This window comes from Schistocerca gregaria, chromosome 1, assembly GCF_023897955.1.
Source record: "Schistocerca gregaria isolate iqSchGreg1 chromosome 1, iqSchGreg1.2, whole genome shotgun sequence".
Taxonomy (NCBI): domain Eukaryota; kingdom Metazoa; phylum Arthropoda; class Insecta; order Orthoptera; family Acrididae; genus Schistocerca; species Schistocerca gregaria.
Window position 1 is genome coordinate 403,653,399 of NC_064920.1, and position 288,358 is coordinate 403,941,756.

At 42.2% G+C, this 288,358-nt stretch overlaps 1 protein-coding gene and 1 pseudogene across 1 annotated transcript; one reads left to right on the plus strand and one right to left on the minus strand.

The window, feature by feature from the left end:
• Positions 1 to 59,108: 59,108 nt before the first annotated feature.
• On the minus strand, positions 59,109 to 222,810 carry LOC126349353 (serine-rich adhesin for platelets). Its single transcript, XM_050002422.1, has 7 exons — positions 222,717 to 222,810; positions 124,888 to 124,974; positions 97,489 to 97,555; positions 87,200 to 87,271; positions 79,491 to 79,667; positions 67,254 to 67,445; positions 59,109 to 63,975 (listed from the first exon to the last, which is right to left on the minus strand). Exons 3-7 carry the CDS (start codon positions 97,544 to 97,546, stop codon positions 60,821 to 60,823), a joined length of 3,654 nt encoding a protein of 1,217 aa, XP_049858379.1. The 5' UTR covers positions 97,547 to 97,555; positions 124,888 to 124,974; positions 222,717 to 222,810; the 3' UTR covers positions 59,109 to 60,820.
• LOC126291258 (5S ribosomal RNA) lies at positions 68,804 to 68,921 on the plus strand (annotated as a pseudogene).
• Positions 222,811 to 288,358: the final 65,548 nt, after the last annotated feature.

The following is a 288,358-nucleotide window of genomic DNA, read 5'->3' on the forward strand; positions in this document are numbered from 1 at the left end:
AGACATCTTTCATTAACCTGACACGTTCCACATCATTACGAAGTGTCGTATTATGGTCCATGGAACAAGTATTAATCTAATCTAATCTAATCTAATCTCTAACTAATTTGAAACAATTAATAAAATAAAGTCACATGAATTCAAGCAAAATACTTCAACATAATTTAAACATGCAGAATATAAATATCTAAGTATGGAATAACTAATTTTTATGAATGTGTGTTCATCAAAAATATTCTTATCAAGCTGAAAACATTTATCATATAGTTGGCTTGATTGCATTACAGAATCAGTTTTATTAACAGAGTTAGTAAATTTCAATATGCATTAGTGGAATGTGCACTAGTTCTCGTATCACAGAGCTCTGATAGCCAATAATTCCATTTCAGCATTATCTTTAATTTGTTGTGTTTACCCTTTATGAAATATCATGATCAAAGTGGACAATATAAAATGTCACTGTGTCATTTCTTCAAGTTTTGACAGCTCACATGGCTCTCTGTGGTCAACATTTTCCCACCCTCTGCCAAGGACAGCCCATCTTCTGGTGTACTTTAAAGTACTCATCTCTAATAAGATTATACACTCCTGGAAATTGAAGTAAGAACACCGTGAATTCATTGTCCCAGGAAGAGGAAACTTTATTGACACATTCCTGGGGTCAGATACATCACATGACCACTTTGACAGAATCACAGGCACATAGACACAGGCAACAGAGCATGCACAATGTCGGCACTAGTACAGTGTATATCCACCTTTCGCAGCAATGCAGGCTGCTATTCTCCCATGGAGACGATCATAGAGATGCTGGATGTAATGCTGTGGAATGGCTTGCCATGCCATTTCCACCTGGCGCACCAGTTGGACCAGCGCTCATGCTGGACGTGCAGACCGCGTGAGACGACGCTTCATCCAGTCCAAAACATGCTCAATGGGGGACAGATCCGGAGATCTTGCTGGCCAGGGTAGTTGACTTACACCTTCTAGAGCACGTTGGGTGGCACGGAATACATGCGGACGTGCATTGTCCTGTTGGAACAGCAAGTTCCCTTGCCGGTCTAGGAATGGTAGAACGATGGGTTCGATGACGGCTTGGATGTACCGTGCACTGTTCAGTGTCCCCTCGACGATCACCAGAGGTGTACGGCCAGTGTAGGAGATCGCTCCCCACATCATGATGCCGGGTGTTGGCCCTGTGTGCCTCGGTCATATGCAGTCCTGATTGTGGCGCTCACCTACACGGCACCAAACACGCATACGACCATCATTGGCACCAAGGCATAAGCGACTCTCATCGCTGAAGACGACACGTCTCCATTCGTCCCTCCATTCACGCCTGTCGCGACACCACTGGAGGCGGGCTGCACGATGTTGGGGCGTGAGCGGAAGACAGCCTAATGTGGTGCGGGACCGTAGCCCAGCTTCATGGAGACGGTTGCGAATGGTCCTCACCGATACCCCAGGAGCAACAGTGTCCCTAATTTGCTGGGAAGTGGCGGTGCGGTCCCCTACGGCACTGCGTAGTATCCTACGGTCTTGGCGTGCATCCGTGCGTCGCTGCGGTCCGGTCCCAGGTCGACGGGCACCTGCACCTTCCGCCAACCACTGGCGACAACATCGATGTACTGTGGAGACCTCACGCCCCACATGTTGAGCAATTCGGCGGTAAGTCCACCCGGCCTCCCGCATGCCCACTATACGCCCTCGCTCAAATTCCGTCAACTGCACATACGGTTCACGTCCACGCTGTCGCGGCATGCTACCAGTGTTAAAGACTGCTATGGAGCTCCGTATGCCACGGCAAACTGGCTGACACTGTCGGCGGCAGTGCACAAATGCTGCGCAGCTAGCGCCATTCGACGGCCAACACCGCGGTTCCTGGTGTGTCCGCTGGGCCGTGCGTGTGATCATTGCTTGTGCAGCCCTCTCGCAACGTCCGGAGCAAGTATGGTGGGTCTGACACACCGGTGTCAATGTGTTCTTTTTTCCTTTTCCAGGAGAGTATATCTCTTGGCAAGTTGTTCACCATCTGATGTGCACTAAATCATTCCTCATAAATCAGCAAACCACCATGTGACCACTAGTTGTCATTCTTCTATCACACTACCCACCCACTTCCACACATTGTCTGAAAAGGATTTCATCTTGGTATGTTACAACATCACCTTAATCTTCTATCTTCCTACAATTTCTTCAACCTTAATTTGAAATTTCATAGCCAATAAATTATGGCCATGTCTACATCTAATCAACAATTTAATACCTGGTGTCTATATCACTTACCATTATATTATAGATCCAAAAACTTCAAGTCTCTCCAGGTCTTTCACTTATGCAGCCTTTTTTCAAGATTAAAAAACAAAGTGTAAGCGTTAAAATCCATCTGTGTGTAATTCTACCTGGTGGCTCCCCCTTTCATTCCTTGCCCCAGTCCATATCCCACTATTTTTCCTTCTCTTGCTTTTCATAATGTTGAATTCCAATGCCCAATCACAGTGAAACTTTCTTCACTCTTAATGTACTGAATAAGTTCTTTTATCTCGGCAGTGATAAGATGTACTTTACATTCTTTGTAATAGTTTAACTGCATTTGTGTTTTCTTGTTTAGTATTAGACATTTAATTCTTTATAGATAACATTTGACAAAAGTCTTGCACTTCATAACACCGCAAGGGATCAAGTGACGTTATATCTAACCTCAGCACACCCATTTCTCTTTTCAAGTTCTTTAACCTATATACTTCATTAAGGCATCTAAAATTACAAGCTCTGACTTATAGTATTCCATACTTTTTATTCTTTCTTTTTTTCTTCTTTTGATGACATGCTTTTAAGTATTCCCCACCTAGTGATCTGAATAGAAGACTATTTTACATTTGGAATATTTTTCCCAGGAGGATGCCATCAGTAGCAAAGCATGTCCTTAGGAAGCATAGGGGCTGTAGTTCCTTTCAATTTCAGTTACACCACAGTACCTACATGGCTTGTCCAGCTTGGCTAATGTTACAAGATCAGACCAGTCAGTCATACCATGCAGTTACTGAAATGGTTGCTGAAGTGTAATAATGCATCATTGCTTACCTAGTCATACGGCCTCAGATAATTTTGTCCATTTACTTTCAGTATATTATACTTGTTAACATTGAATGGGGGTCATAGGAGTAAGCTGTTGGTCTTTGCATGAAATAACCTTTTATGTGTCATCCCTGCATTTTGTAATTCTTTTCTAGCAAAGTGACCCCTTTGCATGCAATTGCATGGTATGCATTAGCCTCCAAGAACTACATACATTACCTTCCAAATAATTTATATATAAAACATGATCAACAAATATCCCATAGCATTTTCATGTTTCATGAGGTATCCAATCTGTCAGTGACCATACTTGCAACCAAAATGCAAGATAACAGAGAGAAGGCTGAAATACTGAATTCAGTCTTCTGAAATTGTTTCACAAAGATTGTAACATAGTCTCTTCTTTCAGCTATCATAAGAACATTAAAATGGCAGGTATTAAGATAGCCGGTCATGGAATAGAAAAGCAACTACAATTTTTTTGTAGTGGAAAGACTGGATGAGATACCTATAAGATTCTACAAAGATTATGTGAAAGAATGTGCTCTCCTTCCAGCAGTAGTTTATAGGAGATTGCTGGAGCAATGAAGATACCTAGTGACTGGAAAAAGTGCATGTCATTCCCATTTTCAAGAAAGGACATAGGATAGGTACACATAATTGTAGATCTGTATAGTTAAAGAGAGAATTCAGTTGTTGCAATAAAGGCGTCTTCAGACAATCCAGGAAAATTACAAAAGCAAGTACAAATATAATGGCCATATACAAAAATTCTGTTTTATACAATTGACCACTCATTTCATGAGATTATTATTTACCTATAGTTTGGTAAGTGTTAAATTTTATATTTCCTACTATCGGAGCTAGTATGCTCTTTAGTTACCATACCCCCCCCCCCCCCCCCCCCACCACCACCCCCCTCTGAAAAAAAACTACACACCTACATTTTACGACCTGTAACTTTTATGTTGTAGGGTTAAAGAATTTTTATGCAGTTTTGTTTTGTAAACATGACCAAATTCTCTCTGTAACATTACCCCAGTTGCTGTCTCAGTGTCATAGAATTTGGGAATGCAGTGGAATGACTTTTGCTGTATCATTAACGACAGTCTGTTGTAGAACTATGGCCTATGTTTTATGCTCAAGAATTATGACTTTTGGGAGAATGAAAATCTTCTCTATAAAAAATCAAAATGAATTCTGCAAACAGAGATCTTGCAAAACTCAGCTCATTCAGTTCCTCCATTAGATCCATAGTGCTGTAGACAATGGTGCTCAAGTTGCTTGGTTGGTTTGGGGAAGGAGACCAGACAGCGAGGTCATCAGTCTCATTGGATTAGGGAAGGATGGGGAAGGAAGTCGGCCGTGCCCTTTGAAAGGTACCATCCCGACAATTGCCTGGAGTGATTTAGGGAAATCACAGGAAACTTAAATCATGATGGCCGGACGCGGGACTGAACCGTCGTCCTCCTGAATGTGAGTCCAGTGTCTAACCACTGCGCCACCTTGCTTGGTGGTGCTCAAGTTGATGCCATATTCCCTGACTTCAGTAAAGTATTTGATACCGTCCTGTACTACCATTTAGTGAAAAAATATGAACTTACTGAGCATTGGATTGTATTCGTAACTGGATTCAAGACTTCCTTACAGACAGAATTCAACACATCACTGTCAACAGAACAAAATCAACAGTTGTAAAGATCACTTCTAGGTACCACCAAGGAAGTGGGATAGTATCATTACTGTTTGTGTAAAAATGTCCATTTGTCAGATGATGCAGTTGTCTGTGAAACAGTAGCAATACCAGAATGTAGCAACAATTTGCAGAAGGACCTTCAAAAGATTTACGAATGGTGCTGGGACTGGAAGGTGACTCTGAATGTAAGTAAATGTAATGTATTGCACATACATAGGAAAATAAATCCACTATTATACAGCTATACTGTTGATGACACGTTCCTACAGACAGTAACCACCATAAAGTATCTAAGAGTATCTACATGTGGTGATCTTAAATGGAATGACCACATAAAACAAATAATAAGAAAAGCAGATGCCAGATTAAGATTCATATGAAGATTGATGAGGAAATGTGATTCTCCTACTAATGGAGTGGCTTGCAAGACACTTGTTCTGCCAGATCTTGACTGTTGTTCATCAATCTGGGACCCATACCAGACAGAACTCATAGGGAGAAAGAGAGAAAGAGAGAGAAAAGGAGGGCAGACAGAGAGAGGGAAAATATGTGTGTCTGTTAACAGTGGCCTGCAAGTTTTGTGCAATGAAAACTTCTTTCTTAAGTATAAGTTGCCCAGAACATAATTCCTTAACACATCATTCAATGAAATTTAGTGAAGTATGTTAATTATTTTGGTTCCCTCAGAGAATTATAGTGACACAGAGTGCTGAAGTGGCTGAATTGAAATACTTAGCAAGTTTTGGAATGTTTTTTTCTCTATTAGATTTTCTTTAATGTTTGAAAACTATACTTACTATTTATTAATTTTTGTCAGTATCCTACCTTTATCATTGCTGTTCTACACTTTTATGTGAAGAAATGAATATGCTGATTTTTCTTTATCAAATGAGAAACTATCTGCCGAAAACCACACAATAAAGCTTTGTATTTATGTACATTTGTGTTCATCCACAGATCATAGTACAATGGTGTAGGATTTGTCATGAGATTACTATGAAAATAAATGGCTCAAAAAATATACACACACACACACACAGAATATGTAACGATGTTTTAAGAGAATAGGACAGGGGGGTTCACAGTGGCCTTGATGCAGGAATCATCCCAGAATTTGACTTAAATGAGTTAGGAAAACCACAGTATACCTAAATCAGGATGATGAAAGGAAGAATTCTGCTAACAACTGGTATAATTGTTGTTTATTAAAACACAGCTGGTTTTGTACCCTAAAGCTGCATCTTCAGGTGCAACAACATTAAAACATCATATACCCACACCCATCCCTCCTAGTTAAAATTTGCTGTTCAGTGAATATTGACAACGTTATGGCAAGAGAAAGGTAATGAAAATGTGTTCCATTCATTTAGGATAAAGTGCTGAGAGGTGAAATTTGTTTGCTGCAGAGCAGTGTTTTAAAATTTGCTTGCATTGGTGTGATGATAGACACCCAAAGTTGGCCAAAGTAAATGCAGGCCGCATTTACTTCGCCCAACACCGGGCTGCCCTTCCTTCACACTGATGCAGGCAAATTTTATAACATGGCTCTATAACAGCAAGTTTCACCTTTCAGCAATTCATCCTAAATGAATGGAGTAAGTCTTCATTACCTTCCACTCACCATAGCTTTGACAATATTCATTGTATACTAAATTTTGACTGGGACCGATCAATGTGCCTATGATCTCTAAATGTTGTTGCACCTGATGACCCAGCTTAAGGCTTGAAACTGGCTGTGTTTTAATAAACAGCAATTTTACCAGCTGTTAGTGGAATTCATCCTAACATCTTACCCTTCAACAACTGTGGATGCCCGGGATATTAAATAGTTTGTGAAGAATCAGGATGGCCAGACAGGGCAAGTTCCATCCTCCTCAACATGAGGACATTGTCTTAACAACTGCACTGCCTCATTTGGCTGGTTCCTATTCTACAATGTTCTTTAATATAAATATCACTACTCACATTAAGGAGCCCTGCTAATAACTAAGGAACCACTCTTTGTTCTAACTCCAGTTCAATCAGAAAGCTAACTTCATTTCTTTCAGAGGAGATATTCTTCATGCCATCCCTCAGTCCAACTGAAAAACTGAGCCAGCATCTGCCCATAATTAGTGAGATATTGAGCTCAGGTGTTGTTGTTGTTGTTGTGGTCTTCAGTCCTGAGACTGGTTTGATGCAGCTCTTCATGCTACTCTATCCTGTGCAAGCTTCTTCATCTCCCAGTACATACTGCAGCCTACATCCGTCTGAATCTACTTAGTGTGTTCATCCCTTGGTCTCCCTCTATGGTTTTTACCCTCCATGCTGCCCTCCAATACTAAATTGGTGATCCCTCGATGTCTCAGAACATGTCCTGTGAATGACAACTATTGTGCTCTATAAATCTTGGCACATGATTTTCTTGCAAAAGTATTGTGACTTGAGAGGATAATGTATTTATTGTCCTTCATAATTTCCCACTCCTGTGAATCCCCTTACTAATCTATGATTGTTTAGTAAATTTTACTTACAAATAACACTTTAGGTTCCTTTTTAAACAGATGTTTTTTTAAATCTCTTTCACATTTTGTGGCAGTTTATTATACAATTTTACACCCTGATAGGAAATACTGTTTTTAGTTTTTTTCTTTATTTTTCCTTGTAAATGAAAGTCCAACTGACTCTTCTTTTTGAATCATATATCTTACTATTAGTCAAATATATAGTAGTATTTCCTTGATTTGCACAACAAATTAATAGATTTGCTCTCTGGTGCAGTAAGGATACCCACTTTTTTTTAAATAGTTCATTACAGTCAGCTCAACTACTACTTGCAGTTATTACTCTTTCAGCCCTTTTCTGTGTTTTAAAAGTTATACACACATGTTGTGCCTTCAGTCTCCAGAAAAGTGTCCTCTAATTAAGAATATAACAACAAAACAATCAGTTATGACAAAATTATTTAATTGGGTAAATAAAAAATCTACACACCAAGCAGTGGCAGAACACACACATAAAAGATGGTTGTAATTGGCAAGCCAGTGGCTCCTTCTTCAGGCCAAAGGATTGAAGGAGAAGGAATAGGAATGAAGGAAAAGGACTGGAGAGGTCTAGCAAAAGGGGTAGGTTTTGGGAAAGTCACCCAGAAGCATGGGTCAGGGGAGACTTACCATACAGGATGATAAGGAAAGACTAATTGTTGGGGACTGCATTGGTTCAGGTTTGAAAACATGAGAGCTTAAAGGTGGAAGACAGGGTAATGGCTTTTCACTTTTATTAACTCATGCATGATGTTTAAGCAGTAATCTCTGTCTGGATATTACCTGTCTTCCAGCTTTAAGCTCTCAGGTTTTCAATTCAGATCCAATGCAGTCTCCCATAATCAATCTTTCCTTCACATTCTGTATGGTAAGTCTCTCCTGACTTGTGGTTCTGGATGACTTTTCCAAAACCTACCCCTTTTCCTAGACCTCTGCAGTCCACTTCCTTCTCTCTTCTTCCTTCCCCTTCAACCCTTCTACCTGAAGAAGAAACCACTGGCTCCATAAGCTTGCCAATTACAACCATCTTTTATGTGTGTGTTTCGTTGCCACTTGGTGTGTAATTAAGAACGGTATGTCACCACAAAATATTGACTGATAGAAACAGATTATAGACCCTAAGAGCAAAACATGCAGAAGCCATGCTTTTTGCCAGCATCTCTGTGTTATTCTATGTTAATTGACAATCAATATTCATCCCCAAATACTTTATGCTTGTCACACCATCAATAAATTTATTACCTTTGCTTAATGTCACAGAATTGTGATTCCTCTTTATGCTGAATTGCATACTATTTATTTTTTTATGTTTAATGTTAATTTATTATATACTGAACAATCATAAGCATCCATGAGAGTCTCTTTAGCTTTATGTAACAGAAATTCTGATGTTTTAATAGTGATTATGAAGAGAACTTTATCTGTCGTATACTACCTGGAAAGTATTTGATATATTTTATGAACAGAATTGGAATTGATACACTACCCTTAGGAACACCTATGTTTATATGTTAACTGACTGAAAATTATTCTACTAAAAATTTGCTTAGCAGCAGATGAATGTACACACTCTATCTTCTGCATCTATTCATTTGCTGTTCCTCTTAACAGCTAGTGCATCTAGCTTTCTTAGTAGAATTTTATGGTCAACAATGTCATTGTGCTTGCTATGTAAGTCATTGTCGGTGCTACATGTGTTTTAGGAAACTTTTGTTGCAAACTCTCTGCAATACCAGAGAAATAGTCATTTACATAATTTTCCATTTCTTGAGGATTTTCTGTTGTTCTACCCCTGCCTTTGATTTGTATGTTGTTATGATTTGTCTGCCTTTTCCCATTTCTCATTTTATGACACCCCACACTACTATGCTATTATTATTTGTATTATACACATTCTTTATATTATATACACTTTAGTGCAGAACGTAGGGGTGACAGTAACTTTCACATGAACTGCCACTGTCAAGGAACATAGCTAGATGAAACCTGGACCATACATAGAAAGAATTGCTGCAGTGTAGTACAGAAGGTATCTCAAAGAAATATTCAATGAGATTAACAGAAATGATCAGTGCATGCACTAAAACATGCTCTCACGCTGGCCACAAGATTAGTGAGGGGTTCTTGTGGCAGGATGTTCTGTTCCTCAACCAGCATGGTTGACAAATACTGGATGACACTCTACAACTCTTGATAACATCCCACATATGTTCAATGGGATTTAAGTCAGGGTAACAGTCAAGCTAATACATTTGCTGAGTATTCTCTCATTCCAAGAGTTGCTCCATCTTTGCTGTTCGACACAGTCGTGCATTGCCACCATAAAAAGTAAGTCAGAGCAGAAAGCATCCCTGAAAAGATGCTCATGGGAAATGAGTAGGCAATCACAATAACACTGAGTGGTGAGTGTATCATGTTCAAAGATTTGGGGACTAGTACACCCATGCAACATATGCCTTCCCATACCATAACACTTGGATGACCAAAACATTCATGATCAACAATGTTTCTGGGTGCCTTATATGTTCCCACTTCCATGTGAGAGTATGTCCAGAATCACTACTCGAACTGAATCTGCTCTCATCTGAGAAGAGCATGCAATTCCACTCCAGTCCCTATACTCTTGGCACCAATTCAAATGGTCCTGCCAATATGCAGTTGTCACAGAACATAATACACTGGTTATCAGGCAAATGCCTTGCATTCCTGTTGAATGCAGTTGCAGTTCCACAACTGTTTCATATGGGTTCCTTCCTGGCTGTTGCACAATGTAGTAATCATCTGCTGATGTAGTTGACTGTGGTTGTCAACCTTTAACAAGGCAAAATATACTTTGAAATTCTAATTGCAGATATTTATCTGATTTTCAGCGTGGTCCTCCAGAAAAATCAGGTGTCTTATTTGCTGTTTGCTGCCTGGAAAACTTCTGTGCATTACATTTGGTTCTCTAAATAATGCAGATGACACCAGGCTTGCAGTTAACTTTTTATGATGTTTGCTAGTTTTTACACAAAGCACACTACAGTTTCACATACAGGTAACTTTGAAGATAAATGATAAAATACCAGAGTTACACTATGTGATCAAAAGTATCTGGATGCCCCAAAAACATACGTTTTTCATATTAGGTGCATTTTGCTGCCACCTACTGCCAGGTACTCTATATCAGCGACCTCAGTAGTCATTAGACATCACGAGAGAGCAGAATTCGCACTCCACAGAACTCACGGACGTCGAATGTGGTCAGGTGATTGGGTGTCATATATATCATACATCTGTACACTAGATTTCCACACTCCTAAACATCCCTAGGTCCATTGTTTCCCATAAGATAGCAAAGTGGAAAGTTGAAGGGACACGTACAGCACAAAAGTGTACAGGCCAACCTCATGTGCTGACTGACAGAGACCGACGACAGTTGGAGAGGGTCATAGTGTGTAATAGGCAGACATCTCTACAGACTATCACACAGGAATTTCAAACTGCATCGGGATCCACTGCAACTACTATGACAGTTAGGCGGGAGGTGGGAAAACTTGGATTTCTTGGTGGAGTGGCTGCTCATAAGCCACACATCACACTGGTAAATGTCAAACAACACCTTGCTTGTTGTAAGGATCATAAACGTTGGACCATTGAACAGTGGAAAAACGTTGTGTGGAGTGACAAACCACGGAACACAATGTGGCAATTCAGTGGCAGGGTGTGGCTATGGCAGATGCCTGGTAAATGTCATCTGCCAGCATGTGTAGTACCAACAGTAAAATTTGGAGATGGTGGTGTTATGGTGTGATAGTGTTTTTCATAAAGGGGGCTTGCACCCCTTGTTGTATTGCATGGCACTATCTCAACACAGACCTAAATTGATGTTTTAAACACCTTCTTACTTCCCACTGTATAAGAGTGATTCGGGAATGGTGACTGCATCTTTCAACACAATCAAACACCTGTTCATAATGCAGGGTCTGTGGCAGAGTGGTTACATGACAATAACATCCCTAAAATGGACTGGCCTGCACAGAGTCCTGACTTGAATTCTATAGAACACCTTTGGGATGTTTTGGAATGCCAACTTTATACCCGGCTTCACTGGCCAACATCGATACCTATCGTCAGTGAGCACTCTGTGGACAATGGCTGCCATTCTCCAAGAAACCTTCCATCACCTGATTGAATGTATGCCTGCAAAAGTGAAAGCTGTCATCAAGGCTAAGGGTGGGCCAACACCATACTGAATTCCAGCATTACCGATGGAAGGCGCCACCAACTTGTACGTCATTTCCATTTAGGTGTCTGGATATTTTTGATCACATAGAGTACACTGACATGGAGCCTAACCAGATTGTGACATACCAACCAACTGATTAAATGACTGGTGGGTGCTGCCACTGTTGATGAGTACATGACAACAATAAATGTTTTTCATTACATGGTTGATTGTATGAATCAAATGAATTTACAATTACACATAGATGATTTACGCAATCTCATGTTCATTATCTTGTCATAAACGTATCTGCAATGTTATACACAAATTATGTTTTGTATTTAATAAAGCTTTTCATATGTAAAACTGGTTTTTGCTTCATGCTGAAAAATGTATTCTACAACGGTTTTATTAATTCCTGTCAATAACAAGTCTTCCTGTTATAAGGTATATCCAAAATATATAGCTGGTTTTTATCAATACAGTTCATGAACAATGAAAACACTGATGTTTCCACTTTGTTTGTAAGGTATCTTTTGAGCTCTTGCTTACAGATTGTACAATCAGCTGAAGTTTGTAGGTATTTTTAATATCATATTGGCTGATAAATTCTATGAAAGGTAATCATTTAAATGATGCTTCGAATCTGTACAAAATATGGTATCAATCTGGCTACTAAAGTAGTTTCACATGATTCATAATATCTAACCTGGTCTGCCATATTACACCATCTATCTTAGGAAGGTGTCAAGTGAAAACACATTGATGTTCTTAGATTTTTTTAGTGATCAGTGTTGTAACTTGGACACATAACACAACCAAGAATGTTAGTACAACTTTATTAGACTAGGGCACATATGTCAGTCACCATATCATGCACTGAACATAATAAGATAAGGCAAATGTATGCAAGCAATAGTAACTGAGTACAAGTATAGTGCTACAGGATTTAAATAGGCACTCGGTCAAGGTGGGCTCTATTGAAAGTTCACAGTAGTTTTTTTCACAGTACACTCTGACAGATGACAATGCACTGCTAATGTGCAGGGTTTTCAAGTGTGTGCACATTACTTCATTCCTTGTCCCTTTTGGAACAGCTTGGATTTTGCGAGATATCTATGGGGTCTCCCTCCATGAGACTGAGATGATGTGCTGATACTGGTGTATATGGTTGAAAGTACTTGGGCCCAGGCAGCATCACAGTCCTCCTCCTCCTCCTCCTCCTCCTGTCAACCCATACAGTAGGATGGGTGACATCGGCATGAGTTCCATGTCCACATCAGGTCCAGAGCTTGGTCATGGTGGCTAAGGTGGAGGAACATGGCTCCGGTGTTGACAGCAGCTGCGTCGGTGCTGGTAGCGGTATAGGGGAAGTTGTACCAGGTCATCCACCAGTCACTGGGGAGCCTGCATATGTTGTGGCAGAGTTGCAGCTGCATCAGGTAATGCCCAGACAGTCATCCTGGGGTGGGAATGTGACAATGGCTGCAGGGGTTGTTGCCCTGCCCAGGCTGCACGAAATGCAGAAGGATCCAGAGCTGACACCCATGGAGCAGTTTAGTGGGCTGTTATCACCGAATGGTGTGAATCAATAGGAAGACAGATACTGATCCAAGGCAAGGTCAGATGGGGACCAAGTAAAATACTTTTTCATTTGCATTTTGAATGTTCTAACCAACCTTTTGGCCTCACTGTTGGACTATGGGTGGAAGGGCATAGCAAAAATGTGGTGAATCCTGTAGGCATTGCAGAAGGAGGTAAACTCCTGTGACACACAATGAGGCTGTTATCAGAGACTAGTGTTGCCAAAAGTCCTTCAATGGAACTAATTGAACAGGGCTGACACAGTGGCAGAAACTGAAGTTGATGGGCAGAGGCCAGTATATGGGAATTGAGAGAATGTATCAATGACCATTATCGAACATGCATTAAGGTAAGGGCTGGCAAAATTGATGTGGATACGGTTCCAGGCCTGCAAAGGTTGTGGCCACAGAGAGAACATTGCCCACGGGGCAGCTTGCTGCAGTGTGCATTGAGAACATGCTGTAACCAAATGAGTGATGTTGCCATCCAAACAAGGCATAAAAACATGACAGTGGGCTAACACCTTGGTGTGTGACACCCCTCCAGTGATCAGTATGCAGCAGTGGTAACAGAGAGCTGAGGGAACCACTATGCAAGGAGCTGAGTAGTCCATATTTGGAAGTAGAACACCATCAACTACAGAGAAACAATGCCAAAACACATAGCAGTTATGGAGGGGTTTTGATGCCTGTGATGGAGGCACCTCAGGGCTGCTATGTTGTACACTAGGTACAACTTTCCATAAAATTGGATTGGTAGCACTAGCTACACTAGTGACTGGAAAACCATCGACAGTTTGTTGAGCGCATTCATTAATGTGGAAGCTGAGTAGCTCCTCCCAATCAAAAACTGGGTCTGGATTGGCCAGAAGATTGGAGATCACACCAGCATTTGTATGTTTAGCTGTGGGGCAGAAGTTGTACTGAGAGAAGAACAGCATCCAATGCTGAAGGTGATGCACTGCTTTGTTGGGCAACAACACTGAGTTGTTAAACAGTGAAACTAATGACCTGTGACCCTTGATGAGATGGAATTTTACATTATACAGGAAAACATGAAACTTCTTTAAGGCATAAACAATAGTGAGGGTTTCTTACTCTATTTGTGAATATCTAGTCTGAGCTGAATTAAGTGTCTTCAATGCTTTTGCAATAGGCCACATGGAACCATCAGAATATTTAAGAGCTAACACCACCCTCCAGCCCCTGCTGGGATAAATCTGTTCTAACATTAAATGTTAACCCAGTTGATAGGTTACGAGTCAGATTGTAACATAGACTTCAGTTTAGAAAATGTTGTTTCAAACACCTGTGCCCAGTGGAAAGATGTCCCCTCATGCAGCAAGGTATGTCATGGTTGTGCAATTGATGCCACCCCTGACAAAATAAGTAATCTTGCCTAAAAATGCTAGAGTTCTCTGATCAACATAGGACACACATGAGGCACAATGTCAGACACATTCTTATGAAAGGGTTTGATACGAGCACTAGAGACCTTGAACCCAAGATAAACAATAGAAGACCGAGAGAAGCAGCACTTTTCGAAATTGTGTTTTAACCCAGCGGCCTGTAACACCAAAAAGAGCATATGTAAGTTGTTGAAACGTTCAGCTGCAAAAGAGCCGGAGACCACAATTTCATCACAATAGCTGGCACAGCCAGTACAGACCCAGTGAGTTGTTTGAGAAACAGTTGAAATATCACTGGGGTGCTGAGCACATCAAATGGTAACCCCAAGTGTTGATACAAGTCAAAAGATGTCTTAACGACCAACAGCCATTGAGAGTCAGCATCAATGGGAATCTGTAAATATGCATGGGGGAGCTTGACCATGGAAAAATAGTGACCACCAGCAAGCTTAGCAAAAACTTAGTCAGGGCATGGCAAGGGGCATGTGTTAACAATAGACTGATTATTGACAGAAACTTTGAAATCACTGCATAACTGTAACTGTCCCAATGGCTTCTTGACAACGACTAAGGGGGTAACCATTCACTGGATGTGATCAGTTGGACAACCCTGGAGGCTGTGATGCAATTAAGCTCTGCCTTGGTTTCGTCATGGAGTGCCATCAGCACTGGGTGAGCCTGAAAGAAATGGGCTCTGGCTGAAGGTTTCATGGTGATTTTGACACAATCCAAACCCACAGAAAACAAGATGGAAAATTCAGAGCATAAAGAGTCGAGCTGTGTATAGCACACATGATATTTTATATACAGGGTGATTATATTTAAAGTTAAACTTCCAAATGAAATATTGACGGAGGAGGGGGAGAGCATATGGCAGAAGAAAAATAAATAGTAACAGAATGTAGTAATAGATGGTGCTGTAAGCATCATAATTTAATAGTATTCGACTACAAATAACAAATTAATCATACAACAATACCCAAGGTGTACATGTGACATTAGACAAACTGTACTACTCAGTGTGCATGGGTGTACAGGTGCGATACTGTTAGCTATGTAGGCCTATCAACCGGCAAGGTCGTAAAACATCAGATGGGAAAAATTGGTTTTTAATTGTACTGAGGCCAATAGCCGCATAAAGTGCATCACTCACATCAGTTTTTAATTATTCTGAGATATAAAACCTCATAAAAAGCAAAAGTCAAAATCAAATTGGATTATTAATATACATGTGGTTGGCACAAAACATGTTCAATATGCTGTCCACCATTCTCTGCAACAAGTTAAAATCGAGAAACAGTATGTTCCACAACAACTGATGGAAGTGTTTCTGTGGTCATGTGGTGCACAATGCATGCCTTCAATGCAGCTAAGTTTGCAATTGGGACACTGAACACAACATTTTTCAGATAGCTCCACAGCCAGAAGTCACACGGATTAAGATCAGGTGATTGCGATGCCCAGGCTATAGGGAAACGGTGGCTGATAATTCTAGCATTTCCTAAATGGCACTTCAGCAGCAGCTTAATTGGATTTGCAATATGCAGAGGTGGGCCATCTTGCATAAAAATGATCCCATCCACTCATCCACACTGTTGGAGAGCTGGAAAGACATGGTTGCACAAAAGACACTCATAATGCTTACCAGTGATGGCACAGGTAAGAGGAACAGAAGCACCTGTCTCTTCTAAGAAATATTGCCTCATGATAAACAATGCCATAAACCAGCAGCATACAGTGATCTTTTTAGGATAAAGTGGTACTGGTTGATTTATGTGTGAATTTTCCGTTGCCCATATTTGACAATTATGTGTATTGACATATCCTGTCAAATGGATGTGGCCTTCATCTGTTCACAAAATCTTCCATGGCCAATCATTCTTGTAATACAGCTTTACAAGCAGAGTGCAATCGTGCATTGAGACAGTCATGGTGAAAATCACAGACACAAAATGAGGAAAAGCTATGTACCCGGCATGTTTATACCAACTTCAATGGGTCGTACACATGACAGGTGTTTTCATATTCATATTCTGACACATACAGCACCATCTATTTATCAGTTTTCACACTATTTTTTTTCTTCTGCCACACGTTTTCCTCTTTCTCCAATAATATCTCATTGCAATGTGACATCATTCTGACCAGTGGTGTTATTTCTACAGCATTTTGAAAGTTTAACTTTAATTATAATTTAATTATACATCAGCAACTAAGTGACAATGATGGCTTAAGCCATGAAGCTCAGTTATCCAAGTCTTATAAGAACGTACCAGTTTCTTGTGACACCAATAGAACTCAACTCAGGCGGTATTGACATGCATCGGTTGCACATTTTATCAAAAGCGAGTGAAGACAAATTTGCAGTGGGCCCAGTTGGTAAAGGGGTTGATACAAGTGAGGTGACATCCAAGACAAAAAGAAAGCATGGCATAAGGTAACATCAGTTAATCCAAATGCATGAAAATGCTGCTGCAACTGTTTTTTGTAGGCTTCCCATTCTTCGACAAACTCATCATAAGCCAGAAACAGTGGGGGATAAATGACCAGGATAGCGATAGGCAAAACATGATGTGAAAGGGATGTTGTGGCAGGTGACATAGATTAAGATGGACCTGAACTGGCCAAAACAGAGGCAAGCATTTCCAATATCTGGGTTTGATTATGTTGCACAGTGCCAAATGGCTCCTGCTGCTGACTGAAATGCTGCAATGCAACAATAAGAACCCTTTGCCAATCAATCAGCCAGCATAAAAACTCATCTGTAGCATGCTCAGACATCAATGAAGGACCAACCAGAGACTGAAAACTGCATGGAGAATGATCCCACACTTATCGCCATTTGTGTTGTAACTTGGACACACAACGCAACCAAGAATGTTAGTAAAACTTTATTAGACTGTGGCATCTACACCAATCACCATAACATGCACTGGGCACAAAAAGATAAGCTAAATGTTTGCAAGCAGTAATAACATGATGACTGAGTGCAGGTATAGCATTGCAGGGTTTAAATAGGCATTCAGCTGTGATGTGCTCTATTGGAAGTTCACACTATTGCTCTTTTGTGGCACACTCTAACAGATGACAAAACATTGCAGATGAGTGCAGCTTTCAAGTGTGCATGCATTACTTCAATCAGGAATATTAAGTCTGTGTTGCACAAGTAGAAATTCATGTAAAGGTAGTAACAACTGTCATGATATGCAGGGCTCAGGAGCATACTTTTGAGAAATTCATGAAACAGCTTGGTGCTTTGTTAAGACTTTTAATTTCTTAGCAGAATGAATTCATACTAACTAGAGACTTCAAATAAATTTTCTAGATTGTAGATAATTTAGAAACATACTAGATTCCCTAGCCATCACATATATGCCATCACTCTTTGTACGGCCTGCAGAATTACAGGAAGCCATGCCAGTGCTGCTGATACCCTTTTTTGTGCCTACATCCTCAATGTAAAATAATAGATTAAGTCTTCTAGTTATGTCCAGTCTCTCTCAGATTATGATGCTCCACTACTGATTTTTATCATGAAATGAGACAAATGTAGTTCCAAAACAACTTGTATCACCACTTTGCATTCACCTAAATTCTTGGTTGCAAGTGACATCAGAAAATCACACAAAATAAAGAGACAAGTATACTTAATCTAAAATAATGCTGAAAATCACTGAGTTATATCAATAAGCTTTTTATGGGTGCAGTCATTTCTCACTTCTTTTCAATTCAATAATTTATTTTGCCATCTTCAGGCCCCATATGCTTTTTTCAAATCAATGAACTTATTGTATGGTGCCATAAAACTGGATGCCGTGTAACTGATTCATACAAAAGCGTTGGGATTCACAATATCTATTTTTATGGCACTATATGATAATTTCTTTGATTCAAAAAAAGTGTATAGGGACTGAATATGGCAAAATGAATTGCTGAAACTGGTTGCTTTCAAAATAAAATAAAATATCTTGAAGTGTACAGCTGTGTGTGAAGTTTATTGAATTGAAAAGTACATACCAGCCAATGCCCCCTGGCAATAATGGACCAACAGAGATTTTTCACTTCTTGATGTCCACTTTTCTCTTGCACCCAGTCACTTTCTTGAAGGTTTCTCACTTCAAAAAATCATACTTTGAACTTCTTGAAGGCCTTCCACATTATTTTTTTCATCAGGATCTCCTCCTTCTCCTCCACTGAGATGCCCATATCACAGTAGACATTTTGTTTCAGTTTTATTTTTTGTTTATTCTTTTTATTATTTTTTTTAGGCATAGTCTCTTCTATACCCATTATTTCTCTGATCTGAGATTTCAAGTTTTGGAGTAACTCTATTTTCTTCTACAGGAATCTGTTTCTAAAGGAAAGAGTTTCTATTTGGAAATGTTTTGTTCAGTTGTCAGACTTCTGTCATATGAATGGTAATACTTTCTACAGAAGAATGATGGGTACACAGTTTATTGTTATTTTTATTATTTTGTCACTCCACAATACTGAGTTTAATTGTCATATTGTTCCACCCTTTGCCAAGTTCTGTTGTTTGTGTCTTCTCTGTTTTTATCACTTTTTGTGAATATCACTCCATGTTCTTGAAAGCCTTACATGCTCTTATTTTCTCTGTCCCAGTCACTAGATCTTCAGTGTTGTCTTCACCAATCTGTAGCAATTCAGTTTTTGATTGATTGTTGGGGTCCATTTCTCATATTCTTCTCTTGAAGTTTCAGAATGTAAACTAATGTAACCTCATTTCAACTTGTACACTTATAAGCATGTCACATTGTGTTCACCTAAAGACAATAGTGTTGGCTTATTTTATATATTTTTTCTCCTAATTGTATTAAGGGGTTGTCCCATGGGGTAGTGCATACAAAGTAAAGAAGTAAGAATGTTGTATAAATCAGATAACTGCATATCTTGCACAGGCCTTTATAGGTATTCCTACACCTCTGTGATCTCTGGACTTCTTGTTTTGTGTTTATATGTGACGCAAATGTATGTATGTAATTACCTGAAGTGTTTTCACTGAAACATCTTTGATGAGGCATAAGGGAGCTAACTGGTTACATCCAGAAAGAGAAACACACATACAAACCCTGGAGCCACCTGAAGAAGAGGGCTTAAGCCCTCATAATGTGCTGTGGAAGAAAATAAAAGTGTCCAACACAGATATTTGTTTTAATTTGTCTTTATATCAGTTTCTTAATCATGGTCAAAAAAGAACATAATATGGTCATAATATGTTAAGGTTAGTTGGGGTATCTGGGCCATGATTTTACAATGTGAGCACGTAGTTCCTAATTTAGCACTAGCCTGAGAAGCACTAATATGTTAAATTAATATCTGGTTAAATTAAGGTTAGATTAGGCAGTCACAGTTAGAACTCAAGTAGTAGACATCAGGTAGAATTAATTTGACATAGTTCACAAGGAAATAAAAACTGACTTGAGTAATGAATTCAATAATAACAATAATGATAATTAATGTACTAGGGGTAAATGGATATAATTGGGATAAATGGGTCCTAGGTGGGCCCAGATACCCCAAGCACCTGGCCCAATTGCCCCATTTTTGACAAACTTTTGGGGTAACTGTGCCACCCTCTCAAACTTATAACCTAAAGGACCACACATTCTGCCAGTAACATTTCAAGAGTTTGTCTTGCCTCTACTTTATGATAAATTACTTGTAACATTGATAATACTTACAGTGAACCCATAGATATTCTGTCAAATTGTGATGACCCCACATTGCTATAAAAATCCAGCACTTCAAAATTGAAAACTTTCACACACAAACGCCAAAACACTTAGAATGTTGAGACTGCTTGCTCAAGGAAGACTCCATTGTCCTTCAGTGCTGCCCACCATTTGAAGTGAAATTCCTCTGACAACTGTTGTGGAAAAAACCCATGGCCCAGTTACCCTCTGGGCCCACATACTCCAACTGACCTTACTTATACAGTGAATGGCAATATGGAACTGCTTTGTCAGAGGGACATAAATTTGTTGTTGTCAAAACCATTCATTAATTCTCAAATCATGTTCTGTAAATCCCATCATAAAGAAGAGCCTTCAGGGATATGGAATGGGTCAGTACATTAATAGGCAGAAACGGCCACTTCACCCTATTTTTATAAAATATATAACTAACAAAATCCGACTGTTGTAATCTGTTAGTGCTGATAATTATGGGAATCACTTAATTTGTGTATATATTATGGGAGGGGAAAAAAGGATGGTGCTTCTCTCATTGCAGTAAGCTAGTGTTTTTATCTTATACTTCACATAGATAATGTTGTGTGGATGGCAAGCCAAAGATTATGTTTTATTGGCAGAACACTTTGAAGGTCTACTAAAGAGACTGACTACTCTTCACTTGTCTGTCCTCTTCTGAGTATTGCTGTGCAGTATGGGATCCACTTCGGATAGGATCAGCGGAGGATATTGGAAAAGTTCAGAGAATTGCAGCTCATTTTATAGTACTGAGAAACAGGGGAGAGAGTCCCATGGACATGGTAAGAGAATTGGGGTGACAATAATTAGAAGAAAGACATTTTTTTGTTTCAGCAGGATCTTCTTGTGAAATTTCAATCACCTACATTCTATGAATGCAAAAATATTTTGTTGGTGGCCATCTCCATAGGGAGAAATGACCATTGTAATAAAAATAAGAGAAATCAGAGCTTGCACAGAAACACTTAGGTGTTCCCTTTGCCCAAGTGCTGTTGAAGAGTGGACCAGTGGATAAATAGCAAGAAGGTGGTTTGTTGAACCCTCTGCAAGTCACTTAATTGTGAATTGTAGAGTAGTCATTTAGATGTAGTTGCAGTGTTACACCTTTTTCTAATATTTTGAAATTTTCAATTAATTTTTGATGTCTGTGAGTAGAATGTTAAGGAGTTTTGCACCAGAATATAATAAATTATTCTGAACCTTATACTGTGATGCAAAGTCTTGATGGAAATTACTTTTAGTTTTAGTACAATCGATGTCAATTGCACAGTTGATCCTAGTCACACTTTTGTTAATAATTACAAATTCCATTAGAGAACATCCATATACATATAAGAATTTTTAGGTCCCTGAAGAGGCCTGCGCAAGATATTTGTTACCTAGCTAGAGACATATTCTTAGTGCACTCTTCTGTGAGACAATTACTTTTCAGACCATTACTGTATTGCCACAGAAGACCTGGAATAGGATACTATTGAGTCAAAGTTTGTTAGCAATCCTGTCCTCTAGCCAACTCAGTGCTAAAGAGAGGGAGAGAGAAAGAGTTATGAGTGGAAAGCAGGCAGAACTGTGTCTTTGATTAACTTATCTGCATGCCAGAGCCACCTTAGTTCATTATTATTCATCAGGATGCTTAGGAACTTCACAAATGAAGCCTCATCTAATATGTCCCAACTGAGCATTTTGATTTTTTGGAATTGCATAATATGAAACTTTGTAACATTAAGAGATTTAAATGGTTTGCTTTGAACAAGTTGTAAGCCTGTCCAATGAGTATACGTGTGTCATCAGTCATCAGCAAACATCAGAGTTTATGAATAATGCTCTAATGATCTGATAAAAATCTTTTATGTAGGTCAAAACCAAGTCTTAATGGACAACTTATTTAATGTGTCTTATTCCTGTCATATCATTTGTTAGTGTAGCCCAATGTTCTCTGTTGTTGAGATAAGACTTCATCCACAGAAGAGGAATGTATTTCATACCAATCAATTTTAGTTTCCTTGAGAAAATCTAATACCTAACACAACTGAAGGACATGGAAAAATTTCAAACAGGCCAACATAATAACTTTTCTCAGTTAGTTAGTTACATGCTCTTCACATCATCTAAATGATACCTTTATCAAAAAGATGTGGAATGAGTCAGTTTACAGGGAGTATATGCATCATTAGTGTCAACATTAATGAACATATTACCTCAATAGGTTAACAGTTTTTTTATAGGCTACCAGCTTTATGATAAAAATTTGTCCATTAAAGAGAAAGAGTTGTCCAGTAGAAATGATTTTTAGATTAGATTCAAAACTTGTGACAGATTTCTTTAGTGAATATGTATATATATTGTGATGATTCAGTTAAAATACTTAAGTCCTTGAAGTGGTACCTACATAATGATCACATTTGGACATCACATATTTATTAGTTTCATTGCTCACTTTTGTGTAATTGATACTTTCCATCTAAGTGGGGAGTTGCCCCAGGAAGTTATTCCATAAGGCATTACTGAGTGAAAATGTAGTAACATGATTCACATTTTCTGTCGCAGTTCACATAGTGTATACTGGAAACTGTTTGCTAGGCATGCCCAGTGTGCACTGACCGGGCATGGCCCATGCTGCCTGAGTTGTTGTTGTTTCGCTGGCAGAGGGCGCGGCCGAATTCTCATGTGCCCTCTGGTGGACAGGACTTTACTTGCGGCAACTACTGTCCGTGATGCGCCGTGCCGATGTGCACCTCCCGCGATCTTTCTGGTGGCTACTGCACTCCTCCTTCGGGGGGTGAAGCCACTGTGAAGCACTGCATCGGAAGGTGGAGTGTCGTGCAGTAGCGATGACCTCCACGTCCATTGGAAGGCTGGAGTTGGGGGGGATATGCCAACCCTCGAGCCGGAACCTTCGAATACAGTTCGAAGTGACCCACACAAAAAGGCCCCCAGCGTCCCACCACTGGAGCCCAGGACAGAACAGGTGACAAGCCGTCGAACCCCAGATCCCGGTCCACCTCGGGAGGGGCAAGACCCAGTGGCGGGGACGATGGAGAAGGGATGACCACAGGTGAACAAGCTCCTGAGAAACCAGGCCTGCGAGGGGGGTCGGCTCTTGCTGGGCATCTCTAACAATGGTGATGCCAGTGCTGGAGCTACTGGAGGCCGCCCAGGCTGAGAACCACCACAGTGTGGCGGAGTCACAGGTGGGAGGGGTGGTAGTGTCCCCTGAGGAAACAACATGGGTGCCGGCAATGGGGAAGCCGGCGCCCGAGGGGTCGGAGGGTGGTTGCTCAAACATGGCCGTAGCTGATTTTGGTGACGACGTACCTCCCGGTTCCCTGCCTGCAAGATATATAGCCGGCAGCCATTGTGGCACAAGACCACCGCTGGTATCCAACGTGGATTGTGACCAAACCCAATGCCCAGACCCACATACCCGGTGGAAAGCCAGGTACCCCGTTTTGCAAAGACTCACAAGGACTAGGCTGGAGGAGGTGCAGTAGAGTCCTAGGTTGGTGCCCGTGGAGGAGCTCTGCAGGGTTGCATTCTCCCATCAGTATGGTCCAGTATTCTGTCAAGAAAAACGTCAATGCCACGTCCGCAGGAAATTCGTGCACATACTCTTTCATCTGCACCTTAAATGTGCACACCATGCACTCGGCTTCCCCATTCGATTGTGGATGAAAGGGGGAAGAGCAAACATGCCGAATACCAAAGTGCCTACAAAAATCCTGGAAGGTCTGCGAAATAAACTGAGGTCCATTGTCCGATACCAGGGGGACTGGCAGACCTACCACAGAAAAGATTTTTGCGAGTGCCTGGATTGCAATTTCTGAAGTGGTTGAGGAGCAGTGCACCACATATGGGAATCGGGAATAAGCATCAATGAAAATGAGCCAAAAGCCATTGAGAAACGGGCCCGCAAAATCTATGTGAACACGTTCCCATGCCTGGGTTGCAGGCGGCCATGAAGAGAATGCTGACCTGGGAGATGCCTGTTGCCTCGCACACTGGGAACAGGTGGCCATCAAGTGCACAATTTCTCTGTCAATACCGGGCCAGTACACATGTCTGCGAGCCAAGGTTTTAGTACAGTAAACACCCCAGTGCCCCTCATGTAATAACATGAGGACCTCTCTTTGCAAACTTGTGGAACAACCACGCAAGGAGCTGTATCATCGGTAGCCTGAAGGAGAACTCCCTCCAAGACAGAGGCAGTCTCGTAGAACAAAATAATTACGAAGAGGGTCCGAGGCCCGGCCTGGAGATAAGGACATCCACCCCTGCTGAACGAGACGAAATACTTGCCAGAGATCCAGGTGAGCTGCCGTTTCCTTGGTGAGTCTAGAACTAGTGATCGGGAAGCCATCAACCGCTTGGCGGGACGCCACATCCAAATGAAACCACATAATCTCCTCCTGGAAGACGGGAGAGAGCATTGGCGTTGGCATGCTGTCTGGTAGGGCAAAAATGGATGTCGTAATGGTACTTAGAGAGGAACAAGGACCAGCACTGCAGTCTGTGGGCCACCCTATCCAGAATCTGAGAGGCAGGGCCAAATAACGATATTAATGGCTTATGGTCAGTGATTAACTGAAATTTCGTGCCATACAAGAAAGGGTGAAACTTGGTAACAGCGTAGACAATGGCCTAAGCCTCTTTTTCCACCTGGGAGTAGTGGGCCTGCACGGGGCTAAGAGGTTTAGATGCAAACGCCAGTGGCTGCTCGGAGCCATCCACGTTGCGATGGGCCAAGACCACCCCCACCCCATACTGCGAAGCATCTGTAGCCAGGACCAACGGCTTATGGGGGTCAAAAGTAGCCAAACGAGGCGCTGATGTGAGGAGGCCCTTCTACGAGGTGAACGCTCGCTGGCATGCAGGCAACCAATCAAAAGGAACACCCTTGCACAGAAGGCAGTACAGGGGGTGGGCTATGTTGGAAGCCCTGGGAATGAACCAGTGGTAATAGGCAATCTTGCCTAAAAAAGCTTGTAATGCCTTCAACGAAGCAGGCCATGGAAGGTCAATGATACCTTGGACCAAACTTCCTAGCGAATGGATGCTGTGATGAGAGATGGTGTAGCCCACATACTCAATGGACGGTTGGAAGAAGTTCGACTTACGCAGGTTGCAATGCAGGCCCATGGACCTGAATTTGAGAAAGAGGGTTCAAAGGTTGTGTAAGTGTTCCTTCATGCTGCAGCCTGTGACTATTATGTTGTCCAGGTAATTACTACAATGAGGGATTGTCGATGTCACATGCTCAAGATAACGCTGAAATATAGCTGGGGCACTGGATATTCCGAAGGTCAACCACTGGTATTGGTAAAGGCCAAACGGGGTGTTGACGACCGCCAGACGTTTGGAGTCCTCATCAAGTAGTATCTGATGATAAGCCTCCGAAAGATTGATTTTCGAAAAATATTGGCCTCCCACTACATCGGAAAACAATTCATCAGAACTAGGCAAGGGATAGGTGTCCACCACGAATTGGGAATTAATGGTGGCCTTGAAATCGCCACAAAGATGTGATTTTCCCAAGGGTTTCCTGACAATAAAGAGGGGTGAGGCCCACTAACTAGAAGAAATGGGAAGAACGACCATGAGGGCTGTCAGCCAGTCTTGCTCTGCTTTTACCTGAGGGCAGAGAGCCAAGGGGATCTGCCTCACGTGTAGAAAACGCGGGCGAGCCGACGCCTTCAACGTTAAGTGAGCTTCAAAGTCTGAAACATGCCCCAGGCCCTCCTCAAAGATATCCTTAAAGTTAGAGGTCAAAGATTCCAATGATTGATAGGGAACGTCTTTGCAGACCAACTGTATGGTGTCTCTGATAGAAAAACTGAAAACTTGAAAGGCATCCAATCCAAAAAGGTTAGCGGAGCTTGCATCACTGACAACAATAAAAGTCAGAGGCTGAGTGACTGATTTGTAAGTAAAGTCGGTAGTGAATTGACCCAGAAGGGGAATGAACTGTTTACCACAACCACGGAGACGCCGGTAAACTGACTCAAATGGGGGTGACTCAAGGTCGGAGTAAGTTTGTGCATTGAACAAGGAAACTGCCGCGCCCATATCTACTTGCAGTTGTAATCACCACGACCAAACCGACACCTCAATAAAGTGCTTGTGTGCCGATGCGTTGGGAGCCTGGCCCGATGAAACTTCCTGAATGTCAATGTCCATGTCCTCTGTACTTGCTTCCTTCAATTCTTTTGAGGCTGAGCGGCAAAGTTTAGCAATGTGTCCCTTTTTATTACATTTGCAAGAAACGGCCCAACATTGGGGGCACTCTGACCGATCATGATGTATGTAGCATGAGCACAACACACCTCCGCACCGTCTAACGCCTTGAAATGCTGCTGAAGGCAATGTTCATATGTGTCCCAATCCCCCCCGTCTCGTCATATGGGGGAAAGGGAGGAGGGAACAGCACTGGAGCAGACTGCGTGGAGAGCAATGCTGGAAGCACTTGTTTCATGGTTGCCATGAGCTCCGTCTGCTGCTCAACTAAAACCCGCACTAAATCCTCCATGCCATGGATAAGCTGTGAAACCAGAACAATGACACAACATGTGAAAGAATGACCCTACTCATCGCCAATTGTGTGGTAACACGATTCATGTTTTCCATCGCAGCTCACATGTATACCAGGAACTGTTTGCTAGGCATGCCCGATGTGAGCTGACTGGGTCACAGCCCATGCTGCCTGAGTTGTTGTTGTTCCACCGGCAGAGGGCGCGGCCGAATTCTCGCGTGCCCTATGGTGGGCGGGACTTCACTTGCGCCAACTACTGTCTGTGACGAGCTATGCTGATGTGCACCTCCCACGATCTTTATGGTGGCTTCTCCAGAAAATATGCAAAGTATGTTATTATCTTGATTCGTTTGTTTCTGGGACTAGCAATTATATAAAGAGAGAAAGTAGTTGAGCTTAGTGATTTGAGTAGCTTGTAACATGCGTCTTCCAGATCACATTTACATCAATATATACACCCAAAAATTTGGGATATTGCACCTTGCCTACTGATTCTTGTCCATGTCCTATATAAATTGTTGGTATGACTACTTATTGTTCTGAACTGAATACTGTGTATTTTCTCAAAGTGTATGAAGAGTCCACCTTCAGAGAATCACTGAATAATTATTAATGATCTCTTCTATTTCTTTCTCTCTAATAGGACTGATTAGAACACTTGTATCAATTGCAAAACAGTACCTAATCTGCATGATGAACGTTAAAAGGAAGGTCATTCACATACCGTATATAGACAAAAGGTGTGGACCCAAAATTGAACCATATGGGACTTCTTTTGTGATATCTCACCAGTCACCAAAATTTTCTCTCCATTCAACATTGTTTGATTATTCAGCACCAATTTTTGCAGTCTGTTTGTCATATCTGATTCAAACCAGTCATGTATAAAGCTAACAATTCCATAACACTTAAGTATTTCTAGAAGAGTAACATAATCTATGCAATCAAACACCTTGGAAAGATCATAAAAGTGTTTAAGGCTTGTAGTATCTGGTGAGTGAATGTATCAACATCATTCTCAATTGAGTACCCCTTCTGGAATCCACATTACAGTGTGCTAAGTAAATCATTTCCACTTAAATGCAAGACTACTCTTGAGTACACTGCTTTTTCAGATGTTTAAATGGTAGTCCTGCCATTTGAATGTTCTGACATATTTATATCACATTATTGTCATGATTTTGGCCTTAATCCACTATCGAATACAACAATGTTGGGTACAAATAGACTTTGCTGAGTGAAGTCATGATCAAGATGTATTGAACTGGGTGTCACAGTGTGTAAGTAAGTACAAAATCACCAAAACATATGGAAGGCAGTTTAATACGATTTTAATATACCGACTGTGAGTATCAGTGATGATGCACTACCACAACTGAGCTGACAACGCTCTTTGCTGTGATGGCAATACTCTTTGCTGTGGAAAAAAAAGTAATCTAGTTTCTTTGCAATTGTTGGAGATAAGGAATGCTTATCAGACATTGTGTTTTCTCGAGATCAGATAAGTTTTGCATGTAGACATAATTTGAAGTCGAGGGGTCAACTTGTAATTGCAATTATCAAGAATAAAAAAATTTCTATTATGAAAAATAAGGTAAATATTGTCTACGATTTTTTATTCAATATTGGATCCCCGGACCTTCATAAAAGCTATTAATGTGATTAGTGATAAAGTACATAGTGATTTCTTCACAGTTTAACAATACTGGGTGAATCTGGTACTATTGGAATGATGTGCAATATTTTGCAATCAGCTTGTGTATTCAAAACCTTCCCTTAGTAGAAGATACCACACTGCCCCTGTTGTTCAGCCTTCTCATTCTGAAAGTGTTTTGAGAAAAATCTTGTGGCGACTGTGAGTATTTTAGCTGCCAAGAGAGATGGAGTCTTCATTGCGAGTTGTAGCAGTTTTCTGCAACTTTACCCTCTGAGAACCGGAGAAATGGAAACCTACAACTGCCAACTCATCCTGTACCTAACCTGTCTCTCCTTACAGCAGCCACGAAGAAAACATAATCATCTACAGTCAATTTTTTTTCTTTCACAGATTTTTATCTTACACAGGTAAAAAATTTTTAGAACAAATGCATCTATACAAAAAAATCAGAAGAGAGTTTAAATACAGTACATGTCTTATCTGTGTCAGAGTCAAAGATCAAGCAAGTTAATTATTTTTTTTTTCTTTATGATGTACCTGTTCATTAAAGAGTGGCGGACCACAGCAGCTAACAGAAACATTTCCCAGCCCTAAAACAATTGAGCCACAGAATGAACATCAATACAGTAGTTAGAGTTTGGTCCACTGCATATGTAACTACTGTATTGATGTTTATTTTGTGGCTGAATTTTTTTATGACTGGAAAACATGTTTGCTAGCTGTTTTCCATACATTTTGGTGATTTTGTACTTGTCTACATTCTGGGACACCCAGTTCAATACATGTTGCCAATTGACCTCTCTTAACAAAGTCTAATTATACCCAATATTGTTGTACTCGATAATGTGTTAAGGCTGAAATCATGATAGTAAAATGAAATAAAGAAATTTGTACATTCAAATTGCGGATATATCATTCAAACATTACTACATGACTGCAGCCCAAAACCATGAAACAATTAAAAACTGTTTCAAATATTTCAGGAAAAGATGTTACTAAGAAACTGAACCATCATTATTTAAACCTTCCTTGCCACCTTTCATATAAGAAGGTTTAACACTTATTTTGATCTGTCTGAAAAAAATTCTGTATGTCAGTGATGCATTACATATACATATCTCACTAAAGGCATTGCTTATTAAGTTAGAACAACTTTTCAACAGGTTGTTTGAAAGCCTATCAACTTTTTGTTTTTATAATTTTTATAACTCTAGTCAATTAAATCAGGTGATGCTAAGGGAATTAGATTAGGAAATGAGAAACTTAAAGAAGTAGATGAGTTTTGCTATTTCGGGAGCAAAATAACTGATTATGGTCAAAGTAGAGGGGATATAAAATGTAAACTGGCAATGGCAAGGAAAGCATTTCTGAAGAAGAGAAGTTTGTTAACATTGAGCACAGATTTAAGTGTCAGGAAGTCTTTCCTGAAAGTATTTGTATAGAATGTACCCACGTGTGAAAGTGAAATGTGGAAAATAAACAGTTTAGACAAGAAGAGAATAGCGGCTTTCAAAATGTGGTGCTACAGAAGAATGCTGAAGATTAGATGGGTACATCACATAACTAATGAGGAGGTACTGAACAAAACTGGGGTGAAGAGGAAATTGTAGCACAACTTGACTACAAGAAGTGATCGTTTGGTAGGACACATTCTGAGGCATCAGGGGATCATCAATTTAGTATTTGAGGGAATTGTGCAGGGTAAAAATTGTAGAGGGAGACCAATGCATGAATACACTAAACAGATTCAGAAGGATGTAGGCTGTAATAGTTACTTGGAGATGAAGAAGACTGCACAGGATAGAGTAGTGTGGAGAGCTGCATCAAACCAGTCTCTGGACTGAAGACCACAACAACAACAACAACATAACTTTATTAAATTCAATGAAGAATGTTGGTGATATTTCTATTGTTAAAGTTTTGTGGAAAGGCATTTTTAATTTATTCTTGTAATTTTTCAAATGAATCATTTAATCTTTTTTTCACTGCCGTGTTTACAAAGAGACTGTTAAAAGTGCTCACAACTTCTGTATTACCAGTTTGTAACATTGTCATTTAGTATAATTGTAACAGTACTTCGTACATTGACTATGTTATGGAAAGGGTAGACTGCTATTCACCATATAGCAGAGATCCTGAGTTGCAGATAGGCATAACAAAAAGACTGTCAAACAAGTAAGCTTTTGGCCAAAAAGGTCTTCTTTGCAATTAGACAACTTATTCACACATTCTCATGCAAACACTCCTCACAGATACATGACAGAAGGCTACTGTGGCCAGACTGAGACTGAGTCTTGCCTCAGCAGCCTGAGACTGTGGTCATCTGTGTGTGAGTTGTGTTCATGTCAGTATGTGTGTAGGTGTGAGTCCGTGGGTGTATGTTGTCTAGTTCTGATGGAGGACTTTTTGACTGAACGCTTATTTGTTTGACAGACTTTTTGTTGTGTCTATCTGGGAATCAGCATCTCTGCTATATGCTGAGTAGCAATCTAGCCTTTTCATAATATTGCCATTATTCCATCCTGGATTTTCCTTTCTACATTGGTGGTTGTCTTGTTTCCCATCTCACAATGTCCCATGTATTTTTAATTTTAATACCTGCATTATTTGTTCGTGTCAGGATGTGCACATTTCTGGACATTTTAATGATTTCCCGTAGAATGTTATACAGTTTTTTGTAGAATCCAAGTCTTCAGTTCTTGCAGAGTTTAGTCCATGAGATAATATAGTGCTTTCTCAGTAGATAAGCCTTTATAGAAGCCAAACTGAACTGCTGTTGAAAGTGGCTTAGTAGTCTATTTTAAGCCACCATCTCAACATTTCCGAGAATGTGGAAAGGAGGAAGAGGTCACATGCAGATCTCAAATTTTGTAAGTTCATGTTACTACCACATACTTCAGTCTTTCAAGGAACACTCTGACTCATCAACTAGTTGCAAAGATTTCTGCTTAAGTAAATCTTGTTGATTGGTTTTTGATGGTCCATTTTCATCTCTGTCTTTTCAGTTAAGAAATCATAAAATCTATTGAAATCTATGAAAACACTACTTTCTTACGCAAAGGAATATGTAATGAAATATCTATCATTATTAAAAATGAAACATTCAATTAGAACAAGTGAGTTGTGTTCAGTTTTTAACAATAGAAAAACTTCTCAGAATTTGTACTGAAAAACCCACAAGTTGAGCAATATTTGCTGCACACATGACTGCAGCTATAAAAGATTCAAAAATGAAAATAAAATTACTCTTGATATTAAAACTTGAAACTGTTTGTGCAAGTGGTCACTTATTTAGAGTGAATATGGACAATCAACTTTTTTTTAAATTCTGAATTGTTTTCTGTGATTGCATTTGCTACTTGTTGAGAGACTACTCTCACAGTCTGTTCACCTACCTAGCATGTGACGTTGGGCTAAGCATGGTTTTCACAGTAAGGATTTGTGACAGGATGATGCCTTGGTGATCATCAACTACAACCCACAGACAATGGAAACATAGGAAAAGGTCACATGGGATCTCAGACATGGGCAGCTGAGGACCAGAACTGAGTTACACTGCTCTCTTTACTGGTGGCTCCTGATCCATAGATACATCCCTTTCCTACTCTCTTATGATTCAGTCGAAACTTTGGCCATAATGGCCCCCTCCAGATGTATGGCATCTTTCCCCGAGCCCCCATGCGACATACATATCCCTAAGGGACAATAAAAGGCACCAAGTTCTTATTAGAAACTTATATTCCCTATATTCACACTGTTCACCTATCCTTGTTCCATTCTGCACATGTTTCAGAATCAATTTTTGGGAAATAGAGACATTTGGTATTATTTTCATGCTCCACATTATGTCAGGATGATTACATTTGATTCTTTTCTGTTGTTTTTCACTTCTTCCAACTTTGGCAACATCTTTTGATGTATTAACAGCAGTTGCACTTGGTTTGAATATGTTATTGACCTGTAGGTTCCCATATAACAGACTGGTACCACTTACATTAGAACCAGGCCTAATGAAGCACTGTGGTGTTCAACCTGTCAGTGGATGTCAACTGTACTTTAAGTACTTAAGTTTGTCCTAGAATATTCTGGAGAAATTCTGTAAAGAATCTGTTATTTTTACAATTGTTTCACAACACATTTATAGCTTTATGTACTTTATTGTTCCCAATATTTATTTTCTCTCAAGGTGAAGTATAAAGCATGATTAGTACAAAAGGCAATCTTTACAGAGGCTTTAGAGTTTAACATTAGGCTACAAAGGAGTCATATTTATGAGTACACATCTGTTCAACAACTTGTCAGGGCATATTAATAGTCTTGTGAGTAACACAAAGGCGTAAAAGTGAACTAAGAAATTTTGCTCAATCTGTTCCTTCTGCTCCATTCAAAAGTATTTGCAGAGTGATTCATTTAAACATTATGTGACAGTATTGATACAAGTCATAAAATTTTTATCCTTGATTTATTTCCACACCCCACAGACGCTTTCACTGGAATCTGGCATTTTAAACTATGGAATCTGGCTTTACAACATATACTGTGCTCTCATGTTCCACTTACGTTAAACTATTTTTTTTTTCATTGCCCATTTCTTTTCTTCAGCCTTTGTGCTCTTTTTAATCACATTCTGCATTATCATTTATGTATTTATTCATTATTATCCATTTTGGCACTTGTGTAATACTGGAAGCCAGTTTCCAGCTTGACAAGAAAAACACTTTTGTTCAAATGGCTTTTTAAACCAGTCATATTTTGTTCTAATGTGTAACTGTAATACTGTGCTGTCATAAAATTCTTTGTCATGGCTGTTTTATTGCTAATGTAAATTCATCCAAAGTTGGTGAATATTTATAAGGCATCTGTGTTATGTCCTGCTGTGGATGATGCTCACTGCAAATAAATGGATGTACACAGATAGCCAAAAAACAATAGAACTTTATTAACACAACACATCAAGTTCAAGTTTCAAGAACATACCTTCACCAATGTTTTTTCTGAGATGTATGCCACAGTTGTTAAGACCTGGCAAAACCCAAATGGAATAACAAGTTTCTAAGTGATGTTTGGACCACTTTAAGAAGAATCCCAAACCCAAGGAGACAGGGAGAGGAGGGAGGGGGTGTGGAGAGCTGTGGAGCCTGGACTGGTGCAATGTACTCAAGACAACATCCAAAGGTTTCATTTGATGGATTTATCACTTTTTAAATGTTAACTTAAGAGAGATTAGTTAAATTTCTAGAAGTTCCAAATTATGGTAGGAATAATACCATCTTTTTTGTTTGAAAGTAGTGAGAGGTGGCACTACTATTGGCTCAGCTATGGAGGACAGGCTCCCATTGTTTGCGAGTATATTTTCCTTTCCATTTTATTGAGCTTACTAGTGTACCAAGGAACAAAAAAAGGTGGAGGGGCTGCCACTAGTTTGAGTCTTGTTGATTTCCTTTGTGCATTTTTCAACATACTATTGTAAAGTTGATTACCAATTATATCTCCACTGTTTAGGTAATCAGATTCTCCAGGAATTTTCCACTACTGGGGTAATGAAACTCCCCTTTACAGTCATACTAGCTAAATGTAACACTTGCTAGAGCACTGTTTAGCTTTGCAACCCTCAGTTTCAGTTGCTGTGTCATTCGCTAGGGACTAGACACTAACTTTGGTGACATTGCTAAGAAAGGGCAATCTGCATTTGATATCATGGTTTTTGTCTTTCAAATGCTGTTAAAAATAGTGCACATTATGAAGGTAGTGGTAGTAAAAAGATTCCAACTGAGCTTGAAACAGAAGTTCATACTTCACAGGAAAATTAAGAGGATGAAAATTTCATGCTGCCAGAATGGAAAAAGCAGCAAATGATTCTTGTTACAATCACAATGTTATTTCATCTGATTAGTATGAAATAGACAACATCTCTTTAGAACATGAATTCTGTGGATGTACTATATGGAAGAAACAATGTGTTGGAAATTTCAGTTTTGATATTTGTTCATTAGAATAATTGAATCCTAAAACTGCTGAAATTAAAGAAACAGTTCCACATGATGCTGTTCCTCTCATTCTCTAGATTCCTGTTGATGCTTTGGCCACACTTTTCTCTATTTCATATCTGTATGCAGCTTTACTGTATGATTAAATGATGATGGCATCCTCTTGGGTAAAATATTCCGGAGGTAAAATAGTCCCCCATTCGGATCTCCGGGCGGGGACTACTCAGGAGGATGTCGTTATCAGGAGAAAGAAAACTGGCGTTCTACGGATCGGAGCGTGGAATGTCAGATCCCTTAATCGGGCAGGTAGGTTAGAAAATTTAAAAAGGGAAATGGATAGGTTAAAGTTAGATATAGTGGGAATTAGTGAAGTTCGGTGGCAGGAGGAACAAGACTTCTGGTCAGGTGACTACAGGGTTATAAACACAAAATCAAATAGGGGTAATGCAGGAGTAGGTTTAATAATGAATAGGAAAATAGGAATGCGGGTAAGCTACTACAGACAGCATAGTGAACGCATTATTGTGGCCAAGATAGATACGAAGCCCACACCTACTACAGTAGTACAAGTTTATATGCCAACTAGCTCTGCAGATGATGAAGAAATTGAAGAAATGTACGATGAAATAAAAGAAATTATTCAGATAGTGAAGGGAGACGAAAATTTAATAGTAATGGGTGACTGGAATTCGAGTGTAGGAAAAGGGAGAGAAGGAAATATAGTAGGTGAATATGGATTGGGGCTAAGAAATGAAAGAGGAAGCCGCCTAGTAGAATTTTGCACAGAGCACAACTTAATCATAACTAACACTTGGTTTAAGAATCATGAAAGAAGGTTGTATACGTGGAAGAACCCTGGAGATACTAAAAGGTATCAGATAGATTATATAATGGTAAGACAGAGATTTAGGAACCAGGTTTTAAGCTGTAAGACATTTCCAGGGGCAGATGTGGACTCTGACCACAATCTATTGGTTATGACCTGTAGATTAAAACTGAAGAAACTGCAAAAATGTGGGAAATTAAGGAGATGGGACCTGGATAAACTGAAAGAACCAGAGGTTGTACAGAGTTTCAGAGAGAGCATAAGGGAACAATTGACAGGAATAGGGGAAAGAAATACAGTAGAAGAAGAATGGGTAGCTCTGAGGGATGTAGTAGTGAAGGCAGCAGAGGATAAAGTAGGTACAAAGACGAGGGCTGCTAGAAATCCTTGGGTAACAGAAGAAATATTGAATTTAATTGATGAAAGGAGAAAATATAAAAATGCAGTAAATGAAGCAGGCAAAAAGGAATACAGACGTCTCAAAAATGAGATCGACAGGAAGTGCAAAATGGCTAAACAGGGATGGCTAGAGGACAAATGTAAGGATGTAGAAGCTTATCTCACTAGGGGTAAGATAGATACTGCCTACAGGAAAATTAAAGAGACCTTTGGAGAGAAGAGAACCACGTGTATGAATATCAAGAGCTCAGATGGCAGCCCAGTTCTAAGCAAACAAGGGAAGGTAGAAAGGTGGAAGGAGTATATAGAAGGTTTATACAAGGGCGATGTACTTGAGGACAATATTATGGAAATAGAAGAGGATGTAGATGAAGACGAAATGGGAGATACGATACTGCGTGAAGAGTTTGACAGAGCACTGAAAGACCTGAGTCGAAACAAGGCCCCCGGAGTAGACAACATTCCATTAGAACTACTGACGGCCTTGGGAGAGCCAGTCATGACAAAACTCTACCAGCTGGTGAGCAAGATGTATGAGACAGGCAAAATACCCTCAGACTTCAAGAAGAGTATAATAATTCCAATCCCAAAGAAAGCAGGTGCTGACAGATGTGGAAATTACCGAACTATCAGTTTAATAAGCCACAGCTGCAAAATACTAACGCGAATTCTTTACAGACGAATGGAAAAACTGGTAGATGCAGACCTCGGGGAGGATCAGTTTGGATTCCGTCGAAATGTTGGAACACGTGAGGCAATACTGACCTTACGACTTATTTTAGAAGAAAGATTAAGAAAAGGCAAACCTACGTTTCTAGCATTTGTAGACTTAGAGAAAGCTTTTGACAATGTTGACTGGAATACTCTTTTTCAAATTCTAAAGGTGGCAGGGGTAAAATACAGGGAGCGAAAGGCTATTTATAATTTGTACAGAAACCAGATGGCAGTAATAAGAGTCGAGGGGCATGAAAGGGAAGCAGTGGTTGGGAAAGGAGTGAGACAGGGTTGTAGCCTCTCCCCGATGTTATTCAATCTGTATATTGAGCAAGCAGTAAAGGAAACAAAAGAAAAATTTGGAGTAGGTATTAAAATTCATGGAGACGAAGTAAAAACTTTGAGGTTCGCCGATGACATTGTAATTCTGTCAGAGACGGCAAAGGACTTGGAAGAGCAGTTGAACGGAATGGACAGTGTCTTGAAAGGAGGATATAAGATGAACATCAACAAAAGCAAAACGAGGATAATGGAATGTAGTCAAATTAAATCGGGTGATGCTGAGGGAATTAGATTAGGAAATGAGACACTTAAAGTAGTAAAGGAGTTTTGCTATTTAGGAAGTAAAATAACTGATGATGGTCGAAGTAGAGAGGATATAAAATGTAGACTGGCAATGGCAAGGAAAGCGTTTCTGAAGAAGAGAAATTTGTTAACATCGAATATAGATCTATGTATCAGGAAGTCGTTTCTGAAAGTATTTGTTTGGAGTGTAGCCATGTATGGAAGTGAAACATGGACGATAACTAGTTTGGACAAGAAGAGAATAGAAGCTTTCGAAATGTGGTGCTACAGAAGAATACTGAAGATAAGGTGGATAGATCACGTAACTAATGAGGAGGTATTGAATAGGATTGGGGAGAAGAGAAGTTTGTGGCACAACTTGACTAGAAGAAGGGATCGGTTGGTAGGACATGTTTTGAGGCATCAAGGGATCACAAATTTAGCATTGGAGGGCAGCGTGGAGGGTAAAAATCGTAGAGGGAGACCGAGAGATGAGTACACTAAGCAGATTCAGAAGGATGTAGGTTGCAGTAGGTACTGGGAGATGAAGCAGCTTGCACAGGATAGAGTAGCATGGAGAGCTGCATCAAACCAGTCTCAGGACTGAAGACAACAACAACAACAACCTCAAGACTAGCTTGTGTGTAGTGACAAAAATAAAACTCTCTTCTATTTTCTTTGTTGGTTGTACAGTAAACTGGAGAGCACTGTCTGGTGAAGTGTGCAGGGAGTACAAGATGGCGGGACAAATCTGCCAGGGGCAGTGTTGGGAGACTGTGGGGGAGGGGAGTGAGAAAGGAGAGGAGCAGAGGGGAGAAAAGACTGGTGGGTGTATTGGTAAAGAGCAGCGCACATCTGCAAAGTTCAGGAAAGGTGGTGTTTGGAGAGAGGATCCAGATGGCCTGGGTCATGAAGCAACCGTTGAAGGCAAGCATGCTATAGTTGCATATTGTGCCACAAGGTGGGAGATGGTAGTTAACCTTACTAAACTTTCTTCTTTCCTGAAATTATCCCAGTCTCCACTTATGAATATCTACTGTACCCACACCCTGCACTCAGCAGTTTCTGGCCCCTCTGTCCTATCACCTCCTCCCAATTCATATCACCTCATCCTCATTGTGCACAGCTCTCTGGCAACCCCACATCATTTTTTTCCCTACTCTGCTCCTCTTCTTTTCCACTATCCATTCCCTACTCCCCTTTCCCCCACAGCCTCTAGAAGCTGCACCTCGCAGATATTTACTGCCTCCTTGTAGTCCCTGCATACTCCGCTAGAGAGTGCTCTCTTCTCCCTCCACCTTTCTTGCTCCAGTCCAGATTGTTGCTTTTGTTCAGTGCAACAGTTGCAGTCTGTCCAGAGCAGCCAGAGATAGCGGTCATATGCATGTGATATGTGTCTCCTAGTATGAATGTGTGCATGATGTGTATCTGCTTGTGTGTGTGTGTGTGTGTGTGTGTGTGTGTGTGTGTGTGTGTTTTCCTTTAGTTTCTGAAGAAAGCTCCAGTCTTTTCATTGTGTGTATCTGCAGTTCAGTGTGTCATCTTTGCAGTGAGTGGCAATCTATCCTTTTCATAATTATTGGTATTCCAACTTGGACTTTCCATTCAGTGAAATTAGTTTATCACTGAGGGGTGACAACCATTTTAAAGATTGTACAAAAAATATTAACTTTATTGTGGCCCAGCCACTGTGATCTCTTCTTACAAGATAATCTGGACAAAGAAAGAGCCTTAAAGACTGTTCACAGTTGACTGTAAGTGCACTACTCATTTCCTTTTGTGCAGATCATGTAAGTCATACAATTTTGAAAGAATAGGAAACAACCAAATACTACTCAGTTATTCTTTATGCAACTGCTGACTCACCATGTATTGACCATACTGTTTTTATTTTATTTTTCTTGAGTCTAGTGTCTGAAGACAATTAGAAATAGCAGCATACAGTTTAAAAACAATTGGCTGCCTTTGTTGATTGTCCAAATACAGGGTGATTCAAAAATGACCGGTATATTTGAAATGGCAATACAAACTAAACGAGCAGCAATAGAAATACACCGTTTGTTGCAATATGCTTGGGACAACAGTACATTTTCAGGTAGACAAACTTTCGAAATTACAGTAGTTACAATTGTCAACAACAGATGGCGCTGCAGTCTGGGAAACTCTATAGTACGACATTTTCCACATATACACCATGCGTAGCAATAATATGGCGTAGTCTCTGAATGAAATTACCCGAACTCTTTGACAACGTGTCTGGCAGAATGGCTTCACATGCAGATGAGATGTACTGCTTCAGCTGTTCAATTGTTTCTGGATTCTGGCGATACACCTGGTCTTTCAAGTGTCTCCACAGAAAGAAGTCACAGGGGTTCATGTCTGGCGAATAGAGAGGCCAATCCACGCCACCTTCTGTATGTTTCGGATAGCCCAAAGCGATCACACGATCATCGAAATATTCATTCAGGAAATTAAAGACGTCGGCCGTGCGATGTGGCCGGGCACCATCTTGCATAAACCACGAGGTGTTCGCAGTGTCGTCTAAGGCAGTTTGTACCGCCACAAATTCACGAAGAATGTCCAGATAGCGTGATGCAGTAATCGTTTCGGATCTGAAAAATGGGCCAATGATTCCTTTGGAAGAAATGGCGGCCCAGACCAGTACTTTTTGAGGCTGCAGGGACGATGGGACTGCAACATGGGGCTTTTCGGTTCTCCATATGCACCAATTCTGTTTATTGACGAAGCCGTCCAGGTAAAAATAAGCTTCATCAGTAAACCAAATGCTGCCCACATGCATATCGCCATCATCAATCCTGTGCACTATATCGTTAGCGAATGTCTCTCGTGCAGCAATGGTAGCGGCGCTGAGGGGTTGCCGCATTTGAATTTTGTATGGATAGAGGTGTAAACTCTGTCGCATGAGACAATACGTGGACGTTGGCGTCATTTGTACCGCAGCTGCAACACGGCGAACGGAAACCCGAGGCCGCTGTTGGATCACCTGCTGCACTAGCTGCGCGTTGCCCTCTGTGGTTGCCGTACGCGGTCGCCCTACCTTTCCAGCACGTTCTTCCATCACATTTCCAGGCCGTTGAAATTTTTCAAACAGATCCTTTATTGTATCGCTTTTCGGTCCTTTGGTTACATTAAACCTCCGTTGAAAACTTCGTCTTGTTGCAACAACACTGTGTTCTCAGTGGTGGAATTCCAACACCAGAAAAATCCTCTGTTCTAAGGAATAAATCATGTTGTCCACAGCACACTTGCACGTTGTGAACAGCACACGCTTACAGCAGAAACACGACGTACAGAATGGCACACCCACAGACTGCGTTGTCTTCTATATCTTTCACATCACTTGCAGCGCCATCTGTTGTTGAAAATCATAACTACTGTAATTTTGAAAGTTTGTCCATCTGAAAATGTACTGTTGTCCCAAGCATATTGCAACAAACGGTGTATTTCTATCACTGCGCGTTTAGATTTTATTGCCGTTTCAAATATACCGTTCATTTTTGAAACACCCTGTATATAAGTAAATAAAATCTGGTTTAACTAATAGCAAATCCATTATTCTCTAAAAGAAAAAGTTCCACTTAGTGACTGTAGTGGGGAGTAGAAAGTACAAGATTAGATAATTCTTACAAATCCCTTAGCCCCATTCTCATCTTCATGTATGTTACAACCAAAATCTGTACAGTGTTCAAATTACTGAATGTTGTTCTCGAGCTGCTGCTTTTTTTGGGATGTTTGAAAATTAATTTAATTTGTTTAGTTTTGCAATGAAGTACTTCCAAAGCAGTTGGATGCTCTGTTCAAAGCACATCACAAATTTGTTGATCTGCAAAAGTTAAATGTGTCAAAGCTTTTGCAAATAACCTTACTGGGATTAAAGAAGTTTGAAATAATGTACACCAGTACTTAACAGCATTCTGAAGAAGGTGGGTAGATATTTTGCAGTAATGTAATTTGGACATAGTTTCAACCTTCCCAGAAGGATGCTCCATTAAAAATCACTTAGTTCACAAGGCAGTGAAGTGTGATAATCATTGTTTTACAGTGGTAGCTGGTGGGGCACAGATAAAAAGTCAATAAACTTTCTAATGGCATTGTTCCGTACTGTTTGTCATATAACCTTTGTTTATGTCATACTGCTTAGAAAATACTAGAAAATAGTAAACATGGTAATTATAAATTTATAATTATAGGTCTAATCCAAGAAATTTAAATTAAGGGGTATTCTTAGCAAATAGTCTGCTTCACTCATTTGAACCACATAACTCCAGAAAGCAGAATACTACTGAGAGATGGCCCAGATTGCTGTTTGCAACAATTCTTAATAACAGATGGTAGTAGCAGGAGGGAAGGAATGCAGTAAGGCATATGACAGCAGGATTATACTACTGGTAGATGCATGAAATAATGCAAGTGGAAATTTTTTCTACAGACAGGGCTGTACTGAGGCCATGGTGAGATACGCCCACCCGAAGTACAAGGCACTGAGGGGGTATGAAAACTGACAGACAATGTAAGCTTGAAGAAGAAGCTTTCCCTCAGCACAAGACTGAAAATGCACAGTTTTGTCACAGTATCATTTTGTCCAAATAGCACATAAACAAATGATTAATACCAAACATGCGTCACTTGGATTATGTCTCAACAGGTGCACTTTGTTCATAGAGCTGCTGCCTGCACAGCTAGCTCATGTTAAACAATGGTGATTTTGCTGATACTTTGCTACAGTATTGTAGGATCTCAGGCATTGATCACCAGGTCTTGAAAAAATTATATGCTGTTTTACTAAAGGCTTTCTATTTTTGCCAATTTATGCCAACTAAGGTGCGAAGTGAAACTTTAGTCTAGACTGCTTCAAAATATTTGCCACAATATAAGTGACATGCATATAACATACCATTCATCTCTCTTTATTTTGGTGTCAGAAAAGTGTTAAATGAAAGCTCTCTTTATCTTGCAAAGAGGAAAATAACAATAATGCTCAAATACTACATAGTTGCCTGCAGTAACTGAATGGAAAAAATATGCAAGAAACAATCTATATTATAAAAGGAAAAAAATCATTAATGTAATGCACTTGGCAACAGTAAGATTGAAGGATTTAAAGTACAAATTGTTGGTGTATCCAAACTGTTCGCCAAATTTTGCATGCTTTAATTTTCACCTATTTGCGCCTCTAAAGAATTTTACAGCTGTAATATGCTTTGAGTCCAATGAAGAAATTGTGACAGCTAATAGGATATTTTGCAGATCTTCCCAGTCACATACGAGGGATGGAATTCTTGAGGAAAAGTTATCCAAACTGTACTGACATAAAAGTGAACTACGTAAAGAAAAAGTAAGTGGTCTTTTGACTGGAAAAATACAGACTTTCACTGCAAACAAAATTGTGTGTCTGTAACAAGTGAATTATTTAATTTTTGAAACTCAAGAAGTTAAGTAACACATGTAACATCACTCCAGCTGACAATCCCTGAACTTGTTTACTAACTGATTAAGTACAAAGGAAGAGCTACTGGAAAACATCCTGTCATGGTAATTATAGTAGGAAAATTCTGGAAGAATGTAAATTATTTAGGATGTGCCATCCTAGGAATAACTTTTTGCTTGTCTTGAATGGAAGTCAATTATCTTAACCATATGCCACCTTGTTCAGTATTGGACGTTTAGGAAAGTGCATACTGTATTGTCTATTTTTAAGTCTCTGCTGGTATATAAGAGCACCACTTAAATAATTTGACAATTCAGAGGCTTCCTTTACCAGGATACTGATTAGCTGGCTATTTTTCAAGGAGTTCTGTGCAGACTGGGGGAGTGGCCATGCAAGTAAAAAATGGTATTCCATTTGAGTCCATAGACGTATCACAGCACTGCACTGAACTGATTTGAATATTGTGCAGGGGCAGTTTAATTTCGTGAAACTTAACTTCTAAATGTTGTTGTTTATAGGTCCCATAATTCTGGCTTCAGAGTATTTCTGCTCAAGCTCGATAGGATTCTTGATTCACTTTATAGGAAGTATCAGAAATTCGTTATATGTGGTGACTTCAATATTAATTTTATATATGATTGTGCAAGATAAAGGATGTTGATAGATCTCCTAAATTCATATGATCTGATGCAGACTGTATTTTTTCCAACTAGGGTGCAGGGTAACAGTAGCACAGTGCTAGACAATATTTTTATTCATTCTTCTTTACCAGATGGGCATTCTATTAGTGAAAAGATGAATGGCCTTTCAGACGAAGATGCACAAATTTTAACACTAAAAGGCTTTCAAACTCAAACAAATGTCACATATAGTTACAAACTATGTAGGACAGCTAATGCCACAGTAATAGAGAGTTCTTCAAACCTCACCGATGAACAATAGTGGCAGGATGTTTATAGTGCCGTTATCATACATGACAAACATAATGCTTTCCTTAACACATTTCTCATGCTCTTTGAGACTTGCTTTCCATTAGAAAATTCTACATGGGTACTAGCAGTAAAAGGCAGCCTGGGTGACATAAGGATATCATGTAGAACAAAGTGGGAATTATATCAAAATGTTGAAGTAGTCGCAATCAAGCTACAGTAGCCATTACAAAGAGAATTGAAAGGTGCTTAAAATCAAACAATGGAAAATTCAGGATGGAATGTAACAATATTATGAGAAGGATGGTTGCTACTCACCATATAGCGGAAATGCTGAGTCACATATAGGCACAACAAAAAGATTTTCACACTTAAAGATTTCGGCCAATGGTTTTTGTCAACAATAGATTCACATACGCACAAACACACACAAATGCAAACACAACTCACACACATGACTGCAGTCTCAGGCAATTGAAACAACACTGCTCTGTGGTTTAAGTTGCCCGAGACTGAAGTCATGTGTGTGCATATGTGTGTCTATTATTGACAAAAGCCACTGACCAGAAGCTTTAAAAGTGAAAATCTTTTTGTTGTGCCTGTCTGTGACTTGGCATCTCCTCCACTGTAAAGTTCTTAAAAATGTTATTAGTAAGGCAAAGAGTATGTGGAAGGCAATAGAATAACTAATTTACAGGATAAAATTAAAACCATATAGTGAGTTGTGAAGGAAGTGTTTGGTCATCAGCACATGGTCAATGATATAAAGTCACTTCATAGTAAAAATATTTATATTACTGATAAATCAGATACATGTACAGTATTTAACAATCATTTTCTGAACATTGCTGGTGAATTAAATAAAAATTAAGTTTCTACAGGGAGTCATAAAACTCTCTTGGCAAATGCCTTTTGAGATTGATGTCTGAAATACTCCTTTGTGATACAGACGAGGAGGAGATTGAGTAAATAATTAAACCACTGAAGACTAAGGACTCTCATGGATATGGTGGAGTGCACAGCAGAATATTTAAGTACAGTGCTGAACATGTTAGCCCTGTGCTTTGCCATATCTGTAATTTTTCCTTTAGGAACAGTGAGTTTCCTGAACGATTAAAGTACCCAGTAGTAAAGCTGCTTTATAAAAATGGAGAAAGGGTTAATGTAGACAATCTTAGACCTATTTCTATGCCATGAGTGTTTGCTAAAGTTATTGAAAAGGCTGTGTATGTAAGAATAATTGATCATTTTAAATCACGTAGTTTGCTGTTAAATGTACAGTTCAGCTTTAGAAGTCATTTAACAACTGTTAATGCTATTATTCTCTTTTCTCTGGGAGGTTCTGGGTGGGTTAAACTAAAGATTTCGAATGCTACACATATTTTTTGATTTAACTAAGATGTTTGGTTGTGTTGATCACAAAATATTGCTCCAGAAGTGGAACCATTATGGAATATGGGGAGTAGTCCACAATTGGTTCACCTCTTACTTTAAGGATACAAGGTGGTGGAAAATTTGAATTTTTTTATGGCTTTATTAATTCTATAGTCTTTCCTGATTACATTGATACATGCATTATAGGGTTTCCAATGAAAAATAACCTATACATACCAAATTTTAAAGTTATGCTCATGTATGCCACCACACCCATTTTATTTCTGTTACAGAAGCCAGTATTATTCTGAAACCCTGGGTGGGTTAAACTAAAGATTTCGAATGCTACACATATTTTTTGATTTAACTAAGATGTTTGGTTGTGTTGATCACAAAATATTGCTCCAGAAGTGGAACCATTATGGAATATGGGGAGTAGTCCACAATTGGTTCACCTCTTACTTTAAGGATACAAGGTGGTGGAAAATTTGAATTTTTTTATGGCTTTATTAATTCTATAGTCTTTCCTGATTACATTGATACATGCATTATAGGGTTTCCAATGAAAAATAACCTATACATACCAAATTTTAAAGTTATGCTCATGTATGCCACCACACCCATTTTATTTCTGTTACAGAAGCCAGTATTATTCTGAAAAGAACTGTGAAATTTCTGTTTCCAGCGATTATCCGTATGGTACATTATATATGTTGGTAACAGTGCAGGTTTCTAGTGTCTGTAAATGATTACCTTTGCTAGTATTTACTTTTGTTTTGCTGAAGCAGTTTGTTCACGTGTTACTGAATGTTTGTTGCCCGAAGTGCTACATATATTTGTGGAATTACATATCCTTTGGTGTGCAATAAATACAAACTGTGCCACACATCAAGAAATTCAATAAAAGAAAATTCTGTGGTAACCAGTTCACAAACAAAGCAAGCCACACTGTTGAAAGTAACCTACATATCAGTTCTTCAGAGAAGAAACTCCCACATGGCACACCTTCTGGTGATTCAAATTTTTGTGTTAACAATGACGCTGTTTGTAGTGGATTTGTTGTTGATGATGTGGGCATCTAATCTTCTTTGATAAAGAAAGTGGCAAAATGTAAGCAACGTGATGGTGTAGGCTGTCTGGAAATAACTGAACAACAAAGTAGCAAGAAGGGGTTTGCGTCAAAATTAGTTGTTCTGTGTAGATCCTGCAATAAATCTACCTTGAAAATTGCTTTGAATGTTGTGCGTAATTCATATGATGTGAATTTGAAGTTAGTGTATGCAATGCATGCAATAGGAAAAGGAAAACAAAGGCTGCTCAAACGTTTTGTGGTCTAATGAACCTTCCTCCTCCTCCCAGTAGGTTCAGCAAGTATATAAAAATACTTAACGTTAGATATACAAAGTATCTAGGCAATGGGGACTCTAAAGTTTTCAATAAAATTAATGAGGTCAATGTTTATGGTGATACCTTGGTAAAAAAAACTGGAGTGTTGTGGACATGTGCAAAAGAGGATGGGTGCTAGACTGAGGAAGCTACAAAGAGAGAGTGAGGTCAGCAATGAAATGGAGAAAAAATGCCCCTCAAAACTAATGATAAATGGTAGAGCTGTTACAGATCCCAGTACCATTTGTGAATCCTTCAATGACTTCTTCATAAATTGTAATAAAACTAGTGATTATCCACCACCAAGTACAAAGGGTAGTGCTGCAGGGCAAAATTGCACGGGTTTTAAATTTTCCCATGTTTCCAGCTCTGATGTTATAAAAATCATAATGTCCCTAAAAAATTTAAACTCTGTGGGTTGGGATGAGGTCCCCACTAAAATAATAAAAATAGCCTGTCATAGTATTGTGCATCCACTCTCCCTCTTAATCAACCAGTCTTTTGATGAAGGATGTTTCCCAGACCGATTAAAATATGCAGAAGTAAGGCCAATTCATAAAAAAGGCAAACAAGATGAAATGGGAAACTATAGGCCTATCTCACTATTACCAATTTTTTCAAAAATATTTGAAAGAGCAGCATGTGATCAGATGCAAAATTACAATTCATCCCACAGCATTATTTTACACAATCAGTATGGTTTCAGGAAAGGCTGCAGCACAACTCGGGCAATAAACGAACTGGTCACAAAAGTTAGCAGATGTCTTGACGATAGACTGTGTGTATCGGGCATCTTCTGTGATCTTACCAAAGCTTTTGATACGGTAAATCATGACCTGCTTCTCCAAAAACTGACAAACTATGGTTTTCAAGGAAAATCTCTTAATTGGATGTCGTCATACTTGGCAAACAGGAAACAAAGAGTACTTGTAAACAACAGTAACAAAAAATTAGTCTCTGGCTGGAAACACACTCAGTTAGGCGTACCGCAAGGTTCTATATTAGGGCCTCTACTATTTTTGTATTATATTAATGATATGCCATGCCAGGTTCAGTCCGATACCATCCTCTACGCAGATGACTCAACAGCAATAGTATGCTGCAAAACTGATAAAGACTTAATCCATCGTATTGAGCAAACACTTGGGGAAGTGGAGAAATGGGTCAAAAATAACAGCTTGAAATTAAATCTTACAAAAACAGAAATTGTTCATTTCACCGCAAAACAATCGGCTCAATGTATAAATGAAATAACATACAAAGACAAAAAATTGGACACTGCAAACTGTGTCAAATTCCTTGGGGTACTAGTGAATAAGAATATGCTGTGGGGTTACCATGTAGACAGCATACTAAGTCGACTGAACAGTCTCGTATATGCCATGAATGTCCTATATAGCATTACTGATTTAGCTGTAAAGAAAACTGTATATTATGCATATTTTGTATCAGTCATAAGGTATAGTATAATTTTTTGGGGGTCTGAGAAAACAAATCTGCTCAAAGCCTTTAGGCTACAAAAAAAGATAATCCGAGCCATGGTAGGAGCAAAAAGGAGACAACACTGCAAACCTATATTTGAGAAACTAGATCTAATGTCCATACCTAGCTTATATATATATGAGCTTCTCATATTCACAAAAAGAAACCCACAACTTTTTGAAGGCAACTGCTTCTTGCATCAGTATGAGACCAGGCATAGAGCAAGTTACATGTTACCTACCCATAGACTTACACTATATGAAAAAACTCCACATTATATGGGCATGAAATTTACAAATACTATCTGGAAGGGGAAATGTGACCCACCTCTAAAATATACTGAAGGAGACTTGGAAACATATCTAAAAAATAAATGCTACTATACGGTAGAAGAATTCTTGAATGATAACCATGTAAAAATAATTGTATAGATCACCACAATATGTATTATGACAAATGTGTAAAATACTTTATTATGACAAATGTGTAAAATACCTGTATAGCAACACATGTATTATAACCTAAAATTAAGTTTATTAGTCTGTATGTAGTATAAAAACTGACAAGTCACCTATGTCGCAATCCTTGATTGTATAAGGCATGTTACGTGATAATAAAATTTGATTTGATTTGATTTGAGAAATGAAAGGAAAGTTGCTATAGGATGGAAAATCTCTGTCTGGCCAAGGCAGATTGACAGAAACTGAAATAAACCTTCTTCAGAGTTATTATGGACTGGCCATTGGATGAACTGCTCCTCTGAATGATGTTACAGCAATGAGAAAAACTGTATGGGCCACCTACTTTCATAAGTTTTCCACAGATGACCACCTGTATGGACTTTGCCCTAAAGGAGCAGATTCTTGGTGTGCTTACCAAAAAGCAAAAGAAAGTGGTCAATTGTATCATCATAAGCATTCTCTTCCTGAAACTGTTATGAATGAAATAAAAGCAATCTTTAGAGATCTGAGTGACCCTGTTTTGCTTAGTAAATGTCTTCATTGGGGCATTCAGAATACAAATGAAAGTTTCAATCATTGCATATGGGAAAGATTACCCAAGAATGTTTTTGTAGGACTAAATAAATTAAAAGTTGGTGTACTAGATGCAGTGATATGTTTTAATGATGGGGTGATAGGAAGGCTGGAAGTCCTGAGAAATTTAGGCATGAAATGTGGCTCCAATATGGAAGATCAATTGCTTGCACGTGACAGACAATGGTTGCTTGAACCTGAAAGATTCGCTTTTCAAGTTTCCAAAGAAGCAAGAAGTGCAAAAAGGAATGCCAAGAGGAAGCTTGAATATGAAGAAATGACACAGGATGAAGACTATGCTTCAGGAATGTTCTGGTGCACAGTTTAATTGGACTCATAACTTCATTCTCAATTTCCCCCAACTGTATTTTTCAGAATTCAGGTACAAATATTTCCTAAAGTTTATAAATAACATTTTTATTAGGAAAGAAATTATAAAAATTAAAATGTAATGCATAATACAGGGTGATTCAAAAAGAATTCCACAAGTTTAAAAATGTGTATTTAATGAAAGAAACATAATATAACCTTCTGTTATACATCATTACAAAGAGTATTTAAAAAGGTTTTTTTCACTCAAAAACAAGTTCAGAGATGTTTAATATGGCCCCCTCCAGACACTTGAGCAATATCAACCCGATACTCCAACTCGTTCCACACTCTTTGTAGCATATCAGGCGTAACAGTTTGGATAGCTGCTGTTATTTCTCATTTCAAATCATCAATGGTGGCTGGGAGAGGTGGCCAAAACACCATATCCTTAACATACCCCCATAAGAAAAAATCACAGGGGGTAAGATCAGGGCTTCTTGGAGGTGCCCTGAAGTGCTCTATCACAGGCTGCCTGCCGGCCGATCCATCGCCTCGGGTAGTTGACGTTCAGGTAGTTACGGACAGATAAGTGCCAATGTGGTGGCGCTCCATCCTGCTGAAATATGAATTGTTGTGCTTCTTGTTCGAGCTGAGGGAACAGCCAATTCTCTAACATCTCCAGATACTGTAGTCCAGTTACAGTAGCACCTTCGAAGAAAAAGGGACAAAAAACTTTATTGGCTGAAATGGCACAGAAAACGTTCACCTTAGGCGAGTCACGTTCATACTGAGTTGTTTCCCACGGATTCTCAGTGCCCCATATACAGACATTGTGACAGTTGACTTTCCCGTTAGTGTGGAAAGGTGCTTCATCACTAAACACAATCTTTGAAATGAAAGATTCATCTGTTTCCATTTGAGCAAGGATAAAATCACAGAAATCGATTCTTTTAATCTTCTTAGCTGCAGACAGTGCTTGAACCAATTTCAGACGATAAGGTTTCATAACTAACCTTTTTCGTAGGACAAATGCTTGCTGGATGCGTGCTACATTTTCATCACTCGTTCTCGGCCGTCCAGAACTTTTGCCTTTGCACAAACACCCATTTTCTGTAAACTGTTTATACCAACGTTTAAGCCGGCCACGGTGGTCTCACAGTTCTAGGCGCACAGTCCGGAACCGTGCAACTGCTATGGTCGCAGGTTCAAATCCTGCCTCGGGCATGGATGTGTGTGATGTCCTTAGGTTAGTTAGGTTTAGGTAGTTCTAAGTTCTAGGGGACTAATGACCAGCCATTTGAACCAACATTTAATACACCACCTATCAGGAGGTTTAACACCATACTTTGTTCGAAATGCACGCTGAACAACTGTCGTCGATTCACTTCTGCCGTACTCAATAACATAAAAAGCTTTCTGTCGAGTGGTCACCATCTTAGCATCAACTGACGCTGACGCCTAGTCAACAGCGCCTCAAGTGAACAAATGTACAACTAAATGAAACTTTATAGCTCCCTTAATTCGCCGACAGATAGTGCTTAGCTCTGCCTTTTGTCGTTGCAGAGTTTTAAATTCCTAAAGTTGTGGTATTCTTTTTGAATCACCCTGTATTTTCTTATCCTTGTAATATACATAATAGGTGGAATTAAATAGGTCTAGTACTTCTTCCATCATGACGTGCATATCTGGTAAAAATTTGGTCTCCTTCAAACATATAATATTGGATTAAATGGTACCTCAATTTGAGGAAGCGTTCTGGAAAAAAAATGCATCAATTTCTTTGTAATTTTTTTTAATAACCCTAAGCAGGTTCAAAAGTATTCAAAATACTTTTGATTTGTTTCAAAAGTGTACTGCATTACCTGATATCAACAAAAAAATCTGTAAAACACAGCCGGCCGAAGTGGCTGTGCGGTTCTAGGCGCTGCAGTCTGGAACCGCGAGACCGCTACGGTCGCAGGTTTGAATCCTGCCTCAGACATGGCAGAGCCATTTGAACCATTTTTTTGTAAAACACAAACATTATAAACAGTGCCTGAAAGAAACAGGTGTTGATTTTTTTACATAATATTGAGCTAGAAAAGTTCCCTGTATCCTTAACAATTACAGCAAAAGGTCATTATTCACAGTGTTGAGAATGGCTGTGATGTGGGGTCTGAGTGGGGTATGGTCAATTGGAGGGTGCCCCAAGGATCAGTGTTGCGTCCTCTCCTGCCCCTTATTTATATAAATGATATGCGCTCTAGTATTACAGGTAACTCTAAAATATTTCTGTTGACACACTAGCTTGGTAGTAAACAATGTTGTGTGCAACATTGTCTTAGTTTCAAGTAGTGCAATTCATGATATAAGTTCATGGCTTGCAGAAAATATACCAACACTAAACCACAGTAAGACTAAGTTTTTACAGTTTCTAACACACAATTCAACAAAACTCAACATTTTAATTTCACAGAATGGGCATGTGCTTAGTGAAACTAAACAGTTCAGATTTCTAGCTGTTCAGATAGAAAGTAAACTGCCATGGAAAGCCCACATTCAGGATCTTGTTCAAAGACTTAATGCTGCCATTTTTACTATCCAAAAGGCATCTGAAGTAAGTGATGGTTTGACACAAAAATTAGTCTACTTAGCTTATTTTTATTTGCTTATGTCATATGGTATTATATTTTAGGGTAACTCTTCCCATTCTAAAAGGATATTTTCTGCTCAGAAAGGGGTGGTTTGGGCAATAAGTGGTGTAAGTTTGTAAATCTCTTGTCAATTGCTGTTCACTAGTCTGAGTATTTTGATATTGGCCTCTCAAAATATTTATTCTTTACTGTCTTTCCAAGCTAACAATATCATCTTATTCCCAGGAATAAGCACCTTTCACTCAATCAGTACTCTGCAGAAATCCAACCTGAATTTGTATCAGACTTCCTTAACTCTTGTGCAGAAAAAAAATGGTTCAAATGGCTCTGAGCACTATGGGACTTAACATCTGAGGTCATCAGTCCCCTAGAACTTAGAACTACTGAAACCTAACTAACCTAAGGAGATCACACACATCCATGCCCAAGGCAGGGTTCGAACCTGTGACCATAGCGGTCGCACGGTTTCTGACTGAAGTGCCTAGAACCGCTCCACCGCACTGGCCGGCTCTTGTGCTGAAAGGTGTGCAGTATACTGCTGTATCCATTTGCAGTAAGCTACCACATGAATTCAAAAATCTTAGCAGCAATCCATGCACTTTCAAAACAAAACGGAAGAGTTTCTTCATGGGTCACTCCTTCTATTCTGTGGAGGAGTTCCTTAAAAACTCAAGCTGATACTTATATTGTATTGTTGATTGCTTTTACTTAAACTTATGGCTTGCCTTTTTTTGGGTTCATAAACATTTTATTTCTGTTTTTAATTTTATATTTTAATTTCATGACTTTGGAGATTTGCTGCTCAATTTGGTCCTAATGAAACAGAATTTCATTTCCTGTGCTATTTAAGAGTGCAGTTCATAGGAATGGAGACTTTTTAGTGATGTGTTAAAGCAAATCTCAAGCTGGTTTGCTAAACAGTGGACATGTTCCCCTGCCGTAATTGTGAATGCTGGCTTCACTATCAGGTTATGGGAAACATTTAAACTTGTGATAGTATGAAGAAAACAAATGGAAAAGATATGAATATTCATAGTAATTGCTGTTTGATTCAGAGTACATCAAGATTCTAAGATTTTCTTTAAAAACGCAGTTGTTGTGATTAAAAATCACACTACATACAAATGAAATTGTCTTAGGAGGGGTGGAAATGGGCCCCAAAATGTGCAGTGTGGAAGTCTGGTAGCTCACTGATATGTACTACTTCTTCCATTTCACACCATGTTTGGCCTAATGCAACAGTTCATAAAGGTCATGGCCCCAACAGGTTGTGGTTTTGCATGTCTAGATGACAAATTTTCGTGGCTTTCAGCTGCAGCAGTTGTTGTTGTTTGGTCTTTATTCCAAAGCCTGGTTTGATGCAACTCTCCATGGCACTCTATCCTGCACAAGGCTCGTCATTGTTGAGTAACTGTGCAGTCTACTTCCTTCTGAATCTGCTTACTGTATTCATCTCAACATCTGTACTCTGCAAACCACTGTGAGGCAGATGACAGAGGGTACATCCAAATGTGCTAGTTATTAGGGTTTCTTTCTGTTCTGTTCACCTATGGAGTGTGGGAAGAATGATTGTTTGAATGCCTCTGTGTGTGCAGTAATTATTGTAATCTTATCCTCATGATCTCCATGTGAGCAATACTTCAAAGGTTGTAGAATATCCTTAGAGTAATCATTTAAAGCTGGTTCTTGAAACTCTGTTAATAGGCTTTCTTGGGATACTTTAGGTTTGTCTTCAAGAGTGTGCCAGTCCAGTTCCTTGAGCATCTCTGTGACACCCTCCCATGGATTAAACAAACCTTGACTATTCATGCTGCCCTTCTCTGTATATTCAATATTCCCTGTTAGTTCAATCTGGTATAGGTCCCACACACTTGCGCAGTATTCTAGAACTAGTCACAAAAGCAATCTCTTTTGTACTATGATTGCACTTATCCAGTATTCTACCAGTAAACCAAAATCTACTATCTGATTTTCCCACAATTGAACCTATGTGATCATTCAATTTCTTATCCCTACAAACTGTTACACCTGGGTATTTGTATGAGTTGGCCAATTTCCAACAGTGACTCACTGATATTATAGTCTTAGGATACTACATTTTTTTCATTTTGTGAAGTGCAAAGTTTTACATTTCTGAACATTTAGATCAAATTGCCAGTCTCTGCGCCATATTATCAAAATCTGACTGAATATTTTTGCAGATTCTCTCAGATAGTACTTCATCATTGATAATGGTGTCATCTGCAAAAAATCTGATTTTGCTATTAATATTATCTGCAAGGCCTTTAATTTACAACATGAACAGCAAGGGCTCCAACACACTTCCCTGGGACACAACCAAACTTAGTTCTACATCTGATTATGACTCTTTATCCAATATAACTATCCAATATAACATGCTGTGTCCTCTCTACTATATAAACCTCCCATATTATCATACTTTTGACAATAAGCATAGGTGTGGTACTGAGTCTGATGCCTTTCAGAAATCAAGAAACATTGTGTCTACCTGGTTGCCTTGATCCAAAGCTTTCAGTATGTCATGTGAGAAAAATGCAAGTTGAATTTATGTAATTGGTGTTTTCGAAATCCATACTGCTTGGCCCTAAGGAGGTCATTCTCTTCAAGATACTTCAGAATATCTTCTAAGATTCTACTTCAAATCGATGTCAGGGATACTGGACAGTAGTTTTGTGGATCACTTCTATTACACATGTAGACAACTGCAACCTACGCTTACTGGACACTAACTTTGGTGCCACTAACAGCCTTTACATATCATCAGAATTTCTTTGGGTTTTGTGAAGTGTCATTTGACAATATTTTGCTATGGCAGTTACTGGAGGCATCATGCATTGCTCTCTTGACATCCAAACATGTTTCGTTCAGCATATCTGTATCTGTAGCCCTATTGCTGTTCCTTTAGAAGTTTCTTTTTAGTTATAGTATACCATTATGAATTCTTGTAGTGCATATGTGTCTATCCAGTGTGTGGTCAACTATTCTTTTAAACTTGAGCCAGAATTCCTCTACATGCTCCTGACCTGTGCTGAAAGTTTGAAGTTCCTTATTGAGATATGACACTACTGAGTTTTTATTTAATTTACTGAGCACACACACACACACACACACACACACACACACACACACATATATATATATATATATATATATATATATATATATATTAGAAAGAAACTTCCACATATTCTGCTTGTGTCTGTGTATGTGCGGATGGATATGTGTGTGTGTGCGAGTGTACACCTGTCCTCTTTTTCCCCTAAGGGAAGTCTTTCCGCTCCCGGGATTGGAATGACTCCTTACCCTCTCCCTTAAAACCCACATCCTTTCGTCTTTCCCTCTCCTTCCTGAAGAAGCAACCATCGGTTGCGAAAGCTAGTAATCCTGTGTGTGTGTTTGTGTGTTTTGTTCATGTGCCTGTCTGCCGGCGCTTTCCCGCTTGGTAAGTCTTGGAATCTTTGTTTTTAATATATATAAAGGCTTTTAAATATGTCTGCTTGTGTCTGTGTATGTGCGGATGGATATGTGTGTGTGTGTGTGTGTGTGTGTGTGTGTGTGTGTGTGTGTGTGTGTGTGTGTGTGTGTGCGCGAGTGTACACCTGTCCTTTTTTTCCCCTAAGGGAAGTCTTTCCGCTCCCGGGATTGGAATGACTCCTTACCCTCTCCCTTAAAACCCACATCCTTTCATTTTTCCCTCTCCTTCCTTCCTTCCTGACGAAGCAACTGCCAGTTGCGAAAGCTCGTAATTCTGTGTGTGTGTTTGTGTGTTTTGTTCATTACTGATACGAGTTTCAATGTGGACATCCTCAAGGAGGACAGGCCTATTTGTTGCCATTAGAGCTAATATATTTCCATCATGAGTGGGGTTCCTAACTATCTGGTCTAGGTAGTTTTCAGAGAAGGCATTTAGTAACATTTCACAAGATGTCTTACCATGCTCACCACTAACAAAACTGTAATTTTCACAATTAGCTGTTGGATGATTTAAGTCTCCACCGAGGATTACATTATGACTGGAGAACTTACATAAAAGTGAACTGTAGTTTTCTCTAAGGTTTTCAGTCACATCAAGAGGTGAGTCTGGTGGTGACAGAAAAATCGAATTATATAATTATCTCACATGCACCTTCAGTTTCTATCTCAATGGATTTGAGTTTATTGTGGCAGTCTCCCTCCATGATTTTTAACTCCTACATTTCCCTCCAATACTTCCCTTGATGTCTCATAATGTGTCCTGTCAACCAATCCCTTCTTTTGTTCATGTTGTGCCACAAACAACATGTCTTCCCAAATCTAATCTCCCAGTTCTATTCAGCACCTCCTCATTCGTCATGTGATCTACCTATCTAATCTTCAACATTCTTCTGTAGCACCACATTTTGAAAGCTTCTATTCCCTTTTTGTCTAAACTGTTTATTGTTCATTTTTCACTTCCACACATGGCTACGCTCTAGACAAGCACTTTCAGAAAAGACTTCCCAACACTTAAATCTGTATTCAATGTTAACGAATTTCTTTTCTTCAGAAATTATTATTATTATTATTATTATTATTATTATTATTATTATTATTATTATTATTATTATTTTTGCATTGCAAGTCTGCATTTTATATCTTCTCTACTTTGGCCATCACATTTATTTTGCTGCCCAGATAGCAAAACTCATCTACTACTTTAAGTGGCTGATTTCCTAATCTGAGTTCATTAGCATCACCTGATTTACTTTGACTACATTTCATTATCTTTGTTTTGCGTTTGTTGATGTTCATCTTATATCCTCCAAAACACATCCCATTCTGTTCAGCTGCTCTTCCAAGCCCTTTGCTGTCTCTGACAGAATTACAATGTCATTGGCAAACAATTTCGTTTCCCTCATCTTTAATTCCTACTCAAATTTTTCCTTTGGTTTCCTTTATTGCTTGTTCAATGTACAGATTGAATAACTTTGGGCACACGCTACAACCCTGCCTCACTCCATTCTCAACCACTGCTTCCCTTTCACACTGCTCATCTCCTATGACTGATGCCTGGTTTCTGTACAACCTGTAAATAACCTTTTGCTCCCTGTATTTTACCCCTGCTACAGTCAGAACTTCAAAGAGAGTATTCCAGCCAGCATTGTCAAAAGCTTTCTCTAAGTCTGCAAATGCTATAAATGTAGATTTCCCTTTCATTAACATATCATCTTAGATAAGTCGTAAGGTCAGTATTGCCTCGTGTGTTCCTACACTTCTCTGGAATCCAATCTGATCTTCCCCAAAGTCGGCTTCTATCAGTTTTTCCATTCTTTTATAAAGAGTTCATGTTAGTATTTTGTAACTATGACTTATTAAGCTGATAGGTCAGTAATTTTCATCCCTGTCAGCACCTACTTTCTTTGGAATTGGGATTCTTCTTGAAGTGTGAGGGTGTTTCACCTATCTCATACATCTAGCACATCAGATGAAAGCATTTTGTTATGGCTGTCTCTCCCAAGGCTATCAATAGTTCTGATGGAATATCGCCTGCTCCTGGCATCTATGTCCACTTCCCTTTCTATAATATTGCCTTCAAGTTAATCTCCATTGTACAGACTTTCTTGATACTCCTTCCACCTTTCAGCTTTCCCCTCATTGTGTAGGACTGGTTCTCCATCTGAGCTCTTGATATTTATACAGCTGTCCTCTTTTTCCCCAAAGACCTCCCTAATTTTCCTGTAGGTGCTATCTATCTTTCCATGAATGAAATCTGCTTCTAAATCCTTACATTTGTCCTCTAGCAATTCCTGCTTAGCCATTTTGCACTGACTTTTTTAAATGTTTATATTCCTTAATGCCTGCTCCTTTTTCTGTATTTTTATATTTTTTCCTTTCATCAGTTAATTCAATATATCTTCTGTTATCCAAGGATTTCTACTAGGTCTAGTCTTTTTACTTATTTGATCCCCTGCTGCCTTCACTATTTCATCTCTTAAAGCTACCCATTCATTTTCTACTGTATTCTTTTCCCCTGTTGTAATCAACCACTGCCTAATGCTCCCACCAAAGCTCTTTGCAACCTCTTATTCTTTCAATATACTTGATCCTGTCTCATCAACTTCCTACCTCTTTCCAATTTCTTCAGTTTTAATCTACAGTTCATAACCAACTTGTGATCAGAGTCCACAATTATTCCTCAAAATGTTTTATAATTTAAAACATGATTCCTAAATCTCTGTCTTACTATTATATAATAATCTGAAAACATCCATTGTCTCCAGGTCTCTTCCACAGATACAGTCTTCTTTTATGATTCTTAAACCAAGTGTAGTGATGAATAAATTGTGCTCTGTGTAGAACTCTTTCAATCCTTTCCTCCAATCCATATTCACCTACTATTTTCCCTTCCCTTCTTTTTCCTACTATTGAATCCCAATTCCCCATCACTATTAAAATTTCATATCCCTTAACTGTCTGAATAATTTCTTTTATCTCATCATACATTTATTGAGTCTCTTCATCACCTAGTTGGCATATAAATTTGTACTACTGTGGTGAGCATGGGCTTCATGCCTATTTTGGCTATGGTAATGTATTCACTATGCTATTTGTAGTCGCTTACCCACATTCCTATTTGCTTATTCATAATTAAGGCAGATATATTCATGACCCCATAAATCAAGTAATGCCAGAAAGATGTACATTTTGATACAAGCTTTACAGCAAAGTAAGTGATAGCATAGATATGCCTCTAAAAGGTTACACAAATATCAAGGAGCAATATTATGTGAGGGTTCTGCCCCCTTTCCAAATCGCTCCTGCAGTAACCATGAAGACAAGATTACAGGTATTCAAGCAGTGATTTTTTTCATGCTCCATATGAGAATGTTGGTGTATTGACACATGCTCTCTGCCACACACTTTGCAGAATATCGCTGCTGATGGAGATGACCAACTCCTCAAAAGAAGAAGTACTGACTACAAAATGACACACACAAAGCGTATGAAAGTATGCACAGCACGTCACTAGAAGTGCATTTTACAGACTCTTATATTGACTAGTTCACACATAACTGTAGCGGTGTGTTAAATGAATGTGGTGAAAAAATCCAGAAATATTGTATGAAGGGAAGTGAGTATCTTTTACATTGCCAGGGTATTGTTTAAGTGTAATTCAAACAAGAAAGACATTCAGCAGGGAAAAAAATATGTATTCATTTATTGTGGCCCTTTTTTTTCACTTTTCTATATTCACTTTTCTATATTCTATGTTTTGAACTGAATGAGATTTCTGTGTCCCACACTAGTTTCTGAGCTCCCTTGATGTGGCATATTTAGCAACATCATACAAACGTGGTCAGTTTCTTCAGTTCCAATTACTGTTCCATTAACTATCCCTGAACTATGTAGACAAATGTTACTATGCATAAATTATCCACACGATTTAAGAAAACTAAACTGATTTGAATTCAAAACACAATTACAACCAAAATTACAATTTATTTATCTAGGGAAAAAACACTTTTTTGTTGATAATTGTTGTCTTCCTTGGAGTATGGTTTGCATGCCTGAGTAAATATTCCTTAATTGGTTTTTTAATCAGTTGTTTGATGAAAAAGCAAACATTTATAAGTACATAAAAAACACTTTATTTAAATATTTTCACATGATATCTATTTCCATACAGCACAGAATATTAAGCTTTATGTCACATCAACAGACATCTGTATAGAAAAATGATTATTTCCATACATTTATTAGGAGTTCTAAGGTTAAATTTCAGTCTTTTGAGAAGTCTCAGTGTTTGACACATTTTCCCTGTATTTAACATTTAATGTATTACATAATAAAATATCAATATGCGAAGTTGCAGGTCTCTATGACACACAAAGATCTGAATCTGCACCAGATTTCAATGTAACTTTCAACTGTTGATAGCACTATAATAATTCATAAAGCAACTATCACAGCTTGAAAATGCAGTTCACCTTACAGTTTCCGTTTGCATTTCTTAAAAGTATGTCTGTCATTGGCTTGTTAATAGCACCTACACTTCACATACTGTGAGCAATTTATTTTATATCTCCATTTTTACAACAAAATTTTGTAAGATGTGGTAAATTTCCATCTGTTGAGTGGGAAAAAAACAATTTTGTAGTGGAATGGCATTGACAAAAGATTTTTAAAATCTTAATTAAAAGATAAAATTATTTCATTGATGATAATGTTTTATTTTGTCAATGTCAGTCACCTATTGAATAGTTCATCTTTCAGCCAGATTTTGCTAATTTTCTTCTCAGAATGAGTTGTCATTGTAATATCATAAACTGACAAATTTCTTTACATACACTTTATTTGGAATTCCAAGCAGTTACCTTAACTCATATTACCCGGACGGATAATCTGCAGACCTGCGACATATTGTTTAGGCAATATCAAAATCTCCAGAACAAAATGCACACAGAATGTCTCATTCCAACATAACATAAACTATGAACATGTCAACTGTAGAATAAATATCTCTGCTGGTGAGAAGAACACCACATTTTAAATCATTCCATAGACTGCAGTCAAGAGAATGGATGGAGGTAATAAAATAAATAAATTTGTACAAGGGAAGAGCCAAAACAATTGTAGAAAAGTATTTTCAAAGCTACAAAACACTTGTGTAAACAACAACTCATGTTACTTACACATGTGATGGCTTTGAAACACATTCATTTATGTTTACATGAATATCAGTAAACAGCTTAAATCTACATTTAAGTTCACTGCACTTCTATCAGCTCTGTTTGTAAAATTTAGACTAGCAATATGACACCTTATAGGTGAACTTCATGCTAATTCTGCTTCCCATATTTGTTGCTTCTAACAATATCCAGTGACAAAGCTGTAAAACGTAATTGAGCCATGCAAAAAGTGTTCTGTCTTACACTTGTTTCCAGAAGCATTTTGGTGATGGAGTTTTCCCTTAATGATATCTCATTAACCCACGATAAATATTACTTTTGCTTCATGCTTACACATATTTCTTTTATAACTGTAGTCATGATGGTACTTTTGGAATAAGTACTAATATTTTGCCAAGTGATACTTCCTATAATACTACAAATCACTATTGCAAAAAGATATACTAAATTAAATGCCTGAGCAACTGATGTACAATTAACATAGACAAATCAAACTAACAATGAGCAATATAATACTGTTGAAGCTATACATGAAGATGCATGTACAAGATGAATCTTAATGAGAACTGTTCATTTAAATAAGTTGTGAAAGATGAAAATGTATGAATATGCAGGCAAACTAAATGATGTTCTGTAGTGAAAAGGCCATCACATTCTAATGGTGATACAGCTTCCTAAAGAATTCTTGCAGAACAAGAAGGTCATGTTTATCAAGATTTTCACTGTCTTCGCTGCGGAAATTCCTCTTTTTTATTGTCTGTCCTGGACCTTCATCCTCACTGCCTGGCTTATGCTCACTGTCTTCCCCATTGTCACTCCTTTCTGTGTTGTGATTTATCTCTTTCTGTGCATTTTCAGTATGAACAGAGTATTCAGCAGGTGAATTAGAAAAATCATTCGGTGTAGTGTTGTCAGTGAACTCTTGTGTTGCATCTGTAACATCTGTCGTACTTAAGATGGTCGTATTTTCTTCCTCAGTTATTTTTTCTGCTTTTTTTAACCAGCTTTCTGGAAGTGTAACTGTTTCAGGAGTTGTTTTTTCCTGGCGTGATTCAGACAAGTTTTGCTGCAGCTCATTTCCACTTAATGACACATTGTGTCTGAAAGATACGACTTCTGGCAGTATTTTTGGTGCTTCATCAGTTGAGCTGCTGTTTCCTGTTACTGCTTTTATGTGTGAATCATGACTTGCGGACTGCAGATTTATTGATGTCCCATTATAATTACTTATCATTGTAGCAGGTACATCAGTTTTTGGTTGCTCTGTAACTTTCACTGTCGTAACTGGTTGTTCAGAAGTGGGAAAATTTTCTGCTTCCTCAGTCGTAATTTCTGTGGTGGTTTCTACATGTTCTGCATCCAGAAAACTGTCTACAGCCACTTTTACTGCAGAAATTCTTTCCTGGGGTATACTCTTACTTTCCATTGAAATTTCTGGACTGGAATTGTCTTCTGTTGTTGTTAAATCAATATTTTCTGTAAAAGAACTTTCCTCATGGATAACTGATTCAGTTGTAAGACCGTCACCTCCCACTTCGGCACTCATGTTATGTTTTTTCTGAGATATTCCACTCTGATCATTTAGAAATCCAGTCATGTAACCCTTTTCCAAGAGTTTCTTTGTTTCTGCATCATTTGTCTGAGCAGTAGTAGTTGGTACAGAAGGCAGTGTATCATTTGTAACATTGTCCATTTTTAAAGGTGGAATCACATCCATTACCTTTTCAGTTTGCTCTTCTTTTGTACTACTTGCATCTTCTTCATCTTCTGCAACTACTACATCCATCTGATGAAGTGCCATTTCATCTTTAAACAGTAACACTGGTGGTTCTTCTCTTATGAATGTATCTGATGCACCTGAATCAGAGAGATGTGTTCTGCTTTGGACATTAGTGGGCTCTTGAGGCTTGACTTCAAGATTTTCTGCAGTTTCACTAGATTTGTCATAATCTGCAACTGAGCTTCCATTTTGTGGGAGACTCTCAATATCATCTGACATATTGTAAGTTTCTTTTGAGATAAGTTTGCTGCTTTCAGAACTGTTTCCATTTATTTCAGAATTATTTGCATTTCCATCAGGTATTTTCAGGAGCACATCATGCCTTGTTGAATTTGTCATTGAAGAAGTATTAACAGTTTCATTGTTAATTTGAGATAGTAGGTCAGTTTCTTCTGTAACTCCTTCTATCGTAGTTAGATCAACACTCAAAGCTAATTCCTCAAATTCTGTTGTTGGAGTAGAGTGCTGATTATTTGACTTAAAAGCTACATTATCTTTTTCATTGATTATTATTCCTGTTGAAGTTTCATATGGAATTTCTGTTGTAGTTTGACTAGACTCCTTATCATAAGCTGTTGTTGAGACTTTTTCATCAAATGCTGAGCCACTATCTGTTACTCCAAAAGCTTCAATTGTAGTTGGCTTGCTGCTGTCATGTTTATCATACTTGTAAATTATTCTGTCAGTAGTAATTGGTGGTCTGTTATCGTCAGTTGATTCTTCTTCATCATCAGTTATTATTCCACCATCAAACTCGTCATCATCTGTGACACGTATATTTGTAATAATGGGTGAAGTTCTCTGTGTTTCAGCCTTTTCATTTTCAGTTACAGAAAATTTTTCTTTGTTGTCACTGGTACCGTCATTTTCTTCATTTGCTTTTTGTGTAACAAGATTAATGTCAAACTGGTCTTTGTTTACTGATTGATTTTCTCTTGCTTCAGTCTCAAGCTCATGAGACTTAGTAATGTGATGAACTAAGCTCTCTGTTGTATAACTGTCACTGCCGATACCTTGAGTAGTGTAAGAATTTTCACTGGTCTGGTCTATATCTTCTGTAACAAAGTCATGTTGTACATTATTTAAAGCCTCAGGGAACTCTTCATTTGCTCTTGGTTCATTATCAAAACTTACTGAAACAGTATCATTGTCAGGTTGAACTGTAGAAGTGATAGCACTGTGTTCTTGAAATTCAAGATTCACTGCGTCCCCTTCTGTCAAATACTCCACTGTACTAGCAGTAGAAATATCCTGACCATCACTGGGATCTTCTGTCAGGTTTTCATCTGCATGAAAGGAAATAACTGTGGGTAGATGTCCCTCATTTTTTGTTTGTGGGTTGGATTTCTTTACAAATGAATTTGTTTCAGCAAGTGTATTCCTTTCAGTAGCACCCAAAACATCTAAATCATTTTGAAATTCAGTTGTATGGCCACCATTATTTTCAGACGTCTCAGTTCTGAATTGTTGAGTGACTTTTTCTGAGTTTTCAACAGCTTCACTTTCTAAAAGTTTCAAGGTAGTTTTGTCTGTTACATCTTCATTGGCACTATCAGTTATAGTCTCCAGGTTTGGTTGAATGGTTACAGTTGTTGAGCCTGGTATTTCTGCAACTGTCCTACTAGTAGTACTTGGTATTTCATCTGTTATAATGTCTTTCACTGCTTCTTTGGAATAGTTAGGTGTCTGTAGCATTTCAAATGAATTTGATTCAGTTGCTGCTTCTGTTACTTCATATGAAATCACCTCTTTCTGAATTATAGGTTTAATTTTGGCTGTATCTTCAGTGATCATTGGCCCTTGTTGCTCCTCAGATTTTACTGCTTCATCACTCTGTGGGAGATCAATTTCATCTGTATTTGATTTTGCTGTAGCACCTGAAACTTCTCCTAATCTCAAAACTCTTTCATCTGTATTGGTTGAATCCAGTTGCTGGTCTTCATCCAGTAGCAATGTGCGATGTATGTGATTATCAGTGTCTCCAGCCATAGTTGGAACAGGAAACTGTGGACGTTTCCTATTTATGGTCTCTGTAAACATTAAAAAAAAATCTGTTGATTTATAACTTTACATAGTTTTACAATACATTTAAAATAAAATTTAAAAAATATTGGCCAGTGAACTCAAATACTACCTTCTGTAACAAAATTGATGGAATAAGACAAATGTTCCTTTGAAACATAGATGCATAGGCTATTTTAGATACTAACGTATCTGATGTTCTGCACTTTCTTTTCTGCATTTTGGATGGGTTTCAAATGAAGTGACTTTAACTGGGTTGATAAACATACTGACAGAAAAAATTCAAAATGTTATTCTTCAGGCTTTCCCGGCAAGATCTTGACATGTGGAAAAAGCAGGTCTACTGCTGGGTGTTTGTGTCACTCTGGCACAATATTTTGGCCATGTAACTTGATGCCTTCTTCAGGTGGTACCTGAGACTGCCGTGTTGGACGATCTTATCCCATATATATGCCCAGAGGGCACTGGGTGCGCTCTTTGCCGTCCAAGCCCGCCTGGCGCTGCTTGTAATGTGACGGCAAAGAGAGCACCCAGCGCCCTCTGGGCATAAATACTGGACAAGATCCTCCAACATGGCAGTCTCAGGTAGCACCTGGAGAAGGAAACGAGTTACATGGCCAAAATATTGTGCCAGAGCGACACAAACATCTGGCAGTAGACCCGATTTTTCCACATTTAAAATGTTAATTTAGTGGCACAAATGTAAGATATTTTACAGAAACAGCTGCTACACCTCACAGTGATCATTTATTATGTTCCTGAGGACATGCAGCATTAATGTTTGGTTCAATATTTGGTGATATACACCAGAGGAAACAGAGTCCCCCATTCAGGTCTCTCGGCAGAGATTACTCAGAAAAACAAATCTAACATCCTAAGAATTGAAAGCTGTAATGTTTGATCACTTAAGCAACTAAACAGAATAAAGAAACTGAATATAAAATGTGATGGCAGAAAATACAGCACTTTTGTTTGTGAGTACAAGGTTATCTGCACAAAATCAAATAGAAGTTATGTGCGAGGAGCTTGTAACACCTATATCAATTAGAAGCAGGTTTATATTATGTAATTTGTGTCTGTAATTATGAAGTATTTATTCTTTGTTAGTTAAGGTCATTGATTTGTAACAGGAAATTTAAAGTTCGTAATGTGTACATGGAAAAAAGATAAATGAATATTTAAAATGATGAAATTTTATAATATATGTAAGTTAATAAGATAAACAATGTGTACTGGAAGCTGGTTGATGCTTAGGGCACTTGTATTGTAAAATGTAAAACATATAGTGAAGTCCCTCCACAACGGAAGTGGCATGGCGCAATGTAAAAGGTGGTTTTGGCAGTCGAACTGGGTGGCTCCTTGGTGTGCATGATATGCAGTCAGTGGCTATCCGTTGCACAGTACACATCCTCAGATGTGGATTTGGCTGTTGCTTGGTGCTCTCGGCAATAAGGAAATGTTCTAATAAGTTGAATAAATGTTTCCAAGAACAAATTTTACAGAGCATTCAAACATCAAGAGCCATGAATACAGTTAGCTGCCACGTCGCTTGCCACCACAACTTCGCCACTGCTCCACCAACTTCATGCATACAGATATGTATCAGAGAATGGACCAGTTAATTTGTGTGAGTGATTTTAATATTAATCTAAATGCAATGAATCTGTGTTTGCAGCCGTATCTTCTATCCTGATCATGAACCTATGCAGGGTCCCCTCCTAAGTGTTTATAAAACTGAGTATTCTGTTCCAAATGAACTAGTGGTTTATTTATGTTTTTCAAATGTGCAAGGATAAAAAAATTGAAGTTAATTAGAATTTTGCTAAAGTACTCTCAGCTTATTGCAGAGTATCGTTTTGCAAAAGTACTGTGCCAGATTGTGTTAATGTTACTGTGTAGAATCAAAATCAAGAACTCCGATGGCAGGCCAGTGTTAAGCAAAGAGGGAAGGCCAAAAAGTGAAAAGAATATTTAGGAAAGTGGAGGGGGTAAAAATTGTTGATGGAGACCAAGCCTAGGCTGCTGTAAGTAGTTTCAACTTGATGTAGATTCCGGTAGCTATGCAGAAGTGCAGCAACATCAAACCAGTCTTTAAATTGAAATCCAGAACAGTGATTTTATCTTTAAAGTATTGTTTACATCCTTCAGTGTTATTATATGACATGAGCGTACTAACTGAGCATCCAACCCAAACCCAAAAGAAGAAGAACAGGTGACACCTGAAATGTCCCATTACTGTTTCACAGCTTCACAACGATTAATACTGCACAATTTTAAATAATGAAAATTATCTGCTGGTACCATAAATGAACAATAAGGGTGACACGTGAACTGAAATAGTTTGAGTAAAATTCTCTACCTGGAGTTAACAGAGAGAGAAACAACTCAAGAAGCTGGCATAAATGCACTTCATACTCTTAACCATTTCCATTGTGTTTGCTATAAGGTTATATTTTGCTGTCTTTAAGAATTTTCTCATTGGTCAACACAGATAAGACAAGAAAAGTGTTTATTGAACAGTAGTGATCAGTAAGTTTCTTTCTTGTTTTTTGATGTACTATACTAGTCAATGCCAGGTCAGGACTGGTGTGGCTCATTTCCCATTTCACTGAGAACAAATCATACCTGTACAGAGGTTATTATTATGATGAGGCCACCACCAGTCCCAAAGGTATTTTAAAGCTACTTACAGTGGCTACCCATATCCTCCTCCCTCTGGGAGGACTCAGTGTACCTCTTCTGATTGAGACTAGTGTAAGTGCATGGTCACATGTGACCATAAAACATCTACTGGACGGATTTAACCCAGGGCCAGCGCACTTCTGTCTCTCAGAGGCGAGTACTTTAACATGCTCAGCTATTGAGGTGTGTCACTAAGCTTCTGCCTGGCTCAAAGTAAGAAATAAATTATTCTTACAATTCCATGAATGAAATATGGATTTTAGTAGCCAGTGCAACAGTTTGTCTGATTATCAAGACTGATTTTAAATTAGCAATAGGAGATAAACAACAGTCATTTAATGTCATTAAAAAAGCAGCAGCAATCAAGTTAATTTTGTATGCTAAAATCAACTTGAGGTAGCATAAATAGCTTTTAGCAGTTTGATGATAGTTAATTTGAATGTAGCATCCAACAGCTCCTTCAGTCACTTAATCTCAATATCGATGCATTCCAAATCACTGAAAGCTATTTTACATGACAGAAACATAGGACAGGACAATTTAAAGAAAAAAAGAATGAATGATTATTTTAAAGCCTCGTGTTACTCTTTGTGGCCATACTTACCCAGAGGAGGGCAGTGGTCATACTTGGGGCAGCAGGCACCTGGTTCATATCTTGGAGCACAGTCAAGTCTGCGATAGCATTCAAGTGCAGCACACACTACATAACCACCTCTGCAGTAGCAAACATGGCACGGACGCTCAGCAGCTTGCACCTTTTCACCATTCTGATATATCTGTCCATTGAGCTCACATTCTGTAAGGAAAGTTCAAGTGTGAAAATGAGTACTTTACTTCATTGTCCTTGAACAAAATATTGTATGACTTGAATTTAGTAAGACAGTCAATGGAATCTGTGACAAACATTTCCAGTTGCAGGGAATCACAGAAGATTTACCTACAATAAGATCTTAGCATGTAGACATACTGATACACATTCTGACTGCACTGACAATGTGCAAATAATATGATTCCAATAGCAATGTAATTTTTGTTTCAGAATACCCTGTTATGAACCATGCATAAAAAGTTCTCGGTTTACTTGCCGAGTCAAATTTTGATAAAATCCCAAGCTTTCAATGACTGCCTCCGTCATCTTCATCAGGGGTAAAACTGACTGTCATGGACCTGTGAGGCTTCTGCTTTTATAAGCAGTGGACGGCTTCTCATTGATGTTCAACACAGCGATTAGCAACAGTTCTTATAGACTGGCCCACATATTTTTTGCCACACTCACAAGGAATGCTGTAAATTCCCAGTACTCTCAGGCTGAGATTACCTTTCACGGGTCACAACATTTCCTTAATCTTCCTGGGTGGCTTGAAGACTGGTCTGATTCCCTGCCGGCTCAGGATTCTGCCGATCTTGCTGGTCGTTGCACCACAGAATGGCAGCCGTGCGATGTGTTGGTCCTCTTCATCTGTTTGAACAGTGTCCTTCCAAGGTTTCTTCACCAGAGTAGATTTGATATCACGATCAGAATATCCATTTTTTTTCTGAATGCCGTCATCAGATGATTAATCTCGGGGCTGAGATAACCCTTGTCTGAAATAGTTCTTACTCTGTGTACAAAGGAATTCAGCATAACTCTCTTCTGAGCTGGGTGGTGGAAACTTCGTGTGTTTAGGTATAAATCTGTATGTGTCGGTTTTCTGTAAACAGAATGTCCCAGATGTCCATCTGATTTACGCTCCACAAGCACATCTAAGAAGGGTAACTTCCCATCCTTCTCCACCTCCACTGTAAATCTTGTGTTCTGATGTATACCATTCAAATGATCAACAAATGCTGGGTAGAGCGCACAATCAAAATCTATGCACACAGAGACCGCCACCTCCACATGCGCCGTTTTCACCGTGACGTCATCCAAGCAATGAGAAGCCATCCACTGTTTATAAAAGCGGAAGACTCACTGGTCCACAACAGTCAGTTTTACCCCTGATGAAGATGACAGAAGTAGTCGTCGAAAGCTTGGGATTTTATCCAAATTTGACACAGCAAGTAAACCGAGAACTTTTTATGCAAGGACTCCGTCGCGAAAGACTTCGTATTCATATCATGTTATGAACCAGACTGGTATTTTGCAGAATTTTTATTACAATTTGGAATTAATGTGCCAACGACCTTGTCACAGTGGTAACACCGGTTCCCGTCAGATCACTGAAGTTAAGCGCTGCCGGGCTGGGCTAGCACTTGGATGGGTGACCATCCAGTCTGCCGAGCGCTGTTGGCAAGAGGGGTGCACTCAGCCCTGGTGAGGTAAACTGAGGAGCTACTTGATTGAGAAGTAGCAGCTCCGGTTTCGGAAACTGACATATGGCCTGGAGAGTGGTGTGCTGAATACATGCCCCTCCATTATCCGTATCCAGTGACGCATGTTGGCTGAGGATGACACAGTGGCCGGTCAGTATTGTTCGGGAGGAGTTAAATTAATTAGAACAGAAAGAAGCAGGTATTTTGGAACCTCAATAAGAATCTCTCTACTTGAACACATAATATTATGGTTAACTGGATAGAGATATGCAAAATTTATCTGAAATTTTTTGTAGTCACTGAAGTAATAAAACTAAATTTTGTTAATTTCAAATATCATTATTGAGTTTATGTATGGTACCAGCTTATGGCAGCAGGTACAACTGGATAATCAGCTTGGACAGTTTCCAGCCTCTGGCTGGGTCTGTATGGAACATAGGCCTCTCCATCGTCTTCTGTCTTGCCACCATACCTCCGTCTTCACCTTAGTCCATTCTTCTCCTTTCTTCTGGATGCATTCCTCTACTCCTTTCATCCCTCTATCTCTTGGTCTTCCTCTTGGTCTCTTTCCTTCCAGTTTCATCTCGCATATCCTCCTGGGTATCATCTTCTCCATTCTTGTTACGCGTCCGTACCATCTCAGCCTTGATTTCTCTATCTGCTCCTGTAATGCTTCCACATACATTAACTCTCTGATCCTCTAATTTCTTAACGTGTCTATCATTGTCACTCCAATACTGTTTTCAAGAATTTCACCTCACTAGCTTGTACTTTGCTTCTTCTCTTCCTTTAATAACCCAGGTTTCTGATGCAGTGTCAGGATCAGGACATAGTATGACCTATTATGAAATAGGTACAACTGGATAACAGTGTAAAATGGAGTCAATACGTAGAATAATTTATCAAGGATTTTTTGTCATCTCATTTCATACCTAAAAGCATCTGTCATTGTTTTTGACTGAGAGATGAAGGCATTTGCTTATATATAAAACAGAAAGAAACTTCCACATGGGAAAAATATATTAAAAACAAAGATTCCAAGACTTACCAAGCGGGAAAGCGCCGGCAGACAGGCACATGAACAAAACACACACACAGAATTACGAGCTTTCGCAACTGGCAGTTGCTTCGTCAGGAAAGAGGGAAGGAGAGGGAAAAATGAAAGGATGTGGGTTTTAAGGGAGAGGGTAAGGAGTCATTCCAATCCCGGGAGCGGAAAGACTTCCCTTAGGGGAAAAAAAGGACAGGTGTACACTCGCACACACACACACATATCCATCCGCACATACACAGACACAAGCAGGCCTTTAAATATGTCTGCTTGTGTCTGTGTATGTGCGGATGGATATGTGTGTGTGTGTGTGCGAGTGTACACCTGTCCTTTTTTTCCCCTAAGGGAAGTCTTTCCGCTCCCGGGATTGGAATGACTCCTTACCCTCTCCCTTAAAACCCACATCCTTTCATTTTTCCCTCTCCTTCCCTCTTTCCTGACGAAGCAACTGCCAGTTGCGAAAGCTCGTAATTCTGTGTGTGTGTTTGTGTGTTTTGTTCATATATATATATATATATATATATATATATATATATATATATATATATAATGGGTGTGTGTGTGTGTGTGTGCGAGTATATACCTATCCTTTTTTCCCCCTAAGGTAAGTCTTTCCGCTCCCGGGATTGGAATGACTCCTTACCCTCTCCCTTAAAACCCACATCCTTTCATCTTTCCTCTTCCTTCCCTCTTTCCTGACGAAGCAGCTGTCAGGCGTGAAAGCTCGAAATTCTGTGTGTGTGTTTGTGCGTTTTATTTATTGTGCCTATCTACCAGTGCTTTCCCGCTTGGTAAGTCTTGGAATCTTTGTTTTTAATATATTTTTCCCATGTGGAAGTTTCTTTCTATTATATATATATTCAGTCCCATTAGTTGATAAAATGGTCTACTTGAACATTGCAACTAAACTGAATGAAGTATTTTGTGCATAGTAGACAATCACATGTGCATTCCATCTTCAAAGATATTGGAATTCCTATATTCCTTTCCCCATAATCTGTTTATTAAATTTGTTTTTTTACAACTATAAAATCAATTTCAAATGGTCTTGTGACTTCCTTAACCATAAAACAGTAAATCTGTCATCACTGCATAAGTTGATTTGAACACCACAGTGTCTTTCTAGGCAAAGTCTCGCTGGAGGTGTTATGCCCTTGCTTTCATCTGACCCTTCAGTTGACTTATACTTTAACTTGGCCTTCAAACCACAGTGCAACTTCACATATTTCACTTTAACTAGCCCCATTGCCATAGGTGAAAGAAGTTATGAAGCAACCAAAAAAACCCTAGCTCCCTAAACTTTTGGGTTTGTAGTCTGCCACTTACACACTGAACCACAACCACAATACAAAACTTAAAAATAATTTTTATGTTGACTTCACCTCTTTGTCTAAGGTAATGAGCATCTGTATTCTGGTGCAGAAGTCTTCTACACACTCCTGTGTGATGCAAAGCAAGAACTTCAAGAAGAAGTTCAAAAATAAATTAAAAGCTCCCTTCATTAGGCATCTATTAATCTTATTGTGTTGTTCCAAGGGTCATTAATTCCTGTTAGCTGAATGCCATGTAGCTATGCTAGTTGTTAACATCTTTTTACAGCATGCCTGCAATAATTGTTGTTCTTTGATAATTATCAATATTATGTATAGCATATTCCATCAGTTCTTGGAGAAACGTATGGCTGGAAGACCCTGAAGGGCAGATTCAGTTACCTAATGGTAAAATTTTTTCTTGTCCTCTGCACTGACAGGCACTTTCCTTCGCAAAGTGTGAGAGCTGTGTGTGTAACTGTACATAGCTGTAATTGTGTGTGCATAGTGTCATGTCATGTTGATGTTGGGGATGATAGAGGGGGAAATCCAGTGGCAGTAAATAGCCTAGTCCTCTCAAAGAGCACCAGGGGGCCCTCTGAGCTTAATACCCCCATCCAATGAATTAATCACCATCAACTATGTCATATGCCCTCACTTCATGAGCCACTGCAGAGAGATTTGGAATTTAATCCAGGACATTTGCACAAAGACTGGTGATTATGGACTTCACACTACCATCCCTCCTGTCTCCACTCTCATGAAAGCAAAGGAAAAATTGTCAACATCAGGCGGCATTCCCGGATGGGCACCCAGTCAAACACTGGCCACGATAGTTGATTAGCTTTGGTGATCTGATGGGAACCAGAGTATCCACTGCAGCCTAGGATAATATGGACATGTAAATATTAATTTAGTACTTATCTTACAACTTATTCTGGTTTGATCTTATAAACATCAACGTAGTGGTAGGTGATAAACTGTAGCATTTTAAGAGAACTGTGGAATCTGCAAGGTTCTTTTTTCCTTTCTTTTTTCCCAAAGAAGCTGCTTTACCCCTAATTGTAATGTTTATAAGTTATCTTAAATGCAAATATTATAATACTTGATTACTGTCAATGGAGTATTTAGAATTAGTTTGTAACCACTGATTATCTATGTTAGTGTATACCTTGATTTGTCTCATATTTGTGGAGGTTCTCCTTCATAATGGGATGTACAGATAACAGTGAATGAGAATGAAAATATCAAACACTGAACACATGCCTAATTGCCATTTGATTATGTCATCATCATAACCACCACCATAATCATCATCATCAAGTCATTGTCCCTAAGGCAACTGAGAGTCTACTTTAGACTTCTCCACATACTAGTCTTTAGTTTTAATTATTATATTATATCCTAGCAGTTTCCTGATTGTAACTACCCATCTTCTGTCAGTTCATACTCACAAAGAATTCAACAAAAAGATATAGCCTTAGTTCAGATTTCATCAGATCATTGGTTATATGCTGTACTTATCCTTTTGATTTTGTACTGTAGCATCCTCTATGTCTCTCTATTCTTTTATGCATTTATTAGTATCTGTATCATCTCTATGTTTCCAGCATGGTGCTTTCCATTACGGAGCAAACAAATTTCAATTTTTAACCATCTCAGTGCAATAGTACAAAATTGTTTACGCTTTCTTGGTCGCTTGTTGACTGTTGTCTTTTGTCTCAGGTTCTTCAGTCAACATTTGTGTTTTTCTAATGTTTCACCAGCACTTGTGGCTGATGTAGCCAAAGCTTCACCCTTCAATCTGCCACCAGCAATGGAGGGTGAAGCTCTGACAATGTCTGCACCTTGTGCTGGCGAAACATCAGAAAAAAAAAACGAAACAAATGTTGACTGAGAACCCGAGATGGAAGCCAACAGGCAGTTTGTTAATGCAATAGATTTGAACAATCGGTACATAGCCATTGCAGATTTTACATTTCAAGTGCAATGGAAATTTAGTTTCATATACAAGATTCAACTTCTCAGTTGATTTCATCATCATTTTTGTTATATTATTTTTCTCTTTTCGTATCCATTTGCTCATTGTTTCCTTGCTCAAAGTACGTGAACTTCTCAAATGATCGTGTAACATTGGTGTTTTAAGCTTATTCCTATATCTTTGAGTTCATATGGTCTTCCTTGCAAATTCTTCTGCAGCTGAAGCAAACAAAACAATATTATTTGCAAATCAAAGTTGGTTCTATAATATTCATTGCTGCATGCCCCTTCATCCACTGTACTCATTTAAAATCTGTTTTAAGGCAGAGTAACTTAACATGATGTTGCTGAAATAAATTTTGACTGTTCCAGCATCTTTATGCAACCTGATCAAAACTTCCTCAAATAATTGTAGTACATTACAACAAAATGATGATAGCGTTCTGCAATTCTGCCGAGATTTTAACACCCAACCACGTTGTCTGATCACAGAAGCTGGCAAACATTTCTGGCATGAAATTTTTTCAGTTACTGCGTATTCGCTGCATGGGAAGTGAGAGAAAGAAATTGTTATCCAAATACGACCTAACACTAAAAGAGCACTTGCAACATATTAACGAAAAGCAACTTCATTAGAATAATCTGAGCCACGACATACAAAATGAATTACATTAATGTCCAAATTTTTTATCAACGAAATTATAAACAGAGTCAAACAAACAAAATATTATGTCTTCATGCACGATTGTACCAGCGATTCCAGCCGTGTGGAACAAAAGTCACTAATTAAGATTTTGTAATTCCTCAACTGGAGAGATAGAGGAACATTTCGTTGGGTTTATTTCCGTCGCAGAAACAATGGGAACGTATTTAACAAATGCATTTTAAAGAAACTAAAAAATAATGGCGTAGACATCGGAAACCGTCGAGGATGGGATATAATAATGGTGCCAATATGGTTGGTATTAAAGGTGTTAGAACAGGAATATTCACCATTGTTGGAATTTGCTTTTGCTAGATGCCGCTAAAACTTCTACAAGAGCTAAAACGTTTTTTGGCTTCATCAATAAAGTTTATGTGCCATTTACAAAATCAAGCAAGCTTTGGGATCTTATAAAAACTAACTGAAATTGACATTGGAACCTCCGTCTGAGCTGCGCGGGATTAGCCGAGCGGTCTAGGGGGTTGCAGTCATGACTGTGTGGCTGGTCCCGGCGGAGGTTCGAGTCCTCCCTCGGGCATGGGTGTGCGTGTTTGTCCTTACGATAATTTAGGTTAAGTAGTGTGTAAGCTTAGGGACTGATGATCTTAGCAGTTAAGTCCCATAAGATTTCACACACATTTGAACCTCTGTCTGAAACACGGTGGGAAAGTAGAATCAGAGTCATAAAAGCTATATTTTTGCAATTTGATGATGTCATCGAAAGTGTGAGTGACCTAAAAAATAGAACTAAAGATTCCGAAGCTCTTAGCGAATGTGAAGCAGTCTTGAAGGAAATGTTAACTTTTGACTTTATTGTTGCAATACACGTGTGGTATGAGACTTTACTACGTGTCAATAATATAAGTAAACTATGGAAATCGGTTCAGGTGAACTAGAGAGTCGCTATTGATATATTACGTTCATTTCGTGACTGGGTTCAAGAATTCCGTTTTGAAACAAGCGTCGCAGAAGCTCGATTGTTTGTAGACAAAAAAGTAGTTACGATATTGAGTCTCAGTTTAGAGAAAGAGAGGAGCACAGAAAAAAACGAAAGTTCTGTTACAAACAAGTGCATGAACCTATAAAATCTGCTGAAATACAGTGAACAGTTATCTTTTTTAACACATTGGTAAACGCTGTAATAGTCGACACTGAATGTCGAATCAAAGCGCTCGACGAATATTTTGAACGATTTGGTTTTATTTATGACGTGAATTATTTGAAATCGTTATCCAAGGACGACCTTCCCAAACATTGTAATAATTTAGGCTCAATACGTTGAGAAGACGAAAATAGAGGGGCCTAATAAAAGTTGTAGAACTCTCAATAGAAAATACAAATAAGGAGTCGTTTATTTATTTAATTGCAAGAAAGTCGGTGCTGAGAAAGATTAGATTTATTCTTCATTCTAAAAATATTTCAATTAAAACAGAAACGAAATAACACCATGATTATCCAGATGACATAATTTGGTACTTCGGCGTTTCTTGGATCAGTATTGTGTAATTTCTAAATTCATTCGCACTAGAAGATAGTTCCACACCTTTCAGTTCATCATGGGAATAAACCTGATGTAAACATTGCACTATAGGGTGAAAAGTATTTAAACAGACAAGCTCTGGGAGGTTGTAGCGGACATCAAAACAAATATTTTTCCCTAATGTCATTTTTTCCTATGAGGAGTATTTAAACCGATGGAGGCAGTATTACGCTCTTCAGTTGTTAGAGGCCGTATTACGATCTTCAGTTGTTAGAGGGCGTATTACGCTCTTCAGTTGTAGGCAACTGCTGTCCACCAGTGTAGTAGTGTATTATCTCTGTTTACTAATGGAGCAATACACCTGGAGTGGGTACACTAATGTGGTTGGTGCGTGCTACGTAGTGCACCACAACGGACGAGCTGCACAGCGGATTTATCAACAACAATATCCTAATCGCCGTATCCCGCATCACACGACCTTTGCTGCTGTGTACCAACGTCTGCATGAGACCGGGTCATTTAGCAGATTACCTGGACATGGACGTCGTCGCACGGTGAGAACGCTGCAATTTGAGGAAGCCGTCTTGCAGCATGTGGAGCGGGATCTTTCAATCAGCACTCGTGCAATTGCACGTAACATGGGGACGAATGTAAGAACAGTCCTTCGAGAGCAATTGTTACGCCCATTTCACTTGCAGCGTGTCCACAACCTGGAACCAGTTGATTATTCACCCAGATCACAGTTTTCTTAGTGGTACCTGGATCAGTGTGAAATGCATCCTACATTTCCATCCTCTGTGTTGTTTACGAATGAAGCAACATTCGGGCGTAATGGGGCTTCAACTTGCACAATTCGCATGTTCGGAGTAAGGGTAACTCACATGCAACATTTACTAGCGCTCATCGGGTGCGGTTCTTCGTTAATGTGTGGGTCGGTGTGGTTGGGGACTGTTTAATTGGGCCGTATCTGCTATCTAGTCCATTATATGGCAGGCACTATCACAATTTTCTCGCCAGAGCATTGCCAGAATTGCTGGAAGACGTCCCGCTCCCTCCAAGACAACGCATGTGGTTCCAGCATGACGGGGCGCCGGCACATTTCAGTCGTCGTGTGCGTCGATTCCTGGACCGACGGTTCCCAGAAGCGTGGATTGGCAGAGGTGGTCTTGTACCATGGCCTGCTCGATCTCCAGATATGTCCCCTCTGGACTTTTGTGTGCGGGGAGAGATGCACAACCTTGTTTTCGCAACTCCTGTTGCATCAGAAGAGGATCTGGTTGTCCGGATAGTAGCAGCAGCAGGGACAGTTCAGGATACTCCTGGGGTTTTTGCCCGTGTCGGACAGAACATGATCCTACGGTGTAACCTTTGTTTACGTGTCAATGGAGGCATTTTTGAAAATCTACTGTAATTTAAATTGGGTTGTATTAATGTGTTGTATCTTGGTCATAAAAAAATGGAAAAATGTTTTTTGGTTTAATTAATTTGCCGCCACAGGAATATTCCTCTACCGGTTTAAATACTCCTCATAGGAAAAAATGACATTAGGGAAAAATTATTTTTGATGTCCCCTACAACCTCCCAGAGTTTGTCAGTTTAAATACTTTTCACCCTGTATGTATTCTTCCGCGTTTGCTGGAACCTCATTGGATTTCCTTTTCACCTGGGACTGCAGCCAACCTGCCTCGAGTACTGTCAAGTACGATAATAAGGGTACGTTTTGCGCTGTGCGTTACGCGCACATCTTAGCGATAATACGGGATAACAGCTTTACCAGGCATGTAACTTGGACAGCTCTGGGCGATCAGCTGGTACAGATAGCGTGCGGTGACGTGGCCAACTGCAGTTCACGCATTAAAAGAGACGAGCAGAGGAGCAATACAGCTTTTAATGTCATTTAATTTTTAAGCAGAATGAAATAATATACTGCAAATTTCCCACAATACCCTCCTTAGGCAACTAGATGAAACGCGCAACAAATTGTCGTTTAAGCTAATACACTATTGTGATAAAAAACAAGAATGATGAAAATTCCCGACTTAACCACATGGCAATTTTTCTGCATAAGCCTTGTTTAACGTAGGAGAGTACTGAAGGATTTCACCGTATAGTTAAATATTAAGGCCACTGGAGTTAATACTTACAGTGAGTCGTCTGGTAATCTCTTAGCTCCTTCCTTATCCGAATCCGAGAAATACGTTTCAGTTCAAATGGCTCTGAGCACTATGGGGCTTAACTTCTGAGGCCATCAGTCCCCTAGAACTTAGAACTACTTAAAACTAACTAACCTAAGGACATCACACACATCCATGCCTGAGGCAGGATTCGAACCTGCGACCGTAGCGGTCGCTCGGTTCCAGACTGTAGCGCCTAGAACCGCTCGGTCACCCAGGCCGGCACATTTCAGTTCTGGAAGTGTCACCTGTTACGTTGATAATGAGCCTATCATCAATAGAATCCACGAAGCCAACCAGGCGTAGCATTTTCTCTTCTTTTTTTATGACGAGCAGTTCTGTATTCCGCCAACGTTTGGCTGTGACGTGTGAAACAGCTGCGTGCGTTAGTTCCAGTACGTCTGGCAGCTTAACAATCTTGTTACTTCTCGGGCCAAATCCCGCAAACTTAGCTCCAGATCAGTTCTACTGGGTACATATTGTAATGATACAATAGCAAATGTAAAAATGCAGCATTTGTATAACGTGCTCGATGCTGTGAAAATGATTGTTTTTCATGCTTGTGTGATACTTATCAACCTCTGTGGTATAAAACGAAGGACATAGTCCAAATAAAGAGGATTAAGTTTTTCATTTTGCCTTCAAAATGTTTCGTAATTTAAACAACTTTTATGAACAGTTTTCCAAAAAACATCGATTGCTAAGAATTTGTACTTGAAATGGAATCAGCAATTTCGCATCCACATGCAACTGGAAATAAGATGACTTGTATCATTGATAAAAAATTATTATGAGTTTTATAATTACGAGATGTAGGTATTTCAAATTGAACGAGGAAAAAAAAATGATGCTGTAGAGTTTAGATCCAACGCACTATCGGTTTTACAAGCCAAAGCACCACCGACTGCACTATACCCTCAATATAAAATCTTATCAACTGTATAGTATACGCAGGGAAAACTTCATAAACCGATTTGTGAATTTATGAAAAACATTAAGAACAGCCTATTTCTCGGCATTTTTTAACCGTGCTCCACGCGCTTGTTTCACTGCGGAACAGAAAGCAGCCCGGCCATTTTCATACTGCGCATTAACAGCGCGACTTCAGAGCACAACGACGCAGAGGCTATGACTGTACACGATTTTTGAAAAAAAAAGTACGTAGCTAAAGCGAGATTAAGAAAATCCTTGATGGCCTTTAATACATTTGAATATCTTAAAGTTCCATTTAACGTAACTCGATAATAAGATATCTAATATGTAAGTAGGACCTACTTCCAAGTGCGTAAGAACACCAGTGTATGTGTGATACGGCTTTTGACCAATCTTCGCATTTGTGATTGTTTACATCAGGTTTATTCTTATGACGAACGGATTATAGTCCGATTTCTCGCAATTCATTAAAGTAAGTAACTGATGCCAAATTTGGTTGCTCCAGTATATTCACCTGAGTTCCAGTATAAATGCACGTTTTTCTTATTTAAATTTATCTGGGAAATTTCAAAAGCTGAGGACAAAAAGTAAGAAATTAAGGACAGTTGTTGTCCTCGATCAGGAACTGATGATAAAGCATGAAAATTGAGGACTGTTCCCAGAAAATGATGACTTTAGTTTAATGATTAAAAGTATAACGAGAGATTTGGGTTGTTGTGCCGTTGGATGTTGCGGTGGTGGAGCGGGAGGATATCGGAGAAAACGATGGTGGTAAAAAAGAGGTAAAGTCATTTTTCAGTTCTCGCCTAGAGCGGCAAAACACCTAACAACGGGCCTGTGGTTAAGATATCAGCATTAAAAGCCTCTGAGTGTGCGAAGTTCAAGTTGTGATTGTATCGGAGGATGGGTTGCACTCACCGCAGTGGTAGTCGGGGCAGCACTGTCCAGACCGCTGCACTGCACGACAGCCAGGGCTCATGGGACAGGCCATGGGCGAGCACACGAAGTCCGGCGGCATGCACACACACCGCTCGCACGCATTCGCCGACGCCAGCGAGTCGCCCGCGCGGTACAGCACGTCGTCCACCACGCACACTGCAACATGTGGAAGGTGCTACGTTGCCTGTGATGCAAAAACAAAACATTTAACTAAGCAACCAACGCTCAAGTGGCCTCAGCTCAGACACCTCAGGTTCACTTGTGTCAAGCACGATATTTACTTTTTTTTTTTATTAACTGCCGTCCTAGGGACCTCAGTTGCTGAACTAATCTGGTATTTCACTTGCAAAAGAAGGTGGATACGGTTCATCCCCTCGTCAATATCAAAATAATTAGGAATAGTGTTCTAGCTAAGCTGGAGAAGGATGGGAGGAAATAGGGTGGAGACGACACATCTGACGGTGTGTGGTGGAGGGTACTTTGAGTACCCGTATCCGTTCTCCCTTCTATTCCAGTCTCGTATTGCTCGTGGAAAGAAAGGATGTCGGTATGCCTCTGTGTGGGCTCTAATCTCTCTGATTTTATCCTCATGGTCTCTTCACGAGATATACGTAAGAGGGAGCAATATACTGCTTGACTCCTCGGTGAAGGTATGTTCTCGAAACTTCAACAAAAGCCCGTAACGAGCTACTGAGCGTCTCTCCTGCAGAGTCTTCCACTGGAGTTTATCATCTCCGTAACGCTTTCGCGATTGCTAAAGGATCCTGTAACGGAGTCGCTGCTCTCCGTTGGATCTTCTCTATCTCTTCTATCTACCCTATCTGGTACGGATCCCACACTGGTGAGCAATATTCAAGCAGTGGACGAACAAGTGTATTGTAACCTGCTCCCTTTGTTTTCGGATTGTATTTAATTAGGGTTCTTCCAATGAATCTCAGTCTGCCATCGACGATCAACTTTATATGATCATTCCATTTTAAATCACTCGTAATGCCTACTCCCAAGATAATTTATGGAATTAACTGCTTCCAGTTGCTGGCCTGCTATATTGTAGCTAAATTATAAAGGATCTTTCTTTCTATGTATTCGCAGCACAATACACTTGGCTAAATTGAGATTCAATTGCCATTACAACTACTCAGTTGAGGAAAAATCTAAGAAGAGTCCATAAATGTCCGAATACTGCAACACACCCAGCAGGTAGAAAAGCGCGTGCATATATTTGAGGTAGATGAGTCCTCTGCTCAAATGGCTCTGAGCGCTATGGGACTTAACTTCTGAGGTCATCAGTCCCTTAGAACTTAGAACTACTTAAACCTAACTAACCTAAGGACGTCACACACATCCATGCCTGAGGCGGAATTCGAACCTGCGGCCGCAGCGGTCGCGCGGTTCCTGACTGTAGCGCCTAGAACCGCTCGGCCACTCTGGCCGGCAGTCCTCGGCACTGTGGAGAATGGCGAATGTGTGGGAGAGTTTTCATTTAGTTTTTACTCTTTTGTTTGAATCGGTTCACTCTACACTTTTGTTACTAAACTCTTACATAATCTGGTTCGATAAAATTAAAAGAAAACAGTAGAAAGACAATCACTCATCCAGAACAAATTATGCAGTAGTGAAATGGACAAATTGAACTCATTGAAAGGCGTTTCATGCAAACTTAAATGGTATCGCTGGCTTAAAAATATCTTTTGAATAAAAATGTTTGCAACTAATGCTCATTATTATACACATTGGCTGAAAAAAAAAGTGAAGCACCCAGAAAAGACGGTCACATGTCAATGTAATTTCGTACACGTACACTCGATCGGCGGGTGAGTAAGTAATTAGAATTTCAATTCTCTGTGACGGTTAGAATGGCAAGCAGAGTGCAATACTGTTGTTCTTGAAACAGAACTTGGATGGGGCGTACAGGTACAGCTGCCCATGAAGCTTCAACACGATACCACAGTTCATAAGGAATAGTGACTGGCCTATTGTGACGAGCCAGTTGCTCGGCCACCTTTGACCAGACGTTTCCAATTGGTGAGAGATCTGGAGAATGTGCTGGCCAGGGCAGCAGTAGAACATTTTCTGTATCCAGAAAGGCCCGTACAGGACCTGCAACATGCGCTCATGCATTATCCTGCTGAAATGTAGGGTTTCGTAGAGATCGAATGAAGGGCAGAGCCACGGGTCGTAACACATCTGAAATGTAACGTCCACTGTTCAAAGTGCCGTCAATGCGAACAAGAGATGACCGAGACGTGTAACCAATGGCACCCTATACCATCACGCCGGGTGATACGCCAGTATGACGATGACGAATACACGCTTCCAATGTGTGTTCACCGCGATGTCGCCAAACACGGATGCGACCATCATGATGCCTGGATTCATCCGAAAAAATGACGTTTTGCCATTCGTGCACCCAGGTTCGTCCTTGAGTATATCATCGCATGCGCTCCTGTCTGTGATGCAGCGTCAAGGATAACCGCAGCCACGGTCTCCGAGCTGATAGTCCATGCTGCTGCAAACGTCGTCGAACTGTTCGTGCAGATGTTTATTGTCTTCCAAACGTCCTCATCTGTTGACTCAGGAATCGAGACGTGGCTGCACGATCCGTTACAGCCATGCGGATAAGATGCCTGTCATCTCGACTGCTAGTGATACGAGGCCGTTGAGATCCAGCACGGCGTTCCGTATTACCCTCCTGAACCCACCGATTCCATATTCTGTTGACAGTCTTTGGATCTCGCCCAACGCGAGCAGCAATGTCGCGATATGATAAAACGCAATCGCGATAGGCTACAATCCGACATTTATCAAAGTCGGAAACGTGATGGTTCACATTTCTCTTCCTTACACGAGGCATCACAACAACGTTTCACCAGCCAACACCGGTCAACTGCTGTTTGTGTATGAGAAATCGGTTGGAAAGGTTCCTCATGTCAGCACGTTGTAGGTTTCGCCACCGGTGGCAACCTTGTGTGAATGCTCTCAAAAGCTAATCATTCGCATATCACAGTATCTTCTTGCTGTGGGTTAAATTTCGAGTTTGTAGAACGTCATCTTCGTGGTGTAGGAATTTTAATGGTCAGTAGTGCAGATAGGGGTGTGTGAGTAGTGTCAGATCTCAGTGATCATTGCGAAGGACAAGTAGATGACGCGTACACGAATGAGATAGTGTTATTAGCCTATCTGCGGCTCTCCATATGGCCGGATGGTCGAACTGTGAAATATGCAGATTTGTGGGGCATTCGGATGTGACAGTGGCCGACGTTAGATTGCACGGGAAAGTGCGGGCAGGCGTACTCGTCGTCAATGTTTCGGTCGTCCGTGCCTGACCACCAGAGGGGAGGATCACCCAACTGTATACGAAGCACATCGGAACCCCTTCACATCTGCGCCTGCCTTCCTAGAACAAGTAATAGTCTCTTTGCAACATTCTGTGTCAACCTGCACCATCGGTCGGAAACTAACAGCAGCCAGTGTACGGAATTACTGTCTCATGCATAGTCTGTCGTTATCGCCACAACACGAACGGCAGCATTTGGTGTGGTGTCGTGGCGTTGAAGGGTGTACTGCGGATGAATGGCTTCACACTGTACTCAGTGATGAATCGTAGTTCTGCACTATCACAGACAACTGTCGTCGGCGAGTAGGGCGGCGACTTGGGGGAGGTTCCATTCTTCCAGTGATATAGAGGGTCATTATTATTCCTGGCGTCTCATTGTAGGGAACCATCGGGTATGACTGGTAATGATTGAGGGAACTCGGATGGCACAGCGCTACGTCACGGACAGTGTGCGGCCTCGTGTGTTACCTTTAATGTGACACTATCGTGGTGCAATTTTTCAACAAGACAATGCTCATCCACATCGGGCACGAGTCTCTGTAAAGTGTCTGCGTGATCGTGTGGTACCCTATGGCCACTAAGATCCCAAGGTCTCTCTCCAACACAACATGTGTGGGACCAGCTCGGACGTCAGCTCCTTCCCTGTCCCAGTGCCCAGGAGATCAAGGGCATATTACAAAAGTTTTGGGCGAGTTTGCCTCGAAAGAGGATACAGTAGCTTCATGGCAACCTTCCAAACCGAATTAGTGAATGCATCCAGGTGTAGCGTCGTACTGATAAGTGAGCTCACTAGCAATTTCTTTCTAAATTTTACTCGATATTGCAGTCATTGAAATTGCATCACATACCTCCTATGTTCGTGAAGTTTTGTTTCGTCCTCCCCTTCTGTGTGCTTCACTTTTTCGTCAGGCAGTGTACTTTCTCTTCTTTAAACACATTTTAGTCATCCTTGTCACAATGTTCAAGGTAGTAGTATATGTTTTGTAAAGTTTCGTAATGAAAACAAAACAATGATCTTTAGCTCAACATTGCTACAAGCCTGTTGCAGGGAGTGGCCATAAGAAAATAGGTTGCTGCTTGTTGCGAAATTCAGATACTGGCGGTAAGGGCAGTTTTTGGTAAACTTCGGAGTACGGGTGGGCAGTTCCTTTGAATGCATTACAAAAAATTCCCAGCCCATCCTACTCCCGTTACAGCTTGTCTCTAATGCTGTTTCCATCGACGGGACGTTAAAGCCTGATCTTCCTTCCGCTCGCCACAAAATCACATTGTGAGTGTGTATCTGTATTTTTCCCAAATTGTTTGTTGTTACAATAGTCATATGAAGTGTTGACATCGGCAGACACGTAAGTCAAGACGCTAAATTTTAAAAGAGAAAGCAAAAACATTTGTGCGCTCTTTAGGAAGCAGTTTCAGTTCTATTAATTGGTTGAGAAACGTACAAAACTCATGTAAACGAATTCTTATACCAGGAACCCGTGAAACTTTGCTCGTTTCATCAATATGTAGATATAAATTTTAGTAAGACATTCGTTTCCTATAAGGCTTATCAGAACGCGTCAACATAGGGTGCATAGCCCTTTCTTTATGTCCATACAGGGTGAGGAGATGATGCTTAAAGGCATTTGACATTTAATGTTATATGTAAGGGTTATCGTGGCTCGTTGTAGACGCAGTGATTTTTTACCTCGCCTTCTCGGATTCGACACTTTTCCTGTTGTCGCCGTTAGGTCTTACGCCGCGCGAGTATTTAGAGGGGCTAGTGAAATTAGAACTTCCTGATGTGTTTTCCGGGTACCCGGTGATAGAACCTTGACCAATGCCAACCGTAGGATGAACGATCTCTACACACAGTACAGCCTGTAGATGTTTAAACGTGGGCCGTAGACATTGTAGAACTTCCCGGTTTGGAGTCTGAGTTTTAAGCGCCCTTGTGGGTCCTCGCTGTGAACCACTTGGTGAAACATGGGACATGGCATCGTATAATTTTTCAGGTTTTATTCTATCCTCGACATTTGCTATGGCAGTTGTAAGACACTGACATGAACAACGAGACGAATATATTCATTATGTTCCTCATCGTCCGAGTGACAGCTTCCGTCAGTGGCCAAGGAAGATATCGCAGCTGTTTTTGCTGACTTTGTTTGCCCTGGGAATTCGGGGAAGTTTATCGACCCTACATAACGCGAAGGCTCCAGGGTCGTTTTGAGTCAACGGCGGCACCTGCTCGATCGATGTGTCAAGCGGCCGCCGCTCACGTAAACAACACCGCCACCGAGGACAAACCACTTCCCCCACCCCCCACCCCCCTCCCGAAACACTGCAGAAACTACAGCTAAGTATGGCTTAAATTTTAGTGTCCTCGAATCCCTTTCCCCTCGCTTACTTCTGTTGAAACTAACGACAACGAAATTCAAGGCATATAAAAGATTAATTTTTATAAGCTGAAGTCGTCACTAAAATAACTTGATGTGCAGGAAAGTGCCTAAAATGTAGACGAAAATCTTTCACTCTCTGGTGTCTTCTGTTTATTACGACATTTAAAACTCAGCATCTAATACCACTGTATTCCTTTGTCTTTCAGTTTTTACTTTCTCGTAATTGACACCAACTCAGACATATTTTGCGAAGGACAAAATGATTCCGCCCAAGATGGTGATTGCTATGTTCTGTATTTGCTGCTGACCAATTTCAGCTCTTATGCCACTGCCAAGTAATTAACAATGATTGGCCGGGGAATAATTTCGTTTTTTTAAAGGACATTACATTCACCACTGACTGTAGGAATTATTTATTTCGCTATTGCAATTTCTACAGTTAACGGCGAAAAAAAATCTACATGACAGTGAACCCCGACCACGAGAAATTGATAAATAATTCAATTGTTTTTCTTCTTTCAGGTAACTCAGCGATATTAAGCAGCATCGTTTCGTTCAGTCACAATACTGCTGATGTGAGTAATCTGTTGCTTTCTATCTATGAAGAAACCTTTCTACTTTAGTACCGCAGACATCCGTGCTTCATTTGAGGAATGTTTTTCTTGAACATTAGATTTTGACGGTTTTTGTAGAAAACGAGCTACACTGAAAACTACTGACTTCCGCTGCTCACAGAGAACAAATTCTTCAAAGGGATAACGACACATCTACTTAACTGCTGAGAAAACTTGTATTTCCTAGCAAATTTCTGGAAGATATGAAAAAATTCCGTGAACAGGCAGAGCAAAAACAGTGATTCGATTGACAAATTCTTTATAATGTAAAACCGAAACAAGAGCGCTAAGAAATGTGCGTTGTCACTATACAGAAAGCGACTTCATGGAGTTCTGTTTTTGTGAGGTAGAATGCATCACGGAGCATGCCTTTCACCCCACTTTCATAAAGCGCATTAGAGATAATGCCGCTCATACTGCTTAAGGTTGATTTAGATACAATCCCCAAAAATAATAACGCAAACAAAAGTAGCTTCCAAATATGTAAATAAATCACAGTATATAAGAAACTGAGAGAAGTTTGCAGTAAAATATTGTCATACAGTACGTGGCTTTTATTAGTATCTTGTGTTCCAGTTACAATCCTACAAAAAATAACTTCGGAAAACGATGTCTCAGAGTAATACTAGCAAAAATTTTGTTTTTCTGTAATTATAAATACTGTTTTGATGTTAAATTCTCAGTGAAGAAAATAAAAGTTAAGGTTTAATGTACCAAGTATAAGCATATAGAAATCTTAATACAGAAAGATTAAGACAGCAGCAAAACAAAACGCAGCTCTAAAATTAAATGAAAAAAAGCTACATGAAGGTATAGAGGAAAGCTATGGTAGCAGCACGAAAGATAGCGAATGACTCAGCTATCTGACAAGGACCTAATGAAAAAAAAAGTGGGCAGAAGAAGGCACAATAAATTCGTCGTAAAAATCGAAAGAGGAACTATTGTTTTAAATCATATCTTGAAAATAATGCAATGCATAATGCCTTTCTTCTAGATCCCAAGCGGAATGGCGAATCAGTTATGATTGGCCTCGTGTTTGACAAGAGTGAAATTTGAGTTACTGTTCGATAACTTCGTCAACAAATCGCTTCTAGCGGGTGCCGAGTTGCTTTCAGCAACGTTCCTGCTTCCTTACTCTGTGTTTAACAACGAAAACCTGTTGAAAAGACAGTCGGGAGATACAGTCCTAATTTCGCTATTATTGTTTATTTTAGATATTGGGGCTTGATGTATCGGTTCATTACTAGACATACGTCAGATTGATTACATTACTTTCTCTGGTAGATTGTTTAGGAATGTACACGTGCAGGATGCTAAATAACTGCAGTCATAATCTGACAGTAAGTCGTGTTTACTTACCGCTTTGTTCATTGTCGTACGTTGTATTCTGCACACCGTACCCAAACGTGTTCTCATCCTTGTTGATGGGAACTGAAACGTAGAAAATATTAACTATTAAGATTCAAAATGAACTGAAAACACATAGGCTAGACTGGGATAAAAAAACAGTTACTAACACTATTTTCTTACAGCAAAAACAAACTTACTAGTCCTTTCTAACAATCACAGGTGCAGATTGTTGTTGCTGTTGTGTTTGGTGCTCAGTCCGAAGACTAGTTTGATGCAGCATCCCCCTCCACCCCCCCCCCCCCCCCCCACCTCACACTCAGTAGTCTGTCCTATGCAAGCTTCTTCATCTCTGAATAATTATTGAACCTGCTTACTGTAGTCATGCCTAGATCTCCTCTACAATTTTTATCCCCCCCCCCCTTCATAGACACACGTCTCTCTTTTACCAAACTGACTATTCTTCAATTCCTTGAAGCCCTAAGGTGTGTACTATCAAACGATTCGTTTTTTTCGTCAAGCTGTGCCATGAATTTCTTTTCTCTCCAGTTCGATTCAGTACCTCATCATTAGTTATTCGAAGTACCAGTCTAACTCTTATAGCACCATCATTCAGAAGCGTCTATGCTCTTCTGGTCTGAACCGCTTATCTTCCACGTTTCGCTTCAGTACAAGGCTACATTCCAGAAAAATAACTTCAGAACAGACTTAGTACGACTTAAATTTATATTCGAGAGTAACAGATTCCTCATTTTCAGTAATACTTTCTTTCCTATTGCTTGTCTGCATATTGTACCGTCTATACTTAGTTCATCATCAGGTATTTTGCTGCCCAAATAGCAGCATCCATCTGCTAATTTTAGTGTCTTATTTCCTAATCTAATTCCCTCGGTAGCGCCTAATTTAAGTCACTATATACCATTATCCTTGTTTCACTTTTGTTGATTTTCATCTATAGCCTCTTTTCAAGATACTATATATTTCGTTCAGTTGCTGTTCCAAGTCTTTTGCTGTCTCTGACAAAATTACTGTGTCATCGGTAAGTTTTCATTTCTTATCCCTGACTTTGTATTCCTTCTTCGAATTTCAGCTTGGTTTCCTTTACTTCTTGTTCACTGTACGTGAGTCCGCCCCTGGTAGCTGAGTGGTCAGCGCGATGGAATGTCATACCTAAAGACCTGTCTGCTTGCGGCAGCGGTGGGGCGAGGACGTAAGCTGTGTCCCGCCGTGCGCGACCGTGAGCGCTTGTTTGTGTTTACATTATCGCGACGCTAGATGTATTTGTTCCAAGTTCAGTGCGACTATGCACAGCCCGCATCTCGTGGTCGTGCGGTAGCGTTTTGCTTCCCACGCCCGGGTTCCTGGGTTCGATTCCCGATGGGGTCAGGGATTTTCTCTGCCTCGTGATGCCTGGGTATTGTGTGATGTCCTTAGGTTAGTTAGGTTTAAGTAGTTTTAAGTTCTAGGGGACTGATGACCTAAGATGTTAAGTCCCATAGTGCACAGAGCCATTTTTTTTTTTACTATGGCACACACATGGCGCCACGATTCGATCAGAATTACCTTATAACCAGATCACGCGCGTCCTCGAGCCTATGAAATAGAACAGTTCATACGCGACGATCTACGTTTAGATCCGGTGACTGTCGTCGGAATACATTTTTCTATGACGGCGAGCGTGGTTTATGTTAAAATGATCAGTGCAGAGGTCTGCGCGACAGTGGCGTCTAAATATGCGAAGTCTCTCAGATTTAAACATTCTGACGGGCACATCGGTGCAGTGGCGGTAGATCATGCAGGCAACGACCTGAGGACTTTAAGGGTTTTTGAGTTCCCCTTCGAGGACCACGGGAAGAAGAGGGAGGATCCCCGATGCCAATGCAGATGTAGTCCCCTCCACACCAACAACAGCAGTAAGTCCCCCGGAATCCAGACGCAACATAACATTCGGGACGCGATGGACGTGGACGCGAACATTGTCCCGATGGCGGCTTTCCTAGCGGAAGATTACATCCCACGCTCGGATACGGATATCCACGTTCGAAAGCAACGTTCGCTTCGACGACGCAAGCGACGTCGGGGGACCTCTTCTGACGATTGCCTCCTAGGCACGGCTGGTCAAGAAGGCGACATTTCGTCAGATGGCATGGATGCTGCGCCTGCTGAGGATCTAAGTGGTGTAGACGGTTCGCTTGCCTATACCACGAGTGCCCAGTTACATCTTGCACCACAGATGCAGCAGGTCGCGTCGATGGATGGCGCTAAAGCGCTAAAACCATTTTTTTCCCTTCCTACAGGCAGCATCTATCTTTCCCCTAGCCATGCCTATTTCCACAGCTTAGGATTTGTCCTAGTCATTCCTGCGTAGCCATTTTTTATTTCCTGTGTTTCATTTTTTAGACGTATATACTGTCTTTCGGTTAGTTAATTTGCAACATTTCTACACTTCCTTTTTTCATGTACACTTCTGACGTCGTCAGCGTGGAGGCGATCTGTAGAATTATGAACAGTGCATAAATTTTCAACTGCCGAGATTGCTAAAATCATTTAGTCATTTAGATTACCGGTTTCGGCAAATCTCTGTCGCCACCTTCGGATCTGCAAAATATGTGACCGCTACAGTAACTAACATAATAGCATACGTAATCATATCCAAGATTTGCATTATATGGAATAACAACATACCTACGTTGACATTATTACACAATCTTCTCCTTCATTACAGTAAGTGGTGCTATAAGATGTATGTCCTTGGTCCGTCTTTCATTCCATTTCCTCACTCCATGTTCTCTATTTTTTCCTTGTCTTCCTTTTTCTACTATCGAATTCCAGTCCCCACCCACAAATAAAGTTACTCCTCCCTTAACTATCTGAATAATTTCGTTTATCTCATCATACGTTCTTTGAATTTCTTCATCATCTGTGGTTCTAATTGGCTTATGAACATGTACGAATATGGTAGGTATTGGCTTCGAACCTATATTGGCTGCGATACTGTGTTCACAGTGCTGTTCATGGTAGCTTGCCCTGATTCCTATTTTCTTATTCATTATTAAGCCTACTCCTTCAGTATCCCTATTTAACTTCATGTTGATAACCTGTACGGACCTGACCAGCAGTCCTTCCTACCACCGCACTTAACTAATTTGCACTGTATCTAAATACAACCGCCGGCCGGAGTGGCCGTGCGGTTCTAGGCGCTACAGTCTGGAACCGCGTGACCGCTACGGTCGCAGGTTCGAATCCTGCCTCGGGCATGGATGTGAGTGATGTCCTTAGGTTAGTTAGGTTTAAGTAGTTAACCACATTTTGGAACTAACACAATCTAACCCAGACACATTTGCAATTAGTCTCATTTGCAGATTTTGGGAAGAGACAAATCACTAAGTTGACATTTTACATATTTTCATTAACTAACGTGAACCATGGACCTTGCCGTTGGTGGGAAGGCTTGCGTGCCTCAGCGATGCAGATAGCCGTACCGTAGGTTCAACCACAACGGAGGGGTATCTGTTGAGAGGCCAGACAAACGTGTGGTTCCTGAAGAGGGGCAGCAGCTTTTTCAGTAGTTGCAGGGGCAACAGTCTGGATGATTGACTGATCTGGCCTTGTAACAATAACCAAAACGGCCTTGCTGTACTGGTACTGCGAACGGCTGAAAGCAAGGGGAAACTACGGCCGTAATTTTTCCCGAGGGCATGCAGCTTTACTGTATGATTAAATGATGATGGCGTCCTCTTGGGTAAAATATTCCGGAGGTAAAATAGTCCCCCATTCGGATCTCCGAGCGGGGACTACTCAAGAGGATGTCGTTTTCAGGTGAAAGAAAACTGGCATTCTACGGATCGGAACGTGCAATGTCAGATCCCTTAATCGGACAGGTAGGTTAGAAAATTTAAAAACGGAAATGGATAGGTTAAAGTTAGATACAGTGGGAATTAGTGAAGTTCGGTGGCAGGAGAAACAAGACTTCTGGTCAGGTGACTACAGGGTCATAAACACAAAATCAAATAGGGGTAATGCAGGAGTAGGTTTAATAATGAACAGGAAAATAGGAATGCAGGTAATCTACTACAAACAGCATAGTGAACGCATTATTGTGGCCAAGATAGATACGAAGCCCACACCTACTACAGTAGTACAAGTCTATATGCCAACTAGCTCTGCAGATGACGAAGAAATTGATGAAATGTATGATCAAATCAAAGAAATTATTCAGATAGTGAAGGGAGACGAAAATTCAATAGTCATCGGTGACTGGAATTCGGCAGTAGGAAAAGGGACAGAAGGAAACATAGTAGGTGAATATGGACTGGGGCAAAGAAATGAAAGAGGAAGCTGCCTGATAGAATTTTGCACAGAGCACAACTTAATCATAGGTAACACTTGGTTCAAGAATCATAAAAGAAGGCTGTATACATGGAAGAAGCCTGGAGATACTGACAGGTTTCAGATAGATTATATAATGGTAAGACAGAGATTTAGGAACCAGGTTTTAAATTGTAAGACATTTCCAGGGGCAGATGTGGACTCTGACCACAATCTATTGGTTATGACCTGTAGATTAAGACTGAAGAAACTGCAAAAAGGTGGAAATTTAAGGAGATGGAACCTGGATAAACTGAAAGAACCAGAGGTTGTACAGAGTTTCAGGGAGAGCATAAGGGAGCAATTGACAGGACTGGGGGAAAGAAATACAGTAGAAGGAAGAATGGGTAGCTTTGAGGGAAGAAGTAGTGAAGGCAGCAAAGGATCAAGTAGGTAAAAAGACGAGGGCTAGTAGAAATCCTCGGGTAACAGAAGAAATATTGAATTTAATTGATGAAAGGAGAAAATATAAAAATGAAGTAAATGAAGCAGACAAAAAGGAATACAGACGTCTCAAAAATGAGATCGACAGGAAGTGCAAAATGGCTAAGCAGGGATGGCTAGAGGACAAATGTAAGGATGTAGAGGATTACCTCACTATGGGTAAGATAGATACGGCCTACAGGAAAATTAAAGAGACCTTTGGAGATAAGAGAACCACTTGTATGAACATCAAGAGCTCAGATGGAAACCCAGTTCTAAGTAAAGAAGGGAAAGCAGAAAGGTGGAAAGAGTATATAGAGGGTCTGTACAAGGGCGATGTACTTGAGGACAATATTATGGAAATGGAAGAGGATATAGATGAAGATGAAATGGGAGATACGATACTGCGTGAAGAGTTTCACAGTGCACTGAAAGACCTGAGTCGAAACAAGGCCCGCGGAGTAGACAACATTCCATTGGAACTACTGACGGCCTTGGGAGAGCCAGTCCTGACAAAACTCTACCATCTGGTGAGCAAGATGTATGAGACAGGCGAAATACCCTCAGACTTCAAGAAGAATGTAATAATTCCAACCCCAAAGAGAGCATGTGTTGACAGATGTGAAAATTACCGAACTATCAGTTTAATAAGCCACGGCTGCAAAATACTAACGCGAATTCTTTACAGACGAATGGAAAAACTGGTAGATGCAGACCTAGGGGAGGATCAGTTTGGATTCCGTCGAAATGTTGGAACACGTGAGGCAATACTGACCCTACGGCTTATCTTAGAAGCTAGATTAAAGAAAGGCAAACCTACAATTCTTGCATTTGTAGACTTAGAGAAAGCTTTTGACAATGTTGACTGGAATACTCTCTTTCAAATTCTGAAGGTGGCAGGGGTAAAATACAGGGAGCGAAAGGCTATTTACAATTTGTACAGAAACCAGATGGCAGTTATAAGAGTCGAGGGACATGAAAGGGAAGCAGTGGTTGGGAAAGGAGTGAGACAGGGTTGTAGCCTCTCCCCGATGTTATTCAATCTGTATATTGAGCAAGCAGTGAAGGAAACAAAAGAAAAGTTCGGAGTAGGTATTAAAATCCATGGAGAAGAAATAAAAACTTTGAGGTTCGCCGTTGACATTGTAATTCTGTCAGAGACAGCAAAGGACTTGGAAGAGCAGTTGAACGTAATGGATAGGGTCTTGAAAGGAGGATATAAGATGAGCATCAACAAAAGCAAAACGAGGATAATGGAATGTAGTCGAATTAAGTCGGGTGATGTTGAGGGTATTAGATTAGGAAATGACACACTTAAAGTAGTAAAGGAGTTTTGCTATTTGGGGAGCAAAATAACTGATGATGGTCGAAGTAGAGAGGATATAAAATGTAGACTGGCAATGGCAAGGAAAACGTTTCTGAAGAAGAGAAATTTGTTAACATCGAGTATATATTTAAGTGTCAGGAAGTCATTTCTGAAAGTATTGGTATGTAGTGTAGCTATGTATGGAAGTGAAACATGGACGATAAATAGTTTGGACAAGAAGAGAATAGAAGCTTTCGAAATGTGGTGCTACAGAAGAATGCTGAAGATTAGATGGGTAGATCACATAACTAATGAGGAAGTGTTGAATAGGATTGGGGAGAAGAGAAGTTTGTGGCACAACTTGACCAGAAGAAGGGATCAGTTGGTAGGACATGTTCTGAGGCATCAAGGGATCACCAATTTAGTATTGGAGGGCAGCGTGGAGGGTAAAAATCATAGAGGGAGACCAAGAGATGACTACAATACGCAGATTCAGAAGGATGTAGGTTGCAGTGGGTACTGGGAGATGAAGAGGCTTGCACAGGATAGAGTAGCATGGAGAGCTGCATCAAACCAGTCTCAGAACTGAAGACCACAACAACAACAACAACAACAACAACAAGTAGTTCTAAGTTATAGGGGACTGATGACCACAGCAGTTAAGTCCCATAGTGCTCACAGCGATTTGAATCATTTTTTTTAAAAAATACAACCATTCCATTTTCCTTTTTAAATCCTCGAACTTCCCTGCCCGATTTAAGGGATCTAACATTCAACGCTCCGACCCGTAGAATCCCAGTTTAATTTTTCCTGATGACGACATCATCCTGAATAGACGCCATTCCAAAATCCGAATGGGAAACTGTTTGATCTCCGGAATTCCAACATAATTTAATCGTACAATAGAGCTGCATACCCCCGACTTTTCGCAGTACCTATGTGGCAAGGATACATTGACTAATGTTGTCCCTGCAACTACTGAAATGGTTGCTGCACGTCTTCAGGAGCCACGAGATAGTCTGGCCTCCCTACAGGTACACCTGCCGCTGTAGTTGCACCTACATTTCGGCTGTATGTATAGCTGAGCACGCAAGCCTCTCCACCAACGGTCTTACGGGACCAAGCTACTAAAGTCATCGGTCCCTAAGCCTACACACTACTTAATCTAACTTGCTAAGGACAAAACACACACACACACATGGCCGAGGGAGGACTCGAACTTCCGATGGGGGGGAGCCGTGACAACCGTGACAACGCTCCACAGACACCGCGGCTACTCCGCGTGGCGGCAAGCCAGAATGCCACCTCCAACAGGACCAAGACTGGCCCAGAAATGACCCTGTTGCCTTCCCTGGACCTGTGAACTGAGTTACCCACTCTCAGGAGGGACTAGAGTTTAGCGTCGACTCCGAACCACGATGGACATTGGCATTTTTCGCACAACCAAATCATTGTTACACTTGAAGGAAGCGATAAGTGATAGAAGACATCTGGATCATGACTGAACCCAGGATCTTTTGATTTGATGCCTGACACTTATCTATTAAACTACCAACCTTATTTGCACACTGCTAACAACCCTGGTCTTTTGGCGCTATGAGCGAGTACAAAACGATTTTCCATGCGCCTTGGCTTGCGCCAGGCTTGTTTTTTTTTTTTTTTTTTTTTTTTTTTCTCACGATCCCTACACAAGATGTATGATGGAGGAAGCAAGATAGTCGTACAGCCTCTCTCAAATACCAGTTCCTTATCCAGGAAGGGTACGCGAGTAGGGCGTCGCTTTTCTTACAGCGACCCCTGTTCATGTTCCCTGAACATCTCAGTTGCATATTCGTATGGGCTATACGAGCTGCTGCGGTCGTAGCAACTTGTCCCAGAATTACTAAGATGCCTCCTGTCGGGCATACTTGATAATGAGTATCAATGCTCGAATAGTACTCTAGAACTGGTAACAATAGCACCCTGTATAATGTTTCTTTTACAGATGCACTACACTTATCCAAAGCCCTTTTTCCGAAGACTGCGATTCATCATCCAGACTACAGATTTTGTGTTCGTCCCATTTCATATCGCTTTTTAGTGTTAGCCCTACGCTGTGACTGGCTCGGCGTTGCAGCTCGGACGTCGGAGCTTTCAAAAGACACTCGGTCAGCTGCACCTTCAGAAAACACTCAGTCAGCTGTACCTTCATACAAAATTCAGATAATGACTGTTTTCTGCGCCTGTAAATTTGTAAGTAACTGTCGGCTAAAATCAGGGATGCAAACTATATTAAATATCTTTGGATGCACTATGAAGCCATCTTTCCCTTCAGTGGTTACGTGATTAAACAGAACTTCGGTAACTGAACCAGAGTCCACTGAAGGGTACGAAGTTACCATAGTCTATAGTGTGCAGCACTTGTCTGGGAGTTTGCGAGGTGCTGCTGTCAGTGTATTTCTGGACCTTAGGTTAACATGTCAGAGACGCTCGTGACTCCCAAGACACGATACATGTTCACATCTCGTCATTCAGCACACCTAGTTTCACAGGATGGAGTCATCTCGAAACCTGCCGGACAGTGTACGGCAGTAGTGAAACGTTTGTTTAGGTATTCTGCGATTCCCAGAAATGCTAACGTCACTTACCCGTCAGACTGGTCTCCAGACGTTCCAGTCTGTGACTTTATGTGGAGTCTGAACAGGATCGTGTACCGGACTAAGAATTCTGGCGCAGTTCAAGTTAAAAATTGAAGCAGAAATGGCTTACGTCCTAGATGACACAGTGCTCATTATGCAAAACCTGCAGGAACGACTTAGTTAATGCATGTGACAAAGTGGACGGCATTGGTCTGATGTAATTTTTGAAAACTGATGCTTAATGCAGTTTTCAGCTCTGCGTGACATATTTTGAACCTAGAATAAAGTTTTGTAACGTACCTTAAATTTTTTAAATATTTCGTTTCTCTGCGTCTTACAAGGGAACCTCCCCATCGCACCCCTCTCAGGTTTAGTCATAAGTTGGCACAGTGGATAGGCCTTGAAAAACTGAACAGAGATCAATCGAGAAAACAGGAAGAAGTTGTGCGGAACTATGAAAAAAATAAGCAAAATATACAAACTGAGTAGTCCGTGCGAAAGATAAGCGACATCAAGGACAGCTTGAGCTCAGGAGCACCGTGGTCCCGTGGTTAGCGTGAGTAGCTGCGGGACGGGAGGTCCGTGACTCAAGTCTTCCCTCGAGTGAAAAGATTAATTTTTTGATTTTCAGTTTATGTGACAGACTCTTACGTTTTCATCACTTTTTTGGGAGTGATTAGCACATCCACAAGAAAACCTAAATCGGGGAAGGTAGAATAATCTTTTTACCCATTCGCCAAGTGTACAAGTTAGGTGGGTCGACAACATATTCCTGTCATGTGACGCACATGCCATCACCAATGTCGTATAGAATATATCAGACGTGTTTTCCTGTGGAGGAATCGGTTGGCCTATGACCTTGCGATCAAATGTTTGCGATTCCCATTGGAGAGGCACGTCCGTTCGTCTACTAATCGCACGGTTTTGCGGTGCGGTCGCAAATCACAGACACTAAACTTATAACAGTGAACAGACACGTCATTGAACGAACGGATAGGTCATAACTTTGCGAAAATAAAGAATGTAAACTTTTCACTCGAGGGAAGACTTGAACCAAGGACCTCTCGTCCCGGAGCTGCTCACGCTAACCACGGGACCACGGCGCTCCTGAGCTCATATTCTCCTTGATGTTGCCTATCTTGCACATGGACTACTCAGTTTGTGTATTTTGCTTATTTTTTTCATAGTTTCACACAACTTCTTCCTGTTTTCTCGACTGATCTGTGTTCAGTTTTTCAAGGCCTATCCACTGTGCCAACTTGTAACTAAATCTGAGGGAGGTGCGATGGGGAGGCCCAAAAAAAAAAAAAAAAAAAAAAAAAGGGCTCTGATCACTATGGGACTTAACCATCTTAGGTCATCAGTCCCCTAGAACTTAGAACTACTTAAACCTAACTAACCTAAGGACATCAAACACATCCATGCCCGAGGCAGGATTCGAACCTGCGACCGTAGCAGCCACGCGGTTCCGGACTGCAGCGCTAGAACCGCACGGCCACCGCGGCCGGCTGGGGAGGTTCCACTGTTAGTGTATGAGATGCTGATATTTGATAGGGTCAGCGTGTTTAACACGAAATACTATTTACCTGATGCGGCGAGAGTGACAGCGGCGAGTACCGACACCAGAAGCCTCAGTGGCGCCATTTCTGACACCTGCAACAAGAGAGGAAGGCGTAGCTTGAATCACTGCTCCTGCGCACGAAATCATGCCCTCTGGCTAGGAGGGCAGCAGCAAGGCGTGACCGGTGCGGAATGCAACGCCTGCGTAAATTGATGTACAGTATTATGAAATCGCCAATACTAAATTATTTAACACGGCAATACTACATTATTGCAGTTTGCTAAACAAAGAAGTTCTCCGAATTATACAGCCAAATCTCTAAATCAAACGAAACTTCATTGTTCCAGAGACTTTTCAAGTCTAAAACATCTAGGATATATATATACAAACACACGAAAACGAAGAATGAAAATTTGTACCAAGGCCGGGATTCGAAATGAGGTTTGCTGCTCACTAGATAAAGACGCTAACCACCAAGCCACCCTGGCACTGTGACTACCAGCATGTCTCTCAGCTCAACGGGATTTTGGATTGAGGAGAGAGGCGTGCGAGGGTATTCCGTGCAGTTATTCGAAGCCACTGTGCCAGGGTGCCCGTAGTTTTTAGCGCGTCTGTTTGGTGAGCAGGAGACGTGGGTTCAAATCGCGACCTTGGAACACATTTTCATTCGTCGCTTCGGTCTGCATATGTACATCAAGTATCTTCATGTTTACGAAACAAAGCGGCGAATAACATTTGCACGGCAAAAAGGAGAGTGATGGGGATCTTATACAGGGGATGGAAAAATTATACCAAATTTTTTGTAGCTTTTGCACAGTGTGAAAAGTTTACTATAAAAGGTAGAAAAGAAGAAGATGAAACTGTGTAAATATTAGTAAGATGCGGACAAATTCTTTAAATGCATTTTTTACAGCGATGTCACATTTAAATGATGATTGCCTTGCTAGTTGATGGGTCCAATACGATTTGGTGTGTTTTGTTCATGCCACTGAAAAGATAAAGGATTAACAGAATGAGTAGTTTTTACACACTTTTGTTGGACGTATAAATACATGAAAACCAAATGAGGTAATATTTCCCTGTATTTCACTTCAAGTAATTTGATAATGTACACATTGATAGCGGGAAGAAAACTGTAAGAGGAGAATGGCAAGCATATATCAGCCATCACCTGGTGCTAAAGCAATATTATTTCCTCTGTCTTAGGGTTCCAGCTGTTCTGATTCGTTTTAAACTAATTAGTATTACATTATCGAATCACTTTAAAATGCGCAAATCCCAAATGTGATACCCATTAGACACGTGTCACATGACGCACACGTGAAGAAGGAGCAAAGAAGACTCTCAGGCTGTCTAAACGCTTTTCGTTCACAGATATCTTGGTAAAAAAAAGGGGTGTGTTGTGGAAGCTCGCATCTCTATAATGTCACTGGTGCCAGAGGTGATGGTTAAACGTGAAGGGCGTTGCAACAATGCTGAGTCAGTATCAGCCAGGGTGCTGCAGCGGAGCAACTCACCATCCAAATAACGAGGAGAGAACGGAAATGGCGTCTAGTGCAGCAGTTCAACGAACCCGCCGCATGTGGGTGGAAGCTCACGAGTAGGACATTAAAACACGTCCCTGGACTTAAGTTCCCGTTCGTATCCTAGTTGCGTACCAATGAGACACTTCGATCGTAGTGTCAGCGGCACCCACCTTTAACTTTTCTTTTTAATGTGTGGTGTAAGAAAATTGTTGTGGCTGGACTCTCTGGATGAAGAAGTAAATGGATATTGTTTATTTACTCGTAAGATGGGCTGCGTGTTCAGGGTCCATGAGCCCTTCCATGACGGTGGCTTCTACACGTTTTTGTTCGCTACTGAGGCACCCAAATTTGGAGCCAATGTTGTGGGGCAACAGATCCAACGTAGTCCAGATGGACGGCCATAGGTCTTCGATGGTGTCCAGGAGCGTACGCATTGTCTTCCTGATGATGTCCTGGATGGGTTCGATGTCCATTTCTTGATGAAACTCCCTCGTTCGTGCTCATTGAGGGCCTTGGAGAGTGGTATCGCTTACGTTTTCTGCTAAAAGACATATGAGAGCTGGCGAGGAATGGGTACAAGTAGTATAGTCTTCTCCGCATCACGTTTTGTACGATCTACCGTCTCTCCTTTTCTGTGATGTTCAGCTGCCTCTATAGGCGCCATACTGCCGCGGTGATTGTCGACTACTCGTTAACAATGCAGTGTCGTCCGCAAATTGCGCGAGAACAACCTGCGGGAGCACCGGCATGTCGTTCACCACCCTTTAAATAATGTGAGAAGCGCTGCACACAGCAGTGCTCCAGGTGCCCACGAAGACCTAACGCCATCTGACAGTCGCTTCCATCGCGTTTAGTTGCTTTCCTGTTCCACTCGCGCATGGTTCGTGGGAAGAACGACTGCCGGAAAGCCTCTGTGTGCGCTCGAATCCCTCTAATTTTACATTCGTGATCTCCGCGGGAGGTATAAGTAGGGGGAAACAATATATTCGATACCTCATCCAGAAACGCATTCTCTCGAAACCTGGACAGCAAGCTACACCGCGATGCAGAGCGCCTCTCTTGCAGAGTCTGCCACTTGCTAAACACCTCCGTAACGCTATCACGCTTACCAAATATCCCTGTGACGAAACTCGCCGCTCTTCTTTGGATCTGCTCTATCTCCCCTGTCAACCCGACCTGGTACGGATCCCACACTGATGAGCAATACTCAAGTACAGGTCGAACTAGTGTTTTGTAAGCCACCTCCTTTGTTGATGGACTACATTTTCTAAGGACTCCCAATGAAACTCAACTTGGCACCCGCCTTACCAACAATTAATTTTATATGATCATTCCACTTCAAATCGTTCCGCACGCATACTCCCAGATATTTTACAGAAGTAACTGCTACCAGTGTTTGTTCCGCTATCATATAATCATACAATAAAGGATCCTTCTTTCTATGTATTCGTAATACATTACATTTGTCTATGTTAAGGGTCAGTTGCCACTCCCTGCACCAAGTGCATATCCGCTGCAGATCTTCGTGCATTTCGCTACAATTTTCTAATGCTACAACTTCTCTGTATACTACAGCAGCATCCGCGAAAAGCCGAATTGAACTTCTGACACTATGAGATAGTCAAAATGATGCGATTGTGAAAAGGAAAGACATCCAAAGCTCGTACGCGTCGTATGCAGCGTTACGTGTGCGGCTGAAGGTGCACGGAGGTGAGCCGGACGAGCCTTCCTGCGGCGCCGGCGTCCTTCGGCGGCGGAGGACGCGCTGTGCGGCGCGGCGCGTGGCAGCCGACCCGCGGCGCGCAGTGACCACGGTGAGGCGAGGCAATGCGCACCGCGGCGCCGCCGGAATCGATGGCTGGCGGCCGCGGGCCGGCGCCGCGCGGGTCACCTGCCGCCGTATCGATCACGCTCCCAACCCTCTCCCTGCCTGTGCCCACGTCCTTATGACAGCTTCGCATCCTCACCATCTTCCATCCCGAGTGTCTGTGCCAATGGTGCCAACAGCTGTCCCTGGTCACGGAATCGATCGCTAGGGGTGAACCTGGCTCCGATTATCTGGAGAGCCATTTAGGATTCTGATAGGCTGTCCCACCAACACCAATGGAAAAATGATCCTATCGGAGCACAAAAAGGGCGAATGTGCTCCTGTTTAAAAGTCTCTGACTGAAAAGTGGCGTACCGTCTGCCTCGTTCTGCACTCCTCAGCACCTTCAAAATTTTCCCAGAAATTTTGGCATGCGGACATATTCGCGCCCTTTGTAACATTCAACTCCCCTCTAACTCTTACAGGCTCTGCTAATTGCAACTCGCTCACATCCACTAGTCCATCGCTGTAAGACTCTCATAACCATCTGTTTCCACTTGCCCATTGTCACTCACTCATTCACCCAACTTACTGTTATTATCTCTCTGTGTTCTGCGTCCTTGTCCCCCTTCCTTTCTCTCCTGTCTCTTCTTCGCTCTGCCCGACTACTATTGTCTAACTGTCACTGTCTCCCCCTTGAGCTCTCTTACTGCAACTACCTCATCCATTACTTTCCCTCCCTGCTGTCTCTTTTCACTGTCACTATCGCTTCCTCGTTGCCATTGTCACCAACTCTGTCTCTCACTATACTCACTCTCACTCACTTCCACTTCTTCCTTCTTTCTATTCGTCTGCCGGCCGATGTGGCCGAGCGGTTCTAGGCGCTTCGGTCTGGAACCGAGCGACCGCTACGGTCGCAGGTTCGAATCCTGCCTCGGGCATGGATGTGTGTGATGTCCTTAGGTTAGTTAGGTTTAAGTGGTTCTAAGTTCTATGGGACTGATGACCTCAGATGTTAAGTCCCATAGTGCTCAGAGCCTTTATTCGTCTCCCACTAGCACTGTCCTCTTCAATCTTTTCCTAGCACTGTCCTGTCACTGACAGCCATGTTCCACCGCCACTGTGTTCCTCTCGTACTCTCACACTGCCATTGTCTCCTTCGCTTTTTCTGTACTTCAAAAGTTGTGTTCAGTCTTCCCGTATTTACTACTTTTCCGCTTCTTTCCCACTACCAATGTCTCCTTTCTCAACATAAAAAAAGGGCGAATATGTTCGCAAGCCAAAATTTTTCAAGATGTTGAAAGGTAGAATGAAACAGCTGGTATCCCACTTTTCGGTCAGGGTCTTTTAAAGACGAGCATATCCGCCCTTTTTATGCTCCGGTGGAGCATTTTTCCGCTGGTCCCCTCCTTTTCGCTTCTACAGCAGGGCATGTCTCTCATATGAAAAGAACTTGATGGGTCAGTAAAATTTTGCCTGTTTATTTATGTGAAACTGAAATAACGCTAAACAAATTTTACGCATCAAACCGGATTTTAAGTGCACAAAAATTTTGCATGTGCTTCCGTTCCCAGAACTCTTCTGATAATAACTGAGACACTTTAGAACATATTTCTCCATGCTACATCGCTTTATAAACTACATTTGCGCCTCACAGTATTTTACGTGTACGAGTAGAGTAAATTCGAATCTCTGTATCTCGGAAACGAATAAAGCCACCAAGTAAATTTTCAGGGTTGTTCGATATCGGTATCTTAGGAATAAAGCAGCAATAAATTTGAGGCATCTGCTGTGCGTAGCCATCTTGGAATCCGCGCTCGAAACAGAGCGTGCCGCACGGTTCAAGGCGCCTTGTCACGGTCCGTGCGGCTACTCCCGTCGGAGGTTCGAGTCCTCCCTCGGGCATGGGTGTGTGTGTGTGTGTGTTGTCCTTAGCGTAAGTTAGTTTAAGTTAGATTAAGCAGTGTGTAGGCTTAGGGACCGATGACCTTAGCAGTTTGGTCCCATAAGACCTTACCACAATTACCTATTAAACCAGAGCGTTATGCTTTCGTAGGCGGTGCTCTTATCGACTGAAGTATAAGTATCCAAGCACGATTCATGATCCGCCTCATAACTTTAGTTTTACCAATTCCTTTCACCTACTTTCCACATGTTACTGGAACACCACTCTTGGAAGAAAGATTTTCTCGAAGAAATAGCTGAGCCACTATCTAGTGGCTGTTTCCAGAATGAATTTTTCACTCTGCAATGAAGTATTCGTTCTTTTTTTCATTTAAGTTTTCCTGACATTCTGCGACCTTCCCGGAATGCGAATCCAAAAGTTTAGTGGACTCTTACCAGTAAGAGTTCCAGGCCGTCACAGTTTCGTATTACATTGAAATAACTGCTGAATCTTTAAAGAACTAATTCTGTTCAAAAGTTTCTAAAATTTTTCTAGACACTAGCACAATTTATGTGAGTCTGTAAATTACTTTATTAGCTAATAATCATGTTAAGAAGTATCTAAAAAATGCTGTAGGCAAGTAATAAGGTAAAATAAAATGGTGAGTGATAGCTTCCATCCCTACAAAGTGCAAGCGTCCAGTTCCACGTTGATTGCGTAACCTTGTACTCATTCGCTTCATTGTTTACATATAAGGCAATTAATTTCCTACCTACAAAAAACGTTGAAGAGGTAAAGAAGACAGAAATAAACAAATAAACGTCAATTGAGATAAGTTTCCAATTTTTTTGATAAACTGGGGGAGAACATCTATAGGAACCACTGCTGAACTGGGTTCGCGAATGCTACATGCCGTCCATACTAAATATGTGGCACCGCGGAGACAGGAAGCAATATTAGATTTCGAACTTCTCTTGGCGACGAGTTCACTAAAGACCGAGAAAAAGCTCGGACTGGACAGAAGTGGGAAAGAAAATCCTTCTTTCCTTTCAAAAGGAATCATTACCTGAAACTTCCTGGCAGACCGCGACTCGACCTCGGGACATTTACCTTTCGCAGGCAACTGCTCTACCATCTGAGGTACCCAAGCACGACTCACGCCCCATCCTCACAGCTTCAATTCTACCAGCAGCTCGTCTCCGCCAGTAAGTTTCATGTCAGCGCACACTCTGCTGCAGAGAGAGGATCTCATTATGAAAACATCTCCCAGGCTGTGGTCTTCGCAATATTCTTTCTTCCAGGAGTGGTACTCCACATTCCTGTGACGCCGGGGTACTGATTGCTGGCGCTGAGAATCAGGTCTGGGAAAGTGCTGTACAAGTTGTCGGTAGCACTAGGCAGTGGCGGAATTTAAATGACGGACCGATTTCCATAGCCTATGCATTTATTAATACTAGGACTGTTGATATTTTTAAAAATATCGGGAATCCGATATATTGACATTTAAAAAAGGCAATGTTGTCAGCACTCGATTAATCGAAAAAGTTATCGATATGTAGACGGAAAAAGGTTCGACGTACCGGCCAAAAAATATTGGCTGCACATTATAAAAATGCTGCCAGTTTTCGAGCTGTATATTTAAGTATTGATTTATTATTACATATTCTGTACATCAACAAGCTACTAACCAGCTTATTCCCCTTAGAGCAAAACTGAAAGGAAAATGATGCACGTTCATGCTTGGCTTTAACCACTTTGCTAACAACTGTAACTGCAGCTAAGTGAAACAATAAAATGTGTCCGATGGGTCCGTCGTTATGTTTCGTCACATACCGGATTTTTCTGGGTCGCTTCATGTCGACTTCCCAGTTTTTTCATTTCTGCAAATGCCAGTGGCCTAGCAGTTGTACTGCCAAAATTGCGTCGTGAATTTAAACGTTGCAGTTTCTGTTGGTAGCACCGATCGTCAGGATTTCCCCTCACACGTATTCGCCCACCGCAAAGACCAATCTTGGTTCAAAATGGTTCAAATGGCTCTGAGCACTATGGGACTTAACATCTGACGTCATCAGTCCCCTAAAACTTAGAACTACTTAAACCTAACTAACCTAAGGACATCACACACATCCATGCCCGAGGCAGGATTCGAACGTGCGACCGTAGCGGTCGCGCGGTTCCACACTGAAGCGCCTAGAACCGCTCGGCCACTCCGGCCGGCGACCAATCTTGTCATTTAGATTTGTGTTCGTCAGTTTCAGCAACTGATTTTAAAGAATGCCGATGTGAAGAAATAGCTCACTAGTTGCGTTAAAATTTGTTTTTAACGCAACTGATGTGCTGTTTCTTCACATCGAATATCTTGCTATTCCTTTCACACCGCCACCCACCTTCCTCCCTCCCATCCCCCCTCCCGTGCAATCGGACTTCTACTTTGTGCCCTCTATACTTTCTTCACAAAGTCAAAGAAAAATAGTGGAGGTGATGAAAGCTCAAAAAGTTGTAATACTCATTCACACAGTGAAAGTAAAATTACGTTCTACTACAGTTTCAAAAGAAGAACTTCTAATATTTATCAAAAATTGCCAAAAAATAAATAAAACAAAAATATCAGCACTCGATATTGAAGTTTCTGTTTTGAGATATCGCTGTAAAGAATATCGCCGATATTGTTATATATTTAAAAAAAATATCGATATTTTATCAACGACCCTTAGTAGTACAGAGCAGTGCAAAGATGATCGGGATTTAATGAAGTACACTGGGTCCAGCCTGTCGATAAGGAACTACACCATACCGCTTCCCTTCATTTTGCTACGTAAATTAAGATGACGACAGTTTCCTCCGGTGCAGGGAGGCAGGGGCGAGGTGATAACAACAATAGCAGTACAAAGGGAAACGAGTACCCTGCGCCGTTGCTATCGGATCAACAGAGTATAATTCTTAACATAGGAACTCTACAGAAGGGAAACCAAGTTGTCAGCAATTTAGCACGATAATGAGGATTGTTAATATGTCTGTCTGCGCACTTCCATCGAAGAAGACACAAGCGGTAGCTAGGAAGAATAAAAAAATCGTTTTATTTTATGGTCAGTTTCGGTGCTTTTTTACCAATTTCATTGTTATTTACTGACAGTTTATTTTTCAAGTACTGTATGATCTTTATTTTTGTCTTATTCATTGTTTTTCAGTGTTACGTTGGATATGAAAATATGTAGCACCTATCGGCTCTTTTTTGTTAGAAGCAAACCAAGGAGGCCCTATGGTATTGCATCTTCGTTGTAAGGAGATTTGTGCGGAAACAATTACGTGCTTGCAACGCTGAAGCGCCGTATTTGGTCGTTTTCGCATTTGTATTTGAGAACTATGAAAATATGTAGTTAATTCTGGCTCCGTATTAAAGATATCTCAAGAACGCGTCATTTTTGTACAATTTGCTTTCCATTAGATTCCGAATACGTGATTTCGGCGAATAAAACTGTTACCAGAATGGTGTTCCTTGGAAGAAGCTACTTTGTTGTCACATCTAGGGCGTAGGTTGGCTACACGGGAAAGGAATTGCCGTTTTATGTTTATAGACGAACTCAATGTTGAAGAATAAATCTACATCACAATCATTTTGTAAACTGCTGACATCAAATTTACATTTTTTCACATGAAGAAGATGCCAAATTATGTCCAATTTCGTAAAAACCATAGACTTCGAGTTACGTCGTTAAAAATTGCCTATTTTTCGTTATCGCGAAATTTTCGTGTCCTTAGCTATGTTGACTGAAAAGAGCAAGACACTGTGCGGAGAACAGCCACTGCGTTGGCACTAACGAACGCATTTGCTGACGCCGCTGAAAGGCTTCTGGTCATGCCATGGAACTGTTTCGTAGAAGACTCACCGTGTAATACGCGTCGGCAAAAAAATTGAAGGTTCTTCAGGAGAAAACCATTCCATCCGACGACCAGCAGAGATGGCACGAATACAGATTATGATTTACGGAACTTCTGTAACAATAGCATGTTCGCCTAGCGAGAGAACCAAATGTCTGATGACTATCACCGTGGGTCTACTGCGGAACGGTGCAATGGACAGTACGCAGCATTGAAGCCAGGTGCCGACCGTGAAAAATCTGCGGCGAGCTGCTGTCGCCAGCAGCCGGTATCGAGATGCCTCTCTGTCCGCGGAGAATGCCGACGGCCTTTTATTATCGGCGCCACGGTGGCTGACCGCTCTGCGTGGGTGGTGCGCCTCATAATTCGCTATTGTTTCGCCGAGACCCCATTACCTCTCCTAATGACCTCGCGCCCTCATAATTTGTCCGCCCACGTCATTCTCGGTTACAGCTTTCGTGGACACGTCGCCGTCTCAAGGATCGCGTTTTTTAACGTACTGCACCTCAGCACAAAGGAAGCGTTTGATTTGGATATTCTATCCGGGAAAGAGGCGTAATGGACTTGAGATTCCATTTTAATAAAGCGTTATAATCAGCAATAATATCGCGTTTGTGCTACTTAGCGCTTGTAAATGAGTCGCTCGCGTGTTTGCTGACTTTTCGGTCTTTTATTTTAGTTGCGTGTATAGATGCTCGCTTTGACCAGAAATATTGTTTCTCCATGTCACAGTAACGTAATGTATCCTTAAAAGGGGCTCTGATGAAAAATAGCCTATTCCTTTCAAATACGCCTTGCCAGAGAAACGTTTCAAAGACCGAACGTATTTCCATTACGAGTTATAAGGAATAATGGGAGAAGTTATTGAGATTTATCTTTCAGACATGATACATAGTTCCTAATTTAACGTATGCGTAAGAAATATTGACTATTTCCGTCTCCTGGTGTGGCGCGCAGATTAACAAACATATTCTGTAACATTTTCAGCATCGCTCTTCAAACAGCAATCCCCTCCCCTGTCGCCTCTAACCTCCTCCTCTTGTGGCTCCCTTCTCATTACTTTTGCTAGCTGCTTTTAAATGCTTTTCGCTGTTATATTGCGAGGGAGAAATATTAGTGCGACCTGTGTATATCAAAGTTTTAATATTCGTCTGGTACAGTGGACAGCTTTGACCTAGAAATAAATTAAAATGGTTCCTGGCCCTCAGTTCCGACCAAAGTCATCGGGAGGTTTGTCTTGGTCACCAGGCGAATGCTGGGATTGTACATCCCATCCCAAACATTCCCGATGGCGATTCCCTCGGCCCCGCTATCAACCTGCTTGGATATCGGGCTCAAAGGACCAAGTCCTACGACAGTCCGCTCTGCTCTCACGAATTGGGAATGAAAGATGGAAAAAACAAACCTTTCGAGAAAGGAGCGGCGTAGGTGTACTGCACTTGTCGAGTGGATCATAGAGTATACTCTATATACACAGATAAATACATTTCCGCACACACCAAGATATAAATTTGTGTGTGCGATGTACTATCGCATGATTAATAGTTCTCATCACCCGCTTCTGACCAAGATTTTAGGGAAGTTTCCTTTGGTTGAAGGCAAATACTAGAACTGGAAATCCCCTCCCAAATATTCCTAATTTCAACTCCCTGTGCCCCACTACCGCCTCGCTGAAAACTCGGTGACTATATGGTGAGCGACTATCCGAATATCCTGTTCTACTAAGAGAATAAAAATTATATTAAAACACTGTTGTAGTTATATGTACCTCTGTCCACCGTTCAACGTTTTGTATCTTCTCATAAGTGTATAAATCCAACTGTTGCCGTAAGGTTCACGCTATAAGACTGAAATTCTGTCGTATAATTGCTAAATGACTGTAGTTGCCTCACTATTCCACCACACATTTAGAATGAAGAATTTATGCACACATCTGTTCAAATGAATACGTCTCATGAAGGGCCACCAGTATGAGCTACTGTGCTCCACATCTTAGCGGCATGTATTTCTTTTTATTTACTTTTTTCCTTCTTGGATGCACCAACTTAGCACCCACGATCCAATCTGAATTCCTTATTCGCTGTTTTTTCTTTTCTTGTCTTTTATCTTTTCGCTATGTTTTTTCTTCTTGTCTTTGACCAAATCAGACCTATTTTCTTTACTCTTCTACCTTGGAATCCTTCCATACTCAATACGATTTTCCTAATCAGCTCCTGCAGAAAGTGTCATCACTTCTGTCTCTATGCTGTTCATTTTTGGAACACAACCTACGAGCAGCTTAGAGACAGAAGTGATGACACTTTCTGCAGGACCTGACCATCATTTTGCAGGACAGTGCTCAAGCATGTACAGTGCAAACTGTTACTGATTTGTTTGACAGATGGGGCTGCTAAGTGCTTACAACCTACTGCACTCTCCCTTAGATAAGCCCTCGTGAGTTCAACTCGATTTCTAAACTGAGGGAAACACTTCACGGCATTCGCTTCAGAACTGCTACAAATTCGTCGGGCAATAGACAGTGCCGCTCGAACTGTCAACACAACTGGCACTGCTAAGAGTATCCTACGACTTCCACATTGCTGGCAACGGTTTATACACAATGCTGGTGACTACTTTGAAGGTCAATAAAACTTTGAAACACGTATCTATTGTGTACGAGCTGTAAATAGATAGTTGCCACTATTAAAGTGCCGGCCTTCGTGTACCGTACAACAATTTAAAAAATTGATGCTGATCATTGTTTTTCTATAAATCGTTCTGAGAGCTTTCAGGAAACAGACGGAAACGCTATAGGTTTCATTCAGGGAAAATAAATGTTTAAACATGATATCCTAGGGATGAAAACAATATCTTAGTGAAATAATTACCTTCGCAGCGACGCGCACAGTGTAACATTAGTCTTGTTTTCCAGGAAGTGTAAGGACGCACAGAGGTAGCCCCGTGCCCATGTCTCACGTGGCAGTGCGGTACGCAGAAGTGTCTAGTCTCACGACACACGGTCGCTCAGTTGGCTGGCGCGTTGCCCACTACATGGCGCCGCAGAACTTGAACCCGCCTCTCGCACGCTTCCCACTGTGCCTTTAACACTCCGCGAGCCAGGGCGGGGAAAATAAGGTTTTGCGGACGAACACTGAGGACGTTCCCGCGACCCTTTTCTAGTCTCACCGAGTGAAGGCAAAAAGTACACAGAATTAAGATGCGAAATGTGCACATTATAATTTATCCTTTCACTGTCGGTAAGATGACAAATAATTATCTAAGTACCGTATAGCTACTCATTAAAATCACAGTTCCGGCGTCCGAATTCCAGAGGCAGTAGATACATTAATTCTTGTCTCACAAAAATTGAACAAAGTTATTTATCAAAATAAAGGGTGGGGACTCCTGCTAAATCACTAGATCCTCTTCACTATATAATAATAGTATTAATAATAATAATGTAAGAACGGCAATAAACAAGACGTTAAAAACTACAGAAGAATTCATTTACTACAAGTTACATATTAAATATTGTCGAAAATCTTAGTAACAGAGACGAAACAGCATTTAACGTTATTTAGGTGACTATTAAGAAGGTTTTAGGAAAGGCAGGTCATGTTTTGAACAAATGTTTGATCAGAAGTGAACCATTCGACACAGATTACTGAATTCAATAGCAACTGTAGTAATATTTGTTGATCTCAAAAAGGCCTTTGATTCCGTTGAAAGACAGACTGTAGATAAAGTCATCCGAGAATTTGGTGTAAAGTTTACATTAGCAAATCTAATTCGTGAAAGAGTTACAGACACAGTATCTGAAGTGAAATTTCTGGGAGAAATATCTTTGTCATTCGAAATAAACATAGATGTACGGCAAGATGATGATCTGCCCAATTCTTTTTAATTATGTTCTATAAAAACAGTAAGAATTTGGAATGAAAAGCTGAATGAATATAAGATTTTACTTATAAGAATGGGAAGAGGAAACAAAAATATTGAAATAAACTGCCCTGCATTTGCAGATGACTTTGCTACACTTTCTGAAAATGTGACGTCTACAGTAACACAAGTTAATCTTTTAAAGCATACAGCCAATAGGATCGGTTAAAGAATTTCTGCAGAGAAAACAAAATTTTTTATAATTATTAAAAATGCACCGTAATTTCTGAAAACAGATATTGGACAAATTGAAAAGATTGAAACATTTAAATATCTTAGGAGGTAATCCAAGATAATGTTTTGGTAAAAGCTGTTATAGAGGAAAGGATACAGAAAATGGGAAGGCCATAAGATAAAAGCAAAGACTTTTAGAACTAAAAATACCAGTCTAGAAGTGCAAAAATAAGGCATGACAGTACAGTAGTGAAACTAGAATGTCTGTATGCAAGAGGATGTCTAGGATACTGGAAAGGTGAATCATTAGGAAAATATTGACCCCATGAAAAAGTATGAAAGGTTGAATTTACATGGTAACGATGAAATTTATCGAAATATAGAAAACATGTCAGCACTAATGGGAAAAAGAAGACGTATTTTATGGACATATATATCGAATGTAAGACAGTCAAATATTTATGGGATAAGAGGTCAAAAATAAGTTGGGTCCATTAAATGAAAAAAGAATTTAGAAAAATTTAATCCGAAAGATGAAGAACAAATCCTCGTATAGACACAACGTGATCTCAGACAGATGCCAGTACCGTACTACTACTCCTTAAAATTACAATGGATCGCCTATAACAGCGGCAGTAACTTAGGATTGTACACTTAGCATTGATAATAAGAAAATGTAATTTTACTGACACGACATAACCTGTTATTTGTTTCCATCTCACTCTATTCATACGAGATCACGTCATTTATTTCTACTTCCAGATCCTTTGTTCTCTCTCTCTCTCTCTCTCTCTCTCTCTCTCTCTCTCTCTCTCTCTCTCTACACGTGTTTTCATTTTTTCCCTTGAATTCAGAACATTTTTGGTATTTCTCAGTGTATGGTCACTAATTCATTTTGCATAATGATATTTTAACAAAACAGGTAATACAGGTGAATAACTTCCTGTTTAAACGAATTGTGCAGATATCTGCTTCCATTAATACATTTCTACCCTTATTGAAAACTAGTTTTAAATTGTTAAATTTTCAGAATGAATCTTTCGTTCTACAAGTTGCTGCAGTGAAATTTCCGGATAGATCAAAACTGCATGACAGACCAGGACTCCAACCTATACCTTAACGGGCAATGTTATTCGTAACTATTCGGCCGGGAAACGCGACCAGAGTTCACAGCTTCAATTTTGCCAGTACGCATGTACTATTTTAGCAACTCTACAGGATCTCCCCGTATACCTTGCTGGACTACCATTCCGAAGAGAAAGGATATGTCGGAGACGACACTTAGTGGTTGTGTTTGAAATGAAATTTCCTCTTTGTGGCAACATAGTATGCGTTATTATAAAAATTTGTTATACATTCACATTAAAAAATTCATTTATAGTGGAAAAAACGATGTTTGTCTTGACTGATATTGACTGATCATTTAATGAGTTGTGGGACTTCAAAATGATTTAAGTAGTTGGTGTAAAAGAGCGCTTTAGTCACATAAGTAGCAAAGTACAATAACAATTCCGTAAATAAACTGAAATTAGATTATACTAGTTAAAAGTAGTGACACTGAATTTTAATGTGAAAAGTCTTTAAGCTTTTTAAATAAGACAAACGTTATTAACATTCTAAATTTTTATTCTCCATGTCTACATATTTATTTCTCGGCGTAGTCACTCCGGTAACGAACATTTCTCCCAGCGAGAGACCAATCTGTTAATATCGTCACTGTACAATGTTGGACTTTGTTGACGGGGCCACATCATCACCCCTGCTTGTATCGCTTCTTCAGTATCAAAGTGAAGTTCTCGAAGGTGTTCATTAAGTTTTGGAAACATACGTAAATCGCGTGGAACGAAGTCGAGACTGTAAGGAGGATGATCGATGATAGTGAATCAAAGGGATTGTTGCAAACGTCGCAGCGCTCATGTGTGGTCTGGTGCTGTCATGCTGAATGGGAGAGTGCTTCATGTGCAGACGAACTCTTCGAATCCGTACTTTCAATCTTTTGAGTGTCTCGCAGTACCCTGCAGACTTTGCGGTGGTGCCTCTAGATAATAATTCCAAGTTCACCACACCACCTTGAACAACCCAGAACACTGTGGACATGACTTCGCTTAGTCATTGCATGGTCTTGAACGTTTTTGGCGTTGGTGGTTCTTTGACGCGGATCTCCATTGCTGCTCTCTTTTTTCGGGGTCAAAATGGTGAACCTTGCTTTTAGAAACTTGTTTACGGCACGCTGTTTCTCAGCACTGTATAGTTACCTTACACACCACCGTGTTACACGCTGCAGTTCGGAGCCTCTAGCGGCAGAGGATTGCAAGTTGCGGCGGCGAAACGGGGATTTCTTTTTCTTTATTGTTATTTCATTCCCCTTGCTCCATAAGGGGGAGGGTGGGCTGCTAGCGGTACAATTTTCCGCGCTTCAGCCAAGTGAATTAAAAAATTTACCATTAGAAATGCAAAATTAAATTTGGGGCTGTTTTCTTTTTTAAATTAAAAATCAAAGACGGATAGTTAAACAACGGAAATATATGTATTTTAAAACACATCGCAGTAAGATGAAATTCTTCTGATAAGAAACGCCGAAGCACTGCTCTTTCATTTAAAATCTGAAGGGCCTGCACTAGGGTGAGAAGTTTTCTGGAGGGTTGAGAGGTGTGGTAGAGAGACAGAGGTCTGTTAGATAGGAAAACTATGGAGATGAGAGGTAGAAGTTGAGGTGCATGGTGGGAAAAACAGTCAGTGGGAAAGACAGACGGTGAGGAGTAGCGTGTCGTGTGGATAGGCTAATGGTGGTAAGAGGAAATCGATAGGGATGGATGGAGAGGGAAAGGAGATAAGTGCCCTGATGTAGAATGCCATAGGTGGGGAAGAGTTAAGGTTGGTACGAGGAATAAATATCGAGGCGGATCTCGTTGTTTGAGAGGGTGTTTGTTGAAGTAGGATAGGATATGGAGTGTCTGTAGGTGTAGGGACGGAGGGATGTGTTTGTGAAGGCGCAGCAGCATACCAGGGTTGGTGATCTGAGGGTAGACAATGCGGTAGTTGGAATCTAGTTTGCGACGGACCGTATAGTAGATGCGGAGGTGTTGTGTGTGGTTGAGGAGGGGTGAAAATTTGATGAGATGATAGAGGATCCAGGTGGGGGAAGGCAAACGGTGTGGAAAGCGAGACGGAATGCATGGCGTTCGAGGAGTTGGAGATACTTACAGAACTTTGGTGGGGCGGAGATCCTTGGTGTATTTGCACAGCAGTGGACTGGTCGGATCACGGTTGTGCAGATGTGGAGAATAGAGTAGTTTTAGTCTATTGTGAACTTGTTGTTGGATGGTTAGTAAGCTAGGTTTCCACGTTAGTTACTGGTCGATGGTTAGTCCAAGATATTTTAATGTGTTGATTAGCTGGATGGGACGGTTATAAATGGTAACGTAGAAGTCATGGACGCGGAACGTGCGTGTGGCTCGTCCTATAATTATTACATGGGTTTCGGAGGGGTTGATCTTGAGGAACCGTTGCTTACACCGTGGGGTACACTGATTAAGGCGAAATGGGGAAGTTGAAGAAGCAATATGCATGATATGTAATACCCCAATCGATATTGAGAACAGAATAAGAAATTCAGAGGATGCCATCGTATGTGATAAAAAAAATGGTTCAAATGGCTCTGAGCACTATGGGACTTAACATCTATGGTCATCAGTCCCCTAGAACTTAGAACTACTTAAACCTAACTAACCTAAGGACAACACACAACACCCAGCCATCACGAGGCAGAGAAAATCCCTGACCCCGCTGGGAATCGAGCCCGGGAACCCGGGCGTGGGAAGCGAGAACGTTACCGCACGACCACCAGATGTGGGCATAATAAATTAGGACTGCGAGTCCTCACCTACAGTGAGTTCAGATACGAGTCGGTCCATGACTCAAGTTCAGGTAGATCACCGAGAGAGGTGGCGCCGTGCTGTGACACTGAAATCTTATTCGGCAGGATTGCAGTTCAATTCCTCGACCGGCCATCCAGGTTTCGGTTTTCCGCGATTTTCCTGAATAACTTAAAGTGAATGGCGGGATTGGTAGATTGGTTGACCTGGGTGAGAGAACCAAACAGCGTGATCATCGGTCCCATCGGATTAGGGAAGGATGGAAAGGAAGTCGGCTGTGTCCTTTCGGAGGAACCATCCTGGAATTTGACTGAAGAGATTTAGGGAAATTACGGAAAACCTAAATTAGAATGGCCGGACGCGAGTTTGAACCGTCCGTTTCATCGTCCTTTATGATGGTACATTGTAATAACTTGTTAGGACATGATGATAACATCTATGTTTCCAGCACACTAATGCATCGATGATTTCGCAGAATCACACTGTGCTAAGCCATGATCTGAAGCCCCGTATCGTTTGTGGATCGCTTACCAAAGGCCGAAGCTATCCGAAGAGATGGTTCAAGTCGGTGTAGAATTGAGGATGGTTCATTACCTCTCACCACGACAGCATTTAACTTACTTCAGGGTAATCACGATTTGCCGTGCAGCAAGAAGACGGTGTTAAGAAAGCTATGGACATTTTTCTGCGAAATATCCCCTGCCAAAGCCCCATTTTGTCACAGTTGTTGGCGTCAGACAGTACCGTTCCCTTGCTAAGGAATAGAAGAAGAAGAAGAAGAATAGCTTTGACGCCCCATGTGACATTCACTGTGGTTGTCTTCTGGGATGAAATTGTTCTGGATTCTTTGATCGGACGCAAGAGTCATGTTGCCGTACCATCCATATTTGCCTGATCTTTGATGCCACATGATGCATCCATGTTTCGTCTCCGTAAATGGAATGATTCAGAAAAAGCGTTCCATCAGGAACCCCATGTGATGCCTGCGAGGTGTAATGCTGTCTTAGCGATTTTCTGACCTTCTAAGCTTTGAGTTGCATCCAATATGACTACGTCTCTTGACAGCTGAGTTACTCGCAGACAGTGTTTCGCTCATCACGTACTTCTGGTCTATCATCAACCGAACTGTTCGCACCGAACTCACACCCACCGAGCTGAATATGTTTTCTGTTAGTGAGATGCCATACAGATGCCTACAAAAATCTGACACTTTGCGTAAGTTTTTTAGTTCAGTTTCGAACTGCATAGCCATCTTACAAGTGACAGCGCAAGGGGCCCAAGCACCGCATTGTGCCACCTAACGCCAGCGTGCAGACGTCATGGCCGTCCGCCGCGGTTCCAACAGAAAATTTTTGAATAGTTCATGGTATATAAGGATATGGAAGAGTCTTGTACTCAATTTCATTAACAGATGCTCTTCACTTTCCTTCACACCTCCCAAATAATGTTAAACTTCCACTGGGTTTCCCTATTACTGGTTTCGTAACTTCATGTCATTTCATATTACTTAATATTTTTACCCCTGGATTTATAAACGATGCTCCAAGCTTCACAAATTTCTCGATAATCCGATACCGCCGAGTTGTTTCTGTTTTTATATTTATGTATTTCTTATTTAGATTGACCAGATTAAGGTCTTAAGCGTCCTCTCCTACATCAGACCAGGAACAGCGCGTACCAAAGATACTACAAAACATTCCCAATAATATAAGAAGAATTGACAGTAATAATAATGAAGGGCATTTAGAATGACATAGATTAGCTTAGCACATTTGAAGCCATGTTTAGTATCATCAAAGCGGAATGGGTAAAGGAAGAGGAAAAGGCTGAAATTACAGTGACAGTTGCTGTTAGGAAAGAACAGGACATACATAGAGAACTCTGCCGATAAGGGGCCGGGAAATGTTGCGGGGAAGGTGGACTAACGATGGTGAGCTGCATGGAATGTGGGAGATATGGTTAGTGTGACAGAAGGTGGATCATCAACTGCCTTTTGAAGTTTGTAAGGAATTTGATTTCTCTTATATTTTAAGATAAAATGTTCCAATGTCGGGTCCCCGCTAAATAAAATGGTTTAGAGAAAATGGCAGTTTTATGTGGTGGTGCGGAGAGAATTTTAATTTGTTCAAAACGTGTGTTTCTGATTTTCCGTTCAGATAGTATGCAAGAGTCGAACACAAATGAGTAGTGCAGTGACTGAGAAGATGACAGAGCAGACATAGAGTGTGATGGCCGCTCTACGTTGCACGTAGTTAGGATAATTGTTCGTAGGCTGGTGTGATACCGCCGAAAAAGCATACGTTTCAAATATATCGTATAAAAGCATTTGTTTCAGTTTCAGCCTGCCTGAGCTGTCGTTTGTAAGTCCGCGGAGAACGATATCACCATGGTAAGTACGGGGAGTATTTGTATCTCTAAGAGCTTCTTTTGAAGCTCGAAAGGAAGTTCTTTTGTATATTTCTGTAGTGAGTGAAGTGACGCTGACATCTTCTTACATACTGCAGTTGTGTGTTCAGTCCATTCTAAGTGATGGTCCAGAATTATCCCCAATTTATAGGCACTGCGTTTCCTGTACACAACAGCACCTTCAGCGAATAACGTGAAAATGCTGCTGACCCTGCGGGAAAATTGTATGTATGTAACGAGAATATTAGCGTTCCTGTTACGCTTTACTGAGCGCGCACGAGGTTATTTTAGTTTCTGTTGATCATCCAGTATCCTTTACGCTGTGATGTATTGAGTTGTAGCATTAGAAGGCTGACCCTGCTGACCCTGCGGGAAAATTGTATGTATGTATGTAACGAGAATATTAGCGTTCCTGTTACGCTTTACTGAGCGCGCATGAGGTTATTTTAGTTTCTGTTGGTCATCCAGTATCCTTTACACTGTGATGTATTGAGTTGTAGCATTAGAAGGTTCTTCACATGCTCGTGTCTCGGTTGTCAATCGACCGTGTGGTAGCCTTTTTGAAACGGAGCCATTACTGGTTCCAGAAAACAATGTCATTGTGTTCGAGCATGATATCCTGTTAGGGATATTGGTGTGAAGTTCTGTACCTGCATGGCGTAGCGGTCAAACGGTGTTACATGCAGAAAGATCCTTACGGGTTTTGAAAGGCGTAATTCATTGTTTCGCAGTTCTGTCTGTTGTCTTCAGTTTCGAAAGCAATCTGGTTTGGGAGAGGCAGTGGAAGGTTTTGACCCTTCGTATTCATGCGTCCTCTGACAACAGCAACTTCATGATGTGAATGATAAGATGAGTTATCAGAGTCGACTCTGATGCACTGATCACGCAATTTTCCATCTTTTGATTAAATAAAACGACGTTGACAAGGACGTCTCCTCATTTACTGTGCACTAGATCAATCTCATTTCAGTGAGACCTCGATTTGCAGAGAAAGTGTTGCGGATCGTATGAACTGTGAAAAGAGTTATTAAAAGAAAGATGGAAATCCTAGAAGGTAAGAACGGTCGGAATTTTTAAACTCCCACTGCAACTTCCCAAGACGGCTTCAACCTCCGTTTGCTTGAAACGAAGACTCGCGTCTGGCCATTGCAATGTCTCTCTATCTGTGTTGCTAGTGACGTCATTCGGGAATACTCGTGGCTTTTGATTCTTAGAAAGTGACGTTACAACTTTTTATCGTATTTCTCTTAGAATCTGGCGGGTTCGTTGTGTAATATTTCTGTACTTGAAGCTTCATAAAAGTTGATTAAACAGGTCTCTAGAAAAACGTATTATTTGGATCAAAAATTTATTTCCTTTTTTACGTAACAAAACATCTGCGAACTGGCGCAGAGGTAAGACACTCGAAACAACAGCTCAAATCCTCGACCAGCCACCCATATTTAGGTTTTCCACCATTTCTCTAAATCGCCGGTACGGTTCCTCTAAAGAGCACAACCCACTTCCTTCCCCGTCCTTCTCTTACCCGAGCTTGTGATACGTCTCGTCTTCCTTGCTTTACTCGACTACAGTGCCTCAAATGAAGGGCACCGCGTGCAAAAATTAATTTTTTATTTATTTTTCGGACAGGAAACTCCCGTAAATCTTAAAACTTAATCAGTGCGTGCAATAATTTTTGTCCAAATTTAACGTAATCTGCTAATGAAGCTCCATAATAACTGACATTACATATTATTAAAATCTTTTGTAAAGGACAGTAGGACTTACGCACTGAAATAAAATTTTCGTCCATGGCATTGACCGTAAAGTTAATGCGTCATATATCAGACGCGTAGTAGACTCTGTTAGTAGATTTTGAAAAGATTTGACCCTTCTACGAAACCTAAGAAGATGACGAAACGAGCTCTTCCACAACCGTATAAGAGGACGATACTGATCTTCGTAGGTAACAAGAAATAGTCGTACGTATTTTTTCTTTTGTTTGTTAAACGTGTAGTAATGCATTTAACACCAAGCATGAAATTCTCGGAAATGAATTCTGTTCTCATGAGTAATATGAATAATTTTCTCTCGCTACGACAACGAATGCTTAATTTCGAGTTCAAAAATAATAAATTGTTGAACGAATTACTTATGACCAGTAATGTTTCGATGTAAACTTACAAGTATTTTTCTTCGGTGATGGTGTAAACTGAGAAATATTTACCAGTCTTAATAGAGTATCGGACACTACCGATTTTCCGTTCACACTTACACAGGGTGTTACAAAAAGGTACGGCCAAACTCTCAGGAAACACTCCTCACACACAAATAAAGAAAAGATGTTATGTGGACATGAGTCCGGAAACGCTTAATTTCCATGTTAGAGCACATTTTAGTTTCATCAGTATGTACTGTACTTCCTCGATTCACCGCCAGTTGACCCAATTGAAGGAAGGTAATGTTGACTTCGGTGCTTGTGTTGACATGCGACTCATTGCTCTACAGTACTAGCATCAAGCACATCAGTACGTAGCATCAACAGGTTAGTGTTCATCACTAACGTGGTTTTGCAGGAAGTGCAATGTTTACAAATGCGGAGTTGGCGCATGGCCATTTGATGTATGGATTAGCACGGGGCAATAGCCGTGGCGCGGTACGTGTGAATCGAGACAGATTTCCAGAACGAAGGTGTCCCGACGGGAAGACGTTCGAAGCAATTGATCGGCGTCTTAGGGAGCACGGAACATTCCAGCCTATGACTCGCGACTGTGGAAGACCTAGAACGACGAGGACACCTTCAATGGACGAGGCAATTCTTCGTGCAGTTGGCGATAACCCTAATGTCAGCGTCAGAGAAGTTGCTGCTGTACAAGGTAACGTTGACCACGTCACTGTATGGAGAGTGCTACGGGAGAACCAGTTATTTCCGTACCATGTACAGCGTGTGCAGGCACTATCAGCAGCTGATTGGCCTCCACGGGTACACTTCTGAGAATGGTTCATCCAACAATGTGTCAATTCTCATTTCAGTGCAAATGTTCTCTTTACGGATGGGACTTCATTCCAAAGTGATCAAATTGTAAATTTTCACAGTCAACATGTGTCGGCTGACAAGAATCTGCACGCAATTGCGCAATCACGTCATCATCACAGATTTTCTGTGAACGTTTGGGCAGGCATTGTTGGTGATGTCTTGATTGGGCCCCATGTTCTTCCACCTACGATCAATGGAGCACGTTATTATGATTTCATACGGGATACTCTACCGGTGCTGCTAGAACATGTTCCTTTACAAGTACGACACAACATGTGGTTCATGCACGATGGACCTCCTGGACATTTCAGTCGAAGTGTTCGTACGCTTCTCAACAACACATTCGGTGACCGATGGATTGGTAGAGGCGGACCAATTCCATGGCCCCCACGCTCTTCTATTCTCAACCCTCTTGACTTTCATTTATGGGGGCATTTGAAAGGTCTTGTCTACGCAACACCGGTACCAAATGTAGAGACTCTTCGTGCTCGTATTGCGGACGGCTGTGATACAATACGCCATTCCCCAGGGCTGCATCAGCGCATCAGGGATTCCATGCGACGGAGGGTGGATGCATGTATCCTCGCTAACGGAGGACATTTTGAACATTTCCTGTAACAAAGTGTTTGAAGTCACGCTGGTACGTTCTGTTGCTGTGTGTTTCCGTTCCATGATTAATGTGATCTGAAGAGAAGTAATAAAATGAGCTCTAACATGGAAAGTAAGCGTTTCCGGACACATGTCCACATAACATATTTTCTTTCTTTGTGTGTGAGGAATGTTTCCCGGAAGTTTGGCCGTACGTTTTTGTAACACCCTGTATAGGCTAGTGCAGGCTGGATTACGTATTACCCGTTTTCCATGTCTTTTTTGTGTTCTGTAATAGCCCAAGCACATGATTATACAGGATATAACGGGTTTAAGTGCAGATTTTTGGTCTGTGGTAACTTAATATGAGCCGGCCAGTGTGGCCGTGCGGTTCTAGGCGCTGCAGTCTGGAACCGAGCGACCGCTACGGTCGCAGGTTCGAATCCTGCCTCGGGCATGGATGTGTGTGATGTCCTTAGGTTAGTTAGGTTTAATTAGTTCTAAATTCTGGGTGACTGATGACTTCAGAAGTTAAGTCGCATAGTGCTCAGAGCCATTTGACTTAATATGAACACACGTTAGTGTGTTGATTATTTTTTATCTGTGCCGAACAGTGTTCCCCCAGATATGTCACATAATGTACTAACTGATATTTTTTGCGCGGTCGTAACTGCACAACTAAGCGGACTGTGTCTGTCTAGACTAACCCTTTAGTGTCTACGCATCCACAATTGAACAACTGACATTCTGCGGGGTTAAATTAAGTATTAATGACTTGCTCATGCCGCGTGTAATTAGAGGTACTACCTAACTTAAAAACATACGACATGTAATAGCTATAATTAGTAATATCCAAATACCGTAAATACTGGTGTAATGTTGTTCAGTACAGTGCCTTCAGTCACCAATAGAAGTGCTGCACGTATACCCATCACACCCTGTATATTGCTCCTACTTGACTATTATTTAATCATTTATTGAGTTTAAAACTGTGAATGCCGTAAAGGAAACAATGCGGCAGGACTCATAGTCTCCATACACAAGTTATGATTTATTTCCATTGTTCTAGTTTGCCCGACGTTTAAAAAAGACCGTACCTGGGACGTTTTTATGTTAATGAAAATTACGTTTCCAAGGAAGAATGATTTCGAAGGGTTTGAGGTATGGAATGATTACGTAGAACCTGAGGCATGCAGATTCAATCAGATTTTTAGAAATCCTTTCTTTTTGTCTGTTCGTCCTGGCATCATGCAGCTCATGAGTCTAAGAAATTAATAGCCATTTGTTATTTTATGTTTTTGACAACACAATCTGAATAATGCTCTCTTGTCACGCGACATGAAGAAGCAAGATTTTACATCGTTAAATGACTGTGACATCTGCCTTGGGAGCAGTTAGATAAGAGATGAAAGATGCTACCCTTCTAAAAACCATATAAAGAAAAACAGAGGCCGAAACAGCTGTTTCTGGCACTCACCTTAAAAATAGCCTGAAGATCGCGAAAGTGTGTGTGTGTGTGTGTGTGTGTGTGTGTGAGAGAGAGAGAGAGAGAGAGAGAGAGAGAGGGGGGGAGAGAGAGAGAGAGAGAGTTATAAGGAGGGGGAGGGCGGGAGTATAGACAAAAGATACTTGAAGCTATGTGACTAAAATTCGTTGACTTTAAATACACCGTCCCAGGAGATTCGAATATTTCGTAATTTTGATTCACCGTGTGTATAGTTTAGCCGCTTAGATTTCTCTCAGTATTTTTCTGCAGTAGTTCACTTAGATTTATATTTTTCAATATGTTTTTTTTTCTAATTTTGATTGCACGTGTCCACTGAAGATTAATAAAACATATGCATATCTTTTCTAGGACGTTGAACGGTGACGTGTGTTTAACTTTGGCACACAAGCATACTTTGTTGGTTCACCATTGCTGCGCTTTTTTCTAATGGGGAGAGGAGAGCAGGGCGGCAAGGTGTAGCTCATTATTGCACTTCTTTACAAAAATAGTTAATAACAGCATCCAGGGTGAAGAATGCTCAAGAAATAGTGAAGTACTTAAAAATGTATTGAGTTTCCAAATGTGAAGCATTGTAAAATTGGAGACACCATCCACAAAGAGTATTTTCAGTTTTATTGCCGGCTTTGCCATTTCCTGCGGTACCGCGAGATTGCTGCAGTCACCTAGTCCTGGTGTTCCTCAATGCTTTAGATCCTCTGTTGCCTGGTTCACTAACGGTTGGGTACTGCTGGCAAATCTCATGAACTAGTTTCTTGTTCTGCTTAGATTAACGAACTGTGCCCTTAGCTATTAAAGACACATATTAGAATTTTTAATACTTCATTTTAATTTTTTCTTTTCTTTCCATTTATTTAGATTTTTCGCAGTTCGTAAACAGAACTGTGGTTACTACGGTGGAGAAAACCAAAGTTTTCTCTCTTTGGTTTACAGACAACACTGAAGGTTTGAGTAAACTTTCAGCACTAGCTCACACGACTCTTCAATGTGGGGCCGTGTGCCATAAGCGTGACGCTTCATTATTTACGGAGGTAGGCGTGCCTACACGTGTATATTGTGAGGAGCGGGGCGTGGCAGTGTGTCGCCCTATTCGAGAACCTGTGGCCAGACACCAGCGAGTAAGCCACCGCTGGCCGGAAGCGTAAGCGCGAACGGGAACGCCACCACAATCCACTGTGTTCGATCATGTTCTACGAGGGTGTGAAACTAGTTGTCGGACTGAAACATTTACGAAACAAAGAGACACGTACCGTTGCCCGTATGACATATTGCAAAGTGCTTGCCCACAATGGAGGCTGGTTGGGAAGTTTGACTGTCATAGGGCGTTGTAGTACACGAAACACTTTTTTATGTTGAACGGAAGAAACAATGTCCAACCAGTCTCGTGAAAAAGAGAGAAGAAGTAGCGATTCCCTTTCAAAAATAGGCAGTAACGGTCGAGAAAGGAATTTGTTGACCACATGCTCCCTAAGTACTTCCGTCCAGCGTTGCGGTTAGACAGGCCGACAAATGTAATAGAGAATCGCAATGATACGCAGTTACTTTCATGTTTTGGAGAACGCATCAAAATACCGTAATATTACTAAGAGTAAACATGAGTGGTACTTCGCATTAATGTTGCCAAGAGGTGACTGATTATTTGTTTACTGTTAGACTTCGTAAATTATTACTGGTTCTATACCGATGATAGTTAATTCCGTGTTCCGTAGATCATTTGCACATTCTGTATCGAAATGACGTGGAATGAATTAGTGATGGGGTGGCAACAGGAAGATAGGAAATAATGGCCAGTAAAAAAAGATGAATGAGACGAAGGTAATATGATTACGTGCATACCTCTTTAGTTGCACTTTACGTTTATATATATTTTTCTGTAGTTAGGGTGGCCCTAAGGGTATTACTCTAGCTTAATATGATTAATTGCTGAGCCAAACTACTGCAATTTCGGTACCCACGTTTACCACAGATCAGGTTCAACATTAAGGCTAATTACTCCCACTCTTTTAGTACGCAGAGAATAAAAAATAATAAACAACTATGATGAGGAGGCAAGCCTTATCGGTAAATAACCAGGGCTAGGGAGGCGTGCTTGAGTCAGAAAACTAGTGGGAAGTTATCTCCTGGGTTCAGTACGGGACGTTATAACGTTTTAAACAGTGTATCGAGTATCTGAATACTGAATGCAAAGTTATACTTTATTGTGCTGAGCTCACCTCAGGCGTGACAACACATGCTAATTCTTGTCGAGATTCCTAGTACTCTTTCAACGTGCTGCATAAATTATACTGTCCGCTAAAGTAGGAACAAAACACATTACAGCGTGTTGCTTTTTCTTCTGTTGGTGCTAAGGGAGAAATAGGCGAACACTATGTTGAAGTCACGAAATATTTAACATAAAGTTTTAGATGAATGATACATTTATCAACATGCACAACAGGTAATGAAGACATTAAATGAGTTCACTGCAAGAAGGCACAAACATGAAACTAATTCGAAAGTATCGCCAATAGTTTGTTTATTTGGAAAATTATGGACAAATAATTTGCCAAAATAGATAGGTAATAGAGTACTGCCATACTTTAGTAACTGATAGGTTACTTGAGTAATTTGTTAGGTAATTTGGAGGATACCATAAGGAAACATTATATTTAATATATATTTCTTGTTATATTGTTGAGTCAGTAGTTGAGAGAAACGATTGACATTGATATACAGATGCAGAATTAAATAATTGCTGAAATAGCCTACTTCATCCGTAATAAGAATTATTAAATGAAGAAGAGGTGGATTAAAATAGAATGATTGGTTGTTACAGTGACTTACAACGAGATCAGTGCTATGCTTACCTTATATGCTCAGTGTCAACCTTAGAGGGATGAGCAGGTTTCCTGTCCTTAGAAAGACGGTTTCGTGACCATTAGCTGCTATTTTGTCTGTAAAGAAAAAAACAACATAATAAATCATTGGTTCACTAGTCTCAAAATAAGCACCTAATGCGTAGCACGTTATGAATCTCATGGTACAGATATGATAACTTTTTTGTATCCCTGGTAGCATTGCATCCGGAGCCACATTAATTAACAGCTATGAGGTACTGCTGAGCGCGCTGCTGGACAACCACGAAGCGCTAATCCTGCTACCAATATAAGATAGGTAAACTGTAATGGGTTAGATGGTCGTAAGCCTCATCCCAGTCAGATGAAACTAATTCGTATGTACAATTTTATTGTACTCTTTGGCTGCAAATTAATAATACATTTTTTAAGTCATGAGTCTTATGACTGGTCTGACGCGACCCGCCACAAATTCCTCTCGTAAATAATGCATATGACTTAGGAAATCAACCCAAGAAGTTTGCCTGCCCAAAGTTCTATCACTCCCTGAAAATCTTTGAAGACTACGGACTCGCCTCGTTTTCTACATCTATTCACTCTTCCCAACAGAAATACTATTCCAGCTTATCAGATACTCCTCCCTCCTCAAACAAATTGAAAACCTGGTAACAGTAACTTCAACATCGCTTCGACCATAATTTCCAGTCCTGTTATGCTTTCGACAACTATAACAACCCAAACCCAAACCTACGCACTCTTTAAATCTTACTCGTATCCACGTAATCCTGCTGGCATCTGTCCTTCCTAGCAGATCTAACCAACCTCTCGATATCTTTTCCTTCACCAGGACTTTTTTCTTTACCTTTCCTTTTTTATCTTTTTTTTTCCAGCCCGACCTCCACAGATTTACTTCATCTATAGTTGCCGTATTTTATTTAACTTTTCACACTGCCAATTAAGCCTCAACGCAATCCACCTATTCTTTTACTGTCCCCACACTGCAGACATTCACAACTTCTCTTAACATTCTCCGTCCTCGTCACAAATTTTTATTCCCCAGTGCGAATCGTTTCAGTGTAGTACTTTGTCTACCAATATCATATACAGTGCCATGAAGCTTTTCAGAAAAAAATGCAGTTAATAATAGCATGATCCATTAGCATCCATTAGCACTTCCGCAAATTTCCAATCAAAATCACTGTTCGGGTACGGTAGCAAGCACTATCTCTGCTTGTCACACGTAATGCTTTCTCGATCTGTTCGCTAAAGAAGTACTGTACAGTTACGGTAAGTCTTAATTACGTGGGAAATCCTTTGAAGAACAGATTCAGAATAGAGAAATACATTGGAATGGAAGCTGTGAGGGTAAGTTGTACTTGTTGATGCCAGCGTTTTGCGAAGGAATCAAAAACTCCGTTACTGCCATTACAGCTTGACGCCCCGACAGTATGGCAGGTGGCTTACCTGTTTTGGCGCCATTGAAGCTTCAGACTAATGTGTCAGTGTCATTTGCATACGGAAGGCAATCTCAAACTAAATCCTGCAAAATATCGGTACTGCATCGACCGACGAATTCAGATACTGTTGCTGCCGTCAGTACTGCAACTGGCTATTGCAGACTGTAGATTATTGAGAACCTGGTCCCGAAATATTCGCCGGCCGGTGTGGCCGAGCGGTTCTAGGCGCTTCAGTCTGGGACCACGTGACCGCTACGGTCGCAGGTTCGAACGCTGGCTCGGCCATGGATGTGTGTGATGTCCTTAGGTCAGTTAGGTTTAAGTAGTTATAAGTTCTAGGGGACTGATGACTTTAAAAGTTAAGTCCCATAGTGCTCAGAGCCACTTGAACCATTGAACCGAAATATTCATTTTTTTGTGGTGAAACATGGTTGCATTTTCCGCTGAATAAACGACTCAGGAGTTCCGGAAATCCTCATCAGTACATCAAGTGCTTCTGCCTGATGAGGGAAAAGGAAAGAGATGTGTAATTTATGCCACACGAGTTACTGGTCGATCTTTCTCCGTTTGTGCATGTAATGCTAAATAGTGTTACGATTTTCTTGGACTTCTTTCAGAGGCCGCAACTACTTTTTCTCCCCTCTTGAACCACTAGTCCTACCGCCGTAATGTCCCAGCAGCCCGGAAAGCCACGCAAACTCTGAAAGTTCGGAAAACCTATTAGTTGACAAATGTCACCCACACGGTGGAACTCCGTTTGATTGGCAGGACACAGGTTGCGAAAGAAACTTGTAAGTAGAGTGAGTGCGCGCTGCGGGTCCGGACAGACAGTGACGTCCCGGAGTGTAGTTCAGTCCCCGGCGCCGTGCAGCGGCGGTGGGCGGCAATTGCAGGAAGCTCTCGAGACTCCGAGTGGGAGCCGCTGGGAAACACGTACAGCCGCTTCCGTGCCGCGGAGCGCCGCCCGGCGAGCCGCGCTGTTGCCGTCACGAAGCCGGGAAACGGGGCCCCAGCCGCCCAGTGCCCAGCCGTGGACACGTCTACATGTGCGCCGTGCACAGCCAACTATTTTAAGACCTCGACTGAGCCAACGAGATTCCCAACTCGTTGTTTCCTCCCATTCGTTATTGAACTGTTGTTATTGTATGACTGGTATTTTTTCGTTCTCAGGCATGCGCCATTTCCTTGGAAGGAATCTTTCCTTGTACCTTAATATGTTTACTAACTCCAGTTCATCTTCTACCAATGACGACACCGATTAAGATTGTGTAACGGATCGGAACTCGAACCAGGAGCCTTGTCTTTCGCGACATTGTTGTAACCGATCTTGTTTTTACAACTTACTCTTAATTTTTACTGTATTTGTACAAAGTAATCTCATTTTTCATACAATTTTGTACAAATTACACAGAATTTTTGAATAACGGCTTAACTATGATTGAATTAAGATTGTTGTTGTTGTTATGGTCTTCAGTCCAGAGACTGATTTGTTGCAGCTCTCGAGACTACCCTATCCTGTGCGAGGTTCTTCATCCCTGAGTAACTGCTGCAACCTACATCCTTTTGAATCTGCTTAGTGTATTCAACCCTTGGTCTCCCTGTACAATTTTTACCTTCCAAGCTTCCCTCCAATACTATATTGGTGCTCCCTTGATGCCTCAGAACGTGTCCTACCAACCGATCCCTTCTTCTAGTCACGTTGTGCCTAATTCTATTCAGTACCTCCTCATTAGTTACTTGATCTACCCATCTAATCTTCACCATTCTTCTGTAGCACCACATTTCGAAAACTTCTATTCTCTTCTTGTCTAAACGATTTATAGTCCATGTTTCACTTCCATAGATGGCAACACGCCATACAAATAATTTCTGAAAGGACTTCCTAACACTTAAATCTATACTCGATGTTAACAAATTTCTCTTCTTCAGAAACGCTTTCCTTGCCATTGCAAGTCTACATTTTATACCCTCTTTACTTTGACCTTCATCAGTTATTTTGCTGCCCAAATAGCAAAACTCATCTACTACTTTAAGTGTCTCATTTCCTAATCTACTTCCTTCTGCATCGCCTGATTTAATTCGACCACATTCCATTATCCTCGTTTTGATTTTGTTGATGTTCATCTTATATCCTCCTTTCAAGCCACGGTCCATTCCCTTCAACTGCTCTTCCAGGTCCTTTGCTCTCTCTGACTCAATTACAATGTCCCCAGCAAACCTCAAAGTTTTCGTTTCTTCTCCGTGGATTTTAATTCCTTCTCCAAATTTTTCTTTTGTTTCCTTCACTGCTTTCTCAATATACAGATTGAATAATATGGGGATGCTACAACCCTGTCTCACTCCCTTCCCAACCACTGCTTCCGTTTCATTCCCCTCGAATCTTACGACTGCCATCTGGTTTCTGTACAAATTACAAGTAGCCTTTGGCTCCCTGTAATTGATCACTGCAACTGCAGAATTTGAAAGAGAGTATTCCAGTCAACGTTGTCGAAAGCTTTCTCTAAGTCTACAAATGCTAGACACGTAGGTTAGCCTTTTCCGTAATGTGTCTTCTAAGATAAGTCATAGGGTCAGTATTGCCTCACGTTTTGCAAGATTTCTACGAAATCCAAACTGATCTTCCCCGAGGTCGGTTTCTATCAGTTTCTCCATTCGTTTGTACAGAATTCGTGTCTGTATTCTGCAACCACACCTGTCAGCACCTGTTTTTTTTTTTTTTTTTTGGATTGGAATTATTATATTCTTCTTGAGTCTGATGGACCGAGATTATAAGTAAAATTTCTACATTACACATAAAACAAGTACCGCATCCGTATATTCAGATCTTCTATAAAGATCTTCAGTAATTACACATGGGAAGAAAGTTTTTCAACTTTCATTTGGGAAACAACTTCCTCCACTCTCTTTAACTGGTGGCATTCCTGTGCAGCGTTTTTCTTTTTACGTACTGTCATTCCTCTTCCTGAGTGTCCCAGTCCTAATTGGTCATTCTGTAATTGTCGCCCTCACTTACCCATTTTTCCATAATCCGACGGGACCGATGACCTCGCTGTTTGGTCCCCTTCCTCGAATCAACCAACCAACCAACCTAATTTGCAGACGTGTTCGAGTCCGAAAATTCCATTCAATGGGAAACATTTGTAGTTATATTTTTGGCATATTAGTTTAAAGACTCGAAATAATACCGTTGATGTTATATGAATAAGGAAAACACATACACGCTCTGGACCTTTTGTGTACGATACCTTGTATTTAGAGAGAGGAATTCCACATTTACATAGAAGTATATATACACTCTAAAAAAAAGAAAATATCCGACTTAGCATTATACGAATGGGAGGGAAATCGGCAGACGTAATGTACATACAGACAAACAAATAATAACAGTTAGGCGAGAGAAGGAGCTTCACAAATTGAGGAAACCAATGATACTTTGGTCCACCTCTGGCCCTTATGCAAACAGTTATTCGGCTTGGCATTGTTGATATAGTTGTGGGATGTCCTCGTGAGGGATACCGTGCCAAATTCTGTACAATGGGCGCGATATATAGTCGAAACCCCGAGATGGTTGGAGGGCCCTGCGCAACGTTGTCAATGGGGGAGATATCCGGTGACCTTACTGGCCAAAGTACGGTTTGGCAAGCACGAAAACAAGCAATAGAAACTCTCGCCGTGTGCGGGCAGGCATTGTCTTGCTGAAATGGAAGCCCAGGATGGTTTGCCATGAAGAGCGACAAATGTTTAAATGTGTGTGAACTGCTAAGGGACCATAGTGCTGGGGGCATCGGCGGTCCCTAGACTTACACACTACTTAAACTATACTAAGAACAAAACACACACCCATGCCCGAGGGAGGATTCGAACCTCCGGCAGGGGGGACCGCGCAATCCGTGACCTGGCGACTCAAACCGCGCGGCCACACCGCGCGGTGAAGGGAGACAAAACGGGGCGTAGAATATCGTTGGTGTAGCGCTGTGCTGAAAGACAGCTGCTGTGAAACGAGATGACAACGAGACCATCACCACTGGTTAGCGGACCGTATGACGGGGGGCAGTCAGGATAGTTTCCCACCGTAGTCCAGGTGTCTCGCCAGCCGGTGTGACCGAGCGGTTCTAGGCGCTTCAGTCTGAAGCCGCGCAACCGCTACGGTCGCAGGTTCGAATCCTGCCTCGAGCATGGATGTGTGTGAGGTCCTCAGGTTAGTTAGGTTGAAGTAGTTCTAAGTTCTAGGGGACCGATGACCTCGGATGTGAAGCCCCATAGTGCTCTGAGCCATTTGAACTAGGTGTCTCCAGAAAAGTCTTCTGACTGGAATCTCGTTGACTGAATTAGAACTGTCATCAGTGATGAGTCCCGCTTCGAACTGATCCCCGGTGATACTTATCGGGCTAGATTAATATAAGAGGTAGAGATGATCCAACGAAGAGCGGCACGTTTCTTCACGTGATCGTTAATAGGCGCGAGAGCGTTAAGGTCACACTCAAAATCTCCAGAAGAGACACCACGGCCAGGTTTTGTGTTGAAATTCCGAGAGCTTAAGTCGGAGTGGAGGCAGTGGTTGGAGTGCGAAGTCGGGAGACAGCAGCGGCTGTAGTGGCGCGCTGCGGCGCGTGGGCCGAGGACGCAGAAGGCAAGCAGCGGCCGGCGGCCGGCGGCAGCTGCTGGAGCCCGGCTTAGTCACGGCGCCCACGCGCGAGGCCGCCGGCCGTCTGGCTGCACGGCGCGTCCTCACCAGACGTCGGTCACGCCTTAGCCCTGCCCCTCCGTTCAAGGTCGTGCACGAAAGCTGCTCGTTTACTGCACGCAGTGGTACCTCTGGAGATACAGGGGTTCAACAAGAATACGGAATGCCGCGAGATCCCAAGCCTCAAGTTACCCAAGTCTACAGGTTGCGCTGTTGTGTTCGATCACTAACAGCAGCTGTGCAATATCCTTCTTTCAATATCTTTCTTTTATCACTCGTATAATCATGGCGACAACCGATACGAGTGACTCGAGTGCGCCTCAACGGGCTTCTTTTGCGCCGCCTGATCCCTCTCCTCAGGATGAGTCGGGACAGGCCGAAAATGAAACTGTGACGCAGAGATTAGCACGAATCACGTTGCTCATGGAGCAAAACATTAAAAACGGGAAGATAAGTCAAGCAGGACTCTCAACAATTAAAAATGAACTGGCTGCATGGGCCATTGCCCACGCAAAGTTGGAAGGAAGGGTGGAAGAATTAGAGAAAGAAAACAATCGATTGAGGAAACAACCAGTTAAAACTTGGGCTGCCGTGGCAGCGCAAGCTCCCACGAAGCCCAAAACGACTAGAGATACCATAGATAAAGTGACTAAGAGGCCAGATACGGCAGTTTTCTTGAGGACCCTGCCGGGCCAAGACACAAGTGTCAAAAGAATCCAGGACCTATTCACGACTACTGTGGACCCTGTAAAAGAGAAAATAAAGATCAAAAGAATCAAACCCAGCAAGAATTCAGTAATAGTGGAAGTCGCATCCGAAGAGGATAAAGAAAAAATATTGAACAACCACAAATTAAATTCAGTAATTAAGTGTGAGCCTCCAAGGAAAAGGAACCCTCTCGTGATTCTGTACGACGTTCCAACAGTAATGACCAATGAAGAGTTATGCGACACAATCAGAAAACAAAACTTTGAGGATCTGAGTGAAGAAGAGTTCAAAGACTGTTTTAAACTCAGATTCAAGACAGGTCCACGGGGTCGAGATGTGGTACATCACGTCGCTGAGGTTACAGCGCGGATGTGGAAAAGCATTACGACAATGGGCAAAATATATGTTGGCTTCCATGCCATCAACACTAGGGACTATGTCGTGGTACCTCGTTGCCACAACTGTGGCGACTTGGACCACATTCTCAGGCTGTGCACCAGGGAGTCGGCCTGCACAAAATGTGGAGAGAACGGTCACAACCGTAAAGACTGCAAGGCAGCAGCAATCTGCATACCATGCAGGAACCGAGGCAAGAAATCATGCGGAGCCACAGGTCGAAACTGCCCAACATACAGGATGCTTGAACAAAGACTGATTTCCAGGATTGATTATGGGTGAGCCCGGCATACTGAACAGGATGCCGAAACATAAGTCCCCGAGCAAAAGGAGGAGGGATGCTATGAGGGCTAACAAGTTTAAGTTGTTCTTAAGGTCGCTTACGAGCACCAAGAAAACTGAAAATAGAGCCACACAGACTGAGATCTATATGATAAATATGGCAATACAGACAGACCCCCCCATAGCTGCAGCTCCCTCCTCCGAAAGCCGGGGAGCAGAGCCGACAGAACACCAGAAACGGCAAGGGCATCCTGTGGCTGTGGCAGTTTCCAGAAAGGAGCAGAAAAAAGTCATTCAACCGATACAGGAAAACTTGATAACCAGTAGCTCCAGTACAAGTTCTCCCACACAGGGTACTCCAGTAGTTAGACTACCACCTGTGGACCCTGTAAGAGTGTACCCCAACTTGGAGTACACCATGCAACTAGCAAGACTTGAGCAGCCGGCTACCCTGACCACTGCCCTGAGACATGTGGTTCGTGTAGGACACGAAGAGGGACGAAAGATAACCTTCTCGGTGATGGAGGCTGTGGACAGAATTCAACTAAAATCAGTGAATCTCCCCACTGACTTTGGAGCCCTGCGAGACTTGTTAAGAAAGGTGTTTGAAAGAAGGGGCGAGAAATTCGACCTAAATGACATCTATGAACAGGCAGTTTTGGCGAACGGACGAATTGCGTTCGACTGGACTAAGACCTGGCCACATGACCGAGTACACACCTACTTTCCATAATGACCAAAATAAACATAGGACAACTAAACACTCATAATAGTCGACTTGTGATGCAGGAACTCCGAAGGGAGGTGGAGGAGAGGAGATTGGATGTGCTCTGTCTGCAGGAGCCGTACTCCCAAGCTGGGAAAGTCGCATTTGCTGCCGCCACATGGCAAGTAATAAGCAGAGGAGAAGACCCAAGGGCGGCAATCATAATTACAAACAAACTCGTGAGAGTAACCACACTCTCTCAGTTTACAACTCCCCATTGCAACGTCGTGGAGCTCCAATCTCCAGCAGGAATCATCACCATCATTAATATGTATTTCCAGTATGGAGATGACATTGAAATACACCTAGACCACCTGATGAGGGTGACCACGGCGTTGCGGGGAAGGAAAATTGTAATAACAGCTGATATTAATGCCAAGTCCCCCCTATGGTTCAGTGGCACAAGAGACGCAAATGGAGAAAAGGTGGAAGAATACATTATGGCGTCGCAACTCGTGGTGGCCAACAGGCCTGGTAATCCTCCTACCTACACGGCAGGAGGAGGGCAGGGTACAAATATTGATGTCACTCTCGTGACACCAAATGTAACAAACATCATTCAAAATTGGAAAGTAGTAGGAAACGCCACCACTAGCGACCATAACTTAATAACTTTCACAGTAGGGGAGAGAGAGTGCCGCTGGGCCATGGGATGGGAAATACAATTTAACTACAGGAAAGCTGACTGGGAACGCCTGGCGAGGGAGTGCGACATTCCTCCATTACCGGAAGATGACATACAACAAGACATAAACGTAGACAACAGAGCAGATGAACTAGTAACTGCAGTAACCAGGGCGGTGAGGGCTGCTGTACCGATCAGGAGGAAGGCCATGGCGGCTTCTCCGTCACCGTGGTCGCCTGAACTGGAAGATCTACGCCAATCTGTCAGGAGGCTAAGGAGGCACTACCAGCGCAGTGTCGTCTGGCAGGAGAGACAAAGGTGGCAATTGCAGTACAGGGAGGCAAAACAGAGGTTCCAGAGTGAACTACGTGAAGTCAGAAGGCGAAGCTGGGAACACTATGTGCTCAGCCAGCTAGCTCTGGATCCATGGGGACTCCCCTATAAATTAGTCAGGGAGAAAATCCGCTCTCCTATGGAGCTATCTACAGTCAGGCACGGGGACAGGATGACGGAGTCCTGGCAGGAGACTGCTGGGGTCCTCCTCCGGTCCCTGCTGCCTGATGACAATGCGGATGGGGAGACAGAGGGACAACGGCAATTGCGAGAACAAGACCGTGAAATATATAATAATGACACGGCGGTCTACCCCTTCTCAGAAGAGGAGGTGGCGACCCACATAAAGCAACTTAAAAGAGGCAAAGCTCCTGGGCCAGACGGCATTGTGGCGGAGGTGGTGCAATTCCTGACACCCCAGCTGGTTGCCCCGCTTACCCACCTCTATAATGAGTGCCTGAGGCAACAACAGTTCCCAAGAAGGTGGAAAACTGGGAACGTCGTCATCATTAAGAAGGGACCGGACAAGGATCCTGCAGAAGTAAAGTCGTACAGGCCGATCTGCCTGTTAGATTTGTTTGGAAAAATCTTGGAAAAACTGCTGGCTGACAGACTGGCAGCACATAGAGTATTGTGCGGGATGAGCAGTAGGCAATTCGGTTTCAGGCCGGGGCGGTCGGCATCTGATGCAATCGCCCTGGCGGCCGAGGTCTGTGGCTCAACACCGCACAAATACGTGGTGGGCATCATGGTGGACATCAGTGGCGCCTTCGACAGCCTGTGGTGGCCCTCGCTCTTCTCCTGCTTGCGGGAGAAGGAGTGTCCAGGGCCGCTATATGGCTGCCTGAGGAGCTACTGTGAGGATCGGGAGGTCTGGCTATCATCCCCTAGCGAAAGGGTAGGGAAAGCTGTCACGAAAGGATGTCCCCAAGGATCGGTCCTAGGGCCGCTCTTTTGGGACATCCACATGGAGCCATTACTAGACAGCCTGCAACGAAGTGAGGATGTGCTAGAGGTGATAGCCTACGCTGATGACCTCCTCCTGATGGTCGGTGGCCGTAGCCGAGAGGACATAGAACCTAAAATAGAGAGAGCGTTAGACAGACTCCTACAGTGGTGCCACACCACGAAAATGACCATATCACCAAGCAAATCGACATACTTACTACTTAAAGGACAACTAATCAGGAACCCTACGGTCAGAATTGACGGCACACCGGTATTGCGAAGACGAGACACACGTTACCTAGGAGTCATCATTGATGAGAAATGGAACTTCGGAAAACACATTGAAACTGTAACCCAAAAAGCTCTGCAAATATTAAACAACCTCATTTCCATAGGACACAAAAGATTTCACCTACCTCCACATCTCATTAAACTTTATCACAATAGTATCCTAACTTCAGTAGTGGGTTACGGCTCCGGGGTCTGGGCGCACAGACTCACGAGGGTTGTGCCCGCCATGGCAGTGAGAAGGGTTCAGAGAAGCATGGTTCTAAGATCTGTGGGCGCTTATAGAACATCTCCAGGAGGGGCCCTATTAGTCATAATGGGGCTCTGCCCACTTGACATCAAGATTAGGGAGCAAGCAGCCTGGTATTGGGCAAAAAAAGGGAACCAGGGGAAAATAGAAGAAATCATGGGTGTGAGGGTAGAGGACAAAAGGGGGATTAGAAGAAGGGGGGAAGAACTTTGGCAGGGGTCCTGGGAGACAGAAGAAACCGGTCGCAGAACCTTTCAGTTCTTGCCGAATGTGAGGGAGCGCTTAGAAATGAAGTACTTTCAGCCAACACGGGGACTGATCCATTTTCTCACTGGTCATGGACCCTACCCGACATACTTATGTCGGTTTGGGAAGAGGGCTACGCCAGCGTGTGACTGTGGCGCGCCGGAAGGCACTCCGGATCATGTGATTTACGAGTGCCCTCTCTTCAATGATGTAGCGACTACACTTCGAGACGGACTACCGAACCATGACACGTATCAACTCCTCAGACGTGAAGACACTTTTCAGATGATTAATACTCTGGCCAACGAGGTATCGCGGAAAGTGTTAAATGAATATCTGAGGGAGATTAACTAAGAATGTGAAATGAACACCGATATTGTCTAGATCCCTTTTCCCATACCGCCAGCGCGCGGACTGGCCGACTTACATCACAGTTGGGATCCGCCGCGCGCAGGATTAGGGGGAGGAGGGGTTAATCTCACCGACATAGAGATGCACCGGATTTGACTTAGGATAAGTTAGCTCCGTAGGACTTAGAATAGGATATTATGTTAGGTTATGGAACTGCAGCGAGTTAACATCTTGGCCAGCCCAGTGCCGGGGGCAAGCTCTTTGGGGTTAGCCCGAAGAGCAAGGCTTGCAAAGTAGGTTTATATATTCTACTGGCACATATGTGACGCTGCAGGTGTAGAAATTAGCAATTAGTGATAGTAATAGTTTCTTAAGTAGTAGGGATAGTTAGTATAATGCCCATTGTTGTAGTAACCTGTAGCACATCATATTTTGTAGCATGCTGCATGAAACAATAATAAATGTATTAATATTACGACCCACTAATGCTATTAAGGAAGTGGGTTAATATTGTATAATTATTATTATTAATGATGAATAAAGGTTTTTTTTAAAAAAAAAAAATATCCTGAACGCACAGCTGCAGGACAATTAATCAGAAACCCTACTGTACGAATCGAGCGCTCGCCGGTTCTTCGGCGACGTGAAACACGGTACCTAGTAATCATCATTGATGAAAGGTGGAACTTCGGGAAACACATTGACACCGTAACCCAGAAAGCCCTTCAAACACTAAACAATCTCATCTCCATCGGACACAAAAGATTTTATCTCTCCCCCTCATCTCATAAAACTATACCATAATAGTAGCCGGCTGGTGTGGCCGTGCGGTTCTAGGCGCTACAGCCTGGAACCGCGCGACCACTACGGTCGCAGGTTCGAATCCTGCCTCGGGCATGGATGTGTGTGATGTCCTTAGGTTAGTTAGGCTTAAGTAGATCTAAGTTCTAGGGGACTGATGACCTCAGAAGTTAAGTCCCATAATGCTCAGAGCCATCTGAACCATTTTGAAACATAATAGTATCTTAACATCAGTAGTGGGTTACGGCTCGGGAGTCTGTGCACACAGGCTCACGAGGGTTGTGCCCGCCATGACAGTGAGAAGGGTTCAGAGGAACATGTTACTCAGATCTGTGGGGGCCTATAGAACATCACGTGGGGGAGCTCTATTAGTCATAATGGGGCTTTGCCCCCTGGACATCAAAGTTAGAGAGCAGGCTGCGTGGTTCTGGGTTAAGAAAGAGAACGTCACGAAGACAGAAGAGATGTTAGGCACTGGGGCTAGGCATAAGGGTGAGATTCGGCAAAGGGGCGAACAGTTGTGGCTAGAACTATGGAAGGCAGATGAAACAGGGCGTACAACTTTTGAACTTTTTCCAAACATTAGGGAACGATTGAAAATGACATACTTTGAACCCACTAGAGGACTTATCCATTTTCTCGCTGGACATGGGCCATACCCGACATACTTATGTCGGTTCTGGAAAAGGGCCACACCCGCATGTGAATGTGGTGAACCGGAGGCTACCCCCGATCTTGTGATCTACGAGTGGCCCCTTTTCATTGATGTTGCTTCCACATTACGTGACCAATTACCTGGCTGTGACACATACCAGCTAATAAGACAACAAGAAACTTTTCAAACTCTCAATAAACTAGCAGATCAGGTGTCACGAAAAGTGCTAAAGGAATATCTGAGGGACATAAATTAACATAAATCAATGTAAAAAAGTGAGACATACTAAATACCGAATACGCGTCCTACTCGTATACCGCCTGCGTGTGGATAGGCTGACATTCTCGTAGTCTGGAATCCGCCACGTACAGGACTAGGGGGAGTGGGGAACAATATCACCAACTAGACAAAGCACCGGATTCGACTAAGGTTAGAACTAGTTAGTAGGACTTAGATTAGGGAATTAGTTATTAGGAACCTGCAGCGAATCACATCTTGGCCTGCCCAGTGTCAGGGGCACGCCGATCGGGATTAGCTCGATGGGCAAGGCAATAAAGTACGTTTATATATCTCTGACACAACTGTCACGCTGCAGTCACTAGAGTTTAGTCAAGATATTATACACTAAATACTAATACTTGTAAGAATTTAGCTGCCCATTGTAATTAGTTATAGCTGTAACTGTAGCTCACAATTAATTAAATTATAATTAGCTGCATTTGATGTTAAGCAGATCAGGACCCACTAATCATATAAGGAAGTGGGTTACGTTGTATAATTATTATTGTTGTTGAAATAAAGAATTTACAAAAAAAATCCTGAATGCGTTGCAACTTTGAGTCGTAGTCAGAACAGTGTTGTGTGCCGTGAGTGCATTATTTCGGTGTTTAGTGATTTCGAATATGGGCAAATTGTTGGTGTTCGTAACCAAGGGAACCAAAGTGTTCCATATTTCAAGAGGACAGCATCGAAGATTTATACCGCGTACAGGAAAGGGGGGAAATCATCCGCTAAATCACAACTCGGGCAAAAGTGTGTGGTTGAGTGATCGTGACAGACGGCCATTGGAGAGGACTGTGACGGAAAATAAAGAGAGCGACACCTGCAAAAGTCACTGCAGAGCTGAAGGTCGCACACACGAACCCTGTCAGCACCAAAACAACACGGAGGGAGCTGCAGAAGCTAGGAACTGCAGGGCGAGCTGAAATTCCAAAACTACCCATCACTGATGCAAGTACCCGAAACAGCAGAAAGTGGTGATGCAGCTATAAAACCTGCGCTATGGAGCGATAGGAGAAAGTCATTTTGTCGGATGAGTCTTGTTTCACATTGTTTCCACCTTCCAGTAGAGTTTACATCCCAAGAGAGAAACACGGCGGGGGTTCGATGACGATCCGGGCAGCCATATCGCGGCATTCCACGAGCCGCATCGTTACTGTGCTAGGTAGCATTACATCCTAAGAAACAATGTGAGTTCCCCAATGGTGATGTTCTGTTCCAACACGACAGGGCCCCTGTTCAAGCTGCTCGCATGGCGCGAGACTGGTTTTGCGAGCACGAGGATCACTTTCATATCTCCCCTGGCCACTAGTCAGCAGATCACAGTATCATTGAGGCTCTGTAGTTTACTTTGAAGAGAAGGGTGCGTGATCGTTAACCATCTCCGTCATCGTTACCTGAACTTGCCACGACTTTCAAATGGTTCAAATGGCTCTATGCACTATGGGACTTACCATCTCAGGTCATCAGTCCCCTAGACTTAGAACTACTTAAACCTAACTAACCTTAGGACATCACACACATCCATCGACCATAGCGGTCACGCGGTTCCAGACTGAAGCGTCTAGAACCGCTCGGCCACACTGGCCGGCCTGCCTCGACTTTACTCCCTTGAAAACCATAAACGAACTGCATTTATCCGATTCGAGACGATTAGGTTTCAAATCTGAACGGGTTTCGTGCACCATATTAGACATGAAAAAGTATTTAGTTTTCCGGTATCTACCCCGTGTAGCTTACTCGTAATCGGTACACACTCGCTTGTCATCCCTGGCCTTTTCCCCTTAGGATGAACGCTGTAATGAACTCGTAAATGACAATATTACTTTATTAAAATCCTGATGTTCTTGGACTACGAAAATTTCCTCTATAAAAATCAACACCAATTCTACAAACAGAGATCTTGAGAAAGTTTACTCGCTATGTTCCTTCAAGAAATGTAGAGCGCCGTAGGCAAAGGGGCTCCGGTTGGTACCATGTTCTTTGATTTCGACAAGGCATTTGACACAGTTCTGCACTGCCGTTTAGTGAACAAAATACGAACTTACCGAGTACAGACGGATTGTGACTTGGTACAGAACTTCCTTCCAGACAGAACGCAACAGGTTGTGGAGTGTTATTGGGCTGCAGCCATTTACGATTTGCATTAATGTTCTAGTAGAGTCGTCGCCAAACTTATGACGCTTCTGAGCTACCGAAAGAAATGATGGCAGAAATAACAATTTTCTTTAAAAATCTTACATTTTTATTGCCTATAAGCTATATCTTTGAAGCAGTGAAATAATGAATCTGCAGACACTAAATAATGCAGTTTTTTTTCATTCTTAGTCAGTGTAATAATTTTTGAAACTCGGAATGACCCTCTCTCTTGCTGCTTTATTCTTATCTAATGTTTTTTAAACTGGTTGTTGAGCATTAAGTTTGGATTTCATTAGCCTTACCTCTTCTTTTTTTAGAGACAATCCAGTGAGAAATCCCTTTCAAACCCTGAATGAACGGTTTTGAAGCAACGTTCGACGTTCTCTTTCTTTCCAACTGATACACTTGGATAGCACAGCAAACACACACGTTTGTCCTTCCCTGGTTGCAGAAATAGTCGGTTTCCCATTCCTAATCAAATTGATAAGGTTTTTGCTTTTTTCTTGAACATACCATCATTAGAAAAAAACCTAACTTAAGCAATCAATCGATATAAACGCTAGCAAATGTCTGGAACACACGAAAAATGCAGCGTGCACAACATCACGCGTATAAATCAACTATGAGGCTGATAATGTATTATTCTTGATTGATAATGGTAGTTATACGAGAGAAAGAAGTTGTTGTTGCCGTGAGTGGTCTAGCTCAGTGGAGCAGTCCACGTTCGCCAGCAGGAGCATTACCGCGATCTGTTTGAAGACGTCCCCGCGAGCTATTAGTTTGACATTTACTGCTCTAGTGGACAACATTGGAGGCTGCGTGAGGATATTTGCGGATAATGTTGTTATCTGTAGGAAGGTTGCAACGCCAGAAGACTGGTAAAATGCGGCAAGACCTGATTTAGGAACTGTCGGGTGATCCTGTTCGTAAAATAATGTTGTGTATTGCGCAGAAACAAGCGAAGAGGTTCGACAGTTCAACTACACTGTCGGTGACAAATCAGTGGAATCTTGTGAGTCTGGGGCCGTTATCAGGGTGGAACAATAGAAGAGTTATAAGAGATCAAACAAAGAGCGATATGTTTCGCCAGGGGACCGTTTACTCTTCAGGAGTGCATTACGGGGAAACTCAACAAACTCCAGTGGCAGACGCTACAAGAGTGGCGTTGTGCATCACGAAGAGGTTTATTGTCAGAATTTCGAGAGCTTCCGTTCCAAAAAGAGTCGGGCAACGTATGCTTTCACCCACATGCCTCTCGCGGAATGATCACGATGAGAAAATTAGAGAAATTAGATGTACAGAGCTTTACAAACAATCATTTTCCGCACGCGCCATTCGTGGATGGAACAGTAAAGGGAAAAAAAAGAGATAGTGGTACCAGAAGGAACAGTAAAGGGGGAAAAAGAGATAATGGTACCAGAAGTAACCTCCGCCATACATCCTCAAATGACTTGCGAGGTATAAATGTAGACGTAAATCAGTAAATGAGTGCTTTGTTTGTTTGACCGAATACACTGCGTGACGAAAAGTCGTGGGAGAGGGACTGCGACATGAGTCTGTCGCCTACTGCTGCAACCTATGCGATGCACTTGTCTCCGTACATTCCTGGCAGCGATGGGCTCCTGACGCCCACATTCAAATAGGCCGTGATCTGAAGCAAAGTAGAACATCGATCGCCCCACATGGCTCAGTGTCGGCGTCGTGTCGTCCGTTCGTCAAACACTTGTGCTCGTCCTGTGCGGCGGTTTAGGCGTGCAGAAATTTCGTCTCTGCGATATTCAAGATTCACCACGCAAACCCGAATTCGTGTGTTATCTCCGAAATGCTATGACCCATACGTCTTGCATCAATTTTCATCCCACGTTCAGTGTCGCTTAACTCATTTCGTGGTGCCATGTTCATTACTCACATTCGTGTATCAGACTGCCCCGATACTGGCGTCATATGCAACATCGAACCACAACATCATACGTCTCATCTACATGTTGTAATCTATCTGGCGTATCGAAGAACTTAGTCTTATTACAAACAGATTTTAAGCTTTATTCTATTATTCGCGCTCATTCGATGAGTCCAGCGTCGTCTGTATGAAGATACGAATCTACACAATACTTTTGTATTGATGGTACTTCCTGGGATTCGTTTCTTGCCTTAGTTGAAACTAGCGACCCACCCCAGATTCTCACGAGTGCCACTGGGTATCTAGGCCGGACAGTTTGTCTCCCGTAGCAGTAATGGACTATACGTGGTATTCTAGGAGGAAAGGTCAATATTCAGGGATATGGCAAGAACGATCATTCGAAGGAAAAAGTCTAGTAAGCATGGACTCTGAAATGCGTACCTTGACAGCTGTGACCACTTCTTCGTCTTCCATACTTTGAAACAAATCTTTTCCAAAGCTCTTTGCTTTCCAAACTTCGAAAGGTGGTAGCGTGGACCAAAAAAAGAAAAAAAAGTCCGATACACGTGGGCTCGAAAGTGCATACCTTAAGAGCTATGAGCATTGGTTCATCTTCGCTATTGTGAAACACTTCTCTCTACTAAACCGGTGCTCAGAGCCCCTAAGGCAAGCATTTTAGAGCTCATTTTTATTAGATATTTTGTTTCGAATGCTCGTTCCTGTCAAATCCCTGAATACTGGCCATCCCTTCTGGCACACCCTGTATATACTGACCTTCCTCTTGAATTAGTCTACTTATTAGTGAAAACCGTATGAAAATCACTACAGCATTTCCTGAGATTAGCATTCATATACAGACAGAAAAACGCGACATGGGACTTTGATTTAGCAATATGTATAGATTTATCCCCGACTGTCTTCTAGATCACCATTTGATCCCGGAGCCGTAAGTACACGTTATGAAATAGTAATTCTGACATTGGCTGCACTCGAGCATTGAAATGAGTTCCATGGCGAAAAGTGAAAGTAAGTGCCGGACCGGGTTTCGAATCCTGATTTCCCGTTTCACGCGATCGGTCACCTTAACGGCTTCCGCTACTGAACGCGCTTCCCGTCCAACTCAAATTTGCGACTTGTCGCACACTACTGATGTAGCGCCCCCTACAGTGTCTGTTCTTTTGGACATGTCCGAAAGAATAGACACCATACACGTAAATATACACTCCTCGACAGCCATTAAAAATAATTTCCGTGCGATCCTCTGTCTCTACCGAAATCTTGGGGGAATCAGCGTACGGCTGCGGTTCAGTGAGGTTGATGGACAGTGGGGCAATACGAAAGTAGTGAGCGACAAGTTGGGACCGCTCGCACAAAGCTGGAAATCCGGGTTCAAGTCCTGGTGTGGCACAAATTTTCACTTGTCGCCGTTGAATTGGTTCCAATGCCCGAATGCGGCCAACGTCAGAATTTCTATTTCACCATCTCCTGTTATTATATCTCGAACATCAAAAATTAATTTGGGACCCAAAACTCAGTTCGGCAGCAGCTTTTATGGTTTTTACATTTCTAAACAGCCGTCAACACTCGTCTACATCTAGCAGTCAACCGTATCAAAGCTACAACATGTTTTTGGCGCATGCGTCTGATGACTTCTGCACTATACAGTTACGTTTTCCGTAAGTGTAACTTCCTACGTGACGCAGTCTGTCGGCAACTGGCATTGGTGGGCTGTCTCTCTTCGATATCCGGTCTGCCAGCGTAAAATCAACAGTGGCGTTTGAAATGCTCCTGGAGGGCATCGGATTGCCGTGGCGAGGGGTCGCGGGCCTTTCCGGCACTCGGACAGACGCGCCTGGACCGGCCGGGCCATGAATATGAAGCAGGCGGCGGCAGGCGGCAGGTAGGTGGAGGGGCCACACATAAATCCCGGCGCGTCGCTCCGGCTCTCTGGGTCAGCCGCCAACCAGTTGGCTGACGAGACTGGCGCGCTGGGAGCACCGGCTGCGACTGCTTCTCAGTTCGGAGCCTGCTGTTCAGTTCGTTAGTGCTACGCCACGAGATTGCAGTTTAAAGACAGAAACGTCGATCAGTTATAAAATTTTGGAACACGTATTAGTATAATGACTTTTCTGGAAACTAGAAATGTACTCTGTAGGAATCAGTATGGGTTTCGAAAAAGACGATCGTGTAAAACCCAGCTCGCGCTATTCGTCCACGAGACTCAGAGGGCCATAGACACGGGTTCCCAGGTAGATGCCGTGTTACTTGATTTCCACAAGGCGTTCGATACAGTTCCCCACAGTCGTTTAATAAACAAAGTAAGAGCATATGGACTATCAGACGAATTGTGTGATTGGATTGAAGAGTTCCTAGATAACAGAACGCAGCATGCCATTCTCAATGGAGAGAAGTCTTCCGAAGTAAGAGTGATTTCAGGTGTGCCGCAGGGGAGTGTCGTAGGACCGTTGCTATTCACAATATGCATAAATGACCTTGTGGATGACATCGGAAGTTTACTGAGGCTTTTTGCGGATGGTGCTGTGATATATCGAGAGGTTGTAACAACGGAAAATTCTACTGAAATGCAGGAGGATCTGCAGCGAATTGACGCATGGTGCAAGGAATGGCAATTGTATCTCAATGTAGACAAGTGTAATGTGCTGCGGATACATAGAAAGATAGATCCCTTATCATTTAGCTACAAAATAGCAGGTCAGCAGCTGTAGGAGGAGGAGGAGGAGGAGGAGATTAGTGTTTAACGTCCCGTCGACAACGAGGTCATTAGAGACGGAGCGCAAGCTCGGGTGAAGGAAGGACGGGGAAGGAAATCGGCCGTGCCCTTTCAAAGGAACCATCCCGGCATTTGCCTGAAGCGATTTAGGGAAATCACGGAAAACCTAAATAAGGATGGCCGGAGACTGGATTGAACCGTCGTCCTCCCGAATGCGAGTCCAGTGTGCTAACCACTGCGCTATCTCGCTCGGTGTCAGCAGCTGGGAACAGTTAACTCCATAAATTATCTGGGAGTACGCATTAGGCGTGATTTAAAATGGAGTGTTCATATAAAGTTGATCGCCGGTAAAGCAGATGCCAGACTGAGATTCATTGGAAGAATCCTAAGGAAATACAATCCAAAAACAAAAGAAGTAAGTTACAGTACACTTGTTCACCCACTGCTTGAATACTGCTCAATAGTGTGGGATCCATACCAGATAGGGTTGATAGAAGAGATAGAGAAGATCCAGCGGAGAGCAGCGCGCTTCTTTACAGGATCATTTAGTAATCGCGAAAGCGTTACGGAGATGCTAGATAAACTCCAGTGGAAGACTCTGCAGGAGAGACGCTCAGTAGCTCGGTATGAGCTTTTGTTGAAGTTTCGAGAACATATCTTCACCGAGGAGTCAAGCAGTATATTGCTCCCTCCTACGTATATCTCGCGAAGAGACCATGATGATAAAATCAGAGAGATTAGAGCCCACACAGAGGCATATCGACAATTCTTCTTTCCACGAACAATACGAGACTGGAATAGAGGGGGAGAACCGATAGAGGTACTCAAATTACCCTCCGCCATACGCCGTGAGGTGGCTTGTGGAGTATGGATGTAGACGTAGATGTTTTGCCAATGTACTTATTTAAAAACTTCTTTGTTCAAACTGTGATACTGCACTATACGATGAATGGGCCGCTGTGCATCACGAAGAGGTTTATTCGGAAATTTACCAATTATCGTTGTTCCCACGCATCGTTTCGAGAATGAGACAGGGAAGATGAGAGTTGTAGCTTCCACTACACAGCGCAAAATGGCTTGTGGAGCATAGAAGATGATGTAGAATATTTTGTCCACATCGCACATGACAATCAGTCACTGCTTTTAGTATTAATTTATTTGATCAGTAACATCTTACTGGTATCGAGCTTTGCTTGGATTTTCAACTTTGGCAATACATAAATTTAGTACTGCCGCGTTCTCATAGTCCTGATTTTGTTTTTCGGTGATAAATTTGTGTGTCAAACTGTCTACTTCATCTTTGATAGTGGCTGGATGAATTAAAATCCATGGAGAAGAAATAAAAACTTTGAGGTTCACCGATGACATTGTAATTCTGTTGGAGACAGCAAAGGACCTGGAAGAGCAGTTGAATGGAATGGACAGTGTCTTGAAAGGAGGATATAAGATCAACATCAACAAAATCAAAACGAGGATAATGGAATGTACTCGAATTAAATCAGGAGATGCTGAGGGAATTATATTAGGAAATGAGACAGTTAAAGTGGTAGATGAGTTTTTCTATTTGGGGAGCAAAATAACTAACGATGGTCGAAGTGAGAGGATATAAAATGTAGACTGGCAATGGCAATGGCAAGGAAAGCGTTTCTGAAGAAGAGAAATTTATTAACATCGAGTATAGATTTAAGTGTCAGGAAGTAGTTTCTGAAAGTATTTGTATGGAGTGTAGCCATCTATGGAAGTGAAACATGGACGATAAATAGTTTGGACAAGAAGAGAATAGCAGCTTTCGAAATGTGGTGCTACAGAAGAATGCTGCATATTAGATGGGTAGATCACATAACTAATGAGGAGGTACTGAATAGAATTGGGGAGAAGAGGAGCTTGTGGCACAACTTGACTAGAAGAAGGGATCGGTTGATAGGACATGTTCTGAGGCATCAAGGGATCACCAATTTAGTATTGGAGGGCAGCGTGGAGGGTAAAAATCGTAGAGGGAGACCAAGAGATGAATACACTAAGCAGATTCTGAAGGGTGTGGGTTACAGTAGGTACTGGACAATGAAGAGGCTTGCACAGGATAGAGTAGCATGGAGAGCTGCATCAAACCAGTCTCAGGACTGAAGACCACAACAACAACAACAATGACTGGAAGCGACTATGGTGGTTCTCTGACACAGTAAATAGCGAAAAATATTACATTATAAATGTAGAGTCACTACGATAATGTTAACTCTTAACGGGGATGTGGAACCATGTGAAGCGAGTTGTGAAAATGTTATGAAGTCTCGTTTCCCACTCGGTCTTTATAAATCACAGAAAATATATACGGCGTTTGAATTTTATTCATTATTTTATACCTATTATTTCTACCACTGCAGTTAAACTTTCACTAGAAGTTTTGGGTTTGTAAACGTCGTCTTTCTGCAAAACCTAATGTTTTCTTTTTTCCTTTTCTTATTCTTCATCCATACATGTTTCGACACCTGTCTGTCATCTTCATTGAGCCTCGTTATATTTCTGAAACTGAAGTAATTTTTTGGATAAGATTGTGCAGATTGGCTTGCTTCTAAGCATTTTATAGAGTGACGTCGGGTCATGTTTTTTGTCATATTATACGTCCGTGGCGTCTTTTTTAGTGGGTTATAATATTTTAGACAGTGTTTTTTTTACACTTTTTTATTCCACTCTCACCTAGTATCGCAATTTTTCATACACTGTAACATATATCTCCACACGGATCGAGAGATGTTATATTATTGAACAAAAGATTTAAAAATAAAGTGTTTTCGAATTCTGAGTTTCGTAAAACTAAATTTAATCGACAGACGCAGAAAAGCGGCAAAAAGTGTCCAATATCATCAATATGAATATTTAACAACAGGATTTATGACTGATGATATTGGAGTGTTTACGTTAACGAAATAACGTAAAAATAGTTATGGGAAAGTGCAATAGAGCTACATATAGAAGTCAGTGTTTAACAATTTATGTACAAATGCATTGTTGAACAGTTACGAAAATTGCTAACTCATGTGCATATTATATTTCATTCACAATTCAACATGATTCAATCATAGAGAGCTACAATGAAGAACGTTTAAAAAATCTTACAGATTTTGCTTGTTTGAGTTGGCCATTAAGACTACCTCGTAGACCTTTACTGTTGTGAATGAAAATTGGTAGCTTTTTGCCTTGTCAGCGTTGATCAGTGAAACCGCGTAGCGTGAAAAGCGCTGTACCTTTAATGCGAATTTTGAACGCCGCGGTAGGTGCGGTTAAAACAGAAAGGCTTCACCGTAAAATGAACCTCGTGCGTAGTTAATATGAGACATAAAAAGCTGATGGCTTAAAATGAAAGGAGGCGGCCGCTGCGGTAGGTAGCGTTCTTAGAGGCCGCTTCTTTGGTGCGAAATCTCAGCTTTAATGCGGCCGTGGAAATAGCTTGGTTCATCTTCGTACGCATGCAGTAGTCTGGAACAGGGCTCTTCGCATATCGAGCAGTGGATGTTGAATGGCATATTACGACGAGTATGACTATGTCCTTTGGTATGTAAATTTTGTTCATCTGACTTGACTCTTCTACCCGTCTCTTTATCTGAGAGCGGCACTTCATAGCCTTCGTGCTCAGTTAAATGCTCTATCTATTCCAATTTCTACCTTCCCCCTCAGTGTAAGCCGTTTACTCTTTCTAGTAACATGAAGGTTAGTCCCTGATGTCTTAGCACATATCCCATCATACTATCCCTTATTATAGTTAGAGCTTTCTGCATATTACTTTCCTCGCTTTTTTTTTTACGTAGAATTGTCTCATTTCTTATCTGACCATAACAGTAACAATGGCTTAACCATGTTTCTGACGGATGTTTTTTTTTTCATCTGTTTGTGCATTTCCTGGTTGGAATAGACAAGAATGGATTAAGGAATCAGCCGTGAACGTGTTGAAGGAATCGTCGTGATATTCGCCTAAAGTGATTTCAAGTAACGAGGCAAGCGGATATCAGTATGGAGATGTTGTTGTTGATGATGATGATGGCGGTGGTGGTGATGAAGACTAACTGTGGGATCTTTAAGGCCCTAGGATTGGAATACAAGCTCCACTACTCCCGATTACGACTCAGTGCGTGAACCACTTTGCCACCTCGGTACCTGCCATGGATAAATGAAGAACAACGATCCTGCCAGTTACAAGAGAATAGGCGAAATGATTAAAGGCCAAATTGACTCTTATGTGATGAAAGTGAAATTTGCAGACTTGTTCGCCTAACGTCTGCACAAGAAGATATTATCTAATATTTATATAACACCGCCATTATTATTTTAATTCATAAGGAAAGAAACAGCGAAAAAGACAACAATTTCGAATTCAACACTCTGTTCTTCTTGGTGAACAAACTTTTTTGTTGGAATTCTCATTAACTGCCTAAATAATACGTGAATCTGTAACAAGCGTAAAGAACAAGGTTGAGGTAGATGTAAGTATGACACGATAGGCCATCTACTGTAAGGAAAATCCACACTAACACGATAAATGCGGAAGTGGTGTTTGTCTATAACCGTTTCACCACTAAATCGTTGAACCGATTTCTATGAAATTTGGTATGATTGAACCACGAGGAAGAACATGGCCTACTTTGGAAAGGATGTAGTATAATATATTTATTGATTTCAAGACTATTACGGGCATTGGGGCAACTTATTTACTGTTTGAAAAAGATGTTTAGTCTTTGACTATTGAATTTTGTCATGTTTGATAAATGCTTTTCGTTGGTTGATATGTTCTATGGAATACGATTCAACGTAATGAATAAAATGATTATCCGCTCCTCAATGTGTTTAATGCATACTTCTGTACTAATAGTATTGATTCGGAAAATAACTAGGTCTGTTAATTTTCGCAACTAAATCCCTAAGTCGATGTCGATGATTGTATTATGCAGATTGCTTGGTCCGTAAGTATGTAGAGGCTTATCTCACTAGGGGTAAGATAGATACTGCCTACAGGAAAATTAAAGAGACCTTTGGAGAGAAGAGAACCACGTGTATGAATATCAAGAGCTCAGATGGCAACCCAGTTCTAAGCAAAGAAGGGAAGGCAGAAAGGCGGAAGGAGTATATAGAAGGTTTATACAAGGGTGATGTACTTGAGGACAATATTATGGAAATGGAAGAGGATGTAGATGAAGACGAAATGGGTGATACGATATTGCGTGAAGAGTTTGACAGAGCACTGAAAGACCTGAGTCGGAACAAGGCCCCCGGAGTAGACAACATTCCATTAGAACTACTGACGGCCTTGGGAGAGCCAGTCATGACAAAACTCTACCAGCTGGTGAGCAAGATGCATGAGACAGGCCAAATACCCTCAGACTTCAAGAAGAATATAATAATTCCAATCCCAAAGAAAGCAGGTGCTGACAGATGTGAAAATTACCGAACTATCAGTTTAATAAGTCACAGCTGCAAAATACTAACGCGAATTCTTTACAGACGAATGGAAAAACTGGTAGATGCGGACCTCGGGGAGGATCAGTTTGGATTCCGTAGAAATGTTGGAACACGTGAGGCAATACTGACCTTACGACTTATCTTAGAAGAAAGATTAAGAAAAGGCAAACCTACGTTTCTAGCATTTGTAGACTTAGAGAAAGCTTTTGACAATGTTGACTGGAATACTCTTTTTCAAATTCTAAAGGTGGCAGGGGTAAAATACAGGGAGCGAAAGGCTATTTACAATTTGTACAGAAACCAGATGGCAGTCATAAGAGTCGAGGGGCATGAAAGGGAAGCAGTGGTTGGGAAAGGAGTGAGACAGGGTTGTAGCCTCTCCCCGATGTTATTCAATCTGTATATTGAGCAAGCAGTAAAGGAAACAAAAGAAAAATTTGGAGTAGGTATTAAAATTCATGGAGACGAAGTAAAAACTTTGAGGTTCGCCGATGACATTGTAATTCTGTCAGAGACGGCAAAGGACTTGGAAGAGCAGTTGAACGGAATGGACAGTGTCTTGAAAGGAGGGTATAAGATGAACATCAACAAAAGCAACACGAGGATAATGGAATGTAGTCCAATTAAATCGGGTGATGCTGAGGGAATTAGATTAGGAAATGAGACACTTAAAGTAGTAAAGGAGTTTTGCTATTTAGGAAGTAAAATAACTGATGATGGTCGCAGTAGAGAGGATATAAAATGTAGACTGACAATGGCAAGGAAAGCGTTTCTGAAGAAGAGAAATTTGTTAACATCGAATATAGATTTAAGTGTCAGGAAGTCATTTCTGAAAATATTTGTTTGGAGTGTAGCCATGTATGGAAGTGAAACATGGACGATAACTAGTTTGGACAAGAAGAGAATAGAAGCTTTCGAAATGTGGTGCTACAGAAGAATACTGAAGATAAGGTGGATAGATCACGTAACTAATGAGGAGGTATTGAATAGGATTGGGGAGAAGAGAAGTTTGTGGCACAACTTGACTAGAAGAAGGGATCGGTTGGTAGGACATGTTTTGAGGCATCAAGGGATCACAAATTTAGCATTGGAGGGCAGTGTGGAGGGTAAAAATCGTAGAGGGAGACCGAGAGATGAGTACACTAAGCAGATTCAGAAGGATGTAGGTTGCAGTAGGTACTGGGAGATGAAGAAGCTTGCACAGGATAGAGTAGCATGGAGAGCTGCATCAAACCAGTCTCAGGACTGAAGACCACAACAACAACAACAGTCATAATATGCTAAGTTGACTTAATTTAATGAATTCCATTTTCTGAAATTCTCCTTACAAGTCAGTAAACTGCGATGACAGACGGATATGAATCGAAAATTAATTGCGGCGCGTAGTGGCGCGGTTTAAGGCGCCATGTCACGGACTGTGCGGCCCCTCTCGCCGGAGGTTCGAGTCCTCCCTCGGGCTTGGGTGTGTGTGTTTTTCTTAGCAAAAGTTACTTTAAGTTAGTTTAAGCAGTGTGTAAGTGTAGTGACCGATGACATCAGCAGTTTGGTCCCTTATAAATTCACACACATGAGAACGTTTGAAACTTAATTGGACTTAATTTATTTTATTTGCTTCGACTGCAGAAGACTTTCAACAAAAAATGCCTGATATTAGTGGCATGAGACTGTGATTGAAATTTAACTAAGTTGAAATCAAAACTCATGTGTGCTGAAAGGAAGACAGTTAAGATTAGTGACGATTTCCTTATGCTTATGCAAACATATGTGTGCTTACAGTAACGTAAAGCCACGACCTTTTGACTCTTGAAAAACAAAACGAATAAAATTGTTGAAGCTTATTTGGGAATTGAATGCAGTATTAAAAGTAAATTCCTGAAATCAAGCGGCAAGACTACAGCCAGCTTGTAAGTCCTACCTTACAGCAGTGAGGGATGAACTTTCACCGAATAGGTATCATCCACCGTTTGAATCCTACTTAACTGACAAAGGAAGAAAGTATTTTGGGAGTAATACGGTTCAAATGGCTCTGAACACTGTGCGACTTAACTTCTGAGGTCATCAGTCCCCTAGAACTTAGAACTACTTAAACCTAACCAACCTAAGCACATCACACACACCCATGCCCGAGGCAGGATTCGAACCTGCGACCGTAACGGTCGCGCGGTTCTAGACTGTAGCGCCTAGAACCCCTCGGCCACCCCAGCCGGCTGGGAATAATAAAACAGTCATATGAAGACAAATAAAGGGCTAGTAAGAGAAGTTAAACATTTCATTATGATTGTTGTGAAAGGGAAATGAGGTGAGTTCCTATCTAGACGAAAGGACGGAAGTTTGACTAAAAAAGTTATCTGCCGTATTCGTAGATGATGACTTAATGAATTTCGCGTGGATCATAACAATGAAACGTTATAAGCACGAAACATCTTAAGAATCCTACTAAATTCCTACTTTTAAAACAATTAGACGGAATACTCGAAGTCATGAGCAGAGGAGCATCACTGGAATATCACCCTATCTAGGTTTCCTCCTGTTGAAGTGAAGCTACAGTCATAGTGGAATCCAACAAAGTCGCAAACCAAACACTGACACCGGCTGTACGCAAAATAAAGAACATTTACTTTTTTAAAAAAATCGATTAAATATAAATTTATAGTGGGCGTGATCGTAGGACTCGTATTTTAGTCGCAAAATTAACTATCATTAATACTGATTAATCATTTGAAGAGACAGTAAATAATTTTTACCCATTCTCGCTTAACTAGAATAGATATTGTAATGCTTGGTACAATATGAGTTAGGAATCTTCTTTTTCTAGTGCCTTGAACCCCAACCGTCTGCAAGTAGTGTTGTTCATGTGAAACTGAGTAGATTTTTTTTTAATGTTTGCAAATCAAGTAACTGAAGTGGAACTTGTGTATCAGCTCGTCAGTCACCTAGTGAGAAGTGGGAAACCGCCTAAAAACCACATCCAGGCTGCCAGCACTACAGTCCTCATCGTTAATTCTCCGGGCGGATTCGATCTGCGGTCGGCACACCTCACCATCTGGGAAGTGGCTTTAAAACATGCACGGCTGTCTGGGAAGGTACAGAATGAGTTACGAATATTGCCACAAAATACACTACTGGCCATTAAAATTGCTACACCAAGAAGAAACGCAGATGATAAACGGGTATTCATTGGACAAATATATTATACTAGAACTGACATCTGATTACATTTTAACGTAGTTAGGGTGCATAGATCCTGAGAAATCAGTACCCAGAACAACCACCTCTTGCCGTAATAACGGCCTCTATACACCTGGGGATTGAGTCAAACAGAGCTAGATGGCGTGTGCCGGTACAGCTGCCCATGCAGCTTCAACACGATACCATACTTCATCGGGAGTAGAGACTGGCGGATTGTGACGAACCAGTTGCTCGGTCACCATTGACCAGACGTTTTCAATTGGTGAGAGATCTGGAGTATGTGCTGGCCAGGGCAGCAGTCGAACAATTTCTGTATTCAGAAAGGCCCGTACACGACCTGCAAGATGCGGTCGTGCATTACACTGCTGAAATGTAGGGTTTCGCAGGGATCTAATGAAGGGTAGAGCCACGGGTCGTAACACATCTGAAATGTAACGTCCACCTAGATGTCGCCAAACACGGATGCGACCATCATGATGCTGTAAACAGAACCTGGATTGATCCGGAAAAATAACGGTTTGCCATTCGTGCACCCAGGTTCGTCGTTGAGTACACTATCGCAGGCTCTCCTGTCTGTGATGCAGCTCAAGGGTAACCGCAGCCATGGTCTACGAGCTGATAGTCCATACTGCTGCAAACGTCATCGAACTGTTCGTGCAAGTGGTTGTTGTCTTGCAAACGTCCCCATCTGTTGACTCAGGGATCGAGACGTGGCTGCACGGTCCGTTACAGCCATGCGGATAAGATGCCAGTCATCTCGACTGCTAGAGATACGAAGCCGTAGGGATTCAGCACGGCGTTCCGTATTACCCTCCTAAACCCATCGATTCCATATTCTGCTAACAGTCATTGGATCTCGACCAACGCGAGCAGCAGTGTCGCGATACGATAAACCGCAATCGCGATAGGCTACGATCCGACCTTTATCAAAGTCGGAAACGTGATGGTACGCATTTCTCCTCCTTACTCGAGGCATCAAAACAACGTTTCACCAGGCAACGGTGGTCAATTGCTGTTGGTGTATTAGAAATCGTTTGGAAACTTTCCTCATGTCAGCACGCTGTAGGTGTTGCCAGCGGCGTCAACGTCGTGTGAATGCTCTGAAAAGCTAATCATTTGCACATCACAGCATTTTCTTCCTGTCGGTTAAATTTCGCGCCTGTAGCACGTCATCTTCGTGGTGTAGCAATTTTAATGGCCATTAGTGTATATGTATAGATGAATTTTTGTAACGGTATCAGGAACTACTAATTTAAAAAAATAAGCGATGCATACGAGTATGACACCTGCAATAATTTGAGTAATAAATATTTTCTGATTGGAGAGACAAGAGGAACTGGAGGCGGGGAGCAATTGACAGGAAAATGGAGGACAACGACGAGTTAATCTGTATTTTCGGCACAAATCCGTACATATTATAAAACTGTATGTATGTGTGTGTATGTTACCGGCCGCTGTGGGCGATCGGTAGTAAGCGTTTCAGTACGGAACCGCGCAGCTGTACGGTCGCAGGTTCGAATCCTCCCTCAGGCATGGATGTGTGTAATGTCCTTAGGTTAGTTGGTTTTAAGTAGTTCTAAGTCTATGGGACTGGTGACCTCAGATGTTAAGTCCCATAGTGCTCAGAGCCATTTGAACCATTTAAAATCATAAATTTACCATACTGCAACGACGCTCGAGAAGCTGGTGTCTCTCGCGCCACTGAAAGTGAATTCTGACAGAGGTGTTTAGCTTGGGAATGAAACGAAAGGGAAGGTGTCGGGCCGCCTGACCGTCTGCCGGGCAGCCCAGCGGCCCGTGGCTTTATATGGAGGGCCGGCTGCGTGTGTGGCCGCCGACGCTTCCCCGCCCGCGGCGCTCTTTTCCAATTACTGGAGCTCTGTTGTTTATTAAGCGAGCCCTCGGCCCCTCGTTTCCCATTATGGACTAAGGGAATACGCGCCCGAGCTTCAAATGCACCGGAAGGGATCCCATGCCTACATCCGTTAGTCGATCTGAACAGGTCAGCTGTGTTTACCAATTTCTGATTAGTATTATTGGACAGATAATTGCATCTCAGTTGTACATAACAGATGTGCCTGCAACGTAGTGTCTCTCACATTGATGTACTCAAGAGCAGTCCATTCCGATTGTAACCTGTCGCGACCAATGTTCACTTCCATTAATTTTACAGTGCATGTGGTATTGTACAAGTGAGCAATTATACTACTGATGTGTTATTCACATAGCGGTATGTAGATTATTTCCGTTTACTTTCAGTTCGTCCTATATTCTAGTCTCGCGAGGAAAATAATCGGCTGGTTGGAAACGATTGCACTATCACGGAGCGGACAGTCCCAGTCAAAGGAAAACCCCAACAATCCCTCCAAGTGATTTAGGCCAACCATCAGTTCTGTCGGCCAGGAGTCTTCTGTATAGGACGTTATAAGCATAACATTCCTTGCATAAGCATAACCTTCCTTGCCATTTCAGTACTTACTATGAAAGTAATGACTGATGTCTCAGTCAATGCAGCTATTGCCAGTAGCACCTAAAATTAAGAAATTATTCTTGGGAACTTCAAGCAAGATGAGCGACACATTCATCGAAGAAGACAGTATGAAGATTTACTTAAATGAGGAAAATTCTATTTTGTGCACAGTATTTGCTTGAATATAAAATCATTACATTCCGAGCGGAATGACCCAAAACTAACATATTTGGAAATCGAGTAAATGATCAAACTGTGTTAAGGAGGACGAGTACCAAATGTCAGAGAAGCAAATACACAGACTCTCCGAAGTACATCCTCGTATATGCAACTGTATTCTAAACGAACGTACTTTCCGGACGTCGGCAGGTACGATCTGTGTCGCTGCATGGAAAAAAAGGACTTTAGATACTTCGAAAATGCAATCGATGGATCTCAAGGAAAAAAGGGAACAAACAGACGAACAATGTACAGTAAAGACAGTGTCTAATGTAGGGGACTGAAACTTTTGCAATTGTTAGTTGGCAGCCTTACGAAGAGTACTAGTCATTTTTCCGTTAATAGTTAGGTAAATACAACGTCTAAGGTCTTAGCTAATGGCGTGTCAACTCGGAAAATCAGTTTTGAAGAACAGCGTTTTGCGATACGATTTTTACTTTCGATATGTGCTCAACCGTCTGAAATATTCCCTGGAATGAACAAACAATTCGACAGTAGTTGCACGAACCATGTTAATTTTCACGCATGGGTGGAAAAGTTTAAAAGTGGCCGCAAAAGCGGTTCTCCGGGCGTCTGGTACCATTATCGATCTTGGCTTTACAGCGTAGTATTGATTCACTTATCCAAGACAACCGACCACTTGCAATTGAAGAAATTACTGAAAAATTTCCAGTAAGTGTTGGCACAACTCAAGCCATAATTCAAAACGTACTGAACTGCCGTAAGATTTGTCCAAGGCTAGTGCATAGAGCTGTTCATCACAAAGAACAGAGATTTCGGTTTTGCTTCGAGCCCAAAAAACCTTTCATTAACGAATGTGATGGATTTTTGGTCATGATTTTAATCTGCGATGAAACTTGAATGTACTATTTTGAGCTGTAGTCCAAGAGACAAACCATACAGTTGAAACACCCTGAGCCTCCTGTTAAGTATGAATTCATAACACAACAATCGGCTGGTAAGATCACGTTTTGGAATGCCCACTAATATTTTTTGTGAATTTTCTGCAGGAGCAATGAACTATCAGTAGCCTTTACCGCTTAGGCATGATTGAGAACAACATCAAGCCATTGCTGAAAGGAAATTTCTGGGACGGCAGTGGAAAATCAAGCTTCTTCCTCAAGACAACGCTCGATCTCATACGGCACAACGGACGCTGGAAACTATGGCCCAATCAGTTATGAGCTCCTACCTCATCCTCCTTACAGCTCATATCCATTCCCCTTCAGCGTTTTGTGTGTTCTGGTGGCATTAGGTTAAACGCCAAAGAAAATGGTACAAAATTGGCTTTGAAATCTAGATGAAGAATTCTTTGCTGAGTCTCGTAAGTAGTTGGAACAAAAGCGTGGAAGTTGATGGGAATAAAATGAAAAATTAGACTAAATTGTATTTATTTATTAAACCATTTTTGCTGTATATCGTCGGAGGTAAGATATTCCAGCAGTCATGTAATGCTGTATATTAATAAAGTTGTATTTACTTATGTAAATCGTCGATAGTTTCCTGGTCACGCATACCAGTTAGCTCAAAGTAAGAATAGTTATTTATTCATAATTGGTTAAGCAAGTGGCAGTGGAAAACAAGAGCGACGAATCGGACTAGAACATTGTCATAATGGGGTTCTTAGAGGTATAAGTATTGAAATGTATGTGTGTACCGACATATCCATTTTGTACAGTTCCCTTCATCTATTTGCACACGATTTTTTTATCATGGTACGCTCTCTTCAGACATTATTCTTCATTAATTCACATGCGTGATTACGACTATGCTCGCGCGTAGCAGCAGTGTTTTCGTCTTCATGCATGAATGCTTTGTTGTTTATTTTCCCTGTCCGTCAGTTTGTTGAAAAACATTACCAGCGTCGAGGACGTGCACTTTCTTTGCTTGGTGCTGCATGTGTAGAATAGTTGTTGTGTTCCTGTGTTTTCCCAAGGACGGCGTGGTAGGCGCACATTCACGGAGGTCGCATTAGTCTTCGTCTAAATCAGAAGGCACGAACGTGAGTAACCAAGTGCAATATTTCAATACCCAAATTAAGTAATAAATCTGAAAGTGTATTGTAAACAATATTAATGTAAACTTTTGATGCCAAAAGCTTACTCAAGCTAACAGGGACGTATGGAACTATTTCTTTGTTTAATTTCATTGCTTGTGAACTGAGACATCTTATTTAAACATATTTATATTTGATGAAGATCATTTTTGACACGTAAGTGTCGATAAAAGTTCGTTGTAATAGATTTCTTTTATGTATTCAAACCCTTTCGCTGGACCAGTTTCAAGCATTACCGGATAGTGCATGTATCATTGTTATGTGTCATTATTATCACATATGTAATCTCTTTTAATAGCATGTAAATACATAAAACTGCAATCAGTAACTTTTTTGAATAGTTATTTATTGTTCCTTGAAACGGTTTTCGAACCTTTTCTTGTTCATCCTCAGACTGTTTTCCGGAAGTTACATATCTGTTTCTAGCATAATGCTGGTACTGTCTTGCATTATTTCACACACTTTTACACGATATGTATGCATTTTACAGAATATATATATATATATATATATATATATATATATATATATATATATATATGTGTGTGTGTGTGTGTGTGTGTGTGTGTGTGTGTGTGTGTACTTTTACACCATGCGTACGTATTGTGTAAAAGTGTGTGAGGTGATGTAGCAACTGGCCATCACAATGGAAGCAGACGGATGGACACTAACAAAAAAGCTGCCCTTATTGTCGCAAGCCAGCACCGGTCATTATGTTAGAAATAGATACGCATCTTCCGGAAAACCATCTGAAGAAGAACATGAAAAGGTTCGAAAACCGGTTTTAGAATAATAAATAACTATTTAACAAAAAGTGACAGATTGCAGTTTTATGTATTTACATTCAAATAAGAGTCACGGGTTCCAAAATATCCGTAATGGATGAGCTTGTAGCCTCTTACGTACAACGTTTTGTATGTTGATGTAGGCGAGTGCTATGACCGATCCACGATGTCACCGCAGCGTAGGCCTATAAATGAGCACAAGTGACCACACACACGCAGCGGTGGCTGGATGAGAAAGGGGGCAGGAAACCGTTCCGATCTATTGAGGGAAGCATCATCTGCATCTATATAAATACTCCGCAAGCATCCGTACGGTGCATGACCGAGGATACCTTGCATCACCACTATCCATGTCATTTACTGTTGCATTCGCAAATACAGCGAGGGGAAAACGAATGGATTATCATAGGAAACATAAATGAGGATCTACGGACTGGGTTTAGACTCCGTAATATGTTTTTGTCTGCCGCACCTCACCTGCTTGAAAACGTTAAAAACAGCGGCAAGAGAGAAGTACAGCTTTGCGACAGCGTTTCGCTACTGATTGCCCTATAGGAATTACATGCAATTATCACTGTTAAAACTCAACAGCCCTCTTTCTGCCTGCTCACGTTAACCTATCACCGCACTAGTCCCATTGATGCGTCCTACAGCGTCAGGGAGAGACAGAAATATGCACTGGAGGAAAAAACGCAACAGCAAAAAATAATTATTGTAGATTAATGAAATTTGGGGAATACATGTGTCTAGGTAACATATTTAAATGAGAAATATTGCTAGGTCACAGGTTAATAAAAGCGCGAGATTAACCACAGCAAATGTGGAATGCTGGTACATTCGTAAACGGCGTAAGAGCCAGAACGTTGAATGCATGCATGCATTGTGTTGTACAGGTGCCGGGTGTCAGTTTGTGGGGTAGTGTCCGATGCTTCTTACACATGGTCGGTCAATAGAGGGACAGTCAATGCTGCTTGCGGATGACGCTGGAGTTGTAGTCCGATGATGTCCTACATGTGCCCGACTGGACACTCATCTTGTGACCGAGCAGGCCGAGGCAACAAGTCGATAGCCTCTACTGCATGCTAGGCTACAACAGAGTTATATGTGCTAGTGTTATCCTAATGGGATACACCCCCGGGAATGTTGCTAGCGAATGGCAGCACAAGTGATCGAATCACCAGACTAACGGAGGACTTAGCAGTCAGTGTGCGTGGTATAACCACGAGAGTGCGCCTGCCGTCTTACGATATCGCATGGGAGACCGTGAGTGCAGGTGTAAGTCCAGTGTTCCTAGCACGCGGGCAGATGGGTTGCAGGCCCTCGACTGGCCTCCTAACCATCTCACGGCCATCATTTGTTGATATTCATGTTATAACCTTAATTCGAGATACTGTCCATTCCGTTCAGTTCCTCTCCGTGTCCTTTGCTGTCTCTGACAGAATTACAATGTTGTGGGCAAACCGAAACGTTCTAGTTCTTCGCCGCGCGGTATTAGCCGAGCGGTCTGAGGCGCTGCAGTCATGGACTGTGCAGCTGATCCCGCCGGAAGTTCGAGTATTCCCTCGGGCATGGGTGTGTGTGTTTGTCCTTAGGATAATTTAGGTTAAGTAGTGTGTAAGCTTAGGGACTGATGACCTTAGCAGTTAAGTCCCATAAAATTTTACACACATTTGAACATTTTTTTTAGTTCTTCTCCGTTAACTTCCATTTCCTTTCCAAATTTCTCCTTACTTTTCTTTACTGCTTGCTTAATTTACAGATTGAATAACATCGGATATAGGCTACAACCATGGTTCAAATGGCTCTGAGCATTATGGGACTTAACTGCTGAGGTCATCAGTCCCCTAGAACTTAGAACTACTTAAACCTAACTAACCTAAGGTCATCACACACATCCATGCCCCAGGCAGGATACGAACCTGCGACCGTAGCGGTCGCGCGGTTCCAGGCTGTATCACCTATAACCGCTGGGCCACTACGGCCGACCTACAACCATGTTTCACACTCGTCTCAACCATTGCTTTCCTTTCAAGACCTTCTACTCTTACTGCAGCCTGATCTCTGTAGAAGTTGTAAATAACATTCCGCTTCTTTATTTGTCTTTTATTCCTTGTCAAAAGCTTTATCTGAACGTACAAGGCCGGCCGCGGTGGCCGAGCGGTTCTAGGCGCATCAGTCAGGAACTGCGCGACTGCTACGGTGACAGGTTCGAATCCTGCCTCGGGCATGGATGAGTGTCATGTCCTTAGGTTAGTTGGGTTTAAGTAGTTCTAAGTTCAAGGGTACTGATGACCTCAGATGTTAAGTCCTATAGTGCTCAGAGCCATTTGAATCATTTTATTGAACGTACAAATGCAACAAATCTGGGTTTGTCATTCTTTGTCCTGTCTTGTAAGATAAGACGTATCATCAATATACTCTTACGTTTTTCCTCATTGCTCTGGTAACCCGGATTATCGCCCTACCAGTTTTTCGATTCTTTCTGTAAGTAATTCGTGTCACTATTTTGCAAGAATGACTTATTAATCTGCTAGGTTCCCAAATATCTACTCACTACACATATTATGGTGCCTGACTTAAGGGTAACCAAATACAGGGTGTTATAAAAAGGTACGGCCAGTCTTTCAGGAAACATTCCTCACACACAAAGAAAGAAAATAAGTTATGTGGACATGTGTCCGGAAACGCTTACTTTCCATGTTAGAGCTCATTTTATTACTCCTCTTCAAATCACATTAATCATGGAATGGAAACACACAGCAACAGAACGTACCAGCGCGACTTCAAACACTTTGTAACAGGAAATGTTCAAAATGTCCTCCGCTAGCGAGGATACATGCAACCACCCTCCGTCGCATGGAATCCCTGATGCGCTGAAGCAGCCCTGGGGAATGGCGTATTGTATCACAGCCGTCCACAATACGAGCACGAAGAGTCTTTACATTTGGTACCGGGGTTGCGTAGACAAGAGCTTTCAAATATGTCCCCATAGATGAAAGTCAAGAGGGTTGAGGTCAGGAGAGCGTGGAGGCCATGGAATTGGTCCGCCTCTACCAATCCATTGGTCACCGAATCTGTTGTTGAGAAGCGTACGAACACTTCGACTGAAATGTGCAGGAGTTCCATCGTGCATGAACCACATGTTGTGTCGTACTTGTATCCAAACGTCCACAGAAAATTTGTGTTGATGACGTGACTGCACAATTGCAAGCGGATTCTCGTCAGACCACACATGTTGGTTGTGAAAATTTACTATTTGGTCACGTTGGAATGAAGCCTCATCCGTAAAGAGAACATCTGCACTGAAATGAGGATTGACACATTGTTGGATGAACCGTTCGCTGAAGTGTACTCGTGGAGGCCAATCAGCTGCTGATAGTGCCTGCACACGCTGTACATGGTACGGAAACAACTGGTTCTCCCGTAGCACTCTCCATACAGTGACGTGGTCAACGTCGCCTTGTACAGCAGCAACTTCTCTGACGCTGACATTAATGTTATCGTCAACTGCACGAAGAATTGCCTCGTCCATTGCAGGTGTTCTCGTCGTTCTAGGTCTTCCCCAGTCACGAGTCATAGGCTGGAATGATCCGTGCTCCCTAAGACGCCGATCAATTGCTTCGAACGTCTTCCTGTCGGGACACCTTCGTTCTGGAAATCTGTCTCGATACAAGAGTACCGCGCTACGGCTATTGCCCCGTGCTAATCCATAAATCAAATGGGCATCTGCCAACTCCGCATTTGTAAACATTGCTCTGACTGCAAAACCACGTACTTGATGAACACTAACCTGTTGATGCTACGTACTGAAGTGCTTGATGCTACTACTGTAGAGCAATGAGTCTCATGTCAACACAAGTACCGAAGTCAACATTACCTTCCTTCAATTGGACCAACTGGCGGTGAATCGAGGAAGTACAGTACATACTAACGAAACTAAAATGAGCTCTAACATGGAAATTAAAAGTTTCCGGACACATGTCCACATAGCATATTTTCTTTATTTGTGTGTGAGTAATGTTTCCTGAAAGTTTGGCAATGCCTTTTTGTAACACCCTGTATAAACTAAGCTGTAACTGCTACAGAAGTTCACATACCAGGCTGGTCATGGCCGTCTCTCTACTGAAACTTTTTGTTCGGACAAAGGGAAGTGTAGCAGTCGATGAAGCGGTAACCAAAGCGGATGTCTCTGCAAAGTACCCTCGTCCACATAGCGCCGCGTGCGTCCTTGGGTACAAGAATGTGCTGCCATTATAAACGGTCAGTGGCAATGTTAATGGCGGCAGGGAGTGTGAAATACGCGGGCGCCGCGGCTGTCGGCCGGTCCGGCGGGCCGGACGCGCCACGCCGGCGCCTCGCACAACGCGCCGTGACGGCCCCACAGCGAGCGCTTTACATAAAACGGCGCCGGCGCCGGCGCTCGCACACGTCGCCTCCGCTCTGCGTTTGGAACACTAACCAGGGTAAGTATGTCTGCGGCTCCTTAGGAATTTCCACAGAGGTGTTTGGCAACCGCACAAGAACAATTGATAACCATCCTGCCACGAAATGTCGGAAATGATTGTGTTAAGTAACAAGAGGAACTGGGTGGCCTGTGAGCTTCTGCCAAAGCTCTAATGTACACTGAGGTGACAAAAGCCATGGGATAGCGATTTTGTTGTTGTTGTGGTCTTCAGTCGTGAGACTGGTTTGATGCAGCTCTCCATGCTACTCTATCCTGTGGAAGCTTCTTCATCTCCCAGTACCTACTGCAACCTACATCCCTCTGAATGTGCTTAGTGTATTCATCTCTGGGGCTCCCTCTACGATTTTTACCCTCCACGCTGCCCTTCAATTCTAAATTGGTGATCCCTTGATGCCTCAGATCATGTCCTACCAACAGATCCCTTCTTCTAGTCAAGTTGTGCCACAAACTTCTCTTCTCCCCAATTCTATTCCATACCTCCTCATTAGTTATGTTATCTACCCATCTAATATTCAGCATTCTTCTGTAGCACTATATTTCGAAAGCTATTCTCTTCTTGTCCAACCTATTTATCGTCCATGTTTCATTTTCATACATGGCTACACTCCATTCAAATACTTTCATAAACGACTTCCTGACACTTGAATCTATACTCGATGTTAACAAATTTCTCTTCTTCAGCAACGCTTTCCTTGCCGTTTGCCAATCTACATTTTATATACTCTCTATTTCGACCATCATCAGTTATTTTGCTCCCCAAATAGCAAAACTCCTTTACTACTTTAAGTGTCTCATTTTCTAATCTAATTCCCTCAGCATCACCCGACGTAATTCGACTACTTTCCATTATCCTTGTTTTGCTTTTATTGATGTTCATCTTATATCCTCCTTCCTTATATCCTCCTTTCTTATATCCTCCTTTCAAGACACATTTCGATAGCGATATCTACGTATATAAATGGCGATGTATCGTGTACGGTATGAAAGAGAATAGCATTCGCGGGGCTGTCATTTGTAAAATAGGCGACTAATGTGAAAAGGTTTTCGACGCAAGATGGGAATTTAACAGACTCTGATGGCGGAATGGTAGTCGGAGCTAGACGCATGGAACATTCCATTCCGGAAATTGGTAGGGAATTCAATATTCTGAGATCCACAGTGTCAAGAGTGTGCCGAGGATACCAGATTTCAGGCTCTATTTCTTACCACGGAAAACGCAGGGGCCCTAGTCCACTTAACGACCGAGAGCAGAGGCATTTGCGCAGCGTTGTCAGTGCTAACAGAGAAGCAACAGTGCATAAAAAATCCGCACAAAGCAATGAAGGACGTACGAAGAACGTATCCGGTAGGACAGTGCGACGAAATCGGATGGCAGCAGACGAGCGACCCGAGTGCCTTCGCTAACAGCACGACATCGCCTGCAGCGCCTCTCCTGGGCTCGTGACCATATCGATTGAACCCGAGACGACTGGGACACTTTAGCCTAGTTAGATGATTCCCGATTTCAGTTGGCACGAGCTGATGGTAGGCTTGGAGTGTGGCGCAGACCCCACGAATTCCTGGACCCAAATTGTCAACAAGGCTGTGTGCAAGCTGATGGTGGCTCGATAATGGTGTGCGCTCTGTTTACAAGGAATGGTCCTTCGATCCCACTGATCCGATCATTGACTGGAAATGGTGATGTTCGGCTACTTGGAAACAATTTGCAGCCAATAGCAATGCAATTTTTGTGGCTGGAATTGCGGCGTGTCACCGGGCCACAGCTGTTCTCATTTAGTTTGGAGAACATTCTAGACGATTTGATCGAATTATTTGGCAACTTAGATCACCCGACATGAATTCCATCGAACATTACGGGACATAATCGAGAGGGCAATTCTTGCACAAAATCCTGCACCGGCTAGACTTTCACAATTAGGGACGGCTGTAGAGGCAGAATGTGTGTGTCTGAATTCCTAAGGGACCAAATTGCTAAGGTCATCGTTCCCCAGTTATATGCACTACTTAAACCAAATTAAACTAATAACAACACACCCATGCCACATGCCACGTCGAACATCGGGCAAAAGGAGGTCCGAGGCGATATTGGTAGGTATCTCATGACTTCTGTCATGTCAGTGTATATGACTGTGTGTCGGTGTACCCGTCCGGAGACAGTTTAAATAGAATTTTCGAAGTGTATGACCGCCCAGTGATCTTGGAGACTCCAACTGTTCCATTGCTGTTGCACCGACTAATATGACCTCGTTATTTGTACAGTGGTCTTGGAGACTCCAACTTTTCCATCGCTGTTGCACCGACTAATATGACCTCGTTATTTGTACAGTACCGTATGTTGCATTGTCACAATTACTGCATAACTTTATATTTTATTTACAGGCAAACATCTGTTCGCCTCAGAAGTTTTCCTCGTTCGTGGTTTTGTTTCTCTCTTGTCCAGATTCTTTCAGTGTTGCTCTTTTTATAATCTCACCGTTCTCGTCGACATTACAGATAGAAATTATTTGCGAACTTGGACAAATATTCTGGAAGCGGCGACCCTACTGAAGAAAATAAAAATACTGGACAAAAAATTTGTCCCCATCTCTCTCTCTCCTGGAGACATAATGCTAACACCGTGTACCAAGTAACTACGGATGTAATCTTCATACGTCAATTCGGCGAGGAAGACAGTCCACGAGTTTCTTCAAGTATACCATACCCAGTTGAAGCCACTCATAGATAATTATAACCTATAGAGTTGCAAAATGGTGGGGATATTGATTGCTACATTTCACCCGTTGGTCCAAATAGTTCCAAACATTCGACTGGGATGTAAATTGGGCGATTTGGGGTACACATATTTCGTCCCCGGGGAGGGGGATTAACAGGGTGGTGACAGTAAGGGCGTCCGGCGAACCCTTAAACTAACCATTCCGGATCCGTTCATAACTATGCTGACCTTTCGCTGAGGCGGGACAAAAGCACAAGGAAAAGAAGAAGATGTGATGTGGAAGAAACGACATTATTTGACAATCGAAAATGTTGAAATAAACATTCTGCTTCACGTTCCCGGTAACATGAATGAGTGAACTAATATCGTGTTTGGAAACACCTCAAAACGTCACAGAACAACCTCCACTGCGCTACCTGTGCACGCGATGCCTTTCACCACTTGAAAAAAAAACAAAATCGCGACTCGTCGGACCACACTAGCTGCCTCTCCAGTCAGCTACTCTCCGATTTCTGTGTTGTTTGGACCTCGTCGTTGAGCGCGTCTAAACAACACACAAACACGCTCACACACACACACACACACACACACACACACACACACACACACACACACGCCCGCACGCATGCACACGCAGATGCTCATTTATTCTGCAAAATATCTACGTCTCACATTCACATTCATAGACTGAAGGAAACACTTCATGGCATTCGCTTCAGAACTGCTACAAATTCGTCGGGCAATAGACCGCGTCGCTCGAATTATCAACCCAACTGGCACTGCTAAGAGTATCCTACGACTTCCACATCGCTGGAAACGGGTTACACACAATGCCGATGACTACCTTGAAGGTCAATAAAACTCTGAAACACATATCTATTTTGTACGAGCTGTAAATAAATAGTTGCCACTATTAAAGTTCCAACCCTCGTATATTCACTTTAATTACGATTATTACTGTTGTAAGTCAATAGAATATGGGTCTACACGTTGTAGCATAATTTTAAAATTTTGCTCTATCCGCCATTGATTATACAGCTAGAAATTCCATTTTACTGTAGTGGTCTAACAAGTAGCAGTTGTAACAGATTTGGCCCGAGATTGGTTTAGAATACGGCAATACTTTAAAGAAAATGACAGAAGTAATTGTTTTCAGTGTGTTATATTGAGTTATACGTAAAAGCAGTGAAACACTTCCACATTACTTTTGCAATGCCTTTTTCCAAAGGTATCATTATAGTTCATATTTAAAAATAAATGAGAAGAAGAACAAAACTGTATAGAGCTGTGCATGCATGGTACGAACGTCAAATACGGTGTATTATTTCAAGACTGGTGCTATGTGGAATGGCCTTGTGTAAACGTAAGAGTGCGCCAGTTTCTCAGCGAACGTGTGTGGCGCGGCCGCAACTTGTGACGACAGGTCCTCCAGTGACGAAAACCGGGCCAATTACGGGCTCCGTGCAGCCGCTGGCGCACTGTCTACTCCCGAGTGGTCCTCGGCGCGCACCTCTCTGTCGGCGAGGAACTCGCAACAGCTCTAACTCCGCTGCTCTAACGGCAAAGAAGACGTCCTCGGCACAACATTCAGCTGGTTGGTGTGTGGGATGTGGATGAAGTGACATGCATTCATCTGGTTTTCCCAATAAGAAGCAAAAATCGTAGGCTGCTGTACAAAGCATACCTAATGACGAAAGCAGTGTATTTTCGATTGTTAGAGGGGCGTTACTAAGTGTCTCTTTTTTCTTATAACAAAGACATTACTAGGTGGTCGTTCCAATGAAAAGAGTCTGTACTGTGTAAGTAAAATCAGATTTGCATCACACACCCAGGTCACATCAAAGGTGGGTGCCAGTAAGCAGCGTTACGTTCATGGCCAAGTGAGATTTCACGGAAGCGACTTCCTCCGTATCTGAATTAAATTCTTCCAAGGAATGTTTGTCAGGCATCTGCTGCCCCAACAACTCTATGTGCAAGGTGTCCCAGGAGGAATAGCCAGTATTCAGGGATTTGACAGGATCGATCATTCGAAGCAAACATTTCTAGTAAACATGCTCTAAAACGAATATTTTAAGAGCTATGAGCAGTTGTTGAGTAGAGGGATGTCTTTCACAGTAGCGAAAATGAATAAGTGCCCATACTCTTAAGGTATTAACTTTAGAGCCCATATTTACTGAATATTTTGTTCTTGTTTTAGTCCCTATAACCAACTCTCAAGATACGAAAGGCAAAGTGATTTGTTTCACATTTATCGAAGAGGAAGTGCTCGCAGCTCTTAAGATATGCAGTTAGAGGCAGTGTTTACTAGACGTTTTTGCTTCGTTCCTCCTGGGCCACCCTGTATACAGTCGTCTCATTAGAAGCAGCCCCGTATGAATATATCTAGATATTTGAAGCTTATGAATGATTTCGAAGATGACCATGTGACACAGCAAGGCGTCACAAACGGTGGACTCGTCTTTAGGGAAACCAGGCTATAAATTGCAGTACAGCCATTGTGGTTTTAATGTCCGATTGTTCTTCCTATGTCACTTGAGGCGAACAGCGCTATGGTAGCCTAACTCGTTGATGGCTACGAGACCGCCGCCGGACACAGGAGTTCAGTCGGTATGGTGCAGTTCAGTGCATTAATTCGTTCTTCTGGCGCCACTGTACAGGAAATCAGCTACAATATCTCGTTCAAGGTTTTGAACTTTTTTCACACCGTTCCAAGGTGTACTGTACAAACTGAGTAGAGTACATGGCCGCCGGAGGATAAACGGCATCAGACGTGAAACTAACATCTGCTGTGTTCATCGGCGGGCTCGCAGTAGTCAACGTTTAAGCAAGATCGCTGCGGGAAAGGTTCCAGAAGCCTGTCAAATCCATGTTAGTGCCCTGTCTTCAATGACTTTCTGTCTAGAGGATTTCAAACTATGATATCGATTCCTTCCAAGATTCCAGTGATTGCTCTGTGATAGTGCAAACAAATACACTACTGGCCATTAAAATTGCTACACCACGAAGATGACGTGCTACAGACGCGAAATTTAACCGACGAGAAGAACATGCTGTGATATGCAAATGATTAGCTTTTCAGAGGATTCATTCACACAAGGCCGGTGGCGACACCTACAATGTGCTGACATGAGGAAAGTTTCCGACCGATTTCTCATACACAAACAGCAGTTGACCGGCGTTGGCTGGTGAACGTTGTTGTGATGCCTCGTGTAAGGAGGAGAAATTCGTTATAGTAAATGCCTGTGAAATATCGGATAGCGTGAAAGAATCTACATCCACTTTTGTAGTCTGCAAACCACTGTGAAGTGCATGGCGTTGGGTACGTACCATTGTACCAGTTGTTAGGGCTTCTTCCCGTTACATTCACGTATGGAGCAGCGGAAGAATGATTCCCTGAACACCTCTGTCTCTACGGCAGATATAGTTTGGGAGTTTACTACATTTCTCACGTGAAGTTAGTATTTGAAACTGTAAGCAGACATTCACAGGATAGTTTGTCTCTGTCTTCACGACCTTGTGACCATTTGTGCTGCTCTTCTTTCTATACTTTTGTAAATAACCTGTTTGTACGTTGGCAGTGCTATACACTGTGTTAATATGTCTGACAGCGCTCTGCACACTCGGCAAGAGATCTTGCGGTTGGATGGACTAGCAATTAGCGACTGGATAGGGGAAGTGTATGGACATGATAAACGAGGCAAAGTCTTAATAACGACACAAAATCACTATTTATGTAGCGACTTTACTGTTGTACTGATCGTTTCTATAGCTCTTGGAAAACGGAGCGAAGGTTCATCCGATGTCTTATTGGAAGTACTGCGTGCCAGAAGGCGTCTTAATGCTGCTTGTTACCAAATAATGAAATACGAGGTAAGCAGTTCCAAAATCCGCTCACGGCTCAACCTACCGTTTTATATTGCTGTCGATCGTTTCAGTAGATATGTTTAAGCCCCCATTATAATTGACGTCTTCTTTTTGTGATACGTTTGCCATTACCTGTCGCAGTGTGTCACGATCTACTGCTCTCCCTATTTCCAATTTAAGTAGTTCGGGATGGCTGAGCACTCGTTCCACTAATTTCCTGCTTTTTGCCCTCACGGGTATCCATATATTTCTTTATTCGGTCGTTATTTCCACCACTTTTCCATTTCGTGCTAAATGTTTCCATGTAAATGTAAACATCAATTTGCAGAACCCTTTTTTTGATTGTCCAGTTCTATGTTTTCCTGGTATGCAACATCTACTTATCACATCCATACAGCTGTGCTTCAAACTACATCCAGTACATTGTTCTCCATTTCTATGTCACTGTTTAACACCAATATAGTACCTTACGGAGGAGCCATTTCTTCTCCTATACAAGCCTACCTCATACGCATTCCTTGCTTCGGTTGTGTGTTGTAAACTTGCTTCCTAAGAAGCAATACTCTGAATTTTTCTACTGATTACTTTCTTTGGTAAATTGTTGATGGTGAACAGCAACCAGCCACAAATTGGTTTTACGTTACTTTATTCAAAAAGACCCGTTACCGGTTTCGAATTTTTTACAGTTCATCATCAGATAGTTTTTTCTTCCTTTCATCAATACAGATTCGTTTACACATTTGTAATTTGTAAATTACTGTTTATCCTAGGGCAACTCACAAGAAACCTGTGTATAATCTATATTGATGAAAAGATTAAAACCGTCTGATGATGAATTGTTAAAAATTCGAAACCGGTAACAGCACTTTTTGAATAAAATAACATTAAACCAATTTGTCGCTGGTTGCTGTTCACCATCAACAACTAGTATTATGTAACATCCATGGTCGCCAAACATGTCTGTCTATGACAAAATTACTTTCTTTGGTGTTTTTTCTTACATAAATTTGTATTGTTGACCAGTTATTGTAGATCTGTAATCTACCTTAGTAATTGTAGGACTGAAATTGCCACATACATGTCGATACCGGACTCTAAGGATTTATGATAACCGTCCACTATGTAGCCACTCTTTCTTTAAAATTTTTGTAAGTCATTTAGGTCAGTGATTTAGAAGTGTGGAGACTGTAGCTGACCATGCTATAGCAGCTGCATTTATTTGCTTGTGCTTTTATTGGTAGTGTGATGGATGATGTTAAGTGAGGGAGTATGCTAATACGGTGACTGTTACAAACAAGCAAAATTAGAAAATAAATAAAAAGATGTCATTAAATATTTGGATGCATATTGTACTTCCGAGGATATTTTGTTAACAATTTTCTATTGAGATAAGTTCAGCTTCAGACATTTTACTTTGGGATTTTGAAGTCAAGTCGAGCAGATAAAGGATGCAAGGAAGCATAGAGACGGACCAATATTTCATTTGGACTAGGTTATGAAAGTAAATCAACAGTGATCTTGTGAAAAGAAAAATCCTCGATTTCACGTCGTGTTATTTAGGAAACTGCCGAAATCTAAATGATGGTGGCTGGACAGGAAATTGAACTCCGTTTTTCCATAATGATATTCGATTATATTAAGCATCGCACCAACTCAGTTGATCAGACAGATCAGGTGCAGGTACGTTTTTCAGTAACCCAACCCATTTTCCTTCAGGTTTTTAAACGATAGTGTTTTTTAGTTTCACTATATTAAACAACCTTATCGGTTATTTTTCATGTTAGCCATAGCGCCTACTGCTGGAAAAACCGAGAAAGTGAAATGAATCCGTTTGGTATGTTTTCTGTAACAAATTTTATTCGCTAATATGGAATTAGAATCACAGATTCATCTTCAGGGCTTCGTGTGGCTATTGATGATCCTTCAGTGTTGCATCAACACCACGGAAACAGATATAAATTTCAAATAAAACCAGGAAGTTTATTATGGCGTTATATGCAATAAAAAACTGCGCATCACAAATAGATGTTGACGTCAAAATGAAGATTCTTCAATAACCAACTGAAGATGAAGCTGCGTTTCAAAATGATCGTTGGCGAATAAAATTCGTTTCTGGAAAGGCAGTAGACAGACTTCGTTATTCCCAGCTTTACTGCTCTTAAGTAATGAGTTGCAAGTACGCATACCGTCTTCATTCGGTACCTTTCGGCTCGTTGTCTATAGAGGCCTTCACTGCAGCACTCGTCATCGTTAAGAGCTATTACAATTAAAGAACAATTCCACGGAGGATGCTCAACGCTGTTAGTTTAACACGAGCAATTCGGAGACGGAAGTCCTACCTGCAGAAATTGATGGAAGACTGCTTCGCTCCGGAAATAGGTCTGGGCCGACAGAGAAAGCATCCACTTAGCAGATTGCCGGGGGACATAACTGCCCCGTGGGGCGACAGTGGAAGCAAGCGGGGGCGCAGCTGCGCCCGTATCTCGCTGGCCTCCCCAAGGACCGGACCTTTTCCAACTCCAGTCACAGCCTCGTCTCTCGAACGCTTTCCGCTACTGATACAGACGCAATAGGATCAACACCACAAAATCCATCCTACATCTTCTGTGCCCGAAAACCGTTTTTCTTTGGTTTGGTTCATTCATTATGACTGTTTCCTTTGTTTTGATTTCCATAAACCAAATTAATTGAATGAACAACATCCAGTAGAATCGACTGCTCCAAATTCTATCAATCCATATGGGCCCGTGGTTAAGAGGAACCGTGGAAGGAACGAGGTTAAAATCCCGGGCTGGCTATCCAGTTTTAGGTTCTACCTGATTGCCCTAAATCACAAGACGAATACCAGAATCATTCTCTTGTTAAGATTGCGCCTGATTAGCGCTCGCATCCTACTTCACTTTTCATTCAAATTAGTGCTCCGACACTTATGAACTGCCAAGAAGATGTTAAACTCTCGTTTCTTTGGATTTCAACGGTGCTTTTTCTTAATGTTGAGTGACATACTTTAGTCCCTCGAAAATCTAATAGACCACTTTATTAGTGGGTCATAAAAGATCAAATATAGATAACTGAAAACGCCGCTTTATCAACTGAGCGATAGGTGCTCATATAAAGATGCAAAGAACTTTCAGGAAGTAACAAATGTCGAGCACTTGCAGTGTTCCCAAATAAAACAGAAGGGAGATATATTTTTATGCACAACGATAGTGTGTTTACGCAGGGATTTCAGAAAGAAATGGTCCGGCAAACGGAAACGAACTCAGAGGTTGAAGTACACGCGATTGTACGATTGTTGTGGGCAAAATGTCTAAACGGTACATAGATTCATCGTGACAATCGTAAACAAATGGTGTCAACAATTTTGTCAAGGCCTTACTGACGTGTCTGGATGATAATGGGGAATGTCCAGATCTTTCACCATGCGATTTGCATCTTTTTGGCAAGCTGAAAGAACGTCTGGGCAGAAAGAGATTTTCCAACGATGAAGACGTTTACACAGCGGTTCTCATATGACTCCGTTTACTTCGCTTGCTATGATAACGCGTATTTTACTTGCCGAAACAAACTCTTAAATGATTTTGCTACGACCGTAGAATGGTCAGACTAGCTGCATGGATCAATCTTGGCTTTTCAATGTTTGCATTTTCGATGGAATGAATGTGACAGTTGGAGCCACACAATGGTGACATATTATTGTGTTATTTTCCTTTGTTCCTTTTCCAACATATTAAGGCAGCATCAAAATTTGGCTTCACACAAACTGAAAAATTGAGCAACGGATGGAGATCGCCAATGTTATAGCTTGAAGTACCTCCAGTTACGTCACACGTCTGATGAAGGCATGGAGACAAGCGAAGGGTATGTCAACGACTTCAGACGACCGGTATATTGTCACTTCGTCGTTGCGTACCTAGTGCCATTCTGCATCAACACAATGCTCGTGGAATATGGCTTGCTCCACCCTGTAGCCTCTAGGAGGACATAATAGCATTCTTTGCCCTGTTAGCTGATGGATGTGCCAGTTGTTTGGCACATATAGGACGTGCTGGCAACGGAGTTTTCTTCGCAACTAGTCATTTTCACAAATACTGGGAAGTATTCACATATGATACTAATAACTGTGGGCAATCCATACATGTTTAATGTACGGAAAAAAGTGTAGCAGGATAACTCACTATGTAAATAACGAGTCTACAATAAATACTTACTCCGTGACGGTAAAATGAATTTTCCCTTTACATTGTAAGGAGAGGTAGACTCTAGAAACTCTATTTCTATTGGTCCAAGTTCTTTAGTAAAGTTAAGTCACTAAGAAAAGTGAAGAACGTTCATCTTCACTTCGCGGGGCGGCACAGTAGCAGTAGATTCCTAAACAAAGCGATAGCTATATAACGAAAGCTTCTGTTCGGTCTGTAATGATCTCTGTCAGTAGGCGTTTAAATCCTAAACCTCATATTCCGTACAAATTCACCATTTACTGATCGAATAGCTTATAATCATGGACATCATTCAGAAAGAACATTAAATGGTAGAGATGTTCCAACATTTGAAAAAAGTAACCGAACTATCGTATGTGCTGATAAAAAAAATTACGTTGAATACACTGCAGATTATGGCAGCACTTGCGATTTTGCTGCTAAGATGTACAGGTAAGGGTAGTCTTTGCGCTTTATAGTCACTGTTTCTGTAAGGATAGCGAGTTGGCAGCAACGGAGAAGCGGGTGAGAGGGCTTTGAAAAGACTTAACAGAGAACGTTTGTCCGCTAATATTTAGGGCCACCAAACTACCGACCGAAGGTGAGTTGCAGTGTACTCGTTTTTCACGTTTCTCTCAAAGGATATAAGAAGCCTGCGTGATGTGGCGTAGGGTAATATCTTGAATGTTTGTGTCAGAGAACATACCAACGAACTACGAGGAGGAATTCTTTCCCGATTGAATGACTGTCGTATATATACAGAACGTAAAAACGGCTAGCCAAAGTGTCAAAATATCTACAAAACGAAACCGCGAGCAAGACGCACGAAACGAAAAAAAGAAAAAAAAGCGCCACGAACTCAACAAAAGTTTCATATTTGCACTATAAAGATAATAGAGGCAGATACCAAATGAGAATCCAGTGCCGGTACCATTCTGATGTCTTTAGTGTTGTCCACGGCGATCTTATTTCTCATTAAAGTGATTGCATCTATTCATTTCTCGTTTTGTAGTATCTACGTCGAGAGCAATGTTTCACAATAACAGTGATAATTAAATTCACTGTATATTCTTCAATTTGTCTCCTTTTCTTATATTACGGGTAGTACGTGTAAGTAAACTTCCTCCCTTTATATTTCGTGTAAGATATATATATATATATATATATATATATATATATATATATATATATATATATATATATATAAAGCACGTGTGTTCACCATTCATCTTTCTCAATAACACGTATTATTTCGTTATTGCGAATCAGTGACAGAATCGTTAATTTTCCGTCTTATAGAGGCTGCAACAGAAAATAACCCTTTCTATCTTCTCTCAGGAAGACTAGTGCTCGCAAATCACTGTGAATACAGAAGGTAATCTGTAGTCAGTTTCTGTGATCCCTCTCTGTCCATTTGAATCCGTTCATTGACATTGACAGCAGAGCGCTTTCTAAAGTGAGTGACCCACCAAGAAGATTTTCAAAAGGGCTCTTGCTGCAGGAACATAGGTATGAGAATGTGCTCTTGGAGGAAACATACCGCTGTACAATATGAAGGAGCGTTTCAACGTTTTTCTATCATATCTTCTACTTTGAGTGCACATATTCAGTGCTGAAATAAACCACTTTGAAGGGGCAGACTGAAGTTACAAACTTAAATAATCACTTTGGAATTACATCGGCTTGTGGGCTGACGTAATATTTCTTACAAGAACACGGCTTGGGGTGTGTTTCCAGTGCGATCTGAAATCGCAACCATTAATGATCGAAGAAGCATCAGCTGCCAACACAGCGGTATCGATTGTCGGTGTGTGTTCGGAGCTACAGTGTGCGTCTCTTGCTTCATCTCGTTGAGAGCGGCTGCCGACAACACGAGCAACTTAACTTCATTACCGGCCGACCCGCGAAGTTCACAGGTGTGGTAACAGCCAACGAGCGTTATCTGTTTCCTGGTTCCCAAAGCAAAACCCTACACCATTTATTTTCGACCATGAGAATGTTTTCGACTCAGATGTTCGGGAAAGAGAAAGGAAAACTCCGTCGTTTTGCCTTTGCACAGTGTTACGTAAATGGGCCAAAAATTGTTGTTCAAAGCCTGCGTTGTTTGACGAGAAAAGCAGTTTTGTTCGCTTATTTTTTCCACGCGTGACAGTTATACTATCTAACATTCTGACATAAATGTAGCGACTTGTCTACACACACCCAAACTAATTTGTGGTTGGCAGTAATGTTAAACTGAATCCGCCGAACTGTTTTCACGTGCAGTTTTTTCGAAATAATCACAATCTCTCCTTTCCACATTAACACTTTAATTGGCACCCACGTTACTTTTGCTTTGACTTTTAAATCATTAATTCGGCGGCAGTACCTCTTAGGTAATTGACTTCGATTTATATTTCCTTCAAGACAGAAAATAGATGCTAGGAAGTGTGCATAATCATTACTTGATTAGTCTCACTCAAAACTACGCTAGCGCTTCGTCTCCAGTAATAACAATAGAAAGAAGACCAGTCAACGGGCAGCGTAAGTATTAGAAAACCTACTTAGTAATTAATAACTGAAATATGTGGATCGTCATTTGAAAAACTAGAAACATAAGGAACGTATTGTACGCATTCCCTACCAAAATGAAACAGCTGTTAACTTATGTCATTGTCACGACATCTACATCAGTTCTTCTTAGAAATGGCGTACAGGTTTCCTGAAACAATCTTTCTTATAGGATTTCATTTCACATCAGAGACTGAAGTGCTTGGTTATTCACACAGATGATAAACTGAAGCAGCGTGAGTATATTTGCTCCTTTAGCATCTATGTTTTCTGTGTGCTTACAGATCTACTTTAAGTTTGGTATATGTTACACTAAGTAGTTTGCTTCGTAATGCAAATGTTACTACGAACATAGATGTATGTGCCTCGATTACTTACGCAACACACTTGCATAATATTAGCGTAACTGTAATTACTACCGACCGAGGTGGCGCAGTGGTTAGCACACTGGACTCGCATTCGGGAGGACGACGGTTCAATCCCGTCTCCGGCCATCCTGATTTAGGTTTTCCGTGATTTCCCTTAATCGCTTCAGGCAAATGCCGGGATGGTTCCTTTGAAAGGGCACGGCCGATTTCCTTCCCAATCCTTCCCTAACCCGAGCTTGCGCTCCGTCTCTAATGACCTCGTTGTCGACGGGACGTTAAACACTAACCACCACCACCTGTAATTACTTGGCTTAAAATTCAGGAATTGCAAAGTAGTTTAGAATTTTAGCAAAACGGAATAATAATCGCTATAGGTGATCGAAAAACGGTTTCAAAGTAACTATCTGAATTAAAAAAGTACGTTTTCACTTTCCCGTTGGTATTTGTAACTGGTATCAAAACCTAATCCGCTGATATAATAGCTGAAATATTGATAACTCGTATGCAGTCTTCATCAACATAAATCTAACGATAGTTTAGTACAGGCGTTAGCGTAAGGCTGCCCTACGATTTTCATTTAAAGAAAGATTCAATTGACTTTATCGATGGTATCATCCAAGAAGATCCGTCACGTCTCCCACCATCATCTTATTCGCTTGAAACTAAAAGTTGGGGCCTATCCTCAGACGAATAAATAGATGTTTAGGAGACGGCTACGAAATTATAACGATCTACCGATTACGTCTTTATTACAGAGTACTAGCTTATCGGAACAACGATACGAGATGTGCAAGCCTGTTGAAGAAGATGAGGACACCGGAAAGAAGAATTTGTTGCCCCCAGGAGACGTCACACTGATTCGTCGAAACACCGGTTCTAGCCTTGACAAAGACTTCATTTCGCGAAGAATACCCTCTGCAATTTTATATAAGTATCCCATATCCACCTGAAGTCAGAAATTGTTGTACACGTCCCTTAGAGCTCCCAGATTTCGCACAAGTTGACTGCCACGATTTATCCCCTGTCCCAGACATCTTCTGTGTGATAGATGTCGGATGAGTGACGTAGGTTAATCGATGAGCGGTAGGATGCCTTAGAGTGCGTCAAGCCAGGAGCGGATGCGTCCAACACTGTGAACATGAAGATGTAGAAGAAGCAACACTTGATCACAAATAAATATGAAGTAAACTTTCTGATTCCTGTTTAGGGAAAGTGATGGTATCAAAACCACGCAGCATATTTCCCCTTCACAATGTTCATTTTGAAATGGCATTAAGGACGCTGAAATCACTGCAGGTTCGTTTGAAATTCAGTCTTGGAATGCAGCTGTGGAAGAAATTATTTCAATTCAGGATTTAAAAGCCAATTGAAAAAACATTAATGGCATCAGTGACTGTTGCGAGTCGAACAGAACTCTACTGCTGTATCTTCAGAGACAGGGAGCGAAGTGGTGCAGTAGTTACAAGACACTGAACTCATTTTCGGAAGAAGTGGGTTTCAAAACATCATTGAGCCACCTTGATTTTGGTTTGCTTTGGATTTTTAGGTCGACTAAGGCAAATACCGGATTACCCTTTCAACAAGAACCCCTCTTCTTTCCATCCTCATCCTCTTCTCACGCTCGTCTAGTCCAATGATCTCGACATCGGTGGGGCTATGAACACTTTATTTTGCTTCCTTCGTGGGCACTCTCACCAGTTTTAGACTAACGAGCGTACATAGACTGCGCTCTAGACTACGCAGCTCAACGTTTACTCTCAGTAACAGTTTAGTTAGACACACTGGTAGCTTGAAAGATATGGATGCTCTTGGCTTTTCGGCCGTTGTTGTTAATCGTGTCTCAAAGATAAAATTTTCGAGGTGCCCATCAGGATATTTATAGTGTGTAACAGATGACAGAATGATCACTACTGCTTTCCATATCGGGCAGTCTTTGAAAGACAGTTGTATTCTTGTAAGTGTGGAGAGTCATGACAGTCAAGGAAGTGAACAAAGCGATATCGCAATCAAGGAAGCTGATAGAGCACGCACTTCAGGAGACGGCAATGTCCCTCCACAAACTACTGTGTGAACACTCTCAAGGGAAATGTCCCGTTGCAAATTAGAGAAAGAGTGGTTTTTGGCTGTGAATAGTAAACTGAGAGCATGGTAACTGAAGGAAACTTCACAAACCTAGATCGCCAAATAAACATTTTGTTGGATGACCGGTTTCGAAGAGCCATGCTGTCATCGTCGGATCTTATCTTTCGAATTCTTACAACATGTAATCCATCAGTGTTACAAGTCGCTTCACATTTCACATGTGCACCACACTATCACGATGATAGCCCAACTCTGTTGAAACCGGTCCTCCAATAATTATTATTATTTTTTAGCGATCTTGATTTGTGAAGTTTTCGTCAGTAACCACACATTCCATACCGCCTCCAGACTGGCAATGTCAGGAATATATAAATTGAGAGCCCTAAAATTACGAGGGTTGAATGAAAAGTAATGCCTCCACCTTCGTTAACTGGGTTTGGATGCGAATGTTTTAATAAATCAAACGCAGAAATAATCGTTAGAATATGATCTTTAATGACCAATTTGTGCCAACGATGAACAAGTTTTCTGAAGCCGTCACGGAAGAAGTCGACACTCTGTTTCCGCAACCACAGTCTCACACTTCTCTCAACGTCTTCATCAGAAGCGTAATGATGTCCCCAAAGGTAGTCACTCATTATCGGGAACAGATGGAAGTCAGACAGTGCTGAATCTGGACTGTATGGAGGATGCCGTATGGTGGTGAGATTCAGTCTCTGAAGTTCTGCTGTGGTGGCTTGTGAAGTGTGTGGTTTGGCATTGTCATGATGCAGGGAAAAAAATTCCCTTTTCCGTCCACACCCTTGATAGCTGTCGTTTCAGAGTTCGCAGCGTTGTGATAATACGACGATCGTCCTGAATAAATCTGTCAACATTTTGCTTGTGAAACTCGGTGGCTGCTGTCACAGGACGTTCTTTGTTGGTCACTCAACTCATATGTTCCCGCCTCAAAATCTTTAAACGTACTCGTACAACGACGTACAGAACTCACATCAACATAATCACCATAAACTGCCTTCATTCTCTGATTAACCTCCTTTGGGGTGACACCTTCTGCTGTCAAGAAAAAATGTTCAAATGTGTGTGAATTCTTAAGGAACCAAACTGCTGAGGTCATCGGTCCCTAGACTTACACACTACTTAAACTAACTTATACTAAGAACAATACACGCACCCTCATGCCCGAGGGAGGACTCGAACCTCCGGCTGGACAGGCCGCACAGTCTGTGACATGACGCCTCAAACCGCACGGCCACTCCGCGCGGCTACTGCCAAGAATTCAGTGTGACTGCACGTTGCTTAAATCGCATTGACCTACCGTCTGCGCAGGATTCCATACTTTATGCTGTAACAACACAACCATTCAATACTAAGGCCTCCGCCAACTCGATCTGTAGACAAGAGGCTACGGAACAATCCAGTACCTGCCGCATGCCAATGCTGCCAACTGTACAAAAGTTACGAAGGTGGAGGCATTACTTTTCAGTCAACTCTCGTAATAATTTAATTAAATGAACGTCACCGCAGATAGTCACTTTAAAGAAGATGCTGTTAGAAGGCTAAGATCAGGTCACTGTACTCTGACGTGAAGGTCGACCAGTGAACGCTGCTAGTGGTACATTTCTTTCTGAAAGCCATTTTTTGTTCATTACATTCTGATCACAAGGCAGCCCCATGCTTACCTGAGGACATGCTTTCTGTTACAGGAGATGATTGACGGTTGTGGTCCCGGCAGAGGTTCGAGTCCTCCCTCGGCCATGGGCGTGTGTGTTTGTCCTTAGGATAATTTAGGTTAAGTAGTGTGTAAGCTTAGGGACTGATGAGCTTAGCAGTTAAGTCCCATAAGGATTTCACACACATTTTTTGACGGTTGTGGAACAAGTATTAGGAGTTACCCGGCCCTTCTAACTCATCCCGAAATTTCAGAAGGAAGTTTTGCCTGTGACTCATTCGCTGGTTGAGATGAATCAGCATTCACTGAGAGCAGCAATTTTTGTGAGGTTTGTAACCGATTGTCGTTGATAAGGCGTGACACTTATCTCCGGTCTCTGTCGCTTTGGATTTATTAATGACCAATATTTTTCCACCGTGGGACATAGCTGCGTTTGGATACCATTCCTTGTAGATACGAAGGACAGTTCACGTTGATACATCACAAACTGGGCAACTTCATTCACGGTGTGTTCATGGGCATGCCCAAACACGATGGCTCGTTTGTGCCATTATATCACGCTCCGTCCTGCTGCGCTGGTACCATATAATCGATGTACACACCTCTTCACCGCCATTAATTAAGTCAGCGGTATATGGTCACATGGCTACCTGTTGCCATTTATACACCGAGTACAGCTTGGATGCAACAATCTGCTTCAACGGTAAAACATCAGAAACATTCCCTGTTAATAGCGGTATGAAACAGGGGTATGTATTAGCTCCTACATTATTTGGGATTTTCTTTACCCTTCTGCTCAGATTTGCCTTTAAACACTTTGAGGAGGGAGTGTATCTACATACGAGGTCTGATGGAAATCTTTTCAACATTGCTCGCCTCAAGGCCAAGACCAAAGTAAATACAGTTGTTATCCGTGAGTTGTTATATACGGACGATGTAGCTCTAGTAGCGAACACAGAAGATGAGCTGCAGCATATAATTAACAAATTATCACATGCCTGTGAAAAATTTGGTCTACTCATCAGCCTTCAAAAGATGGCGCAGAGCACTACTAACCTTCCATCCATCAGCATTGATGGCAATCCTCTCCAGGTAGTTGATGACTTCACCTACTTAGGATCCACAATATGTATCAACTTGCCCATGGACACTGAAATTACTAACAGAATCGCAAAGGCATCATATGTCATGGCTAGATTGAAAAACAGGGTATGGAACAACGGACTGCTTACCACAAAAACTAAATTAAAAGTCTACAACGCTTGTGTTATAAGCACCCTTCTCTATAGCTGTGAGACATGGACAACTCTTTCTAGGCATGAATCTCGAATCAACAGCTTCCATCTCCGCTGTCTCCCGAAGATCCTTCAGATCTCTTGGAGAGATAGAGTACCCAACACCGAAGTCTTTCATCGTGCAAGCACAACCAGCATCTTTGCACTCCTGAGTCATCGACGCCTAAGGTGGTTGGGACATGTCAGGCGCATGGATCCTGAACGGATACCGAAACAACTGCTGTACGGAGAAGTTCAGGAGGGTGTGAGGCCAGTGGGACGACCGCATCTTCGTTTCAAACATGTCTGCAAGAGAGACATGACCAAGACCAGAATCAAAAGCATTGCAGACGATAGTGTGAAGTGGCGAGCAACTGTGCGCAACGGCGTCAAGCTCTCAGCGGACGAACGCACACAGGAACAAATCAGGAAAAGGATAAAGCAGAGAGACAGAGCGGCTTCTGTTCGAAGTCCTTCAGATTTCACATGTCCAAACTGCAGTAGGGACTGCCACTTTCGAGTGGGACTTTTTAGCCACAGCAGACGTTCCAGACTCTGAACCAAGCATGTTACACCATCATCCCTCAAGGATGAACGGATGCCATTATAACAGCGCTCCAAAGCTACCACTGAGCTCTTCTAAGGGTGTAATTAATATTTTGTGTGTTCTGCGATGTTGCGGTTAATTATTTCGGACAGGCGGGATGGACGGGAGGCTGACAAGCGCCTCGATTTGCGTGCGGTATTCGCAGCCGCTGACAATACACCCAGCCATCTGTTCCGGCCGGGCGCGCCACACAGCGCTTTGCCGCCGTCCGGGGAGCGCCACACAAAGGGCGGCGTTTTTTCCATTTATCTGCAGAATTCCAGGTAAATGTGATGTTAGCTCACCGCCCGTGTGCACCATCACCGGCCTGCCTACTAACCTCGTGTTGCAGCTGATCGAATCGGACGTTCGACGTCGCATTTACTAAGTTAATTCCCGCGAACAGAGTCGTTTCCTCTACCGCCTGTGACGGTATCCCGTTGCCGTTAGCATAAACGCTACGTGACGTCACGCTAAACAGAAAACCTCGCCAGGTTTTTTGACTGTCGTGTACACTGCGGAAGTCCGAACAGCTAATCGTGGAAACAGCAGAGCGCTCTTCGATCGGCTTCAAGCCCACAGGCAACACTCGAGCCGATCGAAGGGCCTTACTCCCAGGTCCAACAATACTGTGGTCAACCAGTACTCGCATCGGTAAATAGTCTGCCCTTTGCTTTCAAATGTCGTCATCTTTCTCGCCCTCTGTAGCGCATTGCGACTTTCGTTGTGATTTCTTCACAACCGAAAAAAATCCACAGAACTTTTAAATAATTTCAGACCTCTTACATTGATCCTTTCTGTAGCTGTACTATGTCTGAGATATGATAAACTACTCATATGACTCTACATTACAGATTAATACACTTAATTATTGTTGTGCAGTGAGTTTTACAAGTGAAGCAGTGAAATATGCCGAATTTATATTAAAGTCAAACGTTTACTAGAGTTATTGTATTTGTAAAGTGGTGTGTAATCTCAATTTCTGATTTTCTACACTAATGGTTCAAATGGCTCTGAGCACTATGGGACCTAACATCTGGGGTCACCAGTACCCTAGAACTTAGAACTACTTAAACCTAACTAACCTAAGGACATCACACACACCCATGCCCGAGGCAGGATTCGAACCTGCGATCATAGCGGTCGCGCGGTTCCAGACTGCAGCGCCTAGAACCGCTAGGCGACACCGATCGGCGTATACTAATCTAGTTCATAATATTTCTTCGCTTTTTGGTTATGTAACGTGATGTCGTATGTCAGAGAAGAGGAAACGAGTTGGAGTTTTGACAAATTTTTGAAGAGCAAGCTTGTACGCTGAATTATTATTCAGGAGGAGCAGTGTTCAAATCCCCCTCCGGCTATCCTGAACAGTTTTCCGCACTTTTCCGCAGATGGCTTCGGCGAACGTCGATACGTTACTTTAACAGGACGCCCAATTCATTACCACACTCTTCTCCAAATGACCTTGTGCGCCGTTTGTGCTGCACTCAACGTCGATTAAACAAATTTAGAATCTTGGTATTTAATACAATTTTTTTCATCTGTTACTACAAGTTAAGTCACTTGTGACAATAAGGCCTGCTATGAAGCAACAGTGTTTGGATTGTGTAACAAAAAGCGCAAAAAATCTTGAATGACACCTAGAGTTTAGACTAATAAAGGAAAGTGTACGGCGTTAGGTGTGTTTCGAGATTATTTCTCTAAGGTTTTAAACACTGAGGCACGACTAATTACGAAGACTTCCTGATGAGTAGATATTCCGTTACTGTTTCAGCAATTTTGTTCATCGAATCACTATGTATCATAAAAGTACACTGCAAACGTGAATCGGCGCTATTCAACATCCATGACGAAAGAAGCTGTTTCTTTCATGTCGGGATTTCCCGTTGGCTTATGTACATAACGTTATCTGCTCTGGAGCTGTTCCCGGTAGAGTGACGTTAGCCTGTTGAACAGGGAATATCCAGCAGACTCGATCGTATGCAAGGACTCTGGTCAATGGACATGCTATTTGTAAGACAGCTTTCTACAAAAACAAAAAACAAAAACTTTTGTTTCTTTTTTTCAGACAGTTTCCAGCAACTTTAAAGGGAATGTCCTATTTACTACGACGATTTTCTGGTAGTTTTGGCCATAATTATGAATGAAGTCACAAATTTGATAAATGTACTGAACCTCTGTAGTAAATTATTTGGTCAGAGTGTTATTCTTCTGAAGAGAGTAGCAGCATGGGTGGGTCTGTCCGTACTTTGTTTGAAAAACAAAGAAGCTAATCTGCCGTGTAGCGAGGCAGTATTCTTTCAAATAAGATGTTTTGAGGATAGAAAATGAGATTATATAAATGGAAGAAAGTCCAAAGCCTAATTTTTAAGGTAATCCAGTTTTTTATGTATTTCTAACTGTATAGCTTCTCACTGTTAGAACGCCACACATGGTTACAGTTTCTTGTAGAAATCTTACAATGCAACATATGATTTTGTATTGTAGTTGAAACAAATGTCAAGGAAAGTAATTCTACATAGATATCACTAAACCCGCCCAAAGATGTAAACAACCGTGCATGATCAGCACCTATTACACGGAAGGGGTCCGACAGCCGATCAGTTCCAGTCATTCCACCAGGAAGGAGGTACAAGGCTTGTGTTATCTGTAGTTCCACCATGCCTACACGGTCGATACCGCGGTTCGATCGCGTCCGCACTGTTACTTTGTGCCAGAAAGGGCTCTCAACAAGGGAAGTGTCCAGGCGTCTGGAGTGAACCGAAGCGATGTTGTTCGGAGACAGGAAATGTCGATGACATGCCTCCCTCAGGCCGCCCAAGGGCTACTACTGCAATGGTTGATCTCAACCTACCGATTATGGTTCGGAGGAACTCAGACAGCAACGCCATCATGTTGAATAATGCTTTTCGTGCAGCCACAGGACGTCGTGTTAGGACTCAAACTGTGCGCAATAGGCTGCTTGATGAGCAACTTCAATCCCGACGTCCATGGCGAGGTCCATCTTTGCAACCACGACACCATGCAGCGCGGAACAGATGGGCCCAACAACATGCGGAATGGACCGCTCAGGATTGGCATCACGTTCTCTTCAGACGGAGACGTGTTTGGAGGCTACCCTGTCAGGCTGTCCAGCGAGTGCAGCAAGGTGGAGGTTCCCTGATGTTTAGGGATGGCATTATATGGGGCCGACGTGCGCAGCTGGTCGCCATGAAGGCGTTGTCACGGCTGTGCGATACGTGAATGCCATCTTCCGAGCGATAGTGCAGCCATATCAGCAGCATATTGGCGATGCATTCGTCTTCATGGACGACATTTGCGCCCCCATCTTGCGCATATTATGAATGACTTCTTTCAGGATAACGACATCGCTCGACTAGGGTGTCCAGCAAGTTCTCCAGACATGAACCCTATCGAACATATCTGAGATAGGTTGAAAAGGGCTGTTTATGGACGATATGACCCAACAACTACTCTGAGGGATCTACGCCGAATCGCCGTTGAGGAGTCGGACAATCTGGACCAATAGTGCCTTGATGAACCTGTGGATAGTATGCCACAACAAATGCAGGCGCATGTCAATGCAAGAGGATGTGCTAGTGGGTATTAGAGGTACCGATGTGTAGAGCAATCTGAACTACCACCTCTGAAGGTCTCGCTGTATGGTGGTACAACATGCAATGTGTGGTTTTCATGAGCAAAAAAAGGGCGGAAATGATGTTAATGTTGCTACGAAGTCTTTCGCGACGTATTTTATTCATGATGTTAATGTTGATCTCTATTCCAATTTTCTGTACAGGTTCCGGAACTCTCGGAACCGAGGTGATGCAAAACTATTTTTGATGTAATTAAATATGTATAATTAAAAACAGTTTTGATCGCAAATTTCTTTTAATCGGAGTGACCGGTTTCAATCCTTAACGATCATCTTCACTCTCCAGAACGGCAGGTGTACTTCCATGGAGCAAACCGCCACGACGCTTAACAGAGCAGTCCTTAAGGACTGAAACCGGTCATTCCAATTTTATCAGTCGTTAAGATTATTTCCCTATTTTTATTTATTTTCATGACTTTGTTTGTATATTCGTATTGCACATCGCGAGCTGATTACTGAGAAGCATTTTTATGAAAATGGATTAGATGTCGCCTTTCATTGCATATCGCAACTACGGCAAAGGAAATTTGGACTGTTAAACGAGCGTTCCGTGCACACAGATATGTCGATAAATTTAATCACCATCGAAGGTCATGTTCGTTGCAAGGCACAGTGGTTGTCAGAGTGTATTTGTGAAAAGAATATCACATCAGTTCAGGGGCTTAATACGGGTAGTGGATTTCAGTAAAGTATTATCCTGTGAATTTTCAAGCAGTTTTATCAGAAAAGCAGATACGTTAAATTTTATGTTCATTTGCTCTGTAATTACAATAACAGTTTTGGTGCAGCCATTGTCAGCAAGACTAAAGATAAAGATCACCAATATTCAGGGCCAACATTGTAATCTGATCATTTTGTTTTGCAGTCAGATAGCATATATGAATTCCATCGGAAGCGGACTCCCCTCTCGCAGACCGTATGTTTGTTGTACCGGTTAGTCTGGATTTCGCTTCGTGTAGCGTGTGCACCCCAAATTTCTGCTCGAAATTAAATTTGTATGTGTTCTGTTGCCCTGCACGAAAATTTACGCATGTCGATATCAAAACAAACCTTACACGTTCCTTAGATGCTAACCAGACACTTAACAAAAATACAGCCGGCCGGTGTGGCCGAGCGGTTCTAGGCGCTTCAGTCTGGAACCGCGCGACCACTACGGTCGCAGGTTCGGATTATGCCTCGGGCATGGATGTGTGTGATGTCCTTAGGTTAGTTAGGTTTAAGTGGTTCTAAGTTCTAGGGGACTGATGACCTCAGCTGTTAAGTCGCATAGTGCTCAGAGCCATTTGAATAAAAATACGCGCTACTTTCTAACGTTGTACAGAAGGTGGGGAGTGGGAATTATAAAAATCGTTATTTATTTGACGTACAAAAGAGAATCGGCTGTATAGAGTGGCTTTTACGTACATTGTTCTGTACCACAACACATCGAGCGTTTTTTTAAAATTATTGCAGCTATTGCAGCGTAATCCACACTCGTGACCAGTCTGTAGCACAGTTTTTGAATCCTTGATGTGATAAGCATAAATGCAGCAGCTGAGGTACCTACTAATTACATATATCAGATAATACTCTGTTTTTCTATAAACTTCGCTTGACACTGTTATACAGTTGTTGTGGCAAAGCTCAATCTTAACTGCACAAAGTTCCAAAAATACCATTGTAATTTTACTTTTCTATGATCTCTCTTTAACAGTGTCGGATGCTGCTGTTATTATGTACCGACAATTCTCCGTTGGTAGAAACGATGGAATGGGGAAGAACGAGGAAAGATAACTCATTCTTGCAGTGCACAAATGTACAATCTGCACTCGAGATCACACGGTCTAGCAATCTGTTCCAAAGGATGGCAAGGAGGAGATGACAGTCAGCGGCATGTCCTAGTAGGTGCAGCGTGCAGCGATCTATTTAACGTAAGAGGATAAAAAATCAAAAGTGAGTGACTGAGGCGTAGCGAAAGGAAAAACAGAACTTGTCCGGTTCAATGTAGGCAATGCTCCTGGGTCGGTGGTTGGACCCTGCGGCGGCGAACTACACGGAAGAAGTGGTGCGACGCTGCGATGTTCGATCCCGTTATTCTTGTCGAAGGCCGCGACGACAACCGGTACACGCGTTGCGTTAGCGATTCCTGCTGCTCGGTGCGTCAGCTGAGGAGCGCTCCTGCCCTCTCCTTGTCCACGAGTCGGACGGCGCCAGGCCAGCGACCTCCGGCGGAAGGCGACTCACCATTCTCCCAGTGACGCGTGCGCCAATCCTGCTTCACAAGTCTTATCTGCGCTACTTTGTGTATAACAAGTCCGATACCAGCACTGTTATTTCACTCAGAACACAAAATTGTTTTTTATTTACTGAAATCCGGCGAATGGTGACGATGCCTCAGAAAATCATAGAGCGACGCTTATATTGTTAGCAATACTCAGTCACGCACAGAAGGCAAGCATTGCAGTACAATGAAAGCTGTTTATTTGTTCAAATCGCGAGACAGACACATCTGAATTGTTTTATAAATTTTATAAATTTCTCTACCATTCTTTACAGACGAATGGAAAAACTGATAGAAGCCGACCTCGGGGAAGATCAGTTTGGATTCCGTAGAAATGTTGGAACACGTGAGGCAATACAGAACCTACGACTTATCTTAGAAGAAAGATTAAGGAAAGGCAAACATACGTTTCTAGCATTTGTAGATTTGGAGAAAGCTTTTGTCAATATTGACTAGAATACTCTCTTTCAAATTCTGAGGGTGGCAGGGGTAAACTACAGGGAGAGAAAGGCTATTTACAATTTGTACAGAAACCAGGTGGAAGTTATAAGAGTCGAGGGGTATGAAAGGGAAGCAGTGGTTGGGAAGGGAGTGAGACAGGGTTGTAGCCTCTCCCCGATGTTATTCAATCTGTATATTGAGCAAGCAATAAAGGAAACAAAAGAAAAGTTCGGAGTAGGTATTAAAATCCATGTAGAAGAAATAAAAACTTTTAGGTTTTCCGATGACATTGAAATTCCGTCAGACAGCAAAGAACTTGGAAGAGCAGTTGAACGGAATGGAGAGTGTCTTGAAAGGAGGATATAAGATGAACACCAACAAAAGTAAAACGAGGATAATGGAATGTAGTCGAATTAAGTCGAGTGATGCTGAGGGAATTAGATTAGGAAATGAGATACTTAAAGTAGTAAAGGAGTTTTGCTGTTTGGGGAACAAAATAACTAATGATGGTCGCAGTAGAGAGGATATAAAATTTAGACTGGCAATGAGAAGGAAAGCGTTTCTGAAGAAGAGAAATTTGTTAACATCGAGTATAGATTTAAATGACAGGAAGTCGTTTCTGAAAATATTTGTATGGAGTGTAGCCATGTATGGAAGTGAAACGTGGACAATAAATAGTTTAGACAAGAAGAGAATAGAAGCTTTCGAAATGTGGTGCTATAGAAGAATGCTGAAGATTAGATGGGTAGATCACGTAACTAATGAGGAGGTATTGAATAGAATTGGGGAGAAGAGGAGCTTGTGGCACAACTTGACTATAAGAAGGGATTGGTTGGTAGGACATGTTCCGAGACATCGAGGGATCACCAATTTAGTATTGGAGAGCAGCGTGGAGGGTAAAAATCGTAGGGGGAGACTAAGAGATGAATACACTAAGCAGATTCAGAAGGATGTAGGCTGCAGTAAGTACTGTGAGATGAAGAAGCTTGCACAGGATAGAGTAGCATGGAGAGCAGCATCGAACCAGTCTCAGGACTGAACATCACAACAAAACAGCATAAGAAAAATTACTATAAAGCGTAGTGAATTGGCTTGATATTCTAATGATACACCTTTAATAATGCATACCATAGACTTCTTATATGCTGAGAGACGACGTACGAATTAGTTTTCATGCTTTACAGTTGAATGTAGAACACAAACGACTGTGTGGCAGGCGATACATATACAAGTTACTACCAGTGCCGAATACGAAGGACTTAGAAATTTTGAGATATTTGCAAACTGCAATCAAGCCGTGAGAAGGAACGATCGTGATGAACTAGGTAGCAAATCTAGACTATTTCCGCGCTGAAATTGCGCTACTTTTGTTACATAGGGAACATTATAGTGTTTAGAACTTGAACCTGGTTTATGTAGAGACGTTCTAGGCTGTCGTAGGCTGGCCAGTCGGAGTGGTCGAGCGGTTCTAGGCGCTACAGTCTGCAACCGCGCGACAGTACGGTCGAAGGTTCGAATCCTGCATCGGGCATGGATGTGTGTGATATCCTTAGGTTAGCTAGGTTTAAGTAGTTCTAAGTTCTAGGGGACTGATTTAATCAGATGTTAAGTCTCATAGTGCTCAGAGCCATTTTTTTTGTCCTCTCGATTATGTCCCGCAATTGACCGAAGGATTCATGTCGAGCGATCTTGGCGTCCAAACCAACAGCGAACAACGGTGGCCTGGTGACAAGACGCATTGTCATCCATAAGAATTCCATCTTTATTTGGGAAAATGAAGTCGATGGATGGCTGTAAATAGTCCGCAAATACCATAACACAACCATTTCCAGCCTATTATCGGTTCGGTAGGACCAGAGGACCCAGTCCGAGGCCTGCACTATTATGGAACCATCACCAGCTTGCACAGCGCCTTGGGGACAACTTGGATCCGTGGCTCCGTGTGGTCCGCGCCACGTTCGATCCCCTCTGTCAGCTCTTACCGACTGAAATTGGGAATCAGCTGACCAGGCCGCGGTGTTCCAGTCATCTAGGGCCCAACCGACTAGGTCACGAGCCAAGGGGAGACGCTGCAGGCGATGTCGTGCTGTTAGCAGAGAAATTCGAGTCCGTCTTCTGCTGCCATACAGCATTAATGCCAAATTTTGCCGCACTGGCCTAACGGATACGTTCGGCGTACGTTCCACGTCGATTTGTGCGGTTATTTCAGGCAGTGTTGCTTGTCTGTTAGCACTGACAACTCTACGCATACGCCGCTGCTCTTGGCCGTTAAGCGAAGGTCGTTGGCCAGCGTTTTGTCCGTGGCGAGATGCAATGCCTGAAATTTGCTACTGTCGATACACTATTGACACGGTGAATCTCGGTATATTGAATTCTGTAACGATTTCCGAAATAGAATCTCCCATGCGTCTAGCTCCAACTACCATTCCACCTCGAAAGTGTGTTAAATCCCGCCGTCCGGTCGTAATAAAGCCGTAAACTATCTGACATGAATCACCTGAGTTCAAATGAAAACTCCGCCAATGCAGTGCCCTTTTGTACCTTGTGTACGCGATACTACCGCCATCTGTATATGTATATATCGTTGTCCCATGACTTTTGTCACCTCAGTGTACATATAGTATAAATAATTGTGTCAGCGAGAATTACACTTGCCATCGCGTCGTATCGCTGCGAAATTTCGGCAGTAACAATGCTAATAACAGGAAAGTCACCTCAAATATGAAACTAAGTTGTCCATTTGCAATATTGACGTAAATATGGTCCCGGCTTCCTAAACGCATGCGTGAAAATCTCCACGGAGTTTACCGAGCTGAACTGTGGCGGTCGTGAGTGATGTGCCGCGGAATGTGAACGCGGCATGACGAGCGCACGTCGCCGACCCGAAAGTCCGACCCGTCTGCCGCCTCGCTTTCTCTGCGTCAGGGGCGAGCGTATCGCAATGTGTCCCACCTGTCACGAAGGGAAACATGTTTGTGCTGAACACGCATTTTCTGCTCTGTGAATGAAAGTGAAGTTTGAGTGTTCCATTCGTATTCTGTGAATTAACGCGGTATAGGTGCAAGAACTGACAGATACTACTAGCAGAAATTAACAGCTTCGTACGTAAAATTGTGAAAGCCTAGGAAAGTAAGCAATAGCGCAATAATACCGCAGTCGTATAAAGTTTTTATCAAATATTTTTTTGCATCTAGTACTGACATTTGATGTGTCTTTTTATGATACGACGCCAGTCCAGTTCACTTTTGGACATTATTTTTCAATTTAACTTATACAATAGGAATTTGCGACATAACGAAATCAAATACAGTTCATACACGCCGAGGACAGCAAAGTGTAATGCAATTTTTCGTAATATGTAGTTCTTCGTACAGTACCTGGCAAACAACAGTAGCATTTTGTGCCAAGCGCACAAATACAATGGGCGTTCAAAAAGTAATGCAACACATTTTTTTCCTGGACAATTTCGATTGCAAATTGCAGAATTTGTTGTAGGACACCGTAGAATATTCCCGCTTCAGTCACTGTAGTTTCATGAAGTTGCGACAGATGGCGGCGCTATACGCAGTTTTCAAAATAGCGTAGAGCTATCATTGAGTTTCTCTTAGCGGAAAACGAGAACACTACAGATATTCATACGTACTTGCAGAATGTCTACGGAGACCTGCCACTAAACAACTCTGAGCCGTTGTGCGAGATGTTTTCATCATCGCAACAAGGTCCCGCAAATCCGTCCTATTTCCCGCGTGCCGACCATCGGCACACAGCAGTGACTTCTGCAATGTTGGAACGTGCTGAAACTCTCATTCAATGAGATCGCCGGATCACAATCAAGCACCTCGCTGCTCAACTAGACTTGTGTGATGGTAGTGCTGACATACTCGTCCACCTGTTGGGGTACTCAAAAGTGTGTACTCCCGGGGCTCCACGCCGCCTAGCAGAAGACCACAAAGAGAATCTGTCTGGCCAAGTGAAGCATGCTCTCTGCCGGAAGCAGTACGTGGATGATAGAGAGGTAATTGTTGCAGAAATACGTTGTCTTCTACGTCGATAGTAAGTGGTACCATGCGGGCACACTGACTCTCCCAGAAAGTAGAAAAAGGTCATCATTTTCAAGGGAGACTATGTTGAAAAACAGGGTTTAGTAACCAAATGAGCGAGAAATAAAAGGGTGTATTGGAATCTAGAATAAAACCAACCTGCTCTAGAAAAAAAATTCCGCATTACTTTCTGAACGCCCCGAGTATTATTAATGTAAAAATTTTCTTTGAAATGTTGCACTTGCTACAACAAATGTCGGCAGAAAGCTACTATCGTGTGTAGTAGCACAGTGGTTAAAACGCGGTTCAGACATTGTCCTCGAAACGAGCGGTGTTCCGATCGCCCTCCGACGATTCAGCTATAGGTTTTTGGCGGTTCTCTAAATGATTAATTCTAGCAAATGACGCAACGGTTTCTTTGAAAAGGCCCCGATGAATTCATTGCTGTCCTTATCACTTCCCAACTTGTGCTCCATCTTTAATAAGTTTTTCGTCGACGCGGCGCTAAACTCCAATCTTCATTTCCTTCCTTATAGTGCGATGAATGCTCATAATCAGTTTCAAACTTAACCCAGGCATAAAATGACTTTCTGCTCCTGCAGGGGATTGAATACGAATAGCTGCGGCATGCAGAGCTGCGCTTGGCATGGTATTAACTTTCCAAGCATTAACTAGATTCCTTGCCAAATTGTATGAGTAAAACAACTTTGTAGACTGCAAATAAACCGAACAATGTTGTTGTGTCGTTAACAGACTATTCATGTATTAAATAGTCCAACCATCCTACTTAAGGTTTCGCATGGTTTTCTTGAACAGCTTCAGGCAGACGCCGTGTGGTTCCTACTACAAGGTCGCGCCCGACGTCTTTCCCCAGCCTACCATTAAGTGCGTGTGACATGGGTGGATAGGTATTTTCTGGAAGGTGTATTGGAACATCTTTCTCACTAAACAGTACTGTGATACGGAACATAATATAATTACAAAACGCAATAACAGTACAATATATGTTAGTTTTTATTTTCTTATTTAGTTTTTTCCGTGCTTTACATTTTGGTCGCCTAAATTTTTGGAGGGTTCGGCGGGACTTTAAATTGTAATGTGCAGAAAAAATTGTTACCGATAAACTTTAATTCGGGAGTAGAAAGTTACAAAAATGGAACTCATCTAACGAGAAGAGCTATTTGCTAGAAACTTCCCTCCGTGGAAGAGCAGCCCAAACAAGTGAACACGTGTCTCGAATTATCACTAGGTAACAGACAGTTTCTGAAAAAAACGGCCTTCAGAGTTTCCAGATAATGAAGAATCGTTTCACACTCAACGCAGTGTAGCCACATTTCAGTTTTCTGTCACATGTTCGAAACCTGATATTGTTTTTATTTTATTTCATTTTTTCATTTATCTACTCAAGTCCGAAGACGGTTACTACACAAATGATCCTTATTACATTTGAGGATACAAGAGTGTTATATTAATTGTAAAATTACAACTGGGTTTCACCATAAGTATCATTGATTTATTACATAATAAATGTGTGTATGGTATTTTCAGCAGTTACAATCTTTTTAAATTCTCAAATTGTTATATCACTTCTTAATTCTGATACTTTATTCTTGCGGTTATACTTCAGGAAGATGTGGTACATTCTCTTCGATGATAACAATCGTAGAAAACATTTGAAATATAGAAATTCCGAGCACCATGAAAACCGTGCCACCTTCACTCTGGAAAGAAACGTCGTTAACATTGCCGAACATTCCACGTGCTGGCAATAATTTCGCTGCAAACCAAGCGTAACGGATCACCTTTCCGAAAACTGACGCTTGAAATTCATTACGAACCAAGATACACTACAGGAATTTTACCTAATACAATTTCAAATAATTTTTCCCTTCTTGTATTACTTTTTTCTTTTGTTTATTTATTTACAAAACATTTAATTAATATGCATTGGTAAACATTCGTGTGGTAATCTTCTACGGGCACGGGCAAATAAATGAAAAACAATAATAATAATAATAATAATAATAATAATAATAATAATTGAGATTCGAACGCGGGGTGGGAAAGTGTGAAGCCACGCCGGTAGCTACTGTGCCACTGTTTCGGTTGGACTGTTTTCTCGCTAAGGAGCACATAAATTAGCTCAAAAACTTTGACCGTCTTTTTCTCAGAAACGGTCAAATATCTACGAATAAGCAGAGATACGTGTTCGCTTATTTTGACCCCTCTGCCAGTGAGCGAAGTTTCTGGGAAATCGGGCTGTGGCGCTTGCCATGTTCTTCTCGTCATTACACGTTATGCATGTTTCAATTAGTAATAGGGTCGCACGCCATGAGAAAGTTGACTGAGGTAGCTAAAAATTCGTAATAAAGTTATTAACCTAAAGTTTAATTTCATTAAAGGTTAAACAGTCATCGCTCGGATAGTAAAGACAGTTCAGCTCTATTAGGGCACAATTCCCATGGGCCCAACCCCGAGAAGTGTGGCTCTGAATCCAGTCTTCTTCGAAGGTACGATATTGTTTCATGTTCATCACTGAATATTCTCGGAAACAAATGTTATCCGCTAAAACAGGCTTTATGCCCACCTATTTGTTTTCGCCTAAAGCTTTATGTATCTCTACTTTACTTCTCGAAACTGAATATTTCTCTCTCGCTCCCCTGATTGCCATTTCAAAAAATCTACCTTTTCTACGGCTTCCTTCACGTTATTCTCATCACATTTATGTTGAGACTTCTCCTTTGTGGTATCTGTTTTTACCGGTACAGCCCGAAATAACTTTGTCCGGTACAGCCTGTACGTACCGCTGTGATACTTTAAAATCCCCATTGTTATTATTTGCGCTAGCAACATCCACAGTCTACAATATAGAGAATAATATCAGTTGTATTTTGAGAAACAACAAAAATGTAATATTACCGACCTGCAAACAACACAGAATACTCCAAAGTAAACTTCGTGCACCGGAAAACTATTAGAAACAGGTACATGTTGCCATTCCGAAGCGCACTGTTGTTTTAATTCAGAACTGCGAGTGCGGTCCTGTTCTTCAATAACACACACTGCAGTGGCGTGACATGTGCTCCCAATAGCGCTAGAACGGCTCTTGTCCAATACAGGCTGCTCTTCCATACTATCTATACTTCCTCTAAATAGGCATTATATTTTTAATTTTAATCTGTAATACGATGACATGGCCAATATCGTTTTGTAGAAGCGATCCACACTTGGAGGAAAGGAGCAGCCGAGCTTAGCACCCCATCGACAGTGTAACAATGTCGTCACATGCTCTCTCCATGGGAGCTGTGTGCAGGTTTCTAGGTTTAATCCAGGACACTGAAGAGCAGCTTTGTAACTCACCTCCTCCACTGGCGACCAAACAATTTTTACGATAATTTCTTCCACCAGCGGCCAGCTTCCTCTGGGTTCTACAAATTACCACGCGAGAGCTGGCAGTATATATGGTTCGTAACATCACGAAATGGCGATTGTTGTTGTAGATTACAGTGCTGACAGAGTGTTACGAGCCGACTATTCTGGTGTAACTGTTACTGTATTCTGTGGTCTACACGAATGCGTGAGTCTTAGGCGACAGCCGTTGCATGCACGTCGATACGCAGCAACGCACGCACGCACGCACGCACGCACGCGCACGCAGGCCTTGCTCCACTGCGTAAGCGCGTTCTGTGTACACGCCGCCCCACAACCCCACTGGCCCGAGCGCCGCTGCTTCAATACCCACGGCGCGCGCGTCTCTACAACAGGTTTATTGTTCGCTAGTGGTAGGCGTGCCTGCACTTTGAATAAACAGCCCAGACTAGCAGCAGTCGGCCTCCATAGCATCAGTGTCCCGTAGAGTGAAGGCCTGGGTTTCTTGCGTATTTAAAGCCAAATCCCGCTTTTGTTACTTAATCGTGTTACTAGTCTCCTAATGTAAATCAAATAATGAGCGTACTTTTTGTTAGGTACCACGCGTAACACTGTATATTCTTGTAAATAATAGATTTCAGCTATCAGTCGTCCTTTTTAAATTTTATTGGCAGATCTAGATTTCAGCTATAAACTAGCCATTCTCAATGCTAAGAATACAAGAGGTACATAGATGATGTCATAAAAAAGTTGCAATTAATGGCTTAACTTATATGGTTTGTATATTACATACGACTATCATTTTTGACCAATGCATGTAATGCCTGTTGGTCGGGCTTTATCCACAGAAACGACCCGCCTTCCGCAAACACTAGTATTCAATGAACTGTGGATGAAGTCTGACCAACAGGCATTACATACAATGATCAAAAATGATAGTGGTTCAAATGGCTCTGAGCACTATGGGACTTAACTTCTGAGGTCATCAGTCCCCTAGAACTTAGACCTACTTAAGCGTAACTAACCTAAGGACATCACACACATCCATGCTCGAGGCAGGATTCTAATCTGTGACCGTAGCGGTCGCGCGGTTCCAGACTGTAGCGCCTAGAACCGCTCGGCCACCCCGGCCGGCAATGATGGTGGTATGTAATATAAAAACCATAGGAGTTGAACCATTATTTGCTTCTTTTTTATGATGTCATCTATGTTCTTCTTGCATTCTTATTATTAAGAATGGCTAGTTTATAGCTTAAATCTAGATCTGCCAATAAAATTTAAAAAGGACGATTGATAGATTTCAGCTATTATTTACAAGTCAATAACAGTCGCTGCGTGCAACACCCTTCTGAATGGAAGGTAACCTGACTATCGATTCTACTTAAAGATACTTCCCGATTATCCGGGTTTACGTAGACCCGACACCGCAAGGATAACCGAAAAACAAGAACTGCTACCGCATTTACAAAACATATTACGTATCACATCTGAAATTCGACTATACTATCTAAACGTTACTGGCTGGAAGTGACATCTCATCTAAAATGTTCTTTTACGAGGGGCAGGTCTTTTTCTTCGGAAAGCATGTTGGTTTGATTCGTCATTCTTTTGGCTACAAAATTCTCTTTTTCAACATAATCTTCGTTCAATGCGACAGCCGTACGCCACCTTACTGGAAGGATCTGTATGCCCGCCTGTTACCAGTCTGCTGTTCGACCTTGGAGCCAACGCCTTGCTGCATCAATAACCTCACCGCCAACCACGTACTGCTTCCCGCAGAGTATGTCCTTCATTAGGCCAGATATATGGAAGTCGGAAGGTAGGAGATTCGGGCACACACCTTTCTGTACCCCGACTGGTGGACGAGTATACCATCACTACTAACAGGGACGTCCAGTTGTGTAGCGGGGTGTATGATTGTGATACGTCGATCTCCTCGAATGAGAGTGCCCGTATGTTCCGACATTACAAGGGGCCACAGCTGTGTGCGGCACCTGAGCACGCCTGAGACCGGACAGCTTTGCGCGGCGATGATGACAGACGTATTGCCTAGCGAATGACCGCATTCTTTCACCACCAGGTCTCCGTAGACATTCTGCAAGCGCCTATGAATAGCTGTGATGCTCTGGTTTTCCGCCAAAACAAACTCAATGACAGATGTTTGGAGTGCACCTCCATTGTAGACACGTATTTGAAGGCTACGTATAGCGCTGCCACCTATCGGAACTTCATGAAACAGTACGGGCTGATGACAGTACATTCCACGACGTCGCACAACAAATTCCGCATTTTTTTTCTCCCGAAATTGGCCGAGAAAAAAAGGTGCTGTAATACTTATTGAACACCCTTGAAAACACACTGTACTTCGTGCACGTGAACTTTGTTCTGCGTGCTCTAATAACAAGTGAATGCATTTCAGTGCCTCGGTGTGCGTGAAATGGGTTCTCGAATCGCCTCTCCTTCGACCTCTTCCTCTACTGAACAGTCTTTGTTAATGACATCAGTATCGTTTAGCTGCTAATGTTTTTAAACCTCTCAAACGCTTTTTAGAAATAAATTAAATTTTAACTTGTAACTAATCTTTTTCTTGAATCTAAAATACTTCAGCCTACGTTTTTTTCATTTTTTCATATGTTGGAAAATCCGCACCCTCATAATAGGAAGTGTCCTGTATATGAGACTCTAGCAGTGGGTACAGAGACAGTGCAGTTGCCGTAGCGGGTTATGCATGAGTAAGCGGTTTGAAATTTATTTTTCTATGTCGTTCCGAGGATTTATCTGGACGACTGCTTTGTCATCGGAAACAGCATAGCAGCATAGACGGGCTTAAGCACTACATTTTGCATTCCGTGCATTTTATGAGTCGGTGTTCGTTTTGCTGCACCCTGTTGGCCGGCGCGCAACCTCCAGAGCCACTTGCTTCTCATTTGTGCAGCGGCGGCGGCAACCAGTGTCTCTGTAATTGCCGCATACCGGCACGCGACGGCTCCGCCCACGCCGGCTGGGTCAAGGTTCCCATGTCAGCGATTGTTCCGAAAGGCAGATGTCAACCACATTTGCTTAACCGCGCTGAGCCGGCGCACCTTGCCTAAAGACAATGGTACCTGCTTGTTAACTCTCTCTTATTGTTTGCGCTCGTATCACTTGCTCTAAGAAGCGCACATGCCTGTCACTATTTTGCTCCTTTTAGTAGTTTGCGAAATACAGTCAGTCATTTAATTAAGTGTCCAGTTTGTCCGCTGCGCTGCCTGTGTGATGATATACCATATAATTCAATGAATTTCCATCTCTTAAATCTATTCTATTTTCTGCAACACTTGCTTGCTTAAATGGAGCTGTTAAGAAACTGATTACACGCGAAATAATTTCGTGCTACTACCATTCCTCATTTCAGTTAGTTAGCTTTCACTTCTTGACAAATCCCAACCCTACATTGTACTCGCAGAATCTGACAGAAAAAAAACATTTTTGATGATGTCAAGGATCAAAAAATCTGACAGAAAAAAACATATTTGGTCATGTCAAGAATCAAAAGTCTAGAATATAGAAGGCAGAGAAGTAGAATTTAAGGATAAAATGTGTTTGGATAAGATCAAGGCACAAGGGAGAATATAGAATGGGGATGTGATGACATATTAAGCAATGATGAAATATCAACAATTGCCAAAGGGACCAATAAAAGTATACTGGATCACAGTGTTCGAAACTGATGCTCGACGCGTCAGACGTACAGGGATATTTCAACAAAATAAAATGCCTTCATAGGAAACATCGGAAAGAGCATAACAGCATAAACGTACTTTAGCACTACATTTTACATTCCATGCATTTTATGGGTCGGCGTTCGTTTTGCTGCACCCTCTTGGCCGGCGCGCAACCTCCCGAGCCGAGCTCTTATGAAACAGCACTCGCTGATCAGACTGACTACACCTCTTGTATCAAACATAAAGACGTTTCAATAAATGATACCGTAATGGCATATTTTTGTGGCTTAATATCATACAGTAATAGGACTCCGTTTTCTCTAGCGATGTTTTGTTGCGATTGCGTTAAGTGTCTTATTTTCGTCAGTCAGTTTGATACTGCCCTCAGCGACTGCATCTCCTGTGGCAATCTATCACAGAGTACTACTTAAACCAACGTCCTGAATTATTTGTGCTATATATTTTGCACTCTGCTTTTTCCTATTGGTTATGTCTTCTACGAAGCTCTTTTACCAAGAGAGTTATTCCCAGCTGTGTTACGGCGTAAAGTCAGCGCCGGCACGCCAGTCGGGCGTCCGTAGCTCGTCGTCTAGTGGTTAGCGTTGATACGTCTGAATCACGGGGTCCCGGGTTCGATTCCTGGCAGGGTTGCGCATTTTCTCTGTCTGGGGACTGGGTGTTTGTGTTGTCCTCATCATTTCATCGTCGTGACAGGGGCTAGATTGGAGTTTACACAAAAATTGGACGGTGTAAAAATTGGGACTTTGTACAGGCGCTGATGACCCCGCAGTTGAGCGCCCCACAAACCAAGCATCATCATCACGCCAGTCTTGAACGACAGAGAAGAGACGGCTCTACGACAACGCAACAGCAGCGGCACCTAGGTGAAGAGGACATAAGCGCCGCCCCCGACTGGTGCCAACCCACTTCGATAGCAACCTCAACGTTAGCCACTTCGTTAGTCGCCGGATCGTAGCCTCTATAATTAGCTATCTCTACGTAGCGCTGACTTGTGTTTATCTATTCTGAATAGTGATTATTTTGTATTTCGCCTTTGATTGCGACACATGCATCAAAGTATTGTATTTGTCTTGTTGTAATAAAACTCATTAATAGGAGTTGTTTTGATTGTTTGTCTAGGGAACCGAGAATGCAAGATTCCTAGACGCAACATTAACAAGTGTCCTATCATCCTGTTGTTTCTTCTAATTAGTGTTTTACATAAATTATTTTTTCGCCTATTCTGCGGAGAACTTCCTCATGTGCACTGCCCAGACATTTTAAAGTGACCACCTGTCAAAAGCCTCAATAACCACCTTTTGCAGCGCGGTCCGCTACGAGACGCGCAGGAAGGGAGTCAGTGATGCTCTGGAAGGTACCGAAATGCATGTGGAGTCATGCCGGCTTCAGTTCCGTGGCCAACTGCGCTAGGTGTCTCAGTTTGGGATCCATGGCGCCAACAGCGCAATCGTGGTGGCCCCACAGATTCTCGATTTGGTTTAAATCAGGAGAGTTTGGTGGCCAGGGGAGTACGGTAAACTCATATTGGTGCTAATGAAACACGCACATACACTGCAAATTGTGTGGCACGTTGCATTTTCCTGCTGATAGATGACATCGTGCAAAGCAAAAAACAAACTACATGTAGGCGTGGACATGGTCCCCAAGGATAACTACATACTTGTCTTGATCCACTGTGAGTCCCAGGATGACATCACCTAGGAAATACCACGACAACATTCTCCACACCATAATGCTCCCTCCTCCGACCTGCACTCTTCCGACGATTTCAGACGTTTCAGATGGTTCCAATGGCTCTGAGCACTAGGGGACTTAACATCTGTCATCAGTCCCGTAGAACTTAGAACTACTTAAACGTATCTAACCTAAGGACACCACACACATCCATGCTCGAGGCAGGATTCGAAACTGCGACCGTAGCAGTCGCGCGGTTCCGGACCGAAGCGCCTAGAAACGCTTGGCTACCGTGGCCGGTAGACGTTTTATGCCGAAGGAACATGTAACGTGATTAATCTGGAGAGGCCACCTGTTGCCTCTCAGTGGACGTCCAGTTGCGGAATTGGCTTCAAAATTCCAGCCTTCATGCCGACGAACAGCAGTCAGCATGGGTGCATCAAGCAGACGCCTGCTGTAGAGGCCCATATGCAGAAACGTTCGCTGGAGGCTCGTTTAGGAGACACTATTGGCAGCCTCTTGGTTCATCTGGGCGGTCGGTTGCTCCATAGTTGCACATCTGTTCGCTCTCACAGATCTCCGCAGCCGTCGTTCACCTCTCTCATCGATGGCCTACGGTGCACCACACTTGTCTCGGCACCGCTTTTGCACTGCCCCATCTTGCGAGGCACGATACACTTTAACCATCCCGGAATGTGAACAGTTCACAGACTTAGCCATTTCGGAAAAGGTTTCGCTCTTGGGCCTAAAGCAAATGATCATGCCATTTTGGAAGTGAGATAAACTACACTGTTTTCCGCATCCCCGACAGGCTTAATATATCCTCCACTACTCGTACTACCATTTGCCGTCTGTGAGTGGTTATTGCACGCTCACGTCGAACGCAGGCGCTGGTGGCGTTAATGTGACTGGACCTTGTATAACCTCACCAGCCCACTTGATCTTCTGCATCCTTCAATTCCCTTCTGTTCCCGTTTTCCCACAGTGCATGATTCAGTTCCAACAGTGCTGTACTGCAGGCGTACATTTTCAGAAATCTCTCTCAAGGTGGGGCCTCTGTTTGGTACTAGTAGACTTCTTGTGGCGAGGAACGCTCGCTTTGCCAGTGCTAGTCAGCTTCTTACATCCTTCTTTCTTCGTCCGTCATGCGTTACTTTGCTTCCAAAGTAGCAGAAGACAGTTTCCTACACAGTTCCCAATTTCTATGCTAAGTTTGCCACAATTCTCAGTCTGCTACTCCTTAACACTTTCATCATATTTTGGTTTCCTCTCAACCTATATTCTGTGCTCAGAATGCTGTTGGTTCCATTAAACAAGTCCTGTAATTCGTCAGTGAATTTTATCGTTAAAACACCGTTTACGCTGAATTTGAATCTCAGTTGTGAACGTTTCTTTCACTTACTTCATTGAACAGTAGAAATAACGTTGCATCTCTCTCTTGGGACTACATAATCCAAGCACTTTTCTTGTGTTCTGCCTTTCTTAATGTTCCCTCTTGACCCTAGTACACATTATACAGGGCGTTACCAGAAGGTACGGCCAAACTTTCAGGAAACATTCCTCACACACAAAGAAAGAAAATACACTCCTGGAAATGGAAAAAAGAACACATTGACACCGGTGTGTCAGACCCACCATACTTGCTCCGGACACTGCGAGAGGGCTGTACAAGCAATGATCACACGCACGGCACAGCGGACACACCAGGAAACGCGGTGTTGTCCGTCGAATGGCGCTAGCTGCGCAGCATTTGTGCACCGCCGCCGTCAGTGTCAGCCAGTTTGCCGTGGCATACGGAGCTCCATCGCAGTTTTTAACACTGGTAGCATGCCGCGACAATGTGGACGTGAACCGTATGTGCAGTTGACGGACTTTGAGCGAGGGCGTATAGTGGGCATGCGGGAGGCCGGGTGGACGTACCGCCGAATTGCTCAACATGTGGGGCGTGAGGTCTCCACAGTACATCGATGTTGTCGCCAGTGGTCGGCGGAAGCTGCACGTGCCCGTCGACCTGGGACCGGACCGCAGCGACGCACGGATGCACGCCAAGACCGTAGGATCCTACGCAGTGCCGTAGTCGACCGCACCGCCACTTCCCAGCAAATTAGGGACAGTGTTGCTCCTGGAGTATCGGCGAGGACCATTCGCAACCGTCTCCATGAAGCTGGGCTACGGTCCCGCACACCGTTAGGCCGTCTTTCGCTCACGCCCCAACATCGTGCAGCCCGCCTCCAGTGGTGCCGCGACAGGCGTGAATGGAGGGACGAATGGAGACGTGTCGTCTTCAGCGATGAGAGTCGCTTCTGCCTTGGTGCCAATGATGGTCGTATGCGTGTTTGGCGCCGTGCAGGTGAGCGCCACAATCAGGACTGCATACGACCGAGGCACACAGGGCCAACACCCGGCATCATGGTGTGGGGAGCGATCTCCTACACTGGCCGTACTCCTCTGGTGATCGTCGAGGGGACACTGAATAGTGCACGGTACATCCAAACCGTCATCGAACCCATCGTTCTACCATTCCTAGACCGGCAAGGGAACTTGCTGTTCCAACAGGACAATGCACGTCCGCATGTATGCCGTGCCACCCAACGTGCTCTAGAAGGTGTAAGTCAACTACCCTGGCCAGCAAGATCTCCGAATCTGTCCCCCATTGAGCATGTTTGGGACTGGATGAAGCGTCGTCTCACGCGGTCTGCACATCCAGCACGAACGCTGGTCCAACTGAGGCGCCAGGTGGAAATGGCATGGCAAGCCGTTCCACAGGACTACATCCAGCATCTCTACGATCGTCTCCATGGGAGAATAGCAGCCTGCATTGCTGCGAAAGGTGGATATACACTGTACTAGTGCCGACATTGTGCATGCTCTGTTACCTGTGTCTATGTGCCTGTGGTTCTGTTAGTGTGATCATGTGATGTATCTGACCCCAGGAATGTGCCAATAAAGTTTCCCCTTCCTGGGACAATGAATTCACGGTGTTCTTATTTCAATTTCCAGGAGTGTATGTTATGTGGACATGTGTCCGGAAACGCTTACTTTCCATGTTAGAGCTCATTTTATTACTTCTCTTCAAATCACATTAATCATGGAATGGAAACACACAGCAACAGAACGTACCAGCGTGACTTCAAACACTTTGTTACAGGAAATGTTCAAAATGTCCGCCGTTAGCGACGATACATGCATCCACCCTTCGTCGCATGGAATCCCTGATGCGCTGATGCAGCCCTGGAAAAAGGCGTATTGTATCACAGCCGTCTACAATACGAGCAAGAAGAGTCTTTACATTTGGTACCGGGGTTGCGTAGACAAGAGCTTTCAAATGCCCCCATAGATGAAAGTCAAGAGGGTTGAGGTCAGGAGAGCGTGGAGGCCATGGAATTGGTCCGCCTCTACCAATCCATCAGTCACCGAATCTGTTGTTGAGAAGCGTACGAACACTTCGACTGAAATGTGCAGGAGCTCCATTGTGCATGAACCACATGTTGTGTCGTACTTGTAAAGGCACATGTTCTAGCAGCACAGGTAGAGTATCCCGTATGAAATCATGATAACCTGCTCCATTGAGTGTAGGTGGAAGAACATGGGGCCCAATCAAGACATCACCAACAATGCCTGCCCAAACGTTCACAGAAAATCTGTGTTAACGTGATTGCACAATTGCGTGCGGATTCTCGTCAGCCCACACATGCTGATTGTGAAAATTTACAATTTGATCACGTTGGACTCAGTGTGGGATCCCTACCAGGTCGGGTTGACAGAGGAGATAGAGAAGATCCAAAGAAGAGCGGCGCGCTTCGTATCAGGGTTATTTGGTAAGCGCGAGATTACGGAGATTTTTAGCAAACTCAAGTGGCAGACTCTGCAAAAGAGGCGCTCTGCATCTCGGTATAGCTTGCTGTCCAGGTTTCGAGAGGGTAAGTTTCTGGATGAGGTATCGAATATATTGCTTCCCCCTACTTATATCTCCCGAGATCACGAATGTAAAATTAGAGAGATTCGAGCGCGCACGGAGGCTTTCCGGCAGTCGTTCTTCCCGCGAACCATACGCGACTGGAACAAGAATGGGAGGTAATGACAGTGGCACGTAAAGTGCTCTCCGCCACACACCGTTGTGTGGCTTGCGGAGTATAAATGTAGATGTAGATGTATCTCACACTGGAATTAGTTCGACCTTTTGACGCCTTTCCCTTCAAATTCATCGAAATTGATTCTGATTTCTGTGTCGGCTGAAAATATGCTTCTCACCAACATTTCGTTATCGATATCTTTACATTTTTCCTGCAGGTGTTTTGTTCTTGGTTCCTAGTACTTCGTATTGTTTTCATTCTTAAAAGATTCATCGATCAATTGAAGTATTTCTTCTGTTGCCCATAGTTTCTCCGCTTTAGTCTGGCCAACTCCTATGACGACGCTTTTTAGGAATGTCGATTTCTCCTCAACTAAACTACTTACTGTGGTATTCAGTCTAGCAGCATCTACAGCCTCAGAGAACTTCCAACGCAGTTTAACAGTTGTTCAGTACCTAGTTTCCTTGAACGTTGACGCTTCCTTGCGATTAAACTTCAGTCTACTCTTTATCGGTACTAAATTAAAATTTGTGTCTGTAGCTGTCCCTGGACACTTCTTACAATGCAGTATCTGATTGTAGACTCTGCATCGTCATGACATTATCCATCTGATACCATCCTATGTTTCCTGGTCTCTTTCGAGTATGCTTTTGCTGTGATTTTATAATATTTTTATTTGTTATAAATATCTGAATTTGAAGCAAAACTAAAGGACTCTTTCTCCTATGTCACTCGTATTCCATAGCTTTCATTCTTCTGTATCTGTATTCCGTTTCTTACCCTACTATTCACCCATCACCCATGATTTTTGGATTTTCATCTTCCTTTAATAATCCTGCGATCGGGGACATTCGGTATAATATGTGCATGGAATATATTTAATATGGTATGCAATAAACTTCCCGATTCTGCATGATATTCATCGAGAGGCCTTTGTAACGGTACTGTAACATTTCAGATACTTGAGGTTATGTGATGAAATTTAAGAAGCAATTTACGTAACCTTATTTGTGTGTTAGTGTAAAACAATGTTGCCGTTAAGAAGTATAAGTTGTAGTTCCCACAAAGGCAATTTTCCTTGATTATTAAACACGTTCCGACCAATAATGACATTTGTTTTAGCGCGCTTTCCAAAAATTATCTCCTAAACGCTGTAGGTTTTCTCAACACAGTTTACAAAAGGACTCGCTCAGAACTAAGTCTTACCATTATATTTCTGTTAAGCTGCGCCTGAGATTTAAGGGGAACACCACGCCAGGTGGGTTAAAGAGTCGCTCCATGTTTGAAGGGGAAGTTCCAAGGCAGCGCGCTGCAAAATATACGTAAGGTTCTCAACCAACACCACGGTCGACTGTGGATGTCAAACACCTGGGTAGACCTTTTGTGAAAGAAACAGACTTATTTCTTCACACAAAAGAAATTTGTTAAGATTATTAGTTTATTTGAATTTTCAGCAGTTATAACGTCCATCTGTATTCTTCTTACGTTGCTCGCTCTCCATACTGTAAATAACTCCGAAAAATGATGCCTTTGGAAATCATTAATTTTTTTCTTGACTATACCTCGTATAGTAACCGGTCCCTTATTAGTAACTCCACAAGAAGCTCTAAGCAAATAAAGAGAAAATCATAACCGCATAAGAAAATTCTAGTCAAGAAAAACACCGAAATTCTCCTTTCCTCTGCGAATTACAGATAGCTGCAACATACCGTGAGTGGATTACATTTATCCCCAAGGGTATAACTAACTTCCTTGGTCGTAACGCTACGATGTTTCACTTTTCAGCACCATCTGAGTCTCATCCAAATCAGTCGCTCTTTAACAATTAAAAATATATCACTGCTGTATAATGGCTGTATCTTACGAACAAAAGTATGCCCTTACTGCCCCTCATTCTCTTCAGATTCAAACTATAGTCCATGTCTTTGTATTAGCAAAGAACTGTTTAAATATTAACTAATAGTTTATTTTCTCACTAAAAAATTTAAAAAGCGTAAAATAGTAGTCTCTTGTGAAGACTGTGTAGATAACCATTTTTAAAATAAACATTTTCGTTTTTTGTCATGAATTTTTCGCATGATGTACACGTAAAACTTATTATGAGTGTAGTTTTGTCAAGAACAGTTTAGGGGGCGGATAGTTTCAGACTCTGGTGTACTGTAAATTAAAACATCTACATAAGAATCAAACTTGATAGGAACTACGCATTTGTGGTGCAAAAATAAGAAGAGAGAATTCACGTTTAGATTGTTATACACAGAATGCGTTACCTCAGCGCAGCAACTCTTCAGAAAATTTCAAATGGAGGACTATCTAAATTCTCTGGTAGATAATAAGACAGTGGAGCATTTTTTCTGATAAACAACGACGTAAATCTCACGATCTACACATGTTCGGCACTTTTAAAGAAGTGAAGAACGTGAAACATGAGGCACGAGTATCTCAGGTGGAGGTGGCTGCACTCGTTACCAAGAAACTCTGTCTAGAAACTCTGTCTACTACAGATTTCGCGGATCGTTTTAATCATCCCGTATTGACTTCTAAATTAAATTGTTCTGTAATAATTACCTGATCCGAACATGTGCTCCGTAACTCGTGATCTTACTCACAACATTGTATTTATAACCCTGTATTCACCTGACCAGAATTCTTGTTCCTCCTGCCAACGAACTTCACTAATTCCCATTATATCCAACTTCAACCTATCCATTTCCCTTTTTAAATTTTCTATCTTACCTGCCCGATTAAGGAATCTGACATACCACACGCCGATCCATAGAATGCTAGGTTTTTTGTTTTTTTTCTCCTGATAACGACATCCTCCTGAGTAGTCCCTGCCCGAAGACCCGAATGGGGGACAATTTTATCTCTGGAATATTTATCCAAGAGGACGCTATCATTATTTAACTATACGGTAAAGCTGCATGCCTTTGGGAAAAAATACAGCCGTAATTTCCCCTTGCTTGAAGACGTTCACAGTACCAGCACAGTAAGGGCGTTTTGGTTGATGTTACAAGGCCAGATCAGTCAATCATCCAGACTGTTGCCCCTGCAACTACTGAAAAGCCTACTGCCCCCCTTCAGGAACCATACTTTTGTGCAGTCTCTCAACAGATGCCCCTCCATTGTGGTTGGACCTACTGTACGGCTATGTGTATCGCTGTGGAACGCAAGCCTCCACACAAACGGCATGGTTCATGGTTCATGGGGGAGGACCTGTACATATATTTCATTTTTAATTAGTTAGGAACAATATATAGAGGCCCATTAAGTCTTTCACAGCAGATAGATAAAAGCTGCGCTCCTCGTTCACACACAGAAAGGCGGCCCTGTGGCTACAACACTGTACACACATTCTGTTTTGTGTTCCCTGTGCTTTTCATAGATCGCATTAGTCGAATGCTGTTAGGATTCCTTCAAAATTGAAGCGATCACTTCCTTTCCTCGTCCTTGTGGAACTTAGCTAGAAATTACTCCGAGATGTAGTGGCCGTTAACGCACAATGTTTCTTTTAATTTCCTCTCTCATTTTCCGCGAGTCATTATCTTTGTAATTTATCATCAGATGCTGGTTTATTGTACGCTTCTATCTTTATCTTTCTCTACCTTCTAAGCAGTATTAATGTCTCCTGTCAGTTTTACTTGCATTTCTGCTTTGTTTCGTACCACATCATTCAACTCTTGTAAAAGTGTCAAAAGAAAATAGAAAATTACTCATTTAATTACGGCCATATATGTATATTTGAATATGGAGTAGACTATGCCTGCATATCTACCCGAGCGCCGCGAGTGAGTTTTGTGATCCGCAGTCTGTGCATTAAGAACCGCTTCATTAGAATGGCGACGAGTCGCACGTAATTACCGCATGTTAATTCCGGTCGTCGCTTGCTCAGCTCTAATGAGGTAACTTTATAGCCCGGCGCCATTAATTCGCGCACCGGCTTTCGTGTTACAGGACGTGGCGATGGCGTATCCTCGCCCCAGGAATCAGTGTTCGCTCAGCGCCGTCAGGCATTTCGCAGGTCACTGACTGACTCGTGACTGGCTCCGCAGAGGGTGATTTCCGCCTCGAGCAGAATGTCCCTGGGCAGCGACGTGAATGGGCTTCCGGATTGCGACAGCTCGGTCGCCTGTCACTCTCTCGTCCTTTCAGGCCGCATCCCAGCGTTGCTTCACCGCTTCTAACCTCGATTTTTCTCGGTTTTGAATGCACAACAACACTACCTAGTGGTTTTCTTTCCAAATGTGTTTCAGTGGTTGAACATTCAGATCTTGAGCATAGAAATTTGCACATGTGGCAGAACTGTTGTTCCTGAAACTTTTAACCGCTTCTACACGTCAACAAAAGTTTTGCTTCACCCCTTAATTTCGAAATTCATGCCACAGAAAACAAAAATGGCTCTCATGCATGCATATATTCACCTGCAATGTGCGTAGAACACAAAATAAAGAAACATTTGTGTAACGACAAAATCTAGTAGCGTGTTTTCACAGCACTGAGCGTACGTGGTGGAACGTACCTTTGCTTGGATTCGGCCTTGCGTCCGTCGTGGCATACCAACGTGGTTCAAACAGCCCCACACTTCAGTGACGGTTCTGCGTAAATCGTGTAGATTCTGTGATCAGTTGTCGACGTCCAAAAACAGCTCGTTTCAATCACTCCCACACAAGTTCGATAGGATTCACCCCCGAAGAACAAACAAGTCACTCCAATTTGGTGATCCTCGCATGCTATAGGAACGTGTTCAAACAGTACGCACGGCACCAGCGTTACCATCCACAAAATTGTTACCAAAATGTTAGCGGTTCGGTCCCGCTATTGGGTGCAGAATCGTATCCCCGTATATCAGTGACACAACCACGAGAGGTTTACGATGGCCCCAAGTAATACCATCCCAGAACACCGCTCCACCACCACCTTTTTTCTGTTGTTGTCTCCAACGCGTTGTCTGCGAGTATCAGTGTGCAAACAGATCCGCGTTTCATATCTAAACAACAGCCGACATCAGTACTAAGGCGTGCATTCTACTTAACTTCTTGCACGTCTGTAACGGAGTCCACAGTGTTGTGGTGTGCGGCGTGGTGCCCGCCATGGACGTCAGGCGGTTTGTGGCATTCAATCGTCTCCTAACAGATTATTGCGATACACCACGTCCTGTAGCCTCTTCGAACGACGAACTCAGTTCTCGTGTGCTCAGCCAACAGTTGCTTAGACTCAAAAGCCAGACATCGATGATCCTGGGGACGTCTCGAACGTGGACGTCCTGTATGATGTAAGTCCTCAACAATACCTGTCAAGTGGACCACACTGGACCGCAACACTTTGACGCCACTGCACACGTCAACAAATTTCCCTGATTGACAAGCCTTCTGTGCTTGACGTGATGGTGCAGACCTAACCGTTGGTTGCGACTGTCGGTCGTAGCGTGATGGGTGTTCATTCACTTGTTCCACAGAGGTCTCTAATGCGTCCCTACTGGTGTTTAAATTTCTACTGAAATGCTGCAATCAATTCGACTGCTGCATTCTGCCCGAAGGTAGCGCTCACGTTAATCGTGTGTATGTTTACAAACAACTTCAGGGGGCGACCTTCAAATGGTTCAAATGGCTCTGAGCACTATGTGACTTCACTTCTGTCGTCATCAGTGGCCTAGAACTTAGAACTACTTAAACCTAACTAACCTAAGGACATCACACGCATCCATGCCCGAGGCAGGATTCGAACCTGCGACCGTAGCGGTTGCGACCTTCCGGTCGGTACAGTAACAATCACAATAGCAAGACACTCGCACAACGTATCGGGGTGATGCAACGCTTTTCGTGATGTGTGTATACTGGCAGTTGACGGATGTTTCGTTCTTCTGACGATATAGTATCGCCTGCTTCTTTATTCGTATGGTTTCCAGATGGCTCACGGTACTCGAATTTATTTACGCAGAATGGGGGAGATAGGTTCAACTTAGAAATCGACCATTCTGATTCGATTTTCACGGGGTTCCCCAACTCGCATCGGCACATGTCCCCAATGTCTTTATCTAAAGCCCATTAATTCCGTGATTTACTCCAGGGCTTCGTTACTAATGATCTCAATGCCGATGAACTCTTACTAACAAAAAGTGGAGTAAAGCGATAGAAGTACTCTTCTTCAAGATAAAACAGGCGTAACTTGTATTCAATATCTCAAACAACAATTATTGTTTCGAGTATATCGTACACTTGAAAAAGGCTTGGATGTCGAGACAATAAACAGGTTTTTATGAAATTGCATTTGCTATTTAATGAGATAGCGTACATAATTTCTATCTCCTTGAAAATCATCTGCATTTTGTGGCTGAATGTAATATCTTTCTTAAATGTGGCCGATGTTTTCTGTTCCCGATGGTATCACCATCAGTAGCCAGCCACCGCAGCATTTTGTATACAGATACAAACATGTTACATGTAACGAAGCTCAGTTAAGAGAAAGACCGCTGCGGACCAGAAAGCAGGAAATTGCTCTTTCGTTCAGATGGCTTTAAGCACTATGGGACTTAACATATGAGGTCATCAGTACCCTAGAACTTAGAACTACTTAAACCTAACTAACCTAAGGACATCACACACATCCATGCCCGAGGCAGGATTCGAACCTGCGACGGTGGCAGCAACGTAGATCCGGACTGAAGCGCCTAGAACCGCTCGACCACAGCGGTCGGCAAATTGCCCTTTATTCGAACTTTAAGATCACCTTCAAATCTTATTGGCGAAAATTGTTTCGTAGTATTCAACAGTTAGCTGTTCACATTCCTGCAGTTGTGAAGATCTTTCCTTCTGCTTTAAAATTTTATCATTACGCAGACTTCATATCACTCAAAGAGCCTAAATCATAATTGAATATTTGCTCTTTAGCTATTAATCGACATCGCTGAGACAAATCGCGCATTTCATTCAATAGGCGCACCTGATTTCTACTCTTTAGGCTTTTATTTTCTTCGGACGTGGGCAGTAGCAATAGACAGAGAAAGCACTAACTGTTAATTTACCCGTTGCATGTAGAAGGCGCAATTTCATTCCAAAATCAGGCTCATTTAATCTTGTTTCGCAGTTGAATTGGAATAACAGAACATATGGCCTGCTCAGAGTTTTCTATCTGCAGTGTTATATCTTGTGGTTAACAGTAAGAAATTCAAAAACATGTAATGAATGAGTGAAAGACCCCGTGACTGGGATGATGTGGAAATAAAAAACTCGGTTTTTGTTCCAAAACGAATGGAATATAGACCAGGACTTTGTGTTACTTGTGTACATTCATAGTGTCTTACCAAAATCATCAAGAACTTTATCGCCGTATTTTTTCCTAGAAAGCTATGACAGCCATTCCCTTTAAAATCGACGGAAGGAAAGTCGGTGAAGGTGTGACGCGTCGTCGACGGCGCGATCGTTACAGACGTAGTTCAAACATATGTTGGCCCTGGATGGGGAGCCATACGTTTCATTGCCTGTTGAACGATTTACTCAAGCGCTTCCGCAAAATGATTAAAATAAATCACAGATAACCTTAACCACTGCGGACGGACGGGGATTTGAATCATACACGTTGCTCAGTGTCTTTACTAGTTCGGCACCTCATTCATTCATTAAGTAGGGGAACTACAATGTCTGTAACTGTGTTTCTATCGAGAATGATATATGCTAATAAAACATGAAGGGACTGTAATTCCCACCCTCCCGTTAGTGTCTTATTTGCGTACATCGACTTTAACACTTTGTTACCATAATTTTTTTCACAGTCAGGTAACTATAACGCTGTTTTATATTTACAGATTGTAGTTAATCAGCAGACATATTTAGTGAAACGTATATCGCGGCTTCGATCGAATTTCATCCACTAGCGAACTACATTGTCAACGAGACAATCGCTATAGTATTCTTGTCAGTAGCTGAGGACGCTGTGTCTCCGTGAGGCAGGCAACACAGCATTAGTAGCCAATCCAGCTGACGAAGAAAAAACTGGGTCGTCTGTTGCTGACTGCCTATTTCGTGCAATGGCAGTTCTCGTAAGCACCGCTTTCACAGTGAACTATGGAAAGTGGTGAGTCAGCCACGGCCTGAGACTGACGTCAGCCACCTTGCTCCGGTGCAAACAGTCCGAGAGAATTTCCGTTTTGATGGCCACAGAGATGCTGGTGACATCGTCTCCTATACAAGAAGTGTACGGTGCCCACTGTACGCGGAATGTGAAGTTGTTCTTACAGCTCTGAATCGTTATTGCATTTCTTTGTTCCGTCCGCTGTAATACTAAACAAAGAATCTAACACAGCATGCATCTTATGGGGCCTTTCAGGGTATAGTATTACAGACAGTTTCTGTTCGTTGTGAAAGAGGTAGTTATTCGGTAGTAGTCGTAATGCATTTTTTGCATCTGACACGTATAAACCGTTTTCATGTCTTGTGGTAGGATCTACGTTATCGCCAAATTATGTCATAATAAAGTTCTCATTGCAAACTGGGGGTAGCTCTCTTCAAAGAGGGCTATCTGACTAGGAAACAGCCGGCCGGAGTGGCCGAGCGGTTCTAGGCACTGCTGTCTCGGGCCGCGCGACCGCTACGGTCGCAGGTTCGAATCCTGCCTCGGGCATGGCTGTATGTGATGTCCTTACGTGGAGCGAAAGAAAGGTAAAAGATTAGACGGAGGTTCATAGCCCATTCCTCTGGGAAAGCATCAAGTGGATGGTCCAGTCCTCTGTTCGAGAGATGGAAACTATAAAGCTCCGATCACATTACAAAAGGTAGACGGAAATATTCACAATAATCTGCAGACTGATGTCATAATTGGCTTCTGAAGTATCCAACGTCCACGAAGACACTTTAAGAGTTTACGATCAAAGAACAGTACCAAGCTGCGCGGTCTAGTTATCATTTCACTTGTTATTTTGTGGTATAGCCTACGAGACTGGAAGCCCTTCAGGAACCTGTATTCTGATTACTCCACCAAATAAGAGTTACAAAAGTTTTTTACACGACCTGTCGTGCAATGAAGTTGGCAGCTGTACTGTAATCCGGTAGCCAGCTGGCCAACTGTCTGATCTATTCCTGTTGCGAATGTGCATTAAAATGTCTAATTCCTCTGTTGTTTGAGGAAATTCTGAGTGTCCGACTGAGGTGTTACTGAATAGAGCCTGCTCGATTTCTTACGTTGCCAAACGTCAGATTTTTGACGTGTCTGTGTTTCGTCTGCAACGCTGCCGAAGACATTTGCGCAGACTCCCGTCGCTGTTCCTCGAATGATAGGCTGAAAGTTGTCTTTGGTTTGTGTAAGAAACCTTTCAGGATTCAACACACTAGTTCATAACGAACGAATCAGTCTGTGGGCACAAACTGATGTCAAAACTTCCTCGCATTTAAGTAGAGTTGCTCTATAAGGAAACTAAGTCTAATTATTTAGTGACGCCCAGTACATTTGCAAAAAATTGATTGAGTTTGTTTATACTTGTTTTGCTGGATCAATTTGTTGATCTCCGATGGAAAAAGATAGAGCATAGCTTAAGACGAGGACTTGTATTCGGGAATACTACAGTTTGAATACTCGTCCAACGATGCTTACTTGGATTTTCCGCTGTGGTTAAAAGTCCGGTTGAACTGTAAGTTCTCCCGTAAGAAACGGCGTAAGTTGACTCAAAGTTCTTAGAAAAACAAAAGGGTACTACGTCGAAAAGCAACGTACCTGGAAAGGCACTGCGGTGTTCAAACCAACCGTCGGGCTCAGTACAGCTTTAGGATCGGACAGCTTTCCCTTAGTTCAGCAAAATTATGGATCAAATAGCTTCCACACGCCTAATTACTCACCAACGACACGGTACTGAACAGGTCTCAACGCCGCCTGTTTATCAGGGCGTTCTTTAGTTGTTCATTCTCATTGCATCCCCGTTTTAGACATTTATTTTTCAACATAGCTGGTTAGAAATGGTTAAAATTGCTCTAAGCACTATGGGACTTGACATCTGAGGTCATCAGCCCCCTAGAACTAATTAAACCTAACTAACCTAAGAACATCACACACATCCACGCCCGAGACAGGATTCGAACCTGCGACCGTAGCGGTCGCGCGGTTCCAGACTGAAGCGCCTAGAACGTCTCGGCTACAAGGGCCTGCATAGCTGGTTAGAAAGACACGACGTAGGCTTTCTTTTAGTTCTTATATGAGACGCAAATGGATTTGGAATAATAATACCCTGGAGTTGTGTCATGTTGCGTAAACTGACTCCAGCAATGAGGACATCGTTTTCACGTTTGCTGTATGCAGCAGTCTCTGCGGTTAGATATGTGTCGATACGCTGAATTCTGCCCAATTATTCTACTGTTCTCAGTATTCACAGAACTATTTTGTTTCTTCGGCTGCAACTTCTCTAAGCAGTACAATGGAGACTCCAAGAAAATATCTTAAATCAATCTGCTCAGCCGGCCTGGGTGGCTGGGCGGTTCTAGGCGCTTCAGTCTGGAACCGTGCGACCGCTACGGTCGCAGGTTCGAATCCTGCCTCGGGGATGGATGTGTGTGATGTCCTTAGGTTACTTAGGTCTAAGTACTTCTAAGTTCTAGGGGACTGATGACCTTAGAAGTTTAGTCCCATAGTACTCAGAGGCAGTTGAACCATTCTACTCAAATAGTGTTTTCTCTTGCTTCGATTCTAACCTCTCTTTCTTGCTGCTGTAGGTTAGGCATTGCTACAAGATATTTTTGTTGACTCATTCTCACTTTGTGAATCATTTTCCAGTGCATTCTCCACAGCAGTCCAACTCTTGACCGACAACTCAACCGCGTGTGAAACAAACACTCGCTCGCATGCTGTATTCTTAGGAGAGATACATTATTCGTCACTAGAGTAAATTTCTGGACCACTATTAACCAGCCGAAAGGACCTTGACACCATTGTGGACAAACACGAGCATTCCTTCCTTCCATCTTAATTTGCAGCTGGTTTTGTAATTTCTGCGACCATATGATAGAGACTGGTGACAGGGCGAACCACGGGAAGGATGACACACTCTTCTGTCCAACTCTTTTACTCTCGCTTGCAGGAGCGCCGTCATTGCTCGCGTATCTCAGACGAGACTCAAAGGGATAGTGCCACACAGCTTCCGAACTCAGGCCTGAAGATGCTCGTGTGTCTTCACTGCTTCCATTCCACTACATATAGGATTAACAGAGCAATATGATGCGAGTGCGTTGACGTGGCCGCTACGAATGGTGTGGCGAAAGCGCGGCGCCGGAAGCGCCCTTGGACTCGCGCGAGTCATCAGCTGCGCCGGCAAACGTGGACGGCTGTCCGCCGCAGCATTATGCAATGGAGCCTGCTTCACGGGCGGCGTGGGGACCGGCCTGCGGTCGCGTGTGTTCCTGCGGACCCACCGCCGGGTCGTTTTGTAACTGGGCTGCGGCTGGGCAGTGTCTTGGGTGACTCTCGCGCCGACCGCTTCGAAACATTTGCCGTCGTGGAACTTCACCAATGACGAAGTATGGTAATTCCAACAAAATACCTAACAAATTGCTTTGGTAGAGTCTCAAATGCACTGTACAAACGCGCCGGTTTAAGAATGTACAGGACGTCGTTCACTTTAGCGCAAGTTGTGTCATAAAAGCAGTACCATTTTAGCAAATATGTCTCAAGAACATTTTTGCTTCAACATAGAGGAAATGGAAATAGTTCGAGCTTGTGTCCTCTTTATCTTTTTACAAACACTTTTCTTTTCTGTTGAATTCTAAGTACTTCACGTGATGAAAACAAGTGCCAAATGTTTCTGTTCGAAATGCCGCTGCATCCTGTTTACTGTAGATGAAGTACAGTAAATGGAAGCAAATAGAAAATGATATAATACAAGTAGCGTACGTGAAAGTCGTCGTTCCATACATGTTCAGTGACACTACGCTTAAATGATCAAGCAGAGCTTGAGGAACACGCCATTTCTGTGCGGGTGATCCCGGCGGAGGTTCGAGTCCTCCCTCGGGCATGGGTGTGTGTCCTTAGGATAATTTAGGTTAAGTAGTGTGTGAGCTTAGGGACTGATGACCTTAGCAGTTAAGTCCCATAAGATTTCACACACATCTGAACATTTGAATACGTCATTTATCGCCAGCTGAAAATTTACAACTGCAGTAGTGGAACATTGACAGGATACTCTTACGGACAATACAAAACACTGCAGCTCACGCGATACCCACTTATTAGTCTTTTAGTTTCGAAATATGTAGAATGTCTCTTACGGTCAGGAGATAGCAAGATTCTCTGGCCGCCAATACTTGCTGCTTCATTTAGGATGGGCGTGTAGCCTTGTGCTACGGACGCGAGCTAGCAAAACGAGTGGCCTGTGCAATGCTTAACAGAATTAGAACCCAACACAGCAGATGGGCATATTTTTTTTATACAAATGGGGTAAGCAACCATCCCCACTTTCTGAGAGTGGAGAACCACAGGCCATCAGACAGAGCACAGAAAAAAGTCCCACAAGGTAATATCATGGTAGGCCAGAAGACTTCCTGCAGACCATTCGAAAATCAATGGATTACATAAGTGCACTAGATATTTGCGTATAACATTGTATATTTTATATATTATGCTCTACATGTTATATATTTTTATGTGCCAGAAAGCCTTACGTTAAATAAATAAATAAATAAATTATTGTACTCTGCTTAATTTACTCTAGGCATCTTAACATGTGACCTTGGCGGTTCTAGGCGCTACAGTCTGGAACCGCGTGACCGCTACGGTCGCAGGTTCGAATCCTGCCTCGGGCATGGATGTGTGTGATGTCCATAGGTTAGTTAGGTTTAAGTAGTTCTAAGTTCTAGGGGACTGATGACCACAGCAGTTAAGTCCCATAGTGCTCAGATCCATTTGAACCATTTGACCTTGGAGTACTGTGTGGGAACGACAGTTGTAAAGTGTTTAAACTGACTAATCTCTTTAGCGATCTTCAACATTGTCAGCAGCTTGATCGAGAACTTAAAAAAAAACAATCCTTTTTAACAAACAATAAATCACAGAGACGCGAGGATACGGTGGTAATAGTTAACGATTCTTTTTTTTTTACCGGCCGCTTTCGAAGGCAAAGTGTTTTGTGGATTCGACAAAGGAAACTGGTACCAACTGTTGTTTATAAAGGCCGAACTTCATTGTCTTAGGTCGCAGGATTGAGAAATTTGCAAGATGTTGTATTTCTAAATGTTTCTTTTGTCTTTCAATTAATTTATGGCAAAACGCGTGAACCATGGGCAATGTTTTTCCAACGGTCAGCGCCTCTGTGAAATGAATAAGAAGCCTGTTCTTTGTACGTCATTTTCGAGACGATCACGTTTCTTTTAAAACTGATGGCTTCATTGTATGCTAATGTGCAAGTTCTTCGAAGCAAAGATAAAGCCGAAATCAGTTTCTGAGTACAATGTGTTGAAGCCTCAGCTTCAAACACGGGGTCAATTTTCACCTGTCACTCTAAAAGATTCCCACTATCGCATGAATATCCTACTTTGGGAAATGACGTTCCCCTAATAGTGTTATTTGCGTTGGCCTAAGAGAATACAGTCGTTCACAACAGAGAACAAAATTGATATAAATTATTTTTACAGATAGGAGACTCACCAAGATCGAAAACGTCACACATGAAATCATATTTCTTCTTTAATGGTGCAAAGTTTCAACTTATACCACGCTTTGAGAACATTAAGCCGCCATAAATCGACACTTACAACTGTTCAGAAAGCGACTACGATGTTTCTGATGCTGTTGTGTGCAGCATGTTTAAACTAGGCGTAGCTGAATTTAGCGGGAGTTGCCACTTGTCCTCAAAAGAAATAGGCATAACAGGCGATTCTGAAATAGTTTTTACTTACTCACGAAAGCAAAACTTGGCGCCCTCTTAAGTCTGTTTTCCACCATTAAACCCATGAAACTGCCCACCAACATTTACCTTTAAAAGAGCTTCGCCTTCACTAACAGCTGGAGACATTCTTTTTCGCTCTTTACAAATCTTCATAAATGAGGGTACCTGAACAAGAGAGGCTACTTGTCATTGCGTATGACGTAAGATATGGGACCGCAAATACGGACAGTCTAAAGCTAAGCATCCACGTATTCGGTGAAAATGTGTCATCCTCTCTGAGGGACTGCGTGACGTTGTCCCATGCATGACTTTCCAGTATGTTAAGTAACACAGAGACTGGCAAATCGTAGCAATGAAGTTTCTTGGGCGTGTAATGGCCTGATCGTGAAGACATTCATCCGACGGAGAAGTGCATTTAGGATTGCTAAAAACATGTGTAGCCAAAGCCAGGTGGGTTTCGCCGTCTTGAAATGCAACAACGCATCTGTTTAGAGATTTTAGACTCTGACAAGCGCAAACGCAGACTCTGTTATTCTTATTCAGGCAACACCGAAAAATGCTACTATTTAATCCATTTCAACAGTGTTGAGAGGTAAATCATAAAACGACGAGTGATGCCTACAAAACGTTATAATGAAATGCCATTTCTAATATCTTTTGTTTTAATTGAGCTAAAATTGTTGAAGATTAATTTACCTCCTGGCACATCTAATCGATCACATATTGTTTGTTTTCAGCCCGAATATGTTTAGTACTGTATTTGAACTTTCTCGAAAATGAGAACAGTGTTGACAGCCATAAAAATAGATGAATTTCCAAAGGTGTAGGTCATATGGTGTTATGTTTATTTTGGAGGAGTCCCTCTTTACAAATTTCTTGAAATGTTTGTAGCTCTCGTTCACTCTCAGGCACAACCAGAAGATTATTTCTGTTCTACCCTCATTGCTTCAGGTACAAGTGAATATAATTTTATATCTTAGATAGGCATTTGTGTTGAGACCAATGTGCATGAAAGGCCGGTATCTCTGGTATGTGGTTGCGTCAACCATCTGAATAATTTACTTTGGTAAAAACTAAAAAAATAAGCGAAACCTTTTTAATAATATCCAAGTTAAAGGATAATTCGGAATGTTGTTGATGTAAGTTATACGATCGAATGTTGAAAAGAGTTACAGAAAGATATTTCACATTGTGTTCGGTTTTCGAAACAAAATTTCTTCATACACTGAAAAAAATTCGTCGAAAGAGAATTGTCGCTACAGTTTTAATGCAGCACCTTTACACGTTGCTTATTTGACAGAGGACATTCTTAGACACCATTAAACACCATCACCCATTGGTCCTTTTCATTAGTACTCGTCAATATTCAGGTTAGTTGAAAGTAAATCATAAAACAGCATATCTCTTAATAAATGTGAAAGTTCACAAAATTTAGAGACCTTACTAATAACAAAAGAGCCTCGTTTCAATAGGAGGATATGCCTTATGCGGTCAAAGTGTTACTTCAGCAACAACAAATGCTAAGAAGTGACCGTAAACAACAAACCAAGAATACATTAAGACGTACTTTGTCAGCTTCTTTCATCAAGATCTATGATCCTTAATAAAAGAGTGACAATGCGTAGTGATAATCTGTATTACCGTCAGTCTTAGAGTCATTAATTTCCAGCAACAATGTAACAATATGATAAAAAATTACGTCACAATTCGTAGTCACCTGTCGTTATCGACGCAATTTATCATAGTATGGCGTCAGTTACAAAGTAAACTTTATAGACATACCACGAGATCGTCTCAGTTTTCAGCAATGTACCAATGCGGAGATGTCGGTCACAACTATTCCTTTCCATAGGATTCTCATTTTGGTTACAAGAAACTGATGTACGTACAGCTTGGCACATGGTGGAACTCTGAATGGCGAATTCTTTCACAGAAACTGACGGACTAAGCAGAGAGCCTGTAATGACTTAGTCCATGTATTAAGTAATTTTTCAGAAGTCGTACAAAAACAGCGACAGAAAGCATGTTAGTCATGTTGCTGCCACCATCGATTCATGACTAAATTTATTGGTTATTCGAAGATGACATGAAAACTAGTGTTTTGTACCTCGTTCTCATCGAAGTGTTTAAATTAGAGCAATAGCTTAGATGATTAATGATTGGGAAGCGAATCTGACGTAGCCTTTCTAAAGAAATAGTTCTAATGTTCTGCTGAAAGGATTTTGCTATTTGGACTGTGAGGCTGGTTCCGGCGGAGGTTCGAGTCCTCCCTCGGGCATGGGTGTGTGTGTGTTTGTCCTTAGGATAATTTAGGTTAAGTAGTGCGTAAGCTTAGGGACTGATGACCTTAGCAGTTAAGCCCCAAAGATTTCACACACATTTGAAAATTTTTGGTTTTGGTATTCAAGGTAGCCAGACGTGGGTTTAAACCACGCCTCTCCTGCATAGTCGTCGACTGCGTTAAAAGCTACGCGACTGCGCTCGATTTGTCCGTCAGATGAGAACAACTCGATGGCACCTGTTGGTTAGAGAATACCGAAGTGAAATCCTGTAGTACGAGGACTTTTATGCACGGCAGTAACTATAATGCGGCGTTTTGAATTGTAACTCGTAGGAAAAGCGCATTCCTCGTCTACCACGTATTTCGAAAGAACCACGCAGTTCTGTGTGAAACTTGCAAGTTGATTCTTGGCAACCGACATATTTGAGTTGGAACTTGTCAAATAAGAAGGCATAATGAAAGATCAGACTCGTGCCAGTCGGTAGGATATGTTTAGCTCCCACAGCATCATAATGTATTACTTTGCGATAGCATAAACACTTCAGCTCAAGAGTGCAAACTCAAACGAAAGGTGGTGCTTGTTGCAGGCGAAAATGGTCTGACTGTAACCTGGAAAAATTATCGGCTCTGCTTGTGAATCTGCAGAGTATCGTGGGCCTAGTTATGCGTACTGCACGTCTTGTACTCACCGTCTTCGGAAGGACGACCGTGTTGTGGTCGTGCGCTGCGTGCCTGCTCTCCTGTGAACAGCGTCGGCGTCGTCGAGCAACTGAGGCGGAGAGCGACGAGTAGCGCTCCTAGTAGGCGAGTCGCGGCGCGGCTCCGGCGGCGCGCATGCGCCCTGGGCGCGGTGCCTCCTCCGCCGCGATTGGGGTGTCGCGGGGTGGGGGTGCTGCGGCTCTCGAACTTGACACTGAGTGCAGGTGCTCACGCGGGCTCCGGCAGCCGCCGCCGCCGCTGGGGTGACTCCCAGGCGCGGCCGCCAGAATTAATAGAGGCCGGCGCGAAGAATGGCCAACCTCCACGGCACCTCCTGGCCTTTCTCCGTGTCCTCACTGTTCAGCGCGACATGCATTCTCCACAACATCTTTGCCTTCCGTTATTGAACACGCGAAGAATCACTGACACCGTCCTTCAGCCTCCATGCAAACTCGAATCTTTCTGTTTTTATCTTCGTGTACGAGCAAGCAATATATATTAGCTGACTCCTCTAGAAACGTACGAACTACGAGTTTAACAGTAAACCACACAGCGATGCGCAATAACTCTCATGCAGCGTCTACCACTGGAGTTGGCTCAGCATCTCAGTGACACTTTCACATTTACTAAACGAACCTGTGACGAAACGGCGTGTTCTTCTGTGGTCTTTCGTTTTTCCTCTGTCACTCATATCTGGTATGGATCCCAGACTAACATGCGATATTCAGATATTGGTCAAACAAGAGTTCTGTAAACTACCTGCTTGTGGCTTGACTACACTTATTAGGGATTCTTCCAATGAATGTGTCTGCCATCTGCCTTCCCTGCGATCAGTTTTTTTATCTGGGTTGTTTGGGGGAAGAGACCAAACAGCGAGGTCATCGGTCTGATCCGATTAGGGAAGTCGGCCGTGCCCTTTCAAAGGAGCCATCCCGGCATTTGCCTGGAGTGATTTAGGGAAACCACGGAAAACCTAAATCAGGATGGCCGGACGAGGGGTTGACCTGTCGCTCTCCCGAATGTGAGTCCAGTGTGCTAACCACTGCGCCACCTCGCACGGTCAGTTTTTTTTAATTTTTTATCGTCGTTCTACTTTAAATAGCTCCGTACACGCACTCTCTAATACACTAATGGCCATTAAAACTGATGACGTGCTACACACGCGGAATTTAGCCGACTGGAAAAAGATGCTGTGATATGCAAATTATTAGCTTTCCACAGCATTCACACAAGGTTGGCGCCGGTGGCGACACCTACAACGTGCTGCCATGAGGAAAGTTTCCAGCCGATTTATCATACACAAACAGCAGTTGACTGGCGTTGCCTGGTGAAGGTAAGGAGGAGAAATGCGTACCATCGCGTTTCCGACTTTGATAAAGATCGGATTGTAGCCTATCGCGATTGCGGTTTATCGTATCGCGACATTGCGGCTCGCGTTGGTCGAGATTCAATGACTGTTAGCAGAATATGGAATCAGTGGGTTCAGGAGGGTAATACGGAACGCTGTGCTGGATCCCAACGGCCTCGTATCGCTAGCAGTCGAGATGACAGGCATCTTACCCGCATGGCTGTAACGGATCGTCCAGCCACGTCTCGATGCCTGAGTCAACAGATGGGGACGTTTGCAAGACAACAGCCTTCTGCACGGACAGTTCGACGACGTTTGCAGCAGCATGGACTATCAGCTCGTAGACCATGGCTGCGGTTACCATTGACGCTGCATCACAGACAGGAGCGCCAGCGATGGTGTACTCAGCGACGAACCTGGGTGCACGAATGGCAAAACATTTTTTCGGATGAATCCAGGTTCTGTTTACAGCATCATGATGGTCGCATCCGTGTTTGGCGAAATCGCGGTGAACGCACATTGGAAGCTTGTATTCGTCATCGCCTTACTGGCGTATCATCCGCCGTGATGGTATGGGGTGCCATTGGTTACACGTCTCGGTCACCTCTTGTTCGCATTGACGGCACTATGAACAGTGGACGCTACATTTCAGATTTGTTACGACCCGTGGCTCTGCCCTTCATTCTATCTCTGAGAAAGCCTACATTTGAGCATGATAATGCACGACCGTACGTTGCAGGTCCTCTACTGACCTTTCTGGATACAGAAAATGTTCGACTGCTGCCCTGGCCAGCACGTTCTCCAGATCTCTCTCCAACTGAAAACATCTGGTCAATGGTGGCCGAGCAACTGGCTCGTCACTATACGCCAGTCACTACTCTTGAAGAACTGTGGTATCGTGTTGAAGCTGCATGGGCAGCTGTACCTGTACACGCCATCACAGATCTGTTTGACTCAATGCCAAGGCGTATCAAGGTCGTTATTTCTTACGATCGATGCACCCAAATTGTGTGAAAATGTAATCACATGTCAGTTATAGTACATTATATTTGTCCAATGAATATCCGTTTATCATCTGCATTTCTTCTTGGTGTAGCAATTTTATGGCCAGTAGTGTATTTAGTTGACGTGACTGCTTCCAGTGACTTCTCTGCTGTATTATACCAATACACTAATTGGTCTTTCTGGGTTTTTATGCACAGTACGTTATTTGTTTGGTTGGGTGGCCTTCATTTTCTAGACACTTTTATGTCGCACTTTTATGAGAGGCTTGGGTGAACCGGCCGGTTTTCCGGTGTGTCCGAGAGGTTCTAGGCGCTTCAGTCTGGAACCGCGCGACCGCTACGATCGCAGGTTCGAATTCTGCCTCGGGCATGGATGTGTGTGATGGCCTTAGGTTAGTTAGGTTTAAGTGGTTTTAAGTTCTATGGGACTGATGACCTCAGATGTTAAGTCTCATAGTGCTCAGAGCCATTTGAACCATTTGAAGGCTTGGGTGACCTTATTTCAGATGTGACTTGTATCAGGTTATATTGCGATCCCCAATATACCTAACACAATTGCTCGAGACTTGTGGGCATGATCTTGAGGAGCGATCGTTATTTAGGCTCTTACCCGCCCTGACCTTCGGCTTATGAACATACTTGCATGGTGCAAAAGTTTTCGTCTACGTCTTCTCAGAATGAACTGTGTGTCTGTCACAGCATTTCCAGGCAAATGTTTCGAAGTGACTCTCTCCTAAGCCCTTGAGACAAAAAAACATCTGGCACATTCGTCACAATTTTAAACAATTTAACTAAGTTTAGTACCTCCCCTGTCTTGTACTTCACCTAATCCTCTTATTTTCCCACTCTTCTCGCATTATCTGTTATACCTCATCCGTTGGACTATGTATTCATTTTATTTTTATTTTCCGTTTATTCAAATTGGTTTGTTATTCTGTTGTTTTATCGTATGTAACTCTTCCCTGTACGTGGGTTTAACGTTTTGTTGTATATCAACCTACAAATTCTTTTTATTTTTAACGTGTAGTGCAGTGTTCCAAATTTCGATTTGTATTGTATTGTATGTTAACCCGGGGCCTAGAAACGACTGTGAGGCCCCGTCCCCGCTGCACCCACAGTGGTCCACAACCCCACGACGACTACCGCAGTCCACTTCACCCCTCCGCCGCCCACACCGAACCACTCTTTCAGAGTTATTGTGCCGTTCTGCCCCCGGTGGACACCCCACCCCCCAGGGAACATCCCACACCAGACGAGTGCAACCCAAATGTTTGCGTGGTAGGGCAATGGTGGTGTACGCATACGTGGGGAACGCAGCAATCGCCGACATAGTGTAGCTGAGGCGGAACAAGGGGAACCAGCCCGTATTCGCCGAGGCAGATGGAAAACGCCTAGAAACCATCCACAGACTGGCTGGCTCGCTGAATCTCAACACAAGCCCGCCTTGCGGGCAAATTTCGATTTAGTTGAAAAAGTATTTGGACCGGAAACGTAATTCAGTTGATCGTGATCAGCCCCCGTTCATTTATTCTTTTACATGACCTCAGATAGAATGAATTGCATCCCAAATAACGTCACGGCCAGTAATAGAATACCATCATTTATTTCACTTTTATTAATACTTAGCTTCAAGGGTATCCTCTGAGCCACTACTTCAAATTCTTTAAAATGTCGACTGTGTGTCAGACGTATGTGTGTCTCACTGAATTCTAACGAAGTCAGTTATCGTCACTTGTTTGCAAACGGAAAATTCGGAACCGTAGAAACCGGGAAGATGCAGAGTGAGCTTTCTGCAACCTCCAGCCACTTTCATCTACAACTAACAGAGTTCTCGCGCCTCTGCCTGATGTACCAATGTAAAACTTGTAACAGTAAATGTAGATGGGCGTTATAACTCACATTCCATATGTAATATCTTTCACTATGTAGTACAAAAGCTTGTCACTCTCTTTGACATCGGCAGTCAGTTATAGTCTCTTGTTGGCCCCGTAACTCGAAAACCGCCGCGCGGGATTAGCCGAGCGGTCTTGGCGCTGCAGTCATGGACTGTGCGGCTGGTCCCCGCGGAGGTTCGAGTCCTCCCTCGGGCATGGGTGTGTGTGTTTGTCCTTACGATAATTTAGGTTAAGTAATGAGTACGCTTAGGGACTGATGACCTTAGCAGTTAAGTCCCACTGGTTAGTGTGCCCGAGCGGTTCTAGGCGCTTCAGTTTGGAACCGCGCGACCGCTACGGTCGCAGGTTCGAATCGTGCCTCGGGCATGGATGTGTGTGATGTCCTTAGGTTAGTTAGGTTCAAGTAGTTCTAAGTTCTAGGGGACTGATGACCTCAGATGTTGAGTCCCACAGTGCTCAGAGCCAGTTAAGTCCCATAAGATTTCACAAACATTTTTTTGAACTTGAAAACCGTTTCACAAGGTAAACAGCTATTGTAGATCGTTACCTCTGAACCATATCTTTACTAGAACTTATGTGAGCAGTTATTAATACTGCAACTCTCAAATTTGGTACAGCCGTATCACTTGGTCTGTTATATCATCTACTTTAACGAAAAGTCTCTACCATTAAAATTACAGGTACTTAATCTACAACAATTGGATATATTTTAGTTACAAAATTGATTTCTACTTAAGTACCCAAACATCAAAGGTTTGTATTTTCCTAGTTAATCACGCATTAACTAAATTTGTGAAGTACGAATGAATCTTTCAGCAGCTACATTTAGAGGTCTTAAGTACTCAAAAACTTAACGTAGTCTCTCAGCTCTTATGTTTGGAGTGAACTGAAGCAAAAAACAAATTTTCATGTTTCTAAGTTTAGCGCCTCTGATTTTTTCTAAAAACGTGGAATTTTTTGGAAACCTGCACCACTTATTTATCAGCTCTAAGTGCACCTTCTGACCAGATTCTGGTTTTCTGGCTTTATTATTTAGCGCCACTTATTTTTCTCTTAAAACGGCATATTTACTTAGACTGTTAAGTCTAGAATACAAAGACTTGATATTTGGAACATTATAACACTAAGCTATATTTTAACAAAATTTTAAACATAAATTTTGATTTTTAGTTTCATACTTAATAGTGGTGCAATACTTGCGCGCTACGCGTAGACGCGTTAGGTGAATTGGCGCTACTAGCAGTGAACTGCGGAAAGTCCCGGCACACGCGCTCGCTATGTACCTCACACACGATGCAGCGCTTGGATTGCTTCAGGAGCCCCGCGAACCATGGCAAGGCGCCGGGAGACTGCACGGCTACTCCGCGCGGAAAATTTGTTTTTCTGAGTCCGAACCCCCCTCCCGCTTCAGAATGCTGCCAGTGTTCAGAAACTTCGTGGCGCTACTTTCTTGTAAACAGAAAAAACTGCCTTTGCACCATAACAATTTAAGCTCTGCATACCAAAGCTCAGTTTTTGCCTTCTCCTGAACTGACTCCATTTTCGTTTGGACGGGCAAGTCACATCTGAAACAAATGTGTACTGTTGTTAAATAGCCTAAAAAGTAGTGCATTTTAGTATAGACACCCGCTACAATGAGACGTTTTATTTGTCTTTGTATTTCAAGTTTTAATTGCTAAAAGGAAATAGAGTGATAAAATCCACAGTATCTTCACGATTCGAGGAAAGTACACTGGTGCACACAATATAAACTCTACGTACCATTTATCAGAAACAGGCGGCATTAAAAAGTCGTAATAAAGTTTCGTGCCGAAAAGAGTTATTCAGCTCTATTAAAATTCGAGGTTGGCATTGTTTACTTTATCATGAACTAAGCACATTTTGTGTCACAAATGTCACTGTCTCTCTTGAACGTGATAAGCCGTACGACGGTTAAAGAGTATTTCAGCTACTAAGACTTGTTAACGACTTAATTATGTTCAACCGCTATTAAGTCCCTCCTTCATATTCAATTTTATAACTGCTTATACGTGCTCACGTTATTTTGAAATGCTCCTTACTCCTGTTACCCATTGTTCACCCTTAGCTAAAAGGAAATTGTTCGCTGACAACGATTATCATGTGTGCACTGATAAGATATTGGTCTCTTAAAGTTGTCAGTTTGGTAGAAACTGCAGGAACATAAAATGTCTCTGTGAAAATTAAACGTACTGCAACCAGTAACTCACTAGCCACAAAAAAATATTTCAGCAGAAGTCGTTTCCCGTAATGCTCTCATAAACGGACATGACTAAGATTATCGAACGCGCGCTGATAAGATATTCTTTTGTTAAAGTTGCCAGTTCGGTAGTAACTGCAGAAGCATAAAATGTCTTCGTGAAAGTGAAACGTACTGCAACCGGAAATTGACTAGCCACTAAAAAGATTTCGGCAGAGGTCGTTTCCAAGCATGGTCTCAAAACGGTTATGGCAAAGCGGACCATGTCCAAATCGTGAAAGCGGTTATTGAAAGGACCTGTGAGTATAAATTGTCAGTTTCCGTGGGATCCGTATATTCTGAGAATACTTTTGACTAGGTTCAAGAGAAAAGCCCTTGGTTAACATGTTGATTCACTTGATGTTAGTGTATTGAAATATACATATGTCAATGCTGCAACTTCCGCTACACTTCATCACGATAGTGAAAAATTCACAGTTGAAGGAGAATATTTTCAATGATTTTCGATAATGTCTGAGTTATTCTCAGGAACAGTATTCAGACCATTAAACAGAGAAAACTGGCACATTCATGATTTACCAACGATTGTTTGCCTACTTAGCAGCAAATGCATTAACTTAATAGACCTAGTATGAAATAAAGGCCTGAAAATTAACTACATTTACTTAACTGGCGTACAACGAATACATTCATGAGGAACTTGTAAAGTTCTAACACCCAAATTATGAGGTGACCATATTTTTTGAAATTCAATTCATCTTTTTGTTAATCAACAAATAGCTAAAAATTTCGAATAGGTAAATGAATATCCAAATTCACCCTGATCTCAGACCCACTATTTATATAGCAGTTGATAATAAAAAGCACTAGTATGAAAAGGAAATAGTCTGAAAGAATATTGCTGTCATCAATAAATCACGTGGAACGATGTGGCGCAATCGGTGAAGATCATAGCGCGCAACGATGGTGACTACTGAATAAGAACATTTTCGAGCAAGTTCTATTTTAATAAGATGGTGAACACAGAGAAATAATGATGCCATAAAATAAAAGGGAATCATAAGTTTCAACTCAAAAGAAATCATTTTAGGTCTGTTGTACGATTTAATCATTGACCTACGAATCATCACCTGGAAAAGACTGGCGTTCTCAAACGGAGCTGACCGTCAATTTGCAAGTAGTACAGAGCATATTATGAACATGTGTAAGAGAACATTTTTTCAAAATATAAGTTACATCAGAATCCTGTTTTAAGGCAAGGACTCGGAAATTTCAGTTTTCACTATTAAAGGTTGCATGCCACAAATTCTCTCACTGACATTTCACTGCAGTCAGACTGCATCATATGATCCATTAGCGTGCCCATCGGTACCGACTGACCGCCATGTCATCCTCCGCCAATGCCGACACGGGATGCGCTACGGAGGGGCGTGGGCTCTCCCGGCCGTTGTGTTTTCGTGACTGGAGTCGCTACTACTCGGTCAAGTAGCTCGTCAATTGGCATCCAGAGGCTGAGTGCACCCCGTTCCACCCCTACCAACATGGAAAAATTCATGGCAGTACCCGGAGTCGATTCCCACGCCCGGGGTCCCGGGTTCGATTCCCGGCGGGGTCAGAGATTTTCTCTGCCTCGTGGTGCCTGGGCGTTGTGTGATGTCCTAAGGTTAGTTAGGTTTAAGTAGTTCTAAGTTCTAGGGGACTGATGACCATAGATGTTAAGTTCCATAGTGCTCAGAGCCATTTTTGAACCCGGAGTCGAACGCATGGCAGTCAGCCGAGTCGATGATTGAGCTACAGTGGTGGACTAACATCATATGGACTGATATAAACCCCGTTGTGAAAATGAATATTTAAAAGGAACACTTAAAACATCAAACAGAAAAATTCTGTAGAAGGCACTTTATAAAATAATAGAAGCAGTCGCTGAGTTTTGTATTTAGGGCAATTGAAAATGAAAACTGGATGAGCAGCAAAAGAAATAAACACAATAGTGCAGATGGGCTGGAATGCTCTTGGCAAGCTGAATAAGGTTTTAAAAACTAAGCTTCCGATCTGTTCGGAAAGCTTGTAACCACTATCTGTAACCGGTTTTGACTTGCAGTGATGAGGCATAAAATTTTAACATTAAATCACCCAGGAAATGTGGAAACTCGGTTATCAAAGCAGAGATACATGTTGGAAACGACAAGAATAGGGAATAAACCGAAGTGGAAACCGCGTTAGAATTCACGTGAATTTTGGAACTGTTATGCATTTAGGCTATTCGATATATTATGAGAATGATGTGGCAGGTGCCTAGCGTCGAATTAGTACTTGATTCTGAAAATCTAGAATCTGGAACTACATTTAAAATGGTAAACGTCGCATTGGTGGCCAAAAACTTCCGGCATAAAAAGTCACCCTCATTCTGCCAAAGGCCTTGTCAAAGAGGGCAGAGGAGCGAAGAGAGGTTCAGGGAACTCTCTTGCCTTTGGGAAGAATCAGCAATGGTCAAAGGCATGAAGATGCACAAGGCAATGGAAACCACTGCATGAAAGACCCACAGAACATGTGGCCTGTAATTGAAAAGTATCATGATGATCTCTCCATTGGCAAAAGATTCCGGTATAGTCTCGCATTCGGATCTCCAGGAGGGAACTGTCAAGGGGGAGGTGACCATGAGAAGAAGACTGAATAACCAACGAAAGGATAACGTTCTACGAGTCGGGGTGTGAAATATCAGAAGCTTGAACGTGTAAGGGAAGCTAGAAAATCTGAAAATGGAAATGCAAAGGCTCAGTCTGGATACAGTATTGATCAGCGAAGTGAATTGGAAAGAGGACAAAGATATCTGACCGGATGAGTGTAGGATAATATCGAAACCAGCAGAAAATGGTATAACGGGAGTAGTGTTATGAATAGGAAGTTAAGACAGAGAGTGTGTTACTGTGAACAGTTCAGTGATACGGTTGCTGTCATCAGAATAGACAGCAAACCAGCACCGGCAACTGTACTTCAGGTATAGATGCAAATGTCGCGAGCTGAAGAGAGAGAGAGAGAGAGAGAGAGAGAGAGAGAGAGAGAGAGAGAGAGAGTATATGAGCAGCAGTAGCCGGTCGAGACACAAGCAGCAACAGGGAAGTAACCGATTTTGTGACTTTTACAAGTTCCTAATCAGGAGCGAATTTTCTAATATCATCTACGTGCTTTAATACTTTAGTTTCTTGAGTTTCTGCGTGTAAATTTAGTATCTAATAGCCACAGTTCTCGCGTTTTCGTTTGCATCGGAAAGTAAACCGATTTCGTGACATGTTACAAGTTCCTAATCAGGGCGGAATAATTTAGTTTTACCTGAGTGCTTCGGTAGTTAGGTATTTGAATCTCTGCGTATTAACCCAATTTATTAGACACAGTTCCTGCGTTTTCGTCAGGATCTACAGTAGAGTTGCACAGCACGTGCCGATAGTCCGTTTATCTGCGTAGTTTAGTTTTCCGCGGTATTTCCTATGGACAGGGACTGCGATTGTTGTGTGCGAATGCGAGCCGAGTTGGTGATACTTTGCTCTGACCTTCAGACTGTGATGGCTTCGGTTACACAGCTTGAGGCTGCAGTGGATGGGCACCACTGTTGTGGGCCGGCCGTGGGGATCCAACGGACGTCCAGCACGACAGAATCCTCTGATGAGTCCTCATCGTAGCCAGCCCAGTTACTGCTCGCACTGAGGTTGACCTCTCACCTGTGGCCGATTGGGTGGTAGCCCCGGGCGGTAGCAGGCGGCGAAAGACTTCCCAGGCGGCCGCAATGTGCACTCCGTGTGCATACGGGGTGGAGTCATTCCAGTTATGGAACACGTCATCCCGGATGCCATGAAGAACACAAGGTGCAGCCAACCGCAGGTGGTTGCTCACATAGGTACCAATGATATGTGTCACTCTGGATCAGAAGACAGTCTCTCTGGTTTAGAGCGGCTAACAGAAGTGGAAAGGACTGCCAGTCTTGCTCGCAAGATGAAGGCAGAGCTGACTATTTGCACCATAGTCGACAGGGCCGATTGCGGACCTATGGTACAGAGCCGAGTGAAGGGTCTTAATCAGAGGCTTAGACGGTCCTGCAGATTCCTCGACTTGAGCTAAAGGGCAGTTCGGTTTCGGGTTCCGGTGAATAGGTCAGGTGTCCACTATATGCAGAAGGCGGCTACACCGGTAGCACGGACTGTGTGGCAAGGACTGGGCGGCTTTTTAGATTCTTGGGTTTCGTAAAAGACAAGGAGGGCTTCAGTCACAAAGGGTGCAGACCAAACACAGGAAGAACGTGGATAAAGGAACCATCGGTACAATAGTTGTAAATTGCCATGCCTGTGTTGGGAAAGTACCAGTGCTCCAAGCGCTAATAGAAAGCACTGATGCTCAAATCGTTATAGGCACTTAAAGCTGGCTACAGCCGGGTATATAAGCTCGGCCGAAATTTTTGCGAAGGAACTAACGGTGTTCCGAAACGGTAGGTTATACGGTTGGCGATGGCGTGTTTGTTGCTGTTATAAGTAGTTTATTTAGTCGCAAAATTGAAATACCTAGTTCCTGTGAGATGGGTAGAGGTTATTTTTGGCAAGCGGAATAAAATAATAATTGGATCCTTTTACCGACCTCCAAATTCAGATGATACAGTTACTGAAAGGTTCAAAGAAAACTTGAGTTTTCTTTCAAATACGTACCCGACTCATACGATTATAGTTGATGGTGACTTTAATTTACCCTCGATATGTTGGCGAAAATACATGTTTAATTCCGGAGGTACGCATAAAACATCATCAGATGTTCTGCTAAACGCATTCTCTGGAAATTATTTCGAGCAGTTAGTTGATAAGCCCACACGAATAGTAAACGGTTCTGAAAACACACTTGATCTCTTAGCAACAAATAATTCTGAGTTAATAACGAGCATCAAAACGGATACAGGGATTAGTGAACACAGGCTTCTCGTAGCGAGACTGAACATTGTAACCCCCAAGTCCTCCAAAAATAAACGAAAAATATACCTATTCAAAAAAGCAAATAAAAATTCACTTGACGCCTTCCTGGGAGACAATCTCCACTTCTTCCAAATTAATAACATAAGTGTAGACCAGATGTAGCCTGAATTCAAAGAAATAGTATCGTCAGCAATTGAGAGACTTATACCAAATAAATTAACAAACGACGGAGCTGATCAGCCTTGGTACAGAAAACGAATCAGAACACCGATGCATGAAACAACGAAGCAACCACGCCAAATTTAAACAGACTCAACATCCCCAAGATTGGCGATCTTTTACAGAAGCTAGAAATTGAGCGCGGATTTCAATGCTAGATGCTTATAATAGTTTCCACAAAGAAACTTTGTCTCGAAACCTGGCAGAAAATCCAAAGAGATTCTGGTCGTATGTGAAGTATGTTAGCGGTAAGAAACAATGAATGCCTTTCTGCGCGATAGCAATGGAAATACTATCGAAGACAGTGCTGCCGAAGCAGAGTTACTAAACACAGCGTTCCGAAATGCCTTTACAAAAGAAGGCGAAGTAAATATTGCAGAATTCGAATCAAGAACAACTGCCAACATGACTAACGTAGAATATCTTTAGAGTACTGAAGCAACTTAAATCACTCAATAAAAGCAAGTCTTCTGGTCCAGACTAAATACCAATTAGCTTCCTTTCAGAGTATGCTGATGCATTAGCTCCATACTTAACAATCATATACGACCGTTCGCTCGACGAAAGATCCATACCCAAAGACTGGAAAGTTGCACAGGTCACACCAATATTCAAGAAAGGTAGTAGGAGTAATCCATTTAATTATAGGCCCATATCATTAACGTCGTTATGCAGCAGGATTTTGGAACATATACTGTGTTCGAACGTTATAAATTACCTCGATGAAAACGGACTACTGACACACAGTCAACATGGGTTTAGAAAACATCATTTTTGTGAACCACGACTCTTTATTCGCATGAAGTATTGAGTGCTATTGACAAGGGATTTCAATCGATTCCGTAATTCTGGATTTCCGGAAGGCTTTTAACACTGTACCACACAAGTGGCTTGTAGTGAAATTACGTACTTATGGAATATCGTCTCAGTTATACGACTGGATTTGTGATTTCCTGTCAGAAAGGTTACAGTTCGTAGTAACTGACGGAAATTCATCGAGTAAAACAGTGATTTCTGGCGTTCTCCAAGGTAGTGTTAAAGACCTTTGCTGTTGCTTATCTAGATAAACGATTTGGGAGACAATCTGAGCAGCCGTCTTAGGTTGTTTGCAAATGACGCTGTCGTTTATCGACTAATGAAGTCATCAGAAGATCAAAACAAATTGCTAAACGATTTCGAAAAGATATCTGAATGGTGCGAAAAGTGGCAGTTGACCCCAAGTAACGAAAAGTGTGAGTTAATTTACATGAGTGCTAAAAGGAATTCGTTAAACTTCGGTTACACTATAAATCAGTCTAATCTAAAGGCCATAAATTCAACTAAATACCTAGGAATTGCAAGTTACGAACAATTTAAATTGGAAGGAACGCATAGAAAATGTTGTGGGGAAGGCTAGCCAAAGACTGCTTTTTATTGGCAAGACACTTAGAGAATGTAACAGGTCTACTAAGGAGACTGCCTACGCTACGCTTGTCCGTGCTCTTTTAGAATACTGCAGCGCGGTGTGGAATCTTTACCAGATGGACTGACGAATTACATCGAAAAAGTTCAAAGAAGGGCAGCACGTTTTGTATTATCGCATAATGTGGGAGAGTGTGTCACTGAAATGATACAGGATTTGGGCTGGACATCTTTAAAGGAAAGGCGTTTTTCATTGCGACGGAATCTTCTCACGAAATTCCAGTCATCAACTTCTGAAAATATTTTGTTGACACCGACCTACATAGGGAGATGCGGTCATCGCGATAAAATAACGGAAATCAGAGCTTTTACGGAAGGATATAGGTGTTCGTTCTTTCCGCGCGCTATACGAGATAGGAGAAATAGAGAATTAAACCCTCTGCCAGGCACTTAAATGTGATTTGCAGAGTATCGATGTAGATGCAGATGTAATACAGTACGTAAAGTGAAATGAAAATCCATTAGTCATGGAGGATTTGAATGCAGTCATACGAGAAGCAGTAGAAGAAAAGTACAGGAGTATATAGGCTTGGGACAAGCACTGAGAGAGGAGAAAGACTAACTGAGTTCTGTAATAAATTTCAGCTTGTAATAGGGAATACGCTGTTCAAGAATCAGAAGGAGAGGAGGTATACATGGAAAAGGACGGGTGAAACGGGAAGTTTTCAGTTACATTACATCATGGTCAGAGAGATTCCGAAATCGGATACTTGATTGTAAGGCGTGCGTAGGAGCAAATATAGACTCAGATCACAATGTAGTAGTAATGAAGAGTAGGCTAAAGTTCAACGGATTAATCATGAAGCCTCAATATGCAAAGAAGTAAGATACGGAAGTACTAAGGGATGACGGGACACGCTTGAAATTCTCTAAGGGTATAGACACAACAATAAGGAATATCTCAGCAGGCAGTACAGTTGAAGAGGAATGGACATCTCTGAAAAGGGCATTCACAGAATTTGGAAAGAAAAAAATAGGTACAAAGAAGGTAACTGCAAAGAAACCATGGGTAACAGAAAAAATTCTTCTGTTTGTCGATGAAGGAAGAAAGTACAAGGGAAATTCAGGAATAAAGAAATACAAATCGCTGAGGAGTGAAATAAACAGGATGTGCAGGCAAGCTAAGACGAAATGGCTGCATGAAAAATGTGAAGAAATGGAAAAAGAAATGATTGTCGGAAGGACAGAGTCAGCATACCGGAAAGGCAAAACAACCTTATTAAAACCAAGGGTGGTAATATTAAGAGTGCAACGGGAATTCCACTGTCAAATGCAGGGGAGAGAGCGGATAGGTGGAAAGAGTACATTGAAGGCCTCTATGGGGAGGGGGAGATTTGTCTGATGTGATCAGGCACTTAAATGTGATTTGCAGAGTATCCACGTAGAAGTAGATGTGATAGAAGGAGAAATAGGAGTTGATTTAGAAGAGATAGGGGATTCAATATTACAATCAGAATTTAAGAGAGCTTTGCAAGACTTAAGATTAGATAAGGCAGAATGAATGGACAACATTCCAACAGAATTTCTAAAATCATCGGTGAAGTGATAACAAAATAACTATTCACGTTGGTTTGTAGAATGTATGACATACCATTCGACTTTCAGAGAAATATCATGCACATAATTCCGGAAACTGCAAGGGCTGACAAGTGCGAGTATTATCGTACAATCAGCTTAACAGCTCATGCATCAGAGTTACTGACAAGAATAATATACAGAAGAATGGGAAAGAAAACTGAGGATCAGTCTGGCTTTAGGAAAGGTAAAGGTGGCAAAGAGGTAATTCTGACGTTGCGATTGATAATTGAAGCAAGGTTAAAGAAAAATCAAGACACGTTAATAGTATTTGTCGATCTGGAAAAAGCGTTCGACATTGTAAAATGGTGCAAGATGTTCAAAATTCTGAGAGGAATAGCGGTAAGGTATAGGAAGAAAAAATTAATACACAATACGTTCAAGAGCCAGGAGGGAATAATATGAGTTACGAACAAGAATGAAATGCTCGGATTAAAAACGGTATAAGACAGGAATGTAGTCTTTTGCCCCTACTGTTCAATCTATACATCGAAGAAGCAATGTGAAAATAAAAGAAAGTTTCAGGTATGAGATTAAAATTCAGGGTGAAAGGATATCAGTGATATTATTCGGTAGTGACATTAGTATTAGAGTGAAAGTGAAGATGAATTACATGAGCTGGTGAAGGGAATGAACACTCTGATGAGTACAAAATATGGGTTGAGAGGAAACTGAAGACAGACGAAAGTAGTGGCATGTGGCAGAAATGAGAACAGCGAGAAACATAACGTCAGGATGGTCATGAAGTAGGCGAGGTTAAGTAATTCTGCTACCTAGGCAGCAAAATAACCAATGACGAATGGCGCAAGGCGGACATCAGCAGCAGACTATCACTTGCAAAAAGGTTATTCCTGCCCAAGAGAAGTGTACTAGTATCAAACATAAGAGTTAACTGGAGGAAGAAATTTCTAAGAACGTACTTCGGAGCACAGCATTGTATGGTAATGAAACATGGTCTGTGGGGAAACCGAAGCAGAAGAAAATCGAAGTATTTAACATGTGGTGCTACAGACGAATGCTGAAAATTTGGTAGATTGGCAAGGTAAGGAAGGAGAAGGTTCTGCGCAGAATTGGAGAGTACAGGAATACGCGCGAAAAAAAAAAACTGACAAAGAGAAGGCACAGGATGATATGACGTCTGTTAAGAGATCAAGGAATGACTTTCATGGTTGTTTTCAGCCATAATGGCTAATGTTTGTATACCGTGACTGTGTGGGAAAATTATTTATTTCAAGTTTCTGCTACCAGTCACTTTTTATTTTATGTTTAATCTAACATAACGCAACGCGTTTCGAACATATTTTGATCATTTTCAAGCGTTTGTACATACATATATACATCGAGAAATGTTACTTAAAATAAACAATTTCAAATTAGATTAATCTAGAACACTTTGTTTTTTACTGTAGCTGCTGGTGTGGCATTTGGGGGGAAGTAGGAGGGCAGTGTATACTTTCATGGTACTAGAGAGGTCTGTAGAGGGCAAAAACTGTAGATGAAGACAGAAATTAGAATACACACAGCAAATAACTGAGGATGTAGGTTGCAAGTGCTATTCTGAGACGAAGAAGTTGGCTCATGAGAGGAATTTGTGACGGGCCGCACCAAACCAGCCAGAGAACTGATGACTCAAGAGAAACGTGGAACAAGGCGCAGCATCGCCAACCGTCAGTCCGGAGAGAGCCCTGGTATTGAGCCGACACTGGAGTCCAGTCGCATAGCCCGACATCGTCGACGTATCAGCGCTCGAGTCGCAAGACACGTTCCGGCTCGTTGTACGGACCATCACTGATGTTGTCACTGCAGAAGTGACGGCCAAAATGCAGGAGACCCTGGAGAAGAATGCGAGCGAGGACCGCGCTGTGAACAAGTCATTAATAGAAGCTGCAACTGCTCGAACAGAAGCTCACTCTCTAAAAACATTAGTTAATAAAGTGTAGCGGGACAATGTTCAAAACGTAACTGAAAACACGCTCGCTAAATAGAGATATGTACATCTATGATTGACATGTCATCTAAAGTCGACTTACAATTTTAAAATGTTAGAAATAAGGAAATGAAGTGCTACGCTTGTAACGTACGTTGTTGTTCTACATTGTTTAGCTCTGGTATTAACAGGGTCACAGAGAAAGTATCTTAGGTTCTGGAGGGAAAAGCCGTAATTCTAATTATCTGCACTGCAACAGAAACAAGGACAACTTAAGGAAAAATAATGTAAACTCAATTGACTTTTAAGCAGATAGTTCCTGTGACTTAGTGTGGGCAGACGTTATATTCGACAACCGGAATAAATTAATCACTGGCTCCTTTTGCCGACCCCCTGTCTCAGATGAAACAGTTGCTGAACAGTTCAAAGAAAAGAAAACTTGAGTCTCATCACAAATAGGTACCCTACTCATACAATTATAGTTGGCAGTTACTTCAATCTACCTTCCGCATGTTGACAAAAATACATTTTCATACCCTATTGTAAATAGAAAACAACTTCCGCAATTGTTCTAAATGCTTTTTTTAAAATTATTTTTAACAATTAGTTGACGAGGTCATTCAAATTGTAAATGGTTACGAAAACACGTTTGACCTCTTAGCCACAAATAATCCTGAGCATCGCGACGGATACAGGGATTAGTGAACACGCAGTCGTAGCGAGGCTTACTTCCGTAACAATGAAACTCACCAAAACTAAACGCGAAATATATCTATTTATAAAAGCAGCTAAAAATTCGGTTGACGTCTTTCTAAGAGATAGTTTCCAATCCTTCCAAACTATGTAAATGAAGACCGTTGTGGCTTAAGTTCAAAGAAATAGTATCAACAGCACTCGAGATATTCATACCAAATAAATTAATAAGAGGCGCAACTGATCCCCCATGGTGCACAAAACACGACAGAAAGCTGTTGCAGGAGCACCGCAAAAGGCACGTATAATTTAGACGAGCGCAAAAACTCCAGGATTGGTGAAGTTTTACTGAGGCTCGAAATTTGGTGCGGATTTCAATGCGAGATGCATTTAATAGTTTCCACAACGAAACTCGCTCTAGAAATGTGGCGGACGATCCAAAGAGATGCTGGTCCCATGTTAAGTAAACCAGCGGAAAGGCTCAGTAAGTACCTTTACTGCGCGACAGCGACTGTAATGTTACTGATGACAGTGCCACTAAAGTGGAGTTAGTAAATTCATTTTCCGAAATTCCTTCACTAAAGAAGAAGAACTAAATATTCCAGAGTTCGAAATAAGAACAGCTGCAAACATAATTTAGAAGTAGATATTCCTGGTGTTGCAAAGCAACTGAAATTACATTGTCAGTGACAGAGGAAATGATCAAATATCTTTTCAAAAAGTCTCTAATGTATAAGAAAAGTAGGTCTAATACATTTGTTTCTGATGTTCTTTAGTAACAATTAATTTTCAGTAGTAAGCTCCTTGCTTTTACTGACTTATTTAAAGATAATCAACAATTTAGTAAGAAATTCTAATTTTTAAAGGACTATATCTAAATGTACTTAAGTAGATTTACATCTACTATAAATGTTTGCAGCTAAACTTAAATAAAAAATATTTGATGTGCCAAAATTGTCAACCTTAGGATCAGATCAGTTTTGGGATGTCAATTTTAGGTGCAATTCAAAGGTTCAGCTCCCATTTTCTTTTACAAATCAGTTTAACAAGCCATGATATTTTATATGATAGTTGCGATTCTGAAGCTTCCGAAAATTATTTTAGAACTCACAATTATTTAATAGTATGGCCATAATATTGGAAGCTAGAAAAAAGTTATCTTAACGTGACAACAATAGGGATACTTTTGTGAGGCTTGAAACACTTTTTAATTTTCACGTTAAAGGCTGATTCGCATCACACATTGCATAGGCTTTGGACCGTGAAAATGATAAATGACCATCTGCTATTCTGGCGTGTGTAAAATCAGCCTAAACACGCTGAACAAATGTACACTCTATTGACAATTACAACTTAATATTAGATCCGATAATGCTGCTTCAATGTTTTAATAATTTTATCTCAGTGATCTGCGAGCGCTCAGTGGTCTTCATACATTATTTTTAACGTATTTTAGTCCAGTTTAAGAATATGGGCAATGGCTTTCAAGCAAGGCCTAATGTTGCCAGTCTCTTCTTAATTCTTTACGATTCTCTCTATCCTGTCGTCCAGCTTCAAGTACTTCTTCTTCCTCTTCTTACCTTCAAGATTCATTTCAAATTTCATGTACATGCATTTTGTGAGCTCTGCTTCCTTTTTCAAGCACTCCAGCAAATAGCTGATTCTAGGGTGAGGTTTTCCAGTAATACAATTTATTTTATTGTGCCATCCTTCAACAGCATTCGTCGTTCGGTGCCTTTTTCCGTAACAGTCCCACATTTATATTGCGATATCCTCATTCTCTAGCCATTTATCCACAAAGTAGTTAAAAAATTGAGAGAACCTTCCGTTATCAGGAGCTTCTGCATGAATCTCAATCCATTCATTGCTTACGTCCTCCGGTTTTACAACTGCCAGCGCTGCACACATGATGAGTGAAGTCTTAACTCCTCGTTCTAGCGGTACTCCTCAGTTAGAAAGAGAACTCGAATCTCCATAAACTCTTCTTCATAGAGAAATAGAATCCATTTATTTCAGTTGTGGGAAAAACTTGACGAATGGCCGATGTCGCAGTTGCCTCAAAGTCCACCTTTACTTGTTTAGGACACCACTCAGAGACTGCCTGTTTTATCATACGAAACAGACGAACATATGTGTCTTTCTTCTTAATAGGGAGGAGTGCAAATACAGTAGGAAGAATGTTTGTTTCTTTAATCGGGCCTCCTAAGTCTACGTGTATGGTGTAGATCTGTGCAAACTGCTTACTGCATCACTTAAATGTTCCATCCATTAAAAAATGGGAACAGGTTTTTAAACTTTCTTTTCCTTTGCTTCCACTAAAAGACATTATTCTCACCTCTTATCTATCGTCTTCCAGAAGAAAACTTCTGCCATCTCCCATTCTTAATAGATCTTCATGAAGATCAATTTCATAAGAGTTCTTAGGCTGTTGTTGGTTCCCCCGCTCTTGACTCCATCGACGACGCATGGTTCTCTTCATAGATTCTGAACTAGGCATCACTGTAACAAAGTCATAACCTCTATTGTGTAGATTTCCCATTTCATCCGCGTATGTCTCCGATGACTGTGTAGTTTCTTCTCGAGACCTTCTCTTCGCTCTTTCCGCTTGCTTTCTCACTTTCAGAGCTGCATCGTCAGGTGGTCCATAGAGATGTTCTAATACGCTCAACACTGCTCCGTTCCTCGAAAGCAGCTTTCCCTTGCAATGATCCGCTTTTCGGCGTAATCACATCCATGTAACAACACCTTCTTTAGATTCCCTCTGTTTAAGATACGCGTAACCTTTCTAAAGAGCAGTGGGCCTGCCCTTGTTCGTTGTAATAACTTCCATGCGGGTGGGTGAGGAGGAGGAGGTGGTGTAGGAGGGGAGGGCGGAGACAAGGAACCCAACCCTTCGGAGCAGGTAAAACCGTGGCAAATGTCCGGCGTGGCAACTGTCTGGACACCAGCAGAAACCCGCCTCTGAAGTAACCGCCTGCTTTATATTAGCAAACTGAATAACATCGATAGTTTCAAAAGACAGTTAATGACGTATCTACTGGGGCAACAATAATGTTTAGCATTGTCCCTGTACGCACTCGTTACCCTTGTACGACGTTCTATCCAATCAGATCCTCCTCTTTTACCAGTTTTCTTAGTTGGTGCAGTCTCCTTAAATTTCCTTTCCCCAGAACTCACTATATCAGAAAATATCAATCTTGTATACCTGTAAATACTTTTTGTTATGATTCTCGTCATCAGTTGTTACAATGTCAGGTGGCCAATGCTAAATAGAAACATATATAGCAGTTTTGACAGTGAAGTCGGTAAGGAGCTGATTGCATAGTCGGTATCCGCAACGACTGAAATAATTAGTAGTCGTTGGTAAAACATGATATACACTCCTGGAAATGGAAAAAAGAACACATTGACACCGGTGTGTCAGACCCACCATACTTGCTCCGGACACTGCGAGAGGGCTGTACAAGCAATGATCACACGCACGGCACAGCGGACACACCAGGAACCGCGGTGTTGGCCGTCGAATGGCGCTAGCTGCGCAGCATTTGTGCACCGCCGCCGTCAGTGTCAGCCAGTTTGCCGTGGCATACGGTGCTCCATCGCAGTCTTTAACACTGGTAGCATGCCGCGACAGCGTGGACGTGAACCGTATGTGCAGTTGACGGACTTTGAGCGAGGGCGTATAGTGGGCATGCGGGAGGCCGGGTGGACGTACCGCCGAATTGCTCAACACGTGGGGCGTGAGGTCTCCACAGTATATCGATGTTGTCGCCAGTGGTCGGCGGAAGGTGCACGTGCCCGTCGACCTGGGACCGGACGGCAGCGACGCACGGATGCACGCCAAGACCGTAGGATCCTACGCAGTGCCGTAGGGGACCGCACCGCCACTTCCCAGCAAATTAGGGACACTGTTGCTCCTGGGGTATCGGCGAGGACCATTCGCAACCGTCTCCATGAAGCTGGGCTACGGTCCCGCACACCGTTAGGCCGTCTTCCGCTCACGCCCCAACATCGTGCAGCCCGCCTCCAGTGGTGTCGCGACAGGCGTGAATGGAGGGACGAATGGACACGTGTCGTCTTCAGCGATGAGAGTCGCTTCTGCCTTGGTGCCAATGATGGTCGTATGCGTGTTTGGCGCCGTGCACGTGAGCGCCACAATCAGGACTGCATACGACCGAGGCACACAGGGCCAACACCCGGCATCATGGTGTGGGGAGCGATCTCCTACACTGGCCGTACACCTCTGGTGATCGTCGAGGGGACACTGAATAGTGCAAGGTACATCCAAACCGTCATCGAACCCATCGTTCTACCATTCCTAGACCGGCAAGGGAACTTGATGTTCCAACAGGACAATGCACGTCCGCATGTATGCCGTGCCACCCAACGTGCTCTAGAAGGTGTAAGTCAACTACCCTGGTCAGCAAGATCTCCGGATCTGTCCCCCATTGAGCATGTTTGGGACTGGATGAAGCGTCGTCTCACGCGGTCTGCACGTCCAGCACGAACGCTGGTCCAACTGAGGCGCCAGGTGGAAATGGCATGGCACGCCGTTCCACAGGACTACATCCAGCATCTCTACGATCGTCTCCATGGGAGATTAGGAGCCTGCATTGCTGCGAAAGGTGGATATACACTGTACTAGTGCCGACATTGTGCATGCTCTGTTGCCTGTGTCTATGTGCCTGTGGTTCTGTCAGTGTGATCATGTGATGTATCTGACCCCAGGAATGTGTCAATAAAGTTTCCCCTTCCTGGGACAATGAATTCACGGTGTTCTTATTTCAGTTTCCAAGAGTGTATATTGTACTTAACTTGTATTATTGGCTTCTTCTAATGCTACGTTCATATAATTACAAAATATCTAGAGAGGCATTACTCATGCCATACTTGACTAAGCGCCTTGTTAGATGTTGCTTCCTATCAGCTGAAGCCTATGCTACGTTCCTAGTTGACGTCCCGAGCAAGAGTGGACGAGAGCTCGCTAGATACATGCACAAGCCGCGAAGCGGCGCTACTCGGGACTCGCGGGTCCAGCGATGTCAATTACGGACCGCGGTCCATATCTGCAACGCTTAACAAGTTTGGTATCGAAATTTGATTCCACACTTTTTATATTTACCACTATCATTGTTGCTATTATTGTCATTATCATTATTACTATTAATATTAATTATATTTTTATTATATTATTATTATTATCATTATTATTATTATTATCACTATTAGTGGCAGGAGCTGCAGTAATACAAGTACTGATAGTACTAACTTTATTAGTTCGTAGTATTATTTACTCACATTGACAGTTCTGACACTCAAATAATTTCAGTACTATCCGTCATACTAAAATTGCTATTTCTTAGGAAACCATGATATAAGAAAGGTACTGTGTGTGTAAAAACCTGGTTTGATGTAAAATAGGGCCTGGTGGTTCTAATCAGATCAGTGCAATGAAGATGAGTTTGAAGTGGCCAATACTTGTAGCCGGGTGTATGGATGATAGACTGAGCATGGAAATTCCTTACTGGATTCCTAGCTATAAGAAATCAACGAGACGTCGGCCAAATGGGAAGTTTGTAGATGACATCAGAAAACAGGCAGGAGTGATGTCAATGGGTACAGATGAAGCCTGTATGGAAAAATGTCTAGAGGAGGTCCACATCCAGCAGGGGGCGACAAGTAGCTGACTTTATTGACATACACTCCTGGAAATTGAAATAAGAACACCATGAATTCATTGTCCCAGGAAGGGGAAACTTTATTGACACATTCCTGGGGTCAGATACATCACATGATCACACTGACAGAACCACAGGCACATAGACACAGGCAACAGAGCATGCACAATGTCGGCATAGTACAGTGTATATCCACCTTTCGCAGCAATGCAGGCTCCTAATCTCCCATGGAGACGATCGTAGAGATGCTGGATGTAGTCCTGTGGAACGGCTTGCCATGCCATTTCCACCTGGCGCCTCAGTTGGACCAGCGTTCGTGCTGGACGTGCAGACCGCGTGAGACGACGCTTCATCCAGTCCCAAACATGCTCAATGGGGGACAGATCCGGAGATCTTGCTGGCCAGGGTAGTTGACTTACACCTTCTAGAGCACGTTGGGTGGCACGGCATACATGCGGACGTGCATTGTCCTGTTGGAACATCAAGTTCCCTTGCCGGTCTAGGAATGGTAGAACGATGGGTTCGATGACGGTTTGGATGTACCTTGCACTATTCAGTGTCCCCTCGACGATCACCAGAGGTGTACGGCCAGTGTAGGAGATCGCTCCCCACACCATGATGCCGGGTGTTGGCCCTGTGTGCCTCGGTCGTATGCAGTCCTGATTGTGGCGCTCACGTGCACGGCGCCAAACACGCATACGACCATCATTGGCACCAAGGCAGAAGCGACTCTCATCGCTGAAGACGACACGTGTCCATTCGTTCCTCCATTCACGCCTGTCGCGACACCACTGGAGGCGGGCTGCACGATGTTGGGGCGTGAGCGGAAGGCGGCCTAACGGTGTGCGGGACCGTAGCCCAGCTTCATGGAGACGGTTGCGAATGGTCCTCGCCGATACCCCAGGAGCAACAGTGTCCCTAATTTGCTGGGAAGTGGCGGTGCGGTCCCCTGCGGCACTGCGTAGGATCCTACGGTCTTGGCGTGCATCCGTGCGTCGCTGCGGTCTGGTCCCAGGTCGACGGGCACGTTCACCTTCCGCCGACCACTGGCGACAACATCGATGTACTGTGGAGACCTCACGCCCCACGTGTTGAGCAATTCGGCGGTACGTCCACCCGGCCTCCCGCATGCCCACTATACACCGTCGCTCAAAGTCCGTCAACTGCACATACGGTTCACGTCCACGCTGTCGCGGCATGCTACCAGTGTTAAAGACTGCGATGGAGCTCCGTATGCCACGGCAAACTGGCTGACACTGACGGCGGCGGTGCACAAATGCTGCGCAGCTAGCGCCATTCGACGGCCAACACCGCGGTTCCTGGTGTGTCCGCTGTGCCGTGCGTGTGATCATTGCTTGTACAGCCCTCTCGCAGTGTCCGGAGCAAGTATGGTGGGTCTGACACACCGGTGTCAATGTGTTCTTTTTTCCATTTCCAGGAGTGTATTTTCCAATGCTTCGCCCATCTTGCGCAACTGAGCAACGTGTGTATAGTTCTTTGTTTTTGTGGTTTCATCTAAGCCGTAATGTAGGGCATGGCTTGCGAATACAGTCTCCAGTTTGCGCTAATATAATTTACTTCTCTTTTAACTGTTTTTTACGGCTTTACTGCTTTGTTTCAAACTTTCCCATCACTCTGCTCTCTATTTTAATATTAATCCAGATATAAGTGAGATCACTATATACCAGTGCTTTCCAAAGGGGGTGGTACAGACCTCTGGTGAGCGTTGAAGATATTTAAGGGGGCGTTACTGGGCCGTGGCGGTTCAGGTTCTGGCTGATGACACCGGATCAGAGAAATTAGTGTCACTTCATCAAATTCAGGCTTCTCACTAATAATATTATATTAATTTTAATAATATATATTAGTCAATCATTTTTGAGTCTACATCAATATTGGTTACATATTTTAATAAACAAATATTAAGAAATCTTCCAACAGACATATTAACCTTCGGCAAAGAGGAATGCCATCGGATCGCTGTAGTAAAACATGTGTTGTGCTTGTTGTTGTTGCGCTCCTTAGACCGAAGACTAGTGTGATGCAGCTCTCCATGGTACTGTATCCTCTGCAAGTCTTTCCATCTCCGAATGACTGCTACTACTACCGACATCCATTTGAACCAATTACTTGTTTTCATCCTTTGATCTCTCTCTACAGTGTCCCCCCCCCCCCTTCCACACACAGACACACACAGGCACACGCGCACACACACACACACACACACACACACACACACACACACACACACACACACACACACACCACACTTCAGTCAATTCGATTTAGTAACTCCTCATTTGTTATTCGATCTACCCATGTGATCATCTGCATTCTTCCGTGGCAACATGTGTCAAAACTTTTTATTCCCTTCTTGTCTGAACTGCTTATTGTCCACGCTCCACTTCTGTATTGGACTACGTTCCAGAGAAATACTTTCAGGAAAGACATCCTAACATTTACATTCGTACTGGTTGTCCACAAATACCTCTTATTCAGAAACGTTTTTCGTGCTATAGCTGGTCGCAGTTTGTACCGTCTTTACTTCAGCCATCATGAGGAAAATGATAAAAGGAAAAAAAGGTTTATCACTTACTACATTTTCGCTGTCCATGTAGTAAAACTGCCGCATGAAGTTTTAATTTATTACTTGTTTACTATGTAGTCGGTTCACAACACAGTTTGCAGACAGTAGCCACATATACCACTGGATGTACCTGCAAAATTATGCCATCGTACAACACATAGTTCATGTGATACGACATAATATACATTTATCCGCATAAAAAAGAAACTGGAGGGCGAATTTGCTAGATATACAGGTGAAATATTCGTACAAATACGTGTGAAATATGATAAAAATATGTGAGCTATATGTGACCTGTAAGTCAATGCCATTGGTAAAAAGCTCATCCTAAACCCTTGGACTAAATTTGGTACACGCATTAGTTACAATGTGGAGAGAAGTACTGTGGAGTTAACAAGCATGAGACTCCTACTGGGGAAGGGTGATAACGTGGAGAGAGAGAAAGGCAGAGGAGGAGATGGATAAGCAGCGAGGGGGAAGGGGAGATGGGCGCTGGTAGGGGGAGGAGGAGAGGGACAGATAGATGGGGAGGGGAAAAAGGACAGAGAGAGGGGAGAGAACAAGAAGGACAGAGAAAGGAAAGAGGAGGAGATGGACAGAGACAGGTGGAGAAATAGATAGGCAGAGAGTGGGGGAAGGAAGACATGAACAGACAGAATGATGGTGGAAATGGAGAGAGAAAGGAAAGAGGAGGAGATAGAGATAAGGGCAGGAGGAGATAGACAGAGAGTAGGCGGTGGAGGAAGTGGGCACAGAAAGAATGAAGGAGGAAATGGACAGATAGAGGGGGAAGATGACAAATAGGAGACTGGAATAAATACACACCCAGGCAAAGCCGGATACTTCTCTCGTACCTTGATAAAACAAGAATCACAAAAGAATCATGCAGTACTCATTCGACCGAGACGTGGTTCATTCATAATAAAAAGATGTGTTTCACGAGTTAAGATCGCTGCTACAGAGAGACTTTGCCCTGTGGCACTGCCCGACGTTTCCACAGCCCGGCCTCTCGGCGCTGTGCGAAGTGTGTGCTTGCCGCCTAGCCGGTGGCTCAAGTAGCGGGTGCAGTGGGCGGCAGCGCACGTGCGCCGCAGATGAGAGCCGCCTGTCGTCGCGCCTTTGTTCGCGGCGCTCGCAATACGGTCGGCTGCTGGCGCACACAATGACCAACGTGCCTGACGCCGCTACCTGCCGGCAACAGACGGGCCCGAGTGTCTGGGGCTGGGCCCGCGGCAGCCGCCGCCCTCAGCGTTCGTCCGCCTCGCCCGCGGCCGTGTCCTGATGACTCGCCCCGAGGCTGCTCTCCCAGCGGACACAGATCACTACACTTCGTATCGCCCTAGGCAAACTGTCGCCAGTGTACACAGACGGAACAAAATGGCAACATCAAAAAATAATTAATGTGGAGTAATGAAATTTTGGGAATACATTTGTCTAGGTAACATATTGGAGTGGTTAACATCACACGTTAATATTATCGCGGGATAAGCAATTGTAAATGTGAAATGGTTAGTAACAGGTGTAACAGCCAAAATGCTGAGTGCAAGCATGCACACGTGCTTGCATCCTGTTGTATAGATGTCGGTTGTCAGTTCGTGAGATGGAGTTGCAAGCCTGCTGCACTTGGTCGGTCAGTACAACGATGTCGTCCGATTATGTCCCATATGTGTTCGATCGGAGACAGATCTCGTGATCGAGCAGGCCAAAGCGACATGTCGACATTCTGTAGATCATCTTGGGTTACATCAGTGATATGTGGGCGAGCATTATCGAATGGTTCAAATGGCTCTGAGCACTATGGGACTTAACATCTATGGTCATCAGTCCCCTAGAACTTAGAACTACGTAACCTAACTAACCACGCCCGAGGCAGGATTCGAACCTGCGACCGTAACGGTCACGCGGTTCCAGACTGAAGCGCCTAGAACCGCACCGCCTGCGAGCATTATCCTTTTGGAAAACACCACCTGGTATGCTGTTCATGAATGACAGCACAACAGGTCGGATCACCAAACTGATGCACAAATTTTTAGGCAGGATGGGTAGGATAACCGAAAAAGTTATCCTGCTGTCATAGGAAATCGCACGTACACCAGGTGTAAGTCCAGTGTGTGTATCTCACAGTTTGGTTGCAGGTCCTCAATTGGCTTCCTTCTAACCGACACTTGGCCATCACTGGCGCCGAGGCAGAACCAGCTCTCACTAGAGAACACAACAAACCACACCCAGCCCTCCAACGAACTATTGCGTGACGCCACTGAAGTCGCAAATTGTGGTGGTTTGGGGTCAGCGGAATGCACGCTTTACAGAGCGTCTGTCTCGGAGCTATCCTTGAAGTAAACGATTTGTAACAGTTTGTTGTGTTACTGTAGTACCAACTGCTGCTCAAATTGCTATTACAGATGCAGTACGATGCGCCAGAGCCATAAGCCAACACGATGGTCTTCCCTCTCGGTAGTGCTATGTGGCCGTCAGTTGTAGAAAACTCGTATCAACTTCCCTTTATGTCGAACAACGCTTTAGCCGTCAGTGGATTTCCTAGTTCCATACCGACAAGTGGACCTCCATGTAAACAGCCTTCCAACATGATTTTTAAACCAGATGTCAACTATGATTAAATTATTGGCTGTGCGAAATTCTACCAGACATATTCCTCAACCACTCCTTTTCCCCAGATCATATTCTACTAATTTTCGTTCTCTTCTACAATCGAGTTTCAGCACAGTTTTCGCCTCTCTTTGCTATCTAAATAATTTCTTTCATCTCATGATAGTTCCTTCGAGTACCCACACAAATTTGTACATCTACATCTGCATGATTACTCCGCAATTCACAATTAAGTACTTGGCAGAGGTTTCATTGAACCACCTTCAAGCTATTTCTCTACCTTTTAGACTCAAACGACGCACGGGAAGAACAAGCACTTAAATCTTCCTGCGTGCCACCTCTGATTTCTCTTATTTTATCATGATTATCATTTTTCCCTGTTTAGGTGGACGAGAATATTTTCGCAATCGGAGGAGAATGTTGGTAATTCAAAGTTCACAAGAAGATCCTGCCGCAACGAAAACCGCCTTTATTTTAATGAGTGCCATCCCAATCCAACTGTCATGTCCGAGGTAATCTCTTCCCCATTTCGCGATAGTAAAAAACGAGCTGCCCTTCTTTGAGCTTTTTCCTTGTTCTCCGCCTTGTTCTCCGCGCAGCAATATTCCAGAACAGGGCGGACAAGCGGAATTATGAGGTTTTTCTGTGATGTACCCTCTCTTGAAACCTAGACATGTTCACAAATGGAGATGAAAACTGATTATGAATCAAAGATCGAATTTTCGGGATATCATTCCCCAGGTGCAAATTTACATCATAGCCGTATAGTAGGATTATATAACATAACTATTTTAGAAAATTCTTCCACAGTTCTTTTAACCAGTACTAGTGAAAAAGAGAGGTAGAGATAAATAGAGAGAGACACAGACCACACAGAGTTACTGTATATATTGTAAATAAATACATTTCTATTTTCATCATTCTGTAGTGTTTGGTGCTTTCTGGAGTGTTCACCTACCTCGTTAAACCGATGGACGCAACTGTCTTCCTTAACAGTTTTTCCCTTCTGCAGCTCCCTGTAATTCCATGGAAGTTACTCCCTGATTCCTTAACACATGTTCTGCCATACTGTCCTTTCGTATTGTGAATGTTTTCCATATCTCATTTCTTCGCCGATTCTGCTGAGAACCTCCCCATCCTTTATCTTCTCAGTCTACTTAATTTTCGATTCTCTGCTTTTCCGGTTTTCACAAAATTTACGATTCACTACCATACGAGTATAGTGCTGTGCTTCGAGCCTACATTCTCAGAAGATTGTCGTAAAGCTTAACTGTTACAGAAAATCGTAATCGCAGGGTCAGCCACTTCAGTTCTCTTCGGTTTGTTCTATCCCACATAGAATGCTTAGGAACGCCAGGAATACGTTCAAGGTGTATGTTAGAAGTTCTGCATACATGTGACGGCAGTACGTGCAGCTAGAAGCGCATGACGTGTACAAAATGTTGGACGTCAGGGTCGCTTGTAAGAGAAACGTGTTCGAGTCTCCCGTGAAACATTGTAATATCCTTAAATAATGTTAATAATGTTGTGTTCAATTTTAGACGTCATACTGTTTCTGAAGACCATTCACTTTCAGCCCCTGTCGTCATCTCTCGATCTCAAAGGTCGGCAAAATTTCAGACTCAGCATTATCATAACATAAAAACTATATTTCTGCCAAATCTGATGTAAAAACGTTTAGAGAACGAGTTCTTAAAACTGTTAAAAATATACGCCACGTCACGCTTATTAATTGTTTAATAAAATATAAACGTACAAGGAAAATTTTTTAGATACCTAATACGAAAAGGATGGTGAGCTAAAAAACAAAACACGTACAGGTCAAACATTTGTCGTTGTGGTTCATTCACCACGATCAGAATAAAATGTCTGCTTCTTCGAAATTATTTCGCTGTACATGTTCGAAACGCGCCACTCTCAACGGTCTTCATCTCCATCTCAATGATTCGGCGCACTGCAGTTACTCCCAGATACACGGCTGTACTGCTTGTCTGGAATAGGTCTTTACGATTGAGAAGATAAATATATTTGAATTTCGACACGTCCATAGAGTCCCTCTATTTCGTCAAATATTTCTTCGAAACAGGCTTTCATTGGCATCTTGGCCATATCTGCGCCCTTTCTGTTTATGACAACCTCAAATGAACAGTTCCTGCTGATGATCAACAGGAATTCTACTGCACAGGAAGATAATGCTTCCTACTGTTCAAAGTAGAGTCTGAAGTATGGTGCACGTTACACTGCCAAAGACGACTCATGTTAATTACTAAAAATTCATGTAATTAACAATGGGACAAACGCCGATGTGAGGGAGCCCTCACCTATGCATAAACCCAACAAATTTGTTTCGTACGGTAAGGAAACAAGGTGACCTAATTCCACCATTGTGCTGGATGACATTATATTTCAGTAAATGTACTTGTGACTTATTCATTATGACGTTCTTACGTAGACAAAATTTTCTTTGTGCAGTTAGTGAATTATTTTTATTTGTGTAATGGTTGCAATGTTATGCATCCCAGAGAGTGAGAGAGTGACTAAACTCTCCTTTCATTTCTTGTGTGCATCCACTCACTGAGCTGTATAAGATGCGTTGGCATCTTCTATAATAACTTCATAGAGGTATCAATTACTAAACGGCTAACACGGGGCACAATCACCCAGTTCCGATGTCAGGTAATCTGTCTAGAACAGCTAAGGGCAACAAAAAATTGATTAAAATAAATCTCTCTCCCTCTCTAATAAACACACACTTTCACAAAACAGTTGAATGCAGAAAAATGAGAATGTTGGTAAAAGAAAAACAAATGAAACTCTGTATTAAAAAAATTGGCAGTTACAGTGATGTGTAACGTAAACAGTGAACTGAAAGTGAACTGCAAGATGTCCACCTGGTTGCCAGATGAGAAAAAGCAGTTTGCTTAGACGCAATGAATTAGAAGTTACTTACGTACCTTTCCATTTCATAAAAAAAGTGTGAAACCATAACCTATGTATAAAAATGGACAAATCATGTAATATTTCAGGACACCCACTGAAGATGCCTTGTAAAAAAGGCGAAACGCATCTGGGTGCATAAACAAAAATAAAAATTTCGATTTGCAGCATGCAAAAAGGCATTTTCTGTCAAACAACTGCAATTGATATACAGATGCTGCGACAATGGCCACTACAAGAAACGTGTTACATATGATTAGTCACCGAATGTTTAAAATTTAAAATGCTGTAATGATCTGTTCATTAAGAGGTATAAGCTTACGTTAAATGTTTAACACAGTGAAACAAGTATTAAGTTAGAAACTGTGTATATGCCTTGGGCCAGTGTAAACCATTGCGCGCAAATACCCAGACTATTTTCATTCAGTATTTGGGAATGAGGACAATTAGTGGATTGTAACAAACTTTACACAGAAGTTCAAAACTTTGCGAAACTTCTTCTCGCAGGCACCTGTCTCCTCCTCACCCTTCCCTCCACACAAAATCATGAAAGGAGAAAAGTTTTTCGCTTAGTACATTTTCGCTGCCCATGCAGTAAAACTTCAGAACTAAGCATGAAGTTTGAATTTATTACTTCTTTGCAACACATTTTGCAGACAGAACCCTCATATATCATTGAATGTACTTGGAGAATGATATAATTGTACGACACATGGTTCAAGAGATATGGTGTGACACAAATTGTTGAAAAACTAGCTGTAACTTAAAACAGAGCACAAATTACCCAGACTATGAGAGCCGTTAGTGACTTCCGACAGACTTTAATTTCAAGCTTTTTCTAAATTTGTTTCCACTTACTATTTTAAGATCAGATATTTAACTTATTAACGCATCTGTAAGATAATAAGAAGTTCGAAGTTTTTTTATGCGTGGGAGTTAGATTCTTTAAAGAATCGAGGGATTACTGGTAAAGCTTCTAAACTCTACGCTGATGTACACTGATAGGCTCAGATCTTTACCTCCGTGTGGTTGTATTTTTCACTAGTTAGAGGTGGGAACTGCTGTGATGTGCTCAGAAGACAGCGGTCTGTATAAGATTCTTTTTATATTTTGTTTTTGCTAGTGACAGCTCATCAGCGACGAAACAATAACAGCACCTGAAACTGGCCTCTGAGCAGGTAGAATAAGTGTTGTCTGACCGTGGACTTGTTTGCCGGCACCACAGGCAAATACAATATTGCTCTGCCCGTGCCTCGGGGTTCCTTTTGTTGCGGACAGCAGGTAGATGGGAACTTGTTTGGCCTGTAAAGCACGTGCACTACCTACAGCGACTGTGAAAGGCAGTGTTAAAACTGAACAATATACGAATTGTACGACGCTTTATTTATTTATTTTTTAGCGAAAGAAGCTATGCTCCTCCGTCAGCATTTATTGTTTTTCACATTTGTTGAAGGCGCATTAGAACAAAGACCGAGGAAACAGGGCAACATCTATCTGTTGTAATCGGGCAAACGTCACTCACTATCCCAGTACGGAAGATCTTGGACGGTATTTGAGTACGGTTCCTCCCACGCTGTTAACAAATCTACCTTGGTCTTCGTTGACATCTTGATACCATGCCAGAGTAGACGTACATCTGTAGGGAAGGCTGCGTGGTATTTTTTTCGTGCCGATATATACTGTTGTCCACCTCCGTAGCTGAGGGGTCAGCTGACTCTCATGCAGGACTCTGCGGCTGGTGGTCAAGGGGTCAGCGTTCCAGCCTCTGGATCACGGAGTTCCGAGTTCGATTGCCGGCCGGGTCGGAGATTTTCTCCGCCCAGGGGCTGAGTGTTTGTGTTGTTCTCGTCATTTTATCAGCATTCGGAAAAATGGCGAACCTGACAGTGCAAAAGATGGGGAATTTGTGCAGGGCCTGATAACTGCGCTGTTGAGCGCCCCACAAGCCAAAATCATCATCAACCGTTATGCGGGGGACCCGGGTTCGATTCTCGGTACTGCCAAGGATTTTCCCTTGGTGAGAGAAGTATGGGCTACACTCAGCCTCATGATGCCAGTTGAGGAGCTACTTGGCCGGGGAGTCTGGAAAGTCTGCAGAACAGCCGGGGGAGCAGCGTCCTGATTTCACGCCCCTCCATATCGCATTCACATGAACCTGTAAGTCAGAGGACGACTCGGCGACCGGTAGACATCCCTAGGGCGTTCACGGCCTGACCAGAAGCTCATTTTACTTAATTTTATTCATGTTGAAAAATCTACAATAGCTAACCACGTGTGTGTTAATAAACACAGACTTGACGGCATCCACAACAGCCTAACTGTTCTTTACACAGAACCCAACAGTAAAAAACTTAATCTACTAGAACAGTTAGAAATAATGATACACAAAGAAAAATATTTCGAAAACTTGTTCAATGAACAAACAGAGTTTAACAGCCACAATTTTTTCTACACCTTTAAAAGTTTTTTCCCCTGAGGAATCAAATCTATAATAGTACAAACAGCTGACAACCTACAACATGGTGCCAAACAATTATTTTAATAAACCTGTGTACTAGTAATGCTATATCATATAATCTTCTGTGAAACAAGAAAATCGATTATATTTAGAAGTAGAAAATCTGTATGAACGCGAATCTTTGGCATGTTTACGTTCTACTACTACAATGTGCGAAAAAGTGTGTGACTATGTATATATTCCAGTATGTACTGCAAAATTAAAGATGTGTATTGTGTATACCAACTGCACAACAGAAGCAAACATCATACAAGGTTAAACTGTAAATTAGTTTCATATTATTAACGCTGTTAAACTTATATCTACAATATACCATGTTGTAACACAAAAATGCAATATCAACAGGCAAACAACTAAAAAACCTGATTTAAATCACTAAAAAGCACCTGAAGATAAGCCTCCAGGGCTCGAAATGCATAGTGCAGTAAATAAACGCAACTTGTGACTGAAGGCGGTTTGTTCTTCATTTTACAGAAGCTCATTTGTTTATATACAGGGTGAGTCTCGCAAGACGTAACACCCCTTTTATTTCGTGAACGGTTACACATATCGAAACATGGTTATCCGTAAATTTTAGAGTGTCGAGGGTCACGTACTTTTTTGTTTGGTTAATATTTTTAACGCTGGTGTCAAAGAAGATATGAAAGCAAGCACGTTTTTTCAATGGAACCATATACGTTTTAGCCGGCCGCGGTAGTCGTGCGGTTCTAGCGCTGCAGTCCGGAACCGCGCGACTGCTACGGTCGCAGGTTCGAATCCTGCCTCGGGCATGGATGTGTGTGATGTCCTTAGGTTAGTTAGGTTTAAGTAGTTCTAAGTTCTAGGGACTGATGACCTAAGATACGCCGGCACGGTAGCTCAGCGTGTTTGGTCAGAGAGTTAGCTGACCCCTGTAATAAAAAAAACTGAGTGAATGGATCAATAACGAACTTCAATGGGCGTCAGGAGACGTCCGCCAAGAACAATTGCAACGAACTTAAACGAACAAAATAAGATTAAAAAAAATGTTAAGTCCCATAGTGCTCAGAGCCATTTTTGAACCATATACTTTTTATAACTGCATGCGACAGCTCTTGAGAAGACAATTGCAGTAATATAATGTTTGTTAATGTTCACGTTTAAAACTGTCCTAAAAATTCGAGAAATGTCCCAGAATGTGAGAACGCAGTGGCTGCAAACGGTATTAGCGGTACAAACGCTGCCAGGCAGGCGTCGCTGACCAGAGTGTTCAGTTCTATACCGCAAGGTAGGCCTGAGCTACGAGAATAAAGCTCTTATCTCCCTTTCAACCAACTTACGACCTTGATGCAGGTTCACCTAAGAATGTTATATACGAAAATACGACATAGGCTAGAATGTAGCGTATCACAAAGGGCGTAGAAAACTATCTCACATGTGTATATCCTCCAGGTTTATGAGCTGAAACAGAGAAATCAGCTGTTCATTGTTCCACAATAAAGAGGTCTTACACGCTGCAAAAAGCAGCTACTGTGTTAAATATCTAAGTGTTAGAGGGAAGACTTGACCTACCTTTATTTTCTTGTACGTGTCTGTCTGCTTCTTAGAGGTAAAATACATGCTGTTGGACAACTGTTTCTAGCTACATTGCCCTAAGTTATATCGTATGGGATGCACTCGTTGAACTAAATATTTTATGAAAAATGCTTCGGTGACCACCTGAACACCACAAAATAAATATTCTTCTTAACGAAACGTTGTTTCATGCTGAACGTAAACACGTAATGATAGTGTTACCAGTAATGTGCAGTACCCGCTGTCGACTTATTTGACATCGCTATGCAGTTTCGTACACACGTAAATGAAATAAACAATTTAATACCAATTATTTTGTAACCACCCAAATCACATAACATAAATTTTGTATTCCAAAAGAATAACTTAATCCTTTATTTAAGCATGTGTTCAGACTGCTGGAATGAAAGTCACATTCGCTATCGGCGTTCGAAAGAACGCTGAGGAGATGTAATTACAGTGGATAATATGATGGGGTATGCTCCGGCGATTCGGCGACACGTATCTTCTGCCGTACTTGGGACTTCGTCATAGGCTGCATCTTCGAATGCTACCCAAAGAAGGAAATCAGGAGGAGTCAAATCGGGGGACCTCAAAGGCCATTAGACAACAGAATTTCGTCCTATCCAAAGTCCAAGAGAGTTTCATGCGGTATTTGAGTTGCAATACGGGACGAGTAAGCTGGACAACCGTCGTGTTGCAGCCACATACAGTGTCAAATATCTTCTAGAAGAACCGGCAGAATTTTCGTCAGAGGGCGCCTGAGATTAAATAAGGTCACACAATTTAATTTCTTATAATGCCGCACCTTACCTTTACGCTACACGGCTTTTGATGCAGCACCCGAAGAAACCAGTGTGGATTTTCGGCTGCCCAGTACTGCACGTTATGCAAATTTACATTAGCGTCGTTAGTAAACGTTTCTTTATCGGTAGAGAGCACACGTTGGAGAAACGTAGGGTCGTCTCTCAGTTGCTAAGGGGCAACCCGACAAACTTCCGTACGACCTTGGAATTCATTGTCGCCGAGTGTGTGATGTAGTGACAGATGAGAGGAATGGGAATTCTGTCGATGCAGGATGCGAATGATACTCGTCTGCCTGATTCCACGTTCCTTGGCAACGTGTCTCGTATCACTGTGCGGATTCATTAGCGTCGTAGCCAGAGCAGTTTCTTCGTGTTCTCTGTCAGTTGCAGTCTCCTTTCTTGTCCTCTTCTTGACGTTCAAGCAGCCTATCCACTTTAGCTTCTTAATAATCTACATCTACATCCGTACTCCGCAAGCCACCTGACGGTGTGTGGCAATTGCGGGGCGCGTCGGATAGTGGCGAACCGGATACATAGCCCTAACACCTTTGTACTATTTTTACGGCATTTTTTTACATTCACCATATGAAATTAATATATCCAGCTTCTCCTCATTGGTGTAAGCGTCTGCACGTGACGAAAGTTGAAGCAGAAATGAGCAGCCTACAGAGCAAACAAGTAAACAGGCAAGTATGTTGACATTCTGATACAGCGTAGCACGAGAGCTCTGCTTGGCGGTGTTTGCATCGTTAATGCCGATTCCGGCCACCGTGCTCTCAAATTCTAGGACATTTCTCCATTTTTTATTACGACGGGTTTCAAAGTGAACATTAACAAACGCTATAGCACTGTAATTGTCCTTCTCTACATCTACATACATTTATACTCCGCAAGCCACCCAACGGTGTTGTGGCGGAGGGCACTTTACGTGCCACTGTCATTACATCCCCTTCCTGTTCCAGTCGCGTATGGTTCGCGGGAAGAACGACTGCCGGAAAGCCTCCTTGCGCGCTCGAATCTCTCTAATTTTACATTCGTGATCTCCTCGGGAAGTATAAGTAGGGGGAAGCAATATATTCGATACCTCATCCAGAAACGCACCCTCTCGAAATCTGGACAGCAAGCTACACCGCGATGCAGAGCGCCTCTCTTGCAGAGTCTGCCATTTAAGTTCGCTGAACATCTCCGTAACGCTATCACGCTTACCAAATAACCCTGTGACGAAACGCGCCGCTCTTCTTTGGATCTTCTCTATCTCCTCTGTCAACTCGACCAGGTACGGATCCCACACTGATGAGCAATACTCAAGTATAGGTCGAACGAGTGTTTTGTAACTCATCTCCTTCGTAGATGGACTACATTTTCTAAGGACTCTACCAATGAATCTCAACCTGGCACCCGCCTTACCAATTTTATATGATCATTCCACTTCAAATCGTTCCATACGCATATTCCTAGATATTTTACAGAAGTAACTGTTACCAGTGTTTGTTCTGCTATCATATAATCATACAATAAAGGATCCTTCTTGTGTGACTGGATTGAAGAGTTTTTAGCAAAGAGAACACAGCATGTTGTTCTGAATGGTTCAAAAATAGTTCAAATGGCTATGGGACTTAACTTTTGAGGTCACCAGTCCCCTAGAACTTAGAACTACTTAAACCTAACTAACCTAAGGACATCACACACATCCATGCCCGAGGCAGGATTCGAACCTGCGACCGTAGCAGTCGCGCCGTTCCGGACTGTAGCGCCTAGAAGCGCTCGGCCGCCGTGGCCGGCTGTCAGCGCACAGATGCAATAAATTACAGATAAAGTAATAAGTGAGAGCGGAATAGTAAAATATCCCGCACCGCTCAGTAACGAAAAGGCCATAGGACCTAATGGGATTCTCTATTAAATATGCGGAGGAATTGGCCACTCTTCCAGCATCAGTTTGTCGTAGGTTATCACAATAGCGAAAAAAACGACACATGTTTTTCCCGGTTACAAAAAGGATCGCGAGACTGATGTCCAGAGCTATATTTCTACCTCACTAGTTTCAGTTTCTTGTAGACTTGTGGAACATAACAGTGCGTGCCTTGAGACAAAACAAGTCAAATGTAGGATTAAGTATGGTTTCCGCAAGCACCAATCGTCTGAAATCCTATTTACTGGTTCGTCCCATACAGATTGCCCACATGAAACTGAGGAGTTCCAAGGGCTGTTAAGAGTCCTTTTTACTGGCAATTGTGTTAGAGGTAGAGAATTTAGACTGTGACATCAGCCTCTCTCTCATTAGCATTGACAAGAGCAGCACAACATATACCATCGTCGCAGTCGCTGCATTAAAAATTTACGTCTGTGACAATATTCACACGTCGCATAGAAAATGAGCTAAAGTTGAAGGGGAATGGAAACTTCTCCGAGAAGGCGGCTTAACCTACGCCTTGGAGTTACCTAGCTGATAATGCTGTAAAAAAGTTCACTTTTTAACAACAGGATGAAATTTTCAGTCTACCGCTACTGTACCATTCTCGGGCAGTTATTTGAAGAACTCTTTGTTGGAAATTGCCTGAAGAAACTGAACTGTTCTTAGGCCTACCAACTAGATGGAATCAATGTAACTAATCTGCGACAGAATTCTCATTTTATAATATAACCATTTCATTTTCGATAATATAAGAGGAGAGATTCCTACTTCCGTCGCCATATAACACTGACATTATTTCGTCAGATCATTCGCGTTGTTGTTGCGGCATGCTTGAGGTGTGCTGAGGAGGCGAGAACCGAGAGATCTGGGGTTAGTGGCCTACCGGCTGCAGCAAGATGCTGCGCAAGCGCATGCGCGCCGTTTGCTATATGGGTCAAGGCTCGCGCAGCTGCCGGAATCGACGGAAATTAAACTGTTGAAACAAGCCCTGGAGAAGCGGCGCTGCAACCGGCGCCTGGCATCCCGGCTGCTTCTGTGGCGCAAGGAAGTCGCTTGCGCTTGGAGCAACACTATGCACAGGTAACTCGGCAGTGTCGCCGCCTCAACACCGCCACGCTTTGCCCATTTTCCCATTTCACATGGCGGACCTCCGTCGTTGCCTCTTGCATACTTGTCCATTGGCTGACGACGATACAATTTAAGGGTCGATGCTTCTACCTATACAATTTCATTTCTGTAGTGCTTCCCATTATGAAACTACGGTGGGCTGTTTACCGCTTTTGACTGTACTATACATACTTATAACTGAGTTTCCACTGTTCCACTTTATCGCACTTGGCGCCTGTGTAACACTGCAGACGTATTATTTATGAACAAACATTGTTCTTGAAGAGTATCATACACTCTTTTTCCCTTTTTTATTCGAAGGAAAGGAGTTTGCTTATGTCTCTCGTATAAGATTTTACAAAATTTGTATACAACATTTCAAACATATTACAGGTGTGAAAATATAGTCATCGGAGCACTATTTTCTGCCAGAGGTCAGTGAAAGATGTGTTGCTGCATGTTCTGTGGGTCGTTATCTGCTTTCACGTGTTTTGTGGTAGGGCGTAAATGTTACCAGTAATGTTGGAGAATCTCGCTAGCAATCCTAGAACGAATGTATTTCTGGAAAGAAGTTTGGGGAAGGCCGGAGGGGCGATATGAAGTGACTAACTCTGAAGAACACTGCAGGAGAACTGGCTGCGCGAGTTTTTGAGGAATCTCAGCTGACTGTGGACACTTGCAGATTCCTGAAGGTAATTCTAGTAGAGTCGTCGGAACGTCGATATTGAAGAAACAGTTTGAAGAGGAACATGGCGCTACCTAACAACCCAGAAGATTTTACCTTCGATTGTATATTTACGTTATTCATCTTTACAGTCAAGAACCAACTACTATTCCATAAAGAACAGGGTTAACATATTTAATAAATCACAAGAAGAATGACAGAAAATTTCCGTTTACTTAAAGTAAAATACAGTCTCGTAACGAAATGTAACACACAATCTCATTAGGCAAAATATTCCGATCATTTTCGTTATTTATGCTGCACTAGACGATTTTTTTCCCTCGTATGCCTTCCATACCATGTAGCAGGCTAGGCAGACAGATTCCTAACTTGAAGTATACAGTTAACGGTTCTTACGAAGACAATCGACTATTTTATCTGATATTTTGTTTAAGAATTGCCTTCCTTGTGTGCTTGTGAGAGATGGTTAACTAGTTCAGGGGCGAAATAGGGAGGAAAAAAAATCCTCATTTTCCGACTGACGATACTGAAAATCGCCTGAACTTTTACGGAAAGTAATTTGAAACTGTCTACTCCCTAATACGAGAGAACGACGTTCATACCCAAGCCACTTCAGTTGCTGTTCATTTCCTTGATCTATGGATTAATCATTTTTCTTTTTTTATTTCGTACTATTACAAGTTGAGAAGAAAGACAAACTTAATTCACTGATATTGCTACTCTCTTCTTCTCCCAAAATTTCTTTTATATTCGCGGTTAAATTTTTCTACGGTCTACTGTGTAGTTTTTGTCACAGAAACTGTTTGATTTCTTCATTAACTGACATTTGTTATTTAGAATTTCAATGCAACTCCTGTCATTATAATGTATTCTGTGATCCCTACTTCCTGAAAGTCTCTTCCAGTTTCGTGCAACAAGTTGTTTCTAACATTCGTTGAAAAAGAGACTTATAGAGTTAGTGTCGGTCATTCTAAAATTTTTTTATTTCACGGCCAGTCTAAAATTTTGTATTTCAATAAAATGTCCCTAAAATTCGTTATCTCTTCATCGGACTATTTTACATTTTCTGAGGATGTTGGTATACCTCGTAGCAGTTTCCTATCATTCATATCTCGTCAATGCAGACTTCCTAGTTTTTTATTTTCCTTTCTTATTTTTATGTTTACTTATACAGCGACTTGATGATGAAAGTTTCAGTGGATAGTATACGTCAGATTCGTTTAAACTGACATAATGTTTTTATTTTATCTCTTCCTGGTAGTCCTATAGTCTGTTAGTGATTTACACGTTATCTCATTACTAGCTTCATGACTTGACCTCGAGGTTCGGCTGATATTTCGTAGCTATTTTAGCGTACCTAGTTGGCCTTGTTGAGATGTGTTGTTAACAGTTGGTAATCGAGTGGCACACCCATCTATTACTGTATTTTTATGTACGATATTCAATTTTGGCTGAATTTTTTTGAAAGTTATAGAGGAAGTTTCATTTACTGTTCCTTATTGTAAAATAGATCTCTTTTTAGGCCTACCAAAGCAAAAGAATATTCGTTTCAGCCTGCTAATAGAGATTCCTTTTGCTTCCAGATCGTGCTTACTTTTCCATGCTATATCAAACGCAAGCAATACAGCGTAAATAGCCCAATTTCTGCAAAAATACGTCTCAGAGATTTCAGAGACGTTCAGACCCGAGTCACTGTTTGCAATTCGCATGACGACACTTAGTATGAATGTGACATAGGTGTTTAGTATACAGTCAAAGAAACAACATTTTTGTGAGCGTTTTCCAATAATTGTTCATGGTTTCAGAACTACTTTGAAAGTTCTTGTGTAAATTATGTTGGTTTTTCGCTCTTACGCTGCACTATTTTCGTCTCGTCGCAATTACAGGGTATGTCCAAACTGTGTTGGTGCCGGTTATATGGTGATATTAATGGCGGCGACAAACAATGAAGTTTGTGGCGCTGATGCGACAGTAATGATCGTCGTAGTCTTAATATCCATCAGCACCTTAAAGTAGAACTCTTTATAGGCCTCGAGCCGAAGACGAGCACATAAGTGACCTGTCTCAGACTTTATTGAGGGCATTTTACGGAATAATAACGCGCTGTACTAATCTAATTAAATTGCAGTATTTCGTGGAAGTAGTGACCCAAGTAATAAGGTATCTATTCACTCAGAACAATTTGGGATACTTTCATTTCCAGATTCATGCGACATAATATCTCTATAGGCTACGAAAAAGAAATTAATGTAGGAAATCAAAATAGCAGTATGTACACAGAACCATTGTACCCCATATATATATATATATATATATATATATATATATATATATATATATATATATATATATATTACTAGCTGCAGGAGCCGGCCTGGGTGGCCGAGCGGTTCTAGGCGCTAAGTCTGGAACCGCGAGACCGCTCCGGTAGCAGGTTTCGAATCCTGCCTCGGGCATCGATGTGTGTGATGCCCTTAGGTTAGTTAGGTTTAAGTACTTCTAAGTTCTAGGGGACTGATGACCTCAGATGGTAAGTCCCATAGTGCTCAGAGCCATTTGAACCATCTGAACTAGCTGCAGGGGTTGGACAAAACATGGAAACACTGCGAGAAGAGCATGCACGAACATAAATGCAAAAGCCAGCCAATCTTACATGTTGCGCTGTTGTATTCGACCAAGCACAGCATCTGTGCAATGTCCTTAGTCTGTTGCAAGTGCCAGACATGGGGTCACAAAAGTGTTCTGTGTGGTTGTGATTGCATTATGTCGGAACTAAGTGAATTCGAATGTAGGCAGTTAATGTTCTCGCGTGGTGACCGTTCCTATAACTAAGGCAGCTGAAGTGTTTGATATTTCAACAGTCATTGTATCGGAGATTTATAGAGCATGAGGTAAAGCAGAAAAACGTCAACATCGTGACAGACGCTCACTGAAGAGGATCGTGACGGAAAATAAGAGGGCGAGAGCTGCAAAAGTCACTGTAGAACTGAGTGCCGCACTCATGAAGCCCGTCAGTAAGCAAACAACACGAAGGGGGCTACATAAAATGGGAATGGCAGGGCGATTTGGAATTTCAGAACCACTCATCAGTGATGAAAACGTCCATAACAGGAAAACATGGCGCAGAAGCCATAAAACCTGGACTGTGGAAGAATGGAAGAAACTCATTTTGTCGGATGAGCCTTGTTTCACGCTCTTTCCAACTTGTGGCTGAGTTTACGGCCCAAGAGTGAAACATGGCTGGGGTTCGGTGATGATTTGGGCAGCGACGCCGGCCGGGGTGGTCGAGCGGTTCTAGGCGCTACAGTCTGGAACCGCGCGACCGCTACGGTCGCAGGTTCGAATCCTGCCTCGGACATGGATGTGTGTGATGTCCTTAGGTTAGTTAGGTTTAAGTAGGTCTAAGTTCTAGGGGACTGATGACCTCAGAAGTTTAGTCCCATAGTGCTCAGAGCCATTTGAACCATTGTTTGCGCAGCGATATAGTGATATTCCATGGGACCTATGCTTGTTCTGGAAGACAGCGTTGCTTCCAGGGAGTGTGTGACCATTTTGGTTGATCAGATCCATTCTATGGTACAATGTTGTTCTCCAATGGTGATGCTGTGTTGCAAGACGATAGGGTCTGTTCACCCAGCTCGCGTAGTATAGGACTACATCTATATGTATACTCTGCAAATAACATTTAAGTGTCTGGCAGAGGGTTCATCGAACCACCTTCATATTTCTCTATTATTCCAATCTTGTATAGCGCGCGGAAAGAACAAATACCTGTATCTTTCCGTACGAGCTCTGATTTCCCTTATTTTATCGTGGTGATCGTTTCTCCCTATGTAGGTCGATTTCAACAAAATATTTTCGCATTCGGAGGATAAAGTTGGTGATTGGAATTTCGTGAGAAAATTCCGTCGCAACGAAAAACGCCTTTCTTTGAATGATGTCGAGCCCAAATCCAGTAACATTTCCGTGACACTCTCTCCCATATTTCGCGATAATACAAAACGTGCTGCCCTTCTTTGAACTTTCTCGATGTACTTCATCAGTCCTATGTGGTAAGGACCCCACACCGCGCTGCAATATTCTGAAAGAGCAGAGACAAGCGTAGTGTAGGCAGTCTCCTTAGTAGACCTGTTACATTCTCTAAGTGTCTTGCCAATAAAAAGAAGTCTTTGGCTATCCTTCCCCACAACATTTTCTATGTGTTCCTTCCAATTTAAGTTGTTCGTAATTTGTAATTCCTAGGTATTTAATTGAATTTACGGACCTTAGATTTGACTGATTTGTCGGGAACCGAAGTTTAACAAGACCTTTTACCACTCATGTAGATGACTCACTCTTTTCGTTATTTAGGGTCAACTGCCAATTTTCGCACCATTCAGATATCTTTTCTAAATCATTTAGCGATTTGTTTTGATTTCCTGATGATTTTATTAGTCGATAAACGGCAACGTCATCTGCAAACAACCTAAGACGGATGTTCAGATTGTCTCCAAAACCGCTTTTATATATAAGGAACATCAATGGGCCTATAATACTACTTTAGGTAACGCCAGAAATCACTTCTGTTTTACTCGATGACTTTCCGTCAATTACTACTAACCTTTCTGATATGAAATCAAAAATCCAGTGACATAACTGAGACGATGTTCCATAAGCACATAATTCCACTACAAGCCGCTTGTGTGGTACAGTGTCAAAATCCTTCCGGAAATGCAGAATTACGGAATCGATTGAAATCCCTTGTCAATAGCACTCAACACTTCATGCGAATAAAGAGCTAGTTGTGTTTCAGAAGAACGATGTTTTCTAAACTGACGTTTCACAAGAATGTTGACTGTGTGTCAGTAGTCCGTTTTCATCAAGGTAATTCATAATGTTCGAACACAGTATATGTTCCAAAATCCTGCTGCATATCGACGTTAATGATATGGCCTGTAATTTAGTGGATTGCTCCTACTACCTTTCTTGAATATTGGTGTGACCTGTGCAACTTTCCAGTATTTGGGTACGGATATTTCGTCGAGCGAACGGTTGTATATGATTGTTAAGTATGGAGGTAATGCATCAATATACTCTGAAAGGAAGCTAATTGGTATTCGGTCTGGACCAGAAGACTTGCTTTTATTAAGAGATTTAAGTTGCTTCACTACTCCGCCACTCCGAGGATGTTTACTTCAACGTTACTCATGTTGGCAGCTGTTCTTGATTAGAATTTTGGAATTCTTACTTCGTCTTCTTTTGTAAAGGCATTTCGGAACGCTGTGTTTAGTAACTCTGCTTTGGCAGCACTGTCTTAGGTAGTATCTTCATTGCTATCGCGCAGAAAGGCATTAATTGTTTCTTGCCGCTAACATACTTCACATAGACCAGAATCTCTTTGAATTTTCTGCCAGGTTTCGAGACAAAGTTTCGAAGTGGAGACTATTATAAGCATCTCGCATTGAAGTCCGCACAAATTTCAAGCTTCTGTAAAAGATGGCCAATCTTGGGGCTTTTGCGTTTGTTTAAATTTGACATGTCTGGTTCGTTGTTTCTGCAACAATGTTTTGACCCGTTTTGTCTACCAAGGAGCTTCAGCTCCGCCGTTTGTTAATTTCTTTGGTACAAATCTCTCAAATGCTGCCGGTGCTATTTTTTGAATTCAAGCCACATATGGTCTACAATTATATTAGTAGTTTGGAAGAAATGGAGATTGTCTGTCAGGAAAGCGTCAAGTGAATTTTTATCTACTTTTTTGAGTAGGTATATTTTTCGTTTATTTTTGGAGGAATTGAGGGTTATAATGTTCAATTTCGCTAGGGACAGCCCTGTGTTCACTAATCCCTGTATCCGTTTTGATGCTCGTTATTAACTCAGAATTATTTGTTGCTAAGAGGTCAAGTGTGTTTTCACAACCGTTTACTATTCGTGTGGGCTCATCAACTAACTGCTCGAAATAATTTTCCGGAATTAAACATGTACGAGCGTTTCGCCTGTTTTTTTTTAATTGTAGTACGTCCCTTGGGCTCCACAATCACAAGATCTTAACTTTACTGAACCTTTGTGGTCTACTTTGAAGAGAAGAGTGGGTAATCGCTATCAACCTCCATCATTGCTACAGGAACGCGCTACTTTTGTACCCCGAGAGAGTGGATACTGTTTTGAATGACATCGTTTCCCTACACCGTATTAGTCATGGTAATGCGTTATGTTTGTGGTGTTTCTGTACATTTATCAACCCGGTGTATTTCATATATGCTCTCTGATTAAGAGTGTCCGTACATTCCTATGTAATGCGGAATTGACCACCAGATATCACGAGAGGCGGACTCGCCAGTGTAAGTGTGTTATTGTTACACGTGTGAAGAGCACACATCTCTCGTGAAGTCTTCTACGGAAACTAAGTGCAAATAATATTTCCCTGTAACATACAGCTAAGGCTAGATGCTTTTTGTCATTCACGCTACAGGGCCTGGAGATGACTCTATTGAGGAGTTGAAACTGGTAGCCTAAATACACTACTGGCCATTAAAATTGCTACACCAAGAAGAAATGCAGACGATAAAAGGACAAATATATTGTACTAGAAACGACTTGTGATTACATTTTCGCGTAATTTGGGTGCATCGATCCTGAGAAATCAGTACCCAGAACAACCACCTCTTGCCGTAACAACTGCCTTGATACGCCCGAGCATTGAGTCAAACAGAGCGTGGATGGCGTGCACAGGTACAGCTGCCCATGCAGCTTCAACACGATATAACAGTTCATCAAGAGAAGTGACTGGCGTATTGTGACGAGCCATTTGCACGGCCACCATTGACCAGACGTTTTCAATTGGTGAGAGATCTGGAGAATGTGCTGGCCAGGGTAGCAGTCGAACATTTTCTGTATCCAGAAAGACCCGTTCAGGACCTGCAACATGCGGTCGTGCATTATCCTGCTGAAATGTTGGGTTTCGCAGGGATCGAATGAAGGGTGGAGCCACGGATCGTGACACATGTGCAATGTAACGTCCACTGTTCAAAGCGCCGTCAATGCGAACAAGAGAAAACCGACACGTGTAACCAATGGCACCCCATACCATCACACCGGTTGATACGCCAGTGTGGCGATGACGAATACACGCTTCCAATGTGCGTTCACCGCGATGTCGCCAAACACAGATGCGACCATCATGATGCTGTAAACAGAACCTGGATTCATCCGAAAACAATGACGTTTTGCCATTGGTGCACCCAGGTTCGTCGTTGAGTACACCATCGCAGGCGCTCCTGTCTGTGATGCAGCGTCAAAGGTAACCGCAGCCGTGGTCTCCGAGCTGATAGTCCATGCTGCTGCAAACGTCGTCGAACTGTTCGTGCAGATGGTTGTTGTCTTCCAAACGTCCCCATCTGTTGACTCCGGGATCGAGACGTGGCTGCACGATCCGTTAATGCCATGCGGATAAGATACCAGTCATCTCGACTGCTAGTGATACGAGGCCGTTGGGATCCAGCACGGTGTTCCGTATTACCCTCCTGAACCCACCGATTCCATATTCTTGTAACAGTCATTGGATGTCGACCAACGCGAGCAGCAATGTCGCGATACGATAAACCGCAATCGCGATAGGCTACAATCCGACCTTTATCAAAGTCGGAAACGTGATGGTACGCATTTCTCCTCCTTACACGAGGCGTCACAACAACGTTTCACAAGGCAACGCCGGTCAACTGCGGTTTGTGTATGAGAAATCGATTGGAAACTTTCCTCATGTCAGCACGTTGTAGGTGTCGCCATCGGCGCCAACCTTGTGTGAATGCTCTGAGGGGCTGACCATTTGCACATCACAGCATCTTCTTCCTCTCGGTTAAATTTGGATTCTGTAGCACGTCATCTTAGTGGTGTAGCAATTTTAATGGCCAGTAGTGTAAAAAGTTATAAAAATAACGGCTATTGGATTATTATTTTTACAGTTTAGCACAAAAACGGGGAGGGATGTTGCACTGTCAGCAGTGAAACTGCAATAGCAAAATGGGTCGGTCAGCAGAGAACAGTGACGTAGAACGTAGACTAGTCATTGAATGTAACATGATTAACAAATCCATAAGAGCGTTTCAAATCTTCTGAAGCTGCCCGAGTCGACTGTTAATCATGTCATAGTGAAGTGGAAACGCAAACGAACATTCACATCTAAAGCAAGGCCAGGCATATCTCTTGTAGTGACGGATCCGGACCCTGGAGCAGTGCGGAGGATGGTTGTAGCAGTCGTGTGGAATTAGCGGAATAACACACTCGTCAGTTCAAAAATTGTAGCGTCTGTCCAGAAAGCACAATGACCTTGCGTAAGGATTTAAAAGGAATGTGTCACAGTGGTCGAGCATCACCTCGTAAACCACATATTCCTTCAGTAATTGCTAAGCGACGCGTGAGGTTGTGTGAAGAGCAACACCAATGGACAGTGGATGACTGGAAACGAGTAATTTTTAGTGCTGTATCCTGTGGCAATCTGTTGGAAGGTTTTGTGTTTGGCAAACGCTTGGAGAACGTTACCTGCCATCATGTGTAATGCGAACAATGAAGTACGTCAGAGGTTGTGTTATAGTGTAACGGTGTTTTTCATGGTAAGGATATGGCCCAATGACAGCGCTTTAGGTCTTATCGGAGATTTTCTCTGCTCAGGGACTGGGTTTTGTGTTGTCCTAAACACCATCATTTCATCCTCATCGTCGCGCAAGTCGCCGAAGTGGCGTCATATCGAAAGACTTGTACTTGGCGAACGGTATCCCCGACGGGAGGCCCTAGTGACACGACATTTCAAGCCGGCACGGTAGCTTAGTGTGTTCGGTCAAAGGGTTTAGCTACCCTCTATAGTAAAAAAAAACTGAGTGAACGAACAAATTCAACGAAAAATATAGAACAAAATGAGATCAAGGAAAAAAAAGTCTAGGGAGAAGGGTCTTTGATTAGTAATCAAAAAGTCCTCGGTCCCGGGTTCGAATCCCGCCACTGCTTACATTTTGATTAATAATCAGCATTGGCGGCCGAAGACTTCCAGCATAAGAAGTCATCTTCGTTCTTGTCAAAAAGGGTGGAGGAGCGGACAGAGGTTCAGGGCACTCTCTTGTCCTAGGGGTGGTAAACTGCCACTAAAGGCAGAAGAATCAGCAATTATCAACGACATGAGGATGTAGAAGGCAATGGAAACCTCTGCATTAAAGACACGTAACGTGTCTCCACACGACATGTGGCCTGTAATTGGAAAGTGTCATGATGATCTCTCCATTTGCAAAAGATTCCGGAGTAGTCCCCCATTCAGATCTCCGGGAGGGGACTGCCAAGGGGGAGGTGACCATGAGAAAAAGATTGAAAAATCAATGGAAGGATAAAGTTCTACGAATTGCGATGTGGAATGTCAGAAGCTTGAACGTAATAAGGAAACTAGAAAATCTGAAAATGGACGTGCAAAGGTTCAAACTAGATATAGTAGAGAGGAGAAAGACTAACTGAGTTCTGTAATACGTTTCAGCTAATAATAGCGAATACTCTGTTCAAGAATCACAAGACGAGGAGGTATACTTGGAAAAGGCCGGATGATATGGGAAGATTTCAGTTACATTACATCATGGTCAGCGAGAGATTCCGAAATCGGATATTTGATTGTAAGGCGTTCCCAAGAGCAGATATAGACTCAGATCACAATATAGTAGGGATGAAGAGTAGGCTGAAGTTTAAGAAGTTAGTCAGGAAGAATCAATATGCAAAGAAGTGGGATACGGAAGTACCAAGGAATGACGCGATACGCTTGAAGTTCTCTAAGGCTATAGATACAACAATAAGGAATAGCTCAGTAGGCAGTACAGTTGAAGAGGATTGGACATCTCTAAAAAGGGCAATCACAGAATTTGGAAAGAAAAACACAGGTACAAAGAAGGTAACTGCGAAGAAACCATGGGTAACAGAAGAAATACTTCAGTTGATTGATGAAAGGAGGAAGTACAAACATGTTCCGGGAAACTCAGGAATACAGAAATACAAGTCGCTGACGGATGAAATAAGTAGGAAATGCAGGGAAGCTAAGATGAAATGACTGCATGAAAAATGTGAAGAAATCGAAAAAGAAATGATTGTTGGAAGGACAGACTCAGCATACAGGAAGTCAAAACAACCTTCGGTGACATTAAAAGCAAGTGTGGTTATATTAAGAGTGCAACAGGAATTCCACTGCTAAATGCAGAGGACAGAGCGGATAGGCGGAAAGAATACATTGAAAGCCTCTATGAGGGTGAAGATTTGTATGATGTGATAGAAGAGGAAACAGGAGTTGATTCAGATGAGACAGGGGACCAAGTATTAGCATCGGAATTTAAAAGAGCTTTGGAGGACTTAGGATCAAATAAGCAAGAGGGATAGATAACAGTCCATCAGAATTTCTAAAATCGTTGGGGGAAGTGGCGACAAACCGACTATTCACGTTGGTGTGTAGAATGTATGAGTCTGGCGACATACCATGTGACTTTCGAAAAACATCATCTACAAAATTCCGAAGACGGCAAGAGTTGACAAGTGCGAGAATTATCGCACAATCAGCTTAACAGCTCAAGCATCCAAGTTACTGATAAGAAAAATGGAAAAGAAAATTGAGGATGTGCTAGATGACGATCAGTTTGGGTTTAGAAAAGGTAAAGGCACGAGAGAGGCAATTCTGACGTTGCGGTTGATAATGGAAGCAAGACTAAAGAAAAATCAAGAGACATTCATAGGATTTGTCGACCTGGAAAAAGTGTTTGAGAGTGAAATTGTGCAAGATGTTCGAAATGATGAAAAAAATTGGGATAAGCTATAGGGAGAGACGGGTAATATACAAACTGTACAGAGCCAAGAGGGAATAATAAGAGTGGTCCACCAAGAACAAAGTGCTCAGATGAAATAAGGTGTAAGGTAGGGATCTTTCCCCCCTACGGAACCCAAGCAGGCGGCGACATTAGTCATGTTCAAATCGTCGTGCAGGATTATGAAAACTGACCCTTGACTTATTTTTACAAGCGATACCCCGATTACCTGTTCTTCCCACAGAGATGGTCTCCCACTTTGTTCCCCGTCATTCAGAGTTGTTTGAGCACAATGCAAACTCTGCGCCACCTAACCACCGTGTCAGACGATGGCGCATTGTTACCGAACACTCCCACGAACTCAGTATAGACGATACACGCTGTTGGCTAGATGCGGTAGGACACCACTGCTGTCTATTCAGTGTCTCTGCCTCGTTGTTGTTGCTGAGAATGGGTTTGATTTGGGAGAATAAATAATGACGACTATTGATCAACAATTCTGAAGCTCATTTCTGTTGAAAGTGAACCATTTGTGACATTAGTGACCGTGTTCTGTTGAATATACGAACTATAGCGAACGTTCACCTCTGTAGCTGCGGAGTCAGCGCTCAGATTTGCTAACCGAAGGGCCCGGGTTTGATTCCCGGCCGTGCCGAAGATTTTGTCCTCGCGAGGCCTGGGTGTTGTGTGTTCCGTTGTCTTCGTAATGTCTTAACTGAAACGAAAAAATCTCCTGCATAACAAAAAGGAAGAAGGTAAGCTGGGTTTGCCTGCCGGTGTGGCCGAGTGGTTCTAGGCGCTTCAGTCTGGAACCGCGCAACCGCTACGGTCGCAGGTTCGAATCCTGCCTCGGGCATGGATGTGTGTGATGTCCTTAGGTTAGTTAGGTTTAAGTAGTTCTAAGTTCTAGGGGACTGATGACCATAGATGTTAAGTCTCGTAGTGCTCAGCGTGCTCACCATTTGAATTAACCTGGGCTTAACGTCCCGTCGACATCGTGCTCATATAGAGATGAAGCACAAGCTCGGATTGCTTCAAGGAAGAAGAAGGAAATCGACCATGCCCTTCCAAAAGAAGCGTCCTAGCCTTTGCCTGGAGGGATTTAGGGAAATTACGGAAAACCTAAATCTGGATGGCCGGCCGCAGGTTTGAACCGTCATCCTCCCGCATCCTGCATGACAAGCCTAAACCTATGTAACTTCATACCAGGGTACGGCTGATGAATATTATGAATTGTCGAAGCACGCTGTGTCGTTTGCCACTGTTGAGATGATTGTATGGGGATGTTCCGAAGGCGAATAATTAAAAAGAAAAAGCTCTTGCTGACGTATTCAGAGTCTTCTGGAATTTTTCGTACTCTTCTCTTCTGCAACACGTGGGGATCTATGACCGTTATTCATGACTAAAATATTATGTGTTGAAATTTTCTTGATCCTGACCGAAGGGAGGTGTCCAAAGTGGAGAAAGCAAGCTTTAGTATGTGGATTTCTGTGGCGAGAAGAGAACTGTTTGGGAGTGCAATGTCCTCACGCAGTTGTGGTCGTGCACATGAAATTTATGCTTTACACGAAAATAGAACTCATATGAAAGTAACAATTGACTAAGAGTTTCATTAACGTGGGATGTGGAGATATGGTCGCAATTCTTCCTTACCAGCTTACTGTGAAACTGAACGAGAGGCCAAAACGAGATTCAATGCGTAACTACTTCTATAAATCTGCCCACGGTACTGACATCACTAGATTACTAACATCGGTACTGGCTCTACAAAAATCACTAGTTGCCCGAAGTCTTCCGACTTTTACTGATTTGAAATTCAGAGATCGAATAATTAAAATAAAACGGACATGTTTCTTCTTCGATGGTTGCAGTGAATAGCAGCGTGTGCCATCCTCTCAGTATTTGCGTCTGTGTTTTGTTTCACGCTATTCCCCCACCACTCCTATAAAAAATTTACGTAAATTTTTTTGTTTCCCGAGGTTTTTCTTGATAGTTAAAAATAAACTAATAGTTGCTCGTAATTGCTGTAGCATTAATTGGTCATGGTGGCGGTTTTTAATGCAAATGTAGATCAAGAACTAAAGAACTATCTTTCTATGGAAAAATTTTGGAGGTGGTATTAAAAATGAGAGAAATCATACTTATACAATTTTTAATGTGTTTGTGTTTAACCCATTCTTCCAGAAGAACACAAATATCAGATGTACTTGTTTAGGAAAAAAGAAAACTTAACATTGAAATTATAGCGTTTTATCAAACAATAATAAATTGTACAAGTGGTGAATGTCCTAAAGGAATTTACAATTTTAGCTTAGCATAGATCTTGAGTGGAAAAGATAAAAAGCTACAGGGGAAAGCTAACCATGATGGGAAATCAGAACTGCACTTTTATTTAAAAATAGGAAGGTACATCATATTAAATCAAGAAAATCTCTGGCAGCTTAAAAATGAACTTTGTACTAGGATAGTTGGAAGCAGCAGTTATTTAACATAGTTACTTAAGTAAATATCAAAAGATATCGCTGACACGAAGAAGATAGAAGATAAGAAAATCCCAACTGAAACAAAGCAACTATTAAACATAAACCAAGAGTTTGAAGCAAACGATTATAGGAACTTGACAGGATATGCTGACGTAAACAAAACTATTCATAAACTCTTCAAAGCGTGTGAGAAGATACAAAGAAAAATGGCAGATGAAACGACTGAAAGAGTAACAATATGAACAGAACCAAACAGAAACTTATGTTCGGTACGTAAGCACATTTCAGTAGTTAAAATGGCTTATTGCACAGTAATAAACAACAGAAGAACCTGTAAAACATTCGAAGATTTGTTTAAACTAGATTTAATAAACCATATTGAAGAAAAGATACGTGGGGGTGACATTGTTACAGTAATTAAGATTGAAGTTTGGAAAAGTAGCTTGTCAAAATCATTTACAGGAAGGTTTATTTACAGGTCTTCGAAGGAAAAAAATCCCGAATCTGGAACACTGTAGTTATACAGTTCTATTTCACAAAAAAGAAACAAATAAGACAAAAAATAGTCTTGACCGATCTACGTGTTCTCCGTAATGTACTAGGCACGCGAATTAGGCACGCGAATTAGCTCACGCAGGCTGGCGTGAGGTCTGGAAAAGGACAAGGAAAGTAGAATTTAGAAACAACGGACGTAGCTGGTGTAATACTTAACTTTAATCCATTAAAGACGAACGTCGGTCTTGAAGGCACATGATTCACAATATCAATAGAAACTGATAATGGCGCCTTGCTAGGTTGTAGCAAATAACGTAGCTGAATGCTATGCTAACTATCGTCTCGGCAAATGAGAGAGTATTTTGTCAATGAACCATCGCTAGCAAAGTCGGCTGTACAACTGGGGCGAGTGCTAGGAAGTCTCTCTAGACCTGCTGTGTGGCGGCGCTTGGTGTGCAATCATTGATAGTGGCGACACGCGGGTCCGACGTATACTACCGGACCGCGGCCGATTTAAAGGTTACCACCTTGCAAGTGTGGTGTCTGGCGGCGACACCACATTCCTCCTCCGCAAATCGGCGCACCGTTGTACCATAAGGCTTCCGCCCGCCGTGGGGAGGACCCCATGTTGACGTATGCGACGAGGTGGGGAGCCTAACAACAGGCGAGGAGCTGTGCCACCCGCACCCTGCCATTCGGACCGCGGGGAGCTGGGAAACGCCTGAAAATCTGATCCAGTGTTCACGCCAGCATGCGGTGTATGCGCCCGTAGAGATACAAGAGGGGCCGAAGGGTCAACCTCCATCGGGCCGGGGCACCCGACGGGCGAAGACGGCATATGGTCCAGAGCGGGCAAGAGTTCCATGTCGGAGGACAACTGGTCACGGGAAGCGATCGGCGGCGCCTGACCCAGGGAGGCGCCCGGCGGTTGCAGCGACGCGTCCACTGCGGGCGACGCCGGCGGGAGAACAGGCGACGGCGGTGGTGGCGGCGGCGCGTCGCCATGGGGCAAAATGGAAGGCAGCGGCGGTAACACCTGGGGCTGAGGTGAGCCAGTAGATGGGTCCCCGGGGCGCTGACTGGACGGCACCGTCGCTGAAAGCAGACGGCGAGCGGCAGATCCCGTGCGACGACAGAGACAGAGGCGCAGCTGATTGAAATGCCGGCGCACCTCTCCAGAGGCCCCCAAACCAGATACAATAGCGCGGCCGAGGCAGCGAAGAATACGCCCTTCCAGCCAACGTCGTGAACCTCGGTAGTGTCGATAGTAGACAACGTCGCCTGGAGCAAAAGCAGGTGTCTGCCGCTGCACAGGAACCTGATGCGGCGGATGTAGCAAAGACATCAAGGTTCGATGATGACGACCGTGGAGCAACTCAGCTGGCGAGCGACCATCTCGGGGCTGAGAGCGATACGAGGACAAAAAGAGCAATAACGCGACCTCCCGAGAATGCGACTCTTTTAACTTCAACATCTGTGACTTGAAAGTCCTGATCAATCGTTCAGCGTCACCGTTTGACTGTGGCGAAAACGGCGCTGACGTCAGATGTTGAATACCATTGGCTTTGCAGAATGACTGAAATACTGCGGACATGAATTGTGGGCCATTGTCGGAAACAATAGTCTGTGGAAGACGTTCAATGCAAAAGATAGTGGATAACGCTTGGATGGTGGCAGATGACGTCGTGGAAGACGTCCGGACAACAAAAGGAAAATTACTGAATGAATCTACCACAACCACCCATCGAGCATTCCAGAATGGACCAGCAAAATCGATGTGTAAGCGTTGCCAAGGGGAAGTGGCTTTTGGCCATGCAAAGAATTTCTGCGTTGGTGCTGATTGTTGTTGGGCACACACCGTGCAAGAAGAGCACATATTAGTAATCGCATCATTGATTCCGAACCAATTACAGCGCTGACGAGCAAGTTGTTTCGTTCTCACTATACCCCAGTGTCCTTGGTGGAGAAGCTGTATGATAGAGGACTGTAACGAACGTGGTACCATGATCCTGGACTGATCATTATCAGAACGCAATAGCAAAACACCACGTCGTACAAAAAGTCTCTCCTTGTGAGCAAAAAATCGGCGAACCAACGGGTCCCCAATCCGTGACTTTGACAAGGGCCATTGCGTAGCAACAAAACGCAGGAGGAAGGACAGGGTCGGCAGCTGTGGCTGTAGCTACACGACGAAAATCAATCGGAAACGATTCGACCACGTCATCGGTTTCTGCATCAGTGAACATGCAAGCAAGTTCGGAGGAATCGAATGTCCTATCCTCAGCAACAGGCAAACGGGACAACGCATCGGCGTTTCCGTGCTTAGCAGTGGACCGATACAAGATATCGTAGCGGTACTGCGAGAGGAAAATAGACCAGCGAATGAATTTCTGCACTGTACGTGGAGGTACAGGCTTGGTCGGATGCAAAAACGATGTCAAAGGTTTGTGGTCTGTGATTATGGTAAAGTGACGACTGTACAAGAAATCATGAAACTTTGTAACACCAAATACGAGAGCCAATGCTTCTTTCTCGATCTGTGAATAATTTCTCTGAGCAGACGAGAGCAATTTGGACCTAAAGGCAATAGGGCGATCGTGCGATTCGTCTTTGTGCGCAAGCACAGCACCGATCCCGAAATCCGATGCATCCACAATGAACAAGAGGGGCTTCTGGGGATCGAGTGGCGTAAGGCAAGTATTGGAAAGCAACGCCGATTTCAACTGGCGAAAGGCACGTTCGCATTCCGTCGTCCAGACGAACGGAACAGCTTTACGGCATAAGCGATGAAGCGGAGCTGAAATGGAAGAGGCATGCGGCAAATATTTATGATAATAGTTGATTTTTCCCAGCACACACTGTAGCTGCTTCAAATTCTGCGGCGACGGCAAGTCCTGTATGGCACGAAGGTTCGTGGGACTGGGATGTATGCGTTGGGCATTGAGTACATGTCCCAAGTATGGCAAGTTCCGAGCAAAAAACACACATTTGTCCTTCCACAAGCGAAGACCATTTTGTCGCAAGACTTGAAATAATTTTCTGAGATTGGCCAAATGTTCTTCTTCCGTCTTTCTGGAGATCACAATATCACTGCAGTAGGGACCGAGGCACAAACAGTTTGTAGATATTGCTGAAACAATGCAGGAGTGGATGCACACCCGAATGGCAGTCGTTTGAATCGATACAAACCAAGATGCGTGTTAACCAACAAAACGCGCTGGGATTCTTCGTCCACCGGTATTTGCAAGTACGCATCTGCTAGGTCCAACTTCGAAAAATAATTACCCGGGCACAGTTTGTCAAAAAGATCTTCCGGGTGGGGTAAAGGAAAAGTTGCAGTCACTAGTTGTGGATTCACTGTTGCCTTGAAGTCCACACAAAGCCTCAATTTGCCGGAAGGTTTTGGCAAAATTACTAAGAGTGATGCCCAGAGAGAAGCCTGCACACGTTCAATTACACCTTGTGATTCCAAATCGTGTAATGTTTTTACGACCTCATCACGCAATGCGTGGGGAAAATTTCGCGCTCTGAAAAATTTCGGTTGCGCGTTTACTTTTAGTTCCAAATGTGCGACCGAGCGAGGTGGCGCAGTGGTTAGCACACTGGAGTCGAATTCGGGAGGTCGACGGTTCAATCCCGCGTCCGACCATCCTGATTTAGGTTTTCCGTGATTTCCCTAGATCACTTCAGGCAAATGCAGGGATGGTTCCTTCGAAAGGGCATGGCCGAATTCCTTCCCCATCCTTCCCTAATCCGAGCTTGTGCTCCGTCTCTAATGACCTCATTGTCGACGGGACGTTAAACACTAATCTCCTCCTCCTCCAAATGTGCGTGATAGTTCTTAGCGCAACCTAGGCCCGGTGCAAAAATGTCTGCAAATTCTTCACATAGACGAGAAACACTGTCTGAAGGCACAGTCTGGTTCACTGATAGGACCTGATTTACTATAGACACGTTAAACAACTGAAATAAATCGAAACCAAACAAGTTCACTGCAGAAGAACGAAGGACGTAAAATTACACAAGTTTTGTTTGTCCTTTGTCTGTTGTAAGAAGGCTGCACTGTCCTAACACAGGGATATCTTGACCCGAATAACTAGTTAACTTAACATTTACGGCACGCAACGGAGGTGCGCCCAGCAGTTTGTAAGTGTCTTGATTGATCAGTGAAACTGCAGCTCCGATATCGAGCTGGAATGGTATCACTTTGCCGTTAATGTACAAGTCTACAAAAAGTTTATTGTCCTGCTGATGACAAGAGCGACTGTCTCGTGCAACGTGAACTGACACTGGCACACAATCACTTGCTACTTGACGGGAGTTCCGGCGATGTCGACGCACACTATTTTTGGGACGAACACAGTCACTGTTAGAGAGAGTGGCACTGCGCAGAGTGGAATGAACTACATGAATTTCCATGAGCGAAGTTTCCTTGGTTCGGTTCCGATTCCGGCGCGAAGCAAAGGGCCTGGAACGGTTCTGAGCTTCCGATTTGAGCTTTTTCTGGCAAACATTCTGAATATGTCCTTTTTTATTACAATAAAAGCAAATAGCTTGGCGTGACGGGCAATTCTCACGCGAATGTTTAGTAGCACACCGCGGGCATGTTTTGATCACTGCATTTGCCTTCCAGCGCGGTACACGTGGGTGAGAGCCTGGCGGCAGCGGCGCGGTAGGGTGCGAGGGCTGTTTACTGCTCCGTGCATCTCGCCCGGCGGGCCGGTTAACCTGACACACTGCTGGCGAAGTTTCAAATGATTCCTGAGCAAAGTCAAGTGTATCCTGCCGATCCAATATGTCCATCACTTGTTGAAGGGAGGGATTGACTAGTTTCAAAATCTGTTCCCTTATACGAACATCAGAAACGTTGTGCGCAATTGCGTCACGTACCATAGTATCTGAATAAGGGAGTCCACATTGACACTCAAAAGCACAATCCCTAGTAAGGCCTTGCAAGGATGCAACTCACTCCCGATTAGTCTGACCTGCCGTACGTTTTGTACGAAAGAAGGTATACCGTTTGGCAACTACACTGACTGATTCTTTGAAATATGCATCTAATGCAGACAAAATTTCTTCGTGGGACAGAGTTGCGACGTCGCGTCGGGGAAATAATTTGACTATCACACGGTACGTATTCACGCCGACCGAAGACAACAAAAAAGGCTGCCGCTCGTTACCTTGAATTCTGTAGGCGGCGAGATGGAATCCAAATTGGCGTGACCACTCTGTCCAGCTTTCCAGTGCAGCATCAAAAGGTCGAAAAGTGGGTGCAACAGCGTGTTGTGGCTGCGTTAGCGGCGAAGCGGCTCCTGCCGCATCGTTTTGCATCGCACGTTGACACTGGACGAGCTGTCCAAGGGCAGCCAGTAAGGCCTGCGTCTGTTGATTCTGTAAGCGATAAAATTCGGACAGTACATCTGGAGATTGTGGCGAAGCCATTACACAAGTAAATCAGGGCAATATCGATAAGAACGCGGTTATGCCTCGTCGTCAATGTTGTGGTTGGCAGGAGAGCCAACACCGTGTCACTAGAGGAGGCCGAAAGGCACGCGATTTAGCTCAAGCAGGCTGGCGTGAGGTATGGAACAGGACAAGGTGAAACGTCTCCTTAGAAAAATTATACATGCTGTGCTTAAACTGACTCACAATATTTTTAGCGCAACGCAATCTGACTTTCAAAAATCCCTACAAAAGAATGGCCCTGACTAACATTAACCTATACCTTTCACAAATCACTTACCTCACAAAAATCTTCGTTACTCGAACTACTGCAATACAGCGAGCGCCACTACTGCCAGCTAAATAAAAGATTCAAAATACTGAAGGCACTAACAACTGATAGGCACAGTTATCAAAATGAAAGATTTTAATAGAGAACAAACAATGTATTTACCTCAATAGTGTTCAAAAGTCATAATGTATATAGCAGTTTATGACATCCAGTCTTACAAATTTCAAAACTCCGCCATCTCTCTCCCCACATCCTTCCGCCATCTCTCTCCCCGCATCCATCACTGCTGGCGGCTCACCTCCAACTGCGCAACGCTACGCGCTGTTAACATCCATCTGCCCAACACTACAGTGGCAGACAACAATGCAAACTAGCCACAGACTGCGCACAGCACAGCCAGTGATTTTTCATACAGAGCGCTATGTGGCGTTACCAATAAGAAAACCTAAACAGCCTACTTACAAAGGAAAGTAGAATTTAGAAACAACGAACGTAGGTGGTGGAATACGTAACTTTAATCCATTAATGACGAACGTCGGTCTTGAAGTCACATGATTCACAATATCAATAGTAACTGATAATGGTGCCTTGCTAGGTCGTAGCCAATAACGTAGCTGAAGGCTTTGCTAACTATCGTCTCGGCAAATGAGAGCGTATTTTGTCAGTGAACCATCGCTAGCAAAGTCGGCTGTACAACTGGGGCGAGTGCTAGGAAGTCTCTCTAGACCTGCCGTGTGGCGGCGCTCGGTCTGCAATCATTGATAGTGGCGACACGCGGGTCCGACGTATACTACCGGACCGCGGCCGATTTAAAGGCTACCACCTAGCAAGTGTGGTGTCTGGCGGTGACACCACACTTAACTTCAAAGGTCATCAGTCCCCTAGAACTGGAACTACTTAAACCTAACTAACCTAAGGACAACACACACATCCATGTCCGAGGCAGGATTCGAACCTTCGACCGTAGCGGTCGCGCGGTTTCAGACTGTAGCACCTAGAACCGCTCGGCCACATCGGCCGGCAAAATTACACTACCCGAGTTTTATAATATAATGACCGTCCCTACTGTAAGGAAGTGAGACATGTGTCATTTACAAACTACAGGGAAGTAGGATACAGACAGCTGAAATTAAGTTTCTGAGGGCTGTGAAAATTACCTGAGTAGACAGATTAAGAAACAGTGGCGTTTGGAAGGAATGAAACATATTTAACATCAAAAACAAAACTGAAGACAACAGAAAGAAAACCCTGAGAAAACATATCGATAGAATAAACTTCTGCAGAAATCATAATCCGGTAGGCCGAAGGAGTCTGTGAACGCCAAGAAACAGATGGGCACCGTAACAAAGGCCTAATGTCTGAAATGCACAGGTAATTTGGAGCAGTATGTGGCCGAGCGGTTCTAGGCGCTACAGTCTGGAACCGCGCGACCGCTACGGTCGCAGGTTCAAATCCTGCCTCCTGCATGAATGGGCGTGATGTCCTTAGGTTAGTTAGGTTTAAGTAGTTCTACGTTCTTGGGGACTGATGACCTCAGATGTTAAGTCCCATAGTGCTCAGAGACATTTTTAAAAAAATATATTTTCCTGCGAAATTAATGCTGCGAGCCGTGGAAACCTACATTGAGTTAATTTCGTGAGAAGTGTGTTAAGCTTGCCGCGCGCACACTTCGCGCAGGGGCTTCATCCAGCTGTCCGCATTTCGGCGACGTCATTTTTAAGGCTCAGCTACAGGAATGCAGCAGTTACGTGGCTGGCGCCGCTTTCGTCGCCGGTGTCACAAGCGCGTTCCGCCGCAGTTGCACGCTTGTGGTCGCCGCGTCCTTGCCCATCCTGGAAACAGGTGAGAACTCTAATAAGTCGCCTTACGTCATCTAATGGCTGAAAATTTTCGTAATCTTATGTAGGCACCTGCCCGTTTACCATGTTGAACAAAACCTACTCTGCTGTTTGCGATGTTTAAAATGTTGAATCGTGTTCACATGTTTGTCGATGATCGATGAAATTACGAGTCCTGTAGTACGCTCCATCATGCTGCCACACTTTCAATGTTTCTCTTGCCAGTCGTCACGAGACCTAGGGGACGACATGTGCAAGACTCGTACAGCTACCCACACTGGGCTCTATTCTATATCTACATCTACATCTACATTTAGACTCCGCAAGCCACTTGCGGGCACTTTACGTGCCACTGTCATTACCTCCCTTTTCCATTCCAGTCGCGTATGGTTCGCGGGAAGAACGACTGTCTGAAAGTCTACATGCGCGCTCGAATCTCTCTAATTTTACATTCGTGATCTCCTCGGCAAGTATGTAAGGGGAAGCAATGTATCCCATACCTCATCCAGAAACGCACCCTCTCGAAACCTGGACAGCAAGCTACACCGCGATACAGAGCGCCTCTCGTGCAGAGTCTGCCACTTGAGTTTGCTAAACATCTCCGTAACGCTACCAAATAACACTGTGACGAAACGCGCCGCTCTTCTCTGGATCTTCTCTATTTCCTCCATCAACCCGATCTGGTACAGATCCCACACTGATGAACAATACTCAAGTATAGGTCGAACGATGTCTTGTAAGCCACCTCCTTTGTTAATGGACTACATTTCCTAAGGACTCTGCCAATGAATCTCAACCTGGTACCCGCCTTACCAACAATTTATTTTATATGATCATTCCACTCCAAATCGTTCCGCACGCATACTCCCAGATATTTTACAGAAGTAACTGCTACCAGTGTTTGTTCCGCTATCATATAATCCTTGCAGTCTGCTGCCGTCATCCTGAACGCCTGTCTCGAGATTATTTATGCTTCTCTTCTAATCGCATGCCCTCTGTCTTCCATCTAATGACACAAAAATTGAAAAAAAAGACATCAATAGTGAGCCTCCGTTCGAACGTCACCTATATACACATAGATGGTTTCTTTTTATCAGACCTAGAATATTTGGGCTGTAGTTATGGTACATTTCCAACAAATCATAACATCAAAGAACACAGTCAGATGCCTTTCTTTAGAATCGACAAAAACAAAATAAAAGAATACGCATCTGGAACTTCATTATGTTGCACATCTTCGCGGTGGCTAACGAGGCCACGGATATTATCGACTGTAGAGATCGACGTTCCAACAAATTACCTTTATACTGTCCAACAATTTCTTCAACTAAGGCCTGGATTTTACAGCATATTCAGTTTGAAATTATCTAATTATTCATTTTCGTATCTTATAGATGAAAGTATAAAGTCGCTTTTATAGTTACTTCCCTTCCTATTGAATTGTTTCAGCCTGTGTCCCATCCATTGTTTGGAATTTTCATCTTAAAATGCCTCACTTGAGTCTTAATTTCTCCCAGAGGTCAGGAGGATGGTTTCGATATACAGAGGAAGTTTATTGGAAATATGAATATTGTTCAAAAGAGTACTGTTTTCATCTAACAAATATATTTTCTTTGTTAGTCGAAATTCTTGGGTATTATCCTTGATGACCCCCCCCCCCCCCTTAAAAATTTACCTTTTCGCATATCTCTCTAAGCCTTTTGCTCAACCTTTCCATTAGACAATAATAAACATTCGTCTCTTTGTGTTCTCAAGCGAATATTGAGGTATTTCTTAGTAACGAATCCGGCAATGTCTCACAATTGCTAAAGACGTACGGTAATTGGATGTACGTCCTAATCTCCGTCTCCCTCCTTTCTCTGTCATTTCCTCCTCCTCATCCTCCCCTCTATCTCTAACATCTGCTCCTCTCTCTCTCTGTCATTATCCTCCTACTCCCAGTATATGTCCATCTCCTCCTCCACCTCTCTCTGTCTGTCCTCTTCTTCCCCAGCTCTTCGTTCATTTCATCGCCCCTTTCTGTCCACCCCCCCCCCCCCCCCCTCTCTCTCACATACCCTGAGTCTCGTTTATTGGTATGCAAAGGAAACCTCAACAGAGAACTGAAGGCGCTTAAAATGAATGGTAAAGTTGGTTAGAATCTTTGGTACACGGGGTATGAGAGAAACCTTTCCAGCGGCTGTATCTCTGATGACAGTAGCTTCAATGACAATACTTCACATTGTTTTAATCTGTGAACGGATAGGATTACAAAGTTTCGGAAGATTCAGATTCCATAACAGTATTCGAATCATAAGCCAATGAACCATAAATACAGCTTTCATGTTTCCTGTTAAAAATGAGAGCGAAAAAAAATCAACAGCACATTATTGTGTATGTACAGTTTTGTTTAAAATTATGTATAAGGAGAACGAATACGTGTAGGAAGAACAATTTGTTTAATGGTTTGAGTGCCCCGACATCGTAGTTAACACTCACTGCGAGAAAGAAAATTGAACCGCATATTTTCACAGCACAGCACTGTACACTATTTTTCCTCTCAAAGTCTGTTTTCACAGGAAACTTGTACACTGTTGTTTAAAAAATATATAGCCAATGACTGTCTGAATGATTATTAGAGTATTGTGCGTCAAATATATAGTAATATATTTGTAAATCAATCAAGAATTTTTTCAGATTTTTCAAAAAGCGTAGCCTTTGTCCGACCGAAAGTATAATAGAGTATTGTGTAGAAATTTGAAGTACATCGGTCAAGAACTTTTAGAAATTTTTTGTCACATTTCTTCTCTAGCCTACGCTCGTCCAAATGTTTATTAGAGTAATGTATAAAAATTTGAAGTAAATCGGTCAAGAACTTCAAAGATTTTGCTACAAATGTTACCATTAATGTATTACTTATATATCTATGTACGATATGTATTACAAACATTAAGCCTCTGTCCGTTCGAACATTTAGTAGAATAATGCGTAACAATCTGAAGTAAATCGGTCAAAAATCTTTGGAGATTTTTGCTAACAAGTTTTTCGCTTTATGTAGCATGTATATTTATATACCATATATATTAAAAATATGTAACCTAAGTCTGTCAGACCCTTTATTAGGGGACAGTGTAAAAATTTGAAGTAAAAACCGACAAACTGCAGGGACGGATTCCTGACTGGAAGTAATGGGAAATAATGTGTATAAACATGTGTCCGGAAACGCATCGTTACCACGGTAGATGGCGCTGACGAATGAAAACTTCTCTGACCAAATGCTGTGTGTTCCTTGTGCGTTACAGGTTCTGTGATTGACACAGCGTAATGTAAGCAGCAGAATGATCTGATATTCATCTTGCGAACAAGCCGTGATGGTGTTTGTGTACGGCCAAGCAGAGAGGCACCACAGCCGTACCAAAACGAGTACTCCCACAGACACTAACCACATCACACAACATTGCAAACCATTTTTGTGTGTTTTTGTGATCATGGGTCATTTCAGACAGATCAACGTGCGGGAAGCAGCGGACTGTGCGCGCACCAGACTTGGAGGACCGAGTTCTACAAGATGCTGAGACGAACCCTAGCACATGCTCCAGGTAGCTGGTCCGCCCACATGGTGGATGAGGAGAAGATTAGGGTTCAGTGTCCCGACGACAACGAGGTCATTAGAGACGGAGCACAATCTCGGATTAGGGAAGGACGGGGAAGGAAACCGGCTGCGGCCTTTCAAAGGAACAATCCCGGCATTCGCCTGAAGTGATTTAAGGAAATCACGGAAAACCTAAATCAGGATGACTTGATGCGGGTTTGAACCGTCGACCTCCCGAATGCGAGTCGAGTGTGCTAACCACTGCGCCACTTGGCTGGGTGCCAGCATGGTGTAAGCCAAAATACGATTACGTGTATCCTGCATTACAACCGCTACTGTCGTTATCACCTGCAACAAGTGCAAGGATTATTAGCAGCGGATTTATTGCACCAGGCCATCACAGTTATGGTATTTTTGTCATCAGGCGCCTTTACCAGAAAGCGCATCATCATTCCGTATAAGCGTCATTTGTAGGCTACGGACAATCCTCGGGGAATGATTGAGGCGCTTCATCAGCATCGGTTCAGCTTTAGTGTGTAGGCAGAATTTCTTGGCGACCACATACTTGGATCGATTATTATGCCACAACGTCTCGACGGGGGAACGTACAGGACTTCCGGCAGAATACTCTGCCTGGACTGCTTGAGATTGTGCCTTTGGCAGTACGACAGGTTGTGTGGTTTCTGCCTGGCGCACCACCTCCCCACTTCCGCATTACAGTTCGCCGACATCTCAGCATCTTCCCCGGACATTGGCTAGGAGGCAGAGGCCTTGTAGCGTGGCCTCCTAGGCCACCGGACTTAAAACCCCTGTATTTTTACCCGAGGGGGCATCTGAAAAGCTTAGTGTATGCTGAACTAGATCCTGATGTACAAACTCATCCACAACGTGTTCACGGCACCTGTGACGCTTTTCGGAGAGAGGCCAGGACGTGCGAAAGGGTGCGACGTGTGCACGTGTGCATAGTATCTCATGGAGGCCACTTCGAACATTTGTTGTGACGTGTTCTGTACTGTGTTCCAGGTTGATTTGTTGTCTTGCACGCACACCGTCCATTTC

What these genes read in the sequence shown, in the direction of transcription:
- LOC126349353 (XM_050002422.1), bottom strand. Translation starts at nt 97,546, where the DNA reads ATGGCGCCACTGAGGCTTCTGGTGTCGGTACTCGCCGCTGTCACTCTC. An exon ending in GTACGACAATGAACAAAGCG is followed by an intron (nt 79,668 to 87,199) that starts GTAAGTAAACAC and finishes CACATGTTGCAG; the next exon opens with TGTGCGTGGTGGACGACGTG. An exon ending in CTGCCCCGACTACCACTGCG is followed by an intron (nt 67,446 to 79,490) that starts GTGAGTGCAACC and finishes CTTTCCTTACAG; the next exon opens with AATGTGAGCTCAATGGACAG.